The 288358-nt window shown below is 35.0% G+C and overlaps 22 protein-coding genes and 1 non-coding gene across 53 annotated transcripts; 10 read left to right on the top strand and 13 right to left on the bottom strand.

Moving 5' to 3' along the window:
- The first annotated feature begins 9977 nt into the window (after positions 1–9977).
- Positions 9978–44422, top strand: LOC143217874 (testisin). Its single transcript, XM_076442542.1, has 5 exons — positions 9978–10102; positions 26393–26576; positions 37879–38183; positions 41134–41285; positions 43817–44422. The coding sequence occupies exons 1-5, from the start codon at positions 10018–10020 to the stop codon at positions 43982–43984; spliced, it is 894 nt and encodes a 297-aa protein (XP_076298657.1). The 5' UTR covers positions 9978–10017; the 3' UTR covers positions 43985–44422.
- Positions 44423–44493: 71 nt separating this feature from the next.
- Positions 44494–46790, bottom strand: Mrps11 (mitochondrial ribosomal protein S11). The gene is made up of 5 exons (XM_076442543.1): positions 46453–46790; positions 45204–45334; positions 45039–45139; positions 44890–44955; positions 44494–44810 (listed from the first exon to the last, which is right to left on the bottom strand). The coding sequence occupies exons 1-5, from the start codon at positions 46680–46682 to the stop codon at positions 44703–44705; spliced, it is 636 nt and encodes a 211-aa protein (XP_076298658.1). The 5' UTR covers positions 46683–46790; the 3' UTR covers positions 44494–44702.
- A 775-nt stretch (positions 46791–47565) lies between these two features.
- On the top strand, positions 47566–61526 carry LOC143217905 (uncharacterized). 6 transcript variants are annotated; one of them, XM_076442630.1, is made up of 6 exons: positions 54234–54394; positions 54762–54807; positions 54982–55149; positions 58966–59222; positions 59366–59485; positions 59588–61526. In XM_076442630.1, the coding sequence occupies exons 3-6, from the start codon at positions 55111–55113 to the stop codon at positions 60126–60128; spliced, it is 957 nt and encodes a 318-aa protein (XP_076298745.1). In that variant the 5' UTR covers positions 54234–54394; positions 54762–54807; positions 54982–55110; the 3' UTR covers positions 60129–61526. The 6 variants fall into 6 exon arrangements, with proteins under 6 accessions (XP_076298741.1, XP_076298742.1, XP_076298743.1 ...); XM_076442629.1 differs by lacking the exon at positions 54234–54394 and adding an exon at positions 54425–54615 and having other exon boundaries at positions 54714–54807; XM_076442628.1 differs by lacking the exons at positions 54234–54394; positions 54762–54807 and adding an exon at positions 54075–54212.
- On the bottom strand, positions 61220–66176 carry Cpr49ah (cuticular protein 49Ah). Its single transcript, XM_076442642.1, has 4 exons — positions 66020–66176; positions 64312–64496; positions 63261–63522; positions 61220–61884 (listed from the first exon to the last, which is right to left on the bottom strand). Exons 1-4 carry the CDS (start codon positions 66029–66031, stop codon positions 61789–61791), a joined length of 555 nt encoding a protein of 184 aa, XP_076298757.1. The 5' UTR covers positions 66032–66176; the 3' UTR covers positions 61220–61788.
- Positions 66177–67480: 1304 nt separating this feature from the next.
- On the bottom strand, positions 67481–67553 carry Trnar-ucu (transfer RNA arginine (anticodon UCU)). The gene has a single exon. It is a non-coding gene; the product is annotated as a tRNA-Arg (tRNA).
- Positions 67554–72121: 4568 nt separating this feature from the next.
- LOC143217907 (homeobox protein rough) lies at positions 72122–82236 on the top strand. Its single transcript, XM_076442636.1, has 4 exons — positions 72122–72806; positions 73499–73757; positions 76552–76786; positions 78584–82236. The coding sequence occupies exons 1-4, from the start codon at positions 72612–72614 to the stop codon at positions 78792–78794; spliced, it is 900 nt and encodes a 299-aa protein (XP_076298751.1). The 5' UTR covers positions 72122–72611; the 3' UTR covers positions 78795–82236.
- Positions 81420–92216, bottom strand: Hrb87f (Heterogeneous nuclear ribonucleoprotein at 87F). 5 transcript variants are annotated; one of them, XM_076442622.1, is made up of 7 exons: positions 92058–92216; positions 90920–91131; positions 90536–90848; positions 90226–90472; positions 89918–90136; positions 88709–88893; positions 81420–82795 (listed from the first exon to the last, which is right to left on the bottom strand). In XM_076442622.1, exons 1-6 carry the CDS (start codon positions 92076–92078, stop codon positions 88739–88741), a joined length of 1167 nt encoding a protein of 388 aa, XP_076298737.1. In that variant the 5' UTR covers positions 92079–92216; the 3' UTR covers positions 81420–82795; positions 88709–88738. The 5 variants fall into 5 exon arrangements, with proteins under 5 accessions (XP_076298737.1, XP_076298735.1, XP_076298739.1 ...); XM_076442620.1 differs by lacking the exon at positions 81420–82795 and adding an exon at positions 85567–86424; XM_076442624.1 differs by lacking the exon at positions 81420–82795 and adding an exon at positions 85567–86424 and having other exon boundaries at positions 89987–90136.
- Positions 92217–95227: 3011 nt separating this feature from the next.
- Positions 95228–98517, bottom strand: LOC143217897 (uncharacterized). Of its 2 annotated transcripts, none has more exons than XM_076442605.1 (6): positions 97706–98517; positions 97274–97635; positions 96859–97204; positions 96599–96784; positions 96364–96531; positions 95228–96298 (listed from the first exon to the last, which is right to left on the bottom strand). In XM_076442605.1, the coding sequence occupies exons 1-6, from the start codon at positions 97869–97871 to the stop codon at positions 95589–95591; spliced, it is 1938 nt and encodes a 645-aa protein (XP_076298720.1). In that variant the 5' UTR covers positions 97872–98517; the 3' UTR covers positions 95228–95588. The 2 variants fall into 2 exon arrangements, with proteins under 2 accessions (XP_076298720.1, XP_076298721.1); XM_076442606.1 differs by having other exon boundaries at positions 96599–96766; positions 97706–98515.
- A 370-nt stretch (positions 98518–98887) lies between these two features.
- Epg5 (ectopic P-granules autophagy protein 5) lies at positions 98888–111911 on the top strand. Of its 3 annotated transcripts, none has more exons than XM_076442588.1 (30): positions 98888–98998; positions 99107–99379; positions 99617–99847; positions 99958–101112; positions 101468–101872; positions 101937–102159; positions 102226–102398; positions 102462–102602; positions 102695–102855; positions 103020–103149; positions 103463–104007; positions 104068–104245; positions 104543–104773; positions 104859–105022; positions 105089–105274; positions 105614–105737; positions 105814–106335; positions 107069–107211; positions 107297–107474; positions 107555–107752; positions 107816–107947; positions 108015–108251; positions 108336–108519; positions 109059–109618; positions 109705–109874; positions 109957–110165; positions 110224–110469; positions 110528–110744; positions 110853–111062; positions 111140–111911. In XM_076442588.1, the coding sequence occupies exons 2-30, from the start codon at positions 99359–99361 to the stop codon at positions 111489–111491; spliced, it is 7626 nt and encodes a 2541-aa protein (XP_076298703.1). In that variant the 5' UTR covers positions 98888–98998; positions 99107–99358; the 3' UTR covers positions 111492–111911. The 3 variants fall into 3 exon arrangements, with proteins under 3 accessions (XP_076298703.1, XP_076298702.1, XP_076298704.1); XM_076442587.1 differs by having other exon boundaries at positions 98906–99002; XM_076442589.1 differs by lacking the exons at positions 98888–98998; positions 110224–110469; positions 110528–110744; positions 110853–111062; positions 111140–111911 and having other exon boundaries at positions 99009–99379; positions 109967–110141.
- Positions 111912–112435: 524 nt separating this feature from the next.
- Positions 112436–115628, bottom strand: Nmd3 (60S ribosomal export protein NMD3). Its single transcript, XM_076442610.1, has 11 exons — positions 115425–115628; positions 115129–115263; positions 114903–115053; positions 114272–114406; positions 114096–114204; positions 113871–114021; positions 113642–113784; positions 113413–113564; positions 113225–113340; positions 112963–113145; positions 112436–112848 (listed from the first exon to the last, which is right to left on the bottom strand). The coding sequence occupies exons 1-11, from the start codon at positions 115463–115465 to the stop codon at positions 112638–112640; spliced, it is 1527 nt and encodes a 508-aa protein (XP_076298725.1). The 5' UTR covers positions 115466–115628; the 3' UTR covers positions 112436–112637.
- A 168-nt stretch (positions 115629–115796) lies between these two features.
- On the bottom strand, positions 115797–119836 carry LOC143217896 (protein fem-1 homolog B). 3 transcript variants are annotated; one of them, XM_076442602.1, is made up of 10 exons: positions 119681–119836; positions 118310–118974; positions 117828–118174; positions 117607–117767; positions 117365–117525; positions 117120–117263; positions 116805–117016; positions 116618–116734; positions 116353–116462; positions 115797–116257 (listed from the first exon to the last, which is right to left on the bottom strand). In XM_076442602.1, exons 2-10 carry the CDS (start codon positions 118865–118867, stop codon positions 116106–116108), a joined length of 1962 nt encoding a protein of 653 aa, XP_076298717.1. In that variant the 5' UTR covers positions 118868–118974; positions 119681–119836; the 3' UTR covers positions 115797–116105. The 3 variants fall into 3 exon arrangements, with proteins under 3 accessions (XP_076298717.1, XP_076298719.1, XP_076298716.1); XM_076442604.1 differs by lacking the exon at positions 119681–119836 and adding an exon at positions 119075–119628; XM_076442601.1 differs by lacking the exon at positions 119681–119836 and having other exon boundaries at positions 118310–119628.
- Positions 119837–120367: 531 nt separating this feature from the next.
- Positions 120368–130160, top strand: Med14 (mediator complex subunit 14). Of its 2 annotated transcripts, none has more exons than XM_076442590.1 (19): positions 120368–120510; positions 121034–121214; positions 121294–121426; positions 121499–121672; positions 121735–122040; positions 122116–122774; positions 122858–123225; positions 123297–123719; positions 123810–123953; positions 124023–124166; positions 124374–124546; positions 124620–124814; positions 125194–125457; positions 125529–125775; positions 125860–126227; positions 126320–126478; positions 126557–126826; positions 126909–127175; positions 127365–130160. In XM_076442590.1, exons 2-19 carry the CDS (start codon positions 121066–121068, stop codon positions 127527–127529), a joined length of 4608 nt encoding a protein of 1535 aa, XP_076298705.1. In that variant the 5' UTR covers positions 120368–120510; positions 121034–121065; the 3' UTR covers positions 127530–130160. The 2 variants fall into 2 exon arrangements, with proteins under 2 accessions (XP_076298705.1, XP_076298706.1); XM_076442591.1 differs by having other exon boundaries at positions 120421–120510; positions 121040–121214.
- Positions 129389–147611, bottom strand: Tsp66e (Tetraspanin 66E). 3 transcript variants are annotated; one of them, XM_076442633.1, is made up of 10 exons: positions 142729–143136; positions 134103–134188; positions 133320–133421; positions 132641–132769; positions 132496–132570; positions 132302–132409; positions 131970–132134; positions 131336–131477; positions 131054–131122; positions 129389–130084 (listed from the first exon to the last, which is right to left on the bottom strand). In XM_076442633.1, exons 1-9 carry the CDS (start codon positions 142781–142783, stop codon positions 131085–131087), a joined length of 900 nt encoding a protein of 299 aa, XP_076298748.1. In that variant the 5' UTR covers positions 142784–143136; the 3' UTR covers positions 129389–130084; positions 131054–131084. The 3 variants fall into 3 exon arrangements, with proteins under 3 accessions (XP_076298748.1, XP_076298750.1, XP_076298749.1); XM_076442635.1 differs by lacking the exon at positions 142729–143136 and adding an exon at positions 147381–147611 and having other exon boundaries at positions 129389–131122; XM_076442634.1 differs by lacking the exon at positions 131054–131122 and having other exon boundaries at positions 142729–142798.
- A 627-nt stretch (positions 147612–148238) lies between these two features.
- On the bottom strand, positions 148239–152830 carry LOC143217894 (zinc finger protein 800). 4 transcript variants are annotated; one of them, XM_076442595.1, is made up of 8 exons: positions 152597–152830; positions 151936–152283; positions 151539–151814; positions 150594–150738; positions 150384–150524; positions 150174–150325; positions 149598–150105; positions 148239–149522 (listed from the first exon to the last, which is right to left on the bottom strand). In XM_076442595.1, the coding sequence occupies exons 1-8, from the start codon at positions 152621–152623 to the stop codon at positions 148363–148365; spliced, it is 2757 nt and encodes a 918-aa protein (XP_076298710.1). In that variant the 5' UTR covers positions 152624–152830; the 3' UTR covers positions 148239–148362. The 4 variants fall into 4 exon arrangements, with proteins under 4 accessions (XP_076298710.1, XP_076298713.1, XP_076298712.1 ...); XM_076442598.1 differs by having other exon boundaries at positions 152610–152830; XM_076442597.1 differs by having other exon boundaries at positions 151936–152322; positions 152597–152829.
- A 1615-nt stretch (positions 152831–154445) lies between these two features.
- On the top strand, positions 154446–160962 carry Tbcd (tubulin folding cofactor D). Its single transcript, XM_076442592.1, has 11 exons — positions 154446–154953; positions 155025–156705; positions 156779–156982; positions 157057–157221; positions 157295–157419; positions 157493–157846; positions 157913–158215; positions 158291–158591; positions 159384–159516; positions 159601–159660; positions 159971–160962. Exons 1-8 carry the CDS (start codon positions 154612–154614, stop codon positions 158570–158572), a joined length of 3456 nt encoding a protein of 1151 aa, XP_076298707.1. The 5' UTR covers positions 154446–154611; the 3' UTR covers positions 158573–158591; positions 159384–159516; positions 159601–159660; positions 159971–160962.
- On the bottom strand, positions 158608–161439 carry Fuctb (alpha-(1,3)-fucosyltransferase 10). 2 transcript variants are annotated; one of them, XM_076442611.1, is made up of 7 exons: positions 160895–161439; positions 160510–160549; positions 160298–160419; positions 159950–160169; positions 159612–159801; positions 159355–159532; positions 158608–159251 (listed from the first exon to the last, which is right to left on the bottom strand). In XM_076442611.1, the coding sequence occupies exons 1-7, from the start codon at positions 160967–160969 to the stop codon at positions 158769–158771; spliced, it is 1308 nt and encodes a 435-aa protein (XP_076298726.1). In that variant the 5' UTR covers positions 160970–161439; the 3' UTR covers positions 158608–158768. The 2 variants fall into 2 exon arrangements, with proteins under 2 accessions (XP_076298726.1, XP_076298728.1); XM_076442613.1 differs by having other exon boundaries at positions 158610–159251; positions 160298–160416; positions 160895–161438.
- Positions 161440–161635: 196 nt separating this feature from the next.
- Positions 161636–166784, top strand: Rnasez (ribonuclease Z). 2 transcript variants are annotated; one of them, XM_076442600.1, is made up of 7 exons: positions 161636–161776; positions 163374–163571; positions 163673–164387; positions 164468–164793; positions 164862–165260; positions 165327–165667; positions 165731–166784. In XM_076442600.1, exons 2-7 carry the CDS (start codon positions 163398–163400, stop codon positions 166119–166121), a joined length of 2346 nt encoding a protein of 781 aa, XP_076298715.1. In that variant the 5' UTR covers positions 161636–161776; positions 163374–163397; the 3' UTR covers positions 166122–166784. The 2 variants fall into 2 exon arrangements, with proteins under 2 accessions (XP_076298715.1, XP_076298714.1); XM_076442599.1 differs by lacking the exon at positions 161636–161776 and adding an exon at positions 162123–162268.
- Positions 166235–173780, bottom strand: Singed (fascin domain-containing protein singed). 2 transcript variants are annotated; one of them, XM_076442608.1, is made up of 8 exons: positions 173596–173780; positions 171565–171663; positions 170506–170749; positions 170243–170376; positions 169846–170135; positions 169573–169733; positions 169021–169491; positions 166235–168955 (listed from the first exon to the last, which is right to left on the bottom strand). In XM_076442608.1, the coding sequence occupies exons 2-8, from the start codon at positions 171628–171630 to the stop codon at positions 168747–168749; spliced, it is 1575 nt and encodes a 524-aa protein (XP_076298723.1). In that variant the 5' UTR covers positions 171631–171663; positions 173596–173780; the 3' UTR covers positions 166235–168746. The 2 variants fall into 2 exon arrangements, with proteins under 2 accessions (XP_076298723.1, XP_076298724.1); XM_076442609.1 differs by having other exon boundaries at positions 173600–173780.
- A 5302-nt stretch (positions 173781–179082) lies between these two features.
- LOC143217903 (lipase 3) lies at positions 179083–183636 on the bottom strand. Of its 2 annotated transcripts, none has more exons than XM_076442619.1 (6): positions 183055–183636; positions 181283–181450; positions 181007–181203; positions 180664–180910; positions 179874–180123; positions 179083–179737 (listed from the first exon to the last, which is right to left on the bottom strand). In XM_076442619.1, exons 1-6 carry the CDS (start codon positions 183088–183090, stop codon positions 179442–179444), a joined length of 1194 nt encoding a protein of 397 aa, XP_076298734.1. In that variant the 5' UTR covers positions 183091–183636; the 3' UTR covers positions 179083–179441. The 2 variants fall into 2 exon arrangements, with proteins under 2 accessions (XP_076298734.1, XP_076298733.1); XM_076442618.1 differs by having other exon boundaries at positions 179085–179737; positions 183280–183632.
- A 2369-nt stretch (positions 183637–186005) lies between these two features.
- Positions 186006–191018, top strand: Atp6ap2 (ATPase H(+)-transporting accessory protein 2). 4 transcript variants are annotated; one of them, XM_076442614.1, is made up of 9 exons: positions 186006–186166; positions 186304–186431; positions 186505–186735; positions 186807–187121; positions 187411–187500; positions 188146–188235; positions 189302–189490; positions 190333–190438; positions 190508–191018. In XM_076442614.1, exons 1-9 carry the CDS (start codon positions 186124–186126, stop codon positions 190585–190587), a joined length of 1272 nt encoding a protein of 423 aa, XP_076298729.1. In that variant the 5' UTR covers positions 186006–186123; the 3' UTR covers positions 190588–191018. The 4 variants fall into 4 exon arrangements, with proteins under 4 accessions (XP_076298729.1, XP_076298730.1, XP_076298731.1 ...); XM_076442615.1 differs by lacking the exon at positions 188146–188235; XM_076442616.1 differs by lacking the exon at positions 189302–189490.
- Positions 191019–193800: 2782 nt separating this feature from the next.
- Positions 193801–274909, top strand: LOC143217908 (uncharacterized). 4 transcript variants are annotated; one of them, XM_076442637.1, is made up of 6 exons: positions 193801–196601; positions 222819–222878; positions 245567–245593; positions 259687–259780; positions 265653–265938; positions 274682–274909. In XM_076442637.1, the coding sequence occupies exons 1-6, from the start codon at positions 196523–196525 to the stop codon at positions 274847–274849; spliced, it is 714 nt and encodes a 237-aa protein (XP_076298752.1). In that variant the 5' UTR covers positions 193801–196522; the 3' UTR covers positions 274850–274909. The 4 variants fall into 4 exon arrangements, with proteins under 4 accessions (XP_076298752.1, XP_076298753.1, XP_076298754.1 ...); XM_076442639.1 differs by lacking the exon at positions 193801–196601 and adding an exon at positions 215422–215831; XM_076442638.1 differs by lacking the exon at positions 245567–245593 and having other exon boundaries at positions 193826–196601.
- Positions 274910–275324: 415 nt separating this feature from the next.
- Ash2 (set1/Ash2 histone methyltransferase complex subunit ASH2) lies at positions 275325–285276 on the bottom strand. Its single transcript, XM_076442607.1, has 11 exons — positions 285029–285276; positions 284342–284497; positions 284087–284265; positions 283828–284000; positions 283375–283549; positions 282389–282597; positions 282151–282328; positions 281884–282028; positions 281617–281752; positions 281276–281527; positions 275325–281036 (listed from the first exon to the last, which is right to left on the bottom strand). Exons 1-11 carry the CDS (start codon positions 285049–285051, stop codon positions 280932–280934), a joined length of 1731 nt encoding a protein of 576 aa, XP_076298722.1. The 5' UTR covers positions 285052–285276; the 3' UTR covers positions 275325–280931.
- On the top strand, positions 279283–280938 carry LOC143217910 (DNA-binding transcriptional regulator BolA). Its single transcript, XM_076442643.1, has 4 exons — positions 279283–279440; positions 280127–280371; positions 280534–280602; positions 280692–280938. The coding sequence occupies exons 1-4, from the start codon at positions 279419–279421 to the stop codon at positions 280767–280769; spliced, it is 414 nt and encodes a 137-aa protein (XP_076298758.1). The 5' UTR covers positions 279283–279418; the 3' UTR covers positions 280770–280938.
- Positions 285277–288358: the final 3082 nt, after the last annotated feature.

Genomic DNA, 288358 nt, shown 5'->3' with positions numbered 1-288358 from the left:
GGTGTTCAATAAACAATAAACATGAAGTATGTATATTAACTCTTTAAAAAATATATTAGCTATCTTATCGTTCTGTCAGTAACAATAAATATTTTCAAATATGCATCTTGTGTTCTGAGATTTTTCAAATTATGTATTACTAGACTGCGGATTTTATGCATTTATTACAAACGTAGGTAGGTTCAATTTAATAAAGCGCCAATGTACTATTTTCAACTTGATAAAGTTGGTAGAAAAAGAAAGAAAGAACATCTAATAATTAATTTAAGAAGATCCATATATTATCTTCAGTCTATGAAAAATATTAACACGAAAAAACATTTTTATAGAATTGTATTACAGTATATCGTAAAAGAATCCTAATGAAAAAATACTTTCTTCTATGCGATATCCTATGGCTTTACTTGCAGTATGAAATGTCAGGAAACGCAAGTAGGAATAAGATTAAACTAACAAAAATACTTTCCCAGAAACTGAGAATTTATGCGCGAATAGCAATGGGGAATTTGAAAAGAATTGTTACATCAGTTTGCTTTTTTGTGTAGTTCGGTACAATATTCATTGACAAATGCTGTGCAAGGTTCAGAAAAACGTTTAAAAAAAGACAAATATATGGAATATAATTTTTCATCCTAAAAAAGCTCGGTTTTTTATCAAATCGAGTTCAAAAATGCAGCGACAACGCGTGCTATGTGTTATATAGGAATTGTCTGACGCGAGTCTGATCATAACCAACCAATTCTATTTCCTGCACATTCTAAAGAACGCGACGGAACTGCGATATTTTTGTGGATTCGTTCAGAAAAATTCGAGAATTGAGAATTCGACTCGTTCTCTGAAATCCCCCGTTTAACAGATTCGAAACAGTCTAAGTGATTCGGGGGTTAAAAATATTCTAAATAAGCAGAGAGCGACACTGGGCAACACTGCCGTCGACTTCAATGAAATTCAATTTTCTTTGGCATGAATCGCCTGTGATTGGTCGAGCTATACTGTCGCGAGCCAGACAAGTTTTACTCGGCACTTGGTTCAACGGTGTAACCCGATTCACGACACTCTATGCCCGCCATTGATACTTTTTATTGAGCTGCCGAGCTTTTCCGACTTTTCCAATTCGATTCTCGCCACAAGGCCGACGTTTTTCCGTGGTTTCGGTTAGAGGCGACCCTTCGACCAAGATTTTCTCTGTTTCGTAACAGAATCAAACAACCTATCGGAAAACAGAAATTTCCGGCGACCTGCCAACACGGAAAATATCCGTGATGATGCGAAAATTTCGCGAGACTGCAACCTCAGCTCGTTTCGATGCATTGTCTCGACAGGTACGAGTGAAAGCGTTGGAATTCCCGGACGATGAATCGTTAATGATTCCCATTCTCGGTAACTCATCGATCAAAATCTATTTAGCAGCCGAATAAGATAACTCTACATATTTATGTAGAAGCAATTTGTACAATTTCGGATCTATCCTGAAAGTTTTCCCTCACCTGTAAAAATTAGATTTCGCCATTTTCTCACGACTTAAGGAAAGAGCATTAAGGGAGTGTGCAACCCTGTAAGCCTACTAAAAGTGAAGTAAAACTAACATTTTCTTTCGCATATAAAGCCACTGTAAAAACAATCGATTTTGTTTGGAAACGTTAACCAACATTTCAGATTTATTTTCATTTCTTTTCTATTACATAAAATTGAAAAACCTTTGGTAGCTCGTACTCAACTGGAATATAAGCAGCAAAAAATTGTTGCATGAACATACAAAAATTGATTATAGGAAATGTAGTGCGTACGATTTTTTCATGATTTCGAAAAATGAAAGAATGGCGACTGTTGAGAACACAAATATATTTTTCGCTGAAAAAATCAGCTTTAAAGATTTATAAAAATGTATCGAGTTGAACTATCGAAAGATCTATCCTTACACACCATAAATTGTACATATTATATAATATTGCTAAATAATGTTGTATGGATATGATAAATAATGATGAGAGAAGAGAATTAATTGGCAGGTCAATGCGTATTTAGTAACTTTCGCTATTTTAAAGCGAATTATTCGCTATTTTATTGGAGACACCCTGTTCGCAGTAATTCAGGAAAGAGAATATTTAATAGCAATTATTAAATTCTCGATTAAATAATTCCACAAATCGTGTTACATTTCATACGACCTGATTTGCATTTGGAATTTTAAATAAAATAATATGCGTAAAAGGGATTTGATTTAGCTTGGGCAAAATATGAAATCGTGGAAATCGTAACACGTGACGCTGACGGCGAACGTGTTAACGAATAAATGTTGCCATGGTTCCGAAACGAATTTTGAACAGAGATTTCCGTGTGTAGGTCAACGATTATAGGTGTCGGTTATCCGTGGGTCGTCAAGGCCGCTTATCTCGAGTGCACTGTACGAAATTTCGGTTGGCCGGCCTTGCGGTGTCAGTGACACGTTAGTTCGGAGACAGGGCCTTCGACCTCACAACATGTATAGGTGAGCGACCAATGTCAAGCTAAAATTATGGCCGTTCAAATATTTAACCGTCCTTCTATCATTTAACGCCAAACAACGGGAAGAGCTTGCGCAAACTTCGAACTTCGGCTACAACGACCAAACTCTCGTTATTCGAGATTGGAAACGGCGTAGATAGAACGTTTACTATTCTTTGTTTCCTTAGTTAGAAGATTCAAATTCTACAATAGCGACACTGAGTCAATAAATGTAGATAATTATTGGACTGCGGATCTTTATGCATTTATGGCTTACAAAAATTTTCAAAAAATGTTGAAGTAAAAGCAAATTCAACAGAATGTATAATAGTACGATTATTTATTTATTTTGGACCTACATATGCTATTGCCAATGAAAATAGAATTTCATCTGGTACCATTTTCTTAAAATTTGTCTACAAAAATTGAAAATTGCATTAACATCCGCAGTCTAATGATCATTGAATTGTAAATAATGCTAGAATAATACTCTGTCTCACACCAATTTTCCTAAAGACAAACAATTTAGGATGAAAATTATTACTTTCCATTTTTCTCGTGTATTTTCATCGTTTCTAACTACTCTCCGTCATTTGCAAATAATTGATCTTCGTTTTTGGAAAATATAAAGACAATTCACCCCATCACTTAGTAATTGTTAATGTCTACACTTCAAACGTCTAAAGATAATTTTAGTTAAATAATGTTGTAATAACAATGCCTGAAATATACACCACTATTAATACTGTAAATAATTAATGCTGTTCGTCAAATGTATAAAATCATTTATTATAATCAATTTTATAATTGCACAACGCAATCATTAACAGCATCCATTTTACAGAATTGAAATTAAATAAACCATTTTAGAAATATGCACTTTCAATTTTATAGTCAGGGACCATAACTGTCAAATGTATAAAATCATTTATTATAATCAATTTTATAATTGCACAACGCAACCATTAACAGCATCCATTTTACAGAATTGAAATTAAATAAACCATTTTAGAAATATGCACTTTCAATTTTATAGTCAGGGACCGTAACTGTTATAACCAAAAAGAAAAAAAGTCATAGAATAACAAGTATTTCATCGACTAAAATCGTATCGGTTACAAATAAGGATTATAAGTACCCGAAAATTTTTTCCCTTGTTGGTAAATGTTATCGTTGAGAGAAATTCATTTCGATCGCTTATAACAGTTATCAATGAGAGAAATTTATTTCTATTTGAACAATCGAAACAGTTTTAATAACTGTCATTTGTAACCGAAAAGTATAAAAATCGATATTTTTTAATCATTCTGTTCTTCGAATTTTTTTCTTTACATTTCGTGTACATTATCTTAAATTTCAATAATAATCAACTTTATATCAATGATTTTTATCCCTGTTATTTTTGGTCCCTGTTCATAGTTTCACACTGATCTTCATAACACGATTGCTGCACGAGAAAAGAAAGAAAAGTTCATTTTTGAGGTTCTGGTCAAGATTCCGCCAGTTGGTGGACACACTGTGCGTCGGTATCATGGACCGAGGAAGTGTTAAAAAATCTGCAGCCGAGTGGAAAATAAATGACAGAAATATCCCTAACAAAATCTGAGCAACCCAATTTTCCTTCCTCGATCAATCTCCATTTTCAGCTCAATCTCCCGCGCACCTGGTTCACTGAACCTCCCGCGAAAATAATCAATATTCACTTTCGCCGTGCAAACCTCGCCGAGAGAGCCGAGGTGTTCGCACACAGCTAAACCGAGGAAAAGAAGCCAGAAATACGGGCGCAGGTGAAAAGACCGGCGACACGATGAATCAACCGCAAAGAACCCGTTATCAGTTCCGCGTCCGTGGGGAACACGACGCCGACGGCGTAGCGTTCCGATCTCCGAGCGTCTAGATACGAACTTGACCCGGATAAGCAGCTGCAGAAATATTTCGTGGTGTATCTGTCAGGCGCAGGTTAACTCTAACCGATTGCTCGCGGCGAAGGTGAACTCCCGGCCGAGAGACAAAGAGAACGCGACGCGGCGCGATGGATTTCGTCGGCGCGTGAGCGAGAGAAGCTGAACGCGGTGTACTACAAGACAAAGAGTAGGTCAAGTTCAGCGGAACGTGGATGGAGTAACAGCCGAGTGACTCTCGCTTTCATATTCCTCGTGGCGCACCGCTGGCATATGCACGTGCACGCGTGTCCGCGCACACGTCGCGAATCTGCAAGGCTTCCTCGTCCACTTGATCACCCCTTTGTCCAATGCAATGGTCATAGAGACCGGTGCGATAGAGCCGAACCTCTCAGAAAGTTCATCTCTTCTCGTCGCTTGCACACTTCCGGACTAGAAGATAGCACGTTCTACATTTTGTTGTAAAACCTGGTAAAAATACATTTCTCATATCATTACAATACTCTCTCCTCAACGACCAACAGATTATTACAAGCGTTCTTACTTTCCTCAAAAATGTAGACCTATACTACAAAATTTAATTATATTTACACTCATGTATTATCGCGATAACAAAAGATTGTACTTATAACTGTATACCAAAAGTGGTCGCTAATGACCTCGATGTTAATGCGACCTTTATAAATAAACAATAGAAAAAAAAAAATACTCTCTCCATATATATAACTGGAGGGATCACCACTTTTTTTTTTTAGTGTAAAGACGCGTGGAAGAACACGCGCGTACACCCCCCACGAAGGGGGTAGTGTGGGGCTCGGGGGTAACAGTTCTTCGGTTTCCCCAATACCCACTAAAAAAGCCACACGTCTAGGACTGACAGCCCTTTTCTCGCTCTCTAATGTCCTTGAGGCCAGTCAGGACCCCGCTCTTTGCATTTCTCCTGACTGCCTCTTTTCCCGGACTCATTCCACACTTCTGTTCTTTGCTAAAGGGAGGCTCGCACCTTTTTCATTTTTTTTTTTTTTGATGTTTAAGGACTGTTAGGAAAAAATGCATTTACGCACTAACACCCCCCTAAAGATAACAGTCCGGGGGAAGTGTGGGACTTGACACGCGGTACTCTCGAATGTACCTGGCCCATACCCACTAAAACAAACTTAACAGTCCCGCACAACGGGGTCTCGCCCCTAGAACCAGTCAAATTGAGGGGAATACAGTTACCCTCTCTCTGACGTTACCGGATTTGTCACGTGACATTGTAACACATGCATGACAGAAACGAAAAACTTCATGTGACCGAGCCGTGGAGTAAGCGTGGGGATGCTAGCCGCCGGGGAATGGGGAAATGGCGTCGTAGAAGGCGTAAGCTCAAGTGGGAGACAAGTCTTAATCTGGCGACACTGTTCTCCACTGCCCTATGTACTCTCGTTGCAAATATTTGTGCATTTATGGCTTCTGAAAATATTCAAAAAAGGGTGAAATATAAAATTCGACAGAATTTAGTACAATTTTTATTTTTTTTAAGATCTGCAAAGGCCACTACCACTGGAAATAAGATTGTATTTTATTCCACTTTCTCTTAACACTATATTTACCGGCGATTAAGATATACCTATTTCTACCGAAACCAGTCAAAATGACTTTAGAAAAAATGCATACATTTTATAATATAAAAATAAATAATACATAACATAAAATTATAATATAGTATAATATTAAATGATTGCATAAGTTCGTTAAAAATTCATTTAATTATTAATAAATTTATTTTTCAATATATTTTTTTTCACAAAATTAATTTTCAATTCTAAAGAAGCTTCCTCATTTTGTTATTATTTAGTGAAGTTAATATACAAATCAAGTTATCATTATTAATTTAAATAATAATTTTTTTTAAATAAAATTCCTTATAATATCCGTATGCACGGCGGAGTGTGAAAATTGGAAAAAGGATGGTAACTATTTAATTGATTAATCAAGCTGTATTCTTTAAAAATTAACCATTGAATTTTATTATTAAATCGGGCACGAACTTATGCAATGATCTGATACAAAATTGTAATATATAAATAATACAAAATTATAATTAAAAAATAAATAATATAATAATATATACATATAATTTTTATGTATGTATAATGTAATTTTTAAAAAATTTATTTCTTGTAACAAATGCTTTTACCAAATTTCCCGAATTATGTGCTGTTAAGACCACTGTTTTGATTGTGTCACGACTTATCTGATGGCATTGAAATTACCAGCAGAAGTTTCGGAGACACCGACTTGACTGACAAGAATTCATTGACATCGGGTTTAACTGGCACCAGTATTCGTCGACAATGCCAACAATCGAGAACAATGTCCTCTCAGCGATTATATTTTTGCCATGAAAAGGTCAAAAGCATTTATATCCCCAGAAAATCTTCTGTTACAAGCAACTAGGAAGTTTTGAAATAAAAGAGATCAAAAACTTCGGACCGCAAATGGTTAATCCGTATTTCTAGAGCCCAGCGTTGTACAATTTACCCTGTAAATCCTACTTTACGTTTGTTTTTGTTAGTCCCATCGTTTTCTGAAATTTGTTACGGCTATCGGTGCATTGCGCATACAATGCGTGGTTGGTTGCAAGAAGTGCTCCCCAATTTTGCAGGGTCTAATGACGAGATTGTATCTACTAATGTCGCGGCGCTCTCCGCGACAAACACGCACACACACGCGCCAGCGCGCGATCAACAGATTCGGTGTCCCACGATTATCCTGACCACCTGTCATAGTGATTATTCGTAGGTGCATAATCCGATTGCCGTTTGTCGATGATAACAACGTCGCGGAGAACGTATGCGCGCAGGGAAACACGATTACGCGTCACAGCCAGCTTTAATTGTTCCCGTTGTTCGAGATCGATGTAATGATCAAACGATTTCCATCACGTTCCCCTCATACAGCAACCGGCGAAGTTTTTGGAATAAACCACGCCTATCTAAACGCTCATCTAAAACGGTCAAACGTAATTGGATAGTCTTATCTGAGAATGGGCCAATCTTATTAAAACGCGACTGCACAACGAGATCGCGTAATAATAATAATCTTCGGATTATAGCAAGAACGGGAACCGTCCGAGCTCGGAAAGAAATGTGGGGACGTTTTAGTGTTTTCCAGAACTGTTATCGGACCGATTATCCAGACCCGAAATATGCCTACAATGCTCAGCGAATTTCGAGTCGGGGACTCTTTTAGATAAGCGTTCTGTCTCGTTAGGTGTTCCGTCTGGATTGTCTAGAAGTAACGACATTTTTTATTCTAGTATTTAACATTTTTAAAAGGTCAATTACTCTTCGTTAAATATTTACATTGACTGACCGACGGCGGAGTCCGGATCTATTTTTACCCAGAGTGTGAAAATCGTAATTTAATTACTCAAATTTGAACGAATTAAATAAATAACAGCTGTTGCATTCGGAACAATGGAAAGAGTAGCCTGATAATCAGTACCTTCGATCGTATGTTTTAAGAAATTGATAAATGAAGCAATGAAGTTCTAAACATGATCAATTATATGGTTACAACAATTCCGATTTCAATAATTTTTTAATACTGAATTAATACTGAATTGAATAGTGAAGGTTTTAGATGGAGGTCGCCGTTTATAAAAAAGTTATTGTTAGACTGCGGATTTTTATGCATTTATGAAGAAATTGGATAGGTGAAATATAAAACAGTATAAAATTAGGAAAATCTAGAGAAATAGTGTTGTGTTGCCTTTAGGTGTAAAAAACTATTAGACTGTCTACAATCGCTGCTAAACATTTTTATTTTGCATCAAGATCCGCAGTCTAGTTATAGTAAAAAAAGTTTAGTATTGTAGTTTAGTAGTATTAACGAATAAAAACATTTTAATAATTGAAACAGTGATTGGCAAGTGATTTTGAAAATCGAACGAGCATTTTCTTCGTAAAGAAAACGTTAAAAATTGAGGAAAAAATTAACCAATCTTATTCTTTCTAGTTTATACTGGGGCTATTGTGTAGAACAGCGTATTAAAATTACAGACCGATCGGTTAAATGGTTTTTAAGTTATCTCGCACGCCGATTACAGAAACGTTGTTTTGAGAAAAACGCGTTTAAAGTTTTGACAAACGAATTGTCACATATAAAATCTAATGAGTTGTATAATAAATTCCCGCGTCTTTTTTATTCTATTTTTTCCCGGAATTTTGTGTCTTGTTAGGTAAAGTATATATATACAATATACAGGGTGTCCCAAAATTCGTGAACTTCTATTGGCCGACTGTGTCAACTCGCGGCTAGGTCGCGCTCTGATTGGTCCGTGTTTTTCGTTAATAACTCCTTAACAAAGCCGCGGCCGCCATTTTTACAAAGGAAAGTATTGCTTCAAATGATCTGAGGAACCTCCCATTTCCGGATGTTGAAGGAATTTTGAGACACCCTGTATATAGGCATTCGCGAGTCTTTTTCTTGCTCTACAAACCTATCTGCTTCAATTTTTCGAATTAATTAATTTTAATCAATTTTCAGGCTTTTTCAATGGAAGTCCCAGGAGGCAGGTGGTACCTAAGCTCCAAGTTTATGGGTAAAGCCCATGGAGTGAAGATGGTTAGCGATGGTAAATGATAGACCATGATAGTCCTATTTTTTCTTTCTAGTAATTTGCATTATTCGGAATCATACAACTGCACATATAGCTATTTTCATAGCCACATGTTGCCGAATAATGCAAATTATGCCTCGTAAACGAAAAAATAGGACATTTGAGGGCAGAGGCGCACCCTGGACGTAATCTTGGGGGGGCCGAGCTGAACCCAGCTCTAGGTTTTGCGTAATGACCTTTTTTTAGCCAAAATATCTGTCAACGGTAACCAGGGCTATTCCGCGATTTTAATTTTGGAATCTAAACATTTTTCTCTTGGGGGGGACTTGGCCCCCTGGCTCCCCCCTGGGTGCGCCACTGCTTAAGGGAGATACCGCGATAGATCGATCTTTTATCCAGCGTTTTTGACTACTGAAAAACCCCGTGTTCGTATTATCGAGAAATGAGAAGGCGAATCCCGCACTCTTGCAATCCTGAAAACGAGTCAAGTATTATCGCGGCGTGTTTGAAAAACGTTGAAAAACGGCCTTGGACGATCGGTAGGATCTATAGTCGGTAACAATTAGTCGCAAGATACGCAGTCACCGTGATCGTATCTATCCCTTGGCCCTTGACCGAGCAGCCTAGCCGTCGAGAAGCACGCGTCGCTCGTCGTATTAAGCGCGAAACAATCACCTTGGAAGTCACATCGGGGCCGTAGTCGTGATCGGTCGTGGTCGTGGTCGTGGTCGTGATCACGGTCGTGGCTTTGTACTCGCATTATCATTGGATTTCCGGCGCGGCGCGAGACCCACGGCAATCGCATCGGTGGTCATGGAACGCCGGTGTTAGGAAGCTCGAAACCCGTGCGCCGATTCTGATGGTGGTGGTGGTGGTGGTGGTGGGCGAGAGACAAGGATCGAGACTGATCGCCGAGAAGGATGCGATCGTTACAGACATCGTATAAAAAACCACCGATACTCAAACCGGCTGCGACACTTTTCCATTGTCCTCCGACGGAGCCTCACCGGGGACCGGAACACCATGAACTCGCGATCTCCTTCCGCCATTCCACTCTTCGTTCTATTCCTCACGGCTGCCGGTCACGCCTCTAGCGAGTACATTAATCGTGAGTAAATTAATAATCCAGAATTTCTGCAACTTTCCGGGAAAATCCTGCAATTTCCCACCCTTCTTTCTATCTTTACGTTAACCCATTGCCATAAAATGATGTCCCAGAGACGTCATGGGTTTGGTACGAGAAATTTGATCGTCTTCAATTTTGAATGACACATTAACATATGTAATAGCGACCTAACAATGTTACACTAACTTTTCGACAATACGAATTATTTTATTTTTATTTATTTATTCATTTGTTATTGGTTTAAACCAAATGGTTTATATCGCAAGTATAATATTATCACATTTAGCTTACGTTAAATAGGTGTTACATTGTTTTTATATCCTTACGGAACATTGTTTGAGAAAATTATAAATTATTTTCGGACATTCTATATCAGGTTTACATAAGAAGGAATTAATACAAAGAGGGAAACTGTACTTGACTTTGAGGAGCTTTGTTTCAAATATATTACGTTCGTTTTCATAGTCTAGACATTGCCATATAACAGGATTTTCTATAGCCATATACATATGCCAGATAACAGTTTTTTGCAGCAAACACTGTTAGCTATAAAGTTAACCCTTGCCAATGAACCGTTTAAATTATAGTGATTGGCACGACATCTATTAACAAAAACTAGAAAATCTCTGGAGACCCCAAGTCCAGTGTACCATGGCTTGCCTTTGTCCTTGTGATAAAAACTAACGTAGTTGGCACCTTTAACTAGGCCTTGCACGTTGATCAGGATGTTAGTGGACAATCTTGCTTATTTTTATTTATTTATTCTTCGTATTTGACTCTTCGTTGTTCAGGAGGTGTAGTAAAAAACCCACTAGATATATTGCAAAGGAAATGTGTCACTAGGTTACTCTAAAAGTCACTATTTTACATTGGTTTATAAAAATTACACAGGAATGTATCTATCCTTATTTTTAGCCATTTTTCTTTAGAATTTCCACCCAAAGACATAATGTTGTTGAGTAGTCTATACAATTTCACAATAATCGTAAATTAAAAATATTATAACCCGTCACCTCAACGGGTCCCGTGAATCTATCGTAGATCTTGCATCACTAGCAGTTTGGATATCATTCTGTGTAATATTTTTACTCTGTTGATTGAAAATGTTAACAGAAGCTATTGGGTTGGAAAGAAAGTTCCTAACGTTTTCAAATAAAATTGAGGTATTTATTCATGTGTTTATTCAATAACACGAGAAGTTACCTCAAAAATGGCACAAAGTAATAGAACAGAATGGAAAATATGTTATTGAATAAATCTATGAATAAATATCTGAATTTTAATTTACAAACGCTACGAACTTTCGTTCCAACCCAATATAATTTGTTACTTTCACATATACCTCCTAAGCACGTACTTCTAATCTTGTTTTATCTAATGGGATAGATTTTATTAAAAAAATTAGGGTAGCTATGTCGATTGACCTATTGACCCTTCCCAGACGTCTGTGTATTGACTCTATGGTATATTTTCAAATTTATTACACAAGATACGCGATATACTCTATCCATTATTACTTACTTTGAAGAATTTTAAAATACTTATAAAAGATATATGAGATAGTCTAATTATTATTACTATAACATTTGTAACTCTGCACTGCACAGGTCGTCCCTAAAAGGGTTAACCGGGTGTTTTTTCGTTGTTTTAGTAAACGCTAACAATAGGTTACCTTTCAATTAATCGGCCTACGTTTCAACCAGCTGTGTTTTCGACGAATCGAATTTCCGATGACTAAATTCAGAAAAAATACAGTGCACTGTAACGATCCTATCAGTTTTTTCATTTCGCTACACGTCACTGAGAAACAGATTTACGCTAGAACTACCAAACAATCAACGTGATTCCTTTGTGATCTTTTATAAAAGCACATTTGTTGAGATTCATTGCGGTATGCCAGCTACCAGAGTTGGGCAAAAATTTTATGCAAATAAAAATTTCGAATGAAGTGGATTTTTTCCAAGTGAGTTTTAAACCCATTTTATTCGAAATTTTTGTTTAGATAAAATTTTTGCTCAACTCTGCCAGCTACTGAATGAACTAAGTTAATAAACACCTCCAAAATAACTTTATAATTAGTGAAATTGCTAATTATAAAGTCTGAAACAGATCGTTTCGACTTATCTGGCAGTTCTGGTATTAAAAAACGCTTGTATCGAGCACACCTATTTATTAATTTAATGTATTATATATAATGTCCTTAGTAACATGCACGCGTATTCAAATGAGATCCAGTCAGTCACTTATCCACCCTCAGGTTTAATCCTGCAGAGGCTGATTAATAGGGAGTCTACAGTGATTGGATGGAACTGATTAGACGTAACTCTCTTCAGGAGCATACGTGAATGCAACATATGCCATCCTGTTAAAGGAAGATTCTCAATTAGTTAGCATCGATTATAATGCTTCCGTAGAACGGTACAACGCTTTAGCGATACATATGCAAAATGTTCAGTACAATTCTTGATAAATTAATTAGTAGAAATAATGAAACCCGCATGTTTCCAATTTGTGCTGTAAACACAAGCGAATTGAACCATGTTGAAACTGCAATTGCTTGTATATTTAAAATAATCGCGAGTAACGATTCTTAATACTCCTGGCAGTTCAATATGTTCAATGCACGAACGGTCTAAAATTTAGACTCTAACTCCTGAGTAGCATAATTAAATATTCGTTACATAGTTATCATGATAGCTTGAACTTGACAGAAGGATCATAAATAGACTGCGGATCTTTATGCAAAATAAAAGATGTTTGCTTTGATTGCAGGCCGCAGGAGCCAAATAAACATTGTATTCTTCTTTCAATTATCCTATGAAGCTGAAACTAATACATTGTTGACCTTAAATATTTTTAACATGTCCACTGCTTTAAATTACATGTACCCATTTTTCTCATAAATGCATAAAATCCGCAGTCTAGTCGTAAATCAATGTGTATTATTCGAGCTTCGCACGTTATTATTATCTACATTATACTTGAAAACTGAAAGGTTATTCGGGTGGACTGTCTCGATCTTGCCGATCATAATGTATTAACAAAATTAAAAAATATCAAAAAACAATCTTTTAATGACATTAAAGTGAAGTGGAAAATCCCAGAAAGTATAACACTAGGTTTACGGGACCTGTCGAAGTGACGGGTTCAAATATCTTTAATTTGCAACACATTTATTTCTTCGGGTATAAATTATAAAAAATAATTGCTAAAAATTAGGAATAGATACACTCACGTTATTTTGATAATGTAGTCACTGTTTGTGTTCCCTAAGCCTGGTGTTAATAATTATATTAGGTATGCAAATTAATTTGTAATCCTTTATTCGTGAAGTTATTTATTTGAAAATAATCCCCATAATTTTTTGTACACTCTACTCTATCCTACTAACGAATCTGGTAAGAAACTTTGAAACGAGGTTACAATTAACTAATCACGAGGGTCACAAATTAATTTGTACACCTGACAAAACTGCGATAGCGTTAACTATAATCGAAATCTCCAAAGTTCGTCGTTTCATTCGCTGCATACATTACACCGATTCTCCAACATTGATCGAAAATTATCTTCGCGCGCTCTCACACACGAGAAAAGGTTTTCCATTCGAAATTCTACGATCCGACGGGTGTTTCCGAATTCCCACTTAATAATCAGATTCAAATTACCGGTGAAAGAAAAGGAACAAATTCGAGAGTATGAAATTGTATAATACCCCCAGGGGACATATTTATTTCGATATCTGCGGGCAGATATTAGAATTCCATTCGCATCGAGGGTTGATCACGCTTGATCGGTCACAACTGCGCCGTTGCGTTTATCGTTAATGAATGACCTGAAAATTCAACGTTAAGCTTGTCATTTCCCGTAACTGGAATTCGCGGACCGGGCCCGCCTACGCTGACACGGGCATTACCAGCGAGGACTCTAATGTGCCGGAAAATTGTTACGTTTAATAAATATCCATCGATGTTTAAGTTCGCAACGAACGCAATTGTTCACGATAATCCAAGCTCCTCTCTCTCTCTCTCTCTCTCGCTCTCTCGCAGATCGTTCGCGAGCCTCGTGTGTGTGCAGATTGCTGAAATATTCGACGGCCGGCGATAGAAACGCAAACGAAATGGGCCGAATACCTCGAAATAGTTTTTCCGTCTTGACAGATTTAGCATTTCCTGACCCTTACTACTGCGTTTCTGCAGTAACTCCCCTCTCCTAACCACCCCCTGAAACTGCTATCGTATATGTTACGTTTATGATTTTCGTCCTTTTTCTCATGCGAGACACTCTTGGGTATTGGATTCGGGACGGTACAAAAGCTCGGCACTCGCTAATAGCAAACACTAAATTCGGTTTATTAACTTCCTGTGTTATATCGTAGTCCACCAGCTTCTACACTGGAGCTTTCCATTTACTTACGCTCCTCGCTTAGTATTCTGGTTTAAATTAACGTTAAATGGACGATAGCCTAGAGGCGGTGGATCCCTTGTACTTGGCTGGTCGTAGGGTTATGTGTTATCATAGTTATCTCATCAATTAATCGTTTTTTAACACGCCCCAGATATCCATTTCTCAAAATTTCTTGTTAACTGTCATTTTACCACGCATATATTAACTTGCCGTGTTGTTGTTGTACGCGTCAAATCTTGTAATCGAATTTTATGCTGAAATGTTGTATACCAGATTGCTTCCGTAGACAATAAAATATATAAAAAAGAACTTTTTAAAAACCACGCTTATATTAAAATGCACGGAAAAGGAGAAAATTATTTTTGCCTGGTTCTCCATAAAATACCGAATCCAGTTGCATTTAATGTAACAAAGTCGTTAAGGAGTGAAATCAATTTTTATGTTATTCCTGCTCCCCACAATCAATGCAAAACATTTTTATTTTGCATAAAGATCCGCAGTGTAGTAGATCTACAAACAAATTTTGATTGGTACAATTTGTTTATAGAGCAATGATTAGACTGCGGATATTTATGCATTTATGAAGAAATTGGTTAGGTGAAATATAAAATAGTAAAATATTTAAGAAATTCAAACATGTTGTAATGTTGCACTTAATGTAACAAAGTCGTTAAGGAGTGAAATCAATTTTTATGTTATTCCTGCTCCCCACAAACAATGCAAAACATTTTTATTTTGCATAAAGATCCGCAGTGTAGTAGATCTACAAACAAATTTTTATTGGTACAATTTGTTTATAGAGTAATGATTAGACTGCGGATATTTATGCATTTATGAAGAAATTGGTTAGGTGAAATATAAAATAGTAAAATATTTAAGAAATTCAAACATGTTGTAATGTTGCATTTAATGTAACAAAGTCCTTAAGGAGTGAAATCAATTTTTATGTTATTCCTGCTTCCCACAAACAATGCAAAACATTTTTATTTTGCATAAAGATCCGCAGTGTAGTAGATCTACAAACAAATTTTGATTGGTACAATTTGTTTATAGAGCAATGATTAGACTGCGGATATTTATGCATTTATGAAGAAATTGGTTAGGTGAAATATAAAATAGTAAAATATTTAAGAAATTCAAACATGTTGTAATGTTGCATTTAATGTAACAAAGTCGTTAAGGAGTGAAATCAATTTTTATGTTATTCCTGCTTCCCACAAACAATGCAAAACATTTTTATTTTGCATAAAGATCCGCAGTGTAGTAGATCTACAAACAAATTTTTATTGGTACAATTTGTTTATAGAGTAATGATTAGACTGCGGATATTTATGCATTTATGAAGAAATTGGTTAGGTGAAATATAAAATAGTAAAAGATTTAAGAAATTCAAACATGTTGTAATGTTGCACTTAATGTAACAAAGTCCTTAAGGAGTGAAATCAATTTTTATGTTATTCCTGCTTCCCACAATCAATGCAAAACATTTTTATTTTGCATAAAGATCCGCAGTGTAGTAGATCTACAAACAAATTTTGATTGGTACAATTTGTTTATAGAGCAATGATTAGACTGCGGATCTTTATGCATTTATGAAGAAATTGGTTAGGTGAAATATAAAATAGTAAAATATTTAAGAAATTCAAACATGTTGTAATGTTGCATTTAATGTAACAAAGTCCTTAAGGAGTGAAATCAATTTTTATGTTATTCCTGCTCCCCACAATCAATGCAAAACATTTTTATTTTGCATAAAGATCCGCAGTGTAGTAGATCTACAAACAAATTTTGATTGGTACAATTTGTTTATAGAGCAATGATTAGACTGCGGATATTTATGCATTGACGAAGAAATTGGTTAGGTGAAATATAAAATAGTAAAATATTTAAGAAATTCAAACATGTTGTAATGTTGCACTTAATGTAACAAAGTCCTTAAGGAGTGAAATCAATTTTTATGTTATTCCTGCTTCCCACAATCAATGCAAAACATTTTTATTTTGCATAAAGATCCGCAGTCTGGTAATGATACAAATTACATTGAATTTCCGAGAAAAAATAATGAAGCTGATTCGCTAGGCTGAATAAGATGTGCCCAACATCGGTATGGAGGAAGGAAAAACTATGCGGAAACCTAGCAGAGTGACTCGTGACCTAGTCTCGCGTCAGATAGGTGAGAGTGTTACGTAGGCGGAAGGCGGGCACAAGCGGAATAGGGAATTAGGTGGTTAACCTGACCGAAGGTCGTGAGTTAGGAAGTGTACGGCCTCGAGTGCGGCCCGATGACTCGAAGAGATTTTGACACCGGGTTCGAGCGGCGTTCCCCGTCGCGTCGCGACCATGGTTAAGGTTCTTCACCTGTCGAAGGTTGCGCCAACACTGTCACACACTGTCAGAAATCTGATCTACGCCGTGCGACGGTGCGGTGCCAGGCTATCCCCGAATTTCTCACGTCGACTTACGCGCGTTCGAATACGCGCACACGTTCTAACTAATGGCCCGCGTACAGCCGGAAACGTAATCGCGTTAATGGCCATGCATAATTGCCAGTAAATTAACAGAACGGTAGTGCGTCCGATTTTCGTTCGACTGCGCGGCATGCACGTTTATCGTTCGACCAAATGTTCGAGATAACACGCGCAACTGGAATAGAATGATTCTTCAGGGTTTCACCTCGGAATCAATTCGAAAGCATAACGAGACGGTAATTATGGCGATAACTATGACTAGACAGCGGATCTTTATGCAAGATAAAAATTGTCTGCGTCGATTGCATGAAATAGAAACCAAATACAAATGCTATTTCCTCCATTATTAATTTTAATAGGTGAGAAATCGTATATTAACATCTTCAATTTTCAAAATTTTCACATACAATTTTGAATATCGTCTACTCAAATTTCCTACAAATTCATAAAGATCCTCGGTCTAACTGTGACCAATCACCTCGCCCAAAGAAATCATTTTTTTATGTTTTCTTTTATTCTGCAACGATATTTTTGTTCTTTGGCTTTGGTTTTTGTTCTTTAAAAATCAACATTTTCGACACATGTTGAGAAGCAATTTGAAGGCGATATTCTTTGTTGTTTTCGGTAAGCTCTCGTGAGGCACCCAAGCTCCCAATTTTTCGACAAATCCCATCGAATGAAGATGGTTGAGAATGGTCTTATGATCGCAATTCATTTTTTCCGCTAATTCTTTTTGACCTCGATGAAAAGCGAAGAAAAGCAGGTGAAAATGTTGATTTTTGCCTCCTGGATATTCCATTTCTAAGCCTGAAAAATAATAAAAAATTAAATTATTCAAAACGACGATTATCACAGTTTTGTAGATTTGTAATTTCGATGGATGTACAACACTTTGCCAAAGAACGAAAAAATCGTTGCAGAATAAAAGAAAACATAAAACGCTACAAACTTATTCCCGAGCTCAATATTCGAAAAAACCCCATTTGTTCAGAAATGCTCACCAAAAAGAAAGAAGCAAATCGGCATCAATTTAAAAAGAAATTTATGTATCGTCATAAGAGTAATGAGTGAACTGCGGATTTTATGCGTTTATGAGAAAAATGGATAGGTACAATTTAAAACAGTGGAGATATTAAAAAGATTTAAGGCCACCAGTGTATTAGTTTCACCTTAATAGATAATTAAAAGAAGAAAGAAATTCTTATTTGGCTCCTGTATATTGCAATCAATGCAAATCTTTTTTATTTTGTATAAAGATCCGCAGTCTCAATTCTATCCAGATTTCTATCCAGAAAACGGGCTTTCCAACGCACTGAGCGCCGTCCGGTACTTGGATTCATTTGTGCCGAGATATCGAGCTGAAAATCACTTCAACTTATTTCCGGCAGTTATCTTATCAGCCCCGAGAATCGACGTCCATTAACGCTTCATGAATTCCAAGAATATGTAAATGGCAAGGACGATTACTGTAGACTGTTAACAAAATTCGATGATAAAACGAATAGAACTGTTAATTTTTTAAATGATTTCTGTTTTCAACTAGCTTTGTACAGTAACACTTTAACTTTGTTACAATACGTAATTACCAGTATTTTCGATTAACGAAAAGTCTGAAAAATCGTATGCAATGGATCTAAAAATTATTGGAGCATTAGATTTCCGATTCTGGAAAAATTTTCGACATTTAACTTGTAGTGTATATATATATATTAGGTTGGCAAGAAAGTAATTTCGGTATTTTAAGGTGAAATGAAACCCAATTTTGTTATTCAATATGTAGCTGTCGCAGCTTTATGAAAATAGCCAATAACTTTATGGAGCTACAAGAAAGATGGCAAAAGATCATCGAACTAAAGGGAAAATATTTGATCGATTAAAGTTCATTGCTTAAAGACATTTTTATTTCGTATTGTATAAGCATACAATAGAAATAAATTTTCTCCTTTCTTGGGAAAGTATACGAACTACAAAATATGTAGTTCTAATCACTGAAACCGTAAAATAAATCGTAAGGGGCAAGAGGGGTAATCCCTTTACTGTGTTTCCATTCCAATTGCAGCTACTCATTTTTTTAATAAGTCTCTGCTTGAAAAATCTATCTACCAATAACAAACTGTTCCATGACGGAACCGTGACGTCATCGGTCACGTTAAAGAAGAGAATCAATGGATTACAACAGAATGTGTTTCACCGATAAAATTGAACCTCGGCTCGTTGAATCGACATCGATAAACGGGCTCGATGTGTAGCCGCTCGAAATTTCATTCTCTGTGGATATAATGTTAGTGAATTATTTCTATTACGATTACGTAAATCATTTTCATAACCGACGGGGGTTATAATGTCATCTCGTATCGGCTGGCAAGATAAATTAATTACCAAGATAAATTGCTATCAATCTAGACAGCCTCGATTAATCCTTTACAGTCCCATATCTCATACGCCGCGACATCCGTGTTTTGTACTACTGAATTTTACGGGCGAACGGTCGCGCGAGCACGCTCGCGCCGCGCGCCGCTCAGAATCCCGTGAAAATTCGCTGTGCGCTGCCCCGCGTCCTCTCGCCGCTGATAAAAATATATTCCGCTCGATTAAGCTGGGCCAGGTTTTGATGCGACAACTTTTAATCGATTTTTTAACTGGTAATTTTTTCCCCTGAGTACTTTTTAATCCACGCACGAACGGCGCGGCGCGCGGCGCACGGCGTTCCCATAAAACGCGCCGCGGAACGCTTGAAATTCGAATACAGGCCATTTTTTATGGAATAAAATCGCACGGAATGAAACACTTAATAAAACTGCGAAGCGTGGCGAGTTTTCCCGGAAATTGCAGCACAGAGAAATTGGATTTTAATCGCGTTATCTTCAAAGAAAGCTTTTTCTCGTAGTGCCAACTAAACCGCGTGAATGGTAATCCGAATTAAAAATTTTTAAAGATCGTTCCGCAGAAACGGCCGCGAAAGAAGAATTTTCATTCTCTGTTCAGTATTTTATACGCTCGAACAGATGGCAGATTTCATAAAAACAACCACCGAATGGAACTGTAACCGCTTTATAAAGCGATTCGGATGATAGCATAAAAATTTCTCTGTAGGTTCAATAAAATTTTTCATTTTATCGTGTTTCACGGATATACAAACAAGCCGTGATATCATAAAATAATTTTCAAAACCCGTAAAGTAATACATAAAACGGATCGGTCGTTACTAGACTACGGACTTTATACGTTCGTGACAGGAATGACTGAGCGAAATTTGAAACAGTAAGAAGATTAAAATATATTAAAAATATGGATTTATTATTTTCAACTAATAAACATTGTTGAAGGAGAAACGAAATTTTTGTTTGGCCTTTGTTCGTTGCAAAACTAGTCTAGCCATTATGGTCTATGTATTTATGACCACTGTGTAATGTACATGTATATAAAACTTATGTCAGATTGTTCGCCACAAAAGACTCGTAAAATGTCCTGCATTTAGAACAAAATGTTTAGACCAAAATATTCTAACAGTTATTGTATTAAAAACCAATTTACATTATTTCGTGTTTAGAAAAAACATGATGTAAACGTTTTCAAACAAAATTTCAAAACAATTCTTGTGGGATTTGAAAGGCTTCATAATACTGAATATAAATGGTCGAAACCAAATTAATTGAACAACCATTCAGCAAATTGCACGCGTACCATATATTGGGTTGGCAAGAATGTAATTTCGGTATTTTAAGGTAAAATGAAACCCAATTTTGCTATTCAATATGTAACTGATGGCAAAAGATCATCGAACATATCGGAAAATGTTTCACCGATTAAAGTTCATTGCTCAAAGAAATTTTTATTTCACCTTAAAATTCCGAAATTACTTTCTTGCCAACCCAATATTTCGTAAAAATTGTGTGTAGTATTACTAGCGACATTATACACGACTAACTTGTGCAAAATGCTTATACAATCCTGTCGACAAAAAAGACGTTGGGAGTTTTACCGACAAAGAGAAATGTTAATATTACACGCTCCAACAAATTTCAATTTTTTTTTTTACGTTTAAACATGTTTAAACAATCATTAAAGACGCAGAGACACCACTTTTGCACTAATTTTTGAGGATATGTTTGAGTTTATCTCAAAAGATAAGGGTCCAGCGGAAAATGAAACTATACCACGCGATAAAGCAGTCTTTTATCTTGAGAAACCACGCTTTCAAGTTTGCAACGTCGACATTTTTTTCGAGCCAGAAAGCAAAATATCTTCGCATAAACATGTTGAAACAATCATAATGCATTCATATTGGATATCACTGTATTCGGGAAAGTCTACGGAATCGTATTCTGCAAAGAACAATTCAATATCTTTTATCATAACATCACAATATTCGTTTAAAGTTGAAAAATATGTCTTTTTTTCAAACTCAAATTCTAGGAGAAAAATTGAGGACAGATTCGGAATCAGCGCGAAAAACTCTATAAGAATCGCACAGTGAGAATCGAAACGTTTTTTGGCTGCAGGACAGTGTTATTACTAACTACACATTACTTCATATGACTAGCATCTGGTTTTTACGGAATTACGTTATGAGTGTTGTCCAGCTAATTAGCATTGATCGCAACAGTGTGCGACGGCGCGGCGCCTTTGTTCTGCTCGGCTCGTGCCGCCCGCCTCGTCGATAGCACAAATAGACCTGCAAGCGTTCTCATGCGTAGGAAAGGGTGTTGGATAGAAAACAGCGGAAAGATCGTTGGGTCTTCGGAGGTTTCCGGGCTTCGGCGATCGACGGGTCACGCTCGAGGGGGTCCAGTGTCCGCGGTGGAACCGGTTTAATTGAAAACTGAATCGGCGCGTCGCGTACAACGGAATGTTAACCGATTCAAGAGAATCGCAGAGCCGGTGCCGGGCCGGCACCGATGTCGGTACTGGCATCGCACGAATTTAATGCCCCGAGTAGATAGGGATAGATACGGTGGATCTGTCACCGCAATCCCTGCGACAACCCCTCGCCTCCCTTACGCCCTACACCGAATCCCCTCTCGTTTCACGCCCCGGCTGATTAATTGGACCTCTACGTCTGCACCATTCTGCCTTCGCCCCATGCTCCGCGAGGCCCCTCTCTCATCCTCTCCCGAACCCCTTCCAGTCCCCTTTCACTACTTCCGCCCTCTGGTTTCTCTTCTCTTCGGTCCCGTTGACAACGATGCTGGCAAGGCGGAGGGGCATCACCCGAAAGAGAGAGAGAGAGAAAGAGAGTGATATAGATGGTAGTCGGGGGGTGGAACAGGAGGAGAAGGAGGAGGCAGCGGAACAGGCATAGAATTCGAAGTCGCCTCTATTCGGAAACGCGTAATAGATATGTCAAAAGCAGGCCGAACATGGTCATGATAATATGCTGATGCCTTCGGTGCGGCGCGGCGTACCGCGGGACCACCTCCTCGCTCGTTTATCCACCCCCATTTCACCCTAGGGTTGCGCACGGACCTGTTCTTCTTCTATTCTTCCTTTTTTGAATGAGCGTAGACAGACCGGACGTGTCTTTTTTTTAGCCTTTTTAGGGATTCCAACTGCCCGTGGCACGCGGATAGAGTTGCGGTACTGTTCGAATTAATACGAACGCAGGCTACTAGTTTTTCTTTTTATTGAGAATATCTCGATTGAGATTTCTACAGTGCGTATCAGAAGTTTAGACGCAACCTATTATTTTAAGAAAAACGTACCCTCTGATGAATCTTCGGTTGATTTTCTTTTTTTTAAATTATGATTGCTACTACAACTATTCATATATGGCACTGAAGAGAAGAATTTTTAGCCAAAATATGGAAAAGGGCCTCATCAGGAGTTTCGACGCACTTGCTTTTCTTGTTGTTTATAACTTCATATCGTGCACCAGTGGCTATGTGCATTATAATAGGAAAGTTAGTAAAGTATTAGATTTATCGTTCGTATGAAGACAGCTGTAGAATTGGTTGTTTGAAAACGAAAACGGGAAAGAAGTGAATACAATAAATAAATAATTAATTAATATACGATCAATCAGCAAAAAGTTCATTATTTACTGTTATGGTTAGTGTATCGTTATAATTATTAGAACTGTTATTGTTGTGTTACTATTATTTATGAGTGTTATTATTGTTACCGTACACACTATTATTTGGTACTGCGACTATATTTTCTGTACACATTTTCTCCTGTTTGTAAAATGACTAAATTTTTATCAAGCGCGTCTAATCTTTTGACTTTAAAAATCAGAGTCAACTTATTTAACACGTACATTTCTGGTACGTGTCATAAAGAAATTAATATTATTTTCAGTTTGTTTTATTTCTTCTACTTAGTGAAATCCCGTTCCTTTATTTAGATTCGAATAAAATGTTTTACGAAAATTGTTTCGTTAAACCCTTTGAGACATGTACGCTCGTTGTTCTGCACAGGTATCCTCGGGGGATAAGCATGGAGAAAAAGTATGCAACTCGTGGTCGGTTGTTTATAGGGTGTAAATACCCTTGGCGAGTATGGTCGGCAGCGATACGTTGCTGAATCGTAAAAAGGTTGCACAGAGTATATCAAATAGGATAGTCGGATATTTTGGACAGGTGTTCTGTTTTCATTCGGCCAAACAAAATGTTGTAAACACTGGTGGTTTTCGTGTGAAGGATTTCAGTGCACTCAACGATTTAAACCGACAGCATTAACTGTGAACATTAATTCACCTATTCATTAAATCAATTGCAAGACCACTTTACATTGAAACCTTCTTTATTTTGGGATTTTGAAGTATTTGCTGTGACTTTTACACAGTACTGCACAACATGATACAGTAAATCGAACAATTAAAAAGAAAATAAAACTATTAATAAACATAATGGCGTCCAACAAATATCGTCTCAGGAATCATATGTTTCTCAATTGAATACATTATTGATATATCATCAATTCTTTATACTGGAAATAAAAATTGCTTGAATTAATTACAAGATACAGAAGATACCTACATGTAGATATTTATTTCTTTTCTGAATAATTTTAATGAGTTGAAAGTAACAGCATTTTTAAATGGTTCAAATATTTTCACTTTCATGTTTGCTATTCCAGTTTTAATAAGCAAAACATTGTGTTTCTATAACGTACGTATAAAATGTTCCAAAACATTGCACAAAACAATCCTAAATAAAACTCATGACAGTGTCATTTTATTTTGCAATTCACGAAAACGTTGGGAGAAGAAAAACAAGTTCGTTTAATATTTATTTCGTTTTTACAAGTTTGGACATACAGTGGGATGCAAAAAGTATTTGAATCCGAATAATTACTTTAAAAAAGATAGTACAACATTGTCATTCTATAAGACCGGTATAAAAAATTGGAGATCAAGTTTTAAGCAGTCGTAGTAAAGGGAACATTCAATTTTTAAATCTGAAATAGATTTATATTCGGAAAACAAATTGTTGATGCTTTTATAGAAGATTCAATTTGTAGCATTTTTGACCAAAAAGGTGTTCTTGTCTGTTTGGTATCTGCAAAAATAATATAGTCCAATTTTTTTAACGGAATTATCATAGTTAAAATATTGACAATTTCTCGAGAATCGGATATTTAGTGTTCAAATACTTTTTGGATCAACTGTACATGAATTATCATCCAAAACATACATTCTCCAACTCGGAATTCCGTGAATTCCAATTGCTCCGTCGTATGCTTTAGCCGACGCATTTTTCAACCGCCAGAATAACCTCTTTGAAATGCATCTTGTGTTCATGTGTTCCCATTCGAATGCAACTTGCGTAAATGGAGAAAAAAAAGAGAACGCTGTTCGCTGTGTGGTACGAACCAAACGGAATCCCGTTCGACATTAATGAACACGCCTGTTTGCTAAGTGATTATTTCCGATAAAAGTTAAAACGAACTTTCCTGGCACGAGTACAAGGGCGCTGCTCTTGGCGTGCGAGCTCGTTTAATGAAAAAAAAAAACATAAAAACCAAAAAAAAATAATAGAGGGAAGGTGTGTAACGAGAACGAGGTCTCTGGGTGGTTGCAACTTTTCCGAACACATTTTCTCTATTCAAGTAATTTCGATTCAATCGTAATGGCTGTACATGGTGTCTAGAAATTGTTGCATTTCCTTGAAAGGGCTGATTCCTGAAATTACGTGGAGTGATTTTTACGTTTGCGAAAATGTTCTCCGCGGCTTTATTGGGGAGTTATTAACCCCTTGCCGTATTTTAACGAGTCAGACTCGTCATGAAGATTTTATCAAAGTCTAACAAATATGAATGTTATGCCTTTCTTTTTGGATGAAACAAAATTTTATTCGTTTGCAATCGATATTTATGCATTCAAATAAATGTAGCCATTCAAAAAGTATAAATTTTCTTTACCCTACATACAACATTTTTCGAGATAAAGACTTGGATATACTTTGATTATTTTTTTATTTATAATTGTAGCTTTAATCTTCCCCTATGCATTTAGTGACCCAGATAATTTTATTATAGCTAATCCAATAGAGTTACACCAAGACATATCAAGCCTGAATGATATTTTCTATTTGCTTACACCATTCTTCGAATTATCCCTAATAAATTCGGAGAGGTATTAGGTCTATTTTCATCTATCTTAATTTTACTATTTTATAGCATTTTTAAATCATGATAATTCATCTTCAAGGAAATTTTATTTGTTAAGAAAAATTTCATTTTGAATTTTCATTTTATCATTTATCACATTAACTTGATTAGGAAAACAATTAATTGAAATACCATTTAGTAATCATTTAGTAATCACTGCAACTGTAAAGAAAATGATACGACAAGGGGTTAACGAAAAACACGAACCAATCAGAGCGCGGCTGCAGTGGACGGATTCCTGCTCGAGACGGACGGGTCCCGCTGAACGCAGCGGGTCTCATGAAAATCACCGACACAGTTTTTATCGACAATATTTCACCGACTCCAGATTTGACCAACAATAACTTTGCCAGACAACGACTTTCACCGACAACGATCCTAACAGACAACGACTGTTGCGGACAGAATGGCGTTTTCGCGTGTGTTTGTAGTTTCTAAGTTGTGGTATTGGCGTTAAGGTAAATAGTGCGTTAGCTTACTACAGTGACCAGATTTAATATTCGGACGCTCTAAAAAAGACGATAAATTTTTTAATATTGTACTACACGACTTGAACTTTTTTGGAAAGCTAGAGCTATTAGTTTACTACAAGATGTGAAAAGAAATTTTTTTCAAAAATTGCAATTGATCGGAATTGTAGAAAAAATTCCTTTTCATAATTCCTCACCAGAGACGCAGAAAACATTTTCGCGAAGTGAAAAGTTTCTGGGACACTCTGTATTTTTCTATTGTCGTTGCAATTGCTTAGCAATATTACTGGACGTTAGTTAAACAGACGTTTCGTTAACAGTTGCAGACATACCTTGCGGGCATGGAGCAATTGGTACACGCGCAGCCAGACTCGTCGGAGGACAAAACGCTATACCGCACGAGTTTCCTTGGATGGTTAGCATCAGCAGGAAAGGAGGACACTTCTGCGGCGGGACCATTCTCAACTCGAAATTCGTTCTAACCGCGGCGCATTGCCTATGCTCGTAAGTATACTGTATCTGCGTTTGTTCCGCGACTCAAAACAATGCCCTTCAACATTATATTACCATGTCCCTTCGTACGATCTAGGACCAACAGACATTTTTTAAAGTTTTGTAGCAAAAATACATTTTTCATCTCATTACTAGTTTTGAACAAGCCTGTATGTGACCTGTCCAGAGTCAGGTTGAAATTAGTATTCGCAAAATTTTGTCGAAATACTATTACTATACTGCGGAGATTTATGTAAAATAATGATATTCATATTGCGAATCAGAAATTTTTATTCCCGACAAAAATAGTACGTTCATGAAAAAGGAGGAACGTTCGATATTCCCAGATGCATATAATTGTAACTATCGTCGCTGCAAGGTTTCAAATTTCCATACTATTCGATCAAATAGTATTTATAAATTCGAGCCGGAACGACCGCGGCCGTTAAATTCGATAGGTCGCTTCCGAGGCATTAGGCGAGAGAAAAATATCGTCAGAAAAACCGGCATCTAAATTTCAAAGCATTACGCCATAACGTTAATATCGATCCCCGCCGTAGTTTATATCGCCGTTCTTTACAATGATGCTAGTATACGCGTGTTCGCGTAATCAATATGCAGGTTGCTTGCAAAAATATTCATGCTGGAAAACCGACTGTTTCTTCATGGAAAGCTGCCCATTGTTCCCCGTAATCGAATTTACACACACACAAACGCACGCACACGCACAGAGTAAGAGAGAGAGAGAGAGAGAGAGAGAGAGAGACGTGCAAAAAGAGAAGGACAGAGGGAGAGTGTGAGAGAGAGAGATCTTATCGCGAACGATATTCACGGCACGAGCCCACTGTGCCAAAATTTTCTACCGCTTTCAGTATTGCCGCGTAAATGTCAACGCAACGCAGCCACCACCTTGTCCAACAAACCGTCCCGTAATTATTCTGATACGATCGCGCGGGGTTGAAAAATAACGCCCAATACGACACGGTTAATACCGGTTTAGCAGGAATTGGGTTATTCTATTTTTATGGTGGCCCAACAATTTTAATCCCTCCCCGTCACGCCATCAGTCTTCCATTACAGGGCTGCTAAATTTACACTGTCGCTCAAAAGTATGCATTCTTAATTGCAATCGCCTAAAATATTTGAGCCGTTTATTTTGAAAGTGGCCTAAGTTCATTTTCGAGGATAATCAAGCTAGCAATTTCAATATTTACATTTCTACGTTATCTGTTTATTCTGAAGCAAACTCTAACTAATATATTTAAAATCACAAAGTTTTCGTAAAAAAGAAATTAGCTGGTTTATAGAATGATACAAATTTTTATTTTGAAAGTGCCCTAAGTCAATTTGTCAGTTGTCTTAGTATCAGGACATTCGTTTTTACCGAATGACAGAGATTTTGGCGTCGTAGAAATGTCATTAAAGAAAAATAATTTACTGTTTGTCTCCCGAGATTATTATAACGTTATCAAGAAGTGCCGGGAAAAGGTGATAACTTTATTTTAATCCCTCCCTCCTTAGAAGATTTCCTGAATTGCATAATTGGTGTTCTTCAAGTTTCGTGATGAAATATAAAATAAATTGAATATTGTTTTTTCAACTTGAAGCATTTTAAATTATACCGAATGGACTTGGGTTGTTTCCAATTTTATGACAAATCTAGTTGTTAATTTTGAAAGTGGCTTAAGTCCATTCTTGGTACGAAGACACATATTATTCACTTGATAATTGCTACTATATAATAGGAATGGTAAATTTAACTCTCTTAGATACACTTAAGGAGTGTGATACACTGATACATCCTATACGTATATTTTTCATTTCATTGAAACGCGAACTCTTAAATATCTCAATTTAAACTTAAATGGACTTGTGGGCCACTTTCGAAATAAACGGCTCATTTGGTCGGCGTAACAGATAAATCTGCTTTCGGCATGTCGAATAAAAAAATTGTGCATCGTAAACGAGCCGATTAGGCGCTCGAAACGCTTCCCACTCGGCGAAAGTTGAACGCGCGAAATAGCAACGGTGACGCGGGAAGCGCGCGCGCGCACACAGACGAGCGGTTTAAACTACGGTCGGGCACGACCGGTTTAATTTTTTAAGATCCGGTTGCCTCAAAGGGCTCCGGCAAAGTGACTGTGTCGTAATCCACTTAATCCGTCGGTGCAATCCACGCGAATCTGTGCCTGGTTTAAAAGCTGGAAACCGGCGCGGCGCGGCCCGTCATAGAGGGGCGAGGACTGCTACGATGGCCGTTCTGCAAAAATCATCACGCCCGCGTAGGGATAAAAAGTTTAACGGGCCGTGTCCAAAAAAATTACGAAAGACGTATAAAAGAGTTGCTGTGTAAAATTCCTGCACAGTCACGGAGCCGTCCGCCTGGTAGTTGGCACGCCGGAAATCGTTGTATCCGAGCACGTAGTCACGCGGAAAATTTTTATTTTAACTGTCGCAGCTGAGCCTTTTGAGAACCGGTACATATAACGAGACTGTACGTCCGCTCATGTGGTGTATACATGGCGCGCACACGCAGACACGCGCGCACGGCGATCGAGGATTGTTTGATAAAAATTCGTCAGTGTGTTTCACCAGCTTTGACAAGAAACATTTGATCGGACGCGTTAAGTGTCGCTCGGGAAAAATATTCCCGTGGACGACGTAAATAAATGTTTTCGTTGAACGCGGCCAACGACAGGAGTGGGTCTTTTAGAAACATGCTGTGAATCCTTAACCACTTGCATTATAACATCGAGTCCGATTCGTAATTAATATTTCGAACAACTGTCTACTGAACTATTTCGTCTACTGAATATGGTTTTGTTATTATTATCTTTTAAAACGATATAAAATTCTGTAAGACGATTGCATAAGTTCGTGCCCGATATAAATAAAATAAAAACTATAAAACCGGTCATTTGACCGGTGGTTTAGTATAAAAAAATGCGTTTTGTAGATTTCGATAGCTTGTGCGCATACTGAAAATTTCATTCGAGCTACACACGTTTAAAGATCAGAGCTTACGGGTGAAAGTCGCAGATGTTTGTCGAGGCATTTCGCCCTTATGTGTTCACCTTTAAACATTTGTAGCCCAGTACGCATATAAATTACCGAAATCTACGAACCGCATTTTTTAAATTATCGTTACAGGTTCAGATAAGAACAATTGGAAAAACATAATTTAAAAAATTTTTAATGATTTCTACCAATTGAAGCAAACTAGGCGGTCCAGCATCTTCAAATAATTCAAGTCATTTGGACCAATTTTAAAAAAGTCATGCGATTTTCAAGAGTGTCCATTTAGTATTATCCCCGACTGAGTGTAGTGCGCGCTAAAGGAAATTCTGGTGAAATGTTCCTTGCTTTTTACCGATGACAACCATAATCCCGGCAGCACTGAAAATGATGAACTAAATCGGACGCACGGTACAAAAAAAAAGGAGAAGTGGGGGTATAGAAAGACGTCAAGGTACGATTTCCACGGTTGTGATGAATTTATGCATGCAAATGCAGTCCGCGGCAATCGAGTCCCCGCGTTCAACTGACAAACGTTTCCTCTGACTTTTCGCAGCCGTTTCGTAATTATCGAATAAGCGGATGAACAGCTAATCGCTTCGTGAAAATTATATAAAACGACTGGCGCGTGCTCGTTCCGCGCTGCTGTACTCGGTTTCCCGCGATATTGATGTTAATTGGAGCAACGATTACATTTTAAATGAAACCACGGTCGTATTTTTCACTGGCGTTCATCGTACGGAAACGCGAGTGGCATTGTGGCAGGGCAAAAACCGTACACGATGCTGTTTGCACCGGTAAACATGACCGGCAAATAGAGTCAAGAGTCCGGCTCGTGTTCTGCGCCAGAAACGATCATCGCTGGAACTAAGATAGAACGATAAAAGTAAACTATGCGTTTGTATTATCCACGTCAGGATTTTGTTCCGGGAAAATGGAAAAAGATTTTAAAATGTCGCTTTTTACTAGTCAACGTTCAAACCGTCCTTTTAACCCACAATTTCTATTGTGACATGTTAACGAGTACAGGCTGTCTCAAAAATGTTGTATTTCCCTTGAAAGAGGCGAAGGTCATTGGAAATAACGTTCTTCTTTGCGAAAATATTTTCCGCTGTAGCCGCGATGTGATTGGTCCATGTTTTTCGTTAACACTAAATCTACCATCACCGGTCAAAATTGTCAGATCCAGATTTTTTATTATACCACGCTTATATTAGCTTGCCGGTTGTCGATGTTATCGTTTCGTTGTATGCGCCATTGTATGCGTTGTATGCTTGTCATTTTGATAAAGGAACACGTTCCAGTTACTTTTGAGGCTCGGTAAAGTTTCGTGTTAATAACTCCTTAACAAAACCACGAGGAACATTTTTGCAAAGGAAAAAGTTATCTATTAAATTGCGCGTTTCAAGGAAGTACCACATTTTTGGTACGCTGTTATAATCTAAACGCAGTAGCGATTTAATTGAAGTGAATGTTTCCACAGGGATGAAGAGAAATATCAACAAATGTGTTCAGTTATTATTATAATATTATATTATTACTAGACTGTGCGGATCTTTATGCATTTATGGCATGTGCAGATTTTTAAAATACCAGAAAAATGTATGTATTAAGAAAAACTAATACATTTTTATTTTTTATATTCGAACCCCGGTCTACCGCTTGGCAGTCCAACTCCTTTACCGCTTGGACAACCAACAATCTCATTTTTATTTTATATTTATAATGAGATCATTTTTAGTTGATGAAGAAAATTTTTACGAATTCCTGATTAACAAATTATAATTTTATTAGTACTTTAACCCCTTGCCTTACAATATCGTGTCTGACTTGTGATAAAGATTCTGAACAGATTCTGATAAAAATATATGTTAATAATTTCCTTTAAACCGAAACGAAATTCTATTTTGGTTTTGTTAATGTACAGCTGTTGGAGAACATACGGGCATACAATTTATATAAATTTTCTCCTTCTTTAGAAATTTACGATCTACAAAAAAGTTCTAATCACTGAAACCGGAAAATAAATCGTACGGCAAGGGGTCGAAAATTGAAAAATGGAACATTCCTGCAGCTTATTATTGTTTTTCTCGACTAGGGCAGAGTGTTGCAGTACTTTCAACAATTATGAACTCAATTATATGTTTAATTTATATTCTTTCATAACATTCGACAAAACATGTGAGACGTCACTTTCATATCTTCACACTTACGAGTTCTAATAAGAGATCTTTTCAACATTAAAATTAAGAGATACAGAAATTTCAATTTTAAACTTTCTTTTGTCCGTTACTGTACAATCTACGAAGGATTAAAAATTGTTCGAATATTTATTAAATCGTGAGACAGAGCTGCGAAAGTATTTAATATTTCTTCACAGCTGGATATTGGAAAGAAATTTATGTGGAACCGTGTTCATGCAGGTGTAATTAAACGGCGAGACAGTAACGTGTGCGATGAAACGTGTAGACATCGTGTGTCTCTCTCTCTCTCTCTCTCCCTGTCCCTCTCTCTATCTCTCTCTTTCGGTCAGCAAATGTACGTGCATGCATACATGAACGAGAAAGAGAAAGACAGAGGGAGGAAGGAGTTAGAAGGGGTTGAAACTGGACAGGGTAGCTGGGGAGAGAATCCAGCGGAGCTTCGGCGTTGTAAACCATGATTGCGTGTAGATTACAGACCACTCGGTAATTGCTAGCGGCCATGCAAAACGCATGACAAAACGTTGCCACCAGACGCGAGGTCGTGAAAATATATCCGACTCGCCGGCCATTGTCTGCGATTTCTTTATCGTTCACGGAAACGACCGAAATAAATTTCGTTAATGCAGCTCCAAGCATGAAGCAGAATTATTTGTAGAGCTATCGCGACAGAAAAATGAAGGAGGAACAACGCCTGAAAAGTACGTGAACCGACTATCGGTTGTTGGTGCGACACCGCCTTTACAAACGATTATGATTACAGAAATAACATCGCTCGCAGAAGTATGAGAGCATCGCGTTGCTTTTATTAGGATCTTTATCAGAGCCAACGGGTTTTTTAATAAATAAATTCAGAATTTTATGCGTATTCTCTCTCTAATTTTTGTAGTACTTCTTTCTAAAAATCAGAATGAAAGAAAAGTTGATTTCACTAATTCAAGAGTTTTACGGTCCACTGGTGAATCTTACGAAGTTACAAATTGTATAAATTTGTGTTAAGTAACAAACAACGAAGTGAATAAACATTAGCAATGTTTCCATTCTTTTTTCGATCATTTTTACAAATGTAAAAACATGACTTCCATCTTTTCAATTCATATCATGGATCTTTTTCGATCCAATTGTAATTCTGATGGCAATTGTAAAAATATTTCCATCGTTTTTTTAATCGTAAAATTTCCGGAATACTTGTGGATTTTTTAATTCAATAATTTTGATAGTTGTGGTTTTACTTAACTTCTTGCTACTGCCCATGTCGACTTCGATTAAATCTTTGAGCTTAACTAACAATAAGAATATGAAACTAACTGTTGACTGCATAACTCACAGTCTAATGAACGATATTACCACGAAGCTCTTTCTGCTTGCTTAGAAAGTCAGCGAGGTGAACTTTATCCACTAATAGGTTTCTTCTCCCTGCATCGTAACAATTATATTATTATATTGTTACGATACCGTGTGTTTCATTAAAAATTCGACATTCTCTCCGTAACTGTCACATCGTCTGCCGAGCGACAGTTCGAGACGAGAACTGAGGTTTCGACGCTTCGACTCTCTACCTCTCTTTCTTTTCCGTTCGCCAACCTCTTTCACGCCCAAAACTTTAATCGCTTATTGCACAAGTAATTATAATAGTAACTGTATCGGATTTGGTACCATTTTAAATCTCTTGCTTAGCTTGCATTTACGTACCATTTTCTTTACAGTTGCAGTGATTCATCCCCAAAAATATCGTAGAAGGGAAAAGAAAATTTATATCTTTTTTGTATGACTACATTTATTTTAATGCTGAAATATTGACTTTATGCAAAATAAGAAAATGTTTGCATTGATTGTAAGACACAGGAGTCAAACAAAAATTTCATTCTTCTTTTAATTATCGTATTAAGGTGAAATTAATACACTGCTGGCTTTAAATCTTTTTAATATATCACCACTGTTCTTTTTAAATTGTACTTACCCATTTTTTGTCATAAATGCATAAAATCCGCAATCTATTGATTACAAACGAATCAAATTTGGTTTCATCTTAAAAGAAACACAACATTCATATTTGTTAGACTTTGTTCAAATCTTCATGACGAGTCTGACTCGTTAAAATACGGCAATGTGGTGGGAATAACATTTTGACAATTACGGTAGATATCGATTCGACAGTTACGGAGAGAATACTGTGATGTCGTTTTCCGAAAAATTAAACATGGTACATACGCGGTATCATTTTGTTCAGGAGTGTAAAACGCGAATGAACCCGGCCCAACGTAACCGCTAAATAATTAGCAACGTCGCGTCGTTGCTCCTCGCGACAGATTCGCAACTAGATTAACGTGCGATTAATAGTCCCGTTTCCGTAACAAAAACGCGGGAGGAGAAAAACCGCTCACAGTCACCCTTTTCGTTCGATTCGAGCGTTTAGCCAGCGGTGCATTTTAATTGGAAGGGTGCGACGATAAAGGAAGGGAGGAGTGGCGATGATGCGTCCAGATTAAATCGTATAATCCACGGCCACTGGTGGTACAATGGTGGAAGGGTCCCGAAGAGGGTTGAGAAGGGGTCATTATAGAGGGCTTCGTAAGGAGCGTGGCGAATTGTGGGGCGATGAAGGACGCAAAGGAGAGACCACGAAACTTGGGGAAACGAGTCGCGACTACTCGAGCATGATTGCGCCACCTTGGCCGCCGCGGCGGAGGAAGAATCGCGGCAACGAAGAAACTAGCACGAAACAATCTCCTCTAATGCGAGAGAAACGAGAGAAACCGGCTCGCTGCCATAATTTTGTTAGTTATTCGGGACTGGCAGCAACCGATTAATTAACCGAACCCGTTGCACTCGAGACCGAACAGGAGCCACGGGTTGGTAGGTGTGTACCGCCACAAGGCGGAACACAAAAATCCCGGTTAAATAATTGCCGACGTCCAACGAACACAAAGCTCGCGAAAGAACTGGCTTTTCTCTGCTTACGCGAAGGAACGCCCGGGGTTGGGGGTAACGAAAGGAATGTTGCTTGCAACCATGAGACAGGAGATGGCTTTCACGATATGTATTGGGTCATTGCAAAAGACTTGATACGGTTTTTCGGTTTATTTTTTATTTGCTGTTTATTACCTAATTAATCGATCAGTCGATTAAGCAGTTACCATTGTTTTCTATGACTATTGTAACTTTTTTTATGAACATTGGCCGACTCTGCGTTGGGGAAACAATGTACGTGGTTTTTCAAAACTTGTGAAGAAGTAAAACTTCATCCGTTTAAACTGTTTTGCAAAAATCGAAAAGCGGTTGACGAGTAAAAAATTACAGGCATCGAAAAGAATATAAGAATTCTTAGATTTATTATAGTTTAAAAAATCGTCGGAAACAATTCTTTCAACAGCAATTATCATAATCTTTAAACGTTCGTAGCTCGTAGCAACCTTGGCCGACTTTGATGAAACTTTCAAAATGTGTACAATTGATGCAGATCTACGAAACGAATTTTTCAAATTATCTGAAAAAAGTTGTAAACAATAACTTTTATCATTTTCCCTGCAGTTCTGACTAATTGCAAGGTTTTAAAAGTTTCTTGTTCAGTATCCTGTGATAAACTAATTGTTCTAAATTCTCACTAAAATCCAAGTCGTATAGTCCAATATTAAAAAGATATACTTTAAAAAGTGTGCCAATATTATTTTAATTCACTGTACTTATGTATAGCTCTCGCGCTGTTTAAAATAAATAAGACTTGGATAAAACAAAAGAGGATAATACTTATATGACCACATGTTTAGAAAATAATATCTACACACATGATTAATGAGCGTTAACATCAAACAACCATTAAATATACACAGTATAGGTACGGGACTATACTATAGATTATTATCCATATTTTTTCACTAAAAAAGAGAAGTTAACTGTATGACGAAAGAGTGTAGCTAACACGATTAAAATAATTTATACTTAACGTTTGTCTAAAATAAATTACAACGTAATCACCTTTTTTGAAAACAATTCATGGAAATTGTTAAATGTTGCAGCGTTTACACGAGATTGCTTTCTTAACACTTTCCCCGCCGGATTTTGAATAAATGTGCTGTACCAAAATAAAGCATAGAAATTTTCTTTTACACTGCAATCTTAAATGAAACTATTAGATGACGTTATTGAGGATGACTTGATAGCTCACAATGAAAATTGCTGATGCTATTGAAGATTCCATTAAAAAATCTTTAACCATGTATTGTATACCATGTTATATAACCATGTATGTGTTAAGTAAGAAGAAAACGTTTTTTGGCAATAGTGGACACACACGCACAGTTTGTTCTCAGTGCACTTAATTGCCACGATGATTACTTATACGTGGCATTGTCGCCGGACTTTGACTGCTTTGCTGGCTAAAAGAGGCCAAGAGAATAAAGAGGGCCATTTGTTCTACTTGGCCTACATGTATCTCTAATACGTATAAAGTGCATGTTTTACTTGGACATTTTTCAACGTAACACTGCCGAGCACAAAGCAACAGCTTAAAGAGTTTGGCTGTGGAAAATATGCTCTTGACGATTAATTCGAGTTATTCTGGACTTTGCGTTTCGAATAAAGAAGCAGCTTTGCCAGCGGATTCTGTTGTTTCTAGTTGGTCGGAATTTTTATACGCTAGCTTGTGTTAAGATTTAACCTTGCCACATTTCTTCCCAGCCAATAGAACGGAATCCTTTGTTCGAACCTACTGCTGACCCAAAAAATATTTGAACACTAAATTTCCGATTCTGGAAAGATCGTCGATATGCAACCGGTGATAATCTCGTACGAAAATAAATGTTGACTCGTTTCAAAGCTTGCAGCTTCTCCTTTCGAAGAACATTGCTCATTTCCTTATAAAATATTTTCGCATAATGTAGCCGATGGGAACCTGAAGACCCATTTTTCCGCAGAAATGCTATGCATTGAAACCTGTGTAAAAACATTGGCAAATTTATTTCGTAGCTGAATTCACCACAAACTAGAAGATTGAAGCTCCCCTTTTGCAACGACCGACCTCTTAAAAATTGTTCTACGATTATTTTTCACTGTTTTGTAGAACGAAATGAGAAACGAGTTCGGTCGTGTAAAACTCTCATAGTGTACCTTATGTTACTGTAACAGCAGTGGACTAGACACGCTTTTCAATTAGTAGCTTTCTCGAGGGAAAATGTCTCTTCAGTTTTCTATCCGTTATACAGTGTTGGGCAATAAACAAATTTATTTAAATAAATAATTATTTAAATAATGATTTAAATAACAAGTTATTTGTTATTTGGACATTCAAATAAAACGCGAAAATAATTATCTATTATTTGAGCAAGTCTAAATGAATTTATTTAAAATAATAAAGTTAATTGTTATTTACAAATACAATTTGCAATTATTATTTGTATTAGCAAATCATAAATTAAATTGTATTTTCATTCATTGAAGGTTGATATAGCAGAAAAAAAGCAACCACCGCGCTCCGACAACAAAAATTATATGACGCAAAAATTTAGAAATCGACTTTTTTCCATTTGTTCAGGCCAAATAGACCATTGTACATCGTGCAAAATCATCTTAAGCAAAAATGAAAGTAGAAGTCTGAAATTTTTACGAAATGATAATAGTTTAAATACCGACGATCTTTCGCAAATCGGAAATTTAGTGTTCAAATGCTTTTTAGATCTACTGTACGCGCTTCTAATTAAAATTATAAGCGCCCATGAAATAATTGCCGATAAGCTTGAATTTCCCATTACAGAACGTCGAACTTTCATACAGGGTGAGCTATTACATACCAGTCAAAATGACTGGTATTGGTATAAATAGCCATGATACACAAAACTATTTCGATTCTGAATAAATTAAACAAAAATAAAATTCATTATATTACACCTTTAGTTATCGCTGCAAAAATCATCGCATCATTGCGGAAGAAAAATGTAACCTGAAGTAAGAAAATTTTAAAATGAAATTGTAAAACCAGTCAGTTTAACTGGTGTGGTAGTTCTAATGTTAAGGATGCAGATGTGAGTTGTTAAAAATTGTATCACAAAAATTAGCTGATTAACAGACTGTGTACCTGAGAGCATATTTTTTGCTTGAAACAGATTTACATCGTTGGTGCCAATTGGTCAGCTGCGAGTCAGTCTAGGGGAACACAATCTGAGAGGGGCGGAAGTGCCACCGTCGACAGAAGAGAGAGTGACGAACGCTATTTTACACCCCGGCCACAAATGCGGAAAATTCGTGGACGATATTGCCCTCCTGGAACTCGCTCGGCCAATCAGTTGGTCGGAAAGCGTGAAACCCGCCTGTTTACCTGTGGCCACAGGGAAACCAGGATACAGTGCCTTCGGGGGGGAACTAGCTAAGGCGGCCGGATGGGGTTGGCTCGGTGAAAACAGGACCCAACGTAAGTAAATAATACTTGGATCCCTTTGCAAGTAATTTGACCGACTGACGAGGATCGTTAACTCTTCTGCGATCTAATGGGATGATGAATTTTTTCTTTGTTTATCCTTTTGCTCTTTCATGTTCATGAAGTATTTTATGTATTATGTGCAGGTAGTACCCCTGAATTGTTTAATAAATTACTTCCATTTAATTAGATAATTAGCTATCTGTATTGTTTTTTATATACAGTGTGTTTCGTAACTGGTGGTACAAGCGAGAAGGGGGTGATACTACTACATGTAAAAATAAGTCGAAAAAAAGGAATAACATTTTTTTGTTTAACGCTTCGTTTTCGAGAGAATCGAGTTTGAAAATGCAGCGAATACACGTGCTATTGCATAGGAATCGTCTGACCATGATCAACCAATTCTACTTCCTCCATATACTAAAGTAAAGCACGCGAACTGGCGGAACTTTAAGGTAGGCGCACACTAGACCGCACCGCGACTGCACGCTGACCACCCGTTTCCGCTGTTTTGACTTTCGTATATGTAGTTCATATTTCTTTTTTTTTTACATCACGCGTGGGCAAATTTTTGCTCGATCGGAGGCATTTTCGCGCGTCTCACTTCCCGTGGCGGCCGTAGTGCCGTATCCCTTGAAAATGCCTCCGATCGAGAAAAAATTTGCCCACGCGTGATGTAAAACATAGAACTATGAACTACACATACGAAAGTCAAAACAGCGGAAGCGGGTGGTCGGCGTGCAGTCGCGGTGCGGTCTAGTGTGCGCCTACCTTTAAACTCGATTATCTCGAAAACGAAGCGTCAAACGAAAAAATGTTATTCCTTTTTTCGACTTATTTTTACATGTAGTATCACTCCCTGCTCGGTTGTACCACTCTTCCGGCCACACCCTGTATAAAATTCACAAAGGTATAGAAACCGTATTTTCATAAAGTTTGAACCTTGTTTTATCAAATACTAGAAACATGTATTTATTTTATTTATTTCTTATAAATCGTACTAGAAAACGTATTTTCATGAACTTTGAACCTTGTTTTATCAAATACTGGAAACATCTATTTATTTCTTATAAATCGTACTAAATTGTATCAGATTTTGTTTTCGAATTTTTTTGAAAATTTCACTAAGGCAGAAATGCATGCATATCCGCAGTCGCTAGTGATCACGTAATGTGGAATAGTTAATACATAGAAATAAAAATTTCTTTCAACGAATTATACATAGTATGTACAACATAAATAGCTGACGCGATAGTATTATTAGCTTTTAATTATCCAGTAAAGGAAGACTAGAGAAGAATTTCGACATTTTGCTTTGGCTAAAATTCCCTGGTATTAAACTGTAGAAGAGTTAACATTGATTATTCGGCCCTTGATCAAATTAATTGGATGGTATTAAAACAGAACGTCTGTCGATGTTCACAAAGGCTTCCTCGGCGAGTTGGACGTTTTAAAACAAGTCCCGAGTACGAAAGAACGAACGACGGTTTACAGACGAAAGTAAGTTGGATTAAGAAAGATAAGAGGAAGTTAGGACGCTTCTTGCGCAGTTTGCTTTATTAACGACGGGATCGTTGCCGTTCAAGTGAATAAGTAAAGACACGGTGAAGTTATCAACATGTACCGTAAAGTTTTGCTGCAATGGGCCCGGAGTATCTAACCGAATTCGCTGTCGGAATTGCATTCTACAAAAGTTCTTGCTTACTTGGTCGACTCGAACGAACTAGGGCTAGCGTTTGAATTTAACTTTTGGCCAAAAGACGTTTTCCCGAAAATCGAATCTCGCCGACGAAACCCGAATGCTTTTAGATTCATGATAATTTGCGCTCGTCGCGCCACGCAATAAATAAATTTAGATAGTTTTAGTAATGTTATATGAACACACTAAACCTACCACCATCGGTCAAATGACCGGTTCCAGATTTTTTACTTCACAATTATCGAAATTATAAAGATGCTTTCGTGGTAAATGAATAAATACATGTGTTTAGCAGCACAGATATTATAATATGAACCGGGCAAAGTTCAAATAAATTGAATCTTGTTATTTTTAAGAGACAACATGTACCGGCTATTTTTAAAGCTCGGTAGGTTTAGTGTTCAAAATAATGTAGTGCGTTGAAATAACTTTTTCCTTTCCGGAAATCTTCTCCATGGCTTGGGTAAGGAGTTATTAATGAAAAACACAATATCTAGCCATAATTATAAAATATTATAATTATCCACAGCGCTATAGCAACTTGTGGACAACTTATCGAACCCTTTAAGGAACAGTACAACATTATGCATATATTATCCACAAAGAATACTGAATATTATAGAGTATAGCTCGGAGAGAAGTAACTTTTTATTGTTATTATTAGACTCCGGACTTTATGCATTTATGACAAAAATCAATAGGTGCCATTTAAAACAGTGAAAACAAGAGTATTAATATATTATTCTCACTACATTAAAATTATTAGTGAAAAATACATATAAATTTATATTTAGCTCCGGTGTCCCGCAATTGATGCACAACCTTTTTATTTTGGATAAAGATCCGGTGTGTGTATATACCTCGTTCAACGATATTACAAAGCCGTTCGAGTAAGACATTGTTACTTTACTGCCTCATCTTGTTGGACAAGGTATAATTATTATTAGACTGCGAATCTTTATGCATTTATGGCTTTTAAAAATGTTCAAAAAATGCGGGAATATAAAATTCCACAGAATTTAATACGATTTTTACTTATTTCAGATCGACAAAGGCTACTACCACCGAAAATAAGATTTTATTCATTCCCACTTTATTGAAATTTGTCTGCAAAAATGAAAAATTGCACATCCGCAGTCGAGTTATTATTATACATAAAACTTCTTACACACTTCCAATCAATTCTATCAAATGTTTCACCTCACCCCCTTTTTCAACGACTAAGGCTAATTTGCTATCTTCCAGACAAACGAGCAGATGTCCTGCAGAAAGTGGACGTTCGTGTGATTGACAATCACATTTGTCGCGAATGGTACGCCAGCCAGAACAAGTCGGCACGCGTAGAGCCAAAGCAAATGTGCGCTGGCCATGAAGCAGGTGGCCGGGACTCCTGTTGGGTAAGTGAAATCCATCGCTAGCATCATTTGTCCCTTTCTCAGTGCACGATTAGTACAAACTACTGTGGTACACATGGCAAATCCAATGAAAGCAAATATTCACTAAAGGTTTAAGTTTAACGATCAGCAAAGGATATCTTGCTATCAGTCTCTCTTTTAAACTACTGTGTTCTTTCAATACAAGACGACGCGACGGGTTGGGACGGCTTTTGACGTATTGCGGATAAGGGTACACCTGTTCGGCTTGACAGTGTTCTTGAGTGGGCCGAGAGTTTACTGGTCCCATGAAGTAGTCGACCGAGCAACGATATCTTTCGTTGGAAAAGGATAGAATATGACATACCCCCTCGTTCTGGAACTAACAATAAGCGGTGTTGAATGAAGCGGGGTAGAGATTTTCTTGTTGCGAATTTTCTTGTTCTTTTATACAGCTTTTACTGCAAAACTTGAAAATATGTAAGACGCGTTACCATTTTACTCCGGAGCGTATTGTAACAATTTCATATGAACATATACCTATTGTCACCCCCATGCCCTGTATCAATCCCTCCTCTTCCATTCATATGTCGCTAGTTAGCGCCGCATTGCATGTCAATCGTTCATACACGAAATTCACGCGCCGTCGAACGGGCGCGACATGAATTTCAATAAATATCCGCGGTCATGTAGACCGCCGCGCATACGTTGAATTAACAGCGAGTCCGCGGAGAGGGTGGCTCGCTCGCGGACCAAATTGTTCGACCACGAAACAATATGAAATAAAATAAAAAAGAGCGAAAGGAGAGGAGAAACACCTATATGCGATATCCGCCCGAAAAATATATCAACGATACATGATGATCCCGGACTAACATAATTATAGGAAGAGAAGAATTCGCGAATATGAATGCGTTTCCGACTCGACACGTTTTATCCTCTTGTTAGCGATTCCGTTCGCAGACCATTTGAGAGATCTTCTGCTACGTTGAACAATTCTAACGATCTATGCGCTCCGTCTTTAGTCGGTCATGACTATTGTGTAAACAACGTGGAGTCGTACGAACAAGAGCTGATAACTGGAACGTTAACTTGTGTCGGCTACCGACAATTCTATCTCCATATTTCTTTTACCAATTCTTTACTTTTCTTGTAAAAGTATCGCACAATTATATTTAAAATTAAAATTGCAATTAAATATTAGACATTTCAAGCTTACTTGTACATTGAGTAGGAAACTGCAATACTCAGGCGTCTTGAGAAAATCAACTTTTCTTTTTTTACATTTCTTGAAGCAAAATGATTTGCAATAGAGTTTGCTTAAGTTTGTATGAATAACGAAGTTAAATAACTGACAGTCAAAATAATTAAAAGCATTTTTCTCGAAACCTTATTTTCTAATATGACCAACAGAATATCTCAAAATTTAATGGTTTGATCAACTTCAATTTATGTATAAGAATCTTCAGAAAGTTTCAACAAATACTGATATATTTCGATTTTTTATTACGTTAAATGTGAAAGAAATGACTAAATAATCAGAAATCAGAATTCAAAATGCCACCATTTTGTTAAATAACGAGATATTTCATTTCTTTTGGCTCGTGTCATAACTATAAATGTCTACGAATTAAAAATGCTACTTCATTTTTTTTTAATTTCAGACCTTTCTTCTTATTTCCATCGTATCAGCCAGGACACTTTTTTAATGTACCCCTCTTGAAGGAACTGTAACTCCTATAATTTTTAATATTTAGACTTCAAGCAAATTATATTGTATAGTCCAAATAATAGAAATTATGCATGCGAAACCACAATACTAAACTGTGGTCCGATTTCTTTCCAATTTCGAAAGGATGCCTACAAAATAGCCCTTTGCACTGTGAATTATTTTTCAATTTTGTTGCAAACAACAGAGAGGATTTTATTTGAAATTTACTTCAAAGGACAGTTCCTTGATCGCAACTTATTTTAAACAATTTTGTTTACTAACTATATTAAATATAGCTCTCAAACGTTGCTGCAATTTATATTGGTTTTGAACTAAAAGATGAGACAATTAAATAAATAAAGGAAGAACCAAATACATATAAAAAACCGTTTTATTTACATTTTTCTTTCTTCGATGTCGAGTCACACTCGACAAAGGAGTGTAAAGGATTAAGTCAAATTACAGTTAGATAAAACATGGGCAATAGCTTCAGAAAGCTACTGTACCGAACACAAAATTGTTAATTAGAAAAACAGATTTGTAAAGCTATCGAAATTGGAAAATTCTATTGCATGGCTCTGTATATTCTTTGTAATTAGAAACACCTATTCGAAAAATGTTGGAAAATTATAAAAAATTTGATTTCAGCTATACTTTTAAAAGATGCGTATAATTTTTTTTAACATTTGAGTGACGATAAACTCGCCTATTATAGCATCGTTTAACAATAATCGTAAAACAATAAGTTTCGTTAGTTTAAAATTAGCAAAATCATAATACCAAGAAAGTTGTTTACCGACTTAAATTGTTTAAAAGAGATCAAAACGCTTAACGTTCGTTTCAGTCTGACAGCGGCGGACCTTTGATGATTGGAAATCATCCGGGCGGCAGCATGATGGTCGTTGGTGTAGTCTCGTGGGGAATAGGATGCGCCCGAGCACGACTTCCTGGTATATACACTCGAGTGTCGGAGTACATACCTTGGATTACACGATATGCGCTTTTTATATGATAAAGAAAATTTCAAAGCTTTGTTATTCCGCTGATTTACCCTCCTATGGAGCATGAGTCATTGTTAGAATGCGGATCTTCATGTGTTTATGATGTTTGCAAATTTTTCAAGTACAAGGAAACATTTACATTGACAAACATTAATGCTATTACCATTTCATGTTTACCGTAAGACATTTTTTAATTGAAGAAATGCATTTTTTTTAAATTTTGATTCTTATAATAATGTATGAACATGAAAATTTGCATAAAGATCCATAATGTAGCCATTATGGATCCAAACGTAAATTTAATAATTTCCAATTCTTAGAAAAAGTATACGATTTGACGAAAAGCACAGTAGATTCTTAATGCTTGAGAAGAGTATAAAATACGATGGAACTTTTGTAATATGTAAATAATGCGCTTTCAATCAGAATAATTATTAATTACTTATAAGTAAATGTGTGATAATAAGTAAGATATCTTGTTACGTTATTTTAATTATGTTTAAGTAATTTATGACATACATTTCAGAGTCTAGTCATTTTATTTGTAATGGAGAATTCTTTTGTTATATATACTATTTTGTAATATATATATATATATTGTACATAATAAGTGAAAAGCACTACTTATGTGTAAACTGTTTTAAAACAAATTGAATTTTACACCTAACGATTACAAATATTCTTCCAGACAGATTGATTTATTTGGTAGTTTGCAATACAACCTATATATTATATTCTTCTTGGTTTCCTTGGCCTTGGAGGACACCATGATACTCTAGTGTCATCTGTGATAGAAACAATCTCCACTCCTGCTAACTCGAAACCTTTTATGGCTGCCTATACGAATGTAAATAAATTTATTTAGAACAAATCAGTAGGTATAAAAAGAATATGGTCACCAAACTTCTATACTTACTGCTCTGCCTGGACCGATACCTTGTATCCTTAGTCGAACAGTTTTTATACCTTTCTCAACAATACGCTTAAAAAGAACATAACATTATTATTCAAATACAAATGATGAAAATAATATTAGATTTATACAACAATAAAAATTTTTCTCACAAGTCCAAACGTATTGGCTGTCTGTTGCCCTGCGATATTAGTACCCTTCCGAGCATTTCTAAAGCCTTCAATACCAGCTGTATGTATTCCTAATACTAAGCCTACAGCAATACTATTGTAAATATAATGTGATTATAATAATATGGCTCACAAAATAATATTTACCCGTATGATCAGTAATAGTCATTATTGTATTATTGGGTGTTGCTTTTACATTAATAATTGGTAAGTGTTTATATAACATCCCACTAAATTCCTTTTCTGGTGTAGTTTCATCCGGGAACATTGTATTACCACTGTAAACAATAGTCATACATATATAGGATGGTTCACCAGATATTACCACCTCGATTTTCGTCGTTATTATTATTCGTAGTGAAGAATGTTTATATAAAGTTGAATGGTTTCGAGAGATGCATACTTTGGTGTTGTGAGTTTTTTTGTAGGTGGATGCGTGGAAGAGATATGGAGGTCATCAGTATTTTTTTTAAATGGGATCGTATGTTTTTTCCTGCACCAATCGACGAAGCTTCATATTCTCTATGTACAAAAAAGTATTAACCTATTAACACTTTACCAACCAAATGCCTATTAATAGGATTTTCAATAATTGTGCTGTACCAAAAGAAAGCATAGATATTTTTTTTTACATCGCAATCTTATATGAAACTATTAGGTGACGTTATTGAAGGTGACTTGCTAGTTCACAATGAAAATTGCTGTTGCTATTGAAGGTTCCATTAAAAAGTGTTTAGCCATGTACCACAGATTTTTCAAAATTATAATCACTGGTCGGTAAAGTGTTAATATTGAAAAACCATTAGTTAAGGAGATATTTTATTTTTAGTGTTGTTACGAAATCTCTTGATAATGTTACGAATTCAATTTGGCTCTGCAGGATGGTTGTTCTGTACATTATGCAACACAAATCAAATATTTCCAAATCGTTGGGTAGGATGAAGTGGTCCCATTCATTTTCCAGCAAGGTCATCTGATTTAACACCCCTCGACTTTTTCTTATGGGGTTACTTGCAAAATAAAGTATACGCTGAGGCTCTGACTACAATTGCTAATATGAAAGATTGTATCATGTAAAATGTAATATAATCATTACTTTTTCAATTCAGAAAATGACATGATGTAAACGTTTGCCACATTGGAAAAAACATTCCATATCTCTTCTTCGTGTTCGCGTAACTCACAACACCAAGGTATGCATTTCTCGAAACCACAATCAACCTTTTATAAACATTCTTTGTTACAAATAATAATAATGACGAAAATCGTGGTGGTAATATCTAATGAACCACCCTGTATATATAGAGTAGATAAGATTAATGAAATCACAATATCATACTGTTCGCTACTATCATACAATTGCACTGGACAATTATTTATGGTTCAAGATACTTACGAAAAGTCTATAGCAATGGAGGAACTCTCTCCTTCTAATTGACTAAGTTTATTCGTGTCTTTCACTCGAACTTTCATATTAACCATTCGAATTTCTTTCAACTTAACAGAGGTTAAATGCATACATCTTGTATTAGTCAAGCTTGGGTACAGTATTCTCGACATACTGTCAACAGAAGAAATCTTCGTTCTCGTAAGAGAACATGCTGCTGACCTCAAAGATGAAATCATTTTTGTATGTGTTCACACAATTTTCAATAAAAGCAGCTATGAACCACTATGAACTCCATAAATAACCAACTAACCTCACACGGTTAGCAGAAGCCAACATAGAACGTGTCTCAGCCTGGATTAGATTTCAGTAAGCATGTGGTTAAACAACCCAACTCACATGATCTGACGGAATCTATACTACCGACACAAATGAAATAGAATAATTGGCACCGAAAATCACAACAATTCCTACTTCAAACTTTAAATGAGATACCTCAATTTGTAATTTCAAAATATTTCATAAATGAGAATTATTACCTTACACTTTTTTATACATAAATGTTCCAAGAATCGATCTGTAGGAACAGAAATATGTTGGAAAGATTGTACTGTAAAAAATTAGATGGCGATAGGTGGTCAAGGGAATGCTTGTCGACATCGTTGGCAAAAGCAGAGAGGAAATCTGTTTATACTAATCTGTATATTCTTTCCTTCGCGTAGATTAATATTTTGTTAAATAATTGTTTATCGCGTGGGATTGTAGCTGGTGATCATTTTGAGATTACTTCTTCGAAGTTTGCATACTACAGTGTATATGAAATAATAGCATTATATGTAAGGTCATCTTGAAAAGTTACGAATGTTTCTCGTAAAATCACCTAATGTATTATACGTATATGATAATATTACATGACCGGAGTGAATTAAAAAATAGAAATGATAAAGATGTCAAGGTGTACCGTTAGGTTCCGCGTCCCAAACAATTTATGCCCAGATCTGGCATACCTTAAATAGGCAACCATATCATAATCCGTAAAGGAAAATTGCGAAGGCGTAGGTCCGGCCTACTCTGCCAAGTACGGAGCGCCTGGCTTGTTCACGTAGGCCTTTGAGTATGATTCGACTGCGACTTGGTCGACGCTGGATCAGTCATCGGGTGTTATTAGTCGCGAAAGGATTCCTCTCCGATACCCTTGCGGAAAATCGACGGGGAATTATTTCACCGAGAATTTCGTCCGCGAAAATGCGGCTCGCACCATTGGCATTGTCTTTCGCGGTGAGTTCCTTCGTTACTACCACTGTCGACGCTAATTCAAACCCACAGGACGCTCTGGCCACCTTGAATAAAATATAAACATTAATATACAAACTATTATTTATCTCTCTATTTTCGTTTACACTTTTTTCTTGTTACAACTTTAAATTAAGCTACATTTGAGATTTATTTAATTCCTTTGTTTAATGTGATTCCTTCAACTCTTTTATTTTAATACCACTTTAATGTGAGTTTTGTTTTAATATTATTGTGACTTTTAACTTGTTCATTACGATACGATTTTATTTAACTTGTGTGTATTAATTTAAGTAATGTTTGTTTTATTCTCTTTATCGAGTCTTCGTTAATTTTAATCATTTCGGGACAATGGTTTAAATATATCACCTTGAATAAAATATAAACAGGTTTATATAATGTCTGACGTGCTAATTGTGTCATTAATACTATTACATACATATTACAATTATTGTATCTGTATATTTTTGTTTATACTTCATTCTTGTTATTACAACTTTAAATTAAGTTATATTTGAGATTTTTTTTATTTTTTTGTAATGTGACTCCTTCAACTTTTTTATTTTAACACCATACTTTAATGGAAGTTTTATTTTAGTATTATTATTGTGACTTTTAATTTGTTTATTACAATAAGATTTTTTATTTAACTTGTATTAATTTAAGTAATGTTTGTTTTATTCTCTTTATCTAGTCTTCGTTAATTTTCATAATTTCCGGAGAACGGTTTAAATACAGCGTTATGATCGATACAAAGTTTTGCACTAAAAGAATTAATTGCGTATTGTTATTATTATATTAAGTATTACGTATGAAAACTAAATACCAATAGTGGTTTTGAAATTCTAATTGCAAGTGATTTAGAAGTATTTAATTACACTGTTCGATTGTTGTTTATAGTTTATCTGAGGAATATTTTATTATTTTATTACCATTCCATTAAAAATTATTTGGCTAGAATTGGTTTCATGTATATCATGTGTAAAATAATATTTTGAACTGAAAATATTAATTGTATTAGCAATATTACATTCAGTACTAATAGTAATTTAAAAATTGTAAGTAACTTGAAAATATTTATTAGAATCACACACACACACATTTGAATGCTGTTTATGATTTATTTATATGTATGCTCAACTGCTCTAATAGAAATAGAAGTAATAGAGAACAATGTAGTGTTAGTATATCTTAATAAACAATATAGTTTCGCGCACAGCTTTCAATTATTTAATGAATTATTAATTTTATATGCAGCCATTATTAATGATACAATTCTGGTGTACATAAGTAGGTTATGCACGTGTCGCCGATTATCCATGCAAAAAGAAAGTCGATGGGCTGATGATGGACTCGCTACACTGTTTTATCATGCATCAATTAATTTTCAATTTTTCTCATATAATATATGAAATTGATTTTTTCTACAAAAGCCACTATTTCTCGTTCAATTGTATTTCTCATTACGACAAAATAAGTAAAGTTAAAGTATTATAAATAACGTCGTGAAAATAAAATAATTTTAATGTACAAAATAAAAATGAAAATGTTAAAGCAATAGATAACAATTTAGAGACACATAATATAAATCACACATTTGTAGTATAAAATTAAAATAAGAAACAGATACACCAATAAATATCGTTTTCCCAAAAGCTAAAACAATTTTATAAAAAAAAATTAAAATAAGGAAACGAAGAGATTGAAAAGTAGATTTAGACGGCGATAATAATATCTTCATTAACATTGACATTTAGTGAGCAACGTAGTAATTAAACGTCGCCGATAAAACAAAGAAAATGAAGAAGCTGATGATTATTATGATAAATTGCACATAGTAATGAGTGCAACACACCGTGCAACATGGAAGTGCGTTGACAGAGATTACAATATTTTGATCGTATCTGTTTCCTGGCAGTTGTTTGTTGCCAATAAACCATGAGAGTTTTTCTCATCGCTGCCTATTGTTCGTTTCGTAAATACCCGGCGAATGAGAAGGTGCGAGATAACAGTGAATATTAATGCCAGCATATTTTGCACTTCGGAATCGAGGATTTCTCGATTATTATACAGGAAAACTATGCAGTCATGTTTCATTATTCTTTGTTGTCTTCAACCGCGAATCGGCTACCGTGAAGACAGCGTGTCGAATGTTGGTGAGAGGTCACTATTAGCTTCGTGACAGAGCCATTTTGAAAAATTCCGCAACCGCCGCCGTCTCCTCGATCTATACAATTTTTCCAAACAACACATTGCCATTGCCTATTATTATCTAACTGCGAATTTTTAAACAAAATAAAAATTATTTCACTCGATTACAAGTAGTAGAGGCCAAGTGACAATTCCTTTCTTCTTTTAATAATAATGTTAAGAAGCTGAAACCGGTACACGTTAATATTCTTAAATATTTTTAATCCATTGCTTTACAATGCACCTACTTATTTTTGTCATAAATTCGTAAAATCCACTAATTATTATAGTTCTCAATGACTGTGTTACGTAAAAGAAGAACTCAAACATCTTCTAAAAATTATAAAATATAAAAATTAGAGAGGCAACGATTGGAATTGCCATAAGTGTTAAATATTCTTTTAAGAAATTCTCGACTGTGAGTCGGAAATGTTTAAATTTTGTTAACTAGCTGTTGGTAAATAGTGTATTAATTTAAGTTTAAAAAAATACAAGACTTAAAATTTATTTTTATACGAACTCTTGTGTAGGCTTTCATTGTGTTCAGTACGATTCTGATTAAATTTTAAAAAATTCAGTTTACTAATCGAAGTAAAATTGACTTATATATTTATTTATTAGGTTGGGGAAGAAGAAATCCATCATTTCTCCGCTTGAGATAACGTAAAAATAATGGATTTCTTTTTCCCCAATCTAATATATTATCGATTCAATTCTCTTTTGCTAGAGGAATCAGAGTCGCCAGGTGAGGGGAGGGAGCACAAATCAGGAGAGGGAGCACAAATCAGGGGAAAAAGTTACCCTCTCTCTGCCAGTACCGGATTAGTCACGTGACACTGTGACAGATGCACGACAGAGACGAAATGCGTCACGTGACCGGCCGTGGCGGAAGAGTGGGGAGAGAAGTCAATCTGGCGACTCTGAGAGGAATCTAGGTCAGAACCTCTAAGCTTACGTGTGGTTTTCCTAGTTGTCATACGAGGCATATCCGAACAAATACAATATAATAAACACAAATTGGATCTACCTAATGCAATTTGTTTTAATTTTATATTACTCTTGAAGGGAAGTAAAGATGATTATTCAAGACCGGATTTCGAAAGCAACTTGAGGGTCACCTACCGATGAAACCAGTTTACAATATTTACGATGGTAGCTCTCGATATACGATTCGACTATAAGATGTGTTTTATTATGCAAAATATATGCACATTATTAACTTCTGCATTTCTTCAAAGGGTTGCAAAAAAATAATTTAGTTAGAAACTATGTTGTTAATACCTTCAAATATTTTGTTCAATTACTATACAAGATATCTGAACAAATCCGAATGCAAATGGCAATTATATATATTTATTTTTAAATTTTAAATCATTCGGATCGTTAGTGCGAATGGAACTTTTCTGCATTAATTGCAAAAGACAGGAGCCAAATAGAAATTTCGTTCTTTGTTCAACAATTTGAATACGTTGCGAAATAAGTAACAATTAATTATATGAATATTTTACCTGTCCATTTTTTCCAAAAATCCGCAATCTATTCATTAGTAATAAAAAAATTTATTTACCTGCACGGGTAATTTTGGAAACTTGATAAATAAATTTGATAAGAATTTTCTTCAGAATTTTATCAATTGCAATTTTGTTCAACAATTTGAATACATTGCAAAATAACTAACAATTAATTATGTGGATATTTTACCTGTCCATTTTTGTCAAAAATCCGCAGTCTACTCATTACTAATAAAAAAATGTATTTACCTGTAGAGGTAATTTTGGAATATTGGTAAATTTTGATAAGCACTTTCTTCGTAATTTTACCAATTGCAATATAAGAAAAAATGTACTCAGTTCGACTACTGTTGGCAGACGTCCCATTTCTGTGAAAATATTTGTTGAAACCACTGTCGCGCTCTCGAATTAGATCAACAAAGGACAGTTTAATGGCACGATTGTTATGGTTCCGTTGTTGTGTGCCTCCTGTCGGCACGTACATGCACGCGTGTACGTTCATTCAGAGTGTACAGTATCCTCGGCTCGTAAAAGTGAAAGCGATGCAAGCCAAGGAGAAAATATGATCGTGAAACTCGACCGACAGATCGCTGCCAGAGGATAAATTGGGCTTTCTTATATGTGATTCTGATAATACTTGTCAACTTTCATCGTTTCGACGTTCCCGACCGAAACCAGCTGGAATTTCACTATCATAGCGTCATCGCTGCCGATACCGATGTGCGATCTTCACTCTTTTTGACCGCCGCGCCGCGCCGCGCCGATTCCCTAGAGAAAACATTGTGTTGACATCATTTCTATGTCAAGATCTGTAGCCAGTTTCCAAAACAACTTTTTCAAATCGCTTTCATCCACCGACCCAACATTTTGAACGAAAATATAGCGGCTGGTAATGCCTTTAGTAATTAATTCGACTGCGGATATTTATGCAAAATAAAAAATGTTTGCATTAATTGAAGGATACAGGAGTAAAATTTTATGGTTCTTTTAATTATTCTATTAAGCTGAAACTAATACATTCATGTCCTTAAATACTTTTAATATGTCCACTGCTTTAAGTTATACGTAGCCATTTTTGTCATAAATGCATAAAATCCGCAGTCTAGTAATTAATTAACAAATTAGGTTCTAATTCTTTAGAAAAAATAAAATTAATTAAAAATTATTATGAAGATTATAAATCGATTTTCTTGGTGAGACCAATTCACAATAATTTCTTCCGTAACTGTTTATAAGCATTCAAAGACTCGGTAAGTGATGTAATTAAACTGCACTGATTACTCGACATGATTATTATATTTTGTTATTACGCTATCTGTTTTGTATAATCGAGTTTTCACGTTCGTTCTCACGTCGTCGCTGCAATCAGTAATATCAACCGGGTTTTTCCCGTGAGTAAATTGAAATGTAATGTAGGTTAAATTATCACGCGGAAATCAATTTTCGCAGATAAATATGTAACTTATACGGAAACGTAACTGCACCGGCTATCAATTAAAAATCGTCCACGTTGAATTTGTTGCAATTCCTTGAAAAAATACAGTGGAACAATAACAATATTTTCACTTTGGAAAAATTCGAGAAAAATCAAAATTACTCGAAAAATAATTTCTGTGACAATTCTATCAATTTAAACGATCCTGGCGGATTTATGTTTTAATTCTTTGAGAACACCCTCGAGCAAAAATCAATTTGTGAAAGCGAAAGTGGAGAAACTACTTTGCAGTACTACAGAGAAATTACTAAATTATAGCAGGTTGAATTTTCTATTACAAAGAAATTCGTAGCAAAAAAGTAATTTAACAGTGCTAGAAACTTCAAGCTTGAATATGAACTCGGATAGACTAACGTTTGCGATGCAAATAATTTTCTAATCCAAAAATATTCTTTAAAAAGATAAACAAATTAGGAGTATCGGAAGTAGAGACTCCACGCTTTAAAATGAACCTAAGTAGACTGTTATACTATTTTTTATCACGAAGTTAAAAGTGGTTAAACATTAACAATCTCTGTTATGTTCGTGTATCTCTCTCTTCGTGTATGTTGCAACAAACAATTTTCTTACGCAAAAATATACACGAAAAAAATAAACGAATTAGCAGTATTAAAAGTAGATACTCCAAGCTTCAAAATAAGCCTAAGTAGATTGTTATACTATTGTTTATCACCGAATAAAAAATTATCAAAAGTTTCAATCGGAGTGAAGATGTTCAAGTGTACAATGCTTCAGAAACAGAAGTGTTCTTCTTGCTACTGCAGAAGTGTCTTTTCAAAGAAAACCAACTTGGAGTGTGTAGGTTCTGTCCTTGAAAATGACCTCAGCTAGATCATCCTCTGATTTCTTCCCACAAAGTTATGACAGAAGTGATCATTAAAAATGTTGTTGTATTATTGACATTGACAACTGGTTAAAATTACGAAGAAGAGAGACAACTAGTTCCTGTGTGTTGCAATCGACGCAGATAATTATTTCGCATTCAATCGGCAGGCTAGTTAGAACATTGTAGATGAACAATGAGCTGGCTCGAGGTGACTTTAAATGTAAGTGGAGTGATCAAATACATATAATGGTGGCTAGGTGCGGTTCTAGCGGACAGGAAAAACGTCGCTGGCACCTTGAAGAGGTAGGGATAAGCCCGCGAGGAAAGATTCGAGATCTATAGAATGGTTGACGATACTCTGAAAACACAAAGCGCCCATTCGAGGACTCAGTTCCCGCGCCGCAGTGTTTGTGTTCGCCTCGCCGGCACTCGAGCTGCTTTCATCCACACAGTGGTACTTCCTTCTTTCTTATTTCTCACCTTATTGATATACTTATTGTTTCTTTTTTTGCACAATTGACTCCATACAAAGTAAATGTACTCTGACTTTCAAAAGAAGAAACTTGATATACGCTGAAGCTGAGAGTCACAAGAGATGTCCGTCGTTTTCCTATAATAACACGCTTATTGTGCGCCGTAAGTGCAGTGGACAACTATTATGACCATAGATGAGATCCTTGGATATCTTTCTCAAGAGAAGTTAACTATAATTGTTCTTAGAAAATTTTGTGTATAATACACGTTGCCGGCCAATTGTTTTAAGGCATTCGCAGGATTTTTAGCCAATTTTTAATTGAAAACATTACTCTTACATGAGAATTAATAGAACAGTGCTCGATTGTAATTAAAACCAAAAGGTGCGATTGAAGTATAATTATATTTCTTGGTAGTTTCTTGGTAGAAATTGTAACTGAGGATTATATTATAATAGTAACTATTCATTTTTTAATTACAGTTATAGTTAAAAGCAAAAGGTGTAATGGCGGTGTAATTATTTTTTTAGACGTTTTGGAGTATCCTTAACTGTCCAAGGTTTTATTCTTATAAAAGTAAGAAAAATCGTAATCGACATTTATATCATTATTGTAATTATTAATTGTTTCATTATATTCTTTTTTTGGCAGCAGTGTGCATTTAAAAACATTTTCTGACGTCCATAATTTTGATAAGTTTTTGAATTTTTCAATTTTCAATTTTAACTAACGTGTATTACGAATTTCCAGAAATTATATCATTATATTATACGTGATATAAAATGATAATATCAAGTTAGACAGTGATAAGAAAGACAAGGAAGAGAGAAGAATGGTGATATAATTTTAATAAATCTGTATCGATACACTCCAGCGACTATGTTTCTGTGGATACTAAGTGGCCTGAACTTTTTTGTGGTAGGTTTCGATTATGACTTTACACTATTTATTTTATATTATTTTGCAACTGTGAAAATTCAATTCTGATAATAATTTTGTATTTATGTTTCGTTCAGACCTTTAATTTAAACTATAACTAAAAATATCTTGTAATTGAGATTATGAACATAAATGTCCTTAATTCGCATAACAAAAGATATTTTTTAATTGTTCTAAAATGGCTACCAAAGGTGTGCTAAATACGTTCTATTTCTCACGAGTGCATTGATCTCTTCGATTCTTAAAAAAATTTAACTGAAATCATAACCAATCGACAATTTGAATATCAAATTCTAACATGTAAATTAACGCGTACTGCACTAATTAATATTCAGGAAACTTCGTTTCGAGGTACAGTCAGTTCAAGCTTGAACAAGAGCTCAGGCGTTCACGATGCGTGAAGAACGAGTGAAAGAATTGGAAGAGAGCATTTTCTTCTCGCCATTTAAATTCATCTCCGGAATAATAGTCGTTATCATGCTCTCTCTTGTGTTACGCGACTGTTAATAGCATTGTTACCATAGACGCTCATATGAAATCTCGGTGCTTCCAATTTTTACAAACTTCAAGCAATTAGCTTCAAGCAATTGTGCAAATATAAATTAAAACATATGTAGTCGACATTGTAATTAAAAATAAATGTAGGATTGCACTGTGATATTCTCATAAGTTGTATGGGTACGGAAAAAACATAATTTAACTTTGAAATTTCACTTTAAGCAAAATGATTCTTAAAAAGATTGTTATAAAAACTTAATTTTCAAGTTTACTTTAAATAAAATGATTCTTAAAGAGATTGGATTAAAAATTTAATTTTCAAGTTTACTTTAAACAAAGTGATTCTTAAAGAGATTGGATTAAAAATTTAATTTTCAATTTTTTCTTGGAACAAAATGATTCTTGAGAGATTGGATTATATAAGATTATTATAAAAGCTAATTTCCATGTTTACAAAAAATGGAGAGGTCATTCAAGTGTAAGAAATATTTGTCCTGACATTTCCATGAGCACTATGAGCGCAACAAAAAATTTTGCAAATTTAAATCATAAATTATAAATCTTGAATTTTAAATCTTAAATTTCAAATCTCAATTTTAAATCTTAAATTTTAAATCTCAATTTTAAATCTTAATTTTGAGCAAATTTTGTGATTCTTCGAGAAAATGTAAAATTGTTCAATTTAGAAAGATAGGAGAAATAAATTGTCTGTTTCGACAATCCCATGATCACTATAAACTTAAAAGCAACCAGGACAGTAATGAGGAAAAAAAAAGTGTTAGGAAATTCTCCGGAGAAAGGATTGTTCATTATTATTATGCATGAGAGTGTTTATGGGGTCTTTTAGCAATAGTAAATGTAGCGATTAGGTGAACGTACCGGATAGGATCTAATCCAAAGAGGCGAATAAAAATCACGATGCGAGAGCTATCGCGTTACACCAATGGTTAATCACCCGGTTTATTCCTTTTCCATTCTACTCGAAAGAAAGATGCACCACTGCAGAGGTGCTGTGGTAAATGATGCGGGGAATGTTGTGGCAATGCGTGCGGTTTAGCGGAATGTCCATTTGTTCCAATACGACTATACGTTATGCGATTGTGCCATATCATGCGCTCTCTATACCATCGGCTAGATCAGAATCGCCGTGCACGATCTCCATTTCGTTGTGTTCGAAGCATAGAGGGTGGCCAGATAATTGTTGACACTCCCAATGTGCATGTAAAACATTATAAAAAAAAAAATAATAATAAACAGACTGCGAATTTTCATGCATAATAAAAACTGTCCGAGTCAATCGTAAGAAATTTAGATAAAACAATCGGACAATATTAATCCAGTGAGAAAACTGTTTTGGTTAATTATTTTTTTACGAAACTTCTACCAACACATACTGGTGACATTCTCCTGATTAAAATAAGCCCAAACACGATACAGTTTGCATCATATTTACCTGTTTAATTCGCGATACAGTAGAACCTCGATTATCCGAACCGAGAAATTTGAACTGTTGTAACTTCGTGGAGAAAAGTCGGAGAATGTTCTACCTGAACTCATTTTAAAGCTTAAAACCTCTACTTTTGACATTCCTATATTGTAATTTTTAAACAATACTCCTACTACAGAAAGTTTTAATATTTTAATATACACTACCCCTGGTAATGGTGAAAATAATACAATAATTATGATATCAATCTGGAAAGTGATAAGGTGACTTTAATTACAAATGTGTACAAAAGACTGCAAAGTTTAAACTGAATTGACAACTCAAAGCTCATTGATAAAATAATCAATTTTTTTTGTTTCGAATTTTTCTTTAAAAATATTCGTTCACGACAATTGCGCATCGTATCTCAATTTTTATATAATCTGCATTGAATGCACGGACGTTGCACATTGCCTGCAGCTGCCGGCCCAGTCTATGTATAACCCATTGGATCCGATATAAAAAGAAAAGAAAACAAAAGACCGGTCTCATTGATCACTATGTCTAGATTGCGTAATGTCGTTTATGATGTATAACGTGTCCTATATTGCACATCTGTATATCCGACTCATGCAACGAATACTTAAACACCATATTACAAAGTTAAGTCAATTGTGTCCTTCGCTGAATACGAAATTAAAATTATACATATATCAATTATACAACAATTAATCCTTCGTTAATATACTTTTAAAAAGTTTGATAAGTACCATGTATCCAAGAAAAAACATGATAATTAAAAATTGAATACTAAAGAAGATAAAATATCACTTGTGATCATTTGTAATTATGATTATTGTAAACAAAATATTTTCTATACAAGTAAAACTGCGGTTATAGAAAGTTTTATCGTTCGTATTGGATTATTAAGTAGTTAGCTCGCTAATCGAGACATACAAATCATTAACGCGGCGTGCTACGCATGCATATCAAGACCGAAGGCCGTTTTTCCAACTAGGAACTGAACATTGGCAATGAATGTTAAGTACATCGAGGACTGACATTATTACTATGTCAGCCATTTGATGAGACACCTATTTATAGTGGTGCCGATTCACTTGATAATTACCACGAGTCCGTGATATTATTTATACCGATCGCACCCATGAACTACAAATCTCGTTAGACTCACGAGTACTGCCCACTGGAAACCTTCATCTTAATGGAACGTAAATTTTTCGCATTTCTTCGGAAGGAAATCAATGAAATTATTAATTAGTAACTTAATTTGCAAATAAAATCGTTTCTATAATTCGTAACCGCTTTTACCATTGTCCATAGCGTTTGTAATTGTTTCCATAATTATTTTTGTACATCTGTGATTATAACGTACATATAATAATTTTTACATGTTTTTGTATCTTTTATAATTATTTTCACAACTATTTGCATTATAAACATGATTGCTTTTATAATTTATCAAAATCTACCTATGAACAGATTTTTAAAAATAAATGTCCTATACATATAATTTTAATTTCAGTTATTCATTTGTCCTGTAATTGTTTCTATAATTCGTAACCACTTTTACCATTGTGTCTATATCGTTTGTAATTGTTTTCATAATTATTTTCATAAATCTGTGATTATATTTACAACTTCAATTACTTTTATCAATCGTAATAAGTTTTATATGTTTTTGTATCTTTTTTATAATATTTTCACAGCTATTTGCATAAACATGATTGCTTTTATAATTAACCAAAATCTACCTATGGACAAATTTTTCAAAATGTCCTATAAAATTTGAATTTCAGTTATTTATTTTTTACAGGTGAAACATTTTTTTATAATGGTTTACATTGTTATAGGTAACAGTACTATGCCTGAATACGGGGAGTGCGGATAATAATAGCGGCTGGAGCTTCGTCCCAAACACACAGTACCATATCCAGACTGACGAAGGTCCGGAAAGACATTTTCGTTATCAAACGTTAAATGGACAATACAGGAAAGAAAAGAGGTTAGTGGATGGTACAGTGATTGGCACAGAAGGCTGGTTGGATCCTCTGGGGTACCTGCGTCTCAAAGACTATGTAGCTGATAGCAATGGATTTCGCATCCTCAGGTAAAAGCAAACAAGCTGATATCTCATTATTTACCATTTCTTCATTCAGATAGAGACACAATGATTATATTGATTAAAGATTTTTAAAGGATGTTAAAAAAGATCATTATTTAAGAATTTCTACTACTCTCTGATGTAACTAGGTCGAAAATGGTGTACGTGGGGAAAGGTCGACCAATTAACGACGCTGTGGCCGAAACGAAGAGAGTGCCACCCCAAACTGGGATTCTCGTGGACCCCCCACGACCTCCTAACCCCTACAGGTACTACATACAATCTTCAGTATAAGTTTGACCTGAATGAAAAAAGAACAATATTTTCCAACAATGCCAAAATTTGTAAAATTTTCAATCATTTCACTTCAGACATTGGAAACCGACCAGCGTTGCGCCGTTAGTCGAAAATGACATAAGCTCGGGATATTACGACAGCACCACCATCAGACCTCGAGTGTTTTCGACTAACAATGCCTATTACAATACAAATCGAGCAGGCTATTCCCAGCATCCTGACAGCCGTTACAACCTCATTCAACGTTCTGACAATGGCGACAATGCTCGCTACAGCAACCTGAAAAATAATTTCCAAGTGTCTGCGCCAGTGTCTCGAGGCGGTGTTGCCAGGTATCCTCTTTACGACGGGACGCACACCACTGCCAATGGATTCCAGTATTACCTAAAACGACAGTATCATGAGGAGGAACAGGAGCCAACAGGCTCCAACGTTGGATCGTTCGGTTACGTCGATCCGTTTGGCATCAGGAGAGTAATTTATTATAAAACGGACCCACACACTGGTGGCTTTGTTCATCAGAAAAACAACAAGTTCGTGGGCCTTTCTGGAACACCATACGACCCGTCGCCCCCAAGACCCCCACGGGGTACCCAGAAATACAAACAGCAATAATCTCGAAGAACGTTACGAAGAAATTATAAGATTTCTTCGGTTGTTAACACTAGGTGCCATATTAAGCAACTTCACTATTTATAATGTTCCACTAGAATTAAGGAGAACGCAAGGTACAAGCGGACACTTGAAACGATATCAAAAATATTGTATGAGTAACTCGTAATGTAGGCTGGTTAACATACGTTAAGGCGTATAACGATAGTTGCCTAACAGAATCATGGGAAACCTAACGTACAATTTAGCTCGTTTGAACGAGAACTTTGTTTTTGTACTTTCAGACACTCGATGACTACACGAACGAATTAAAGTAAGAGCTGTAACACAGGCGAACAGAATTTCGTATTTAATTCGATCCTGATGGAACCTTTGCCGTTTAAAGATCTGAATTCCTAGGATTAAGCGCTAGATAAAAGATCAATATAGGCTGCAGTCGCCCTCGAAAGTCCTGTTTTTACGTTTACGAGAAACCCGAATACCCTCGGGAATCCCGAAAAATCCAGGAATTCCCGAATATTCTCGCACACCTCTAATAACAGTAGAATTTTTCAGGACGACTGCGGCCTAGATTGATATCTTTTGTCTAGCCCTATTGCCTGAAACCCCCATCTCTGCATTATCGAGAAACGAGAAGGCGCATCCCGCACCCTTGCAATCCTGGAAGCGAGTTTGCCCCCTTGAGTAAAACAGGAATCTCTATATACCACGTCGATAAGAGAGAAACTTATTATATTAGCGTGCAGTAACATCTACGCAATTCGTAGGATAGGAATCTACTATGTACGGCGTCGGTAAAACAGGAACTTGTTGTGTTATAAATAAAACGTAAATAGAACATTCTTTAAACTCTATAGAAACATTCGAATTTATATATAAACAATATTCAATATCATCACCTCGTTGGAATCACATCATTGGAATTTTTTAACTTCCTGCCAATAAGGAAATTGGAAATAGAGGTTTTATGGTATTTCACATTGATTTGTTTACATAACTTTATAGCTTCCTATGTATTCGGCAGATCACTGGACCCGCTTTTAGACCGATTAAATAACACGAAGATGAAACGAGGATGTTACGTAATAATAATGTTATTTTCTATAAATCACGTGGAAACGTTTATTGCAGGCTTTCATGTTGAGATTATTCTCGTTACAGAACACGGAAGGAGAATAAACAAATCACATTGTTAATCGTGTGTCTCATGAAAACTAAATATGCATAAATTGATTGAGTTATGTTGCTCTTAATTTAACGACTTAATTATTGGTTTCCTAGAGAGGCATGCAGTAGTGGTCATCAGGATGGTGCATGAGGCAAGCAAGTTGCATTGTTTGTAAACTAAACAATGGAAGCGATAACAGCACGCGACAAAAGAATAAAAAAAAGTATATACAATATTTCTACCTAATATGAACGATTATAAAAAACGTTGCTTCTGCGGCAATGAGTAATGACGAAGCTTATTGTTACTGTTCCAGTTTTGAGTTGTTTGAATGTTCGTAATAAATAATTTATCAATTCATAAATAAATACTATGTATTAGTAGTAAATTCTACTGTGTTCGATAGAAAATGTAGAATATACAAAAGAAAAAATATTCTTCGACCACCACTGCACGCCGGGTGCACATCAGCGGAACTTAATTTTCGGCACTTCCTCATTTCCGGAACTTTCGTTCGTAATTGTCTCGTCGATCTACTTGTTGATTCAGCGGCTGTTGCAACTTTTGTGCTGCTTCTCGCGCATCTTGTTCCTGAAAAGCAAATAACATTTTTACACGAACATTCGATGAAAAATAGATGGAAAGTGAAGAATGAAGTCTTCTTTCGCCGAGGCTTGATGTTCGAGAAAATTGAGTTTCAAAGAACTGTACATTTTCTTGGAACCTAAGCCTTGGACGAATAGATTTTATTCTACATTATTTATATTTTATCCTCGATAGGAAGCACCTAGTATTGGAATTGACATTTTGTTAGTTGATTAATATGTATTAGTTTAGCATGAAACAATTAGTGTGGAATTATTGTTGAATATGTACATTATAAGATGTTATGAGATTCGGAAAAAAAGACATTCACGCTATTTGCTGCGAAAACCTTCCATGTACACGAACCTGAAAATATCTACACCGACGATCAAAGTTAAGCAATCGGTAAATCTTTAGATTGTTGTAACTTTGTAAAAGAAAGTCGGATGACAATATAGCTAGGCTCATCTTCAAACGTGAATTCTCTTCTTTGTATGTACGTTGCTAAGTGGTGCTGTTTTTAAAGATTAATTTTATCTAAAACCATCAATTACAAGAATCGCTGTCAAATAGGAGATAACCATCATCAAAGCGCTGTGTTCGAAAAATATTAGAAAAATTGTGTTTGAAATGGGCTATCACCCAATTTTTGTCTCATTCTCATCAGGCATGAACAAATTAAAAACAAAGGAAATATTACTTTCGTCCACATTCGCCTGTCACTCACCACACTGGACGAGTATCTGAATTTCTTTTTTAATTCATTATGTAGACCACACGTCCCTTCTCAGGTAATTATCAGTAGACTGCGGATCTTTATGCAAAATAAAAATTGTCTGCATCGATTACAAGAAATAGAAACTAAATCGAATGTTATTGATTTTAGTAGAGGAGAAATCATATATTGACATCTTCAATTAAAAAAATTTTTCAATCATTTTAAATTACCTACTCAATTTTGCTATAAATGCATAAAGATCCGCCGTCTAGTTATCAGTGACTGCGGTGTATTTGCAATGTGATGGTTCCAAATTAAACGGTGAAGTCCGATATCCTTCACGAATGCTAATGTTTTAGCACAAGAATTTTCAGCAAGAAATTTCTTTGTTCCTTGGATGAAATTAACCTTCTATTGATCCAGGAACCATAAACCCCGGCGAAAACCATCAATTACCAGAACCCTCCGATCTAGATCGGTTGCCCAACCGGTGCCCAGTTACGCAACCCGGTACAAATTGGAGACAGCGATCGCCAAAGATGAGTAAAACGAAAAGTCGAAAGAGGTAAGCGCCGAGAGTGTACTGAATGGAGAGAAAGTAAGAGCCGAGGTGGTTCGAAGAAGAGGAAAGAGGGAGCCCGGCCCGAGAGACCGTGGGCCGTACCTCTTGCCGACGAATGCCTGCGTAGATGAGGTCGAGGCCTTTCTGAATCTCTTCGCTGACTGGCGGCGGCGTGGGAATATGATCGCCGGTCGCGTGAAAGCCAGTCTCGTCAGCTGTGTAGTGAATAGTGATCAGCTTCCCCTCGGGACTCGTGTACGAGTAGCTTCCTTGTTGGACCAAAGCCTCTCCTTGTTCCTCGCCCTCGCCTACCTTCTTGATGTAACCGCTCTCCTCCGCGATGATGCTGTTTCCCGTTTCATAACTGCGAATAATTTACACGCACTTCAGATTTGTGGGAACGAGACACCCGGTCCTTCAGCCCCGAACACAATATACGCTTAATTACCATTAACCGGCGATTAAGAAACACTTCTTTCGACATCTGGTATTAACGATTATGCTTCGCCTAACAATTATATCTTTTGTCTAGAAAGTCCATCCGCGGGTTTTCAAGGTTTTCATAAATGAATGATTGACCTTTCGCAATTACCGGGATCGCAATGCTTAACGGTGAGATCAGTTACAGATTTGTTTAGCAATTTTTTAACGCATCCACCGGCAATTATGTAATTTGTTTTAAGTCTCCGGCCTATCGTTGGGGAATTTATAACACTTTGCACTCGCGGAGCTATTTTAATTCGAAAATTAAACATTTCTTCCAACTTAGAATAATTACATTCCATGTGATCTTTTTTAATTTATGGATATGAAATTTCTTAATAAGGTAAACAAAGGTAAACAATATTTTGAATGCTGCTCCGCTTGTTTCAAGTATGTATTACGGTGTAGTATTGGAATAGGAATGTTTCGTTTAGCGCTCGAATTTATTGGAACCTAACCCCCGCGTTAAGCGGGGTTTTGCTGTACAGCAATTTTTGTGGTGACTCTGACAATGAGTCACCATTCGAGTGCTAAGGGTTAATAGATTGTTCAATGGAAATAGCAACTCCAATCGTAAATCACTCTACTAACAGTGAATATACAATATTCTGACGCAAAATGTACAGCTAACAAAATTTTAAGATAATAAATTGAACATAAATAATAATACCTCGTTTTGTAAGTTCCATCATGCTCCTGCTGTTTGTTCCAGTGTAGTATAGGAACGGGAGTGGTACTATGGGGTTTTCTTTCTTCTATCGGAGGAGCTTGTTGTCTGTCGTTATCGTGGTAATTATTGCGAGCATGATAGTTCGAGTCTTGAGCTACTGCCAGACCCAAAACCAAAGCTAACACCTATTACAAAGAAATGACAATTAGTATTGCTTAAGAGAATGCATTCACAATACGCACCGCGAAGAAAAGTTGAAATTAATCGTGGAAAATAAAATTTTACTTCAAACAATAGTCATTGGTGATGAACCATCACCATGTTTTACAAAATCGTAAATTTTTATCTATTGCACAAGATCGTTATATAATTTCACGAAACAACAAATAAAGTTTCTTTTGTAAGTAACCGGCAGTTTCTTATTCATTTATTAGACAGTTTTAATTTTTACGTTTTTATTCCTTTTTCGTCATTTCGCTGAATTGTGTGATTTTCAATAACAAAAAATACGTAGTAATCAGGTTAGGATGCTGTTTAGCACTCCCTGAAAGTGATCCAACATTTTTCTTAATAATATACCGGGAGAAGGAATTGAAAAAGGAGACACTTTTTATAAGGTCACATGTACCCCCTTAATGTCACGAGTGACGTAAACGTTGCACGACCCTATATGGAGATGAAACGGAATTTTAGTAGGGCAGAGGATCGAACAACGGTATTCCCATTGTAACATCCGCGGAGAGGCAGCAAGATGAGTGAAAGTGAGAAGCAAATGCCAACGCAGGTCATTTACTCCTGACCTGTGAAGAGTTCGCGAACTCGCTAATGCGATTCATTTTACTGCACTTCGCACATCCTTCCACCAATTAATTAATTAACTGACTAATTAACAATGAATCGACTAATTGATTAAAAATTAATTCGCTCCGCGTACACCCTTTAATTAACAATCTTCCTATTGATTCCCAATTATAAAATACAAAAGAAATACAATTCGTTATCTGTCTTACAATTCCCTTTTTATCTTTGAAACTAATATTGATAATACTGGAAATACCATTTCTTAATAATCTGTTATACTTTATTCATAATAAACCTTTTAGTTCTTTATAATATATTCTTACTGATTTTTATTCAATTATTATTTTTGGTTGGCTCCATTTTGATTTGCAATAAAATATCTTTAATAGTACACAAGGGTTAACGAATTACACAGAGACTAATAAGATTGTCAATATTTTTTTGCAGTGGTGTAAATTACAATTTTTTGCAAATAAAAGATAGACTAAAGATTTTTAATTATAAATGATTTTGCAAATATATTAAGAATTGTAGAATACGTTTATTTAATATGTAAATATAGTTTTGTGAGAGCATGTAGATTAAATGTACATAAATTTAAAATTGTAACAATATCTATTTTATCCGTACAAAATAATTATTACTTCATATTGTATGACATTTCAAAATATTAATTAAAACACTAGGAATTACTATTTCTTTATATTAATTCTGTCATTTTTAATAAAATTGAAATGTATATTATTAACATTAAAGTTTCTTAATGAGGCAAAATTTTTATTTTAATTCCACGTAATTGTTAACATTAAACACAGTTAATTGAAAATCAAATTAAGAATCACCGGAAGACTCTGTTATATATAAGAACAAAAGAATGGAGTTGTTACGATATAAATCGATTACTTACGATACACTTCATCTCGGAAAAAAGGTAGCAGTTGCAGAAAAGAAGATGCCGATTGGGTCCAGATACGTTTGTGACTTCACGAAAGTAAAGAATTCTCCTTTTATACTGACTCTCACTTTGCCCCCACCTTTAAACGGAGATGAGCCCTCTCGACATAGTCTGTTCACCTGATTACAGAAACCTTTTATACACATGTTACACCATGGTTGTGTGTGAAACTATGGATCCTAATAATAAAAAACGATCCCACAACTATAAATACTTCTGAACACTTTTAAACACTATTAACACCGCTTCGCCACATTGAATTAACATATACCTCGTTAATATGATTATATAATATACACATACAGTAGAAAGTATGCTACCATTTTGCTTCTGGAATTATTTCGAAATTATTTCTTAATTATCTCATCCTATTTCACTCGACACTGTTACAATTTAATATGTGACTGTATTATTTCACATTTTATTGCAACGTTTGTTTCTAATTTTCCTGAGAAAGGATTTGTTTTGAGGTAATCATTGCGAAGAAAAAGATGTGAATCAAAGAAGAGGTCTCGGATCCACAGGAGATCAAGGGCGAATCGGTCAGAAGTCAGAAGGCTTTGATTTTAAAGAGACAAACAAAAAGCAAACCAGAGCATCCGTGCAAATTTCTACTTTACCAACTCTGGTTAAGTTTTTATTTTATATTTCTCTCGGAATCGTCTTTATTTCACTTTTTGATCAACCCTACCTTTATTCTTTCATTATTCGCATCTAATGACTTGTTAATTTCGAAAGGAAAATCTCTGAAACAAAAGGGATTTTAAGTATAATAATGATAAGAATAATATGATTGGTTTGATTTACGTAAACTTAACGAGATAATCGCGTCGGTGTCTCAAATAATAAAATAATTATTAATTGATAAAGTAAAAACATAAAATAAAAATGGAACGACAGTCGAGAAAGTAGAAATTTGTAAAGCCGATAGAACTAAATTGGTTGTCGGTAACATAATCATTTGCAATATTCATTTTCCTACCATTAAATTGTTATTTTCGTAAACATATATTTATTGCGCGATTCTTGCTGTGATTTATTGTAACTTATTTGAAAGAATCTAATTAATAATTCAGCATATTCAATGCCTTTTTGTTCTTATATATTTTTAAAAATATTAATAAACTATTCCAAGGAATAAGTATTTGAACATAAATATTTTTCGGAAATGATTTCTCGAGATGCTTTTTCACAAAAATATTTGAACTAGTATTATTGACTACATTTACAGAAATTTATTTTTAGTGAAACCAGGATAAAATCTTTGACAGATAAAATTAACAAAAATTAATTATTTGTAATGGAACATTCAGGAGAAAATCAAATAAAACAACTGAGTTGTTGTGAGAGTAACAAAGAAAATAAATTAGTAAGGATGCGGGTTGAAAAACACCTGCATCCCACACCATAAACCATCCCTTGTGGGGATCGAACCCACGACCTTTGGATTAGAAGTCCAACGCGCTATCCTCTGCGCCAAAGGGACTTCCAGTTATTTTCATTTAGGACAGCTAAGGACGGGTAATACGCCAAAAGTACACAATTATACATTAACTTTCTAATCGAATGTAATGAAATAATACTGCAAGAATAATACGCGCAATTTTTATATCAAATTTTGTAAAGACGTCTTTGAGACGTCTGTGTGATTCTAGAAGACGTTCAGGAGACGTTCGTAAGACATTCGGGAGGTATTTAAGACTTCTTAAGATCCACAAATGTTAATTGAAATAAAAGAAGGGAAGAATAAAAATAGATTTCGACAGAAACGAGTTTAAAGTTAAATCAATAAATAACTTTATTAGAAGAACGCATGTGGAATTGACATAAAATGTGTAATAAAAATAAAAATTCCAATTAAAATCACAATAAATATAAGAAACAGTCTTCCTGATTATAAAATTTAATGTTTTTATTTCATGAGTGGTTGAAAATATAATTATATAATAATTAAAATGTAGTATATAATTATAATTTAATATAATAATTTAATATAATTTAATAATTAATTATATTAAATTAATTTAATATAATTATAATTATTAATTGCACAACTACCCTGCTAATCCCTTTTTGTCAACCCTTCAACTATAATAGTATTTCTTGATCGAAAGGCTTCACTTTGCATAATAAAATCGGACATTTCTTATGCAGCAACCTAATTCGTACTTGTGTATTGACGTAAGGGTTAAAGAGTTGAGATTTTTTGAGTTTGAGAGAATAATTCCGGAAAACCAAATGCTTGTGATCAGAAATAACTATGATAAATAAGGAACTTCGCGTATAGAAAATATTGAATTTGTCTGTGTATATGGATGTATATGGAAATAATGAAGAAACATTTTAGAACCGGTGCAAAACTATAGTACCAAGTTCATTTTGAACACACTGCAATAACCGGAAGTTCTCAAACGATTCGCAGCTGAAAGAAAGTGTTATTGATTATATTGAATCCAGAAATTCTGAAAGAAAGTCGTTACAATTAACAACTTATAATAATAAGGTAATCATTTTGTTGAAATTTAATATTGATACGTGACTACGCTGGTGGTAAATATACGTTTTATTTTTATATTTCCTAAAATTTCCTTGTCACTCTTTTCACAAGGCTTTTCAGAAGGCTATATTAACGTAACTATAAGTTATGCTTCAACACTCTGTTCACACAAGGCTATAACCATTTGGAAATCGTTATTATAATTGTTGAAAACTCTTGGAGAAATTTTAGAATTGCAACAAAACACATTGTCAAATAAATAGAATTGAAAATTGACGTAGTCTATCGATTTAAGTGCAGCAACCACGTTGTTTATCGGATCCTCAACAATCTGGAAACGCGGCCATCCATTTTCCAGCCGCTGTCGGATTTCGAGCGTGTCTGCGCAGAGATAATCCTACACTCCTTCATACTCGCGTGAAAATTACCTATCATAATTAACTCGGCGGTAGGGCGGTATAATGGTAGTCGAGCCATCAGCCAATCAGAGGCAAGACGGGAATCGATGTAATTAGAGGGTGGACCAACGGGAATCCGCCGAGAATTGCGCATGTGCGCACCCCCGGCCTCGCGTCACGGTGTCTACTAATTCCCTCCGAGCGATTGCTATTGTTCATATTACAATCATTACGCACACAATCTTTCTCTATCTCTATCTCTCTCTATCCCTATCTCTCTCTCTATCTCTCTCCCTGTCTCTCCCAATCCCTCTCACTCTCTTCCGTCTTGTCTTCCCTGTGGCAAGCAATCTGTATACACGCGTCAATATCCCCAGAATATCCACCGATGGTCCTTCAAACGTAAACTAATTATACAGACCTGTAAATCGAGTATGATAAAAATTTTCAAGATGTGTTTTGTTGTTTTCCTCATGCTATACACGGTCTTTGTTTTAACTGTTAGAAGCCATTTGGGGCGAAATTTCATCGCAGGGCATATTAACATTTTATTTAAATTTATTTACACACTCGAGAAATTCTCACTATTTGAACTGTGGTAATTTCGTTAAAAAAATAGTATAACAATATACCTGGATTCATTTTAAAGCTTGAAGCCTCTATTTTTGCCATCAACCGTTCAATTTTTTCCGAGATATTTTTGCACGATACAATACAGCGACTGGAAAACTGATGATACTTTTTCGGTCCAAAATGTCGCGCATTAAAAGGTCTGTGAAAACATTGGTTACAGAAAACACATTACAATATACTGTAAACCATGTATAAATTGTTGTGTTGTAACACTTAAAAAGAGATAATGAGAAAAAGAGATGTTTAAACAATGATTGTCCAACAAATTTTGGAACATTCTATAATGTTTTTTACTGCTTGAAGGAGTAAGAAATTCTTGAAAATGATTTACTCATTCCACTTTATTTGTAAGAGCGCTATAAGTGTTTTAGGAAAATTCTAGGGTATGGAATATTAAATTGTATCATTTAGAAAAACAGTATTAATTAGTCACTTGTCGTTAAAAGATTAATAAATGCTAGAAAATGATGACTTACTTTTTTTGGAGCGAAGGTAATGGGTTTACGGGGAATAAACGCGGCCATTGTTTTCGGGGATGTATTTAAGGGTACGCGGCGTGAACGAGAAGGAGGATTTCAATTTGATGAGAAAACGCGAAGGGATAATGATAAAAGGAAAATAAGTAGTACACAATAAGGATTCGCGAAGCCCTCCGAGGGTCGAACAATTGGAATATTGGCGTATGAGAAATGAATTCCAGTGTAGATTGTTGAATGTGCGGTTGACTGTGAAAGCTCAAGATATTGAAAGACTGCGGTTTTATATTCTGTCTATACTGTTGTGATTAGTATGACCAGGCGGTTTTCTTCGTACAATGCTAATTTGGTGGCGAAAGGTCGAATTCTTAGAGGGCAGTCAGCTAAATCGATGTTTCCAGCCTAATTAAAAAGTATAATAGATAGTTTATTAATCTTTCTGTATATTCTAGTTACTATGTGACTTCCTATACCCTCAAGTACTGTGTTTTCCCTAAGTTTAGGTTAATTGTAAAAGAATGTTGCTTAAAATTAAAATTACATTGTAATCCTGCATGAAAAGATTTCTTCTTGAATAAATAAACTGATCGAATTCATAAATTACAAACTTCAATATTCAATTATGATCTATCACATGAAAATTTAAAATGAAACCATTATTTAAAATAAATATTTTATTCGAATTTCTTTAGAAAGAATGAACAAAATATGAACAAAATAGATATACATAATGAAATAACATGTACTAAAAAAATTCCTTAATTTAAATGTACTTGCCAGTATTATTAATTGACATAAATATTGGCAATAATTTCTCTATACATAACAGTGAATTCATTGATGCATTGTTACATACAGGAACGCATCATTAAATCGCGAACCTGTCGCGTTAACAGTACAAACAGAGCGTATGATAATAAATCGATTGGAAATTGGTGTATTACAGTAATGAATTCTATATAATAATAAATCCCCAATCATTGAAATTAATTAGTACCCTGAAACTCGGATAATCCGATTCGTACACGTTCACTCGCAATTCAAATGACATTATGTTCAGGCGGCCATTGAATTCATAACTCCTAACAATCTCATTAAAAATGAATTCAAAAGAGAATACATAGTCCGTGCGAATTAAATGTATTTTAACAATTAAAAATAAATGTATCTCTTAAAGGAACAGTATTTCTCGAGTATGAACTATGCTGTGGGTCCAGTTTAACTACAACGAAAATACTAACAGTGTTGTAAGTGGTACTGATTAACTATGATTATTATTAATCAGGTCCAACCCCCTCCCCCGAGGCGATGGTCTAAATTCAGTTCAAGAAGAGGTTATTCGAGCAAAATCAATAATTGTATTATAAACCAATTATTAAATTCAGATATGCTAATTTTTGTAGTTTAATCATTAAAATTGTTCTTCAGCACACGAAATAAAAAGAATTTTCGGGGGTACGAATTATTTGATGAAATAAGGGAAGAAATGAAAAATTGTATGAATGCCGTTTAAATTTTTTTTAAATTACTTAGTTGATCAATTAAACTAAAGGATTATTTCAAGTGGCATATAGCCAAATAAGATACATTTTAAAGATCACTTGTCAAATAATTCATTCGAGCCTGCTGGGTTCAAGGGACAGTACCTGTACACGATGCAACTGACATCCCGAAGTTTTCGCACATATTGAGACCTTACTGTACTTACGCTGCCTCTGCACAGCAACTAAACATTCTCCAGATAAATGCAGCACCCCGTGCGCATATCAAACGTTCTACATAGCTGATTTCACGGCGAATTTCCCGGCGACAGAGACGCGATTAAAAAACCTCCCTCCCGTCGCGTCGGTGGCTCGCGATCGCAGGTGCCCTTTCACAGAGAGGCGTTACAACGGAATTATCGCAAATCGAAGGGATGGGGGTGGTTTCCGGCCTCCCCGCTAGGGGGTTGGGGGCGGCGTGGCCACCGTGCATCCCTCCCACCCATATCCGCCATAAGGAGAGGGTGGAGAACCGCCTCGGCTACGTATGCTGCCTCTCCAACCCCTAACTTTCGCGATCCTCGACAGTGTTTCCCCCATTTCGTGCCGGACACCGTCGACGGACACCTAAATGCCTGTACCAGGCACCCCTAACAACCCTAATCCAACTAAAAAATCTAACAAACATCAAAAACTCCTCTCCATTATCCGAACTTTCGCGAAACTTCCTCTCTTTCCTCCGAAATCCACGGTTTTGCAAAACCACCAACGATTTTGCTAAAAATTAACCATTTCACTGAATTGTCGCGGTTACTATAAAAATTTGACAGTGCCAGTTAAGCAAGGATGGTGCCAGTGACGAGACCTGTTTGAAACTGTGCGAAATCATGTTAATTAGGGCTGGAACTGGAAGTTTTATGCGATGACGGATTCACTCTCAACTTTGAGATACTGAGGACTTGTTTTTTATTTGTATTTCGGTTGTTTCGGTTTGTTTTTGAGTTTTTCTTCGGGAACGATAATTGGTTCGAGGGATCGGTGGAAGGTTGTTCGGGATAGATGTCGGCGAAAACGGAAGGGCCGTCATCGCCGCGACAATTTTTCGCTAGGATTTATGGACACCTCGAGAAAGAGAAGATCGAGAGCAGTGACGATGACGATCGTGGTAAGAAAAGTGATTTGGCAACGGATGCCGAAGACAATGGCGGAAACACGTCGAATGGAGATGGTTCTGATAATGTACATATTGTGCAGGTAAGTGACTACTGTTCGTTTACTATGATTTTCCATTTTGTAATAGCTACTTTTGTACCGAATTTCGAAATTTGTTGTGTCTTTTCTGAAGAAGATATGAGGCTTTATTATATAATTTTACGTTGTTAATGTTTAAATATATTTACATACTCCTTGAAACAATTTTCCTATTATAAATCTCAATATTTTAATAAGAAATGAGGAATTCTCATAGATTTTGATGCAGTGAATACTAATCTGAAAACTTCTTGTATCCATCATTTCCGGCTTTTGAGATATTTACTTTTTCAACATTGAGAGTTTTATACGTCCATAATATTGTAAACTAATAATTTAATTATTATAAATTGCAGTGTGCACGAAAACTTCAATATCCACCTAATAAATTTCCATAGTCCAAAAACTAGCAGTGAATTGCTATACATATAGATTGTGACAGGCTGAACACAAATCTCAAAATTATATATAGTTATAACTAACACACCTAAGATGCCAAAAAATCTGGTACCAGTTCCAATTTTCAGAAATCATCATATTCCATCCATTCATTTTTCTATGCTTGACTAATTTGATTAATTTTCTAATCGATGCTTCAATAATTATGGACAATTTTAAACGATAACATATTATGCTAGGCCTTTTAGTTTACACCGATATGCATAGTATCAACACTTCAATTGTTTGTTAAACAGGCATCAAACTCCAAAGAGACGCTTTCAGAGCAAGCTGAAGGCAACAACGGGATGAACGTGCTAACAAATAACGACAGAGAAAAAAGTTCAAGCCTAAAGCTGCCATTATTTCATGGACTCTTTCCCAGAGTGCCCAGTCTTCCTCTGACACATCTGCATTTAACGCAGATCACTTATCCACCCACGCACTCGTCGCATCTTCATAATTTGCCGTATCATCAGGCTTCGGAGAACTATCTGCAGGGATTCTCGGCATTCTGTGAGTATTATTCATCAACACGTTGACTACCGTTCAAATTTTATGCGTCCCACACGAGTTTAATCTACATCGTACACAGAAATGATTAGCATTATTGACCTTCTGCACTCGGAACTATTTTAACTCGAAAATTAAACATACCTTCCGATCTAGAATAATTCCATGCTATACAATTTTCTTCGTTTCATGAATATGAAATTGATATAATAGAATACCTCGTACAATACTTAAATGTGTAGTAATTGATTAGATACCAATATATTTCATAATGTAAACAATATTTTGAATAATGGTACAGCAATTTTTTGTGGTAACTCTGGAAAATTTTTCTCCGTAATTCAACAAATACTTCTTTCACTTAATTAATTAGTTTTTCGAGAGTCCGCTTTTTTTATTGGGATATGAAGGCATCTTGAATTTTTGTATCATGATATGTAATATTCAACCTTCTGGTTCGAAAGAATACCAAATTAAAATTAAAAACCAATGATTACCGAGCTGTTCTTCTTGAAGGTGAGCTTCATATCTCGATAAGAAAGCGGACTATCAAGAAACTATTATATTATACTATGACATACCCTCTCGTTCAGGCACTAAGCAGTGTCTAGCGGACAACTGCGAAAGAAGAAGAGGGGATATAGAGATTTTCTTATTTCGAAATGAACGTACCATTTATTCCATGACCAATGAAGCAATAATTAAGATAATTTCATAGAAAAATTTAATATTACTGGAGAGTAACATTAAAAATTTTATTGAAATTAAATCTAATTTTAATTATACAGTAACTTTGTATATTAAATGAATTTTAAAGGTTATTTTTGGTCTTTTCCAGCAGTAGTTCAGTTTCTTACGAAGATATCCAAAAATGGCTTGATGATTGCATTACTATAGGAACTGAATTTCTTCTGTAGAGTTACAAAGGGTGTCCCAAAAATGTTGTACATAGTTCCTTCAAAAGACTGTGATGTCTGAGGCCATTTAAAGTAACTTTTTCCTTTGCGAAAATGTTCTCCACGGCTTTGTTAAGAAGTTATTAATGAAAGAAACGGACAAGTGCCGCTGAGCGTGGCGTCGGATTGGCTGATCCGGAATCCGTCCGCTGTAGCCGCGCTCTAATTGGTCCGTGCTTTGTGGTTAATAACTCCTTAACAAAGCCGCGGAAAAGACTTTTTCAAAGGAAAAAGATACTTGAAATGACCTCAGTAATTTTTCAAGTACTACATTTTTGAGACACCCTGTACAGCCAACGATGAAAAATACTTTCGATAACATATTCTCCATTCTTCTATTCGAACGGGAGACATTTATCCAGCATAGGAAACTGATTCGAGCAACTAATGTTTGATTTGTCAGCGAATCCGAAAATATTTGATAATTTTCTGGCGGTTTGCGGTTCAGTATTTCCCCGGTTTACCTAAGTGTTCGACGGCGCGTCGCATTATTACAGCGGACATACGTGCGCGCGTGTTTGAAAGGATGTATTCCGCTTCGCCACTTCGTAGCGATATTGATGAGATTACGAGGCGCAGTTGGCCGCGTCTCAATATAATGTACATTGCCGTATTTCCTCTAACCCGACTCTATTCGGCCGCCTCTTAAGCCTTTGTCACAACGGGGCCAGACAAAGGAATCGTTCGCTTGTTCCACGAAAACTTATGTAAACGGGGAACCTCCGGGAAATGTCATAATTACATAAACGTCGCGCAGTACTCGAAAATCGTCAAAACCCGGACAAAATTCGTAGCATTATTTTTTAACTCGCTGAATTTGATTCCAATTTCTGTGCAGAATTTCCATTTGTAATTGTTTACTCATTTAATTCAGCGACGTTCCTTTCGTCGACAATATTACATTTTAAAATACCAGAACCACGATATCCACGATATGCGTAACATTTTCAATTATTCAACAATGTTTCACCCATTTTTTTTTGTGGTTCTGTAAAATCTCAGATTTTTGCCCCCTAGGTTAAGGGTGATGTGGTGCTGAAAAAAACCAAGCTTTAACTTTTTTTCTCAGTTATTTATTTAAGATATTTAGACGGGAGAAAAACGAACATGAAGCTACTGTCTGCCTTTATTTGGGATATTTTTCAGAATTTTAAATCGACTGTATTAACGATCGAGAAAAATAATTTCTTCCAGGGATGATTTTCGCAAACAACCCTTTGAGTGACACTCTTCAAAAGATTAAGAATAATGTTCTGTCACATAACTATTACGTAGGAAAGTTTCAAGATGGTTAAATGGGTGAAACATTGTAGAATAATTTTAAATGTTATTCATATTTAACCCCTAACTGGGTGCATGGGGTCCATTTGACCCCGAGTGGTATAAAATTGTACTTAACTTTTCCAGGCGCGCCCAGTTAAGGGTTAATAAAAATCAGTAGGTGAAAGATTAAAAATATGAATCAAATTAAACATATTGTACACTGTATCTTAACCGAGAGGATATAATTGCGAAGTGAAATTTTCCTTTTTTGATAACGAATAAAAATTCTGCAAAATACCTAGAACCGTTCGATTGAAATGTCTCCGAAACTATCGGTTTTTTGCCACAATTGGCTTAACAGATTTCCGTAAAGAATGAAAAACTAAATCGACCGGGCCATTGAAAAATTTAACACATTTCACTTAAATTACACACATACAGGGTGCCTCGTTCGAACCAACTCTATTATCTCTGCAATTAATATATACAAACAAATGTTTCCAACAAAAATTATATCCGATTCGACAAATGCACAGTCTCGCGTAGTTTGATGTTCATTTAAAGTTTCTGTTGGACAGTAGCGCGTAGGAGGAGGAAAGAAGGTCGACCGCGAAGACAAAGGACAACATTCAGCAGTGAACAGACGTTGAGGCTAGAAGTAGAATACCGCAGAGGCGAATACATCTCCAGGAGAAGAAGATTCGAACTTGCTACATCGCTGCGGCTTACAGAAACACAAATTAAAATATGGTTCCAGAATCGACGCGCCAAAGACAAAAGAATCGAGAAGGCACAGCTTGACCAACATTATCGGTAAATACACGAACTATACTTTCGGTATCAATATAGAGCAGGCATGTCAAACTCATTTATCACCAAGGGCCTCATTAAGTATCATAAATTAATTCGAGGGCCGCAATACAAAATGCAGACCCTAAATAAAGAAACACATTATTAGTATTTATCGACGGGCCGCGTGTTTGACATGCCTGATATAGAGCCAATTCAGAATTCAATAAATTATTTTCTTTTCCTATTTTTCATTTTCAAAAAATCGAATTTTTTGTTTTGCACTTTCTTTTAGTACAAGCGTGTAGAATATGTGGTACAGGGATTTGTTTGAATTAGTAAAATTGACGTTGTAGTTATAAGCATTGCAAGACGTTGATAACTCGAAAGCCCTTTTTGCGGGGCGATTGCTACAATATCTCTCGAGTTCTAGTCGACCAATCGACTTCAAATTTTGAGAAAATCTTCAGCACATACCCTGTTACCGCACGAACCAATTTTCCCTGCGACTCTATCGCGCGAAAGGCCGAATATATTACAAAATCTAATAAAAAGTCATTTGACTTCAAGATACTGCCCATTTTGTAAATAATCAAGATTTTTCATCTCTTTCGGTTCACACCATAGCTACGTTAATACTGATTAAGAAACAACTTTTTAAAGGAATACATATATAACTCGTGAAATCTTCGTCATTGTTACCTTACAAAAATCACACTTGTACTCCAAATACCAATAAATATACATAATATGCAAAATCCCAATGCAAAAGGTCCAATAGTTTTTCTGATAATAATTCCCAAACATTCGTGTAGAAATGGCGTCACAAATTAGAATACTTCCTTAAGAATTATAACTTTTAAATTATGTTCGATTTTTTAGTTTAACACATTTAGTTTTCCTACAATGAATTCCTAAAAATATTTCTATTACGTGATTTGATAGAAAAGGGGCTACCCTTAAAGTGGAAGCCACTCTCTCAGACTATACTCGTGAGAAAAAATACACGTGACCCGAATCCATCAGAAATGATCTAGAAAATCCAATACCTTCGTTGACTGTACATTGTACATCAAATATTGTCTTAATGCTTCAATAAATTTGAATAATAAATAATAAAACTTTCAATGTGACGTTCGAGAGAATCATTGAGAAGAGATTGAGAACGAAAGAGATTGATAGTAATTCGAGAGAGGGTGACTACCGAAGCGACGTGTCATTAAACACTCTTATATAAATAGGATTGGCGGGAGATTCACGAGTATAATAGGTACTTATGTGTGTTTGTAGTTGTCAGAGAGTCTGACATATATACATGTTGTTATGATGACGCCCATTACAGGGATGTAACAATGGCATCACCCACACGTTTACATTTTTTTAATAACTAAAATTCTTCATAACTAAATAAAATATATTATTTACAGTATATGTAATTCGATTTTTTTCAACGTATTTATATTTTAAAATAGATCACAAAATGTCCAAAAAAATTATCTCACTTCAAGTACAGTAGAGGACCTCGGTTAACCTCGATTAAATAAATAAAATGTATTTATATTCCAAAATAAACTGTTTATTTTTGAAAATTTATTTCCCTTCATAATATAATCATATTTAAACGCATATTTGTTTATAATCGGGATCCAGTTAATCGAGGTCCTATTGTATTATTAATTTCTTCAGAGCATGCAAATTAAAATGGAAAAGCATTTACGGACTCGTATTCAGTTCAAATATGTAGGGGACAGTGTAATTGTTAGTTGAAAGATATCCCATGTACCGTGATACCATATTCTTATTGGCACTTACCTGTTGCAGAAATATTGCAGTTTCCAACGGAATGGTGAACGTGCCGATTTACGGGAGAACTGGATTCTGTGAATTCTGTTTCTACAAAGAGACATTCAAATCAGCGATCAATCATTCCTGCGTTTCGACAAACTCCATTGGCGGAGCCTCGACGAAAGCACAGTGTAATATCGTAGCCAGCGAAACCTCCGAAAACACGAACGCGTTGTCTTCTGTTTGAAAATTTTAATATTTGGACCGTGGAGTTTTATACAAGTTCATATTATCCAGTAAAATTCTTTTATCGTTTTTCTCAGATTTGCATAAAATCTGCAATCAAATTGTAATTAACGTCGATGCAGTGATCGCAAAAATGTCCAGTGAGCTTATTATAAAAAATCGTTATTCTTTATTATTATTTATTAAGTAAGCTTATTTATTCATTTAGTAAAAGCAAGAAATAAATTTATTACGTAAATTTGTTAACATGTAGGATTTTACTGAGTAAATAAAAAAATTACGTAATATCACGTTCATAAGTTTACTTAATAAAAAATGATTATTAGATAGATAAGTTTACTTAACAAAATTTGTTTCCGAGATTTTATAATCTTGTATAGTAACTATTTACGTTAGTGCCCTATGGTTTGTGATAAACTCAATATTTTTAATATTATTATTATTATGATCGTGTGAAAAAAACCAGTTGTATCACGTAAGAACAGTAAACCGAAAAGTAAATATAATTTACAATTGAAAAGTAACGAGGTCTCTTGAGAATGTTCAAATTTTTTAATAATAAATACGGAAAAAGTAACGAAAAACATGGCGGTCTTATTCTCAGGTTTTTAATTGTGCGTGCAGTAAATTTGTTCTGTGGAATTATTAATTGTGGAATTATTAAGAATGTTCTAAAAATTATGTTAATGATTGAAATATTTAATTTATTATAACCCGTCACTGGAAAATATTAAATAAACCCTTATATCCATTGTTATACATAAGGATACCAATGCTACATTATAAAATACTAATGTAAGGTATAGGTACTTACAAATTTTTCAGAATCTTCTGTTCCTTGGTCGGATCCACAGCACACTGCAAGTGAAACAGAAAACACCACATTTATACACAATCACTGAACACTACACAACACACTTTCCGAAATTGTGACAGTGAACGAGAAGTTACTCCGACCACGATCAAAATAGTAATGCGATTGTCACCTTGAAGGGATTTAGGTGGGGAAATGTAGCGTTCGTTAATTGGATGCGGGTGTGTTGGAAAGACTTTAGGTAGAGAAGTGGAAAACTGTCAAGGAAATTCCTTTTGGTATTGTCTTCGATCGTAAATGGCGTGATTTATGATTGTATAGTCGGAGCACGGTGGTTGAAAAATAATCGGCCAGTTCGGAGCCGATCGACATGCGTTTTTTGCCTGCTATAACGTCCTTTGCAGGTACGCTTATATGTACTGTGTAAAAAAAGCAAGCATCCGGTCATATTTAATAGAAAAGTAAAAAATCAAATAAGAATACAGTAAGTTTTGAAAAAGGATTCCGCTGTCTAATTGAATAGAATTCTGGGAATATGTGTTATTGCGGATTATCTAATTTAAATGCAATAAATCAATCATTGTGCAATACAATTTCTGCATAAAGATATTGTTTGCCATTATATCTGATAATTATGCTGGGTGCTTCTTTCTTTTGCACAGTAGCGTATATCGCCTGTAGTCGGGCCTTTGTGCCCGCAGCAATAAGATGAAGAAGCGACGGAACAAAGATGATTATAGAAAAATCAATATCTACTTGAAAAAGATTCTTTTTGTTTCAATCGATCAGCCTTAATCGAACACATTGTATGTTGGAAGAGCAGAATTTTTGCGCGAAAATTGCATTGAGCTCACAGAACTGTTTTCTTCTCGTTCGCTGTCACGATTTCGAAAAATGTGTTGTCTAATTTTTGGTGATTGTGTAGAAGTGTGATGTTTCCTGCTTCCAAAATAGACTTCCGAAGATAGGCACAGTTATTCGGACGTATTCGCGTGAGTAAATAATAGTGTGCCGGGAATCCGACGCGACGGAGGAACAGAAGATTCTGAAAAATGTATAAATATACTTTACATTAGTATTAGATACAAATTATAGTTAAAAATACACAATTTGAAAGTAAGTAAATGTCCCTATATGTACAGTAAATCCTCTATAAACGCAAAAGCCTCGGGGGGATCCGTTTGCATTTATCGTAGAGGGACATTATTTTTGCGAGCTTCAAAGGCCGAGCCGAACGTAGAGAAGTACAGCGCGTGTAAAAAGAGACCGCGCGCGGCCGAAGCGACTGCGACTTTCTGCGTCTCTGTCTTTCCTATACGTTTTCCTTCGTTGCACCCGAAAAGTTCATCGTCAATTAATCTCACGGGCCTTGAAACTGTGCCGACGACTGCGACTCTTCGCGTCGCATTAGTAGTGGTTCACATTACAGAAATATCCCCTCCCTATAGTTGAGGGGATATTTTTTGCGTGTATTTGATTCATTAATTCCACATTGAATGTTTTATTAAATTTTATGATACACGTATAATAATTAATTAATGCAGAAGTCACCAATCATATTTTAAAAACAATTTTGTCCCTAGACAATTTAAATTATTAATTTTTGCTCGTTCAATTCTGCACCTAAAACTGCTTATGTTAATGACGTTTAGTTTGATAACGATGTAAACTGCAAAGGACGCTGAGTTCAAGGTGAAAATTAATTAAACTCATTAGATGTTCAAGAAATTTATTTCGATCCTTCAAGGAATAACAAGTTAAATTACACTGCTGAAAAATACCTGAAATAATTAATCTTTATAAAATTATACCTCGGACATTATTAGTAGTGTTCAAGATTTGGCGCCTTACAAATAATTTCAATACCTTATTGAATTTATTTTGAGCGTATCTACTGCATAAAATATATTTTATAAAATAGCTAGAATATTGCAATTCAATTAAAATATTGCACTGTTTGCTCTTAACTATAGAAATGATACACATGCATTTTATTTAGTTAATATTAGCAGACTCATGCATACTTTCAATTAAACTTAATTATTTTATTTAGTAAGTAATTAAAATCATTTTTCTTTATCTTACTTATTAAAGTTATCTTATATTTTCTGTAAATTAACCAATCAAGTTCATCTAATTTCCATCCGAATTACTTGAAAGTTAAAATATAGAAACCGCATGTTCATATTTAATCATAATTGGTCAATGCATGGTCCCCCACTTTTAAAATACATGTTAACTTTTTTTATCCTTGTGGATTGCAACAATATTATAAAAAATAATCATGTGAGTCATTATTTTTTGTTGAAAACAGGAAAAAGTTGATGAAACTATTATTTTAACCTTGGAAACCATATACCAGAGCCGGGCAACTGGCAACTTCTTTCCTCGCTTCTCAGTGCCTACCAGCGTCTCCCACCATTCGAACTTTGAACATAAAGTCAAGGTAAAAGTGAAGAGTAGAAGAACCGGCAAGCCCCGGTGGGGGTCGCACAGCAAGGACGGGGAAGAAGTTGCCTGGCTCTGCCATATACGTATAACCTGCTTATAAGGGATGATTCTTCATAACAATACTAAGACCAAAATGAAAACTAAAAGAATTGCGACCTGCGCTTCGTTTTTAAAACATTTACTAAAATATGTATCAAGTTTAAAGAATTCTAATGTAGTTTGAACAATTAAATAAAACGTATTCTGTAACTAATTTAGTATTTATTTTATGTGTTATTCTATTTTTTTAACTTAGCGCTCTTTTTTTAAATATAACTATGAATATTTTTATGCAATTTTACATGAATTCTATGCATAAATGAGTTTCAAAATATAGTAAAAGCTAATGCAATGCTGCCTAACATTTCATTTCTTTAGTCGACATTGTTAGCGTAATAATAGTTGCGTAATCATTTATTAACCTCATGGTTAGGAAACCGTGCTAGAAACTAATAATAATTTGCAGCATGGAATGTACACATACAATTCGTTCACACTTTACTTTCATCTTACATTGTCACGAAGAGTTATCCCTTAATTGTTCTCCCGACTGTTACTAAACATCCTGTACAAATCTTCGAATTAAATATTAGTGACCAGTCTATGAGAATTGTTAATAGTAATAAAAATAAATTGATTCGCTTCAACTTACCTCCCGTGATGACTAACTGATAATGGCAGTTGTGACACGGAGCGCTCTGGGAGTACCAGCCCAAATGGAAAAACCAGAAATTAATAAAAACGAAAGATAGCAATTAATACACATGATGTGAAACAAAAATAATTACTATCTCCTTCTTATACACTCATATTTTCTAGTTAAGCCAAAATCTTTTCAACTTCCTCATTGCTAATATTCTCGCACTTAATATTTTACTCACATTTTTAATGCAATTTTAGTCTGCCAAAACTTTTGATTAAGGAAGTATACATAGATACGTATATTTTCATACCGAGCTGGACATGAACTATGAATGCAATTGTAATTGAAACAACAGATGTCAATGCCCATCTCTATATAATATAGATCTCATAAAATAAAACAACAAATGAGAGTTTATGACACAAGTTCTCCAGCAAAAGGCTCAATTAATAAATTAAAAATCATTTCATTGATTAATCTTGTATAAATGGAAGTCACATATATGATCTCTGTAAATGTTAGGTTCCCTTTTCGTCTATATAATTGATATGTTAAATATATCATATCAATTCAATCGAATCGCACGATTTTTTGTCCTCTCCTACTGGTGCATCGAAAACAAAATAGTATTTTGGATTTATAGAACATATTAATTCACAAGACAAGACAAAGCTAACTGATAGTACGTTCAAGATGGTTCACTTCAACCCTTTCGTTACCAAGAGCAACTAAAACTATAGTGTATTATTAAAAGTAACTTTGGTTCTAAATAAACTACATTAGATTGTTGCAATCATTATAATTTTCTACATATTTCTATTTCAATCAATTAGTAGCTAACTGTGATTATTTTTTACTACCCATAAGGATTTATTTGTATAGCTCAATCATAGCGAAAGGGTCAACAAAGGTCTAACGATATAATTTACTTGTACTCTGTCTGTTTTAATAAAAGAAAATAATTGTTAATTGAAACAGCAGAACCCAGCAGAAATATTATAAAACATTGTATCATGCACACTTTGCCATTCATTGCCCTATTATCTAAACAAATGAATCTATTATTCCTACCTGTGGTTGTACAACAGAGGCTAGCGAGAAGCCTAGCAAAGCCTAGCTTGCTGCGCAGTGTCAGTATCATCCTTTGCTCTGCTACCTGCCTGCCTTTAGTTTCTTCCTTCATACTTCGCTCTTACTATTAATATTCAATGCTATTATATGTCTGCCCGACCGATCTAAGTGGACTATTATCCTGTCGATGGTAACAGTGACCTGTGCTCGTAAACAAAGTTTTACCTACCTATCTGATCATTTACTCCTTACGTTTTTGCTACCTAACGAGTCACAAAAAACTTACTTTAAAAAAGAAAATGTGTCGAATCAGTTTTCAATACATGACGAAGTGACAAGCTAAAAAGAAAACTCATATGAAAACAAGGGAAATCAATTTTGAAGTACAACAAAACTAATCTTTGATCTTTGAGCAAAACTTTTTTCTAATCAGTGCTGTACAATGTCTAGAAATACATTATCTATAATATTATAAAACTATTCTGAAATAATTTGCACTGAGTCTACTACTACATTTAAGTTGTATTGACTTAATTAAAAAATTTCTTTTCCCAGCATAGTTAATAAATCATCAATTAATTGCTTCTGAAGGTTAGTAAACGTTATATAATTGTACACACAAAGAATTGAAAATTAATATTTACTTTCATTTTATCCCGTTTATTATTGTTAATAGAAAAAAAAATATCAAATGAAAAACATTAGATTCGTGAGCGCATATATTATGGTAAGCAAACAAATATTTCTCAACGTCACGTTTTTTCAGAACTCAAGATTGCGGTCATGCGACACAAATTGAAATTATCGTTCATATACATAAACTTGGCGAAAAATAATGAAAATTCATTTTTACACGAAAATCATGGTATTATACTAGTAATAAAAACACACCATCCCATTTTAAAAAGAACCTTGAAATCTCGAAAATCGTGGCCTTGAAATAAATTTGTTTGATTACCACATTGTTTATCTCACGAAGCTGAATCATAATTTTTCTCTGACATATTTTTTCTGTCGTCAATAACAAGCGAGAGATATTCACGACTACTGCGCTCATTTTGCACAACACTGATTAATTGCTTTCAAACAATCGATTTAATTAAAAAGGGATACGAAGAAATTGAAAAAATCGAGGAGCATCTACTTACTAATCAAAGAAATAATAGGTGTATATGCCGATAAGAACATAAGTAATTTCATTCACTACAGAAAAAATGTTTAAACCTAAGATTGTTTTATTTCATTATTGCAAGTTATTTTTCTTATTGTTCAAAGAAATCCGTGATGAAATTTCTGCATGTATCCTTAAATACAAAGTAACTCATTCTGGTACGCATTTCAATATACAATATAGCCTTGTAAATGAACAATTAGAGTTCTAACGCATCCCTTCGCGAATAAATCCGACAACCTTAATCTTACATATTACAAGAACTACATAAAATTGGTCACAGGTTTTTGCGTTATGTACAAATTATTTAATACTGTGAATACATATAAATATATCAAGCCCATAAAAGTGCTTTCATCGACTACACAGTTCGACAAAGAATACAAATAATGATTTAATCTATCATACATGGAGTTCCAAGACTTTTTGTTAATTATTTCTGTATATAACAATTGATTAGATGTGCCCTTATCTAGCTAAAACAGCTCTCCTATGGTACTTTTCATTTCATACGAGTTGTTCTTGTACTCTGACTTATCCTCCTATGCTATCAAGAATTTTATTTCAAAAATGAAACAGTGACATGGAAAAGGTTCTGGTCATTTTTATTCGCTAACTCTTAAAACATTACAACTTAAAAAATAATTCGTTATTCTAACGTAACCTACGAAAGAAAATGCTAAATCGACATTTATAGTTCATGCTATATCTGAATTTCCTTTAAATTCATTGATACTCGTTTTTGTATATAACATTTCATTTCATATATCCTGAGATTTTGGTCTGTATAAGAATCACCTTTCTCTTACGAAATTAAAAAGTCTGTATTAACTTAATAAAACACCTAGATTCTTACATTGACCGTTATTTCAATGTCTTTCACTAGATTAGAGAGACAATCGTGCTTTCCAATATCTATCGTATAATCATCCTATTTGTCGCTAATTGTTTTTTTTTCGTTAAATATTTTACAAAAGAAAAATAGCCGCAGTTGCGCACGCTTTGAGATGCTTTTGGATGGCACGGATGTATCCCTAGACATAGCAACCGAGTGACTGAATCATTTCAATGTGTCTCTGGATTTTCAGCAACGACACGCTAATTAAAATCATTAGTTGTTAGTTTAAGTTTCGTTTTTTTTTTTCTTGGCGGATATCATTGTGTGCCACACGATACGTGCAAGCACAGGTCTAGAAAATTATATGTTGCAATTGTTTTTCACATAAGTGTAGAATATGTAAAACATTATATAGTAGGTGCTAGATACCAAATGAAATACAAGCAAAAGCCTCCCTCACTGTGATCTAACAGATGACGCTTCTCTTTCTGTCCTGTATCCTGATTGTCCTGCCTGGTCTTGTCTCTAGCCTTATAGCCCTGCCTGCTCCGATACTAAACAGTACAGATAGTACTGGCGACTAGAAGACAAGTAGAAGGTTCACCTGAGGTTTAAAAGTCATAAATCTATTAGTTTAGATGATTGGAAATACTCAAACTATAAAAATCTATCAATTTTGAGCTAAATAACGTGTTCTATATTATTTTCTATCATTTCAGAAGACTATAGCCGGGTAAGGAGATCAAGGATGACTTTCAACCTAATTATACTCGTGCCTTTCAACAAACTCCAGGGAAATAGTTTTGTTTTCATTTATAAGAATAAACCTGATTAAAGATGTTTGGTCCATTTTTCATATTCCATGAAGAGAAATACGTTCTGAAAAAATCTGACTTTTATAGAAATTGAAAAGTGACGTCTAATACGTAAAACAACGGGTTATTTTGACCTCACCGACAGTATTTACTCATCGACGCAAAGTTTCGCCAACAACGTCAACATCGGGTGATCAACTTCTACTGCGTATAGTGAAAATACTGTGGACGAAACTTGGTTGATGAAACTGGATTAAATGATTGTCAGAGAGGTCATAATAACCTAAAACAAAAGCTTCATATGTTTGAATGTTTGTCTGTTTGTTACCTAAATATTTTAGAGTTGCGCGTCAATTTATTATGACTGGTTCATACAGACAAATTATTTTTTTCATGTCGCTATGTACTTCCCTTTCAGAGTTATGAAATATTATTTGGGAAAATGAAATCAGAATCTGAATTCTCTGGACGAAGATGGGTCGTTAAAAGATACAAAATGTAATTCATTCTGTCTTCTTTTTTTTTAATTATGAACTAGTTGCTAAAAAAAATCTGAACAAGTTCAGGATCAATGGTTATAACGATGTATTGCTACTTTGTAGACATAAATGATATTGCTTTTAAACTTTTATGAAAACATCTGCATATTTTCATATTTTCAAGTATCTAATTTTTTACATTGGTGATTTTGAACGAAAATGCTCCATAGAAGACTCCTTTCAGAACTTTTACATACGATTGTATGAAAGAAATGAACCAAAAACTACTAAAATGATTTTGCCTACAAAAAGTTTTTTCTTGATAAGTCGTTTTAAAAAGTACACGTATAATTCATTCTTAGGTCACTTTCACTAACCTTATTCGGCCATATCCTTTAAATAATATCTGATACTAATTTACCTATTAGGATGAAAGAAAACAATATTCGCTATGTAGGACTCTTAAATTTCCAAGAAAAAATTTAAGAGGCGCAAAACAAGAAGACAATAATAATCTTCCTTATTATGAAGATAAGACTTACTCGAGACACTACTAAATCAAGTAACAAGACAACAAAGAGTAATATGTAATAACATTTTAAGCCCTGAACAAAGATGCAATGAAAATTCCTTAAGATCTCGGAGTTGAATGTGCATTGACACAATTTGACTGAAAACATTGCATACCGAACACTTAGCAATATTGAAGTCTAGCTTGTTCAAGCCTTCTATTGGTCAAAAAATGAAATTATCTCTTGCTATTTATGTCAATGGATTACCTTCTTTACTTTGTATCATGTTTCCTTATCTAACAATGCTTTAGTATATTGTGCATAAATAGGATTATAGTAAAAGATACATGGATTTTATAGTATCGCATTCAGAAACATTATCGTCAAATTGCTCTACCTCTTCGAACATTGAAATTACTATAACGATGCAATATTGATCTATGTAATGTACTTGAAAATAAAAACTAACAAAGTATCCAAAAACTTCCACATTAAGTTTAGACTGTTGCTATCGCCAATTTTACTTGGTACTTGATTTTTTAACTGATCGTAACATGTTTGAAAAAATATAGTCTAAAAATATTGTTAAGTGCGCAAACGTATTCATTAAATTAGAAAGTCAAAAACTACAATTTCTATGATCGATAATAGTTGTAACTTTGAAAGCTGATAAACTATACGTGGGTGGAGCATATGCCTGAGTATACCAAAAACTCTTGTCAGCTATAACAACCAAACAGAGAACTACTAGTTTCACCATTGTTCTAAAACCTCTCCTCTGTTGTACCACTGTTATATACTATTTACGAAAATACAATTGATTATGGTTGTAGCTTGGACACAGCTAGCACACAAAAACATGATCAAAGTTGTAATGAAGCATTCAAATTTCTCTAATACCTCCATCGAAAAGCAAAATAAATTTTCATACAGTCCTTGTCTGGACAATGAAATCATATGTCGTCTGACATACACTGTATTATACTTTCAATGTTATTTATTATACTCTTATCATATAGTAACAGTCTAATACGTGTTGTAATTGTAAAAAATTTTAATGAATGAGATAGAATTATGCTTACCATGTGAGGGAGTGTCCATGGATAAAGTGCTTAGTATCTCCTTCCTCCACCACCTCCGCCACCACCACCCATGTTTCCACCTCCTAGAGAACTGCCACCGTAGCCTCCTTGGTTGCCATAACCGCCGCCACCGCCACCACCACCACCACCACCACCACCTCCAGAGTTTCCACCACCCATTGGTCCTGAAAAACAAACAATAAACCATGAAATTAGTAAAAGTGCTCAAATAATTATCAATCACACACAATCGTAATAATAACAATAATACTAGTATCAATTTAATAGAGGTTTAACAGTTTAGTAGAATATTCTCGAGAATCTCAAAATTCTCGGGAATCTCGAAATTTTCGACAACCCATCCCGGTCCCAAATACAATTCTCGACCCGTCCCGACTAGACATTGTGGGATTCTCGCACACCTTCACAATTTATAACCCAATTTGACCACCCCAATACCTTACTTGGTGGACAGTGAACTAGTCAATTAATAAACACATGTACTATCAGTAAATAGAAAATATACAAGTCTGAACATTGTCCTTCAGGAAACCTAAATTTTTGAAACCAAATATTCTGGAATTTGTTAAATTAAAAAATGTAAATGCAAATGATTTTTCAACAGAATTCTGTTAGATGAAACATAAAAGAAATATATTATTGATCTATGAAAACATGGACTAAGGGCGCTTCTTCTCTCTGCAACATCGCGCCGTATTTCTTATTGCAACATATTTTACTGGAAATATTATCTAGGTCTCCTTCTAAATATTGGGACAATATGTCAATAGCAATCATCTGATAAAACAGTTGTTTATCTTAACTTCAAGCTTCTAGACGAATGAAAATTAAAACTTCCAAGCCGAAAAATCCAAATCCTAATATTTCATTCAAGGAAGAAAACTTTCAATTTCCTTCCGCAACCAAATTCGTAAATACTTTTTATCGTTTAAATTCATTAGTCTAGATGCAACTATTTCAGTATTAAAAGTTGGGATACTTAAATGTCCCGTTTTGTATGACATTACAATATTTCTTGCACATGTAAAACATTTAAACTGAACACTCCTTGTGCAACTTAAACTACAAAATCTTATAAGATTATTACGATAGGACTTGTATCACAATTGTATTGCAAGAAAATCTAGGGAAAGTTGCTCAAGGCGCGCAGCAGACAACGCGTTGGCTTTTGAGAAGGATAGAAGCAACCTTGTCCACCAAAGGGTGGTAGCCATCTCGAATCTCCAGATTGTCGGCCACTAGGACCCGTATTAATACCATAGGGTGCTGGTCTTCCTCCAGAGTTGAAGTTGTTCCTCACTGGTCCACCACCATATCCCTGCTGGTAACCTCCTCCGAAGTTATCGTTGCTCCAGTTGCCACCACTGTTGTATCCTCCCTGGCCTCCTTGACCTCCCCATCCACCTCCTTTTAATAATATTTAATCAAATACAATGAAAGGAATATAAAAATGGACTATAGGAAAGGGTGAAATAAAAAACGTTTTTTCTGCGAACCTTTACCTTGATTCTGATTCTCCCAGGGACCGTTACCACCCCAACCTCCTTGATTACCTCCACCATAACCTCCCTGATTACCACCATTATTCCAATCGCCGCCTCCACCGCTGCCTCGTCCTCCCCAGTTGCCACCTCCCTGATTACCTCCTCGAGGTCCTCTTCCCACATTTTGTCCTCCTCTGCTGCCTCCAACTCCACTGCCACCGCCACCAGATGCAGAAGCCATCTCTGCTCTACTCAAAGCCTGTAGAGTCATAGAATGATAGTTAGCTAATTAAATATCTTTTGATATTTCCACCATTTTTACCTTCTTCACATCTACATGTTTCCCCCGTATCTGGTGATTACGTTGCAAACAAATTTTATCAACCGGGTCGTAATCGTCAAACTCTACAAAACCGAAACCACGTTTTTTGCCTGTTTCTTTATCAGTAACAATACTGATTGAATTTATGCTGCCGTATGTCTGGAAATACTGCCTGAGATCTTCCTCTTCGTGATCATCTTTCAAACCTCCAACAAATAGTTTCTTCACTGTCGCACCAGCTTCAGGTCTTCCTATTTCTTGTCTAGGAACAGCTCTTTTTGGTTCCACGACACGTCCATCCACTCTGTGTGGCCTGTAATTTCGAAAGCGATTGTAAATTTTCGGTCTGTTGGAAAATTTTGATTTGTTTAAGATGTATACAACCTTGCGTTTTGAGCATCATCCACCATGTGAGCACGAGAGTAAGTGATGAAACCGAATCCCCTGGATCGCTTAGTTTTTGGGTCCTTCATTACAACTACATCTACAATTTCACCCCATTTTTCAAAATGTTTCTTCAAAGAGTCATCGGTTGTTCTGTAGTCCAAACCACCGATGAATAACTTCCTAACATGCTCCGGCTCATTTTTACCATCCTGTAATATCAACATTGTTTTTATAGGTCGATCTGTGCATCATGTAGCCAAATTGAGAACCCCAAAATATTATATGTAACAACAAATAACATTTCCTTATTATTATGAATAAAATTAAATGAATGTATAAGAACTATATGTATAATGCATTGAAAATACTTGATTAATGACAAAATGTTTGTTTTCTGTTTATCAAGCAAATAAGACTTTTATAGCCTGTAATTGCTAATTTTCATGAATAATTGTACATTATATTAAAGTATCATCTTCTATAATGTTATTTGTAAACTTATTAACTAATCTTACATAACACATTGAATAAAAAAAAATATTTAAACTGTAGAGTAAATAATCTTAAATAAAGATATTATGATAATGGAAGAAAATATGATTATAAACACTATAAATAGAAAAGTTTATCTAAATAGATAATTCTGCGTTCATAATATTTTCGAACGAAAGCATTATGCTGAATTCCGAAACAGCGTAGCGTCAGGTACGCCATGATTTATACTTGCATACACAGCGTAAATACACTATATATACACAGTAACCAAAATTTATATTTTCGACACATTATATACACCTTAAAAAATCGTCGATGATGAAATTTTTACAGTTGCTTAACAACTTTCCCAATTATTCTACCAGACAAATGGATAAATATTACATCGAAATATAACAAAGACCGTAGAGTTCCGAAAAATGTAGGATATTTATAGTCGTAATTAATTGTAAAATTATTGAAAAACAGAGTTCGAAGAATTTATGAAAATCCTTGGAAATAAATTGAAAAAAATCGCAGGTTATACGTGCAAAACAAAATGACGGTACATGACGCGTCTACGTTTCTAGTTTGTAGGAATTATTTTGTGTGAAAAAGTTGTATTGCGACACTAAGATAATTTATTTGATTCTGTACTTACATCATGTTCCATTTTAACCATTTTCGGTAATTTAGAAGAGTGAAAATACCCTTCGCCACACCAAACAGAGGTCGAATCACACGTAAACGAGAAATGGAAGCCGCTCAAGTCGTTCAATCGATTACTGCTCCCTGCAAACACTTACGTAAACCCCGAATGCGCGAGTGAACGTTCCACGCATGCGCATAACACATTTCTTTTGTAATTTCACAATTTTTTGCAAAACTAAGAGAATATGTTATAATAATGTTATCTGTGAAAATATTAAAACCATTATATTTGATGTTGTACAATTTATTTGTAAGAATTATTTTTCTTTTTATGTATTTACATCGAAATAAATTTTTCTCTTCAGGACACCATTTTCATGTGCATTTTCCCAAAGACGCAAATCACATGGAAATAAACTGTTTTATGATTTGTAAGTTAAATAAATAGACTAAACAATTGAATTTTATTATTCAATATCAATCAATACGTATAGTTATTTTTATAACTGGTCTTATCAGCAGCGACGAAAATTTCTATTCCATTGTACGAATATTAATACAGCGCCGGAAATGTGAATTGTCAAAAAATCGAACTGCATACGAATATCAGGAAGACTTGAATGTTCATTGATGTTTATATTTCGTATAATATTTGTGTAGTACATATTTATCTGATTATAAAAATGTTTACAAGTGGATTTCATATATACCATTGATACAATCTGATGTTCTGTACATTGGACATTTCATACAATCGATGTGTAACCAAAAATGTGTTAGTAAATAAACAAAACAGTAAAAAGAAAGCTTACAATCAGTATTATAGTTTGTTAGAAATTCAGTTAATTTATAATAGTGAAAAAATATGAAATCTGTGTAAAAGTTGAAATTTATACTATAAAGTAGTACCAAGTATAGTGGAATTATAAATTTCAAAGTTAGAACTTTACATGTCATTAGTCGAAGTTAACATAAATCCACTGTATTTATTTACGATATGTTCATACCTAATTGATCAACATTAGGTACATATGTAGTCTCATTTTTCGAAATTTGAAATGTATGTTACTACTGTAATATTATAATTGTAACAGAATCTTGTATTTATTTAGAACAGGCCTAACCTCAAAATCGATTCGGAATTATAAGAAACTCATTTATACCGAATAAATTCTTGCTATATTTATAATTAAACTATCATTTAATGATAGTTTATTTTTTTATTATATTTCCAATATTAATCAAATGTAAAATATCAACTATAGCTTAAATTTTACATTCTTATAAATATTTTTGATTTTCTGTTGATACCTTTGGTATAAATAAATACAATAATTATTTAGAATGCACTTATGAATACGAGTAAATTTCAAGATCTGAGTGTTGTTTCACGAGTTTAAAACACTATTAGAAAAACGAGAAAGTTATAACACTATTTATATAGTATATTTGCAACATATTCATTTTATACACGTTAGTTTCAAAGTTTAAAATGAGTACCTGCATGTTTTGAAATCATATTTATATACTTATGACTGTGTGAATATTAAACTATCTATGTAGTGTTAGATTTAGACCTTTCTTCACATAGCATAATTTGTTTCATCTATAATTGTTACTGTAATCACATATGTATATACACTTAGGTGAATAAAATACACTGCTGAATACTTTAAAAAAGTCTACACTCAATTATGAATAAAACAGAAGCTGTCGATTCTGACAACAAAATATATGGATTCAAGAGGAAATTGGAACCTGAAAAAATCATTGGCGCTACAGACTCTAGCGGAGAACTAATGTTTCTAATGAAATGGTTAGCTACAACATAACATTTATTGAACCTTAAGTAATCACAGTATTAATAATTCTATTTTCAGGAAAGGAACAGAAGAAACAGACTTGGTTAGTGCGAAAGAAGCAAATTTGATTTGCCCACAAACAGTTATACAATTTTACGAGAATAGACTTTCATGGTATGTTAAAAAACAAAATTATAAGTAGAGTAGCATTGCTCTCAGAAGAGTTGATAGTCATAATTATATAGTATAGACAAAGGTCTTTCACATTACAAACATGTTGACTATGAATTCTGAATATTCGTATATTCATACAGATTGTTTAAAAAGGAGATGACTAAATTTATATAATCTATTAAGAGAGTCAAAAATCTTTCCACTTGATGCTCACTTCTCTGTTATTTACGCATTAATCGAAAATAAATAATTTGTTTCTTTTTCATAGTTTTCATAGAAGAATCCACACTCTTCGTAAATTTGACTGCCTTAATAGATGATATAAAAGTAGTTATATTTATTTTACTACTATGTATGATCAATGTAACTGGTCGTTATGTGTAAATAGTTATAGTTTGATAGTCTTTAATTGTGTGTGAGATTTAAATGACATTATATCAAATCAATGGAGAAAATAATGCCTCTGGGGTCGGCATTGATAGCTCGAACTGAGCCTCGGGATAGGAAAAGTTGTAAACTAATTTTGAGTTGAACTAAATGTACAGCAACTTTGATACCGTGAATCAATTGATCAACAAAAATTGCTTCGTACAGAACAATCCGTCCCCAAAGTGTTAAGAAACTCTCAAAATCTCTGGAATTTTATTCATCATTATTTAAAAACATGTTTAATTAGTATATAATGTACATTTTCATATAAAATGAAAATTGCTTTGTCTGATTTCAATAATTGTTTTAAATAGATCAAACAACATGTACATAGCGTCAAAACTATTTGTGCAACTTTTTTTAATTTTAGAAAAATAGTTCGCTGCGTTTTTACTTTCGTAGTTTAAGTCTAAGAATACTAAGTATTAAACTATTGAATTCTTTTATACTGATATGTAAATAATGGATAAACATTTTCTAACCTTCTGAGATATTTCTAGATGTAAAATGTAAAAGAACATAGTCTAATTTTACTCTTTTAAACTTGTGCGCAAATTTATAATATAATTATCGTACATTTGTAGTTGTTTAAAAATGCAAAACTATACTTTTTTAAATTTATGTATAACTTTGTAAGACTGAGAGCTGCTCTATAATAATTTTTATTCATCACTTTTACAAAATGAAAATTAATCAATTCGAACATGAATCTATGTAACTCTATGATATTTTGATGTAAACATTTTTTATTTGAAATGAGGAAAAATAAATTGAATTCTTAACTCAATAATTGTATATTTTTTGTCTTTAATTTTTTTTATACATTTATATTATTTTATTGAAAAGTAACTTTCACAATTAAATAATTATTTCACTAACAATTAAGTGGTTTGTAATTTCTTTATTGAATTAATTTTTTTGGCAGTGGAATGCTATGTATTATTTCAAAGTAAAATGATTCAACATACTTATATTGTAACATGCTGTTGCATAATTGACGAGAAAATAATGTTCTGTTATTATTACAAACATTCATAGTACAAAGTACATTTTCTCATAAACTAATTCAGTACGCTTACAGTACACAATTTACTGTTGTCTCTAATTTCTATTTTGCCGCTTCCCTATTTACAAGTTTATTTATCTATATCGTGACATGTAACACTAGTCTGGGAATCTGAACCAGACTCCAAAGATGGATTTTCATTGAGAGACATATGTACAGAATTTTTCAAATGAGAACTTGTTCGACACGTTTGATTCGTAAGAGGCGAATGTGGCTTGTCTGCACAGTTCAAATAATTTCGAAAGAAATAATTGTGATTTGATACATTTTGTGGATACAATTTCTCTTCGATACGTCTGTTTATCACTACAGCTTCAGCTAGAGGTATTGGTTCTGTGTATGTAAATGTTTTCTTTCTAGTATCAGTCTTATCCTCTGTTTTTCTAGCACTAATTGGTCCATTAATGACAGGAACTGCATTACTAACTTCACTAGTAGTTCTAATGACCGGCGTAATATTACCCATCGAATCTAATCTAGAATTAATTTGATCATTAGAGCTTACATAAACCATTGATACTTTTGTCGAATGCTTTGGTAACAAATTAGAAGCCATCTTTTGGGTCTTTTTCGGTTTCTGTTTCTGTTTCGAATTGATTAGTTTACTTTTTACTGGGTTTGCATTTGTTATGGACGCAGTGTCCTGTAATTCGGCGCTCTTAATATCTGGATTGTCTGGACTGTCTGGATTATCTGGGTGATGGTGTCTAATGTGACGATGTAAATTATCTTTTCTTCTAAATACTGTTTGGCAGTATGTACAAGAGAATGGTTTTTCATCTGAAATAAATTTTATCATATCATTATATGTATATTATTACAATACATTCTTATGAATAATTTACCTGAATGAACTGTTAGGTGGCGTCTCAATTCACTTTTTGATAGAAATACTCTACTACAATGTGCACACGAAAATGGACGATATTTTCCATGTATTTTCTTGTGGCGAATTAGAAGCGATTTGTCCTTGAAACTCTTATTGCATTCCTCACATGTATGAGGTCTTTCATCTGTTAATACATTAATTCAGCAATGACTGTATTAAACAAATTTTATTTTATATATGTAGATACTTACTTGTGTGTATTTTTAAGTGACGCTTTAAATTAGTCAATATTACAAAAGTTTTCTCACAGGCCTTACAAGAATACCTAGCTGTACCATTATGCGTATCCAAATGGTTTCTTAGATCATCCTTTTTAGTATATCCTTTGTTGCATTGAGGACAAACAAACTGTTTCTCTTCTAGAAATTTATTAGCTCCTTACAAAAAAAGTTTATACTTTGTCGACTTATCTGTTCTCTTATTTATGTTTAATAACATAACAACAACTTACTGCTGTGTGAATACATGTGTCTATTGAGTTTATTTTGTTGTGGAAACGCTTTTTCACAAAGATTGCACTTGTAAGGTTTGTACCCTTTATGCACCCGTTCGTGATACTCAAAGTGAGAACGTTTGATAAAAGTTCTATCACAGAAAGAACATTTGTAAGGTCTGATACCGGTAACACAGGCATCATGATAACATTTTCCTTTCTTGTTGTGAAAAATTTTATTACAAATGCTACATTTGTAGCTTTCTGGTGATCCTGGCAGTATTAAAATGTGTGTACGTTCAAAACTTTTAATCGATTTACTTTTTGCTAACTTTTCTTTGATCAGGGACTCTGTCTTAGTGTCCTAAAAATTATAATAATGTGTGGCATAATTACAATCGTAATTACAACTTCTGTAAGTTTGTATACATACTGCATTACAACTATCTGTTATTCTTTCATTGTAGCAAGGTTCCATAGATGCGTCTTGATTTAAAAATGTATGCGCGCTTAAAACTACATTCTCGGTTTCCGTGTTGCAAGCATACAATTTCTCAGAAATGTTGCTTGTAGATTCCGTCACAGTAGATTTGTTATAAGTTTCTGTTTTCTTAATACTCGGGTTCTCGTAAGATAATTCAGAATCAATCGAACCGAATTCAAGATCATTAGTTTTGTATTTAGAATGTTTCTTAATGACTAGCTCCAGTGGGAGTACTACTTCCTCATTATACTTCATGTTTTTATCAAAGGTGGAAAATTTGTTGGAACTTGTTTTTGTTGAAGGTTGACAATCTATAAAAAAATTTCAATTAATGATATTAACTATCAAATATGTTATCAATGTATTAACAATATAATTTACCATAATTTCCAATGTTTTGTACAATGTGTTCATTGCTGCATGTTTTACACCCTTGTTCTTCGTATATTAAACACATTCGGCATTTACTATGGCCACAACTGTCTTTTACAAGCCTCGAACATGATGCATTTGTTATTTGTTTACAACTTGGGCACTCTTCGTTCATTATTGCTTTATAATATTAAATGTATAACCTTCTATTTGTTGCTTAATGTTATTAACATAATCTTCTCATGCGGAGGTCATGCTCATTTAAAAATAGAATATTCTTGTCGTCATTTTTTACTTTATACTAAATATGCTACATTCTCAAGCTGAATGTTTTTAAATATATAATGAAAGTGTTGACAAACATCAGTGAATTTCATTGAGTCAAGTTTTTATTAACGTCGAAAATGAAAATTCGAATAATTCACATAAACAATTATTTATTATATATCTACTATCATATAAATAATAACGTATAAATAATTTATTTACAAAAACCAATCGACATGCTTATAATTTTATATACACTGTTTTCGAATCTGAGATAAATAAATAAATTGGTTATTTAAATAATAACAATACATTTTATTGCATTTACAAATAGCGAATGCAATGTTACATAAAGTAGCTTATCATTTTATAGTAGAGCTAAAGGCAGAGAATAACGTATAATCAGAGACGAAATTACCTCTTTGATAAAATCTAAGTCTTACGCAAGCGCATTTGAATTTTGAATACAAAGTTCTGATCAGTTCTGATGAGCTATATACAGGGTGTCCCAAAATTCGTGAAAATCCCGAAAGGGGGTGGTTCCTGCACGGTTCCTGAGACCATTTCAGACCATTTCAAGCGACATTTTCCTTTGCAAAAATGTTATCCGCGGCTTTGTTAGGAGTTATTAACGAAAAACACGGACCAATCAGAGCGCGATCTAGACGCGAGTTGCCACAGTCGGCCAATAGACAGTTGGCGTGCCGGGCCGAGACATCTGGATACAAGGTGTCTCAGAAAGAGTGTTGGAAAAAGAAAGAAATGATTCCTGAGGAGATTCTAACAGGTTCTAAAGCATCTTTTTCCTTTGCCAATTCGCTAAGGAAAAATCACTGATCTATCAGAGAGTATCTCTGGATCTATATAGTAGATCAGTGGGAAGAAACTTCAAATGATCTCATGAATCACCCCTTTCAAGGTTTCTCGACATTTTTGGGACACCCTGTATATATCAATAGCTCAGTGGGTGCTTTGTTTATTCTATCTCGTCTATGGTCTGTTACCAGTTACTCATAATCGAAGCTCAGTTGATAAGTAGGTAATTGACAACTTGTTACCTTGGAACACCTTGGAATAACCATTTGACATTTTATGAAAGTATACGATTTTCGGTAACGACGTGTTATTTAATAATCGTTGCAGAAGAGACGAATGATAACGTACTGTCGGATAACATGAGTATCAGGAAACATTAAATGTCAATACCTTCGGTCACGTGATAAAGGGAAACGCAATAGATTTCGAAGGATCTGCGATGACAATAGACAGAACGATGCTACAAAAATTCCTTGTTTCATGATAAACACTGTTTTTTCATGTTTTTGCAGTCTCCGCTCGCACGCGGCCCAACAGTTTTGAAATTCATATGTATCTGTACATCCACATCTATCAAATATGGAATTGGTAAAGCGAGAGGTAAACATTTTTTCCCTTGTTCCTTTCTCAATGTTGTACTTATCGCATACAAGCTGTCCCAAGTTTTCGATAAATAAACTTTCTCAGTATATTTTATGAATCTAAATAAGAAGAATATGTATTGTTACGTAAACATAAATTATTGTTTGACACTTCATCGAAAAGTCATAAAAACAATAATGGATTTGCAGTTACTTTGACACGATATATGAGTTTATTTACACTTTATACTTACAGAAAAAGGTAAAGAAAATTAAACAATTAACTATAGACGATGACATACCAGAAGCTCCAACATTGGAAGGATTCGAATGTTTACTAGGAGAATCGCCCACAAATTATCCAAAGGGCGAAGGCATTGAAAATATGGAAAGTGAATTGCATTTTGCTGCAAATGACTCGGAAACGTACGACCAAGAAAATTCTGCACTGACAGTAGAATGTAATTTACAAGTAGCACTCAACGAGGTACTTACTCTCCTAATTCTTTGAACTTGTAAACATCTGTCGCGAAATCTTGTTAAGCAAGTATTCTATTACGCATAAATTACATGTAGTATAAAATATAAAAATTTCAGGACATAATTATTGCTTCTGCGCCATTGGAAGTCAACATAAATAAAAATAAAGAAGAAACTAAGACATCAATATCTACAGTAAAATTAGAAAATATCACATCTCAGTCCCAGTTAGATAATAACGAAGCTGCAACATCTGATTTATCAAAATCTACATTGACTACATCGAATTTGAAGAGTGTTGACCATGGTAATCAAACGAGAGAGGAAACGAAATTGTTAACCGACACTGTGGACAGCGCACAGATTACTTCAGATGAAGTTAAACCATTCACTGCAAGTCAGTTAGCATCGTTGTACGATAATCAGGAATTAGGATTGGTCGATATGTTTATCTCAGAATTTATAGAGGCTCAACTTAAAAGTAACGCGATCAGACAACAGCACAGATTACACGAACTCTTAATGAAATATCTCCGTGTGAGAAACCATTTGATTGTCAACTCGCACGAATTGTCAACGCTAAAGAAAAAATGCAGAGAAACACAAAAACAATTATGGTGTATAAACACATCCCATGTTATAATAGCAGGGGAATGTCAGGATGGAAATCCAGTTAATGCTACGCACGAATATCCAACCTCGCATTTCAATAAGCAAGCATTGCAGTCTCTGTCTCGAACTTTGACAACCATAAAAGAAATGTTGTACAATACGCAAGCATTATACTCTTACGAAGCAGAATTATTAAGATTGCAAATTGAGCATTATGTTCAGAGCGTGTGTGTCTCTTGCAGGGAGTTCACAAATATTTCTCAGAATGCACCTGTCAGCTTAGCGACAGTGCAGACACCTTCGCCGATAATACCGCAGTTAGTGGAGATCAGAATGTGCATAACCACATTGTTCTATTTTCAAAGAAAATTATTAAAAGACAGAAAGTTTGTGATAGACACTAGGCAGTGGCTTACCAAGTTGATAGCAATTTTGCTGAGAGTAGCAAACTGGCAGGATCACTTGTTTTTATTAAATCATATCCTGAGATGTCCTGGTGGTGTGATGAACTGGGCTCGTAGTTATGTACAGATCCCAGCACCACGAGAGTGTAGTAAATCAAATGCATCTCCGTTAAATGATCCATATCTGGATCATATAGTGGCTACTTTGGCTGTTATTCTATTGCCAATAAAAGAACGAGATACATTTCTTGAACAGGTATGGGTTACATTAAAATAAGGAGACCACACGGTTCCGGAAATCGCTTTTCGGACGAGATCATACAGAAGTTGTAGTATATACACAGTACTGAAAAACCCTAACAGCTTTTTGCCTGGTAGGCCTTCATTTTCGAGAAAAATGAGTTTGAAGTTTTGCTCTGCGTTCAAAACTGTGAAGGAAAAACGTATCATAAGAGGAGATATAGAGTTCCAAGTTCGAATCCATACATAATATCTTTTTTTATTAGTAATTTTCGTTCTATTGGTATAATAATACTTAGATTTTTGAAACCGTGTGGCCTCCTTGTAGAAGATCTTTGTATGAGTACGATAAAATCTATTGTTTTAATTAGGTGCAAAATTCATTACAAGATACAGAATATACTCCTGACGATACAGTTTGGGTATTACTAGATCAAGAAGGCGAGGAAGATGAAGATATAGCCAATAATGGTGCAAACCTTTATGAGAACGATCTTATTTCACTGTTCAATCAAATTCCTTTTGAAAAAGTGTTTCAACACGTACTGTACATACAGTGTCAGAACGAAAGATACCATCAAAACAGAAGCTTCATCACTCATCATCACATGTTGCGGCTGTTTGCATTTTTCACAAGTGTCGTTAAAATTCTGAAGCAAGGTTTGAAGACGTATGATTCTCCAAGATATAGACAATTAGCCAAACGGCTTTGCGCGCTAATTAGAGACATTGTGCAATATGCCAGCGACCAATGGGAGGAATTTGACAAACACCAGGTAGTTCCATACTGTTACACTTAACGTTATTTTAATATTGTTACAAAAAAATTTACTTTCACAGCTTACCGATAAATCGACACTAATGAAACTACAATTGGAGTTCGACTATTTCTTTTTGAGAGCAGTTCTTTGCATATTTTCGTCGCGTCGCCTAGGCGCATGGCAATATCTAGCCACTGTTCCATATCATTTAATATCATCGAACACTTTGTGGCAAATTTTTTATATTCTGCACACTGATTCAACGCAAACCGATGTTCACATGGTCAATATGGATGTACAAGGTAGGTACTGATGTAAACACTAACATGAAATTAAGCTTTTAATGTTATGTATAACAATTCGAGCAGATTGGGAGGATAAGCTAAACTGTCCACAACTTCGAAAACAATTCGAAGAAAAATTATGCAACATGCCAGGAGATGAATCGTACTTCCTCTTAACTACTTTTGCCAATATGGCTATGGCAAGGATTAATACAGACTACGACTTTGTTAGAGCAACAACTATCGATTTGTTTCAAGTATGTGCTGTTTGTTGCTTTAATCGGAAGTTTGAAATATTTAACCCACACCATAACTTACAGATTGGATTCCTGAGTGAAAAGACGCAGGATTCCTGCTCGAAGGATGCGCAATCCCTTTTATCAAATTTAACAAACAAATATCCATCTCTTCTGTCAGATATCTTGCACAAATTAACAGATAACTTTGAATCCGTCGGGAAGGTAATATATAATGGTTATTTTTTACTTTTCAGTCTACAATCAACTTTATTTTTTAATGGACGATAAATATTTAAATTAACTTCAATTTCTAGTTGAGCTTATATTTATTCACCGAGATGAAACAAGACAAGTGGATTCCACAGGAACAGGATATAACCATTCTCTCTAAATGGTTACATGCACATCCATTAACATCAACTGAGAACCACTTGGCTCGATTAATTCTTTGCCATTTGAATTGGGGCTACAACGAGTAAGAATATTGTTTGTAACTTTTTTTTAGAACTAACTTTTTCAGAACTGTTCGTATAAACTGAACAAAAGAAGTGGACTATGAACGGCATGCATCCAGATGAATTTAGTTTGGTGGAAGTTTCCCAAACTTACTAGGCTCTTCAGTTTATCTATTTGTTTCAGAAATGGTAGTTTACATCTTCCAATCGAATTACATAGACGCATAGCATTGTTAATTGTTGAGCTTGCGATTAAGTATGTGCGTGATCCTCCAGTCGAAAGTACATCTTTATTGGCAGAAGGTGTTAAACAGGCATGGACTTCTAATTACAACGTTAATGTATAGTCTTGCACAGTAATATTCGGACACTTTTAAAAAGACGATAGCTTTTTCTTAACATTGGACCAAACGAATTTAATTTTTTCAAGATGTTAGAAGGATTACTTTCTTTTAGCTGATATAAAAAACATTTCTTGACAAAATTGCGATTGGTCAGAATCTCGAAAAAATTGAAGTCGTTTGGTTAATGTTAACGTTAAGGAAGTTACCATCTTTTTAAAACTGCCCGAATATTACTGTGATAGACTGTATGTATTCACATTTTACTTTGAACTGGGATCCGTAGGTCTCATCGATGATAAGAGCACAGAACGCCGAACAAGTTTTTTCACTATGGGCATGGGAAATGGTTACCAGACTGAAATTACACCAACTCGATCAAACCGAAGCAATCTCTCAACACTCGTTAATGAATCCAGCAGACGCGTTTTCCTACGTACCTGACATGGATTCTGATCCACAATTGGAAGTTCTGGTGGCTGGCACCCTTGACAAACAACCGATCGCGTGCTACGTGGCCACAGTTATGACATTATGGGGCCATTCGGTGCCTCTGATATGTTTGAAAGGTTTCAGTCAGTTGCAAATATTACAGTCTCACTATAAATACGAACAAATACTAATATGCTTACATCATATCGTACCATTGTTCTTGGACTGCGTTGACTCGTTGATCAAAAATGAAAAATTTATTAGTCTAATCGTCTCTTTAATTATGGCTGATAGATCCTACATGAACATGGCAAAAAGTTTTATAGCCACAGAATTTCCTGGAACGATACTAAAACACTTCTCAAATATGATTCAATCTCATTTGCGTAACTATAAAAGGTAAATTGCAGATTTTTTCGTAAACAAATTTATCCAATAATTCTTGATTCGTTATTACAGATATTCTCTGCAAACTCCAACAAACTTCGTGTATTTGTGGTTGAATGTGCTCGTGCTCGTACCAGATTGGAACAAAGACCAAAGTGTAATGTACTTGATGGATACTGTAATTAGTGCCTCATTTTTGTACGCTGAAACGAGAGCAACAGTGGAAACCATGTTCCAGAGTCTTTTCTCCGTAAGATTCAGTCCATAAAATGGCCCACGGAAGTATTCGAATGCCATTTAAATCAGAAAAACTTTCCTAAAATTAGACCAAATGATTTGAATTTTTTTTAGCGATCGGAAGCATTGATTTACTAAATGCTGTGCGAAAAAGATTTTTTTATTTAAAATTTAGATTGGTAGGAACTACACGATCAAGTTATTTGGTGCAATTTTAAAAAAGATCGTATAAATCGCTAATTTACGAAAATTTTGTCATTATAATAATTGTAGGATATGGAAGTTCATTGGCTTAATAAATTGTTTGTAGAACACAGCACCCACTCGGAACGCGGTGGTATCGTTCGGATCATTTTTAAATTGGGCGACTGGCTCTTCGAATTCAGTTAGCATTTTAGGTGGTTCTATACAATCAGTTTGGGTCGCATATCAAGTGTTGTCAGTCGAACAATGCAACAGAGAAATTAAAACTGGTCTGTGGCGTGAAATTCTAAAGGAGCTATCGGCACAAAATAAAATATCATTAGACACAGCCATTAAGGTAGTTTCATCAATCACAGACCTGACCTATCATAGATGTACCAATGCCAAGAATATTTTCATTTTATGCAAGACGTTGTTTTCAGAGAGCTTGTACAACTGTCAAAATGCAACCGTTTGGTGCCAATGGACTTTTCATATATCGTTGGTCTCAACAAGCATTGGACACTCCCATGGACCATCCGATTCTTCCCCTTTTGTGGCAAAACTTCTTCGCTTTGTTTCTTGCAAGGGTTCCATCAATGACAAGGTTCATTTTCGAAACATCACTTTTCTTTCTTACATGCTTGAATGACAATACATATTGTTTTCACAGAGTTGTTGACCACGGGGGGATTGGTGAAAGATTTTTCGAAGGCATGATTAATTTAAGTTATTTGAAGAAAATAAAAAAGCGATTGAACGACACTACTGCGTACTTCCAGCTGAGAGGAGAGAGAGATTTAGATGATGGCAAACCGATTACAGATGAGAGACGGACGTTTTATCTCAATGCAGCAAAGTACGTAATAATAAAGCATAATCTTAATTCTTTATTATTCCAATAAACTTCTTGTCCTAACTCTTTCTTTCACTTGTACATTTTGGTCTACTCAAGTAATTACTGCTCTCTTCAGTCCTTCCTCTCCCCCTCTCTCTATTACTTCCGATGTCTCGCCGTCTCCTGTCTCCTGGAAGACTTTCTTCACCGTCTTCATCCATTCTGAACGTACTTTATTTTTTAGCCCTTTTAATTCCTCTTTTAGGCATAGCCTTCCTTCCACCTTCCTCCTTCCATTTGTACCGCCTGTATTTACTAGCCTTGATAAAAAATTTGTTGTTTGTAATTCTATTTTTGTAGGTTTTACAAAACACTGAGTTTATGGCTGGAGGAACCAAGGCTACAGGAACCAGGCTTTTACCTGTCAGCTTTGCCTCCACAATACATGTCGCAGAAATTAATTTTACTAGTACAGGAGGACTGGGTAAGTGAAATATATTCGTTTATCATATAGAAATCTATGAAAACACAAACTCTCTGCATAATAATATTTTAATTAGGTACCGTGGTTAGAATACGTCGACTACTGGACAGTTCAGGAAAATCAAGTAACGGCGGTTCGCGAGTGGGAAAGCTTATGTCACAGAGATCAGGAAACTCAATTCCATAACAGAACAAACACGTTGATCACATTTTTAGAAATAACTGATCCGTTGCAGAGAATTTTTAAAAGATTTACCATGTACGAACATCCTATTCCTCCGCCGCCCGTTAACCAAATTAAAAGCGTTTTGAACCACGTACCGACGGATATTTTGTACAATTCCAATTCAACCATTGAGTGTGTCAAGCCGTACTTTAAAACCATATTGGATTACGCTCAAACATATAATTTGTTGATTTCTGAGCACACGGCCGCAGATTGTAATTTTCTGGAGTTAGTGCCTACACTCTATCGACAGGTCCAAAAGCAAATAACACTGCACGCATTTTGCGATTCGGTGCCAACGAATGAAAAACGACCTAGATCTGTAACACCACCTACTGTCCATTGTGCTGGTGCAGCAGTAATTAGAGTTAAGGTAAGAATAATGATATAATTGAGCAAGTAACCGACGCTTCGTAATTTTTTCCTCGTAATATTTAGTGTCATTCATGTTGTTAAGAGGGTAGACTCGCGTTTCCAGGATTGCAAGGGTGCGGGATGCGTCTTCTCATTTCTCGATAATGCAAAGATGGGGTTTTTCTTTCTTTCTTTTTTTGGGGTCTTTCAAAAGTCCTATTTTTACGTTTACGAGGCGTAATTTGCATTATTTGGAAGCATACAGCTGCGCATGTAGCTATTTTCATAAAGCTGCGACAGCTGTGTTGCCAAATAATGCAAATTACGCCCCGCAAACGTTAAAATAGAATTTTTGAAGACGATCACGTCCTAGATTGATCTTTTATCTCGTGCTTTTGACTACTGAAAAACTCCATCTTTGCATTATCGAGAAATGAGAGGCGCATCCTGCACTCTTGCAATTCTGGAAACAAGACATGTGCGAGCACTCGAAAATGTCGGGTCGGGACGGGTCGAGAATCTTATTCGTGATTGGAACGGGTTCTCGAATGTATCGGGATTACTATCGAGAATATTCTGGATTCTCAGCACATTCGAGAATCCCGAAATTTTTAAGAACCCGACCCTATCCGTCCCGACCATCGGGAACCTGGCATTTTCGGGTCCTCGCACACCTCTAGTAGAGATATGTAAACATAACTTTACTATTAGGTCGTTGGTTAAGGTGTTAAATATGAAATTTTGGTACTTAGATATCGGAAGCACATGTGAATGAAGCCATCGACATCATGGTAACTCAGAACAGAGCAGAATATGAAAACTTATTGCTAAAGGCTAGTCAACCACCACCTAGTAAAGTCACTCAAGCATGTGTATTTATAGACCATTTAATTGCGTATGTACCATAACGATTTCTTTTGCAGCTGAATATCAAATACAATTATTAAGTTTCATAATAACTCTTCGTTATTGATCTCTAGAATGTTTGAGCATGAAATAATTTTAAGCCGGGCCAGCGAGAACACTGCAATGTTGTACAAAATTCAAGAGAGCGGAGTTAAACTGTTTTATTACCTCATAGAATGTTACACGGAGGAAGCAGCATTCTGTCCACCAACGAAACAGCTTATTACAACTTGTTTGGAAAGATTAGGGCAGGTTGGTATAATCATATCAAGTGTATTCGAATATGCAATTATTATTTAAGAAATTCTAATCGAAATCCAATATTTGAAAAGTTATTTATCAGCGGTGAGGAAAGTCAAGGTCCACAATTATTAAGTACTATAATGCAGAGACCAAACCTTGGTGGTTTACTTGGACCATACTTTACACCTATTGCTGGCGGAGCATCAAAGTTTTTACAAATGTACCAAACAGTTGTTGAACTGTCAATCGGAAGAAATATTGACCTATGTTTTGTATTATTGTCAAAGGTAATGATAACTTCATTATAGTTATTTCTAATATTTAGAATAAATATTCCTCTTTTCTGACAGTTTGGCGTAGGATGCTGGCTGAATTACAGACGTCCGAAGCTGAGCGAACGATCAACATTCATAGATCTGGTGTCTAGAGCTTTGTGTAATATGGGCCTTAATCCTGATAAAGAAAAATTAATATTACACGAGGTAATTGTACTTTAGCGAACTCTATTTATACCATTGATCTTGATGATATATTTATATCTTCCTACAGCTGTTTAGAAACCATTTACGGCTAGTATTACTACATGAATTCCCAGAACACTACGGTGAAGTTTTAAGTGTTGTACTGAAGAACAGTGAAAGCCAAAATTTGTCATTAGATGTTTGGCGAGATTTATTGGGGACTCTCAGTAGCAAACCAAAAAATTCATTTACCATTCAACCATCTAAAGTCAGGGATGATATTCGCCACTATGCTATTGAACAAAAGTTACTCTCTAGACAGGAGGTACATTTACATTATTCAATACTGTAAATCATTATAATATAATGAATTAGCAAACTAGAAATTAATTTACTTACTCCACGATAGATGTTCGATACAGCTATATTATTAAGCAGACACTTTATGCAAGAGCGTTTACAATATGGTTTGTACGGATTGTATCCAAAGTACAGAGTTTACAACGAACCATTGACTGTATTTCTTGGCATGGTAGGGCATGCTCTCGTTGTGCTTACTCTTCAGTCCGATAGAGGTTCTTTGGGAGTTCAATGTAAGCTGATCAAATTTTCCAATCTTAAACAAATACAGGGTCTTCACGCTATTACTAGCCAGCATTTTTCTTGCAAATAATAAATATTAGAAAAAGTTAAAGAGGAGGAAATAATATACATAGTTTTGCAAGTGACATAATACGTATGTCATTTTTTCGTATTTGAGTTACCTTCCTCAGAAATGAAGATGACCTTCAATTTTTTAAGTGGAATGCTATATATTTGTTATATCATATGAAAACGTGTGTCAAGACAAATTCATTTGCATGCTACATAATAATTATTATTTGCAAGAAAAACGCTGGCTAATGAACACCCTTTGTTATAAGTAGACTGCGGATCTTTATACATTTATAACAAAAATTGAGTAGATGAAATTCAAAATTGTTGGAAATTTAAAGAATTGAAGATGTCAATATATGATTTTTCCTCTGACAAAATCCTTTAGGGAAGAATTAACGTTCAATTTAGTTTCCATTTCTTGCAATCGATCCGCAATCTAGTTATAAGCATAACGATATTAATGTATTGTTTCTAGTGTGTGAAAAGATATGGCCTGTGTTAAGTGATATGTACTCACCGTGGATTACGCCATACTGGACACGAAATTTAAAAGAACCAACAGCAGCGTGGATCCAGCAGCTCACAGACGATAGATCTGTTTTATTACCATGGATCATTACAGATGGTCCTCATGCCCAGAAAATTGTAGCAATGTTTGTTGAATGTATTCGTTTCATTATCGACACACTGCCAACGTCCAGCAAGATTCTAAGCTTTGTCTGGCAGTTTTATGTTACCAATTTTGCACATGCTTCAGTTAAGGACTACATACTGAATGTTATTCATGGAAACTTTTTATCATTACCGTGGGACCATTTTTATCCAGGAATAAATGACATAGAGCTGATGGTAAAGGTTATTGATCAATACTTACCAGAGAGCCATTTATTCCTTGGGAGCATATTCACATCTGTAAATTGGACGACTTGGATGAATGAGTTTGTGGCGACTCAACCGCTGCCAATCGCAGCAAGAATTCATGTTTGTTTGTTAAATTTATTGGTTAAATTGTCCACCGAACCAAATGTTAGACAGGTATGAAACAAATTATATGAAATTAATTTACCAATTGTTTTGATATACTAAAACTTATTATTCGTTTGAAACTTTATATATTCCAGAATGACAAAGCAAGTCAATTAATTAATGAAACTGAAAAGTTTTCGTGGCATTTACTGGATGCAATGGCATACGATCCGGTAATTAATTGGCACGTCATGAGTTGTGATCCAAGAGTCGTTCTTACTATGGATAATGACCAGTGTCACCCCATAGATATCGCTGTAAACAAGTAAGCATACCTTCATAATTTTCTTCAGTATCTGTATCGCAAAGAAACATGCACTCTATCTGATTAAAATTAAAACCAACAGTCTGTTAAAGGTGTCAGCAGAGTACAGTCCCTTTGTAACTCATTTCCATGTGACTACTCTAAAAAAGAAACAGATGTATGTTCGTGCATCGGTAAAGTTATTGATTAATTGTACGACGCGACACAAATCTTTGTTGTCTACGAGTCCAAAATTATTTACTAATACGTTGCTGAAAATGCTGGATGACATGGAAGCTGTTATAATGAACAGTGAGTACATAAATTAATTTGACATTGACCTGTTAATGAAAGTAATAATACTTTTCAGCTGTTCCGGAGCCACAACAAACTGCAGAGGCTGGATTGCTGATAACAGAGTTGTTTCACACTATAAATCAGAGCGAGACTCTGATGGAGTATCTGCGCACCAGTTGTGCTTTGTGGCTGCAGAAAAGGACAGCTTCCAATCCAATTCTCATAGCTGTGCTCAGAGTTATGAATACAACAATTACTTCCCCATCCATACTTGGAGAATTAATGGAAGCTGCTTTGGAAGCTTATTTCAAATTTAATGGTATGTAAGACAAAAACTTATCCAACATTAGCCAGGAATTTTGTAAAATTTATTATAGTATCCGAGGAAACGCAGTCAACGTGGGCTTCAGTTTTGACTATTCTGCAACCAACGATATCTCGGAAGCCACCACTGGACACAGTGCTGGTTTCAGAAGTGAGGATCCTTACATTGTACTCTGTTTTACTTAAGCAACTACCATTATGCCAGGACATCAAAGAAGAAGGGGAATATCTCCTGAATCTAGTCAACTGGATTTCTGCTATGCGGCCAACGTAAGTAGTTAATCTTATATGGGTCATTCCACTATGTCTCGGATTTTGCTGAAATTAAAATACGTTATAGTCCATTAATATCAATTAAGGTAATTTTTAACCACTTAGGGATACCAATGAGGAAAAACTCCCACTGCTGTGGGCGAAAACCTGCGAATTGGTATACAGACAATGTCAGTACAATGAAAATAATGTTATTGCTGTTAAAGCTCTTAAAGGTTTAGCACGTGTGTTGTTAACAATAGCCGATGACGGTGGGCAAAGTTGGGGTATCTTGGGAGCTATTGGATTTAAAAAGGGATCTCAACTATCTGTTAGGTAAATACAAGACAAGTATCTTTGCATATGGTTCTTCTCACATACCGAATGTTTCATACAAAATCTTGATTATTTAGATGCAAATTTTTGAGTCGGGCAATAGGTGTGTACTGTTTAGCACAATTGCCTGAATCAAAGTCAGAGCAACAATTGGTGAGGTTCAGTCCTCACTCACCTGGAGTGGCACCGGTAAGGACAGCAGATCCAGATTCAATGGACATTCGACCCAGTGCAGAAGCTATTAAAGCGATGCAAACTTTAGAGAGGCTCTCGTTAAACAAACAATACGTAGAATTGAAAGGAGACATAGAACGCTCGATCAGATTGATACGAGACTCTGGCAACTCGATACACAATGCAGTAACGGTTATAGGTGTACTAACAATGGAACTTTACAATCAAAGATATTTACACGTTCTGATGGATTAACTGAGGTCTCTCTATTCTACATGATCAATCGCTTTTTATCACACACACAAATCCTTTGAAGTGTTTTATTGCTTAGAAAGTTAAGTTAATGATTTAAATAAACTAGCGTCTTTTATATGAATCTAGTCATTGAACTATAATTTCATAATTGTAATTACAGTCTTCCCTCCGTTAGTGATCAAATTTTATCCCCACTACTAGGGGTATGGCCTCGACCCTCAATCTCGCTTTTTCTTCTTCTCGCTGTCCTTCTCTATTATTCGGCAAATTTCAAATAACGTAGTAAATATTACCAGAACTACATTCTCACTTAAACAATCATTGATACTCCAGACTTCAGAGCCCCGAGGTTTGATCACTCTCGGAGAGAAGACTATATAAAAGAAAGAAAGATAAAAAAAAACAGAAAAACAAATGTTATCACTTTAGCATACGAAATTTTATTTTTTATATGTATGTATACGTGATATTGACACCATTATTATAGCTTTATCACTTGAATAATATTTAACCAGAAATATAGAGAATATATGAAATTGTTTAAAATAGTGTTGACAACATTCGAGTTCCTTATATTATCTGTTGATTGGAAATTAGGATAACAATGTAATTGCTACTAACGTCTCATTTCAATTTGGAGGCCTACTACTTGTAATTGAAAAGTCGAAGTATATATTTCATTAAAGAAGCTCTTGCGTTTTCTTTTCGCTCTGGACCAATTCAAGTATGGACTGAAAATAATTTAATATACAAATTGATTATTTATATCTCGAACTTCCCCTTTCTTGTTTGAAGAATGCTGGAGGTATGTGCTCCCTAATTTTGTTATTTACAAGTAACAAATAACAATAGTTCAAGCTTATCATCCGCATAAAACAATTATTCACATATTTCCCGCGCTTCTGCACAAAATATGTTTCCAGGATAATTAACAAATATACAAGAACATAAAAGCAGTATTTATTATCACTGAATAAAAATAAAACTATTGAAATCAACGTATGTTTGGAATTTAAACATCCTCTTGTAATCTCTAGAATAACTTTTTCCGAAGTTGACAAATGTACCACACGATTGAAAAAAATGTTATTTTGGTGAAATAATTTGACACAGTTAAAAACACTGAGAATGATAGGGAAAAATGTCCTAATTGAAATCAGATTCATCAACTTGAGGTATTTGGATATCATCGATTGTCAGATCATCAAGCATTTCTTCAAGGGTAACTTGTGGGCAGGTAGGATCAGTGAAACTGTTGGAATCCACTGGAATTGTTTTCATGCGATCCCTGAAAATATTTATATTTTGCCTCAACTCTGGATCCTCCTCGATGTCCTCCAAAAATTCGTAGTAATCGCTGAAATATAAAAATATTCTATGACTTTCTATTGTCTATATTTTTAAAAATTTTGAATCGCAACAAACTCGAATTCTTAGTACTAAATTTAAGCTGTTGGTTTTAGTTACTTACGCATTGTCAGCATTCATATTATCTCCATCTTGGAGCATATGTTTTAATTTCCATATTCTTGTCTTATGACGCATTGTTCGATCATTCGCATAACTTTTCTTTATCAAAATTACATCGGGAACCAAATCTTTATTCAGCATTTCAAAATTATCATCATTGATATTACTGTCGGTAATAGCATATCTACGAAACAAGAATTATATTGCTAATTATATGCTCATTACCAATTACTCTGTACTGACATCATATTTTATTTTCTTACCCTAAAGCAGTGTCTCCTGGTTTCAATATGTGTCCAAGATGAGTACGTGTATGAATTAAGTTATCATTGATTCCCAAGTCGCAGCTTCTAACCAACCATACGTCTGCTATGACATGCTAAAAATGGGAACTTTACTATAAAATATCACGCAAAATTATTATTATATAAGATCGTAAAACATAATATGCCTTGTTAGAAATTGCTCCTTGTCCTGGGAAGAATTTCCTGTCTTTGAATTGTATTGGTTCGATATCCATCACCGTGTACTCTATTAACTGTTTCGGATCACAAATACTATTGAAGTTATGTCTCCAATAGACTGTAGAATTCACTTCTGCAACTATTGCAATGAGAACATTTAAAATACAAAAGCACAAAGGAGACAGACAAATGATAAAATTATAGAAAATAACATACTTTGACCACTTGCTACGTCTATTAAGTGAATAGCATTCGTTATTTTGTATACTAAACATATTGAGTTTATTCCTCCCAATTGATGACTTAGTTTCCTTGGAAGACATACAATACTGTCTCTCGATATTGGGACTATTTCCACACTGTAAAACAATGGAAATTACTACACAATTTACTGTCATATTATAAGTTTCATTATATTCCATATAACATTCTTGAAATGTTTTACCTATATGTGAATTTGTAATTATATATATTACTATGGATGTCGTGGGATATCAATTTCTTGGAATGATCGTATCTACAAGGTACCACACTTGAAAGAAAGTCGACCATCTTCCGTGCTGATGCTTCATTTGCGTAGAAAAAGTCAAGGCCCTCTAATAAAAATTCATAGCTAATTTAGTGATTTTTATAAACCTCCTCATCAGAAATTTCAACAACCAGCTATTACCGTGAATAGGTTTTATGCCCAATGTATGTTCGTGTGCTTTGTATTTCAAAATTAATTGCTCCAAGTAATAGAACGTTTTTTTATTTGTAGATCTTTGCCTAACTTGTACCTATCGAAAACAGATTATAATTAAACGGGAAAGATACGAAAGAAAATTATTGTTATGTAAAACTCACCAAGGCACGCCAATAATCTTTTGCCTCTGTTCGGTGGCAGTCGTCGCACATGTAATGACTCACTGTATATTCAACTATGAATACTTGTTGCAAAACTGCACCACTCATCACTTCTGCCTGTACCGTTAGTTTTATCTAAACAATGTCACATGATAATAGAAAATGATACCATGGTAATAAGTAGACTGCGGATCTTTACGCATTTATGGGTTCTGAGAATTTTTGAAAAATGCTAGAGTCTAAAATTTGGCAGAATCTAATACGATTTTTATTTATTTCAAACCTGCAAAGGTGACTACCTCTGAAAGTAAGATTTTATTTGATTCCACTTCCTTAAAATTCGTCTATTAAAATTGCAAATTGCATAAACATCCGTAGTCTAATAATAAGTAAGAACTAGACAGCGGATCTTTATGCAAAATCAAAATTTTCTACCTGAATTGTAACAAACGAGTGAAATAGAAATTTTAATTTTCTTTCTTAATATGTTTAATAGATTGACGATAATGCAACAGTATTTCTAAATTCTTCTAGCGTTTTTACTGTTTTAAATTACACCTACATACTCAATTTTGTTATAAATGCATAAAATCTGCCGTCTAGTAATAACGTTATAATCTTTTAGATATACCTTTAATCTCATCGAGTGAGGTTCTGTCCATACAAATCCAGCATCAACTAATTTCACACGAGTCAAACCTTTTAATTTCTTCAAACACAGCGTTAACAATTCCCTGGACTCTAATGCTGCGTGAATCCATTCTGCGGGTGGCTGCAAATATCTGACCAAAATTCTATCATTTAGTACCGTTGCTTATACTTACATCCACAAGTTAATTGAAAATTAAATATTCTACCTTTCACATCCTCTACAAAAATGAATAGTCGCCTGCTTTGGAATGGCTTCGGTAATGTCAACTTGAGTTCGTAAACATGCTACGCACATGTTAGTAGCATTGGGTTGAATACCAGTACCACAAATACAACATAATCTGCAGATTATTAGATAATGTTAGATTATAATTTACAGCCTAATTAAACACGCCTTTTCTGAACCTACAGAAAAGGCTTGAAGCTCTAAATACCTCATTTATAGAATACTATATAAATAATATACATTTTTAAGGTTACGTCTAATTGTAACTATACTTACACCATCGCATCTTGTCTGATGGGGTCTTGTAGGAGTTCCATTGTATCCAAATATTTATAAAGAGTTTCTACTGAATACAGTAGCAGACTTAATTTATCAATAAAAAGTATATAATCTTAAAAAGTACGTGTATTTAAATCACGTTTTCATATCATGTGTAATCCATGTCACACAATCACACAATATTTTCATAGAATAGCAGATACCATATGCTAGCGCCACATAACCTTTTCATAAATTTACGCGGTATTTTTAAATTTGTAGAACTGAATTAAAAGAGTTCATGTTACCAGAGAGGTAGTTTCCTCTACGATGTTACTTTCAGACTGATAACTACTACTGCATATAAATATGAAATGATATCACATATAATTATTAAGTATAAACTTTTATTTTCATGGTTTATTGTTTTACATTAACAAACAGGATACATTTCATACATAAACTCGGTTAGACACAATTAAAAACGTTAATTATACTCTTTACAACTGTCTACATACTATTGTTGGCTCTTTGGATAATCGTTTTAAAGCTTATCACATTTCGATTTCAATGTTTATGTCATTGAATAATACATTTTTATACAATTGAATTATGACTAGAATCTTTCTTATTTAAATGTAGATTATTTTATAAAGGATTAGTTAAAAAAAACTTTGCCACATGATAATAATATCGATCTTAATTACTTCCCGGTCCGTGTAATTCGATAAAACTTTCCACAGAACGTGGCACTTTTCCACAGTATGGTAAATTGTAAGTTTTTATTACCTTCGCAGCCATGCATTTCAGTGATAATTTTCTTCGACTCCTTAATATTACTCCTGCTGGATCTGTACATAGAAAAACGATACAAATCGCCAAATTATAGTAATTAACAATTTATTTATATGTACAAAATTTTCTTTCGAAATTTTGATATTGATACCTGAAGAAGCTGCGTAAGGAGTTTTACCCCATTTATTTACAGTGTCCAGATGTGCTCCAGCTTCTTCGAGTGCCGTAATGATCGAGTAAAGGGTCATTAAAATAACGGCACTGTAAAATTTAGAAAATATGCTTATTGATTCTTTTTCAACTAATTACAAAATAAACAAATTCCTTTCTAGTTTTAATAACACTCTCCAACACCACAAAAAAGAGTTACTATTTATTGGAAAGTGTAATCATATTTATGATAAAAATAATCATACTTAATTGGTATTTTGCAACTAGCAATCACGTGCAACGGAGTGTCCCTATCATTGTCCATCGCATTTACATCAGCTCCACAACGTATAAGTAATTTTGTTGTTGCTGCACATGGAAATCTATAAAAGACTTATTTTAAAAGCTAGATCGCTATCAAATATTTTTAAAAAGTTATCAATTACAACTGACATGTAAATATCATGAAGTGTATCAGTATTTACGGCAAGATGCAACAATGTTTGTCCATCCTTCAAGCGCAATTGCAGAGCACAGAGTTTGTGAACTAGATAATATGCATTCGCTTTATCTTGTTCTGATATTTTATTTTCGTTCCATGTTAAGAGTTTCGTTACTATCGAGAGTATGTACATTGTACTCATGATGTTTAATTCCATTTTTTCCTACATTCGACAAAATTTCTTTACAGATTTTGTCTCGCAAGTATTAAATTTGTGAATACCAAAATAACGTGTTGAAAAGCTAATATTTTTTATTTTAACTTACAACATGCTGTTCAATGTCTTCTTCCGAGTGGGAATTACTGAGATTCAATTTATTGCGGCCAAGTTCTGTTAGAGCAGCCGTCAATACATTCAAAACTTGAGAGAAATCAATATCAACTCCTGCAAGTATCATTTGCGAGAATACCTATAAATGAAATCAACAAGAAAGAAAAGGAGAAATTAGAAATGTATAGTAATTTGTATAGTAATTAAATAATATTCTTTTGGAATACTTGGAAATAATACCTCTACGAACATAAGAAGATTCTTTACAATCGAGGCATTATTTAACTGCTTTAGATAGAGAACATGAAGCCACAGATCAATACATCTATCAAATTTTAAATTGTTTGCAAATATTTCACCTCTGATGACTATGTGATATGTTACTGCCAGATTATGCTGCCCTGATATATTAAAATTTAATCAAAATAATACTTCCTATAACTTATTGATTTAAGTATTATTTTAAAGAATAAAATAAAAACCTAGAATCCTCTCTCGAATAGCTAACGACTCCATATGAATAGCATTTGTATTATGCTCAATGCTTTCCAGTTCTTCCAATGATTCACTTTCCTTCCAGTTACTGTACGCCTTCACTGGTTCACCTAAATTTTTGTAGATTATGTTTTCAGGATCGCTAAACCTGTAATATCCAATGATTGTCTATCCAACGTCAAATAAAAATGTTACTTTCAATACGTACCTAAGTTCCATCGCTTTTCGCAAATATTTGTATGCCTTTGCTAAAGGATAATCATCTTTGTGCGCTATACTGTTCGCGTAAGAAGCGCCTAGAAGTTCGTACGCCTCAATCATTTCCTCTTTAGTGACTGGGCATTCTATCAAGCACTCTACAACTTCTGCTCTGGTACGCTCTGCTGCTACTAACAACGGCGTCATTCCGCTATTATTCTTGGTTATTTCTGCCCCGAATATCAATAACCAGCATACTATAGCCGTATGACCACAGTCGGAAGCTAAGTGCAATGCAGTGGCGCCACAACTTTGTACTTCATTTGGATTTGCACCTTGTTCTAAAAGAAATGCCACCTGTTTTGGTATAAAATAAAATTAAAGTTGCTGAAATCAATTGTGTTACTTTTTATTAGGATTTAACTTGGATCAAAAACATTGAAAATTTCTTGGATCGAGAGGAGACGTGATCTGAATCATAATTTTACTTACAACATCCAAGTGACCTTTGTACGCTGCAACCATCAAACACGTACTATTAAAACGATTCGCAATGTTCATATCTGCATTATGTTTTATTAAATACTTGACTATATCCAATCGCCCATCGAAACAAGCTGCTCTCAGAGGTGTACAATGATTAGCAGTTGGATGATTGATATCTGCACCCGCTGCTACCAAAGTTTTGACAACTGTTAAATGTCCTGCAGCAGCAGCGCAGAAAAGAGCGGTTGCTTTCTCAATGATCTGTCTATCGAACTTCACCGTGCCCTCTTGCTCCAGATCAGGCTTGAATTTGTCAAGTAATACTTTCACCACTTTATCATGACCACATCGGGCAGCTATTATTAAAGGTGTGCATTGTTGTCCGTCGTTTTCTACTACTCTCTGGTTAATCAGCTGATTAACTTGTTCAGGTGATTTAGTGCTGAGAAAAGCATAAAGCCATATAGCCATACCATCTTTAGCAGCATAATAAACACGTGTTATAATGCTTGTAAGGGACGGTGACACTTCTATCGTATTCCCATTCGAACCGATCACTTCCATTTTGTTAACCGTTTTCTTGTATATTATAAACAATGCGCAGAGATGCTTTCACGTCGAGCTCCCGTTGTGAAATTCGTCGATGACGCTCTAACCCCAAATTCTCCATACTACACATCAGATTTCAGACAAAGCTTTAAAAGTTATTTTAAGAATATACAAAAACATATCGGTATTCTCGCATAAAAATAACATTTCACTTTGTTTAACCTTGTTTAGCGGGCGTTGTTGCAATCATTACTATTTTTGTAATTGATCACTAGTTATTTTCAAACTTGTAATATACGTATATCGCACGATTAGTCATTTTAAAAAATTAAAACATTTTGCCTTTGTGTCGAAAACGATTCACAACATCTGCGATTTCCTCGAAATGTGTTATCGTACAATCGAAAAATTAAAAATAATACGTGTCTTACTCGTTCTCTAAAAACTTTAATTTAACAAGAAAATATACGAATGAACAGAAATTTAATGAATAAATCCAACAAATGTTGGTTATACATCTTTGTAAACATCAAAACATTCCATGAATGAAATACATGGACAGGATTGTGTTTTAAATATTCCAATTTGATAGATTAAAAAGAATGGATCGTTGTAAATCCCAATCGATTCAATCGACTGATAAAATTAGTCGTCGATTATTAATTATAAGTATATTATTCGATAATTGCATTAAACATGGTTCAACTATGATTTCGAAGAAGTGCAAGTTGTAAAACGCAATAATTATTATTAGTATCATAAATAATGTAGGAGAGGAGGGAAAAAGGAAAGAATAGTGTTGGGCATAAATATTGCTGTACACCTCACCACAAAAGTATTCTGTGTTTGAGGGCTAATAAATGTAGTTTTCCATCTCAATATAACTGCTCCAAAAGCACTGGCAATATTAGTCGCACAGCATTTTTACAGAGGTAAAACTGCAGTGTTTTTCAGTGACCCATATATGTACAGTATGCAAGCACAGAATACCAGAAGCGAAACTCCTGTTAGAAATTTTGATGTCGTGTCCCCGAAATTTTGGACCGACATATACATATAGCCTGTGTTGCCGCTTTTACAATTTGGCTCTTGAAACTTTATAAACAACAAAAGTGTACGTTTTTATAGAAGAAATTTTTTTCTGTACACTTTTTCCAAAAAAGGGCTCTGTACGAAGATGCGGAATGATATAGAGAATATTTCAACACAAGAATTATCAAAAATATTGCTTCTTCGCTTTACGAAGTTTTCATCGAAAAATCAAGTTGCTTGGTTATTTTTCTGTCTTCGTCTCTCCTGTGAGTGACAAATCTCCCTCTCTGTCACAGCTCTGTAGGAGAGACAAGGATCTCTCTATTTTCGTTCGTAGTTCACCTCTACGCCGATAGAGACATCAATCAATTTCGCTCCTGCGGCAACACTGGCTGTATATGTCGATGTCGATCCAAGAGTTCCGGCACACGAATGTCAATGGTTTTAACAGGAGTTTCGCTTCTATATAGTATTCGGTGCATTGAGAATAATCGAAAAAGATAGAAAATACTAGCTACTGTTCCATCTAGTATCTTAGAGTTTATGATCAATTTGAAAAGGTAGCTATACTTTCACCTTACTACCGTGTCGTCGAAGTGTTAAATATTGAAAAATAAATGTTACAGGTAAGACTGTGCCCTTTATAACTATATTTGTTATCGTTAATACTTTTCTTTGATAAAATTCTATCGATAATAAATTTTTTAATACGAAAGCGACTAATGAATTTTTCTCTTGTTTATATTCATTAAAAGATCAGTCTGAATTTTTGGAATAATATTTCGCAGCGAATTAATATTAAACAATTAAACGGTATTAATAAAATCGTGTAAAACTAAGAAATATGACAAGTGAATTTGGTGGATGCAATGTGGTTTCATAAAAACTGTGGTTAACTTGTTGTATAAGACTTGGTAAAACTGTCACAAAGCGTATGCAATGTCAGAAATTGAAACTATTAAATACTGATGACAAGCGAAATAAAAAAGGAATCTAATCCGCTTTCTGAAGCTGGAATTTACCAAAATGTATAAAACAAAATTCGATACGGGAATTCTCTGTGACTATGGTTTCATTTGCGATAGAAATGAAAGATATATTTTCATATTTCGCAAAGAATCATTTTAATTATCACTGTAATATAATAAGTTCTAGATTAATTGATTGAAACACGGCACAAAATGGCTCCGGTGCCTTTGGAGGGACATCAAACTCCCGTTACAAACAATATCCCACAGGAAGGAAATCGTGGTGGAAATATTTCTCTTGGCATACTGATTGATTTCATCATACAACGCACTTACCATGAACTCACAGTTTTGGCCGAGCTGTAAGAAAATTTATGTTATTCAAATATTCTATTAGCATTACAAAGTAAATCAATATTACATATACATATACATTTACAGATTACCGAGAAAAACCGATATGGAAAGAAAAATTGAGATCTATAACTTTTCAGCGAGAACCAGACAACTATATGTACGGTTGCTTGCTTTAGTTAAATGGGCGAACAGTGCATCTAAAGTCGATAAATCTGCGGTACATTAAAAGTTCTATTTCATTGTTAAAATTCTGTTTCATGTTTTACTGATCAAAATGTTTTGTCAATAGCACATAATGGCCTTTTTGGACAAACAATCGTTGCTCTTCGTTGACACTGCTGATATGTTGGCACGCATGGCTCGAGAGACATTAGTCCATGCAAGATTACCCAATTTCCATATTCCTGCTGCAGTGGAAGTTCTGACAACAGGAACATACAGTCGTTTGCCAGCATGCATAAGAGTAAGTGTAACTTACCAATGTCTACACAAAGAATGATGTTACACAAATCTATTTTTCCATAGGAGAGAATTGTTCCTCCAGACCCAATCACACCAGCAGAGAAAAGAAGCACACTTCAAAGACTGAACCAAGTTATTCAACACAGACTAGTAACGGGAAATCTGCTTCCACAGATGCGTAATTTAAAAATTGAGGCAGGGAGAGTAACATTCCTTGTTGAACAAGAATTTTCAGTATCGCTTACAGTTATGGGAGACGGTCCAGCTGTGCCCTGGAGATTGTTGGAATTAGAAATTTTAGTTTCGGATAGAGAGACTGGCGATGGAAAAGCATTGGTCCATCCTTTGCAAACACGATATGTTCATCAGGTATTATTTGTGTCTTGGAGGAAGAAAGATATATATTTCTGTTCATGTAATAATAGAATTTATTTTAACTATTAGGTAGTCCAATCGAGATTGGCAGAGAGCACAAACCCATTATCTGAAGTTTACCACATTTTGCACTATTTTTGTCAATCGCTTCAGCTGGAAGTACTATATTCCCAAACATTAAGATTGATACGAGACAGATTGGATGATCACATTCATGTAGACGAGTACACGCCTGGGAAATGTCTATCCGTATCATACTGGAGAGAGTTGACGAATAAAGATCCTCGATCAGAGTTGGGGTACAAGCTTACAGTCCAAGTGGACCAGCATGATCCAGCTAGATCGCTTGCAATAGTGCATGTTCCATCTCTAGGCAGCAAGGAAAGTGAAATAGCAGATAGAGCGATTAGATCGGATCAACTGTCAATGGAATGTTTACTGGTGCATACAATCTATGTACGCACCAGAAGTAGGTTGCTGGATTTGAAACAGGAATTGCAATCCATGTTGAAAGATGTTGAGTGTACTTTAGCTGGTTCACCTGCGATCCTGTCTGTTCCAATTTTGCAACCTTGTTTAAGAGCAGAACACCTTTTGGTTACCGTTGACACTCACACTGGAATGCTACAGTGCCATGTACCTCAATATGAAGCACCTTTAGTGCCTGAACTAACTGCTACCTTGAATGGTGATCACTCTCGACTGCCAACTTTGATTTCAGAACTGAGGTAATCTTTTTTATCCTTTTCCATTTTCCACTAGAACCAGAAATTTATTGTGTATTATCGTGTCTATTTATCGTCTATTCCAGGTTCTGGATAACGCAAAGGAGATGTGAAAAGACTCTACAGCATCTCCCAGCCACTTCGCACGAACGGTTGCCAATTCTCCATCATCCTGAGCATCCGATGTCAAAAATCAGTAGACACCGTATGTTTGTTCAACTTCATCGGCATCCCACAGTGATACTAATAGTAGCATTCAAAGAGAAAGAGAGTTCACCTTGTGAAATCGAATGTTCATTTTATCTTGCTGTGGTGAAGCATAGTTCTGTGGAAGACGATCCTCATGACGACAGCATTGAAACAGAGATTCCAAAGATGTATTTGAAAGTACAAACTTTAATTGAGTTTGATACTTTCGTTATAACTCATGGTCCCTTCACCAGCGTCGACAGTGGTCAGTATTGTTTTAATTATTTTCATTTGTCAAGTGAAGCTGGAGTCCAACTTTATACGAACATGTTACAGAGGCTACTGAGATAAACAGCAATAAGCGCAGGAGCACAGGACCCAGTGGAAGGACTGATGCAAGCACAACATTACAGAACAGACGGTCCAAGCAACCTGCGTACTTCATTCCAGAGTTAGCGCATGTGGTTGCTCTCTGCGATGAAAGAATACCTTTTGTAACACTTGCGCAGGAGTTAACTAAGAGAGACATAGCTCATCAAGGACTACAAGTGGAGGCAAATGCCACTGCATTGGTTCTAAAGTTGGTCCAATTACCTGCTCCTTCTAGTACAATAAGCTCCAGCTGCTCGTGGCAGGCGCTTCTTAAAAGACTGCTCAGCGTGTCAATCAGGGTTCAGGGCAAAGGTATGGCAAAAACTTGGATGGCTGAATTTGTGTTCCATGGCAGTCCTTTGTCTAGTAATCATCCAAAAGAACAAGGTAATTTAAATTGAATCAAATTCTTCTAGCAAGGGAACGTAAACGGGATCGTCCCTTGTAAGTTTTTTGAACAATTTTTACTTTTGTTAGGTTTGCGGAGACCAGTATATTTTCAGTATGAGATGGGAACAGCAGATACCATGTCGCGTACAGTTGATGCATTGCTCAACGATTGGGCACAAGTTGTGCACATGTATTCTCTGGTGCATGATCTGGCAGAATACTTCAAAATGGGTAATTATAATACTCTGTTTTGTTAAATATCAACTGCCAATAATTATCTCTATTTTTATGTGTATCTAGAAAAATACAACTTACGGAACATGGTTAGCATAAAATCATTTAACTACAGCAAGTTAGTCTTGGCGTATGGTCCTAATCGTGGAGCTACTGTCACAATACAGTGGAATGCGAATGATAAAGCGTTCAAACTAACTTTTGGAAAAAGTTAGTATTGTTTTACAAGTACTAAAATTTCTATTAACAACCGTCTTCCGTCCGAGCGGATCAATCCTGGAAGTAGCGTAGCCGACTATATTCGAAATTTTCCGACTTGGTCAGAAAGATCCAACGCTATCAAATTTCCAGCATACTCCGGCGGCCGACGGTTAACGAATCGATTTTATAATAAAAAAATATTTCATAATTATATAGGTCCAACAAGTACCACAACGAATGCTCACTCAATTATGAAAGAACAACTCGAAGCCCATTTAAACAGGCACAGAAATTTAGCGCAACTTATACACATTCTCCATGAAACACTTCAGCCCCTCACATCGATCAGTAAACTACCTATGATTCCACAGCTCTGTGTTTACAATTCAGTAAGAGTTTGCATTGAATCAGTGAATTTTAATACTGTTTATGTACATATTATAATTGTATTTTTTTTTGTAGCGACCTCAAGTGCCAGTACAAACTTTTACTATTATGCCACAATGCGTAACCTTGGTGAGAATTGCATATCAGGGTATGTACTGTTTAGAGTTGCGCTTACGCGGAGGCGGTCTAGTAAGCCTAAGGGATGGCGCGTACAGTCGCTTCGATAGAAGTTATGTTGTCGATGAATTCACGCCCACGCAAGGACTGAAGGTGAGAAACCTCTGGAGAAATATTTATTTCCGACGACATTGACTAGCATCTACTTCGCATTCCAAATGTTAACCCTCATCCATCCCTCGTGTCAATTTCACTTAAGGATTTTCATTTAAAGGATGATGTTGTTCCTTCATTTGTAGAACAATTGATCTGAACAGAGCGAAGTCGAACACGTGCGAATGAAATTGAGAAATGCGATTATGCGAGCAACATATTGCGTAAATATTTATTACTTTATTGCTTCATTTTATTTGATGTTTTACCATTGTGTCAATTTGCACACGAAGGGGCACATTAAGTTGCGAAAATGAGGGACGGACGAGAGTTAAGCTTATGGCTGTATGACACGTGATAATTAATAACATGTTTGCAGGCGTTCCTGTCTAAGTACGTAGACGAAAGTGCAGTGTTTCGCAGAAGGTCACAATCTGAAGATGATAATCCTCCTTCTCCTGTAACAATGGATAGCGATGGAGGTAGTGGAAGTGGGAATGTAGGTTTTCTAAGTCACCACAGAAGCGGACCACAATCACCTGCGCAGCAGAGAGATGGTTTACGGTTCCATCCACCACTCACTCCACCTTCTGGTAGTAATCCTCACACGCCAGCTAGTCCGCACACTACCAATATATCACAGGTATTTTTTTAGTTATCGTACACTTGACATCCGAATTTTATCTAGCGAGTTACACATATACTTTTTTTCAGACAAACCAACATCAGAGTTTCGGAAGTAGTCCAGCTACCTCCTTCAACCTAGCCTCTCCACCATCTCTTCCACCCAACACACCAAACATGTTACCACACCCTTCGCCAGGCTCTGGACTGGTTGCAAACAGCCCTTTGAATCCAATGCATGTTCCCAGCCCTGCTGGCTTAATGCCTACATCTTCTCCTGGGCCATGTAGCAATGTTCAGGTTGGGCATTCGCCTGCAGGCTCCTTCATGCAAACTGGTAAGTGGTAGAAATTAGGATAGACGTAGGATACAAACGTATTTGAGGCTGGCATTCAATGTTTTATATGAATTATTTATCTAGGACACATAGATGGCAGTCCCTTTCCATCTTCGCAGAGCATGGCATCGCCAGCTGCTTCTAACTGGCCAGGCTCACCCAATGTACCCAGACCCTCTCCAGCACGCCCAGCCCAGAGTCCAGGACATGCGCTACACAGTCCGCAGGCTTCGGATCATAAAACAGGAACACATATTCCTAGAGTTCTTCCTCCGCGATCCTGGGCTGGCGCAGTGCCTACCTTGCTTACCCACGAGGCCTTGGAACTTCTTTCTTGCCCCTCTCCGCATCCCTCGGGACTTCCCGGCCCGGATCTATCTCCGCTGGAAAGATTCTTGGGGTGCATTTATATGCGCAGACAGTTCCAACGATTCATACAAACAGATGACTGCGTAAGTTTCTAATTTTTAATGGAAATTATACATGAACTGAAAACTTTTCATACGTATACAAAGTATAGATTAATTTGTAATTAATTTGACAGCTAACTGCGATTAATAGTACGGAACCAGGAGTTGTACAGTTCAAAGTAGAGAGCCTGCAGTGTCGAGTTGGTCTAAATCCGCAACATCTGCAATCACTTCATATAAAAGTGCAGCCGCTTCCTGAACATAAGGATCAATGGACTCTGGAAGAGTTACAAGTAATTTTTTAGTAAATTGTGTGTTTTATTTGATTTGTATATTTTTTTTATATGTCTATGCACGATTTCTTTCGGCAGATTATAGAGAAATTCTTTGATACTCGAGCCGCAGCTCCCCCATATAAACCAAATACTCTCTCTGCATTTGGTAGGATGTTGAATGTTCCGTATAACGTTCTAAAAGATTTTGTGCAAATAATGAAACTGGAGCTGGTACCTGGGTTACTGCAACAACAACAGCTTAAATGGAGTGTACAATGGTGTTTAAGGATTCCTCCTTCAGGCACACCGATTGTGCCCACTGGTATGGCGGCAGTGCTCGTTTGTAGAAATAAAATTCTGTTCTTCGTAAGTGTATTTTCTTTTTATAAAAAACAATACTACATTTATTATTTAATTTAATGTAATATGAGATTCATTTGTATTGCAGTTGCAAATAACCAGAATCGGATTACCATATCAAGGAGAGACACTCTCTTTAGTTTTACCATTAGTTTTCGATGTTAATACGAATGTGACGCAATTGGCAGAGAAGAGGGATCCTAGTCCAGCTTCGGCGATGGCTGCAGCATCTCTACAATTAAAGAGGTTTGCAGAGTACGGTGCAAACCAAGCTGAATGTTCGCTTTTCCCTGCTGTCAGAGACCTGCTGGCTAATTTAACGTTGCCGTCGGATCCACCTACGGTTATGTCTCAGGTAAAAAATGCTTATAACATTATATTGCTTAACAAATTTCAGACGCTTTTTGTAAAAGTTGTTTTTCTTCATCACCCATAATTTTTGAAAATTTCAATTTCGGAAGGAAACATCGTATTCGTTTCGGACACTTGAAACAACCGTTTGCTCGTGAAAAAACAGTCCTCAGGCGGAAAAAAATTGTTGTAGGTGGTTCAGTCACCAGCCGGTGGACAAGTGACCCCAACTCAGCAGATCCAAAGTCCTGCGATGCAGTTGCATTCCCCCATGCCTGGCAATCAAGGTCCTCCACAAGGACCCTATGGAATCCAGGGTATGCCACCCATGGGAATAATGGGTGGACCACCTCAATAGGACCTACTTTACTCTCCTAGCCCCCTCTGTCTACCAAATCAGTCGTCCTGGATCAACTGAATTGCATTTTGGGGAATTTTAGGAGAGTAGTTCACAAGAGAACGTGTTTTCAAGAGACATTGCAATTGTAAAAAGTAGAGTAGTCGAAATTTGTTTATAACACTTGTACACACGATAACGGAAATAGTGTTCAAGTATAATTTAAGGATAGAAGGATTTCACTGGGACTATAATATACGAAATGAATGAAATGTACATTTAATCCATCTATCCTTTAATTATCTAATATTATTAAAAAAAAACTCTGTACTTTATTTAACGTTAGAGAGACCACAAGAAATTCTACAATGTATATTTTTTCAGAGTACAAATTTTCCATTATGTGAGTGAAATAGATATTTGAAAATTCGCCAGACATATAGACATTCTTCTAACTGTCGTGTAATTATTTTTAACTTCTCGATTATTGTCTTGTATGTTTAATATTAGTCTTTCGATAATTGATTCTTAATTTGATAAATTTAAACACAACTTGTATATCTATAATATGATAACTAGAAAATATTTTTATATTGTAAGTAACAACTGTGATACTAGTTGAGACGTAGAGTAAATAAATTCTATGATTAGATTAAGATCGTAAAACGGGTTAATCAATTTTAGAAAATACAACTTTTAGATCATCAAAGCTTTGAGGAAGGAGCTTTTCTCGCGAATTCGAACTCGAATATTGGTTGATAACACTAAAAAATGTTTCAGACAAAAGTTAAACGGACATCTTACATTCTATCTCCCAAACAGATAGCTAGATTTGACAAGCTGTATGTATGATTCCATTAAAAAACAGCGTTTAAAGCAATTCAACTTTTGTTTGAAACATTTTTTATATCAGCAAGAGTTTCGCAGGTATTTCCGAATAATAACAACAAATGGGACATTCCATATTTCTGAATACACTGATCGATGCAGTTATTAATTCTCTACAAGAAAGAACTGCACCACCCATGGCTAAAGACCATTATTTCAAAAGATACAATTGGTTCCAATTATTTGAACCACTGTATTGATCAGATCGAAAGATCAAAGAAGAAAAATTAATTGAATGAATAGCCCTAGTTCTCTTCAATCTCTTCGATAATATATCAGGTTTTTGGGGCAGATGTCTGCGGTATATTACATTTCGCATTTCTTTTTTTTTTGTTTTTGCTTACTACATAAGGAGAACCGTGCGTGTTGCGAACAGTTGATAGCAGTTGATAGTCACTGGGAAATCACTGTATTTCCATTATTAGATGGCGTGTTACTTTTCAATTACAATTCAAATATACGTTGAACCAATGGTTTCTCGATATCAGTGGCTTAGTACTTTTTAGTAAAGAATTACAAGCTACATCGTTCTATACATTAAAAAATATACGATTACATTTAAAAACAAACATTGCAGATCTATATAGGACATTTACAGCTCCACGTACGAAAAAATACCTACAATTAAATCGACTCAATTTTTATTTGGAACGTTTTTTTATATCAATAAACCGTTTTCGTAGATATTCGAGTGGACTGATTTAAATGGGTTACCCCACATAGATATTTTATTTAAAAATTTTAACTTCTATTAATTTATATTACATTTATATATAATTTGTATGATGAAATGTGTTAATTTATTACCCCAATGATTTTCCTTTTTATAAAATTATCTTCTTTTCTTTTTATTAAGATTTTTTTTTAATAATAAAATTACAATTTTGCATCACAGAATATTTTTAAATAAGGACTTGAGTAATGGTGATTATTTTCATATAAGGAAATATATTTTTTTAGAACGATTGAGGGAATTTAGAAAAAATTCGCCGTTTAAAAATAATACAAAATTTTTATCTTCTTACACTTTGGAAAACGGTACAAGTTCATATACAAATCTCAATTCTTGTACAAAACGTTCAGCTATATATTCTATCTATGCACACTAATACAATACACTAAATAAATTGTAATAAAATAATGCAGTACAATATATATTCAAGTATCCGTTTCAATTTGTTCTATCGCTTAATTATCTTTACGCTTTAACTAGTTTAAATATATACAAAGTGGTTCAACGTCGACACATATAGTTTTGTCTATCGCGTCTTAAATTTGGTTTTGTACTGATTCGTAGGACGTAGTAATTTTTAATTCTCAAAATCAATGAAACTCATAAATAATTTTTAAACAATAAACAAGGAATAATTCAACAGAAACCACTCGTTTCTTAACTCCAACGTTTTTGCTATTGCTTTACAGCAATTTCAATTAATATAATAAGCAATAACAAAGATGTCGGAACTATATCTCTGAGATAGAAATAAAATAAAGAATTCTTAATTACATTAACAATTAGGTTTAAGAATGTTACAGTGACGGTAGATTGGGTATGAATAATAAATGTCGAACAGATCCTGGGCTAGTTTCAAGCAAGCGTAAACCAATTCACTTCTATGGTGCCATGAAGATGTGAGAAGAGTTCGTTGTTAGTGTATCTGGTCAACAGCAGCACCAACAAGTTAAAACTGCAAACGAAAACGTTTTGGATGCCCGGTGTGAATTGACAGTGTTCTTTTCACCGATTTATCACTATTAGTATAATCATAAAGCTCTCTTAAATCCTTCAAAAAATTTGAACTTTTCCGTTGATTCATCAAAGAAATTTTCCTACTGAAAAGAAACTGCTTCAGAATGAAATTATTTCATGCTCAGGCACTTAGGTTCGTTAGTTTTATACAGAGTGTATTCTCTGGCATTGTTTGCTATTTTTCAATACGAGTTAGTCAGTCTTTAGTTCATTCCAATTTTTAAAATATTCTAACAATTATCTGTACTATTTCTGATTTGAATTTCTGACTTTGAAGATTATTATCTGATAAATTCTCAAATTCGTAGTCAACTATCACTCTGCAAGGTTGAATGTAAGGTGTCATTAAAGAAAATCAAAAGGATTTTTAAGTTCTGTTGAAAAAATTAACATTTGGAATTTAAACGTGTAAATAACTACAGGCTTTACTGAAAATAACTGAAGAAATGTAAGTTTCGAGAATATACTTTGTATAAAAAATACATCATAGGAGTCACAAAGTAACAAATTAGTATAGCTTTTGTGTAACAATATAATTTTAAACCGGGTTATAATTAAAACAGCTGTCTAATAAAAATTGATTTATATATAAACTTGAAAGCTATTAAAAATATCCATATAAAAAGTTATCTTGTTTGCATTAAAAAATTTGTACATATTATTAACAATTTTATAAACATACCAAATCACATTTTGCGCGTCTAGCTCGTTTCGAAAATGGATTCAAACTATTAAGCGTGTATAATCGGATTTTAATATTGCCAATAGGTTTTAAATAATTGATCATATGAATATGATAATATGTGAATTATCCGAGATGATATTTTAAAAATCGTTAAGGTGATTTTCATGCAAACTCTACTGGAAATAAAAGGAATTGAAACGCGCAACGCCTTCTAAGCCTTACTTGAAAAAGCAAACACCGTCTCCGTCGCTGTTCACCAGGCCTGTCTCGACGATGACACGTCGATGCAAGCTAAAAGAACGTTTTTCTTTTTTTATCAAATTTCTCGACGAAATTTCTCTACAGTCTTTCTAGACACGTCGCGTCGTCTGCCACTAGAAAGGTTTGCTTTCGTTGCATTTTCCGCCAAATCTTTGGCGGGAGATTTGAAACCGTTTGCTCGAATACGCCAGGGAAACTCTGTTTTACTGATTGAGATGCGTTAAGTGAGAAGAGGAAGCCTACCATGTTGGGGTCGCCAGTAACAGCAGGCTAGGTGTAGGGCTAGAATAATCACGAGGATTTCGACAAATGCCAGACCTGCTCCCACGCCGATTGCAATCGCTGCGTTTTCTTCTATTGTCCTCACTATCGCTTCGTAGCAACCCTAAAATATTCATGACATCGATACAAAATTTATACAACCCTACTGTTGCGATCTGAGTCGGGTCTTCTCTATGAATTGATGTCTCGTCGATTTGCTTTTCAAAATTTTTCCTTTTTAACGACGTAAAAATTAAAAAAAAATTTGACACATACACTGCTGTGCAAAAGAAAGAAGCACCCGGCCATATTTAATAGAAAAGCGTAAAAAATCAAATAAGAACACAGTAACTTTTGATTAAATGCAATAAATCAATCATTGTACAATACAGTTTCTACATAAAGATATTGTCATTACATCTTATAATTATACTGGGTGCTTCTTTCTTTTGTACAGTAGTGTATATCAAATACCCAAATACATATTCTGAAAATTAATCTGAAGTTACAGTGTTTATATGATATTTAAATTTATGTTGTGTATTATAAAAAACATAGAAAAAATCAGAATGCTAGATCGACTCAATCGATTAAATATATTGTATGCGTTACAGACCTGTTTGTAGTAAGAATTAATGGAAGTGGGACTCATAGGGCAGGAAGGATCCTTCAAAGCATTGTTTTCCTTTATACAACATGCTTCAGGAATAATCTTATCTGTAGTTGTCCAGTTTATGCTCTCTCGGAAGTCTGTGTAGCTCTCCACTCCGCAACAATGAAGCTAAAAGTTAAAAGCAGCATAAAAACACATGTCACAAGTTCATAACACCGGAAGAGGCTGAACCTATTATTCTATTTATGCCCATGAATCTTTCATACTAATCTCTCATGCGTTTCATTCCTCCCACACGCTTACTTGATTAATCAATTAATAAAGTCCTTAACAACCTGACTCATTAGGCCATCCCAAAAGACTGTAATCGTTTCTGTTTTGTCAACATTGCTGGCATAGTACTTAATTGTTGACTTGAGGAAACTTTGCGTACCCTTTTCCGCCTGGAACAATCCCAGTCAAAAGGTTGTTGAATCAAATATTGTTTATTCGAAATATTAGAATTTGCATTTGAGTAAAAATGACTTACATCTCCTTTAAGCCCAAAGGCTAAACCTACTGCGATACATTCGAGGACTACAACCAGTAATATAAGGACACCGTACTGTAAAATTAAAATTACTTTTATAATGCGAAACAATGGATGACTTCAAAGACTGTGTCAGAATACTTACAAAACAGAGCAGACATCTTGATTCGAACATTGCTCCACAGTACCCTAGGAAACTGATTAGGAAAGTCAGTGCTCCTGCTGCAATTAGGATGTATGATATCACTTTGATGACATCTGCATCTGTTTTACTCTGGAAAAAAATCAATGTGATCACTTTTTACATAAAATTGATCTACAAGATTTTGCAGGTATTTTTCTATTTCTATTTCTAAAACCGAAATTATTTTTTTAGATGCATCCTTAACTACAAAATATAAAAATTTGTTTACACTGGTATATTGAAATTAATAAACAAATTTGAAATGAATATTTAGATACATTGATATATTTTTATAGCCGAATTCAGGAGAAATAAAATTATATAGAATTCTATTTCGATTAAATTAAAAATAAAATAATATAGTGTTAAAATTAATGTAAAATAATGTTCAATATTAATTGACTAATATAGAAAATCAATGCAGAAATTAGAATTAAATAGAACTTCATTTCAATTAAATTGAATATAAAATAATGCAGCACTAAAATTGATTAAGTAGTAAGATACAAACATTAATATAGAGATTATATTTAATAAAACTACATTATAATTACTAAATTAAAGATACAATAATGTGATACTGGATTCTAATAAATTTTCTGGGAAATATATTTTATTTGGAAGTTTTGCGAAAATTTACCAGTATATCTGCTGATTGGTCGAGTTTGCCTACGAGTTCAGCGAAAGAATTGCTGTCAGCAAATAGCCAGATTCCAAGAGCTAAGGCAGCTCCTCCGGCAACCTGCAAAACAAATGTGTTTAATTTTCTTGTTTTTAAACAAAGTTTTTGTTGAATAATTTCTACTTTTTTGCGTTATTTGAAAAAAATCGTTCCTCTTTATCATTCGCAGTTCATCGAAAAAATTAATTTCGTGCCAAAATTGAAAATTAAAATCAAATATTTTTAGTATAAAAAATCCACACGGTTTTACTGGTACACACAATGACAATAAAACTAACTTGCTTTTCAAGATTAGCGTTGGAACTTTCCAATTAGGAAGTTCCTCTTATTAGAAATTAAAAACTCTAATCGAATATTTTCAATGGAAAAAATCCTTCTGGTTTCTACCGATGTTTGCTTTGAAATTTGAGTTGTTCCGTAGCTTGGAGTTTTCGCGCAAGATTCGAATTTTAATTTTAATATTTTCGCGCTATTGGTGAGAACAGTGCCGTGCAAAGAAAACGCAGCACGTTATCATGTGTTAACAACCTAATCTAATTGACAAATAATTAATCCAAGGATATGAACACCGTAACAAGGACGTCATTGTTCAAATTCTAGATTTTAAAGTAAAATCACAAGCTACGCGTCCTACACCACGTCCGTTCTACCTAGCTTGCTAATTAAACAGTAGTTTCTCCTTCGTACGGAGAAAATTGACTGATTAAAACACTTTCATATATTCGTTATACGCATACTTACGAAGAAAACGAAATTAAAGAAACACAGGAAATATTTGGCACACTGTGATGCGCACGCCATTTTGCTTCCGTTTACTTGTTTTCCACCTGCGACAAAATAAAATATGTCTATTAGTGCCAATAAACATGACGATCTTTATTGCCTGCAGAAATAAAACAGTAGAGAAAATAATTCAAGACAGTCTACAAATTTTTAAAAACCATGTTCATCATTTTCTCCTAATTTAGGTTTCCAAAATGTTTAATAAAGTGACCTAATTATTATTCGAAAATTCTTTTTGTTACCGTACAATTGTAGTCATTTGATTTCTTAAAATTTAGATTTTTAAAAGTTTCTAAAATTGTCTGGACTTCTTAAACAGTAAAATAATTCCTTGTTTACCATTCTTTACCATTCCTTGTAACTTATACCTAATAATTAATTTTATTGACTAAGAAACTTTTCGAAATGAACACGATCTAAACTGTATCGTGTTTGGTATCATATTAATCAGAATAGTGTCTTCGAGAAGACTGCTTGTTACGTTTTACGCGAACCACCCGGTAGATAGGATCCCTGCATCAGAGCAGATAAATAAAACGTGACTGTTTGAAATGTCATTTCATTTGACGATCGGCGAGGAGGAATTAATTGTCATTTAGACTCTTGTCAGCTGGATTTAGCTTTGTCAAGCATAGCGCAGTGTCTGGCAACGACTTTTCGATAGTCTGGCTCAACTGGTTGGCCTGGAAATTCTTTACATTCGATGGCGTCGATGCGCGATTTTTTATTGTCGTTCTAGTGCTACTTGAATGGTAGTGACACACTTTTACAGTGCAGTAAAACGGCAACGAAAAGTTGTACTTCAAGTTTTACGATGTCGTTCGAATTTCCCACAAAAGAACCATCTTCGCCTATGCTTCTGACTACAAAAGTATTGCAACGAAGCACAATTGATCATAATAAAAAAGTATAGACTTCACTCTTTAAAATGGACGTTAAATCCTCCATTGATCATTTTCCACGAAATTACAACAGATATGAAACATTGATAACTATCCAGCAAGATGTAGTAATCTAATTTGAATAGTCGGCAAGCAAAAACGCATCGATTCGATGCAATGACGGCCGACAAAAAGGTGCAACTTGCAAACACAGGTGTCGAAAGTAGAGAATTCGTCATTCCTCCGTTTCCCATGAAATTATTGAACGGTTGCAAAAGTTGCAAAACGGTTGAAAAGAAAACCACGATCTAGTATAATGCTACGAGACAATTGTAAAAATAATGGTGATTATATAATTAATTATATTAGAAATATGAACCCTTGTATTTTATTTTCCGATCAGGCATGCACTTTTGCAATGATCTAATACACACAACTTTTGTTAGCATGATCGTCGATGTAGTTCAAACATTCGATCAAATTCCTCGAGTTTACACATGTTTTCTACTCGCGTGTTCTCAAGCATGCGAACGGTGTCTCCAGCCGCATGTAACTCGCTCGAGACGCAATATATGTATAAATTATACAGTCGCCGGACGCAAGGACGGATTATGAGAGACGTTAGGCGGAAGAAGAAACCGGATTGTTAATTGTATGTAGCCGTGGAAGACAATCCGAGAACGCAAGCACGAGGTCTCCGGTATTGAAAGTCCCTCGGCGTACGGTTTTCTCGCTGTCGACGATCATTTCAACGCATTTGCATCGTGATTGCCCTCCTCGGACGCAGCGAAGGATGAAATCTTGCCGTAACACGCTGCCCAATCTATTCTAACTCCTTCTTTACGTGATTCCTATACATTCGGACACGCTCAACACCAATTTGAAACTCCGAAATCGAATCTTTCAAAGAATTTCTCCCGCGCTAACTAGAAGCCAGATCAATTTTCCTTGGGTGGGACAGTAGTTCCAGTAGTCGGCCATGTAAGGCCAGGAGTCGGTCATCTTGGGCGTTGTTATTATTAATGTACTATTTTCAAAATGTTTTACTACTTGGTAACATGAGGCTGCACACTGGAAGCGCGGGAATAGCTGGGAATAGAATACTATTGTGTTCTAGTATATTTCCAGTATATTCTAGTATACATATTCCAGACTGGAATTTCCAGTATATTTTACTATGTTGTAATATATTGTAGTATATTCCAGTATATTTTACTTTATTGTAATGTATACCCCCTTTTAAAGTATTCGTACGCCCTTTAAAACAGAATAACTTTTTTATAATTGTACCAAAGGACCTGATTTTTTTCTAATGAATTAGAAACGTTGGTTTACGAAATGCTCTATGCAAAAAAGATTTTCCAAAAATTATAATTTACAAGGTTCTATGCAAAAATAAAAAAAAAGGCATTTTGTAAAACTTTTTTATTTGGGCACCCTCAATGAAAATTTAAAATATATATTTTGTAGATCTATGCTAGTTATAAATCGGTTGACGCAGAAAAAACCGACACACACCGAAAGATGTACGATTCTGTGGATTTTAAGCAGAAACTGATCCAGAGGCGTGTAAAACTACGATTTTCACCATTTTTAATGAAATTTCGGCATGTGTATAACTTCATTAATCAAAGAAATCCTTGCAAAATGGATGGACGTGAAAAATTTTCAGAAAAATACCACCCCAACAAAGCTCAAACAAATCGCAATACCATCGTTTGGGAAGACCGGACAAAGTTACACTTTAAAAGCATCCTCAGAAGAAAAGGCAGAAACAAAGTTCTTTGGACAGATTTTTAATAAAAGTCAAACCAGTTGAGCCTAGTGAAAAGCGACAGAAGACGGAAAAAGAAGAAACACCAGAATGTCAGGTTTTATTGCAAGGGGACTCTTCTTCCACGGAATAGAATATAATTTGTTTCTTTTTGTATTTTAGCATTAAGCAGAGTTTAAATTTAAAAATCTATAATAAAATCTCATTTTTTATTAATTTGTTTAAACAGTGTTTAAATTATTTTATCATACAACCCCATTAAAGTAGATATAATATCAATAGGAGTTTTCTTTTTTACATGAGAACGAATTAATCATTTTTACATTACTTCTTATGGGAAAGGTTGGTTTAGTATGCGTCCTATTCGGTATAAGTTCAAACATCAGGAACGGATTAAGGTCGTATACCGAGGTAGCACTGTATATTCTGGTATATTCTGATATACATATATTCCATTATATTTTCTAATATATTTTACTTGTAATAAATTCCAGTATGTTTTCTAGTATATTCTACTTGTAATATATTCCAGTATATTTTCTAGTATATTCTACTTGTAATATATCCCAGTACATTGTACTATATTCTATATTCTTGTGCTCATTGAAATATTCAAGAGTATGTTAGCAGATATTTGTTATTTTCAAGCAATTCGTTTCCAGGAATGTTGACTGATTGTCGCGCCAGAAATCGATAATCAAGACAATTATGGAATTGGTTTTATAAAATCGTAGGATACCCGCATAACAAACTTAATAGTGAGATAGATTGCTATCTGGCGAAGAGAACAGCAAGGTTGCAATTCTATTCATTATTCATTACAACATGGGAATACCTGAGCCATGTTTGCACCGAGTTAATTTTTATTCCGAATGCAATATCACAGCAAAACCATTCAATGGCTTAGAATAATAATAGATGTTAATCTATCATGAAAATGTTTTCGACGTGTCCTCGTTCTGAATTAATTGTAAATTGTCACGACAACGACGCGACAGTCTATGTGTTAAAATAACAAATTTCCATACCTTAATTTATATCCGACGCAAACATCGTGGGGGTTAATTACCGTTGCAGCCGAATCGTGCCGTTGCGTTACTGCAGCTCAAGTTCAGTTTGCGTAGGGTGTATTCTTAACAAACAAGAATTCGGCCTAATTCGCCCAATTCTCGATGCTCTTTGTCGCCCGCCCACGATAATTCCACCGACAAATATGTCTTAATTAAGCAACTGGAGCATAGCGAAGGCGTTCTCCGACAACGACAACCAACGATTGCTCCGAAGAAACATTTCGTTCGAATATATCAACCGCTCGAAATTAGTTTAATTTCGTCTTGCACTCTCGTTGCACTTACAATGTATTTCATTGCATAATGCAGTGCATACAGTTCGAGATACTTTAACTAATAAAGCAAGCTCCTGTTTAAGTCGTGGAATAAGTTCTTTGCACCACTAAATTCTATTGTATTAATATACATACAGGGTGCACTGTTTGAATCAATCGTCCAGAATATCAAAGAAACTACTAGTAAAAAATGGAGAAAAATAGTTGAACGGCTTTAAATAGCTGCATGATTTGATGTCACTTGTATTTTTACGGTGGTGGCCTCCATACGAAGGTCAGCGAGTTTCTTTTTTCATCAGTCAATACAGTTTTTAATCCTCTCGGAAAATAGTGATTTATAGCTAAAATTATATTAGTTCGAAAGGCATTAAGTGCACTAAAAATTAGAAAACGTTCCACTTCAATGAAAAATATACAGGCTGATCTATTCGTGTTGATACTATTGCTGAATATCCACGAAACTGCTGCGCGGATACCAAAAAATGTTTCAAATCAAAATTGTATGATTTCGAAAGGAGCATATTTTGGTGTTTGGTGGAGCATTTTTTAAAGATCATGTACAGGTCCATGCAGCTTGTAATTCCGTGGAAAAAAAGTACCGAACTGTTCATGGCTCAAAACTCAAAACCATTGCATCAAGAGTTATTTCAATTTAACTGCAGAGTACTACACTATCGGAATTTATGTTGAATTAATCGATTTTTCGCTATGGAGGTTTACCACTGTTTCGTAGAGAATCGAGAATCGCATCGACTGAGAAATACAAGATTTTAAAAGAAACGTATACATGGTGTCCAATTTAAATTAATAAAAAAATCGTGATATCAAGACAATATCGAAACGGTATCGCAATCCCCTTTAATTCCATAGAAAATCCGCAAAAAGCTTCGTACGGATCGTTTTCTCGAATGCAACGGGGCGCATTCAACTGCACTCGAGCGTTCTGTCGGCGACGAAAAAAGACGGCAGAATTCGTTTCGAAGGACTCGCGTCCACGACGCCGGATTTCTCGCGTGAATGCATTCTGAGCTTGCACGGCGTGCATTATGCAACGAGCACGCGATACATTTACGGGTACGTCATTGCGTCACCGTCGAAAGTTGTCAAACTCGTTGGACCGCTGAAATTGAACGGATTAAAACGGCGAACACATGCTGCCGTTAATATCACCGTTAATATTTAGCCCACAGTCCGTTTCGTCGAAAGCAACTTTCCCAAAAGTCTGCGGAAAAGGTCTCTGGAAAGATATGACGTCGGGTACCGGAAAACTGCGAACTGGTTGTTACGCACGATCGCGCGTAAAATAAGCGGATTGTCGACTTTATATACCTTCCTGATGCAAATCCAAGCCAAGATATAATTTTACATCAATTGTCCCTATTATTGTTCAACAGCGTATCATTTTGTGTATCGCTAGAAATCGATCCTTCGATTGATAATACCCTCGGCACAACATATTTCATCGAAATCGCGAATGAAATTGTTGAATGAATTATTCGAGCGTATGTGAAGTACGTTAACACCATTATATTAAAATTTTCTTCATTCAAAAATTGTTTTCATGCAGAACGTTTGTGGATGTTTCAATCGTCACAACTTCGAAACTAGCCGTAATAAAAATTTGGTAAAAATTGCACATGTATGTTGCACTCATACTACAACACCTTTGTATTAATACTGTATATAAACAATGAGTTTCTTCATTAAAAAATTGTTTCCATGCAGAACGATCGAGGATGTTTCAATCGTCACAACTTCAAAACTAGCCGTAATAAAAATTTGGTAAAAATTGCACATGTATGTTGCACTCATACTACAACACCTTTGTATTAATACTGTATATAAACAATGATTTTCTTCATCCAAAAATTGTTTCCATGCAGAACGATCGAGGATGTTTCAATCGTCACAACTTCGAAACTAGCCGTAATAAAAATTTGGTAAAAATTGCACATGTATGTTGCACTCATACTACAACACCTTTGTATTAATACTGTATATAAACAATGATTTTCTTCATTCAAAAATTGTTTCCATGCAGAACGATCGAGGATGTTTCAATCGTCACAACTTCGAAACTAGCCGTAATAAAAATTTGGTAAAAATTGCACATGTATGTTGCACTCATACTACAACACCTTTGTATTAATACTGTATATAAACAATGATTATCTTCATTCAAAAATTGTTTCCATGCAGAACGATCGAGGATGTTTGAATCGTCATAACTCCGAAACTAGCCGTAATAAAAATATAAAAAATACTTCACACGTACTGTTACACTTATACTACGACTGTGTATTGAATCAATATTACTTTACACGCTGTACAGTGGACAGTTAAAGAGCTAAAACGGACGTTCGCAACGAGACCGCGATGTAACTCGGCCAAATAGCTTCCTGATTATTTCGTGAGCCGCTCAGCTGATTTCCTCTTTCTACAACAGTGATCGTCTGGGTCCCTCGATGTCACCTAGATCGCCGACAGCTTCTCATGGCTGCTTATTACTCTTGTATAAATGATAAGGCTTCCCAGCCACCGTCATTAATTATATTATCATAGATAAATTCTAAGAGCGGTTTCTTGTTGGTGTTTCGATACTACAACTATGACTGAACACCTTATCAATTTACACGAGCGTGTAGTATAATTAGAATACAATACTTATATGTGCGTATTTTCTTTCGAGCTTTTATTACAATTAGTTTAGAAGTAGTGGACTTTGAATGTTTATGGCTGGGGACCGGCAATTTATTTCTTCTCTTTGAATCATTTAGTACTATAACAGTACTTTTAGATTCTTGGGATATTTTCACTACAGTAAAACTTCGATTATCCGTGCTAATTCGTGGAACATGATTCTTCGGATAATACAACAATTACATAGTTTCAGTGCTGAACTTAATCCTTATTGAAGTGTGCAGTCAATCGTGCAGCGTATGGATTGGTTTAACGCAAACTAATTCTTTGTGGAAAGTATTCAGATTTTCAAACTTCAGAGGTTCTACTATATTTTAATTTCGATTACCTATTTTCGTCATAAATGCATAAAATCCAGTATGTATCAAAAAAATGTCATTCCATTTTAGAAAACAAGAGTGACCTTCATATAACCTTCACTGGAACACAATGTGTATGTATACACTTCATATTCTTTTTCTTCCAATATTTATCACGATCGGCTTAGAAATCGCCACGCTCGCGTGTCCGTCAAACAAAATAGAAGACACGGGGGATGAACAGCAGTGAATCGATTTGTATTGGTTTCGTGTCTGCCGGATGTCGTGTTTGGTGCGTTGATCTCCCTGGCGACAGGGCCGATGTTCTGAGAAGCCTGCTTTATTCGCGAGCAAAGCTTGGACAGCGATGTCATGTTACATTACGCGTTGCATTACATTCGTGTCTGTATCCGGCTTAAGGGGCTGCCCTATTCCAGAACACTAGCTTTCAAAATGTTTCACCGACAAACTAGAAATCCCTTTGCCATCATACCTTGATACATATTTCCTTGAAATCTGCCCGGTGAATGAACACTTAAGCTGCATGGTGAAGTTAATATGTATCGGCAAATCGTTATTTAATTACCTGGCTATTTCTACGAAGCTGTGTCATCGTTAAAGCCTTACATTCCAGAGCACAATTCTAATAAAATCTTGAAAAATCTGACATTCGATGCAACGAAAAATAATCCACACGACCAACGAATAAATTTCATTTCTTGCATTTTTGGATTTTGTGCATTTACGAAAATGATTAGGTCGATAACAAAACTGGAAAGGCTCTAAGAATTTAACGACAGTGTTAATTTTGATGAAGTTTCTTTTTAATGTAGATGAGTATGTTGGTCCACCCTGTATAAACTATAATAAAATAATTATATGGCTCTATAGAATTAAATTAGTTCTATAGTTCTAAGAACAAAATTCTATAGCAAAATATACTACTGTTAAAAATTCTAAAATCTAAAATATAAATTCTAAAATTCTACAGTAACTACATATTCACTCATATTGCAAGCTTGAAACAATGGGTGTAGGCTGGACAGCTATTACGACTTCAGCTATCCTGTTTTCACAAAATAGATAACAGCAATCAGATAGTGTAAAAACAGAATGATTCACTTAACTGCACACGTAAATTCACTCGGAAACAAATTGTCTTACGAAAAAACTGTTTCATAGGATAGCGTTTTGATATTGATCACGGTTCGAAATTAAATGGTTTTTTAACGTATCGACATTGTGGATTTTATATAAATTCGTTGAATCGAATGGCTCAAGGTTTCAACTTCATATCTATCCCGCTACATTTCTAGGAAATCTGCTGGTCACAACTTTCACTTTTTCAGAGTGGATTAAGCGTTCCGACTTAATTAGAACTTGTTCCTACTTTCGAGGAAGTAAGAATTTCTTATTTACAGAAAAATTTATGCAATAACAGTCACCGTTAATGTATTTCACGACAGTAACAGCTTTCTTGGAAGAGAGAATATATCATAGTCATAAAATTACAGTTATTCCATAATATATGAAAAATGTTAACAGTGTCCTGGATTAATTTAACATTTAATCAAAATAACAGTACCTGGTTCGACTTTTTCGAGTATGGTGGACAATTCGTTGACGTTGTATGGAAACATGTTTTTCTGAAATTATCCTCTTTTTGGTCAATGTTTTCTATCACACTTTCAGATACGTTTTATATACTTCTGGGCTATCACAAGGTAATTTAATTTGTTAACACGTTTAAATATCGAATGCGATCAGAATTTCAGCTATTTTTCTATTAACTTACAAGTGATAGATATTACTCCTGTGAAGCCCAAATTGGCACTGAAATGTTTCCTTTGGACCGTTGCGTGTAAGCATGAGCTATGCACGGTGTTTGTATACATTTCTTGCCTCGCAATATTGTAAGCACGTGTATGTTCCTCGACGAATAGCTATTTTCATTAAATTATGTAGTTTGTTTACAGAAAATTAAATAATCAATATACCAAAAGACTATACAATAAATAAAACCTACGTATATAACAGTAACGTTGATATATTGATTGATAAAACTTGATGTACCGGTTAACTTAATTTTATCCTCGACTAAATACGTTGTGTACGGAAACATAATCAAAATACATTGAAATATCAATATGTGTCGTATATGTATCTAAATACATAACATTTAATGTAACTACATATAAAATTAAGCACTAAATAAAGTTTCATATTTAATTATAATTGGTATATTCAATTTTCAATATTTACATGAAATTCGCGACTTTTATGAAGTTTATAGCGGTGATATGTTCTCGTTAATGACCAAAAAATATGTTGAAAATAATTGAATAAGAAGAGACAGTAATTAAATGGAATTGAATAAATTAATTAACTTGCTGATTGAATTATCCGACAATATCAAATTCTAACGGCATGCAGGATGCACAGTGATTGCTGTCGCATCACGATACAGCGATTCGAAAACCGGCCGGGTCTTAATTGCTTTATTACCATTAGCGTAGAGAAGCGAGATTTCTAGATGCACAGCTGCGAGCAGCATGCGTTACGACTATACTCGAGCCTTTTGAGAATTTTTCGACAAAAACGGGCACCAAGGATCCCAGAACAATGCGCGGGAACCGGCACAGTGCCATTCAGAATTATTTTCTATCTTGTTCCCGTTTCGAAAAGCCCAATACGCGCTTAATCTCCTTCTGCGATTGTTATGAAGCTTCAAATAACATCGACAGATTCAACTATGTATCTTTAAAACGGAACACAGTAAAGACTTTGAAATTACCTTGGGAATCACCTCCTCCAAGGAAATACAACATTTTTGGGACATCTTGTATATTGTATATTTTATACAAAATTTCCAAGTTTGTCACTGGCCACTGAAGTGGCCAATTCGACTCCCTAAATAGTTGAATTAACGATCTTGATACTCTGGGTCAAAATAGACCCGGGCTTCATCATCGAAGGGTGAATCGACTAAGAGTGACCCAGTTTCGATCGTCGTTGTTTGGTAAGAACAAACGCAGCTGAAGAGAATTACACCGTTTCGCAAGGTAAAGATAATTTTTACAGTGAGATTATCGGGTGTCGCAACGAGAGAGGTTACAATCGGCGAAGAAGAATCGGTAGTTCTGTGATGCGCAGCGTTTCCATAACGACAGATTGTATGCACTTTGCAGGACGTCGCGTCAATGGCCTCGTTGCTTTACGGGTTCGAACCGCGCCGAATGAAAACATTTCCACGAGGGGTAGTTTCGCTCGTCCCCAAATGACTAACACGGTTGCACGCCCGCGCAACGTTTCTCTTTGCTCAAAATAATAAGAAACTGACCCAGTTCATTTATTCATCGCTTTTCAACGTACAGCAACGTCTCGTGTATATGAAAAACTTCGTGGTCGACACATATCACTTATACATTATTCCTTGAACCCTCACCGCGAGAGCGTAGAAAAGGATAGCAAGAAAAACAAAACATATTAATCCGGTGGATGAATTTTACGATCAGTTTTATGTCGTATCATCTGCTAGGTTATTAGCGACATCATACTACTCGGAATATACTACACGATTTGTTTGATAAGTTTGGTTTCCTTTAATGAAATTGAGTAGGCCATTTACATATTTTATTTATGCTACTTTGACCAACATATTCGTGACGCTTTTATGGTTAACATGACACCAAACACGTTACAGTTTGGATCATATTTACTTGCTTAATTCACGATACAGTAGTCAGTAGAGCCGCGATTATTCGAAACGAGGAATTTGAACCGTTGCACCTTACAATTAGAATAGTTATCTAAAAAAGTAGATTTTTCCGAAAAAATGGATTCATTCCCTCTTTCTGTATTTCAAAATGTTCATAAAATTACTAACGTTTATAATATCTTCGAAGTAAAATGTTCAATTTAGCTAACAATATTTTACAAATAAATATTAAAAATTTGTTAGAATTGGTTAACAAATTGCGAAACCGAAATTGATAACGATACGTAAAAAATGGTATAACTCTGTGCTTCACAAAATGTCGCATGTCGCATAGCACTTCTGACTATACAAAAACGCATCGAAAAGTTTTACACTTATTTCTCGAGAATACGAGTGTCGGCGTCGACTATACATATGTATTCATTAAATAAGGAGTTTCGACCCTGATTCATACACTCCCATCTAAAAGTGAATCATCCGACATGAATATCAATAAACATATACTTAATGATTAGAAAAGATATTTTTCAAAGCTTTCAAAACAAAAAAAGTTCATTTTTTAAGCAATTGTAATAATCATAACAATAAATTTTTGTGATTTTCAACAATCAACAAAACACAAGATTTTTGTATTTTCTAAATATTTGATACTACATTTTCTCTAATTAAATGGTTCTAATTTATTCATTTATTTTAAATGAATCGACTTCCCTAAATGGTGCATCTTTATTCCTTATTTCTAAAAAATTTTCAAATTTTTATGAAATAATCAAAAGATCTTAAAAATTTAGGTCCTAAGGCACAAATCTTAAGACTTGAACTAAAAATTCAAACGAACGTCTCTTATCGAGAGACTTCGTACACTAAAATTATCTTTTAGGGTTCATTCTCAAGTTTACTAAACGCTATGACACAGTAGATAGCGTTCCCCGTAGAGCAAGATATGGTAAAATCAATAAAAGTACATACTGAGCATAATATCAGAATACCTAAAATATCAGTGCACTTAAAGAATGACAATGATCGTTAGCGACAGTAATATACATGTAAAATTACGAGGACATGGTAGTTGTATGTACATACATATGTAAAATTAAATTATCACTTCGACAATTTTATATATCTTCAGAAAATGCAGATCTCTAGAAATTTTGCAATTTTTCACTTTCATGAAAGCGAGCTTTATAAATTTTTTCGGAGTCTGGTCTGTTGTCACAATATTTTAACGAGTTCAAAAATTGATTTTGTAACATTGAAAATGAAAACTTAATGTTACAAACAAAATCGTATTTAAATGATAATTTACCATTTATATCCGTTTACAATTATACACTGTGTATGTATTTAAAAAGGTTGAATTTTGCACGCGCCAGACGGGGCTAGCATGTTTCATCAATAAAAATAAAAAATCTCGTATAATGAAAAGTTGAATTTCTTCTTTGCGCGATTTTTTTATCTAAAAAAGTTCAACTGGCGGGCTGTTTAAAGTCTCATCACATAAATCATTCTTTTTATTTTTGTTGTATTGTTCGTTTCATTAATAATTTAATCGAAAAATTTGTCAGAAAAATATAAATTATAATTAATGTATATAAATCTATACTACACTGTGAGTTTAGTAATCGTGACACAAAAATCTAATTCTTCAAGCTGTAAATCATCCGTTGCTGTAACTGTTATCAAGCAAAGGGAAAATCAGGTGCGGGGGAGGGGGAGATATTTCCAAGAAGGGAAAGTCGCGCGCCCAATTACAACACAAATATAAAACCAAGTGAATTGTCTCCTCGAAATACCGAATACCGAAATACCTTTGCATTAAGAAAGGAAAATAAATGACAAAACAATGTAACAACAATATTTCTCTAAAATACCAGAAATTAATAAATTTTAGTGGCACGTATAAAAAATAATTTATTACGCCTCTTAAAAGATTTTTTCTATACGTAATTTTCAAATATCAAAAATGCTATAAACAAATGAAATCTTCCATTATCAAAGTGGTTTTCTATTTTATGTATGTATTACAAGATGTTAACAAGCGATAATTACCAGACAATAAGCAAGCACACTTTCTACGAGAGAAAGGTAATACTTAAAGTGTCGAAGCAAACCGTTATGATGTTGAGATCGGTAACTAAAAGACTGTACAAACACAGCGAAACAAATGTACACATTTACAAGTTTCTACTTTCTACTGGTTTATAAAATTATATGGAGTGAACCATCGGCACGCATACACACGCACACTGTACCAAAGTTTGCTTCTCGCGAGAAACGATCTGTTATTTTGACACTTACTGACCAATGCACGGTAAATTCCTAAGAAAACGATTCGACAGTGTGGCGACTAAAAATATAAAATTAATTATATCTCATCGCGCGTAATATCGTGACACGAACGCTATAAAAAGAGAACACGAGAGCATGGTGATTCCAAGTAACATGAACCGTGCATAAGGAGGAAAGAATCCTCAACTGAGGACCGAAGAAGAGAAGATAAAGAATTTCAGATCACTTACGTTCACGATGCTGCGACCAGGATTCCCCTGCGGAAGAAATCCCACGGGATCAACTCACTTCACACCACGCCACTATTCGTCACCATTATAACAATAGAGGAGCCGAATTGTTATCATTTCACTGGCGTCATTCTAATTAACAGGTCCCAAGTCCCACAAGATGCAAGCAGTTGAGAGACCGTCCTTACGCCGCGCTGTTTGCCGCGCATCTACCAGATAAATACCTGTCGCAGTTCTTCTTCCACCAATGACGGTAACTCCGCACTGACTGGCCCGCCGCTGACCAATCAAAAGCTAGCATCTTGATTCCCGACGAATCGTAGAGCTGAAGGCTTTCGCGCTTCTAGTCAAAATGTACAGTCTAAGACAACATTAGGTGAACAGATAATAGAGATACATAATATGTACAGACTGTTTTATTTGAATAATAAAATTTTTTCTTTACCATTCTTAGTAGGACATTTTATTTTGAATCATTTTACATTCCTTGGAGATATACAACTTAATGTAATTCGTAATAATTATATTTATCTCGAATTAAACACAAAATCACTGAAACAACTTTTTTATGTATAAATTTGCCACATGCATGTACATACTTTCGTACCAAAATTTTACAAAACATCTTAAACTAACATAAGGATGGATTGAATCCTTTAACAATCTCATTAATGCTCAAATATAATATCATTATTTTGATGAATACTGGGTGCCACAAGTAAATTGGATCACTTACATATCCAATACACCCTGTATACAAGACACGAGCAATAAATTTATAAATGTACTGTTTTATGTACAACACAAATTAAATAACTCTGTAATTTTAAAAAAATACGGTGAATGGCAATATTTAAAAATATTCTAAATTCGACAATATTAACAATTATTTTACAATAGTCAGTATGAACAATTTATGTGTTCATATATTACACAATGTAACTCAATTCGAACAAATATAATTTGGTTGAAACACTTATCCCTAGCTCTGACATTGTGGAAAGGACAGACCACCTTTCAATCTCTCCCCAATGAACTGAACATTACACTCATCCGCAACATTGCTCTGACAATCAATTGACACATCATTATCTGATAAGCGCTTGAAACGTTTGGACTGTTGCTCATTATTCCTCCCTGTAATTTCGTCTTGACTTAGAGTTCTTTTCGTGAGTGTCTTACTAAATGGTTTCACAATTAAAGAGTCCTTTCGCAATGTTACTTCCTTCAAATCATAAATAAAGTCTTTGTTTAGTGGTTTTATTTTATTACGGATGGGTCGTTGTGGTCTTGGAAAGTCTGATAGACACACGATATCACTATCCTTCGCATCAGACATTGTGGACGATTTCTCCTTCTCTTTATTTTGTAATGCAATTTCTTCGTCCTCCACTTGTTTCGTAGAATTCACCTCTGGAGATCCAAATATGACTTCCATCACCATTTTCCTAAGCTCAGGATCTAACTCAAGAGTGCTTTGTCCTTTAACACCATTACTGATAGTCTCTTGAGTATCTTCATTAACTTGTTCTTCTAATGCAGTTGAATTTATGTCCATTATTTTTGGGTCCACTTCACTTATCACTTCTTTGTCTGCTTTGTTTTCCATTTCTGTTGTCACTTTGTCTTCTATATCTGTATTTGTTTCGCATCTTATCTCTGTATCCTTGTTTGTTTCTATCTCTGCTTCTTTATTCGCTATTTCTGTTTCTGCTTGGTCCATATCTGAATCCTCTAACTGGATTTCTTCTGGTTTCACACAGTTCACAGGAACACTAATCTCCAACACCTCCGGGACATTGGATTCTTCCCCTAAATTTGTTCCTTCTAAAACTATTTCCTGTTCAGACACAACATTGTCATCTGAGATTTGACTTATCATATCTTCTATAACAGCACGATTATTCTGAGCATTGTGCATTTTATTACAATGTGCCACACAGTCACATTTAACGAAACACTTGAAGTTACAAATCTTGCACCGGTAACGGTTCCAGCCTACATGTATGGCAGCGTGTCTTCTTAGATTAGTCACAGAGGTGAACTTTCGTTTACATGGAAGGCATTGCAGTTTCTGGAAACTCACTAGTGCAGCTATTTTCTTTTCCATTATCAATGCATGATCCATTTTCTCAACATTATCTGTACAAAAAAAAATCAATTTATTCTGTTACCTGTTTCTTTGTATAAAAATTTTAATTATCATTTCTTTCATACCTTCGTCAGGATTTATTCTCTTCGCACTGTCTTTATTCTTTCTTTTCTTACTACCTACACTATTTTTATGCTTGTTCATATTAGCATAAACAATTTCTAAAGATTCAGAGACAGTATTCACAGCAGGCAAATTATCTTTTGCAACAATTTCCTGTACTCCATTCACTGGAGCTGTTGCATTTTCATGGATCCCATTCTCAGCAATTAATTCCCCATCTTGTAACATCTCCCAGTCTGCTTTACTCAAAGTAGCTACAGCTTCAACTCGTATGGATGTCTCAGTGGTATTGTTGATCTCCATAGAAGTAGAACTGTCTACGGTCTCACTGGAAATTCGTTCTGGTGACACTTTGTTTGTTTTCTTGATTTTCGTTGTACTTTCACAGGCTGCAACGCGCCTGTGGCAATATTGTGAGTGTGCAGATAATGCTGCTTTCCTATCGAACCGTTTCCCACAACCTCCACATCTTTGCAGTTCTGTGTCAGATTCTAAATGATCCATCCACTCCTATTGATAAAATATTACATGCATTCACTTTTATAAAAACTAAAATATTAATATAAGAATTAAAATACCTGTGTTTCATTGACTCGTGACATACTAGTCGTTAATGATTTACTAGCTTGTTCCTTCTGCAAATCTTCTGCACCAGTCGTGTCCTTAATAAAAGCTGCCTCTTGTATCTGGGATCTGAGCTTTCTTACGTGTTCGTTGGTTTTCCTATGAACTACAATTTACATTGATATTAATAAACTGATGTAAAATTATATTTTGATTATACGTACCCTTGAACAAGTGACGATAAACACTCCATGTGTTCGCAAACGTACTAGGACAGTACGGACAAGGGTAGCATAATCTGTGAGATGTATGTAATGTCCTTGTGTGTACCGCCAATGTTTTTTTTGTTGAAAATTTTGCATTACCTGATGATTCAAAAATATTAATCAAAATAAATACAAAAATGTGTGCTGAAAGAAATGATAATGGCGTACATATAGAACAGGTGAGCTCAACTTCGGAAATACTTGCTGGCTCTTCATTGTTACCATTACTTGAATCATGTTTGGACTGTAAAACCAGTCCATCTGGACCTAACACTGCGGTATGCTCGTTAATCATGTTCCTCAGCTCTGTTACCTGAATTGAATTAAAATATTATTATTGCATAACTTAATGACTACTTCATTTTCACATTGATAACACAATGTAATAATATTTTTGTTTTTTGGGAGTGAGAGAACATTGGTAAAAGAATGTCTGAAGGAGAAAGAAAACATGAGGTGGAAATTGAGAACTGCAAAAGGGAGGAAGACTACTTGATGAGGAATAGACTAAACCAACTAGGAGTGCAACAAAGGGGAGAAAGAAGAGAAGATACAATAGTGGAATTGAGAAGGTGGGACAGGTAAGTGTAACAGCAAGTGCAATGTAGGAAGATGCTGAGTGCAAGATTTAACCAAAAATGTAGGTACTTAAGAACATTAGAATTACCAGAATACCTGAGAAGAAAAGGGAAAGATGGGAGACATATGATAAGAAAATGTAGGGAACTCTTGAAAATGGTATATGCATAGAGGAAATACTGAGTGAGAGGGGGTCAGAGGAAGCGGTAGAATGGCTGAGGAAGCTAGGGAGAAAAAGGAAAGAAAAGTGTTGAGAGAAAGATAGGAAAAAGATAGCTCAAAGCAAAGTGTATGAGTGGGTACGAGAATGTACGGAAGGATGTGAGAGTTAGTAGGAATTGTAAACAGAGTCCCTTTTTATCGGAAGGCTAAAACTAAACATTTCTATTCTAATATTTTTGTTTTCCAATAACAAATAATTTCCTAAAAGTTTATGTTTAAACAAAGTTTGATGAGAACAAGACACCTTTGGCATACCGATTTCCTTAGATATTTTTCAATTAGAAAGTTAAAATTTGTAATTGATCACTATACCTGTGTCTTCATAAGATCTACATGATTCTGAATTGAAACCACTGGTTCAACTGTCTGGTAAACTGCCAATGAGTTTGATTGCACAGCTTCCAAACACACATGCTCAATGTTGTCGTGTAAACTTTCTTTCTGCTTTTTTTGCAGCATATTTACAATGGAGATGAGATCTTTCTTTTGCTCTTCTTTAGAAACTTGGCTTCTCAGGATCCTATCATTCCCGCAAGTTTCCTGAAGCTTAGTTTCTGGTATTTGTATATTTGGTTGACTTGTGAGAACCTGAAACATATTTTTAACTTAGAAATAAAATAGAAAAATACAATAGAACAACAAGTTAACTTGTCTTGATGATTTTCATTGTAACCCTTACACAACCAATGAAATTAAAATTAGAACATACACTGTCATGATTCTCGGAAGATCTTCTACAAAATGTAACATCAAATTTCTCTTTGCAATATATGCGTTTGTGTGAAATGAGATTGACAAGGCTCCTAAAGAGACTTCTGCATATACGGCACTCGTATACCAAGTCACATTCGTATGCCAGAATTGATTTGACCTCGTCGCTACCATTTTCCAAAACTCTTGTCAGACAGTATAAAGACGACACGCTTGTGTCTATTTGCTGATGCAGTTGTGACAAATCCGGATTGGCAGGTGCTACCTCTTTCGAAGCAAATTTCACCTTTCCAAATTTACCATTTGGCTTTTTGGTCTTCGCTTTTGCTTTCATTGATTTCATTTTCTGCAAGTATTATGCATCCAATTTACTATCTTGTCAGAACTGAAAGAAACAGTTGCAGTTACGAAATTATGTAAGCTTTCCAAAAATGCTAAATCAAATACGAAAATCACATAAAAAATACAAGATAACAAATAATGTAATAAAATAGAACAAGGCAGCTACATTCAAGAATATATTAATAATATTGTATTCGACATATAGAAAGACTAATTTCAAGTAATTTATTTTTGATAATTTATTTTTTCGAGTATAGTGGACACTCGAGAATTTTTGAGAAAGTTACATATTTGGAATTAAAACGAGAAAAGCATACAATAGAGATGTACCGTCTCTCCTGCATTTTACTCCGTAAAAAACTATTTTCACTTGGAAAATTTCGTGAATATGAGAAAAAAAAGAAATCAAGAATCAGGTGGGCGTGTTGGAAGTCGATTTCTTCACGGAAAAATCACACAAATTAGTTCTTCTCGGCCGACACGGATTCACGATCTCGATCGGGCTACAACCTCCATTTTTCCGAAAGCCAGAAGTTCTTGGCTCCACCGTTTCGACTAAACGGTATCATGGGCAGCACATTCATTTCGACAATTGAAATATTCTCTATTATTAATAATTTATGCATTAAACGTTTGTTAATTCTACATTAAAAATTTAATGAATTCGTAGGTGTAGATTGTGAAATTCGTGAGAAAATGTAGACTATAAATTTGGGGTCTTTTGAATATATAATGAGGAGGTTATGTTGCTCGGGTTCTTGAAATAAATTTTAAAATTTGGATGTGTACTTATTCGTCATTACATAAGATTACATAGTAGAGTAGGTGTTTCAATTGAATAGAATATTATATTAATCGAATTGGATATACGTTAATTTATTGAATTTAAATATATTAATTAAAAACACTATTTAATAATAATTGCAAAATTGTATTGGTCATTTGAATTAAGATACATTCTATTCATAAGTTCATGTTTCTATTTTTGTAATTAATTGCAATTAATTGAGTTAATTTCTAACACTGAATAGTTATTAATATTACCTATAAGCAGTAATTGACTATCAATTTCATTAATCAATTAAATCAATTGAGAATTTTTAATTTAGTTCATTACTAATTTTGTGTGTGAGAGAAGTTTTAAATATTTCACATTTATTTATTTCATATATTATAATTAATGCAATTAACAATTTTCGTTGAAAGTGTCATAAACGTTAATCGTTGCAAACATTATTCAATTTAATGTCTATATTACAGCAGAAATATTTTGGAGTATGTGGGCAATAATTAAAGTATAGTCAAGCATATGTGTATGAGTTGGTATGGAAATGAGTGAGTGTGATAGTAGATTGTATAAAACCAAGTCCATTTCTGGGCTACGAAGCTAAAATAAATTATTATAATGTCTGTATTAACATTAAATTTATTCTAGAATAAATTAATCAATAGAATCATGAAAGCATACTGCAGAATTGGCATATGCGATAGAAATGTAAAAAATAATTCCATCTTAGTTTTGCATATTATTTAAAAATGATCATTTGCCACTTGTCAAAAGTATAATATTCACTTATATATTACAAAGTAATTCAAATGATGACTTTAAAAGAATTGTCAAATTGAAGGGAGTTTTTAGACATGTGTATACTATTCTAAGAAAAACATAATTTTACTGAATAGTAATAATAATTCTAGTTGTGCAACAAATAGAAAACAGAAATTATGTAAGAATAAAATGCAGTTTAATGGAACTATATATATAATTAAATAATTCTATATGCTATCCATGAAATTTTACAACTAAACATTATAATTTCGTATAACTATTCTGTTAAATATTCAATGTTTAATTTAACGTTTTCACTTTGTACGTTAATTGTGATTAAATTCGTTAGATAAACTAATTTAAACACAACTTACTATATCGTAAATAAAATCGACTGTTTTTATTAATATATTATCATTCAGATCTAAAAAAACATGCACATAAACAAATTTTGATATAAGGTATTTATGAAAATACCACAACCGAAGTCAATTTATAAATTAACTGAAGTATGTATAACTTTTATTATATTTACCTATACCTATTACATACATTGAAAATAAATATACATATATATATATATACATATAATGAATTTGTAATCAAAAAACGTAGTATGTATCGCGCATGCGCTCGGATCCGGGTCCGGTAAGTCCGGTACTGCGTTTCGTGAAAACGTGAAACGTACCTACGAGATTGTCACCTTTGCATGCTTGTTTAGGGAAACTTGATTATACATGACAATAATTTTCGTGAGCGTCGAGGAGGAGCAACGAGAACAAAATGGTTCTAAACGATTTTCCGGATCCAGAAATAATTGGTTGTGGGTTCAGTGCATTTAAAGAGATTGACGAAGTGACTTCTCTGATTTCGGAGTTGAAAAAAGATGATTTGTCACCGAGTCTCGTCGAAAAAAATCGAGATCGATTCAATTTCATTCTGTCACAATATCAGGATCAGAGGCAATTATTAGATCCTTATCTAGATGACATTCTACAGCCGTTGATTGACATTGTCAGAGACAAACACTCGACAGAAAGTATGCAACACAATGCATTCAAATACATTTTCATCGTCATGTCTGTCAAAACATACAAAAAAATCGTTACCTATCTTCCACACGAGGTACATAAGAATTTAGCATTTATTTTCTCCATGTGTTCCAATATTTAAGACAATAAAATTGTTCTGTGTAGGTAGCGGACCTTCTCCCAGTTCTACGAATGCTAGAGAAACAAGATCCAAACAACGTAGAGACATGGGAGACTCGATATGTGCTCCTAGTCTGGCTTTCTATAATATCAAAGATACCATTCCCACTTTCTCGTTTGGAAACTTCTGATGTTGCTTCGGAACAGTTAATAACTGTTAGAATCTTGAAAATATGCAAATTGTTTTGTTTATCAAAAGATGCGTGTGCTGTAGCTGCAGTCTTTCTCATTGCAAACTTCTTGACAAGATCAGATGTCAAGAAGTTGTATTTAAAAGAAATGATTGTATGGTGTTTAGAGTGTGTCAAGAATGATCCTTTCAGGCATGGCCCATTAGCAGTTATAGCATCCATATTGAAACATGGTGCTAGGGAAGATGTTAAGCCACATGCTCAAACAATTTTAGACGAAGTTTTGCAATTTCATTTAAATGATAATCCTGCAGATCTCATTAGAAAGTTTGGAATAAAAATTGTACAAAGGATTGGATTAGTGTTACTAGGAACGAGACTTGCATCATGGAGATATCAGAGAACCAGTCGTTCTATATGTCTGCAGCTTAGCGCTAAGTCTCCAAATTCTGTAGAGAATTCAGAAGAGGCCATGGAAGTTTCAGTGAATCATGATGAACAGGATATTCCACCGGCAATAGAAGATATTATCGAACACTTGATACAAGCCCTCCGAGATAAAGCAATCACAATACGGTGGTCTGCTGCGAAAGGAATTGGTAGAATCACTGCAAGGTTGCCAATGGACTTAGCAGACGATGTTGTGGGATTTGTGTTGAATTTGTTTAACGGTCGAGAATCGGATTCTGCTTGGCACGGAGGATGTTTGGCACTTGCAGAGTTGGGAAGACGCGGGCTCGTTTTACCTCACCGTTTGAGTGATGTGATACCAGTTGTTTTGCAAGCTTTGGTGTTCGACGAGCCAAGAGCATATGGATCGATTGGATACTTGATCAGGGATGCTGCATGTTACATTTGCTGGTCATTCCCTAGAGCATACGACCCAGATATTTTTCAAGCGTACGTGAAAGAAATTGCAGCTACGTTGGTCGTTGTCACTTGTTTCGACAGAGAAATTAATTGTAGAAGAGCCGCGTCTGCAGCGTTCCAAGAAAATGTTGGCCGACAAGGAAACTTTCCCTATGGAATAGAGATATTAACTATCGCTGATTATTTTGAGGTTGGTGTCAGAAACCATGCGTATTTGAAGATTAGCATACAAATAGCCCAATACAAAGAATACACGAAACCGCTTATCGACCATTTGGTAGCAAGGAAAGTCACACATTGGGATACAGCGATCAGAGAGCTTTCAGCTAAAGCGCTCTTTAACCTAACATCTGCAGATCCAAGCTACTTCAAAGACACCGTTCTACCAAACTTAATAGAAATGTTGAAATCAATCGATTTGAACATAAGACATGGTGCTGTGTTAGCAATTGCAGAGATTCTAGAAGCATTGCACAACTGTTATAATGAGAAAATTGAAAACATCATTGGACCAACTGCTACAAACAATATAAAGGACATAGTGGACACATTACGCAAGAGGGGACAGTTCAAAGGTCTGGGAGGCGAATTAATGAAACAAGCTTGTGCGGTGCTCATAAAAAAGTGCTCGATTGTACACTTTCCAATATCCATGGAAGTAATTTGTAAGTACATATTGCGCGTACATGGTTTTATACTTGTATGAATGACTACTTTTTAAGATAAATTTGGTTACAGACGATTGGCAGAATCTTTTGGAGGAATGCTTAGGTCACGAGGTGTCTGTAGTAAGAACAAAAGCTGCTGAAGCACATACAGAATTCTTTTTTAAATACTATGCCAATGTACAAAGAGATGAACGTGACATAGTTATCAACCGTTATCTTCAGAACTTACAGTCAAGTAATCAGCTTGTTCGGATAGGTTTTGCACAAGCTATAGGTAACTTTTTGCATATTAATTTTAACATTTGTGCAGTATTTTATTGTATATAATCTTAATGTATTCTTCTTTAGGATATTTTCCTCTGTTTATAATTTGTGAGAGAGTAAAGAACGTGATACAAGCTCTAATTAAGTGTACAGAAATATCAGAACCAACATTGAAGTGGGCAGAAAGTAGAAAAGAAGCCATCCATGCGTTGATAATGATGTGTCAAACTCTAGGAGTGAAAGAAGCAGGTTTGTTAGAGTATATATGTATGTCACTAGTTTAATCCTCGTCCGCCCACCATAATTTCTTTTGACTTTGCAGATAAATGGGAAATATTTGTGCACGATTTATACAATTGTTATTTACTGGCACTGAAGGAGTATACGATAGACAGTCGTGGGGACATAGGAGCATGGGTACGCGAGGCAGCAATGATGGGTTTACATGTAAAAACAATTTCTTTATAAATCAATTGCCTCTATTATGTGATTTGAATCAATAATGTGTGTACAATTTTAGATGTTAACGAATTTAGTGTTTCAAGCAAATTTGGTATCTGTATTAAACGAAGAGTTGATGGCAAAAGTAATTGGAGGAGTGGCACAGCAGGCTGTAGAAAGAATCGATGGGATTCGAGCACAGGCAGGAAGTGTTTTTAGTGCACTCATTCATAACGACCCTCCTCTACCAAACATTCCGTATCACACAGAACTAAAAAACATATTCCCATACAATGAATGCAAGGAAACCATAGAATGGCGGATGGAGTCTGCAACTTTTCCAAGGTTCATTAAAATGCTGTCATATCCTCCTTACGTAATGAACCTTCTGCAAGGAATTGTTTTCAGTGTTGGAGGTCTGAGCGAGTCTTTGGTGAGTATAAATACACAGATGATAACAAGTTATTTTATAACACTTATACTCGAATGCTTATTCTAGGTGAAACATTCTAGCGTTTCGTTATTTTCTTACTTGCAAGAAATAGACGAATCTGGTCTCATGAATATATGTCACAAGATATTAATTATTTTCGAAGACAGTCACAAGAATGAAAGAATGATCACATCGATCTTGGCTTTTTTGGATCGACTGCTTAGCTCCGGTTGCATCCAAATTATCCTTGATGATGCTGAGAATGGCATCTCTGAAAAAATTTTGGTGCTCCTCAAACAGGAGATAAAAAATTCTAATAACACTAAGTTGTTGATTAGTAGCATAAATGTATTTTGCCAACTCTTACAGGTACTTTATTTTCTATGATTGAAATATAATAAGAAAATGCTATTAATTTGATTGTAACAAGAGTAATGATTATAGGTACGTGGACCAGTTGGCAAGAGAGCATTCTGTCAACTGAGCATTTTCCTCTGTCATAAATATAAATGTATCCGCAAAGTGGCAGCAATAAAAACTTATGAAGCTTTAACTTTGTATGGAGAGGAAATGGATCTCAGTGAACAGAACTTGTTTAAAATTTTGACTGAATTGAACGTTACGGATTGGGAGAGACCAGTGAATGAACTTCGACCAATAAGAAATCAACTTTGCGAATTAATGGAGGTACCCACCCCCATTCTACAAAACAAGGTTGCGAATTGAACGTTGTTCGAAAACTTTGGTAAGTGAGATTTTGAAGTAAAAAACATTCGATTATAATTAATATTTTATTAGGCAATGATTGTATTGTATAAAAAGTATTTTCATTCTCGACAATTTTGTAGATTTTGTACAAATGTACAATATGAAATATTTATATGTACATCATTTTATTCTACTCCTCCTGCTGCAACGTTTTTCAACACTGTTTCTTTGCATACAATTTCATTTTCTCTTTATTAAACTTTTCTATGTTGATCGTAAAATTATTTTTTAAGTAGTGCATTAAGATTTTAGCCCCACATTTTTCTATAATCCACTGCTGTGTCCACCAATTATGATGATCAATTTTATTTGTTATGGGATCTTTTGGTAATGGACAATCATAGTGTTTTAAATCGATCACCTTTGTTTTTTGATTTGATCTTTGTATACTATCGCAAACGAGACATTCAAACTCGTCTACGTAGTTTCCAAATTCTTTTCGAGACCACTCATTATTTCTATGCAAAGTATTCTTTAGTTTTTGATTCTCTATGTCATAATTGTCGATTAATTTGTGTGTCAAATATTTCTCATATTCAGTTTTATTGTTGGAAAGATTGTTTAAAAAACTGGCTAAACTCTTTGGATCTTTAAAATCGAGTACTGAAATTGCAGACATATTGTTCGGGAGCCAGTCCTGAAAAATGTTTAACCATTTGTGTAGAGTTTCTTGAAGAAAAATATTTTTCTCATTAAATCGATTCAATATTTGATTAGAATAAAAATTGTGATTTTAATACTTTAAATGATGGTGATCCATAATATATAGGTACAGATCCGACTGTAAGAGGCCTCCATAGTTTTTCCGTGATATAATCTTGACAGACTGCATTCTCAAAAGCTATAGTAAATTTGTAATTGGCAATAAATGAGAGAAAATCCTCGCTGTTTAATATTTCGAGGTAATTTTCTTTCAGCCTATATTATAATCACATTATTCGCTAGATTAACTTAAATGAATAAAATCAATCTTTCTAAATCTGTAGATATAAATCACCTTTTATCGAACTGAGCATTATTCAAACATGTGCCATATGAATCCACACGTATGTACTTCATCAACTCTGCTACATAAGTATCCCTATTACTTGCAGTATCACAGTCAGATTGTATGTAAAGTAGGGGTGCAAGGTTCTCTGTGTTAATTATCTTTGTCTTCCGTTCAGTTGATACAAAATACTTTCTATCTAAAAAGAATCATAAATTATTGTGATTTACTTGATTCGTTAGTTTGTATGTACAAGTAAATTATAGAAATACTTTCTAACCACTGCATGTAATAGTAATAAAAAAAACAACATTAATGACAATTTTAAGATTGAAATTTGTGTTTACCCAATAATTCTGTAACTCCAGGTAAATCGATCAAAGTAAGAGGCACATCGCTAAATCTGCTGAATGTTGAGGAATACCTGAAAAGATTCAGAGTTTCCTGTTGCACCAAAATGGGGTTGTTTCTTGGAGATTCTTCGTGAATCAAACCCCATGGAGCTTTATGGGGATTCCATTCTGGTAAATCATCAATTTGAAAACTGCTACCATAGAAAAGGAAGCTCTGAAAATTGAAACAAGAGTAAATTCATTAAAACTAATTTAATGTAGAATATTACTAATTTATAATTGTATTCATAGCAACAGATTAATTTTTATACAAAAATTAGTAAAAAAAGTTGATAACATTACACTTATTTTTGGATGATACCGAAAAGTTCGATTGCTTGTAAAATAACAAGAATGTTTTTTGCATTTACGAACTTTCCCATCGTTTCCAAAAGGAGTCCACCATAAAATTACAGGCACACCTGCTGGACAAAACATCGATAATATTGATAAGGATTTATTTTGTACTAATATTTATAATCAAATATTGAAGGTTTATTGATATTTATATATACCTGAATCGTGTGATGGGTCACTAAATTGAACTAATTGCACCTATAAATTATTCAAAAGTGTCACATTAAATATTTGAATTTGTTTACTTTTTAGTAGATTATTATAAATTTTACAAACAACAGAGATAGTATCGAATATCCCAATTTTTAAATCTTTGTTTCATAATAAGTATATAAGTAAATCTAAAATAAAAATTAATTTCGATTATCGAAAAGAAAAAAAATGTCTAAATGTTTTATGTACCGAAAAGCTGAATAATATTTAATATTTGCACGATAATGTAATTGAATGTAATTATAATTATAAATATTGAAACATAAGATTTAAAACACGTATATTATTACAAAGCAAAACTGTGATACATTTTGTATGCATAATGTATACCTGATAAATTATAATGCTTGCAGATAAGACAGTGAGTACTACGAATAAAAAGTACACTTTTCTTTGTAGTAACATTATATACTTATTTTTCACTTTTTTGTGATTTAGTATTCAATAAAAAATATTACATTTTATGTTTTATAAAAAATTTTATTGCTTTATACAAATTAAACAGTAGTATTTCACAATACAAAGTGCTTTTATTAAGTTACTAAGAAATGAGTAATAATTATCATTCCGATCATGAGTTGTCATTCTTTACTTGTTCTTTACTACATAGTCACTGATAGTCATATATTTAAATATACATATTAGTCAGAAAATCTGTGCATTCAAAGTTTAACCTTTCTACTACAGTAATCTCTTCTGTGCAGATATTTCTCAATTTCTAATGACTAGTAATACCACTGTATATCTACAGAAGGGGACAAAATTTTGTAATAACGTATAATTCATAATTAACGTTATCTCTAAAATACATGGTCAGTTGAAGTTGAAGTTACAAATGGTTACAAAATCAGATGATCGACAGAGTAATACTCATAGACTTATAGAGAATAGAGATAGACCAAGATAGACTGCGCGGGCCGCGCAGCGCGGCCTGTACGAAGCGTTGAAGCCTGCCATGGCGGCCGGGGTATAAAGAGTGAAAAAGAGAGCCTGTTGTGGTCGTAAGGTGCTCTCTTTCTAATTGACGAGTTGGTGGGGAGAGATTCGCCCAATGAAAGTGGGGATCTCTCTTACTCCCTCCCCTCGTCTGTCAACTAATGAACTCTGAAGTTCTGAATGGTTCTGAACCACTCTGAACTCTAAATAAAATAAAAGCCCGCTTATTGTATAGAGATGAGGTTAGAGTAAACGTGTGAGTAAACGTAAGCACTGGTAAGTACTTCGGACCATTCGGACTCCGCTGCTGTACACAAACATGACATAAACTATTTAGAATTATAGTGTTTGGTAATGGAAATGATGTAAAACCAAAATTTATATATTTTCAACATAATTTTAGTATTAATCAGAATAGATCCAGAGTCCAAGAAAGTTCCAACCCCTGCAAAACAAACAACATTTATTAAGAAATACTCCGTTAAAAAAGAAATTTGTATTTTACTATTAAAGAATAAAAACGTTTCTACAATATTGTTTCTATAATAAATATCATATGTAATAATGTTCAGTTTGCAATAACATTCTTATTCAACCTTACTCATATTGGTATATATCTTAGGAAGGGGAAGTTTTTATACCATGTGTTCGTACATTACGATATGAATCGAATGAACATAAATACATATGTAGTGTACATTGTAACAAATGTAAAATAATATGTACCTTCTCATTTTAATCGACCTCTGACACATCGCTGATTAATGGGTAATTAAATAAACTTTATATTCAACGAATAAAATTTTTGTGTATTCTTTCGATACGTGGTTCAGAAGTAAGGTTATATGATGAAACGATTAAATTGCATTACAATTTACAACACAGTGATTCACAGAAGTGTTCGCATAAAGAATGAAGTGCATTTCGTTAAATTTTATTGGTGTTTTAAAAGTGTTTTCATGCAGTATTGTTATACAAAATTAACCTAAAAAAATAAGATACATTCGTATCAAATAGAACAATTTTTCATACAGATGCTTCTATAAGGTGATATTTGAAGAATATAACAAATATTCTTTATCTACTTCGTATAAAATTATATATATCGATTGGTTCGCGGCCTATTTTGAAAGTTAGTCAATGGTCAATCAGTACAAGCTTCCGAGCATGAAAATTATTTAGGATGTAAAACATTACCAATGTATTATAAAGATATAAGAAGTGACATGCAACAAACTGAAATGCAAGAATTATACAACTTAGCCACTATGATACAATAAGAAAAGCTAAAACCAAAACTCGGCTCGATTTCAATTTCTATTGACAATACATACTAATAAATATGTCATTTTCACTAAACCTACCAATACCGTTCAAAATGACCGGTTTCAGATTTTTTATTTTACAATTAGAAAAATAATAAAACTGATTTCATAAGAAATAATTGTACAGATATCTTTAGTAGTACACGTATTACAATAAGAGCCGCACAAAGTCTAAATAAAATCAATCTTGTCATTTTTATAAGGTAACATATATAAGTACCAGTTACTTTTAAGGCTCAGTAGGTTTAGTGTTAAATACTGTAGAACGTTTTTGATTTCTTTTTGTTTATGTCATAAATTCTTCAAAATGTGACGTTATAAATGAAAAGTAACTTTTTAATTTAAAGTATAAAGCAAAAATAAATAAAATTTTACATTATACTTTTTCATTCATCTAAAATCCAACAATATGTTTGAATTAATAATTATTCATAGCACAATTTAAAAAGTAAGTATTAGGTAAATATCTTCAGCTAAACTGTTGTTAAACAGAAGACAATTATTTTACTTTTTTCTTTTTGAAGAAGAGAACCCTTTTTCTGTTGCAGTATTGAACAGTAATCGTTTTGGTAATGCTACAACTTACTCAACGGTGCAGTAATTTCTGTACACAGTCTTTTTATGGATTCGTCAGACATTATGCTATAATTCGAGAAAATACAGAGAAGACTTACAATAGAATAATAATGCAACAAAAGAAACTGTTAAAGAAACTGAATTTTGCTAATAGTACTACGTCAGTACAGGTGATTAAAAACATTGTCTACAAATCAATATTTGCATCTGAGCTTTCATAATTTTTTGAGATAAATACAATCTTTACTATAATAAACTGTTTTGATAATAGGTTCTTGGAAGTGGGGCTAATGGAGCACCGAGTAGTCTATTTCTTAGCACTGATCATGTTAATTATATCTTCAATTGTGGAGAAGGATCGCAGAGAGTATCCCAAGAACACCATTTTAAATTAGCTAAAGTAGAACATCTGTTTATAACAAATAACTCCTGGAGAAACATCGGAGGAATACTGGGTCTTCTTTTGACATTGCAAGAGATTGGTTTACCCAAAGTAATGTTACACGGTTCAGAAGAAATAGCTGAATTTTTGAATAAATCTCTAATGTTCACAACTTTCTCAAAGTTAAAATTTTCTTTTGCTTCTATCAATGAATCTGAACCATATAAAGATAGTGTACTAACTATCTGGTACGTTCCTATATCTAAGAGTAACAAAAATAGTAGAAATCAATCTTCTGATACAAGTGAGGATCTGTATGACTCAAACGTTAATGGAAAAAGAGTCATTGACAGCAAAAAAACAAAAAGGGATGTAACGAATACAGAAAAAAGATTAAAAACTGAGACAAATGTATATAGTTACATTTGCGAGATTCATCCAAAACGTGGAAAACTATCGATTCAAAAGTGTGAGGAGTTAGGTGTGAAAATCGGTCCACTTTTAAGCAACTTGAAGCAAGGATTGGACATCACTAAAGAAGATGGAACAGTTGTTCGTAGCGAAGATGTTTGTATGCAGGAAGGACCTAAAGTTACTCTAATTGGTATAGTTGAAAATGTTTCAATAATTTGAAATTTTATTTGCAAATGGTTGTTCACTGCCCTTATTAATTTCTATTTGCAGTTGTAGAGTGTCCTGATGAGGAATATTTAGAATCTTTCGTAAATCATACTAAATTCTCAAAGTATCAACAGACAGCATCAACAGAAGAAGGAAAGGATGAGAAAGTGTACTTGTTTCACTTTACGCCAGAAAATATTTTTAACCACCCAAAGTATCAGAGTTGGATACAAAAGTTCCCATCGAATATACAGCATATAGTATTAAATGATAAAAACACTTGCCTGGGCAGCGAAGCTGTTTTTAAGCAACAACATGTAATGAATTTACTGCATCCTGAAATATTTCCTTTGCTAAGCGAAGACAGCTTGAAAGAAGAAGAAGAAAAGGTAAAACGTTTATACGTAACACAGTCAAATAAAGTTTAACTGTTTTATTTTATTTTCTTTTATTTTAGACGATAAGTGAAAATGTTCATCGAGCGAAAACATTACAAATATTAAGGATTCATCCAAAGCTTATGCCAATTAAAACAACTCAACTCTTTCAATCACCGCAGACTTATGTTGATGGAATTTTTGACTTAGAAGAATTTACAGATACATTGACTGAACTGAAGGCACAAATTAATAAGAAAACAGAAGAACTTGAATTAGCTAAAGCTCCAGAATTCCCGCGAATTGTAATGTTGGGCACTGGTTCTAGCACACCAAATAAAGTAAGAAATACTAGTGGCATTCTGTTGCGAGTAGATCAAAATCATAATATACTGCTAGATTGTGCGGAAGGTTCGCTTTGTCAAATTATTCGATTGTATGGGAACTCTGGAGCTCTAAACATTTTGCGCGACACCAAGGTAAATCTACAATTTTTATTTTAATGTCTGTTTTTTCGATTACTTTAATTGTGATTTTTCTCTCAGGCTATTTTCTTATCGCATAAGCATGCTGATCATCATATGGGTGTTATCGGTTTATTGAAAGCGAGAGAAAAAGTCACTATGGATAAAGTGTATTTATTGGTACCACAAGAACTTGCAGACTGGATGAGCTTTTACGATAAAATGGATCCGATTTCACATTTATACACTTTGGTGAACAACAGACACTTCATGTTGAACAATCACAAAGTGACTATGTCCTATGATCATATATTCAACAAATGGTTGAATATTAAACAGATAGATACTGTACTTGTTAAACATTGTAAGGAGGCATTTGGCATATCGGTTACTCTAAACAATGAGCAAAAGATCGTTTACAGGTGAGCTAAACGATATGAAAAATATTGAACATAATAACCATTTTATTCACATTTTTATTTTAGCGGTGATGCTATGCCTTGTCAAAGTCTCATAAATCTAGGTCAGAAATGCGATTTATTGATTCACGAAGCGACAATGGAGGACAAACTCGAGCATCTAGCATTGTTAAAATATCATTCAACAGTGTCCCAAGCAATTAACGTTGGGAAAGAAATGAATGCAAAATTCACATTGTTGACACATTTCAGTCAGCGATACTCAAAGATTCCTATATTATCAGAAGTATTAGACAATGTTGGCTTAGCTTATGATAATATGGACATCAAATTGTCACATTTGCCATTGTTGCCTCTTTTTTATCCATGCCTGAAAATATTGTACAGTGAACACTATGATAAAATGGAAAAAAGAACAGGTAGGAAGTTTGCTTTAATAATGAAACATGCTGTATAAACAGTGATATTTTGTTAACTGTTAATAAATTTTTATTTAAAAGTCGGAATCATATTTTTTGTAACGTAAGACTAACATTAGAGGATTAAGATGTTAATAATTACGAAAAAAAATGTTTGACAGTAGCATTTATTGCTTATATAATACACTTAGTTTACCCCGCTTTCCTTAAAATAGTAAATAATGTAAATTACAAGTAGTTTCGTTGAAATTCCAGTTTTGATGTCAGATCTCGCTTGCACATAAAAAATAGAGAGCAGATAAAATATTGCATTGCATAAAAGAAATGAAGCAAATCAAAAATTAATATCTTTCCCTGCATCGAATCAAAACATAGGTGTTGATAGGGAACCATAGAATGTCGACAACGAAGGGTAAAACTTGACCTATTTTTTTATAAGCCTTTAATGCTATAATCGATAAGTTATATATCTATAAATTCCATATAAAACGATAGAAATTCATGTTTCCATTTATTTCGAAGCGGGCTACAGTATAAAATTTCTTCATAAAATATAACTAAAAATGTTTCGATCATTGCACAGCTCGCGGAATGTGAATCCTGTTACGTAGAAAAAGCATGGTCTCAAATTACACATATTTATTCGATTATTGCATCGACTTTATAAGGGTATGTACACTAGATAGCAAGTTTACACTAATGATGTATTTGTGCGTTTTTCATGAACGTTTTACCTACTGGTATTTACATGTGCCAACATTTAGGTTTGACCAATATTTATAGCCAGTTCAAACGATGATGTTTTTGTACCATTGTATGATCGTTACCACGTATCCGGGCCACGGCTGTATCACAGCCCTGTTGAGAGCGTGTTAATTAAAGAACAACATCGTTTGAACTGTCTATTAGATATAAAAAACGATAACAAATGTACAATAGCTAAATAGTCGTATAAAATGTAAATAGATAAAAATGACAATGACTGATGAATCTGGATTTCTTAATTTTTGTATCATTAAACGGATTGCTCGAATTTTGCAATCCTTTTATACTTGCTGGCAGTCAATTTATTGAGTAGATAGTCGGTAAAGCGTTATTAATAGCGTATGTTTGAGCAATATAAAGTATCTTCGTGTTATGGAATGATTAGGGATTGTTAACTAAGACACTATTTTACCTGTCGACATACCGTGTAAATGTGCTGTCTAGTGTAGAAAAGTTTTGTATAGGAATTCAAGCATTGGAAGTAGTATTAATATTAATGTCGAGACTAGAAAACTGAATTCTTTTTAATACTTAAACGATTGGCCAGATTAATACTTTCTATTTCACTGTATCTGTATGTGTATATATAATATACCTCGTTCTTCTTAGATAGTTGCTTAACTAAATGATTAAATTACAAATTGTAAACAGCATAAAAATTGGACGACGTGAGAAACAATCACCCGTTGGTTCAAAAGCCATTGCAACAAATTCTCACTGCCAACTATACTTCTTTTGAAGATAAATCATAAGTGGAAAAAGAAAAAATTACAAATATTTCAGTAACCCAGAATAAGATTGAAGACTTGTAAAATAAATTATTGTCCTTGGTGAGTTAGTTGTCAACCGATCGAACGTTAAGAGTTAACCCCTTAACGCTCAAGCCTGTGACGTTCATGGGAACGCCGAACCGTCCAAAATGTGCATGCCCGTGACGGTCACGGGCATAGCCAATACGCTCGCCGTTTAGCGGTTTGTATATTCTAGCCGCTGATATAGTTATGGATCAGTCCCGTGGTATCCTATACTAAAATATATACATTTCTTTCACGGTTTGTTCATTGTATATTAAATAGATAAACACTTATAAACCCCCAGAGTTTACCGTCAACTCTTATTCGTTTCTTCAAATTTGTGCATTTTTGGACGGTAAATTTAAGAAAAATATGAGCGTTAAGGGGTTTAGAAATAAATAATAGGTATATCGAGTAGAGATTCAAATTAAGAAAGGGAGAAAAAGTTTAAATTTACATTGAAACAGCGAATTCGTATCGATTACCTTTCTTTAAATTAAGGAACGTTATAATAGGCTTAATTTCTTTGCAATCATGCGAATGATCAGTCTTATATGATATTTCTCAAGTAGAAAAGTTACTAGAAGTAAAAGTAAAAAATCGTAGAAAAGTCAGTTCGATGATGCACAGTACTGTCCGCTTAAGTGTTCACGTATTACAAATTTTTAATATTCAGGTATTCAAATATCGAGTCACAATAAATTGTAAAAACAGACAAGTTGAAGTATCGCTGAGGTTCTTTAGAGTAAAGCTTCAAAAATTGTAGGTGGACACCAAAAAGCGGGTAGTACTGCATATCTAATTAAGTACTCAATAGGAGCCCCTCCTGTACTTATAAGTATGATAGTAGATTACATTCGAAGCTATAAACAGGGCAGTGGTTTTAGCTACGTTCCTTTTAAATTTTGCAATTTTTTTTCTGTATGCATATGTAACCGAACCATAAAATTTTATTCATTAAATTTTTATTTGTTGATCGTTTTACTTTGTTTATTCTCTTCGAGTGGCTTTTCACTTATTATATTCAAATATTAAGCCAGATTGTTTAAATAAAATATTTCCGAACAAATTTAAAAGGAACACAGCTTTTACATTTCCATTTTATTAAAACTCCCATTTGGTTGCAGATTCGTAGTCTGTGTCTCCCAAACGTAATGCTCCATTCTTACCCGCTGTCAGGTATCTTCCCTCAGCAGTATGTTTTATGCATAGACGAGATGGTTCCCTCAGCTCCAAATAGAAGCCATCTGAAGATACGTCGGAGTCCACATTGACTCCTTCGCTGTCTGCATGCCAGTACTTGCCATTTTGACCTGTGACAGAAAACCACATTTAACACCTCTATCTAAACCATTTAATCCTCACAAGAAAAATTTACCTTTAAATCTAACAATGCCCTGTTCGCATCTCTCCACTCTAATGGTTTCGTATGTGGCTTTGTTACATTCAAGTTTCGAACTTGATGCACTCTTGGGTCCTACGAATCCCTGTTCACACCTCAGGACCAAAACAGGTCTGTTCATCAAGTAGAAATAATATTTCGTGGTATCGACGTCGGCTCCATTCACTGAGTCTGCATTCGCATACAGGTGACCAGAGCGTTTTGTTGCCAAAAACTTTCCATTGTTAGCACGTAGAGCCACTGTGCCATCGGTGGACTGCCAGACCAAGTCGAACAGAGCATTTGAGGACCGTTTGTGCTCTGATGCCTGGATTCCTCCTCCAGCCTCAAGACTCCAATATCGGTCCTGCATGGTACGCACATACCACCTCTTGGTGACACGGTCAAACTCCAATTGGAATGTCTCGTGTCCGGATATTTCATCTTGGTTGGCAGTTACATCAACTCCTGTAATGTAAGTGTTTTATGATATGTAAACAGAGATGAAAAAAGAAATATACATATATATATAAATGATTATAAACATACCTTGTTTCACAGAAACATAACGTTGATTCAATGCTGCAACAAACGAAGCCTGTGGCAGCGATTCTTCTAACGAAAACAATTCATCCCGTGTTACCGTCGTGGATCTCGATTTTAGAACGGCTTTACTTCCAATAGGTGCCAAATATGCTCCATATAAGTCCCTTTAAATAATTATACACTTAATTATTTTATAAACATCTGTGTAATATCATAAGTTACATTAACTAAAATTCTTTAATATGGTAAGATAGCCAAAACGATATTATATCTAACCTGAGTGCAAGTAGTCCAGCATGGAACTCAGCCGCGTACAGACAATCACGCGAACAACAATCCAAAAGTTTACCGTCGCGTGCTAAGTACTTATTATTGCATGTATGAAGTGCATAGTGTCCACCTTCCGATTTTGTATTATCTTGGCTGTTGTCTTCCATGGACGCAGGCCGAAATTCCAATGTGAAGAGCGTATCCTCACCCCAAGGAACTGGTGCATCCACATGAATTTCGTCTTGCGTTGCACTTAAATGGGCAAAACGTTTCCTTCCAGCAGATTTCAGGTTAACCTGAAGGACAAAGCGTTTCATAAATTTTTATTCGGGTTCATAACATTTTGGGTTCTCGCACAGCTCTATAAATTAGTAATTAACTTATATATTCTTTACTAACTTACTTGAGGTCTTGCTGCAAGGTGCACAAGCCAATACTCTGCCTCGCCTGGAGCTTTAGCCATGCATTTGAGTTCATCTTGACTCGAACCCAAGAAATATCCCCGTTGAATGTTCTTTAAGGCCCATCTTCCACTTCCTTTACAAAAATTAGTCAAACACTCATATATACATATAAATAACTCACTGTATGAATAAGCTATTGTCATTGAAAGATCTACAGCATTCTGCTTTAATGTTTTTTTGATAACAGATATTTTGCAACTACCATCGGAAGCCAATTGAATTTGAAAAGCACAGCCAGGGTCGGATGGCTCCTCTGCCTCACAAGTAACATTTCCAAACTGATCTACAGCTAAATAGCGATCCAAGTGAGACCTAAGGAAGACTTGCTGTTCACTGCCCTCCAACATCCACAATTGCTTCTTTTTTAAACTAGACCCATTTGCATTGATCTTGAAACCAAAGGTCTCTGCTGTAAGGTACTTAAACTTTCCATTTATTAATCCAACCTGAAAAAAATATAATATATTATATATGCATTTATTACATAAATATTTACAAAATTAAATTTCATTAAAACTTCAATTTTCTATAAAGTGCATCATAGTTAAAGAAAATAAATATCATTCTATTCAATTTTTATGAAATTTTGTTATCACCAAAATACGAATATCTCGAATTTGGTTTGGGGGCACTTTTGTTATTTAATTTTAATAACAAGTATATTTCAAGAAATGGAGTTTTAACAAATTTATTTCTTATCAATACGAATATATATAAAATATTGAAATTTTGTATTTTATTTAATTCTAATAACAAATGTTATTCAAAAAATAAAATTTGTATTATTTGTTATTAATGTAAAATGCATAATGGTATTTATAATGTTTATTATATTTTTGTATAAAATTTATATAAATAATAATAGCTCGATTGATTAAAAGAAAATAGCGGCTACATTTTTTGTTCGATCTTTTCCTCGAACGTTTTGTGCTGCGTGGGGTAGAATTCTACCCCAATCGATCTGTCCACGCCTCTGTTCGAGGACTAAATGGCTTCCAAGGTCATTCACTTGGATTTCAAGCACTTGAATATACATATTATTAAAGACTATCAATCCAGCTTAATTTTTTCGTAGAATTTACGATTGCATTGAAAAGAAGTGTCTATGCCGCGCGTCAGCAAATTAATGTTCGAGATAATTAACTTAATAGCAGTAGTAATAAATACAATGAGATCTAGATAGAAACAAAAAAACTCTTAAAATCTGTGACATATTTATGAAATTACACGAAAAACATAGAGTTAAATAATTGAAAATTACCGTCCATCCTGTCTTCTCGTTTGCATTTTCGGAAACGATGTTTTCAGAACCGTTTGTCTGCATCATGTATTTGAATTGCTTCACGTATTAAAGCAAAACCTATTTTGATACAGAAACAACAAAACATCACATAATAATATCAATAATATCTTTTTACACACAAAAATTTTTAAATAATTCTTTCAACATTTTCGGAATGTGGTGTAATTTTTTTTTTTCTAAAAATACTCTTACATTTGTTTAAAAAGCAACATCCTTTTATAAAATGTAATATTCAATTATATCATCATTATACTAGCTTAACTATTTTTTCACATAATTGTTTACGATATTTTTTATAAATCAATTTAGAACAACAAATTAAATGATGAATTTTTGGTTTTTGCTACTCGAAATGAAGGCAGTGATGACGCTGAAATGGCGGAGCCTAGCTCCATTTCAATTAACATTATAATTTGTTTGAAACTAAAATGTGAAAAATAATTCTATTTTTGAACTGAAACAATAGATTTGTAACAATTTTAATGCAAGCTTCATTGTTTATATTTTTCAAAAGTGATCATCTTCCGAGGGTTAATATTGAATAAGTACATATGCGGAGTAAATGTTCGAAGAAAGGACAATCTCGAAGCTTAATATTTTTTCAGGTCAAGTATAAGTAGTACATTCGCTCGAACATACATACATACATACATATATATATATAATAACAGTTATACCTTTATTCGAACGATTTAATTTACCCGTATAAGAAATTATTTGAAAATAATTTATTCGAATTTTACACACAATAAAGTTACGTTCTCTATCATTTAAAAGGAATAGTACCAAAGATTTGTTACTTTATTTTACGACACGCCTGATTCAGGGAAGTAATAGACCATCATGACATTTTCAGGGTCAAGATCGTGTTACCATAGCGATGCAAACCCGACCTAGCCAGAAAGCTTCTACGCAAGCAGCAACGATCGTTAACATGATCGAATATATGTATTTCTATTTTTACACGGAAACCTCTTCTCTCCCGAGGGATACTTTATTTTCAACTCTGAATTCGATGACTCATTTCTACGTGGCTTCCGTCTGGGTGGGGCCAACTCGACGAATGGAAAAGACGATAAAAGGACCTTTCGTCCTTTACCAAAATTTCCTTGTTCAACTCACAAATACAATGAAATTTCATACCGAAATAATTTCTTTTTAATATTGAATAAATGTAAAGTTTGTTGCAATCAATATAGTACATTTAGTTCAATATTTACTAAAAAACGTCATTTACTAATTACAAGTCAAACCCGAAATGGATAGTAAAAAAAGTTCGTTTACAATTATGCTACACAAAAAAACAAAACATAATATACTACATGTATAATTTATATTACAATTTTAGACATTGTAACGAAAAAAAAAATTAAATTATCGAACCGCGGCAAACTAAACAAAAATTTATTCAAGGCGATTCATAAAAGCGTAATGTAAAATCAATAACACCATGAGAAGACCGTGAGGGTCATTGAAACTTCATTTAGTCAATCCAAAACATATACATACATATGCACTCAAAGTTAATGATAGATTCGTGTCTTATAGAAAAGAGAACATTAAGAAGAATTGACGAAAAGCAGAAACGTCACAATATATTTCGAAAATTCATTCTATGATATTAAAAGATACATTCGAATCTTTTAAAGGTATCGATTAATAAAAAGAGAATTGACAAAAACGAATAGTCACTATGCGTACTCGTACAACTGTTTCACGGTCACACGTCACAGATGCATGAACCCTGGGACGCCGGTCAACACCGGTGGATCGGTCAATTAAGGAGTCGTCATTTTAAAAACATAATATCCCAACTTCTAGCGGTCAACTTGAATTTTGATTCATCTATAGCATATCTAATTTACTTATCTACAGTGAGAACATTTAACAAACACATACAGAGAAAATGTTGAAAAGAAGATTCGAACGAGGCTATTCATTCATAACAATCAACAAATCACGAAGTTTGTTACCAAGCAGATAACTCACCGACCAGGGAAATAGACCGGAAGTTGTAGATGTCGTCGAGTAGGAACGCCGTAAAACAGACAGTGCATGCAGGAAGTGCGAGTCACGAGCAACAAATTATGTTCGTCACAACAAAGGTAGTCTGCGACTGACTTGCGTCGTTCACTGCCGGTCGTGGAAAGGATCCCGTAGGCAGTGTCGCCGGACCAGAGAAATTGAGGGGAATATTGTTACCCTTCCTCTGTCAGTACCGGATTAGTCACGTGACATTATGACACGTGCACGACAGAGACGGAACGCATCACGTGACCGGGCTGTGGTGAAAAGGTGGGGATGATCGCCACCGAAAAATGAGAGAAGGGTATGCCTGAAGGATACGCGGCGCATGCGCGATGCCAGAACTCAGGACTGTGCATAGAATACAGCGCAGCAAAAGTCATCTTCCTTTGCGGCGTCACATTAGGTGACCTCTCTGACGTCACGCGACTATCCCCACCATTCCGTTGCGCAGCCAGCAACGCGCAGCTCTACGTACTTCGATCGCTGCGGTAACTGCAGGGGCAGCTGTGTCGCGTCGTCAGCCAACTGGCGTGAAGAGATCTTCTCTCGCACCCTCTGCGCCGGCGTGGGGCGGTGGCCGAATTACGCGATGGTATGGGGAAAATACTGTACGAACTAGATGCTTCCTCTTCTATATGTTTATTATAATATTTATTGCAAATACATAAATAGATCTATTTAATCGCACGACAATTTGCGAAAACGACTGTATGAATCGTTAGACGCTTCCTCTGTCCCTTCATTGTAATGTTCCTTGTAAGTATAAATTAATAGATATATATTTCATATTTGCAGAACGAATTTACATACAGTATGGTAGAATTAATATTTTTAACAACGAACGCGTGACAACCACAATTTTATAATTTGTGTAAAGAAAATGAGGTTAATTTTGTAAATGTCATCTGAAATTATAACGCGTATATTTATTATAGGCTATTTTTCGAAGCAAGGTAACTGGGGCTCATTGATGGTTATACGTTATAACTGTATACAGTGGAACCTCGATTACTCGAACTCGAAGGGAAGGGAAAAATTTTCGAGTTATACAGAACTTGAATCGATTGACTGATACTTTAGAGGTCAACTTCGACTTGTGGAGGTCGGAGTTTTTCTGAATTCAAGTCGTAGAGGTAAAGCAATAAATGATTCGTGCTATTTCGAGTTGCAGAGGTTTCTACAGCTGAGCGAAGGGAATGGAGAGAACTTTCGTCTCATAGAGGTTTTCGAGTTATCGAGGTTCTACTGTAATGACTATCAATTTTATGTGCTCGATATGCGTTGTATAAGATAATGTAGGACTACAGTGAAGAGTATTGATCCCTTTCTCCAAAAAATGGCTGATTGTAGGGTGGCAAAGGTTTAGTTTCTTCGAGGATCCTGTACGGTCCTGCGGGATTCTGTAAGGATATCGCGCGTGCGCAGGTTTAATAAGAGGATAGCGATAGATAGAGGATAGAGAAGGAGCGAACGAACGGTGGGGAACAGACGTACACATTGAACTGTCGGCTTTCCGGAGGGCCGTGAACTGCAGATCGACGACCCTGCTTTGTGATCGCTATTTTCTCAGTCGCCGTTGCAACGCGATTTTTCTGCTTAACCTACGAGACAAATATCGTAATAGAGTAAACTATCCAACTTTAAGGAAATTATTAATTTTTTTGCACTCACATAGTTATGACAGATGCTACACGTGACGCAAATTAGGACTTACACGCTGAATAGGTTAACATGTTTGTGAGTTGTTCAATAATTGAACACATGCAGTTAAAAAATGTTTTATTGTACTTTTTGTATCATGAAAAATCGAAGTTATTTCTCTTGAAAATTAGTAATTGCATTGTTCATACCGATAGAAAACATTGAAGTTACAGAATAAAATGATATATGAATAAAATAAAATAAAGTTACAGAATAAAATAGTATATATGTAGTTTGAAATGATCAATCATTTCAATTAATTTATCATTTTTATTTTTGAAATTACACGGGAAAGTAATTTTACTTTAGACGAAATTCAAATAAATTATTTTTAAATAAATTTTCACGTGCAAATTATTCCAACACAAAATATTCAAAATAATGAAATAATCTATAGAAAAATCATTTTCCTAGGCATATAAATTAACGCACGACTATGTAGTTCAAAATAATAAATAGCCAAATAAGATAATACATAAGGTTGATCCAAAAATAACAGCAGAATTCTTTTGATTTGTATTCTATAGACAATTTTTTAAACGAATTTTATTGCTCATGCGTATATCAATTCGAAGCGTATTTATTGTTTATCTACCTGTCTTCCTAATGTTACTCGTATCTGTTTCTCCACAATATATTATTTAAATAACACTCAAGCCAGCCACATACTTGAACGGATTATGTCTACAAACGGGCAGATTCTATATACATAGTTGGCAATTTAATCTTACTGCCACAGACAATTTACAGTTAAACGATATACAGTTATTTCGTTCTATTTGCGCTATGATATAGTAGACTTTCTGCGATCGCAATTAACGTTTTTAGAAGCGATCCTGTGCCACTTGAAGATTCGCCAGTCTAACACAATAACCTTCGTATACCTTGTCTCAATTCAAGTCAAAATTTGCATCCAAACTATTTGGTAAATATGAAAAAATGACATGAATATTTCTGTTTGACTCTTTGTGTCTGGCTTTTGCAACCCGTTGCTCTGATCCTCGACGAAAGCGTTGCCTTTGATGCGCAGACACGCCCTCAAAGAAATCAATTCCGACGAAAAATATTCTATACGAACTGCACAATCGAAATTTCCGCTTGGCATTGCATTTCTTTTATTGTCTGGAACAAAGGGGTGTTGCAAAGCGAATTTGCACATTCCAAACTGTCCTAAACTGTTCAGATGTCTATCTATATATAGAAATATATTTGCAGAACGTCCTCAAGAATGAATATTGTAAAAAGACAAGATTTTAAATATATTCTTCGAAGTTACGCAACGTACAAAAATAGTCAATCAAAAACATTTATTCAAATTAATTGGGTAATCAGAACTTATTTCTGCTTCGTTCAGGAAGTCTGAGGACCTTCGAGCGTGTCTAACGAGTAGCTTAGACTAATTTGGTTTTTTTTCCCCGCGGATCGCGGACGCAGAACAATTCTAAATCTCATTCCTTATTCCTTATGGTCGCAATTAATCGCAACCATTTATCCGCGCGTTTTATGCTCACGACATTACATATTAATTAATACGATAATTGGGTGTAGACTGCAATAATTTTAATCGTTCTCGAGATTACGATTATGCGTTGAACTACAAGATACAACAGTACATGCACGGTACAAGCATCCTTTCATTTAACACAAGGTCCACGAACAATTTTTATTTCGGCTGTTTTTGGCGAAATCTGTATAAATTGAGTGTAAACCAAGGCCTGGGTAATTTTGGATCATGCGTTCGCAGAATTATTTTATTTTTCTGATAATGTTACAACATTTTTGGTTCACATGCAGATAGGAATGATACGGCAAGAAATAGTTGGCGTTCGCGGACTCTTTCACCTTGTCAAGGACAAAAATTTCTGAGATAACCTAGATGCGTCCTTCAACGTCGTTATAGAAACTGTTACCGAGAGGAGAGTCAGGAGAGGAGAAGAGAAAGACTGACTGAGAGAGAGTTCGTTGACCGTCGAATAGAAGTCAGGAGCGTGACTGTAACCGTACCCGTGATCGTGATCCTGATCGCGATCGTAGCCGTAACCATGACCGACTTGCGGATCTTAAGAAAGTTCTGCATTAGATGTTTGTAAGTACATCCGATATTATAATAATATCAAAACTATTAGATTGTAACATGAATGGGAATTTAATTACGATTAACAAGAAGCTACTCATAGTCAGAGATTACAAGATTAATTAAATGTAATTCTGTATTTTGCTAACAAATAAAAGACTTTTATACACAGTCGTTGTAAAGGTCTTATTCATTCGCTGAAACAGAAAGCAGACCATTTTTTTAGAAGTCAAGTATTTCATATGCATAATATAGGGTGTCGCAAAAATGTCGTACTTCAAAGTTCAAAGGGATGATTTCTGAAGTCATTTGAAGTAACTTTTTCCTTTGCGAAAATGTTCTCCGCGAACGAAAAACGCGGACCAATCAGAGCGTCGCTAGAACGAATGTTGGCACTGGCATTGGCGGAGCCGTAATCCGTCTGCCGTAGCAACACTCTGATGTCGCGGAGAACATTTTCGCAAAGGAAAACAATACATTCGCTCATTAGCGAACTTCAAAGTTTTTAAGCGTAACAATTAATAATACTGACTTTAATGTCTATAACGGTATCCTGTATCGTGAAATGGCTTCTAATTTATTACAATTCTGGGATTTATTCTATCAATATAATTTTGGGGTTACCCTGACCGCTGATCTCAATGACAATCATTTCATGGACAAGCATCTCACTACAACATCTCACCGACTGAAAACTTGGTGTCGATGAAAGCGTTGTCGGTGGTTGTCGGCGAATTAGGTCCATGGTGAAATGACTGCCGATGAGGTCAACGTAACCCATAATTTTGTACCTAATTTGTGGTGCCAAAAGAATGGTCGATTTCAAACGGTAAGTTAATTTAAAATCTATAACTCGGCTCGAACTATATTGAACGTCAGAAAAATGATTTGAAGATACATATATAGATTAAGCACGAAAACAATTTAAAGTGGCGCAATATAAACAGTAAGATTAATTAGAAAAATTATATTTATAAAACAAAGCAAAAGAATTCGTCAATTATTTCTGCACCAACCTAACAGAAATATTGGTCACTATACTTTTTGCAGCTATCGTTGCAATTTTGCTAATAAATAGGAACAAATTGCGATCAAACGTAACAATGGGGGGAGGGGACCATTAATTAATCTCCAAGGAATGCTCTACTCTAAAATATAAAAAGAGAAAACCTCCAATAAATGAAGAAGTTATTTCAATTTTACAACGTTCAGTCTTCTGTGGGATACCCTGTATAATTAATAAAATAGTTAAATAACATACACAATGTTGATAAAATAGGTATTTATATTTGCCATATTACCATACAGACTATAAGAAGAGGACGCTGCAATCAGTACAGAATTTAGAATCATTCTAGGAAGTGGGACAGGTTACTGGTTACTGATAAATGGAAAAAAATGATACAGGAAAAAATCATATGCCATAATACGTCCTAACTTCCTATTTATGACCTTATTTTTTACGTGAATGCATCGATGCACCCGCCAGGTCTAATTGCACTTTATTTTTTAATACAATCCATTTTTTTTGTTGATCCAATCGATCCCTTTTATTATCCTACGTATAACAGTACTAAATAAGTTTTAGAGATATTTAATTTTTTTGTTTCAAAACTTCGTAGTTTCTAATGCAGTTTCTTATTTAATATAGACACAGCGAAGGCCAATAAACAATTCACATATTTCAAAATATTTTTTATTACAGCTTAACTCTATCATTAACATCTTAAAAAATATGATTAATCCGTTGCACTACGATTTATTTTACGGTTATAATGATTCGATTTTCGAACAATGTGTTCTCCAATAGCTTTATATAAAACGTACATATTTAGTAGATTCTGTTCGAAATCTTCAATCTGACTTGATGTTGCAGTGGACGGGATTAATCCATGAGGAAGGGACAGAAAAATAATGAATATTACAAACTGATGTACCATTTGACTTTCTGCAATGTAACAAATTTGGCAAAATATGCTTTGTATTTATATACATGTGAACTAATAAATAACCAACATCGTTAAAGCTTCTCTTATCTGAACCTTTTTAATACTTTTAATACAGTATTGTAGAGATACGTTTTAGCATCCCTGCCCCACAAATAATCTATGTGATTGAACTTCGAGTATTCGATCTTTTGTGTCTCTAACACATTTGGTAATCTGTCAACGAGTTTCTTTATGTCAGCGGGATCGGTTAGAAAATCGTTTTCGCTATAAAATATTACTATTGGTATCTTCACTTTCTCAAGATCGTATTTCGGCGGTTGCGTTGATCCATAAATTTTCAAGTTTTCGGTCACTCCACAATCGAATTTGCGGAACGATCCTGTTAAAAAACAACGACACATAAGATTTATATAAAATTTAAGGAAGTATTGAAAAGTACGATTGGATAACAATTTCACGACATGATTTGTGAACTAAATAATAACTTTCAGAATTTTTAATAAATGATGAATTACCTGATAGAATGCTCTGACCATAGTGAATAATCTGCTTAGCAGAAGCACCAGCTGGGAAGTGTCCTAATATTAAGGGCAACATAGACTTCTCCAATTGGTCACTACCAAACCCAGCGATCATGTAAAACCAACACACACAGAAACCCTTGGTGAGGCTACCTGGTGCATTTCGAATGATTGTACTTAGGGTACGGGCCTGTAACCTGTTGCGGGGGAACCACTGATGTACATTGCAATAAGAAGATCCCCACTGAAACATGCTCGTCATAAATATGGCAAATCTAAATCTTGGGAAATCCCCTGACCAGAGGTGGATTTATTTATACACATCGCTTGAAATATTAATTTGAAATTTTTAAAGATATAGTAAAATTGTTTGTTTTACAGAGGGTATAGCCGAATAAGTATGGTAAAAGTTATATACACCTAGATTTTTCACTTTTAACTATTAAAATCAATACATCGCAGAGGAAATAATTTTTATACAAATAAAACAATTAGTAATTAATTATTTCAACTTGTGCTTAAACAACTCTGGTACGTCACCAAAAATTACAGTTATTTTCTCAGTTTTCAAATCATTTAATACAAAAGAAAATCTCAAATTTTCAACTTTAAGAATCGTCTATTGGTTATTGAAAGCTAATTCAGGCATCTGTTAATTTCAAACATAATTACTGATATATATAAAAGAATTAAATCTATATAATTACAGTTGAATTTTAACATTGTTGCAGTGCAACCACCTCCGATCATAATTGAAAAGTAATGTAAATATTTATAAATGTACCTCCATTATAACCTGAAAGCGAACAAAGAGTTTGAGCAAAGGACTCCTGTGATTCGAAAGGAATGCTATTGGCGCAAGACTAATCATTCCTTTAATCTTGCGATTGTATTCAGGTATCTCACTAGCCATCACATAAAATGCAGTTGTACCTTGACTATAGCCTATGTAATAAAGTTCTGTATATCCTGTGTGTTCTAAAATATAGTCTATCGTTGCTGGTAAGTCATAGAGGCCAATTTCATGCCAGCTAAAATATTAGTAAAGTTATTCATCTATTCACATTTCACATTCTCCATTATTCATGAAATATTTTTTTATTCTGACAATTTAAAAATATACTTGCCTGAAATCCCAAAATTCTTTATCTATGGTTGAGTACTTCTTATGTTTTTTGGAGTATGTATTTCCCCTTGCATTTCCCAGCCAGACATCATATCCATTGTCGCATAGAATGTATGCCAATGCCTTCTTCGGGCCCAACAGTACCCAGTCAGCCGAACTCGATAACAGTCCATGATGAACGAGGATTGGTATTCGAGCCTAATGTTTAAAATCATAACATGTTTAATGTTAGGGCAAGATAACTTTCTGCATGAAGAATTATAACAATTATCGTTACCTCTGTTATGTTTTGATCGTTTAAGTTCACGCCATCGTCACAGAGACCATTACTTGGATTTTCATGTGATTTTGGAGGAAGAACTCGGTGTACGTCTAAGCAATATCCATCTTTGGTCCAGATGTGATGCGTTTCCGCTGTGTAACCATGAGCTCGAATAAGTTCGGGCTGAAAAAAGTTATTATTATTTGTGACACACATCTACAAAATATATGAAATGTGTTGCATAAATAAAGCTATATTATTACTCGAATCAATAGAAATATTAAATAGACTGATAATACATGTAAGAATCAACGAAGACATATTGAATAAACATAGCTATTATACACAGTGTCTCAGTTAAATGGGATTGCCTAAATACTGTGCTATAAACAATTATAGGCCCAAATAAATTTTTGCACTTTACACAAAACCTATGTATTTATGTAAAATAAGTTTTGCATATTTCCGTTTATATGACGAAATAAACGTTGAGAAAATATTTAAAAAGAAGCAAAAACTTCTTGCGTAACTGCACTTTAAGCTGTGAAAAGTAGTTATAAACTTGTGATTGCTTTCATAGTGATTTTGTTGTTCAAGTGTTGAAAGATCTGCTGATCTATCCGAATAAAATCGAGTGTGTAGATCACGTAGTAACATAATTATACGTTATTGTAACATGTGATTTCAAGTTGTACGTAATTTTTTCCCTATTACGTTGTACAGGTATCAATCAGAAAGTCAAGAAATGTTGTAAGAGACCTTGCAATGAAAACTACGGGGAAACCAAGCAGCCCAGTTGACCTGCAACATTCTCGACAACTCCTATGCATGTGGGTTTAAAGGAAATTTCATAGACTGGTGGTAATGCAATATTTGTTTTGTTGAGGAATGGATTATGCAGTCTGGTAAGTATAAATACCAGAAAATGTAAATACTTAGAAATATGTGATTTTTGATGACAAGAAAAAGTTTAATCTCAATGAAGTTAATGGTTCTAATTATTGTTGACATTACTTAAGAAAAGAAGAAGTAACTTGGTATGTGGAGTTCAAGCAAGGGGATTAATTCTTTGCGGTCGAAGTCCAGACTATGACTAGCAATGCTATGTTTACCGTTCGGTAATAATGTAGGTTTAGAAAAATACAAAAAAGTTCGTCTAACTGACACATTTGTACTTGCATAATATTTATATATTTTTTAGGTGATAAATGATTGATGTGAGTCATCTATCGATGAAGAAAAACATAATTATGACTAATGGAAAACATACACTTTTAACTCATTTGACTGCAAAGAGTTAATCATAAGAGAGAGAGAGAGAGATATCGGAGCTGTCTTCTTGCACAATTATAAAATACATTAATTGAAGGTATGAAGGGGCAATTTTTCAGAGGGTAACATCATACTTCCATCCGTACAATAAATTCTACTAAGGAATTTAAAAAATTTGAAATAATTATCACGTTCAACTTAACTCTCAAATGGAACTCTGAAAAATATTTTTCAGCTAAAATCTTTTACTCTAAAAGCTTTTACATCCAAGTTATAAATTTATAAAGTTTTCACAACTGAAAACTTTCCTCTTCCAGTACAAATGAACATGTATAAAGCGCATTTTTAAAATAAGAACATTAACTTTTTTGAAAATTTCAAGAATGCTTTAATTTTGTTTGACAATTAGCAAAATTGCTTTATAATTCGTAATGAACGATCGAACCGTTGCGCCGAAAACATTTAAAAATTTATTTCAAGAATGCGTTCGAGTCTATTTATGATTATTCACATGCCTTATTTATTGTTGTATACAAATACTTCTCCGACATTGTCACACTCTGACATTAATGCACAAACATAATGAATACGTAAAATATTAATTAAAACACACCGAACTGTATTAAATAAATTTCTTTCATGTTTACAGCGAACTGCAATGACTGTAACGTTACCAACAATGTCGCAACGAGTATTGTCTAAACACACTAAACAAAGTAAAGAAAGGAGAAGGAATTTACTGTTGTCATATGAATCTCATCCTGATTGGCTGCTGCGCTCATTATACGAGCAAGTAACGAAAGGTGATTTCCGTCACAGAGAAACAGCGTCAACTTTCACCAACAGCCACTTTGTTTCTTGCGGCGTTTTTCCTTTATCTATGACTGTGTTTTCCCCGAACAATCGATTAAACGGTAAAAGAATAATTTTTTCAAGACTTTGGACTTGTTATTCTATGAGCGTCGAACGATCGAGAAGTATCGAAACGATGATTTTGCGCTGTTCAATCCTTAAGATATACAAACTCAGAGACAAACGGCTCACAACACGCTCACTGACGCTCACAAAGCGCACTGCGCTACACCGTGCGACGTGCGACGTTGTAAGATGACCACCCGCGATGATTCACGCGCACGCGCACGCCCTCTGATTTTATAAATTTTCTAATAAAGAATCGTTTGACTAATTGATGAAATGCATTCAATGGCTAAGGCGTGACATTCCAGATATTTCATATCGCATTTCCTGTTACAACTTGCCATTAGCAGCTTGATATTTGTAGTTCGCCTAAGTATAGGAGGAGTTCCCATTGAGCAATTAGGCGTCCATTTTTCAATTCTGCTCTAAAGAGTATCGGTATATATATATACATACATACCCGATACCCTATTACTTATTTTCATAACTCATTCATTTTTGATATTTGAATACTGCGATATTTATATTTATAAGACGACCCCGATCCGTGGACATGCAAGCGACCACGCAAACACATAGGACTATTGAACTGACTCACCTACGATGTATTATTTATTTCTTAATTATTAGTTAACACCTTATTCGCCAAAGATCACAATTCTATATGATGTCAACAGAGAAAATGTACATTTTAGTAAGTCAAGTACATTGTACGCGTGGCTGCGTAAACATATCTGCAGGGAAGATTAATGCGTAGCATCTGTTTCTAAGAAATGTTATGAAGTAAGATCAAGTAAGATGTAAACATTGCAGTTCATAAGTGGGACAGCACGATAGGATATGCGTTGTATTTTCCCTTCTTAGTCGCAACTCTGTGCAGGAAATGACGATATTACGCGTCGTGAGGAGTCCCCAGTACATATTTAGTATTAGTAAAGATCCCTATTTCACGTGTATGTAAATACCACGTGTTAGTACAAGTGTAGCAAACGAATCCGGATCTCAATTCGTGTCATGATTAATACACGTGCATTTCTGTTTCACGTGTAGGTACACGTGGCACACGAATCCGTGAGGACGGATCAGGACGGATCCCTGAATCGTATTTTATCGTATCCATTCGGCACGTTCGTTCGAGTCCGGCGACTGATGCGTTTATGTTTTTCGTTTGAGGGAATTGAAAAGACTTCGATAGAAAAACATATATAAACGCATCAGTCACCGTACTCACGGATTTTTACTCGCTAAATACACGGTTCACGTATACATAAAATGGGTCATGGAAAAATATTAAGAATTTCTAAAATGGAAGTCGAGCTCGGGTCGTCCTACCACGTTAGCATTGCATTGAAGGCGTAGGCCTAAATAGCATCTAATTCGAAAATGGCCGCTAGACAAATATTATTGCCGATGAAAAATGTATGTACAATGAGTTTTACGGAAGTGTAAGCACTTAAAACGAATAAAATTGCAGAGGAAACCCGTTTTTAGCGGAACAGCACTCCGACTGTATGATATATTATTTATTTCATAACTCTTAGTGTTCGATCGGTTACACACCTTACTCGCCAAGGACAAAAACGTACTCTACAAGTGTGCTTCGGTGTTCCTAAAATATTTGTAATTATTTCCTTTTATTGCGATGATTTATTGCTACAACGTGATCATTTCGTTCAAATTCGTCGTACTCGATAGTACATGCAGTTTAGACGCATATGCAGAGTCCAGGTCCAGATTCATCAGAGAAAAATTATATCTTTTTACATTTTATGTTACATTACATATGCTATCATTGTATACATTTAGTGCGATTTTTGGTATTTACAATGTTTACATTTTAACATTCCTCTTATTTAACCACGGTAATTATTGCATTATTAGAAAACTATTTTGAATTTACACTGTGCGTATCGATAAAAAGTGATACGAATTTTCGGGACAATTAACCTAACACCATTCAGACTTTTTTGGTTTTACGTTTATTTGGCTATTATTAATATCTTGATCCGTTATAATGTTATATTACTTGAATCAAGAGGCAATATAATGATACTTCTACAATATCTATGATAATGAACATTTCTCAATTGTCTATTGTTCTTCCTCACGCGTACGATCACGTACGATATTAGTGCGATTAGTCGGTTCTTGTATTCTCGTGGAATAAAATTGAATAATTATATATACATAAATATAATACATTGCTAATGACTAGACTGCGGATCTTTATGCATTTGTGGCTTATAAAAATGTTCAAACCATTTTATTTATTTTGAATCTACAAATGCTATTATACCAATGAGAAAATAGGATTTTGTTTGATTCCACTTTCTTAAAATTTGTCTAAAAAATTTGAAAATTGCATAAACATCCGCAGTCTACTAATGACTAACGTGAACATATAACGAAAATTGATAACAATAAACATTTTTCATAGTATTCGCGGTTATCACGATAACGATGAACAATATTCTTACCAACATCGTTGCGTGATAATCGAAATTACCCTAGTATAGTGACATAGTTCGTACACGTGTCGTTATGTGACAGCACATGTCATTGTCAGTAAAGATTTTCTTCCGTTTGTGTCATATGATCAAGTTGTGAATTGATACTAAAGTTATAGGGAGTGCCACAGATTTTATAATTGATCTCTGGAAACGACAATGTTGAAAACAATTTTTTGCCTCGTAGCCGTTTTAGTCGCAGGTATGGCTTTCATACGAACCATAATAATACTCACAATTTTATCGAAATATAATTTTACAAAATAAAAATAGCCGATTTTGAAATGTTCACGTAGGTATTGTCAATTTTATGAAACAATATTTCTTTGTTAATTGTAGTGAAAGCAAATGGAGATTTCGTGGTGCTCCATAGTCCGAGCACCGTGCTATTCGACGGGGAAGGAGAAGTAGAGCAGAGCTTCCTTACAGAAGTATTTACGGCTGCTCTAGGTTATACTGCTAAGCTGGTTCGTTTATCACTTTTCTGCAATATTAATACATAATATTTTTGGTTTTAATTGTAAACTGTTATTATTATAGAGAGGAACATGGAATGGTATGTCCATTACAGACCCATTCAGACTTCCAGAAGCTGTAGTTGTAATGGCGATAGAAGGAATAGACTCGTTAGATATACCGAAAGGTACAAGATTTCCTTTAAATGTCAATGAAGGCGAAGAAACTACATGGCAAGCTTTCAGACAACGTCTCGACGAAAGAGACGATGATAATATTTTAGTGAGGATCTATTTGGGCGACGGTCTTGATGCTGTAAGTGTTACGACAAAGATAATGGCTCAATATTTCGAATAAATTGTAATCTCTGTATGAAATTAATTCAGCTCGGGCAGTCTGCTCTTGGAGAACTCAAACCCACTCCCATCGATGAAACATCTTTGAAAGCATTGAATTTAAACAAGGAGGAAGACAAAAAGTTCCTTGAGGAAGTGCAACTGCTGCATGCGATTGCGAAGAAAGCACCTTCTGCTATTAAACCAGACTCAAAACCCGATGTTTACTGGCTGGTTGTATCTGGCCTGCAACCTGTTTTCGATGCGTATGGAAGTAATTCTACTAGTTCCAAGGAGGCATTGGTCTTGCTTAATAATGCCTTAAACATGGTTCGTGATGCGTTCATCGAAGCTTATGATGGCCAGGTATAAATGTGTTAATATTATTACCACATTCAACTCAACGCTACATATTTAATTATACTGTTCAACCTAAGAAATAATCATAATGTTACAAAAATATGGTAATTATATTGAAGTTGGGTAATAAGGTAACTATGTCAACTTCTATATGATTACCAAAAATATACATTATACTCAGGAAAATCTTGTAGAATCGTTTTACGTAAGAAGCATTCACATTTTACTTTCATGGCTAAAGCAGAAAAAATGGTTAAAATTCAAAATTTGACTAATTAATAATGTTTTCATTTAGGTATTAATTGTGGCCTTCACAAATGATGCAAGTAAAGTACACCACATCCGTTCAGTCACCCTTGAAAGGCAGAGACGAGAAAGTGCAACGGTTCGTATCTGAAATTACATAACATATACATCAAACATAATTTTATGATGAATAAGGATTTAAATACGTACATTTATTATTGACACATTATTCAAGCTCGAAGACAGATACTGTAATGAATATCACTTTGAGAATACAAACATGATCAAAGAATTGTACCCATACATAATCATTTATCTCTATGTTAATCGTTTTATAATGTGTACACTTAGTGTTTGGACTATTTCACTATTAAAATAACAATTTTTTAAAAGAGATGCAAATAAAATTCTAGTTGCCATAAAATGTGTTGTATTTTAGCTTTTGAAGAAGTTGCTGATAAGGGTGGCGAATTGGATCTACAGATCTCTCGCATTCTACAGTTATCCGACTTGATTATTTGTTGGACTGTAGTTCGATATGTTTTTGCAGAACAGACATAACACCATCTTGAAATGTTTTATAGAGTATTGTACTACTAGGATGACTATTAGGACACATTACATTTTACAAAAAATTGCTTTCCATACAGCTATTTGACTTTTACAACAGAAGTAATACCCACATATGCTTTTAATACGTGTGAACAGTAACATTCACATGCAAGAGCAATAAAAGTTATGTAAAATTTTTAACCACTGTGTCTAACACCACTATCTTTTATAGGATAATAAGATTAAAAGTGTAGGATCAACTTCGGAACTTAAACAGCTGCACAATAATACATATTTTAATAATAATAATATTCAAATTAAGGTATGTTAATACTACTGCATGATTGAATACTTTATCGACAATGGGCGAATATTTTTCAACTAGAGATAGCATCTTGCATGTCTCCTAAAAATGTTTTTAAATTATCATATATATAATATTTGTGGTATCCAGGACTTCAATATATTTTGTTCTGTTCTGTGTGTTTAACAAGTTACTAACATCGAAACATGAGTCTAGAATTGATAACAAACACATTTCAACAATCAAGCTTTCCGTATTTCCTTTCGCACCGCTTTCAACTTTTAAAATAATACAGAATACATCATTGAACTTTTTCGCTAAATTAATACATTCGAAAAGTACACTATTCTTCGATGATGCAAACAAAGCTTGAAATACAATACAAACATTTACTATGCATACAAATAAATATTACAACAAAATACATTTTAAACTATGGAAGCTGAAAAGCATAAATATCTATGGTTTGTTTTTTAAAAAAAAAGGCACTTGAAGCACACTCATACTCATAATAGCTGTCAATCTGTGCAATGTGCCAATCAATGCTGCAAATCTGAAGTAATAGGAGTGGGCTGGACAGCTATTATGACTATGAGGATATTTTAGATGTCCTCTTTTAAAAAAAATAGACTATAATACACAAAAGCAGTTTTTAAAATTAACAAATATTATACTTTTTTTGTGCATACATCATGTACCATTGAACAACTAACAAAATATTTTTGTTGATATAACAGAATCAAATTAAACAGCGAAAGTACACAAAACATGTATCTATCAGTTAGTACAAAAAATATATACCAGTTACCAAAAATGAAAAAAAAGGGGAGAGCTGAGGAAATATGTGTCAAAAATATTACAATTATTATGTGCACCTAACAAAGTAATGTTACAAAGTTGTTATTGCAACTATACTTTGTTACTGAGTTTTGAATGCATTATGAGTAAACATTCCAAATACGCCAATTATTGGTGGCAGACAGTTCTTTTGATGCAAACTGAAACAGGACAGCTACTGTGATCGCATATGTTTGAGACACGCAACATAAGTTGCTTACATAAATATATATATATGTACTTATAGCAAAATGAAGATGAAGAGAAAAAAAATGAAGACGAAGAGGAGTCGATTACAGATAGTGCTAGTACTAACGAACCCAACAGTGACACAAGAGACACTACCGTAAATAGTGATAGCGGAGTCACTGAAACTGATCAAGATCAGAATAATATGGGGGAAAACATGAACTCTAACACACAAATTACAGGACAGGTATCACAAAGACTTTCACATGCATTCTAGAACTTCTTCTAGAATTATTAAGATAACGATTTCTCAATAGTTTTATTGCCTAGCAGTTGTTTTTTTGCTGAAACACTTATAGAGTGTCCAAAAAAATGGAGAAATCCTCGCACAAATGTGTGCGTTTCATTCTTTCAATGGAACGCGTACAACTTTTTTAAATATTTTTTGGACACTCCAAATTTTGATGACTTTACTTATGTTTTGAATGCATTTAGTTTGCTTCTAAAGCAATGCTTCTTAATATTTTTTAGAAGTATTGTAGTTGCTTTGTTCGGACAAAATTTTATTATGCATGAGAAGTGTGATACTGTAACCTATTTAACAATACGCATGATATACATAGTTCTGTTGTGAACAAAAACGAAAGTCATAGTGGCCTCAACATTTTCGTAAATTCTTTCATATTTTGAATATCATTTTTTTTATATGAGCGTTCATTCTTAGAAATTAGAAGCTAGAAATTCTATAAATGTACTTGCTGGAAGAGATACAAAATATTCCAGAGCCTAACTTGGATTCTATACTTGTTAGTATTTATATTCTACAGTGTGCTATAAATTGATATTTCTTTCAGCAGGCATACTTAACTTGTGACAAATTAATAGATGGTATTTTTTGCACGTTAGTGGCTATTTGGTCACAGAGTAGTGCTTAACAGGTAACCATCTATTTCACAAAATAGTTGAACGCTAGAGGCTTCCTATTTTAGGTGTTAAGAAATTTTGAACAATTTTAATAAACATACAGATTACTTAAAATTGTTGCAGCTTGTTGTATGAGGCGATATTAAATGAAGCTTTTTGTTTCAGGAGATCAAGAACATTTCGAAAAAGTACACGCAGAACTACCCAATCATCTTTAACATTGTTTTGTGGTTTGGAATCATTTTCGTTTTCTCGCTTCTCGCCATTTGCAGTACGTATTAATTGTAATGAGTGATTTGTACTAAATGTTCAATTTTCTAATCGTTTTTGTTTGTTGTAGTTACCATTGGTGACATGGATCCAGGACGTGACTCCATAATATACAGAATGACTTCCAACCGTATGAAGAAAGACAATTAAATGTATATATGCTAGCTAATGATATTCGAATTAAAACAATTTGTTTAAATGTGAGCTGTATTTAAAGCCATTGACTTGATTTCATCAATGCATAATCCTATGGCAGTAATACAGCTATTATAATGTATGTGCATGGCAGTTCTGTCGCATATGATGCATATGATCCATTGAGTATTCCTTTGTTGTACATTTTTTCTAGAATTGTTAAACAATTGTATTGAATCCATGTATAATAATGTGTAAAAACCTATCTACTATAATTTAAGTGTAATATATAAGTGGTTACAGATTCATAGTAAGTAATAAATACCAATATCTGTTAAGAATGTAGCTGCGAAGTAAAATTATGGCGACACACGCTTAACCTTTGAATCCTTGATATTGATACCGAGTCGTTGTGATTACAAAAATAGATAAACAATATGATTTTATACGTATGTTATTAATCATGTGCTCCCTGGGCTTTCTTGTGAACTGTGAAACTTTTTGTTTACTATCAAATAAGTCGTACGGTATTTACATTAACAAATATATGGTAAAGATAAATGTTATTTGATTTTGATTTTAGAAAAGTGGATAAAATTTTTTAAATCTAGTGGATCAATTAAAAAAATAACTTTGCGACATCTAGGTCATAGTTGAACTCGTTCTTGCTACATTCATAAACGTAACTTTTGTTTTTTATTACATTTCAATGATTTACAAGTTTTTCAAATTTTCGCGCGCAGTCTTGCTACCCTTTACTATTTATATATTTTATATGGTTCATAATAAGGGATGATAGAAGTGGCAACACTGTTTATAAGTAGACTGTCCAGTAGACTGTCAATGTCATAGAGATACGTGAGATACGAATATAAACAAAATCCATCAAAAGTTTCGTCTTCGGTACATTCTATAGTTCATGCCTCAAATTGACAATCTATAGCGTTTTAGAAACTGTAAGACCAGGTAAGACCTTTTAAGGGATGATTCCCCAGGTGATTCGAAGAAACTCTTTTCTTAACAAAAATGTTTGTTGTGACTTTGTTTAGGAACTATTTATGGAAACCACCAGCCAATCAGAGAGCGAGCACAGCAGAGGAAATCCGGCGCGGCAACAGACAGCGTTCTACAGTGTTGAGACATCCATAGTTTCCAAGTACGAATTTGAAATAATTTCGAACAAAAAGTGAACACAGTTTTCGGAAATACTGCACAGGCGACTGCTCGTGTGGACCATTGGGCAGTGAAGTGAACAGGTATCCGAGATGTGGCAGGAAGCAATCAAGTAAGTGTTTCATTAATTGTTATGTTAGCTCCGAGAGGAAATTATCTTTCTGGTTAGCTTTTCAATTTTCTGACCCTTTATCTTTGCACAAGCCGACATTCCTAATGTTGTTTGTGCCAGACGGCTCATCTCTCAGGTTACGTGTCTGTAAACATTAGTCACTGAATTAAATAATAATAACTCAAAAACGTTTCCGTTTGCGTCATCGGCTTCTTCACGGTTAGGCTAAGATTGTGGACTGTACAGGATGTTGTGATCGCTTGTGGAATTCGTTGATTTTTTAAAAATGCTTACACCTCGTGAAGTTAGCGACTTGATGATTTTGGAGAACAGTACAATCTTAGACAAAAAGCTAGTACAATGTATGAATTGTGACAAAATTTCAACGAATAAATTAAAATATAAAAATATGGTTTTATACAATTGGGAACTGGTTCCCGGTACGATTTTAATCGGACTCGACCCATTCGATACCCTATCAAGAAAGAAATCTTGCTGCCAAGCTTCAGTCCGATATCTCCTCTGTAAGGGTAGTTGTAGAGGAAAATCGAAAAACCAATTTCTGGCCCATTTTCCATAATTAATGATAACAAAAAATTCTGAAAGAAATCTGACACATTCTAGGTACCGAGCCACATATATTAGGAAACATTTTCAGATTTTTCCGTTGCAAACGGATTGTAGAAAACAATCGTAAAAATGCAGATTTCATATAGAAGTTTAAAAGCGGTACCTAAAGTATTGTATTATAATTTTTTTCAAAATCCCGATCCTGGTGCGTCGTAGATTAAACATTCCTACGTTCAGAGAAACGTGCGTGGTACAAAGAAAAACGAAGAATACAACTTGCAGTTACGTTTTGCAACCATATCATAACGGGGGATGCATTTTTCTCTTTTCGTTGGAACTGGGTGGGCTAATTATGTTTACATAAACGAAGATAGGAAACGATAATTTACAAGATCACCTGATATTTTGTTTTTACTAATTTAATCGAAATAGCAATATATTTTCAGTTGTGTGTGTGTATTTAAAGGTGAATTCTGCAATGTGTTAAGTATATTCCGAGCACTGAGATTACCTATATTGGTTACCAAGCAAAATATGCTTCCGAGATGAAAAGAGGATAATTCGTTCGGAGCGTTGCGTCAGAAATGGCAAAGAAAGTCAGAATTTCTCACAGAGAGGAGAAACTGGCCAAACAACAATTTTTTGAAGAGGAAAACGGTCCTCTGCATGATTCTCGACTAACAGAAATCAAAATAGCTCCCTAAGATTTGCTTTATATGGGACATAATAACTCCTGAAATTTTGATTGTTTTCGCTTAGAAAAAATAATCTATGTATTTTAAGTATCTGCAAACGCGTGTGAAAAACCCCAATGCAAAAACTGCAATAGTTCTTTTGAAAGAAATTCATAAATATCGATAAAAGGATGGCATTTAAAACCAGCTAGCTCCCCCCCCCAAGACTTACTGCATATAAAAAATAATAACTCGAGCAATTTTTATTATTTTAACTTGAGAAAAATAACCCGTGTATTTCAAGTATTCGAAAATGCATGTGAAAAACCCCAATGCAAATAGTACAATAGTTTTTTCGAAAAAGACTTATAAATATTGATAATAAGATGGCACTCAACACTAGAATAGCCCCTAAAACTTGCTTCATATAAAAAATAATAACTCGAGCAACTTTGATTGTTTTCACTTAAGAAAAATCATCTATGTACTTCAAGTATCCACCAACGCGTGTGAGAAAACTCAATCCAAAAAGTGGAATAGTTCTTTTGGAAAAAATTCCTGAAGATGGTTGAAACATTCAGACCCAGGATACCCCCTTGATTATCGTCCGGAATTGTTATAAACCTGCGAGCTTCTGTCGGTAGGGAAATAGCTTCCTTTTTTGTATCGAGTATACAAACTCCAGGTTCCTGCAAGAAGAGAAAGAACGGAGATTACTATGCTTGTTTGCTCCGCCTTCGTTGTCCCCACCCGGCCATAGTCCTCGGCCGACAACACCTGTCGTTACAGCAGAGAACGACCGCGCTTTCTGTCAGTCTACACTCAATCTGGCCTGACGTGCACGGCGATAGTTTGCTGTGCCTTCGGAAACCGCGCAAACAGTGTTGTTCGCCGCCACAATCGCGAGCTGCCATCTACGAGAAAAAGCAATAAAAAAAAAGGAAAGCACAAAAGACAATATGAGAAATGATCTCCCGGAAGATTTACACGCGCGTACCATTCGTTTTCAAATTTGTTGAACGTGTCGGGACAGTTTCGCACACCGCCGATTTGCAGTTGTGGTTGCACGCAGTTCGTCAGGTGCAACGAGTGACGCGCAGTGACGTCGTCGGCACGTGGTGAAGCGTTATCTCGTAGAAAAGACTTATCGGCTCTGCGAACGTACCACCGTTTTTCTTTCACGATGAGTCAACTCTCGAAACCGTATGAATAAAGATTGTCGTTGTTGTTTATCCATCAGTATTTGACGCGCCGAGTTAATAGCCCAAGTAAATTCTGACTGAGTCGGAAACTATTTCCTGACTATTCGCGTTCCAACAATTTTCCAAACTCAAGTTGTGGCGGGAAAGTTGAATTTCGAGATATTCGAGATCCAACGAGAAGATCGATATAGATCATATTCGAAATATGATTAAAGCATAGATAACCAAGGATTAGATTCGGCTGTTTGAAAACATTGATTACTCCGTCCGCAACGATAAAATTTTAATTCTTCGGGGTCCAACGAGACGATCGATGAACGACTTAAAAAATACGATTGGACAACATTGATAAATAAGGATCAACGTTCGGACTGCATCGTTCGCGTTTATTCTGACCCAGTGCTGTAACAAGTCAGACTGCGACAGTAAAATCGAATGTATTCGACGAAGTGCGAGAGGAAAAAGGTTTTAAGACTCCAATCTAAGTGTCCCTAAACATTAACAGTGCAACATTTAAAAACTAACTCCGGTTTCCTTGCTGGCAATGTAAGAGCAATTTTGACCTTCAAAAATGGCGTCTTGGACCATCGAACACGGTTCTCCAGGAACCACCTGATCGATAAAAACCCGAAGAAGCTGATCAAACGAAGCAGAACACCTGTCTTTGTAAACTGTAGATCCCCTTTCGGGAACATTTTCCACTCTGTTCTCCAGTTAGTTGGCAATTAATCGGCGCGTCCGCCATCTTTGCTGGCCTCCGAGCCGCCTTTTACTTCAGATCTTGTTACCAACGACTCTAATCAGCCAAGATCATTGTCTGCGAACGAATATGTCCCTCGAGGAGGTCTCTAACACCTTTTGCGATCGGGTTGCGGTGTCTTCGGTGACTTGCTATATGCTCTAGTCGCCCAGGTAGCGGCTCTGAACGTTGTTTTACGTAATGTCTCGTGACGGCCAGGTTTCTCAAGGTTACAGCACGCAGGAAACGTTCCTTCGAACGAGACCGGCACACGGGACTGACTAAATCGCGATTAATTAGTGGAGGATTCATTGCAACTCGCCTCTTAATCGATTCGGCGTCACTTTCGAATTCTTAGCGACACCGATGTTCTCGCTGATCACAGCTGATTGCTCGCGGTATGTGAAGTCTGGAGAACAGTTTGGGATCTTCTGTTATCATTGCCTGTTCCTGGTTGTTTAGAGATTTGACAAGATTGAAACGAGTTCGAGACAGATTTCTCTGGTTTTCGTTGCCCGTTATGGCGGGGTTTGAGGAAATTGTGGTTGATCTCTGTTGAATGAGCGAGTAAACACAAGATAAGAGGATCACATGACTTTGGTGGCACACATCTTTTCAATTGCCCCAGAGTTTCGAGCGGGCATTTCCACATTTAGGTGAAACAGTGGAGTAACAGTATTTAAGGAATCTTTCCAGTTGTTTGTTGTGATTTAATTCATATTTGTCTGTAATTGAATTATATTTGAAATTATATTTCCGCGCAAATAAATGTTTCTTACTTCTCAACATGCGTATCAACGTGCCTAAAAATTTTCGAAAAGATTCGTCATATCAAAAAAATGTCAAAAATTCTCCTTCTTTAATTTAGTGACGGTAAACGCTCTGTGCTGGGACAGTACTGCTTATGTTCGTAAAAAAAGATAAAAATTTGATGGAAAAATCTGCTCGTATTGCCTGCAATTATAAGAATAATCGAAAAGCATCGTGTCATGAGACAAAAGGACTCGTATAGAACGTGAAAAACAGTGTTAGAGTGCATAATTCCGTAGTTTGAGCTCTGGGACGTTTGGAAAAGTGGGTGGAGCAAAGTTGTGCAATCGTGAGCAACAGACTATAAATCGTATAATCAGGACTGATCTGGTATTTAGAGGGAAATTATGGAATCCGGAGCGCAGAGGACTTCGCGGCCCTATTTGTTCAACGTGAAACGCTATTATTGTACGTTCACAGCCCGAGATTGGGAGGATAGTGTCAACGATATCGAGCATAGTCCTCTCTGACAGCTCCGATCATTTCGTCGGATGATTTAATGAGATTCGTCGTTCCGTCGTGGGAACATTTTGTATACGTAATTCGATGATTCAGTCTATTGGATCAATAAGGACAGTTTGATGCTGTTTTCTCGAACGTGCAAGAGGAAAAGACTGGAGCTGAGATCGTGATCGTGATTATTATCGAAGGTTGGAGGTGGAGGACAACGATGAGTGTCAGGGTCGTCGTGAGCGTGACGGAAATCGCAGACATGAGTCCCAAAGATCGTTACTTGGTCGAGGAGATTGGTGAGTGGCATTTTTTTCTCATGATTAGACTATGCTTCGTTGGCTATCCATTGATCTTTTTACGTGGACCGGAAGATCTTTGGGAGCACGATGACACGGTTGGTTTGTCTTGGACTTTGTGGTATACTTTGTGGATTCGTCAGAGGAAGTGGTCGTAATTTTAATCGTTGCATGATGGATCTTATGTTGGCAGTGACCGTTACGCAGTCAGACACAATGAGGTAGTCGAAATCCACACGCATATCGTCGTTCTGTTAATACTTTCAGAACCGACAAAATTTATGTTCATACTATAATTATAATCAATAATTTTTAATATGGTCGCTTACTTACTTTATACTACAATGAAAAGTAGAAACTGTGTTATACAATGGTCATCACATTACTGATCAACCGCAGAACAACGCCCCAGCGGTTTAGAGCGACCGCCAGCTAAATAAACTATCGACGCGGATATAGCCATAATACATTGCACTTTGCATTTGCATATTTGAAAAATACAATGATATCCATCAATTTCTAGGAGAAAGTTAGAAAGCTATTCTTACTCATTGATTTTTCACTTAACGATTCTTTGGTTTTTTTTTTAAACAGATCTCCGACGTCTTTTGGTGTCCTTGGAACGTCCTTTGATGTCCTAGGAAAAACCTTTGTGGTAGCCTTGATAAATTCGTTGATATCCGATAAAGTAAATTAAATCAATTGGAATGTGGATGTGTTTATGCACAATAAAGTTTTGTTTATCCAACTTTAAGGGTCGACAAAATGATAATATTGATAGACGTATAAATTCAGGTTTTAAAGTTTTTATATTGCTTTTTCTGATCAAACTGTCTGCATTTAAAACATTATAATATAAATTGAGTTAATTTTGTAGATTATCTCAGTATTGTTTTGCATATCCCCATAAAATCTGGAAGATCCTAATTTCCAATAGACTTCATGATGAGAGACATTAAATCAGCCATTTTTTGTTTACCTCAATATAATTTTTACACTGTCTCAAAAGTTTTAAATAAGAATACGCACCAAAGTAGAATTAATTTCAATAAATTTCAATAAAAACACAGGCGAGGAATCGAAGTAATTCACACTAATTTCAGCGAGGGTGCATATCAAAATTGTTCAAATTAATTTAAACAGAAATTTAGTCTTAATTCAAGTTAATTAAATTTCAATTACGATTCAACACAACGATGACAGTAGAGAATAATATTAATTCGAACTAATTTCATTAAGAATAAAGAAATAGTCCTAATACGTATTAATTTAAATAAGGACACAACAAAACAAGAATTGTGTTTCCAATAAATTAAAAATAGTTGTAATATTAATGTTCAATTATGTTTATTGTCTAAAGTCTAGACCACATTCTTGTCCACTACAATAGATGAGACATTAAATCAGCAGTTCATTAATTCGTTCTGCCCAGTCATTGTGTATTTATTAACGTCACCAAAATTCTGAGTACGATCTGCTTCTTTTTTTGGCAAATAAATCATCAGCTAGCCGGGAACGTATTTCGTGGCAGGAGACCCGATACACCTTAGACTTACAATCAGAAATGAAGGACGCGTAATGTCTGATTGGAACTGGTTTCGCGTGAAAGGAAGCGTTTCGGTGTACATATGCAGCTGTTTGATTCGATAAAAAGAGAACCGCTTTTATACCGAGGACCTTCGTTCGCCAAAAAATCTTCCACGCGGAACGTGTCGCGATTCTTATCTTATGGCGTGCGTTTAACCATAACAAATGAAGGATAACCATACACACGTTGTCCCATGACTAAAGCACAGCTAGTTAGATCTTAATTACTAGGTCCTCGTTTTCTTTCTTTATTAAATCCCCATTCCTCAAGCGCAGATATCCTTAATAACAATGAAAAATAAAAATATATATTTTTGCGTATTTAGAAGTGCTTGGAATAAGTGGTTACATTCAATTATCAGCTAGAACCACCGCTGTCAAATTCCCGACATTTTTTGGACGCCCTTTATATTTGTAAATTGTTAAAATTTAAACAGTTTAACAGTAAAATAAAAGAAAAAACACCTAATAGTACTACTTTAAGGAGATTATCTAAAGAAGAATTTCAGAAATATTAACTGTAAAATAAAAGTAGACGGCAAAATTTCAAAAATATTAGCACTGACGTTTCAAAACTGCAGACAGTAGGCACGTTACAGAATTTCGAAAGAAACCGCTCCCCAACTAAGGTTAAAGGTAGCAACCAGGAACGACCGTAAAATTTTATAACCACGAGCAACTTTTTATCCTCAAAAACCGATTTACGACACTTTCAAAATGGACGGCTCGCATACCGCAGAATAATAAAAAGAGTGACCATGGAAATCGTTTTCTATCGATTTTCCGACAGGATACCTGTTCTTTCATCGAATGCAATTAACTAGTAATTATCTGCCGTGGAACAATTCAACATTATGAACGTCAGTTTCTCGATAAAAGAACGTCGGCAAATGGAACGGAAAAACGTTATCGCGCGAAATCCTTATAAAGCGATCCAACGATTTTAATTACTCATTTAACGGAAATCAAATGCGTGTAAACAATGAAGGAAAAACTGAGAATAAGATGTTTGACATTAATTAAGTACTCCTCGGATTCTCTCGCAGTTCGATATAATTCGACAAGCTCAACGTCTTCGTCTTTCTTGTTTGGTTATGGAAAAATTATGAATAGACTTTTATACAAAGTAAAAATGTTAAAAAAAGTAAATATGTAAAATTCAATGGATAAATTGGATATTTATATATATTAATGAAATTTTATATAATTTATATTATTTGTGGAGGTAATATTATCTATAAAAATTTCATGGAAAATTTAATATTATTTTTAAATTATTATGAAATTTTATATAATTAATATTATTTGGGGGAGGGGGGGGGGTAATATTTCTTTTTTCCATTTTTATCCATTAAGTTGTTATCCATTTTTCAATTCTTATCCATTGAATGGGGCTAATTCTTAAATTCCTTAAATCCTTTTAATGTTTTAAAATTTAAATTCATTAAATCCACACTCTGATAAAACGAGGTTAGCCAGAAATAATAACTATTATTTTTCTATCCTCTGCGAATGTGAATTGTTCATTGGACTATGTATTTTTTTATTATGAGAGTCGATGAAGAACGATCGCGTTTTTCCGAGCATTTCAAAGCTGGTTTCTATAAGACGCGAATCAAAACCGCGAAATGGATGAACAAACATGCAAGACGAGACTGCGTTTACGTATTTTTTCGCTATAGGTGGTTGTTTTTCATGGAACGTGCACGTGACTACTGACTAAAATGACGCAGGTACACGAGAGCCGATGTAAGAACAACAAACTAATTCTCGCCGCGTCTAATCTCGCGATACACACGCGCATACATATATCAAACTGATTCACTAGTTGTCACCTTGCTCGGACAAATTACGTTGACATTTCACCCGTTAATCATCACCGACGAGTGTTCAGGAACTAATCGAACTTCTGTTCCGCTTGTAAATATTGACCGTTTCGAGGCTGAATAAAATGGTGCTAATTTCGAAATTAATGTTTTTGCATGATCCGTACGCGCAATGCCACCGCGAGCAAACATGTTTTGCAAATTGCAGTTCTTCAAATAGATTAATGAACTGTGTTATCGAAGAATGTGATCTCGCACTCATGTGCATTTAATGTCAAGAATGATTAACTCCGTCGATATGTATGTTAATCACGGCGAAGGATAATAACGACGGCGTGATGAACTGTCGCTTATTAACACTAGGTTTGTGAGAAGCTCCCCCTAGATGCGACTATTTTACATTGTTTTATAAAACTGACAAGAATATGTCTATCCAAATATCTAGCCATTTTTTTTTATAATATACAGTGTCCCAAAAATGTAGGGGAACCTTGAAAGTGGTTCCTTAGGTCATTTCAAGTAACTTTTTCCTTTGTAAAAATATTCTTCGCGGCTTTGTTAAAGAGATATTAACGAAAAACACAGACCAATCAGAGCGCGAATTCCGATTGAGCGACACGCCCCGCTGAGCGTAGCGCTGTTATTGGCTGCGCCGAAATCCGTCCACTGTAGTCGTGCTCTGATTGGTCTGTGTTTTTCGTTAATAACTCCTAAACAAAGCCGCGGAGAATATTTTCGCAAAGGAGAAAGTTACTTCAAATAACCTAAGGAACACTTTCAAGGTTCTCCGACATTTTTGGGACATAATATACCCAAAGAAATAACTTTTTTATATGTTTATCTATGTTTAAAGAATATATATAGTAATTTTTCTAGGTAAGAATATCCTAATCGAACTCGAACTTTGCACAGATTTTTTTTTAATTAATTGGACCAATCCTAGGGGTTCCGTAAAAGAAGTTTAAAAAATACTGTACGTCAAGAGTAAATAAGAGCCACCCTAGTATAGACCTATAAAGACAATCCTACTTAAAAGATAACTAACTGCTACATTAATAATTCTGGTACTTTTTCTATATGTTCACCTATACCTATTTGAAATATAATAATTTCTTCAAATAATAACGCCCACTCAATTGATATTGACAGTGCACAGTTCAAGTAGTGGTTTATTGATTTGATTTCGGGATTACAAAGATCCACAGTTTAAGTATTGCGACTTGAAATTGAGGATTATTGGATGTCGAACAAAAGTAATCGAAAATATTATGTCCACGGATTATGAAATCTTTCAACCTTTGGAAGATCAGCTAAGATTATGCCAATACTCTGTGTAAGTAACCGTAAACAAGCGCAGGAAGTTCGAGAGGTACGTTGGAATAATAAGGAACAATTGGCTTCGGTAATCATCCCGAAGAGATTGTTACGAAATTCACGAGATATTTCCGAGGCTTCCGTTTCCCATTATCAGACGAGGGGATCAGTCTGTGGTATTTGTTTTTCAGAGTTATACAATCCTACAGGTTCGAAATACCGAGCAGAAATTGGGGTAATTGAGCTTTAACTTTATTGCAGCTTCAAGGGCACTTCTCATCCAAAATGCAGTAAAATGACAACGGAAAATTGCGACGTCAATTTTCAGGGATTACCATCGAGGGGAAACTTCAAGCTTTTTAGGTTCACGTTGGTTTAACCTGCAAACGAAATCTTTTTGTAGAGACGTTCCAATTTGAGTTTTCGAGGAAGGAGATCATGCTCACTTCGCTGTTTTTTCCGGTGCAAACGTATTTTTTAAGAAAAGTTCTTGCGAGATGTTCAAAGTAGAGTTTTCAAGCTTTAAAAAATGAGTTTATATAAGGCCCGAGCAACTTTTTCCCCCACTATCAAGTATTTCATATTGCCCCTACTATGCCTCGCGTGACTGCAAGGATGAGATTGCCAAATTGAGACTTGTGTCCCCACTCTACCTTCCTCTTCTACGCCGCTATTCCCCACCGCCGCGGCTTGGTCACATGACGCGTTTCGTCTCTGTCCTGCATGTGTCCGGTACTGGCAGAGAGAGGGTAACCTTTTTCCCTCAAATCACGCTCCTTCCCCTTATTTGGCGAGGATGCGTTCTCCTATACTTGGAGTTGTTGGGGAAGACACAGGAGATGGGAGGGGGGGCGCTGAAAGTGGAGGCTTTGGCTAGGTAGATCCTCTTCCGATATTTTTTCACGAAACCACAATAGATACGCGTCTGAAACACTGATAAGAAAAAGGTATCGTAAGAAAACGATTGTACAAACACGTTATCTGACCTGATTTTCGACACGTTTTCAATGGACTCGCTAAAAATGCTCTGTTTACTTCAGACCTAGACTGATCTTAGGTACATCTGATCGGACTTGATTATCTTATCGCGACGAAATTCTTCCGAGGATTATGCACGAGTGTCTAAAGCGCGCGAGATTAATAAGCTCTGTTGCACAATTGTTTGTCGTAAAGTTAAAATGTAAATTGCTCGAACCGTTCGACGCTATTTAATGAGGCAAGGACAGTAGTTAACTCGCTAACACTGAAACGCAGTCAAATATTTTCCTTGAAATGCTACGAATTTATCGGAGCGAGTTAACACATTGAACATTAATGTTGAAAGATATAATATCGTTGGCTTTTTAATTATGCCGAAATCGAATTTCTATAATTTGGTGTAATGGCGCAACTTCTTGTCTGATATGGAAGACACAAGAACTGTCGAGATAAGAATATTTCCACTTCCGGTTCTTCGATGCTGTCACAAAATCGACCTAATTTTATTAACGATTTCGTCGATGAGAAGAAGACAAACAAAAATGATATCTTTTGTAGCACCGCCACGCCGGAAGGAATCATTTTGTGCGTTTACTGACTCGAACGATTGCTTCTCTGACCTTCTACTGCACTGTCCTTCCTGCAACCGCTCGCGAAGATTCGCATTCTAGTTGCAAAACTGCCACAAACGCGGAGATCGTGAATAAATGCTCGCACTCTCACGAATGTTAACTGAATCTATGTCAATAAATAATTACTCTTGAGAATGTACCTAGGCTCATTCTTAGCAGCGAAGCATCTACTTGTGATTGGAATTGCATTTAATCGATGCAATTTTGTTGACGATCACTTAAATTGCTACAGGGTGATAATTGTCGATGCTCAACCAATGGAATTTGGAAAATTTAACGTGTCGCAATTTCGTGCAAAAATTTGAGGACGACCTACATATATCTAACCTCGTCGTGAAGAGCAAAGCATCTTCTCGTTCGACACAGCTGTGCTCTGGTTTGTAAAAAATTTATAAAAATTGTTCGAAGATTCAGAAAAAGCGTTATTATTAGATTCGCAGACTTTGCAGCTCAGAATTTGCTTTCCTGTTTCTCGTCGGATTGGTAACACATCGTAGTAATTTTACTGTAACTATTGACAATTTTATTTACCACGTACCTATAAGCGTACCTGAAAATATGTTATTGACGCATTGCCCGTCGAGGTCAGACTGATTGACAGTCTGCCCATGAGTCCATAGTAATTCAAGTCTCGTTCGCGAGTAAGTGTCATATTACTGTTATTGTTTTTATACATTATTTATCGGAATTCTTATCGTTCGCGCGTATTATTCCTGGTGATTTTCAGCAGTTGCGTGATCATTATGTGATCGAGATAATTAGCCGTAACTTTGCATTGAATGGCTATCGTTACGTGGAAAAATTTATGAACACTCCTCAGACTCGGGTAACCGTGCTAACAAACTTTCAAAGTGATCGGTGTAATAGTTAATGTGTAGCCTTTTTTTCTTGATTACCAAACTAGTATTTATACATTTTTTACTGAATAACATTAGATGGGATTAGTATCGCCAGATCAGGGGAATTGACTCGAAACGAGGGGAAGAAGTTACCCCCTCTCTGGCAGTACCGGGTTAGTCACGAGACATTGTGACAAATGCGCGACAGAGACGAAGCGCGTCACGTGACCGGTTCGGAAGCGTGGGGGAATAGCGTCGTAGAAGAGGAAGCAGTGTCGCCAGATCGAGGAAATCGAGGGGAATATAGTTTACCCCCTCTTTGATAACCAAATTAATACGTGACCAGTCTATGGTCTTAGCGGGGGAAGTTGGAATAGCTCATGGTGTTGGAATGGGATAGTGGAAGGGAAAATGGAGGAGAGGAAAAATCTATGTACTAGTTTTGAACGATTCCGGCGACACTGAGAGGAAGGTATAGAGACACAAGTCTTCATCTGGGGACTCCGGTTGTCGGGACAAGAGACTGCCGATTTATGAGCGGATCAGGACTCGAAAGGTCGAAATAGGCGTCGATATTCAAAAGCTTAGTTTTAGACCTGAAGATTTCGTGACGCCGACTATTATTCTCCCTTTATGACGGATAGAGCCTAGGAATATCCGTTGTCCTACGTTCGGACAAGGTTGGGACCGTTTGCGCTGACGGACCAGGATATTTTCTAGGTAGCATTGGGTACTTACAGCAGTAGGAATTTGGCTTTTCCCACTTCTGTACTGGGTAGGTACTTAGGTACAGTCTGGGATAATATGAAAAGAACAGGCGTGGTTCTAGCCTGAAGACGTTCTCTCCAGGCGTTAATGCGGACAGTAGGTCCCTGGAGACATATTATTTCGGGCCAATAGATAGTAGAGGGGCAGCCCAAAGGCTATAAAAAACGGTTGTTTTACACCGTTATTGCTTACCCTTCGTTGTACAATTAAAATTTCCAAGACCTTCATTTTATATTACATCCAAAAAATTTTTATCGCAGATTAGAAAATTGGAAATGTTCGTGAGTTTATTCCATACTTTATTCTGATATGAATTAGAATAATCTTGCTGCTATTTTATAATTAGGCCGTTGATTATGAATGTCCCCACAGTGACGCCAATGGGATGTAAAGAGCTTAAGGACTGAGACATTGAAAACACTGACAAATTCGCAATTTGAGAAATCAAAGACTTTGACTGAAATCTTAAAATAACACGAGGACACGAGTCTTAATCTGACGACATGGGATAGGGATTATTATTTTGCAAAAATTACTGTACATGCTTCAACCAAGCGTGCATAAGCCCACGAAGTTTCAGAACGATACGCGCAACAGATCTCTTTTTTTTTTTTAAATCGAATATGTACGTATAAATCGTTTCCGTTTCGATCTTCTTGGATATTATTGAAACAATAAGCAATTAGTAATGGATTCGTGTATACATAGAACTAGATGGACTTGGCATACACAAAGACAGTATACGGAAGAAGGAAGAGAGAAGGGTCGCGCGTACTCGGAAGGCCTAGCCACTTTGGATCGTTGTGTTCCGACTGATCAGAATAATAATCAGCCGCGCATTATGAAGGCAAACCTAACGATACATTAGGATGTTATTATGCAAGCTGTCGCGAGAATACTCTTACACCTCGTCAACGATTTCCTGCTTCTCGATTACTCTCGATATAATTCATTATTAACAACCCATCGATCTCTATGCGAATACTCAATTTGTCACGGACGACATTTATTTAATAAGAATAAATCTATATTCACTTAAGTTTGGAGGATATACAGTAATCTTTTCTATTCAAAATGATCGAAGAACATTACACGAATTCGCAGTATATTTGATTTTAGAAAACTTCGTATGGTAAATGTCGACAATTTAATTGAACAGTTACTTTAAATGATCTTAGAAATCACTCTATTCATGGGCGATGACTAGACTCCGAATCTTTATGCAAAATAAAAAGTTTCTGCATCAATTGCAAGACGCAGGAACTAAATATAAATTTATATTTTTATAATCCTCTTAAAGTCTTCTAATCTTTTCACTGTTTTAAATTTTACCTACTCATTTTTGTCATAAATTCATAAAACCCGGAGTCTAGTGATGAGTATGACATTTTTGGGAAACCCTGCATAAGGAAATTATAGTAATTTTTCTAGGAAAAAGTATTCAATTAGTTGGATGAATTAGATGACAGTTAGATGAATTTCTCGATATTCGAATTTGGTTCCGTGCCATCAGACTACGTGTCTAGAATACTTCGTCTTCCGACACTGTAGCGGTCTTCGCGGCTGCCAAATGTTTGTTGTATCTAAGCTTTGTTATCAATCCGACGTTCGTTGAACGTCACACGAGATACTGACTGAGGTATTTATTTGCTTTTTGAACGAATGTACGCGAAATGCCACGTTCCGCACGCCAGATATACTTCAAAGATCGTCATTCTACATTATCTCGTACCGCTACATCATCATTGAATGAACACAAAACTGCTTTTCCTATTTTCACATATAAAATATCATGTGGATCAGAAATTATCCACAATCGTCGGTCCTTCAATTAAACCGCTGAAGCACCCGCTCGATAGCTTGTCAACTGTATGCATGCTGTGTAAAATTTCAACCTCGTATCTCAACCGGAAAGGAAGCTATCAAGTAAAATCGAAAATCCAAGATTTTTCATTTAAAAAACGGAAACAAATTGCCGTGCATTTCTTTGAATTGTTTATACGCGATTGAACGGGTCAAATAGGTCAAAGACTGGTTTTTCGAAATTTTTGCAACCAAGATTTTTTATTTAGAAATCGAACACGAATTGCTGGGTTTGTATCTGTGTATTTTATATGTTGCAGATCTTTTTTGTTCAGTGTTTTATATGCAATGGAATGGTTCAGATAAAAAATTGAAAGGGATTAAAGTCTTTGCTGTAGCATATGTATAGTTAACATACATACTTAACATACATATGTCGATGTCTTAGATGATAGCGGATTATTGAGGGAGGCGAATTCTTTACGGCGCAGCGAATTTACTCGAGCAAGTCATCATATGACAATTCGTCATTGGGCCATTAGATTCAATTATGCAGTACTTCATCTGCACCTACGTGGCATCTCGTGACCGCCCACTAAACTGCTTTCACGTGAGGAATTACTCCATTTAAAGGAGCACGTTTATCACGAGACTATAACTCAGCATCGTACACCGTCACGGCATACTACATCGATCGACAAAAAATTATAATTTTTCTTGTTATGTCCATTTATCACTCACAGTTTCGGAGAAATTTAATTTTTAACTAAAAAAGAAATTTTCAGTCGGATTAAGGTAGTCAAAAATGCCCTTCAACCGATTTTGAGATAGCTCGTTCGTTAGCTTACCAAGAAAAAACCCTTTCTACCAAGTTGCATCCCTACACCTCGTCTGTAAGGGTAGTTACGAGAATCAAAGAGAACCCCTGTGTTTGCCTCATTTTCTCTATTTAATCGCATCTGAAAATTCTGAAAAAAATCTGACGCATTTAGCATATCGAACCATATATTCGAGAATTTTTTCTGATTTTTTTAGTTATTAACTCATGTTGTAAAAAGTGAAAAACGAGAAATTCGAAAAGATATAGATTTTACATAGAAGCTCAAGAGCGACCACTCTGGAAATGAATTTAATAATTAGGTGTTATCATCAACATTTTCTCCAATTTTTATCGTATTTTTAGTTTGACTGCGTCATAGTTAAAAAAAAGATAAAACCAACTTTTTCGACGTCTTTTTCGGTGATACTTTTGCTGTAGAAAGTTAAATCCGATCTAATCAGTGAAATATAAGTGTTCGGATAATAGAACAGTTGGTTTAGATACAGTGCTCGATTAAATCTTGATCAGTGAATCGTGTTGTACGTGTATCATTTTAGATTGAACTGTTAACATGAGAAACATGCATCGGATAATGAAGAATTCGTATATCAGCGGTTCGGATAGTCGAGGTTCTTCTGATCGTCAATTACACAACCAAATATGCTCCGAACAATGTCATGTTTCGTATCATTTCAATCAGAAAACGTCCAAAAATATGTTAGCAAAAGTTTCATAAGGAAATATTCATTTATTTAGTAAATGTATATTTTTTGTATTCTTTAAAAAAAAAATTGGAGAACGAATTTTATATTAATTATATAAAAATAAAATGTTATTAGTATCCCAATGTTTTATTAATGAAAATTAGTATGGGAGTTTCGATGATTCAAGGAACGACAATTAAGTGTCATAAAGATAAATGTAGTTGCAAAACAGGGGCGCCGAAGTTTTCGCGCTGGAAACAGTCCACTGATGACCGTTAACCTCGATGATTTCCGAGTCACTGACAACATTGAGACGTCATAGTACATCTAGCCGTCGTCGCCGTGAGATAAGAACAGGCGTCCACATTCCTTTGTCTTTCGGAACCACGTGGAAACTCCATTTTGGGTCCCATAATTGGCATTCCAGTTAAAAAAATAAAACAACAAAATAAACTAACCAGAGAAAAGAAAATTTAATCATATTGACAGCAATTTTGCAAAATATTATTATGGAACAGTATAACACAATAGTATAATAATATTATGGTACCATATAACAATTATTACAGTGTAACAATATTTTACAAAATTCCAACAAAACTGATCTTAAATACTTTTTTTTTAATGGGTGAAAGTAAAAATTAAATTAAAGGTTCAATTTTAAGTAAAATTTTATCAATTGAAATAATATGCTTTTTCAATCTGTTTCGCCACTGCAACAGATTAGAAAACAGATTATAAAGAATGTACAGGGACAGTTTCACCTTCCGACGTGTGCATGTTAATATTTCCCGATAGGAAAATGAACGCATCGTCCCGGTAAAAGTTTCCATCGCTAATGACAGAACGACCGCATTATCGCATCGGTTGAAATGCATTAAGGAATATCTCCGAAACACCTGTCTAATCTAAATAGCATAAATTACTCGCGGCGATTATGAAACTTAAGAAACTTAAGCGAGGCCCCGATGGAAACAACGGTTTCTGACTGTGACTTGGCGAGTTGTTGATTAAGGAGATCAAGTCTATCTGTTTTTCGATCGTACGGTCTGGCAGATACGACAGTCTAATCTAGATCGCAGCTACTAGCGATACAATAATTAATATGCAATAATTCAACAAAGTCTTTCCTGCGTTTTCAATCTCAAGTTTTTCGTCTTTGCATTTTTGAATTTGTACTTTCTTTAAAGGAGTGTGATTCCTAAGGTCATACAAAGTAACTTTTTCCTTTGCGAAAATTTTCTCAGCGGCTTTTTTAAGGAGTTATTAAAGAAAAACACAGGCCAATCAGAGCGCGACTACTAGCGGCTCGCGCTGAGCCTGGCGTTGGCATTGGTCGAGCCGGACTCCGTCCCCCACAGCCGCGCTCGGATTGGTTCGTGTTTTCCGTTTATCACTTCTTAACAAAGCTTCGGGGAACATTTTTGCAAAGGAAAAAGTTACTTCAAATGACCTTAGGAATTATCCCCTTTAAGGAGATACAACATTTTTGGACACCCTGTATACATATTTGACACTGGAAATTTTCTTTTTAATTTTTAAAAAATTAGAGATCAAAAATCAAAATGGTTTTCCAATTTGGGTTCAAAAATCTATAAGAATTTACCATTATTTATGTGTATTTTACAATTTTTGTCAGTAATGTTCACAAAATATCGCAGAACAATGCAATGTTGTTTCGCCACATTAAGTTTAAACATTATTTGAGCATAATGAAAATTGTTTATCAGCCACGACGACCTTACTACGATAAACTGCGTGTAGCATTCCTATTCTACGTAGTCTTACGTAAATTTAACAGTACAGCAATAATCCGATAAGCATTTTTTATTGTATGTTTCACTGTCACGATCATACATATATTGTTTCCTATCAGCGGGTTATCAGCGATGCTTCCGAGGCACCCTGGACATCGTGTTTACAAACAATGTCAACTCACTTTCTAATCCATTTACAATAATGAACAATCTAGTAGCCATAGCAATTATCTTTTTTTAAAAAAGGCGTTCGAAAATTCTATGCTAATCGTAAACATCAAAAGATTGAAAAAAAACTATGCTGCTTCCGCTACCATAATTAGACTGCGGATTTTATGTATTTAAAAATGAGTAGTTCTAATTTAAAACAGTGTGGAAACGTTAGATGAATTTAAAGATATTGTTATATTATGTTCAATCTATTAGACATTTTTTCGATGGCGACGTATTTTCAAATGAAACGTTGTTTTGAGACTATGTAATTGTAAATTTTCGAAAAGTTAGAAAATCGCGGCCAGTGTGGTGTGTCCGCACGATGGGAGAATCGATTATCGATCGATGTGATCGAGCGCACCATAACATAACCTAGAAGGTGTCGCGTGTGACAAACAACACACAGGGACGCGTCCGATCGCAGTATATTATCATATTATTATATTGTTGTAATGTTTAAACGAAATAATCGTTAACGGTGCTTAGTATCTTGTACGGACCCACAAAAATAAACAAAATAGTTCAACTGAATGTTTATTCGTATCAGTTATAACGGTTTGAACAATACACGCGTCCCGCCACGTTTTTATTACAACGCATTACGCACGGTGAAATGCGTAAATGGTGCATCGATGTTGCATAAACAACAACAAAGATAGTAATTATCACTGTGCAAGACCTCTGCGGGTGGTAACGTGCCGAGAAGTTATTTTATCGGAGGCGCAGCGTGTCGTCACTTATGCTGATAGAATTTTGGTAAACAATGCCGATTTCAGAATCATCTCGAGTCCGAGGCGTTCATCATTCTCTCCATTTTATTTTTCGGAGAACATTCACCTCTCATTTCAATGTTATTTTTATCGATTCGCCTGTTTTTCTCAGACCGAGCGAACCAAAAAAAGTTTTACGCTGCTTCGCCAAACACTAATTTGCAAATCATGCTAATCAACGTGCCAGAGCATTGAAGCGGACAATAGTCGGCAAATGAAATTATTGAAAATTTGAATATGAAGACAGATTGCTGAAGGTATTTACATAAAACAATGTATGATCTTAATTTCGTTTATCATTTCAATTTATTAATGATTTGAATTATATGTAATTTTTTAGCATGATTGCAATTATTTATGATTATGTAGTATGATTTGAATTGTATGGGGGTAATTTTAGCATGATTGCAATTATTTATGACTATAGTATGATTTAAATTATCTATTATTTATGGCTTTAATTATTTAAGATTACGGTGTGATTTCAATTGTTTATGCTTTTAATACGATTTTAATTACGTGTATAGAATTTTGAGGTGAGACAATATTATGTCAGTCAAAGAATAGAAACAATACCCAATTAATGAGGAGAAAGCTTAAAAACCAATCAGCTTATTAAATATTGTATTTATTTAGTACAACATTATAACATAATTAATATGTAGTAGCATAATATTGACCATAATGATTCACAGATTTGAAATATTTTTTATATTTCCATTGATTTTAGATTATTTGAATATACAAAAATTTAATTTGAACAATAAATGCTAACCTTTGTTAGTATAATAAACCGGAACGTAAATGTACAATGTAAATTGTAATCATTCCTGAACGAATGGACTTTAAAGGATGCGAAAGTTTTATCTCGATGCTGAAACACGCGAAAGTAATGCAGACACAAAGAATAGATAAAATTACGATAAAACATTTCCACGGCGGTCGAACAATAGTGAAGCCTGATCTTTTGACGTAAACACATTTTTTCTTAATAAACAGTGAGAAAGTCTTTCAGTCTGCACTTGGACTCACTCACGATATCAAGCAATAAAATTTACTCCACTGCGAATCGCGTTTATGAATCAAACAGATTTAAAGAGATTCTTTGTTCTGTAACCATATTTCTACCTAATACTAATATTGAATGATTCTCTACTAAATTAGAATTATCTGATGATTCTGGTATGCAAGTAAAGCCTTGATCTAAGAAAAACCCTCGGGTCCGTGCTGTTTCTTAGATCCTGGTGAGTCCACTATTCTTTTGTGATCTCGCCGAACGTAGCAAAGGACGGCGTGTGTAATCACGTAAACGTCATTTTAATCAGAAAAATGCTACAAATAAGTTGGCGAAAGTCCCATAAAAAAATAATGAAAAATAAAGAAGTTTTGTAATTGGATTAGTAGTGATTCACACCGATATACCCGACTCCATATCGGATTACGTTACATGTTTACGCTTTACACTGCTCGGCGACCGAGTTAGCTCGAGCTCTTACTCGTTTTTCATAGATCCTACGGTTCCCGTTTTCTTAGATCAAGAATTTATTGTATCTGTATCTTCTTGCATTAGTTCTGACGATGTTGCATGTCAATTGAAATTAAATTGTAATTTAATATCTTTTAAGAACTAATTTCGAATGATGCTATATTAAATTAATATTATCTGATGAATTATTTTAGAATTTAGAAAAGACGATAATTTGAGAACTACTATCGAATGATTCCTAAATTAATTAGACAGACAATTTCTTGCCGCGTAGAACGTTCTGATCATGGCGATGTGGTAGGTCAACATCATTACTGAATGAACGTTTGTCACGGCTACAATATGGTGTTATGTAGACATTGGAATGAACTTATGCTTTCAGTTGCTAATTAAAGATAATTGTTTCGTCGTAACGCGATTAACGAATTCAAACAGACCGAGCAAATTGATATCGCTTTTCCTGAACGTTTGTTGACAGTGTTACTATTTTTAAGGACAATTAAGCCGTAGATTCCTGGAAGATAATAAAATGAGCAGGTGTTATATAAATCAGCAAAAATGTTTAATTTTTGTCAATTAGACAATTTTTATTTTGCATAAAAATCCACAGCCTGATTATAACGAATAGTTTCGTCAATGACTTCCTAAATTTAATATGTCCTTCCCAGCAAATGTTCTTAATAAAGAATTGTTTGTATATCCACGGCAAGTTCTTTGCATAAAATAAATTATTGTTTACTTATCCGGAATAAATTTCTTCATTGTGTTTATATCGTTGTTAAAATATTTTTCAAGAGGTAGACTGTTGATAATAAAAGAAAGATCAATGTTATAATAAAAAGTAAATGAAAATGTTAACAAATTGAATACAGTTGATATTACAATTTACTAACAAAAAGTGTTAATTAACACGCTCAAGACAACGTGCCAGTAAGAAAATAATAAAATATCGCGTGACATAAATATTACAAAAATATAATTATTCAGATTTTGTAGTTAATCGATTTTCATAATTACAATAGCTTCTGAATACTATCAGCTGATAATTATTCTCTGGCTTTGTAAAATTGTTCTCCGAGGTGCTTCTTGCATAATTAGTCGTAAAAATAAATTAAAGCTGCAAGTTACTTCAGAAAATTGAATATTTTCCTCGAAACAATTCGATTTCCGATAACTTGTGAACGGTAGCACATGTAATCATGCGAATAATCACAATGACGTCTACTTGATCGATTTATTACCGTTATTATTGCAGGTCATTACGTTGGCCGACAACGAGTGCAAAAATAATTAATTCTAGTAAATCAATCGTATAACTTTTACTGCTTTCAGTGTATCTCTTTTCGCAGTGTACCGATAGTAATGTGATATTTACTGAACCATATTCTCACATGTTTCTTGAAAGTTATTAATTTCATTCTATACAGGGTATCCCAAAAATGTTAAAGGGGTGATTCCTAATCACGTCTATTCCTTATACCTCATCGTTTTGAACAATTTTATCGATTTTATTTTATGCAGGTTGAAATGATCTGTTTAAATGCAGCAAGGATGCTTTGTTAAATATTGTTTGTGGTTAAAATGGAGGTACGATTGGGGTTCTTCGTTTCAAAACCTGCGACGTACTGTAGTAGACGTCGTCGTTTAACATCCATCAGATGCCTTCGTAACAATCGTAGATTATACATAACTATTGCAAGAGCAAAATAAAACGGTAAGAGGAAGTTACCTAACACCGGACAGATCTTATTGTCGGCATTTTATTAAATAATTGAAACATAACGAAAAGATTTAACTCGTGGAGAGCACGAGGAAAAATAAATGGGAGCAAAGTATCCAATCAAACTAACGAGGACCGCAAAATGAAGAAAATGGTAACAATAAAACGGGCCTGGAACACTATTCACAACTAAACTATTGTTGCTTTTAATGTACAATTCGTTTATAGTGTAGCGATAAAGTGATTATTTTTATTTCCAAATAACAGTATTGAGAGAAAATAACTGTTAAATTATTGCAGATATTATTTTCAGATCAATTATTTCAGGCGCTCACAGTATATTGGGCCATTTTTAAAAGGACAATAACTTTTTTACTCACTTTCTAACCGATTTTGATTCAGAATATGTATAATTGACAAAGATCTGAAAAAGTATTTTTTAAATTTTCAATATAGATTGAAAATATAATGAAAACTATATTATACAGATTGGAGAATTTCCCCGATTTTATCGAAATAACATCTGCGGGATGTTTTGTACTATTTAACGCGGAAGTGTCGGTTACCGGTGACCGTCGACGCGTTAAGGATTTAATTCGGTATGAATGATGAGCTCCGAAATTCAGGGTCGGATCATCCTCGATTTTCGTCTCGGTCATTGAGCCTGCAATTACAATACATAGTGGGGACAGTGCCGATGCGAAGCAGAGGCCGCTCTGAATTGAAGAACACGATCGTGCATTATACAGTATACATACATATGAAGCTTATTGTGGTGCCGGGGTGTCGATGTTCCTTCATTGAGACAGGAAAACACATTTTTCAAACCATTAGTTTACAATTTTCAATTGATAGCTGTGCATAATCTCGTCGTAAACAAAGTTTATTTAGAACGAAACACTCCCCACCATTTACGGTGACCTATTTATAATACAACGATCTTCATCGTAACACATGTTCAATGAAATAAATTTATTAAATTAATTCTCCTCGAATGCACCCTTACCACAAATTAACCCCTTGCCGTACCATTTTCTCCGCAGTTACAGTGATCAAAACGTTTTTATGCACAAAAATAACGTAGAAGCGAAAAGAAAATGTATATCTTTTTTATGGCTACATTTATTTGAATGCTTAAATATTGATTACAAACGAATCAAATTTTATTTCATCTGAAATGAAACGGGTCACATTCATATTAGTTAGACTTTGTTAAAAACCTTCATCGCGGGTATGGCTCGTCAAAATACGGCAAGGGGTTAAAAAGAATAATAAACTTAGACTGTTGTAAAATAAATCACAATGCAAGGGGTCAATGATGACAAAACCTAGAAGCGGCACTAAGTCACCTTATTGATAGTCCCTAGTGCACCCACACCTCGATACCTGATCAATTCGGCCGAGCCCCACTTGAACAGGTGCGCACAAAAACATCTAGGTCCACCTCCCCCTCTGGGGGACACATAACTATTCCCTCGGGACAGAAAAACTACGGTGCAAATGAGAAATGACGAAAGTAGGGGGACAGAACTGTCTCCCCTCCCTGCGTGATCGCGCGAGAAGGGGGAGGGTGAACCACCGGTGAGGGAACGGGAGCATTCTCTGTTCAGTCAGTGCCGTGAGGTCCGTCGAAGGTGAAAAACCTCATCTCTCTCTCTCTCTACGATCGCGTTCGGAGCGCGGCGCGTATTGGTCCCGCGAAACTGCTTTCTACCGATCTCTCACCGATGAGAGATCAAAGTGGCTCAAAGTGCTCGTGACCGCGAGCCTAAACGCGACAACACACCGTGTGCGCTGCTCTTCCATGTATATCGGTGGTGTTCCCGCATCTGGTTTTCTTCGAGATCGTGCCCCGTTCCATAGATCGATCTATCTATCCTTTTTCAAAGTTGGTTCTTCCTCGATTTTCGGAGCACCTAATGTGTCCCAGTGAAGCGACCCGCTTCCTCAGCGCCGACGCATAGTAGGCAGCCGATATTATGTTGGAATTCTCCGTGCAGCATGCCGAAGTCGGTATGTACTATGTATGTTTATGTGTATGTATGTTGTGACGGGCCTACGTGGGTCGCGTACGGGAAAGAAAGTGCTTTCTCGATTGTCGGGCTTTTGTAACTCGCGGCGGACTGTTTACACGCGCCACACAGGACAGGGCTTGTTGCTCGCTTCGAGTGGTCACGGCGTTTCGGACAGGGGATTTTTCGGAATTTTGGTTTTCAGTGTTTTTGAGACTCGTGAGCGTTTTGACAGTTTTTAGAATTGTGAGCGGTTTCACACAGTTTTGAGGACGGTGAGCGTTTTCAGAGTTTTGAGGGATTGATAGACGTGAGTGTTCGAGTATTTTGAGAGTTTTGAATGGCAAATAGTCTTGACCATTTGATAGTCTTGAGGATTTAATGATCTTGAGCATTTGACAGTCTTGAGCATTTGATAGTCTTGATCATTTAATAGATTTGACTGTTTTAAGAGTTTTTAGCGTATGTTGCAGTCTTAAGTATTTTGGAAGTTTTTAAAAAATTTTATAGTGAATTGTGAGAACTGTGAGAATTCCAAGAGTTTCGAAAATATTGAGAATTGTGCGAATTTGAAGGGTTTTGATAACTTTTGAGAAGTTTGAGAGTTTTTGAACGTTGTAAGAGTTTTGAAAATTTTGATAGTTTTGAGAACTGTGAGAGATGTATTTTTTTGAGAATTTTGTGAGAGTTTTGGCGGACTCTTTTGAGAGTTTTCGAACGCCTGCAGGGTTACTTGACTTTGAAACGTTTTCGCAAAAAGCACCGTTGTCTTTTTATTCTCCCGCACGATGCGGAAGCATCCTTGAGAAATGCTACTTAAGGATTCTGAAAGTGGAAACTGCACGCACCAAAATGAGTCCAGGATCATTACTGTATGATTTTTTGTTACGAATGTATAACGGTTTAAATATCCGCAAACTTTTTGGCGAAAATCGGGAGAATCTTGCATGCCAGATACTATAGATACAAATACATATTTGGTTAAAGTATTCTACAAGTTCGAGCAAACTTATTTTAAAAACGAAAGAATATTGTTTACTTTTATCTCTATACTGAAATACATAACAAGTATTTACCAAGAGTCCCTAAAGTAAACAAACACTTTTGCGATCAATTTTTTGAATTATTATTCAGAAAAAAGTTTCGAAGCTGCGTTTCGACATAGCGAGATCATTGAGCAGTGAGTTATGTGGTTTCCGGTAGGTAAAGAGTTAACTAGCACAGCAAATTGGTCGCAACTGCTAACAGTACACGTGGAGCCTTTTGAAATCGTTGACTGTCGATCTACTGCTTAAAAAAATGCTGCAAAGTCAAAGTAATTTAATAGATAAGGTTGAAAGTTATCAGGTGGTTAGCAGATTTTATGCATTTATAACGAGAATAGGTGGTATTTGGAGCAATAAAAAGGGGTAAACGTATCTAAAGATACCGATATATTAGTTTCAATGTATTCGAATTAACATTTCAACCGAGGATAACAACTTAATTCGTCATTGGGGATTGCTATCAACATTCAGAAATGTTTCATTTCTTAATTCTACGAATACATTTTTTTATTTGGCTTCTGCTTCACGCGATTGATGCGGAAAAAGTTTTCTTTTACATAGAGATTCACAGCAACTGAATTTTAAGAAGTTCTAAAAAGAATCGATTTCCGGGAAAATGACACAACAAAAATGAATTTTTCAAGGTGGACGATGAATTATGCCGCCCACGTATAACCGATGCGGCAGATAACGTATGAAACCGTTTAATTAAACAATTTCAGAGGAATTAGTCATTCGCCGAATCAGAAATTGCCTAATATAAACGCAGCTGCACGAAAGCCGCGGTCTCTAATTGCATTTGTGTGATTTGAAGTGTGTGGAATAGTAGAAAATTAGTTTATAATTCTTATGCCTTAACACTGGAACAACATTGAAATGACTGGTTCCAAATATTTTATTTATAATTATTCAGACTGTAAAGATTCGGTTATCAGTAATCTCTACAATAAATCTGTACAACAAATCGGTATAGTAAATCCGTATAACAAATCGGTACAATAAATCTCTACGATAAATCTGTTCAATTAATCGATACAATCAATCGGTACAACAAATCTGTTACAACAAATCTGTTACAACAAATCTGTACAACAAATTCGGTAAAGCAAATCGGAAAAACAAATCGGTACAACAAATTTAAAAAATAGACTATTTTTTTGGTCACACATTGTGATACGAATCGTTTCAAATTCGACTAAACACGTCCTTGTCATTTTTAGAAAGTTATATAAAATTATTGTAGTTCTCCCTATAAATCTAGTGTTAATAGAATTTTGTAACCTTGATATGAAGAAATTTTCGAGTAAACAAGAGAAATTTTTTCTACAGATTCTGTGTCGAAAATCAGAATTTGCATAAAGATCTAATACCTAGTTACGAGTTCGTCGCATGTGTTTGACATGGAATGTTCAATGTAGTTTACATGAATGGGTGGTAGGGGGAGGGGAGGGGGCTTCACTGTAGTCGTCCACAGATTTTAGGATTTGGTACAGGTTCTCCGTTCCGCGGGCGATTATGTAGATTAGGATCTGCCGAAATGGTCCCGACGACCTTGTACCGTGTTGTCAAAGTCAGTGGCCTGACGAAGATCATATGAGCGATGAGCGTATAACAGTGTTGCTCGGTCTGTTGTCTCGGAACTGTGACGTCAACTATTATGTTTGAGAGTTTCAAGTAAAAACATAAAATTATCGAAAATATCTATCAACCCCTTGCCGTATTTTAACGAGCCACACGCGTCATGAAGATTTTCAACGGAGTCCAACAAATATAAATGCCTTCCTTTTTAACAGAAATAAAGTTTGATTCGTTTGTAATCAATATTTATGCATTAAAATAAATGCAGCCGTATAAAAAATGTAAATTTTGTTGTCTCTTCCAGGACATTTTTGGGGATAAAGACGTTTTAATCACTGTAACTGCAAAAACAAATGATACGGCAACGGATTAATACTGTAATAATAAAAATATTTTTTCGTTAATACGAACAGCAATCTCAGATTGAAATAAACAGTTATCTTTTTTAAAATAATCCTGTTCAAACTTATATTTATACGTTTAAGAAAATACCTTTTCTTTTGTTCACGTGTAATAAATATTTATAAACATTTTTATTGTGGAACGTTTCTTAAAAATGGGGAGTTGCGAGAGTGTCGAGGTGATGACTTAAACCACCCCCGCAATTTAGCAGGTGTTTCGTCATAGTGAACGGGTTTTTCAGATGTAACATTCGGACGTTGTAAACTATTTCCCTCGAGGTCTATATGTATCTCTCTCGACTCGAGGCTGATATTCAGACCAGTAGTTCCTTGACCGAATTTTTTTAAATCCATCTTTGGCACTAAGTCGTGGTAATGGTGTTCTGTCTGTGCACCTGGTACACTTTTTCCACCGCCACCGTTGAATTACTTCCTTTTTCGATCTCGCGCCGTATAACAATCTCGGGCGCGTGATCCTGCGCTGTTGTTCCAACAACGTCTAGATAGACTTGTGACAATCGACATCAACGCAACCTGCATTTATCGAATTCGCAATCGACTGCAGAATAACCTCTGGGAAGTGTTAGGCTGACACTCTGACTGCCGTGTTAGTCATGGGGTGACACGTCTCTATCAAACTTGATATTGTTATACATATATATTTCTATTACAATTTACTCGATAAATCATTTGTTGTTACGAACCACGAGATATAATAATATTACAAGACTAACTGTTGTAACAAATCTTATCTTTTACACTCTTACATTTCTTCATGAATTAGATCAAATTAAATTTAACTTCAGATTTCATTGAGTGCAGTTTTATTATAAATTTTATCATAGTTCATTATAATAATTATTTTTAAGTTTCATTAACTTTTTTACACATTTCAAGTTCAATTTTACCGTATTGTTATTATTAATATGATATTAATGTTAGTAAAATTAAAAATGAATATTTCGTAAACAATATTATCGATATCTACAATTTATTAGTAGACAAGGAGGAATAACATTTGTTTGAATATTCGACGAATACACGTGCTATTAAATAGAAATCGGCTGATGTGTCTGTTCACGACCTACCGGTTCTACTTCTTGTAAATACTAGGGCACGAGAACCCGACGATCATTTTCAAAGATTTTTCTCGAAAACGGAACCTTAACACCAAACCTACCGACCATCAAAAGTGACTGATGTTGTATAGTATTATAAAAATAACAAGATTAAATTTATTTATATTTTGCGCGATTTTTACTATAATATATACTGGAGTCAAAAAATATATTCAAAAAATTCCCACATGAAAACACCTTTACAATTTCAATAATTTCGGTATTTTAAGGTGAAATAAAAATTTCTTTAAGCAATGAACTTTAATCGATCAAATATTTTCCATTTTGTTCGATGAACTTTTGCCACCTTTCTGGTAGCTTAATTAAGTTATTGGCTATTTTCATAAAGCTGCGACAGCTACACATTGAATAACAAAATTGTGTTTCATTTCACCTTCAAATACCGAAATTACTTTCTCTTGCCAGCCCAATATTTTCGATTTATTTCTGCATGAAAAAATCATCAGATGCTTTTAACATTATTTCGAAAGCTCCCTGTAAAATATAATGGGTTTTTTTTATAAATAAATAAGGTACTTTTTATATTTCTGATTACGTTTTTATTGAATTGGTATCTCATATTAGTAAACTCCATATAGCATCACGCCAGCAGTCTAAAGGTTAACAATGAAGTTCTTGGGACTAATATTTCGTGCTCTTAGCAAGAACGATAATTGAATTGTGTGCTCGAGGTAAACGTATAACTAGCTGGGTGTCTGTTCTAGAACCGGTTTTAAATCAACGGCATTAAGGCATCAATTCCAAATTTTGCTACTACATGTGTGTCCGTCGAAAGGTATTGATCTTTTGTAAATGAACGTGTTATAATCGCAACGCGAGGCTGTCAAAGATCGCCCGATACCTAATGAGACTAATAACAAACAATAATTAGTTTTCTGTCGTCAATTGCCGGTTTATTTATTCGTTCGATATCATTGCACTTTTACTATCGACGTCGATTAATATTCATTTATGCAAATTTATTTTGTGTTCCAATTGGGCAACTGTCGATTTTACTGCGCTGTAAATGTAAACATGCCGGTAAGCGACATAACTTGACCAATTGAAGATTTAGTGTAATATCGATTTGCAGTTATAAAATATAATAAAAATGATGCTTCTTCGTTGAAATTACAGTGCAATTCTCTATTCATCAGTTTCATTAAAATTTTGATAAAACAATCATTTTACATTGGATTGGATGAAAGTTCAATTTAAATTCGGTATTTGTTACAAAAGTTTTGAAATAATCTTGATAGTACGTACTTGAAAAGTCAGTAATTACCGGCTACTGAGATTTCGAATACAAAGTTAGATCAGATCACGATATTCATTGAGTAGGTGATAGTAGAAATTGTGACAAATTTCTTGAGAGTACGTTAAGTACTGGAATATCTGTTCGAATATCAACAATTTGTTCATCTTGATCTACACGTGTTCGGAAAACTACAGCTTATTTATGAGAAGAAATTAATATCGCAAAATGTTTTTATATTCTTTTAATATAATTTTCAGTTTTGTATTCCTACCTTTTTTTCATTACAAATGCATAAAACCGCGGTCACCTCATTATAAATAAAATTGTGATAATCTCGTGGAAATTTTTGCCTCGCACACACAAAACTGAAAATAATGTTTTACGCACTAATCTCAAAATACGTTTGTCCCATGGTTGCGCGAAAGGTAATTGGAATAGGACTCTCGCAACTTCTGATTAGCGAAATACGTGTCATCATCGCGTTCCATTAACCGGAAGTCATAGCACAGTCGATAGTCCGTTCCGGTGTGTATCGTGCCATTTCATAGGCTTTGCAGAAATCGTTGAAATCGCCTGAAACATCGATGGCGAAACGAAGAGTGAATTCAAACACCAGGTCAAATAATCCGAGTAAAAATAAAACTTGATATCTTCCGGGAATTTTAACCTGATGAAACAAATTTAAATTTTAAATTGATAATATAATTTGCTTTAATGTTAATTCATAAATGAACATAAAATTAGAGATATTTCCCTTTTTTTATTATTTTATATTGTTTTAACCTACGATTCGATAATTATTTATTTGTTCATCTTTATTATTAAGAATGTACGATTGGTGTTGTTGAATTACGAACATTACTTTTGTCTCTCGTGTTTTGGAATTTGCGCCAGATAAAATCTATTTAAATTTAAAGTTTCTTGCGCAATTTATCCAACTCCTGAAAATAATTAATTTACAAAGAAATTGTTTGATTTGACCTCGTTAAATAATGCTGTACAGCATGAGTACGACGTTAAGATTGAATTCCGGTATTTTGTTCACCATTTTATAATTGCATTCGTTTGTTTCGTCGTACGAATTGCACAACAGCCCGAGGACTCGCGCGTTGAAATCTACGGACTGTCAGGAGACTGTCAGGAGACCACTGATCGCGTTCGCTGCAAGGTTATATTAAATTGAAGTTATAAGGTCGGCGAATATGGTCCAATCTGCAGTCACGATACTCTACAATTTCGAAAAGACGTGAGAAGATGCGAAAATACTGCGAGAACAAGGTCGGGAACTTGCCACGCAAGTAACTTTTCACAGTAAGGGAAGAGTACGGAGGATAACAGAAAAGCGGCAGAATAAGTTGTGTGTGTGTGATGAATGGAAGGGTGGTTTGTGAGCATTTTGAAATTGTAAACAAAGTCCATTCCTTCGACTTGAGACTAGTATTAACAATAAATAAATAAATAAAATTTTTACTGCGTTGGTTATCCTAATTGGGTGTAGTACAATATCGTAATACATGTATTTTTCATGTTTTCAATTTAATTTATTTGAATCTGGTAAAGTTAACCTTTTTTTTACTCTGATTGCAGCCCTTTCCACCGCCTCCGAGGACGTGGGGGATGGAATTCGAGGGCACGAAAACGACACCGGTAAGGGAAAACGATTACAAATCCATTTATACTGGATGTTCTATAATTTTTTGATCGCATTATGCAAAAGTCTACAGTATCCAACAATTATAATCGGGACAATTTTCGGGGTTTTTGTGGTCGCAGAATTTGATTTTCAGAGAGAGAGAGAGAGATATATATATAACTTTTTTATGATGGGAAACTGAGACCCTCTTTCTCTTTCGATTGTTTGAAATGAAACTGGATAAAAATGCACCTGGTTGGTCATTTTAGACGTCAAGTAAAAATTTTCAAAATTGTTTTCATATTCACATGATGTCTCGAAGAGCGCAGGCAAAAGATTTGTAGCTTAACTTCTCGAGTTTTTTCTTGCATAAAAAAATGACATTTTGATGAAATTTTAACAACCAAATGGTCCAGTATACATTTATAGAAATTTTGCTAGATTTTCATAATGCTTTGAAGTATGTGAGAAAATTTTCAGTTTAAAAGAGAATCACACATTTTCAGAAAATATATCCTCCAATTTGCATTTTAAACAATGCTCGATTAGGATGTACGCTTTTAACATACGTTCAAACATATATGTCCATCATACGGTTGTAAAATTGAACAATGGTATCACACCGAAAGGTTAATATCTAATTGAAAGGGGGAAGAGAACAATCTCGAATACGTACCGGTGGAGTGACGTGTTATCGGTATCAAACATAAATGCATCACTTTAATCTGGCGATACGTCGTATCATTTGAAACACGTTTGATCTTTCCGTCGAAACGAAGCACTTTTTCGGCTAATTACTATACTGTACACTGTACGATGTAGTCGAGGCCGAAAAACCAATCAGTCAATCGGTCGATCAATCAAGTATCTTTCTTTGAGACTCACTTTCGGTGACCTTAGACAATCTAGAACAATTGTTCTTTGTGCTCTGAAAAAAAAAGGAGGAAGCAATTTTTACAAGCGTTCGACTCGAAGAAAGCTGACTGCCTTGAATTATAGTCTGCGGCTGTTGCAAAAATACTTGTCATCCACCTTACATTATAAATTATTTTTATATTCTTTTCATAAATTAATGGAAAATTTTCTGGATTATAATAATACGAATGAATTGATGATTAATAAATTTCATAAACGAGTTATGTATTAGTAGACTGCAGATGATTATGCAATTTCCAATTTTTGTAAAGAAATTTTAAAAAAGTGGTACCAAATAAAATCCTGTTTTCATTGGGGTAATAACATTTGTAGATGAAAAATAAATAAAAATCGTACCAAATTCTGTCGAAGTTGATACTCCAGTATTTTTTAAAAATTTTTACAAACCATAAATGCATAAAGATCCGCAGTCTAGTTATTAAATAAAACAATCCTCCCCACCACACTCCTGCGGAGTGTGGGAGTGGGTTGTCACGTGAGGCAAGGCGCGGTAGGGGCAGTATGGAATAGTTGATAGTGGGGGAACGGTGTATTGACAGTGGGAGTCGTGAAGCAACAGCGGGGAAGAAGTTGCCCGGGCCTGAGTGGAAGTATCAGACAAATATTAATCTACATCAGTACAGATATTATTATGTTAATATTAATCAGTTGAATCTTAACAAAACAATATAAATAAGTTAGCACGATACCAATACACTTGAAACGATTATTGATCAATTTGGTGGTTATCAATTAATTAAAATACTGAAACATTAATCTGTATTGATGCAAATGTTAAATATTACGAATGGATACATTATATTAATAGAATTAATAATTATTAATATTACATTCATCCAAGTACCTCATTAATATATCTAGTAAATGATTTCCATATAATTGAATTAATTCAGGATTAATACAAATTACAATTAACATCAGAATAATGAAATCGAAAGTAATCAAGTCTATCAAACTTATCGAACATTTATCAAAATTTCCACAATTACTATGACTTTATCTTTATTAGTCATCGCACCTTCTGGGAAGCAATTTTCATTTCGAAAGTACTCATCCCTTGGCGAATGATTTCGCAAAACTGTCGTAATTACCAGCAATGCAAGCTGTCAGTCGTTCGGAACTTCTTACTAATTAATCACAATCGGCCGTCGCATCGCCACGATACAGATTAGCATTATTATCGCTCGCCGATAGAGCGATTCGATTAAAAATCAAAGTTCGTCCCCTCTAATCCATTACCTGGCCCGCCGTGAAAGGATGTTTTTTCTTTTCATACGAGCTTATCTTCGGAATAGCTTATCCATCTTCGTACTCTGATTTCGCGTTGGATTATGGACTTTAAATGTTGATATAATTCACACACGGTGGAATAAAATGTTCGCCGATAATTGAAAAACCGACGGTTTATCTTGCCCCTCTACCCCCTCTCTCCACCATTTTAATTAGTATAGATTATTTGCGAGACACGGAAGAGATGGTGATCGCTTTTTGTATCGTAGCCCCCCCCCCGTCCCTTTTCATGCGTCATTTTTAAAGAATTTCCGACGTATTGGAAGAAATCAACATGGGACGAAGAACATTTTATTCTGGAAACCTTGAAGTTTAATTTGAATATACTACTGTGGACAACGTAGCTTCTGAATTCTAGATTGCAATAACAAACTATGTACAAACAAGAACCACCATTTTCTCTTTCATAAAAGTCTGTTTTCCACATTTTCACATTTTATAAGTTCTCTCTTTTATTTGATGAGATGTATTTATTGAATGTAAACAGAAACATTTTTTTTTTGTACTTTATTTAACATTGTCGGCGTTTCTATGGAAACGATTGTTTTCATGAAGTGGTTTATGAAATTCTTATAATATTGGTTTTAGACATTCTCGAGTAGCGAATAATACCAGCCAAACAGTAGGAATTATGTGATCGTGGGTATCCATATCGTAATTAATTAAAAGATTCCATCAGGTGCTATGATAAGATCTGATGTGTCCCTTTCATGAAAGGAGGCGCGTAGTTTGTATGTATAGGTTTGATACTAATCGCAGCGTGTAATCTCTCTAATTCGATAGTTGGCCAGTTTAGATAAAACAGTGGAAAACCATTGTTCTGTTTCCATCATTTCGTCAAACATGAAAATATCACGGCAAATGAGATGCAAAATAATTTTAAAGTATTTTTAAACTGTTCTGAACACTTGTAAAATGGTAATGGATGTGGATACTTGTAAACAGTTGCGTGCAATTATGGAAATTTATTATAGAAGTTGTTAATAATTATGTACAGTTGAGTGGCTAGTTATGAAAAAGTAGTTTCGAACTAATTGTAACTATACGCAGTTATGAACAGTTATAACTATGTAGTTTAAACAGTTATAGCTAATTCTAAACAGCTCCGGACAGTTATAATTAGTTCTGAACAGCTCTGAACAGTTATAACTAGTTTTGAACAGCTTTGACCAGTTATAATAAGTTGTAACTAGTAGTTATAACTAGTTTCAACCAGTTCTAAACAGTTTTAATTAGGTATAATTAGTTCTAAACAGTTATAACTAGTTTTGGACAGCTCTGAATAGTTATAACTAGTTCTGAACAGCCCTCAACAGTTATAACTAGTTTTGAACAGCTCCGACCAGTTATAACGAGTTGTAACTAGTAATTATAACTAGTTTCAACCAGTTCTAAACAGTTTTAATTAGTTATAACTAGTTCTAAACAGTTCTGAACAGTTGTAACTAGCAGTAACTACTTGTAACTGGCAGTAACCAGTTGCAAACAGTTGGAAATTTCAGATTTATGGGGACGATAACGTAATTTTATGGAAACAGGTGAAACAGTGAGGTCACACAGAACACGCGTCCATGGTCTCTCCGGACTATAAATCTGACACAGGACGTTGAAGAACAATGACTAAACTGATTCAAACAGGATTATCTCTGTTCATTGTCCAGCAAATATTAGATGCAATAAAAAATGGTGGATTACTCACGGATACACCTAATAGAATAGATCCTTGAAGAGATCACGATCCACATGTAACGTTACGCCATGTTTGATAGACAGCCGGAATAGGCGTCATGAGTCAGTGGTAAATAATTGAACAGTTTTATCATTTTCTGTTACAGAAAGTCCACCTATATTGCTAACAAAGAGTCTAACATTGGAACATAGTTAATTCAGGGGGACAAAAAAAGAACCGTTTCAAACGGTGCGCGTTCGATTTTCTTGCCGTTATGCTTATTTATTCCAGAAACTGGCTTCAAAAGGGGAATTACAGATTTTTACATAACACATATACGGTGTCCCTCTTGAAACGAGTAAGGAAAATAAAAACTTAGTTGAATTCGAAATTACTGGGAGAAAATAGGTACATGAAGAATACAAACAGAGGAAGAATTAATAACGACTTGTTGTGTGTCCGATAAAACATTAGAAAACTATTACAAGCAAAGAATAAGTGCACGCTATTTATATAGTATGTATACCTCTGTCACTTGAAAGATGTAAAAATATGTACATATCTTGCCTCGAGAGCCAGATAAACCGTCTAAGTTTCCTTATCGTTTCGTCCGAACCAATTTTCTTCTGGTTTTCTCGAGCAAATAAATCAAGCGATTGTGTGCGAAGCAAAAATAGCAATATCGTTATAGTGGAAAACAAAATAATTCGCATTTTTTTATGAGAAAACTTCTTCGTAGCGAGCCACACTGTCCCCACCATCATTCAGTCCGTTCCCCCACTACTTGCCATGCACTTCTGGCGGTACGACCGTCGACCGTGTCAAGTAGTAGGGGAACGTCACCTCCCACCATAGTGGAACGAAGAAGTGGGGGGGACGGGCAAGGTCTAATTAACAATTTAAAAAATTTACTTTTGATGATATTCCATATAGACACGTTAGTCCATTTATTTAGTTTAATTGCCACAAATGAGAGACAGGATGGTTAAATGATTAAAATCGTAAAAATTTACTTTATCTTTCTTTTTTAATTTTTGCCGAATAATCTCAGTAAAAATGCTCGATAATCCAAGACGCCATCTTGTCGGTGGCTGCGCGTCTACCAGCCGAATCATCCGCGAGATTCGCTCGTTATCTCGGGCGTTATCGCGATGGGCATTGATTTAAATATCGTCAGCCTCCAAACGATAAGGTATCTGTCGCGCGAAGGCTCGCGCACGTCCACGACGGAATGTCTGCGCCAAATATTTGATTTGCTCCGATCCGATCCGATTTGATCTACTCGAGAGAGCTAATCCAGATTCATGGCGTATCGGGACCCCGTTTGTTTGTACGGGGAATACCGCGGAGGTCGTGCTCCTATTTGCACATCACACTGGACTCGATTCTTCACTCTACGATTGTTGGAAAAAACAATGTATCGTTATCTGTCCCTTTCGAAAATATTCTAATCGTCGTCTTTGTTTCTCTTTTTGGAAAATATCGTCGCATATGAAATATCCGATTTGTAACAATAACGCTGGACAAGCAGAACATTTTTCCAAATGAACTTGTCGATAGTAACAACTATGTATGCAACAAACTCCGTCAATGAATTATTTTGTTCACTGTATCACGGTAGAAATTGAATCTGTTCTTTAGATACAAAATTGTTATTTAGCAGTTGTTGCTCTTGTTGGCTCAGTGGTTCTATGGTGAGTTTGGGCAGCATCACCAGATGAGGGGAGGGTGCACGGGTCACGTGACAGGACCGCGGTGGAAGCGTGGGGGACAGCAGGGGAAAGTAGACTGGGGACACAATTAGGTAGAACACACTACAATCATTACGGAGATAGAAAAGTTTAAAGCTAGGGCTAGAGAATTAATCCTTTGGCCTTTCATGGGTCTAAGTATAGAAAACAAAGTAAATAAAGTTGTTCCCTTTTGTTTACGGAACGGTAATATCAAATGTCAACAGAGCTCGCGATAAGTAGAGAATATATCACACAGAAGTGGGCAGACTACGAGAACAAATCTGTTTCAATTAAATTGCAAACACTGTCTATTAGTAGCTTGTTGTATCAGTAGACTGGGGATCTTTATGCAAAATAAAAATATAAATAAAAAAAGTTTATTAGATCCCTTAACGTCTTTGTTACCCTAGAAGCAACATTACAACATTCTTGAATTTTTTAAATCTTCTACCGTTTTATATTTGGCCCAACCAATTTCTTCATAAATGCGTAAAGATTCGCAGTCTGTTGTATTATTATTCTAAAAATTTAGTATTACTCTTCCGGTAATAATTGGATTGACATAATGCTATGTACTTCGAAATTCTTTCTACATTCGGTATTGTTGAACTTGTATATTCGCATAATAGGCTTTAGTATTATAGTTTGGATTTCAAGAATTGTCTAATAATCTAATAAACTAATCGGTGAAATATAGGTGTTTGGATAATAGAACAGTTAGCTAGTGGTAGTTTTAATCTTTATGTGGATTATGAAACGCGAATAATTCAAGTATCATCGGTCCGGATAATCAAGGGTTCCACAAACATGCTCCAAATTATGTCATGTTTGGACTCGTTTGAATCAGAAAAAGATGACGAATGTATTGGTAGAAGTTTCATGAAATTTTGCAAAGTATGCAAATTTTCTTGTGTTTGCAAACGTATTATACATATTTGAAACATAGTCAAAGTGAAATTGACGCATGTGGAATGCGCCAATATTAGCAGCATATTTTGCTGGAATGCGATTCCTCTTACTGCCAAATGAAATGAAATGAAACCTTGGTGAAATAGTGGCTCGAAGTCAATAAGCCTTGACGAAAGACGTTGTAAAACAATCTCAACGTTGTTTGATCTATTTAACACGTTTTGCAATCGGATGGCCTTTTCCATACGCGTATCATTCCAAGCATCAAACAATCTTCAAAAGATTTCGTCTTGCACTCGAGGAAAAATATTTGCTCGACTCCTCTGCACTGTTCAAACAATTATTATTAGGCTGTGAATATTTTTCTTAACGTTTGTTTCACTCGTCAAAATTAGAAATTTTCGTAATCATGGTATAAAAAGAACGTGGACACAATCTTAACACAAGAATGTTACAAGAGTTTATTATAAAAGAATAATTTATTATAAAAGAGTTTATTATAAAAGAATTATTAAAAAAGAGAGAATATTGCAGAAGAGTTAACAATGTGAAAAAGATATTAAAGACCATTCAGAGAAAACTTGAAAAGAAAACATTGGAAATAATGAAACTAATTTTTCAAAAGAATGTTAAAATGTCAAATTCCTTTTTGACATTCTCTCGTTTGAAATGATTTAATTGTCCGTTAAGTAATCAAGGTTTTATTGACGCGCAGGCAGACTGTAATGTGTCATCGGATCGAGAGAAGAATTAGAATGGAAAGATTATTGTATTCCACGTGTGTACAATGAATGCGCCACCTGCATCATCATGTAACATCACCTGCTCGAAAATCTCGAGCTCGTCGGAAAGGTCGGAGGATGACATTGAAGGAGCATTATTCTAATGAATTTTTACAAGCTGCATAATCAGATCCAACGCTCCTTTAATATTCAACTTACCTCGTAATCTTCGCTTTTATTATTCAGTCTACTAAACCCATCAATTTATCGTTGTATTATTTTTCGAACGTTTAGTCATTGGTATTTCATTACTAGACTGCGGATCTTTATGCATTTATGGCTTATAAAAATTGTCAAAAAATGCTGGGGAACGTTTATTTATTGATCTTTCGTTACCTATGACAAAATTTTGCTGTTTTCCATCTACAAATACCCAAAGAATTTTGCACAGTATCCCACAATTGCAACAGTGTGATAATATCGATACGCTCGAGTGATCAGTTATTTCCAGTCGAGCCAATATTAAATCATCGTTAAGAGGTAATCTATCATTTCTCGAAGGGCACGGAGTATGTACTCCATTTTCCAAATAAACACTTGCTGTTTCGAGAATCTTTATTCCGTCCATTAGAAAATTCGTCTATTTACTTTCTTCACTTTTATTAATTTACTAAAAAAGGTTTGTTGAGAACAAAAATGGTGGCGGTAACATTGAATTGAATTTGAATTGAATTTCAACGGAATTGAATTGGAATTGAATTTCAACTAAAAATTGGAATTGAAATATAACTGAATTTGAATTGAATTTCAATCGAATTCAATACATACAATGTTTTAAGTATGCAATATAATTTCAAACAAATTCTACGCAATTTAATAATTAATAAATAAGTTGTATGAAATTCGAATGATACGCAATGGCAAATAACTGAACTATAATTACGAAGAAGACTATAAACACATTTTGCTTGAGGCTAGAGAATCGACAAATTGTCTTCATTTACTTCCAATAAAAACGCTGCAAAACGTGTGGAACTAAATAGTAGCAGAAAAAAAAACGGTAACGTGAACAGTGTGAAGTGATGTTTATAGCTTATACTGGCAATTAGTCTGCTATTTTTATGCGCATAAGTTGATAGCAATCGGGAACCAGGAAAGTGTTGATACAGGAAAAAATTCTTTCCATGAAACTTAGCAACAACTAGATTGGATTAATCGACAGGAATGGTAACTACAAAAGAGAGTTTTAACAAAAATTGGGTGATCTCAGGTTCAATTGGCAATTTTAGGTAATTTTTAAAAAAATGGCTCTCTTTTTCTAACTTATATCATTTTTCATATGAATGAATTGATTAAATATGGATGTTATTAATTTCCTTGAGGCCCAAATATAATTCCTCCTTCATCGAAGAAATGATTAACGTCAAAGAAGTTTTAATCACTGCCACCGTAAAACAAATTGTAGGACAAAGGGTTAATAGACAAATTTATTAAAAATTGACTGAAAGTAAAAAGTGATTTTTTCTTGTTCAAAGCGAAATGAGTTGTAGAGTTCATGGCTACAGGAAAAAAAGGGTCGAAGCTGTCCGGACGTGTGTCTGCATTCATACAGTTGCAAAGTTATCGCGCGAGACACACTGGAAATCCTTGAAAGAGTCCGATTTTAATGGTATAGCGCGCGAGAAGACGTTCACCGTGAGCGTAGCCTGAGGTTTCCCGCGCGGTCTCGGAAACACCATGAAAACAGTCGCAGTGAGGAACAGAACGTGCGCACTCACGCACACGCGCAAGTCAGCTGAAGTCATTTAGTCTGTTACGGTGAAGAATAGGTTATCCCCTGGTAGTATACTACCGGCTGTCAACAGCCTCACTCCCAACTCCCAGCCTCATCGCTTTGTTACGAACGTTTTGTTCGCCGGCTATGGGCACTTTCCTTGAACAACTACGTCACTGTTTGCTAAAATTTAATGTGACCGATACCAGAATATTTTACTGGAACTCCGCACACGTCTGACATCTTTTTTTTTTGGTTTATTTTTCCATTCGTTTTTATATTTCGTAAGAAATCATGATTTCATCTTTCGTTGATTGTTCGCGACAGTCATTTATTTAGTGCGAGACAGCGGTGACGACCAATATTAATCATTTAGTTGTTGGCGACTGGTGGCGAAGTGATTACTGTCACCCGGTAGCTAAATTGATAAGGAATACAATTAAAGATCCGTGGAAGAATAATTAGTTTTATTCAATACAATTCTTTTGATGATAAAGACATTTTTGTTCAGATTGATATTGTAACTACCGATATTATATTACTGGAATTTCACAAATAGATAACGTTTTTCTTTTATTTTTGTTTGAAGCGAGAATATATGGTTAAATTACAAATCAACGTGTTCAACAAATATTTTTTATCGGGATCATGATCCGCTGAAATACATCGAGGACGAGCAATCTTCCGCGTCACTCGTCTCCCAAGCAGGATTAAACAAACGTGGGAGAATAATTGGTTTTATTCAAATCTACAATTCTTTTGACGCTAAAGACACGTTTGTTCAGATTGATATACATACAATTGCTTCGATTCATTTTTACTGGAAGTTCAAATAGTCTGCAGGATATTTTTCTTTGTTTTTGTTTGAAGCAAGAATACGATTAAATTACAAATCAACGTTGAACGCATATTTTTTATCGAGATCTAGATTCGCTGAAATATATGAAGAATGTGCAATCTTCCACATCACTCGTTTCCTAAGCAGGAAGCAGCGGCTCAAAGCAGTTGTCACACACTTAAGGGGCTAGTTTCCCTCGATTTGTAACTAGAAAATACCTAGAATATTACTAGAAAAAGGGGTCGAAACATGGGTTTCGTACTAAACGTTGTTTGACCTTATTAGAACAAATTGTGGGCTGTGTGAGGGCTCATTCGAAAGAGGAAGGTTAGACGCAGCGCGCTTTTCTCACGAGGTTAACGAGATTATGTTAATAACTAATAATATGAGGGCCCAAAGTAGAGAAAAAATCTAGGAAAAAAACCCGCAGATTTCAATGCATTTTCTGTCTCTAAAAGACTTTTTTGACTTATGAGATGAGAAAAGCGCGCTGCGTTGAACCTTCCTCTTTAGAATGAGCCCTCACCCAGCTCAAAATATGCTCGTATAAGGTCAAACAACGTTTAGTTCCGAACCCATTCTTTCTAGTAAGATTCTAGTTATTTGCTAGATATTTGCTATTTACTAGAATCTTACTAGATTTTGGGTCGAAAAAATGGGTTCGGAACTAAACGTTGTTTGACCCTATTAGAACAAATTGTGGGCTGTGTGAGGGCTCATTCGAAAGAGGAAGGTTCAACGCAGCGCGCTTTTCTCATCTCATAAGTCAAAAAAGTCTATTAGAGACAGAAAATGCATTGAAATCTGCGGGATTTTTTCCTAGATTTTTTCTCTGCTTTGGGCCATCATATTATTAGTTATTAACATAATCTCGTTAACCTCGTGAGAAAAGCGCGCTGCGTCTAACCTTCCTCTTTCGAATGAGCCCTCACACAGCCCACAATTTGTTCTAATAAGGTCAAACAACGTTTAGTACGAAACCCATATTTTCGACCCAAAATCTAGTAAGATTCTAGTAATTTTCTAGTTACAAATCGAGGGTAGACTACCCCCTTAATAGGGAGCTGATAACGTGCTCGATCCTTAATAGACAAACACGTCTTCGTTCATTACCCACTTTTCTGCGACAGTTTCTTAGTGAATTGTGACGTTTCCACTTCACTTCATCTATTTCATCGATTTTCGTTTTTACTGTCATCCAGAAGAATCTCTAACAATGATAACAACAGGTATTGTTCTAATTTCGGTGAGTCTAAACTCTAAAATGTCGAAAGTTCTTTCAAATAATCCAGAAATACTATAACATGTAGAATGTTTGTAACAAGGGAATATAAACAAATAATTTCATATACAGAGTGAGTCCACAAGCAGTGTCCACTAGTCCTTCACCATTCTTTCGAAACCGTTTATGCACTCGAGGCTAATTTAAGCACTGTGAATAAAGAATAAACTTTCAAATAGAAATTCTCCGAGAGATAATAATAGTAAATTTCCATTTGAAAACCAATGAAAATTTCTAGTCGCCGTTTCGTGCGGGATTTAGAGACTCTCGGTCATTGAGAAAATCATTGACGTTCAACCAACGCACGATTCAAAGGTTTAAACTCCGTTCACAGATTCGCAGCAGTCGCCGCTTATCTCTCGTCTCTTCATTTTACGTTTGTTCCGCCCTATTACGTATTTTCACACGAGTAATAAGGAAACTGAGACATCAGATAACGAAACGAACATTCGCAGGAACGGCGTACGAGTCTCATCGGATGGAAAGAGATAGGATGATAGGGTTTTATTGTCGGTTCAATGTCGAATAAAATTACAGCGGAATGATACGCCGCCGAATACGTGTGTCCGTGTCATTAAAGACAAGGCCCTCAACCATATTATAAGGAAGAAGTTACATTCCGTGCTATGATATTATATTAGACTGCTGGGAAAGTCCATTCGTGTATCCACCGTTTACTAAACGTAAACCAGTAGCGGACCTTGTACTCGAAGGGTCCAGGGCTTGACAAAACTTTATTCTTTCAAAATTAAAACGGGAAGCAAATATTAAAAATGCATTAATTTAAAGTAAAGCATTTAAATATGAGAATGTTTCTTAAAAAACATTTTTTATAGTACCTCTTAAAAATTAAACGAGGAAGCAAATGTTCCTGGTTTTTATTTACGTTTTAATTTCGCCAATAATAGAATGTAACATGTTTTCTTAAAGATTCATAAAAGCATATTTGTTATAAGAGATAAAGTTAAATAAAACAATGTTTCTGAAATTGAGGAAGGAAGGAAATAAATGCATCAAATAATTCTTGATTAGCAATGCAACTTTCATAATGGCAAAACGTAACATAGTTAAATTTCCATTTTTATTAACTTAGCAAAATATTGAGAAAGAAGGCTAGTGAATGTATAAAATAACTTTTTATTCGCATTCGAGTTAACCCTTCCACTACATTATTTTTTTAATTGGGATGAAAAAATTCAAAGGAGGTTAGTTTTTGTGTTTTATTTAAGTGAAAAATATTTTAAAAAATTGAAACAACATTTTATCAAATTAGATAACATGTGTACAATAGTAAGAAAACAAATTCTTCGTTAGTAAACTATACAATTAATATACCAGATATGATACACTATGCAGCGAAGGGTTAATAACAAAATATAAAATAGTTTAATGTGATATGGTACTCGTTAAGGTCATCCATCACTGGTTAAGACTGGATTTTGTTAATTAAGAGTTAATCCACCGGACGTCCACGTTTCGTGAAACCGAAGCGAAGCAGAATCTTATTTCCTTCTTTAATGAGCTCAGCCGGTAGGAATGGAAACGATAATAAATCCTAATAAGGCTCGTATTCCATCGTTTTTTAACAGACCGCTGGTAATTAAGTTTGCACGCGATTTTTTGTTACTTTATAGACTCTAATTATTGGCGGACTACGGAACGTTTATGCAAACGTATTATCTTTTAATCGAAACTTCTTATTATAGATCATGTTGTTTTCCTCTTCGAGGAACACACCAAAGGAACCAGTTTATTCTCCATTGTATTATATTTATCATTAGTTACATAATATTTTTCGTAATCACTCGTAACCTGCTCTTTAACCTGTTTTTGTCATCTGCATCTCTGTTCCTGAATCCATTGACGGATTTCTACATCTGAATCTATAGAAATTGATTACGAATCTATAAGATCTATCAAAATCTATGTAAATCTTTGATAACCTATGATAATTTATTCAGAATCTACACGAATTTAGTAAGAATATATTAACCTTTTAGGGGGTCGCGGTGGACACTGTATAGTGGTCAGTGATCAGGGATGTACTTTGCAATTTTGCGTAACGTATTGGTTGTCTATGTATATGTATATAAATTTTCCGTAAAGAATATTCAAGGTTTCCATGGAAAAATGCCAGGTTAAGAACGTATTCATAATATTCTGAAATGATTTCAGATTGCATATTAGGAATCTATTAAGAATTTATAACAATCTCGATACATAGAAATCTATTAAGAGTTTATTAAAATATATTTTTTTTTAATCTATGACAATATATTCAGAAGAATCTACAACAATTTAAGAGAATGAAAATGCATAAAATTTCAATGCAAAATGCATAAAAATGTCAAGATTTGATAAGAATCATTTACCAGCACCCACGATAATAAACAATTGATAAAAATGAAATTCGTTGATAATACTAAATATTATATAACGCGTTATTTAAATATTCTTGGAAAAAACTTGAGAATACCAATTGCAAAGGTGAAGGGTGAAACTGCAAAATCACTGGATGAAAACATTGTTTCAACGTGTCCGTCTGAAGAAGCAAACAGACACATTGTTGCCACAATTGTCTAATCAGCGTCGATAAGTCAAACACTCTCAAGTCGACTTGACATTTCCACAACCTACTCGCTAGGTGGCTCTCTGTCTCTCACCGACGTTTTCTGTCTCTCTCTCGCCCATCGTACTGGTCGATTGACGTCACGAGTTTTTATATGCAGGTAATAGCAACGCTAACGATCTAAATTACCTGTGCTTATGGTCTCGTCCCAATGCGTGAATAAAGAGTTGCTCGATTTGATAAACTTCATTTATGGCTGTCATTGAATATCAATTGTCAATTAATTCCGGATGTAAGTGAATTGATTTTGCACACCCCAATAAATTAATTATACTTCATTCAATCGCATTTATATAAATTGTAGCACTTTTATAAAACTTCAAGCTCAAAATTTTGATTTAATTAAATTTAGAAAACCACACATAGACTAAAGACTATAATAAGTTTTTAAATTAATATTAGATTCTCTCTCTCTCTCTCCTTTGTCATTAACAAATTAATGTTTCGAATTGATTCAATTTTATCTAAATTTTAATACTATAAATTAATAAACTAAAGAACAATGAATATTTGCATTAAAGAAATACAATGTAATATTACCTTACGTTTAAATTAACAATTTCAAAATTCAAACAATCATTCAATTTATTAAATTTAATGCTTTGTGGATTTCAATCTTCACTTGAATTAATATTTTTTGTGATTGTTTCAATCTTGTATTTAGATCAATCAAGTGTAAAAGATTTTTTCAAAGATGCATTGACAATTATCCAAATTCAAATTTCTTGAATACAAACAAATTTTTCGATCTATAAACCAATCTGATTCTAAAGTTTCTGTTTGTGTGCTCACGTTGATTGGCCTTCTTTCAAGTCGTACTATTGAATAAATATTATAATAACTATTAGCTTCATAGTAGAATATTTCCTCACAGCAGTTCTAGACGAGAAACCAATTCAAAGCTGGACCTCGTCCACGAAATTGTTTCATCTGAAGCAGTTACCTCGCTCTACTACTTTTTCGCCACATCCTTTTTATCATAAAAGGGGTGGAATACAGGACTAGTCAGATGTTCTGCTAATAAAAAGACTTGCCACGAGTTAGAACAGCAAGATCCAGCATAGATTCTCATTTTATTAATGATCATTAACTTTGACCATATGTTGATTGAAAACGTTGCCATAAGTAATACTAGTTAACATTTTACAATATTCTAGTTTGTCAAGAGCAGGCACAATACATTTTTATAAGGTGCTTAATTTTTATGCGACCATCCAAGTAATTACTAACAATAAGGGGAAAAAACTATTGTACGTCCTATTTTTGCACATCATTCTGCAAACTCGTCGATCGTTTCCATGAACGTAAACACCTGCAATCTTGTCACTACATATAGTCCGTCTAGTACGCGCCATTCACAGGAGTCATTAACGCGCAGAAAACATTGTCATAAATCAAGCATCTTCGATGTTTTTCAGCGATTATATTGCTCTCGAATTATATTTTAAAAATATCTTTCTGTCTCATAGTCGCCGAGAATAAACAAAACGTGTAAATGGTCGTTTTTCAATGGGTCACCGTGTACATTCCTTTCACTCTTGTCTATGTAACATATACTATTAACTAAAAGTGTACATCTTCTAACCTCTTGGAAATAGTTTCCCCAAGTTTTTTTAGCTTTTCAAAAGCCATAATTACATTTTTATACTGTTGTATTGTTTTTTACAAATTATCAATATATAGAGTCATTACTAGACTGCGGATTTTATGCGTTTATGACAAGAATAGGCACATATAATTTAAAGCAGGGGACATGTTAAAAATATCTAAGGGCATCAATGCATTAGTTTCAGCTTAATAGGATAATTAAAAGAAAAATACAATTTTTATTTGGATCCTGTGTCCTGCAATCAATGGAAGCATTTTTTATATTGCATAAAGTTCCACAGTCTAGTCATTACCAACATTTATAATAAATTCAATTTTATATACAAAATTTTGATCATCATAAATTATTATACAATTGAGGGTAATATTGATTGCATAAGACTCATTAAATTAGACAGGCTAAAGTAATTAAAATGACAAGCAAGTAACAACAGAAAGTGATCTAAAGTTCTAACAGGAGCTCCTCTCTCTATTTTCTGTATCGTTAAAATACTGCCTTTCAATAGTGAAAATAAAATAATTGATAGGTCTGTTACGATATGTATTATATATCCTGAATGCAATAATAATGTCGTCATGGTTCATTGAAGTTTTTATAATTGTGTATGCGAAGTTACGAAGGTTTTTTTTACCGCTTTGACCGTAAGATATAACACATATATTCATAACAATACAGGTCCAAATGATTCTTGCCGGTCTGACCGAAAGTTACAATGCAAAAACCGGTAAGAATTATTTGTTCCGTAAAATATGAAAATAGCGCCGTTCCACGTAGCGGCAAAATGCTCAAACTGCTAGACAAATGTTATCGACCGAGCAGAATGCGCCGAAATACGGTGGCGCCGCTTGCGGCGGAATGATCAAACTTCTAGCCAAACTAACACTGTCGATAATTGCTAGATTCATTGTTCTTTGAGAAATTGTTAAAAATTAATTTATTTCACGTTAATCACCGTTGGAAACGGATGCATTCATTGCTTGCAAATTATGTTGAGCATTCGTAATCAAAATGGAGTTTCTGACCGATGTTCATATTCCGACGAGACCATAATGAAGTATATAGGATACTCGGTTCTTGATAACTCGCCTAACTATGAACCGTCGGTAACGCTGCTATGCCGATAAAATTTATCTACCAGTTTGAGCGTTTCGCCGCTACGCAAAATGGCGCTATTTCGAGACTTTGCGAAGCAGAAAACTCTTGCCGTTGTTTGAATTGAATCTTACAGCCGAGACGGAAAGAATCATTCGCAAGTTTGCTCGTTTGATAGATTATTACTAATTGCTTTACACTTCACATCCACCAGACGGAGCGACAAGAATCATTTGCATGATCGTTCACACGGTAATTACAATAAGACAGATATTTTAACGAGCGTCGATGGAACCATTATGTTATTTTTGATATAATATTGTAAAATAGCTACTGATTATTTTACTTTCACTGTTGATAAGCGTCATTTTAGAACATTTTTAACAAACAAATATAGAAGATAATTTTAGAAGCTTAGACGACGATACACATAAATTTATCAAAACTTATTGACACGTTGAACAAGCACTCTCTGATATCCCCAGTGGTCTCAGACGACCCTACACTGTCATTTTAAGGTTAAGTATCGTTCAACTCACGTTATTACATTGCAAAACTCATGGTCTTTAACGAAGACATTCGATATGCATCAATTTAATTGAATCTTTCACAACTGCCAACAGAATGGACGAAAATACGTTTACTTTGATGCCATAAGAATTGAATGGTGTTCTTATTCGTCGATGCATTGTAGTTTTCCGTAATGAGAAAATTAGTTTTTTCTTTTTTTATAAATGCGACATAGAAAAAAGTGCAACCGAAACTGGTGTTATTGTTCTTTAATATTAAGTTCAATTGTCAGTTAACCCTTCGTTCAGCGGGACAATCAACATTAGTTTACCGCCAGCTGCTTCCTAAACGTAATCAACCAGCACGTGGTAATCACACGGTTGTCAGTGTCTGCTCATGGCTTTGAAATTTTCCTACCGTTGCGTTGCCTGACGAGTCACGCCGGCATTTTTATGTCTACAGTCTACAAGTAGCCCTAGAGTGTCTGGACAATCGTTTTAAAATCTGCAACTAAAAATCTTCAAATAAAGAACAAAAGCGTTGGAACTTCTATAACTTCATTGCTCTATCTAATAATTTCGGAATTTTTGAGTAAACAATGTTTGCAACTATTTACACGATCCCAATACATGTATGTTTCAGTCACGCAACACTGACGATTGTTAACCTTCAGAAGTCCGAGTCTATTTTAGCCCACCTTTGTAATATATTTAGTGTAATTTTTCAACTTTTGATAGCTGTCTAAATTCTTGGGAATGAAATTTTGTATAAAATAGCATAATTCATGTCAATTAGAAAAATTTCCATCCTTATTTATTGAATATTTCGTTAAACATACGTTAACCAGAATTCATCAACTGGTTAAACGAAGAGTAAATCTTTGTGGAATTTTCAGCAAATAACTTATCAATCCTTGTTGACTGATTTTTGTGTTTTTAATTTGATGTTTTCGAAATGGATGTTTTTGCATAAGTAATATAATCTGTATTTTGTAAGCAATGGTTAAAAACAGTTGCACGATCCAGTTAAATCCATGAAAGACGATGCTGTCTTTGAAAAGCGAGTTTATCTAGATCTGAAATAATTGATTACCTTTGAAAGTGTTCAATCTTGCTGGTAATCCCCTTAATTGTTGATTTTATCGCGTAATTAAGAACTATGTGACACCCGAAAAGACGCAATAATGGTGATTACTATAAATACATGTTGTGCTGCGAACTGTAGCAAACATTGCTAATCGTGGCTATTATCACCTAAAAATTAACGGCGGAAGATTTGCATATTTCTTCAACAACTTTTCCATTTAACTACACTATCTTGTAAGTAGCTACGTTGTCACAAAATTATTTTCTTAATAAATAAAAAGTTTTAATTTTTATCTCTTTAATTTTATGTTCGCAAATAGAATAAAATAAAAGATTTTATCCTTTGAAAGCAGGTAGACTAAAAAATTTTGAATCTTAAGAGTAATACAGTAGAATGAAAAATATTGATTCTTAAAAATAAAATAAAATAGGAAAATTAAAATCCTTATCTAATTCGTGCAAAGTCATTCTCTTTTTAATGCAGACGAAACTCTTGATGGGAAAAAGAACTTTCTACTTTTAGTTCACTGTTGTTTTAGAAAGTACTTTTCAATAATTTCAATTTTTACATAAGCTCCAAGTTCGTTAACAATGTTCTTGCACTTTCTGGATGCTTAAAAAAAGTAAACATAAATATGGTGAACACTTTCATCTAGTATTCATTCCTATAGGTTAATATGCTTCAAGTTATATATTTTAATTATTTAAAAATTGGTAAATTATTGGATTAAATTTATTTACATTTATTTTTCAAAATAAATTTAATAAAAATGGCAATTACAGAAGTTTGTAAATCAAGGCAAAAAGTGTGATATGTAATTTTACATTTTACAGTTTAGTTTTAAGTGGAATTATACAATTTCTTTCAAAGCCTAGAAATTGAAAATAGCAGTTTTAAAAAAATTATTAGCAACGTTATATAATACAAGCGAAATTCGATAGTGCTTCTCCGTGTGTCACATGCTGATGGATGTTATGTAACTGTTTAATATTGGAGATAGAGATTAAAACGATTAGATTACTAGATAAATATCCAAATTGTTAATTTGTTCGGCAAATCAATAATTGTCACAACCGTTTTTGCAAATAAGAATTAGTGTTATTACCTTGCACATAAAATAGCATGTAGATACCATAAATTCGAAAACACAATTTTCATTGGAATACAACTTAAATATTGAGATTATTGACCAATAAAATGATCTAGACAAGTAAATGAAATAATATATTACGTAGATACCAGTAAAATACTTATACATGTAATGAAATTTATTTATAACTGGACTGCGGATTTTATGAATTCATGACAGAAATGGGTACGTACAATTTAAAGCACTGGACGAGTTGCGAAGAGTTAAGGACATCAGTATAATAATTTCAGCTTATTGAGAGGGACAATTAAAACACGAAAGAAATTTCTATTTGGCTCCTGTGTCTTGTAATCAATGCAAACATTTTTTATTTTGCATAAAAATCCGCAGTCTATTTATAACATTGTCAAAACCAAGGTAAATAAATAACTAACATGTGTTAGTTAATTTTGTCAGTCAGTCTCTCGTTGGTTTATTTGTTAAGCGGTCAATGTAATTCTCCGAATACTGTGTTCCTCAATATGTGAACCGATCACGTTTTTATTTACAAAAAAACAATTTGGAGCACACAATAAGCCATAGTTTGGGTTGAAAGAGACGTTGTGCTAGTGTTCTAACACGTGCAACTGTTTGATCGTAACTTTTGTTAATGCACCTTTAGTCGTGGCATAAGGGAACGTGTAAAACGCAGCACAACAAGTGTCCCAAGGAAGTTATAATGTCTCATTGTGCAATCAAAATTGCATCTAAAGCTTCTGTGTCTAGGAATATCTCACAAGTCAGTGTATATTTCGTCTAGGACCGTAGATGCACATTTGTGGAAGTTTGTGTCCGCAAGTATAAAAGATACACCCTGGGACACCTTGTATAAGCACACCGCACGTGGGAACACGGCTTTAACGAGCGGGCTGCGCGCGCGCCACTCGTTTTAAATTTACGCGGGTACAGTCTAAAATAATGGTGCTGCGGCGGCGTTAGGTGTCGGGCCTCTTGAAAACGCTTCTCTCGCATTCAAATATAAACGCAAAAGCCAGGTCAGGTTGCGAAAATAATCCCAAGCATTCGTCTTACCGATTCATCGCTCCTGAACGAATATGAAACTATCCAACTGCACTCCAGGTGCATCGGAAGCTTCCTAATTTCTTCATCTGCTCCCAGAATCCCTTGCAATTGTAGGATATGTTCTTTATTATCGCGGACAAACGAAGCATTAAAGTAATAAAGTCGGTAAGACCGTTCGGATAAAGGTTATCGTAATAATAAACAATTTTTTCATTGAAAATTTTTTGAAATAAAAGAAGTAAAAATATTCAAGTAATAAAGAAATATTGTTTTAAAATTTATAATATGAAAATGCGATTTATACTGACTTACGACTAAATAAATAATCCCACGCTAACAAAACGAAAGATCAAGTCATGATTGTGATATGATTTCTCGTCTTGAATCTTTTTCTTATTCGTATCATTTATAAAACGTAAAAAATAAATAAATAATCCTAAGTTAATAATAAGAGGAAGATCAGTGAGCATCTGACACGGGATTACGAAGATATACTAATAATTTAGGATCAATTAGGATTTAGATATTAAGCTACACAGTTATTGATTGGACAATATTATATGGTATATTGATACAGCAATAGTGATTGTAATTAAGATGTAGAAGTACTTCCAAATGATGTATCGATTGATATCACGCTGTCGAGAAGTGTGATGATTGGGAACGAGCACGTGGATGTTGAATGCAGCAATTAGCGTTGAATTATCTGTCTCCGTTAATAGTGAGACTGGAAACAAATTAATATTGAGGATTATATGCTTTATAGGAAGAAAATTATACTAATTCTATATAGCACTGTTCTAGTTAGTCTTTGAAACGGAATGCAAGTGTCGAAGGTTTAGCTTTGTGAATTAGGAAAAAGTGCAAAGGGTGCATTAATTACAATTAATATATAGGCGTAAAATATCTGAGTATACGATAATAGGAACGCAATATATATATATTTTTCATATCTCGCTAGGTATTCCATCAAAAATGCAATACAGTAACGCCTTGATCTGAGAAAAACCCTCGGGTCCGTGCTGTTTTATAGATCCTGTGGTTCTTCTGTCTATTTCTGACCTCGCCTACCTTAGACCATATACAAAGTAAAATGCGAGGAAATAAATACAGATTTCATATCATCGACATCTACATTAAAATTTAACTTTCTCCAAATTATAATTGCATTATTTAAAATAATAAGAGTAAAGTAAAGTAAAAATGAACAAGTAATAAAATAAAATATACATTACAGTTACAATTTCCATAAATATTTATACAGAATGAAATACAAGGACGATCGTCCTTTTCCTTTTACATAACACTGTAGCTTGGCGATACTGCGACTTCTCAACAGACCCATAGCACTTTGCCCAGAACCGTCATCAGGTGAACGATGTAATCTTGGAACAAGGCATGTTATCTGAATCCAGGTCTGTAACCAGGGAAGGACCCCAAGTGTCCGACTTCGATTTTGATAATGTTTTGTGAGATGACGGTATATGGATCCCTAATTATGTATGCAAAATATTAGGTTTAGTTACTCAATAGTTTTAAAGATATAAACAATTAAAGTTCACGAAAACTATACAGCTCAAATCATAGTATATCAACAAGGTATGAAACTTTAATTGTTTATATCTTTAAAACTATTGAGTAACTACACCTAATATTTTGCATACATAATTAGGGATCCATATACCATCATCTCACAAAAAATTATCAAAATCGAAGTCGGACACTTGGGGTCCTTCCCTTGTAAGTGTAGGTACATTGTATATTGTCTAATGCGACTTCTCAACAGACTATAGCACTTTGCCCACAACCGTCATCTGGTGGACGATATAATCTTGGAACAAGTCATGTTATCTGAACCCTGATCTATAAGTATACATATACGGTCTAACAATAAGGAAGTGATTCCCAAAGTATGGTACGCGTACCCCTGGTGGTATAGGAAGAGTTTGGAGGGGGTACGCATTAATTCTAAATATTCTAATGCAACAATCCTGGTGCAGCGGGAGTCTACTGTTGTGTACAAAGGATGTACCGATTGTTCTTAACGGAGAATACTCAGTGTTACGACAGTTATAGAAAGGGTTTACAGATGTCTCGAAACTTTGGGAAACACTGGTCTAAGGTAAACGCGGACCGCGCGGTCGAAGGCGCACTACATACCGTCAATTAAACCGCTAGCATTGAAACAGCATTAAAAGCATTTCCAGAATCCATGAATATTCATGGTAAGATACTGCGGGAATACCGCTTTCATTCTTCACCGGAGAACTTCGTTTCGCTATCATTTCCAAAATAAACAGCGTTTGTTCGTTTCACCGCATGCGATCGTAAAAGCGGCGAGACGCCGCGCCGCCGATCGTTTCGCCATGAACTTACTAACATCACACCGATTGACCATTACAGGCATGCACGCGTCGGTGTTTTCTTCATTAGCCACGCTATTAACTCTATTTTCATTTTTATTGTTTCAGAGTCCTTGCAATTGTTGTCCCATCTCGGTGAGTGGTCTTTCATTAATACACTGCTGCGGGCTCTCGCGTGCTAGTTAAAAACAAAGACGAAATTATGTTGGAAGAAAGTCGATTCACCCGCGATGCGTCACGGTAATTGCCACTCTAATTTTCTTTCGAGAATATCGCCGGTTGTTCGCATGATTTTCGTTCTTTTGTACACGTTCTCTTTCTCCTTCCCTCCCTCCCCGTCTCTCGCTCTCTCTCTCTCTCGATCTGATACACCCGTAACTGTGGGACTAACATCAAGGATTCTGATACTAATAGAATATTCAACGGTCAAGGCGGGTGACAAAGTCTCCATGTTCATAGTTGGTATTTATAGTTCATGCTCGATGCGATCCATTTCGATGTTTTTTAATTAACGAGTCCGGGGGGGCTGGGTGAGGCTGTTTGTGGGCTGTGCGGGCTTAGGGGGTATGCGCAAAATGAGGCACTAGGCACTACAAGATGATTCAATAACTACGAAACGTTTTTTCCATATAAGCCCACGTAAAAAAGTTAAAAGCAAAATACAACTTTTAGACAACTTGCAATTGTTTTGAAAAATTGTGGCCACGTTGTGTAGCAAACCGATTGTTCTAATTTCCCAAAAATTTCAAATCGTATGGTCCAATATTAAACAAGTTATCTTCTTTTTACGAGTGCCCGAATATTAGTGGAAGTTCCTGTAAGTATGGTATATGGTATAAGGTAACATAACAATTTCATATCCGTAAAATAGAAAAAGTCGGAGGAAATGTTTAATTTTCGAGTTAAAATAGCTCCGACTGCAAAGGGTGAATAGTCACAACGAGATATTATTGAAATTATTATCTGTTCTAGATATCGTTAAAAATATTATCGAAATTATCATTTATCTCTCTTGGGGAGAGAGTATTCCAGAAGATACTACCAGAATATATACCATCTTTGAAAAATGAATTTTTTTTTAATTTTGCCGATGTGGCCCTTAGAATATTTGACACACGTGGCCGAACACCCCGCGTACGTGCAATAAATATCGCAACCGGATTTCTGAATCGGTTATTTGTTTCCTTTCCAATTTCGAATTTGTTTTCATAGACTGTTCAGCAAATGCTACATAGTACTTAATCAAAAGTTAAAATTAGCTGTTTAAACAGTGCCGTGTTATCATTTCGTGCCTACGCTACATACGACGTCCGCTTATTCACCTGTTGTGCGATCTATATATCTATCGATCCCGTTCGAATCGATCCCCTCAGATACATCGAAAACTATTAATGCTATAAATACATTATCCATCACATGAACAATAAATACAATTTCCCAGCAATAATTTGATGAAATGTCTATGAACTTAAATTTCAATTATTCGTCTTGATCTGATACTTTTTTTATTACTCCTAACATAACAAGACTAGAAGTGTTCGATAATAGCCATCACGGTACATGTAAAACTATTTACTTTGGTCTCCAGGGAAATACACGATCCATTTTTAGTAACTATATCGATCATGCGACGGTTTCGTGACGGGTTCTCGCGAAGCGTGCGCGCATGAAGTGGTGTCGCGTCGCCCCATGGTGTGGTCAATAAAGTTATGTCAAAGTAGTTTTGTTTCGTACTTGTGCAGATATTGCTGCTCGAGCTTTTTCCGATGTCAAATTAACGACTCGGTAAAATAATTAGACAGCGAATAAGGGGTGGGAGCACGAATTGAGGGGAAAATGTTACCCTCACAGTACCGGATTAGTCACGTGACGTTGTGCCACATGCGCGACAGAGATGAAACGCGTCACGTGACCGGGTCGGAAGCGTGGAGAGGAAGGGAAAGATAGAGAGACGAATCTTAATTTGGGGACACTGATCGTCGGGACAATACCGCCGATTTATGAGTGGATTAGGACTCGAAACCATGGTCAGGACCTATCCCCTTAATACAGGAAATCTTCATACCGTTTCATACCGAAATTGCAATAATACCGGAATCCAATGTAAAGGATGTCCCAAATAAAAAGCATCCGCATGGCACTTGTCCCGGAACCGTCAACGAACCCAGTCACCTAGAATACTTAATGTAGGGACTCCGGTTGTCGGGACAATACTGCCGATTTATGAATGGATTAGGACTCGAAATCATTATCAAGACAGTGCAAAGAAACAGACGAACAGTTGTCGATTTTCAAGAGCTTAGTTTACGCCCTCAAGATATCGTGGCCCCGACTACGTCCTCTTTTTATGACGGATAGAGCCTAGGATTATCCGTTATCGTACGTTCTACGAAGGTTGGGACCGTTTACGCTGATTCAATACGATTTCTCGGAACAAGATATTTTCTAGGTAGCATTGAGTATTTACAGCAGCACGAATTTGGCTTCTCCTAATTTTGTACTGGACAGATACTTAGGTACAGTCGGGAACAAAAAGATAGGGCACTCTATTATTGAATTGTTAATTTTTATTTAGTGGATAACATAAATTCTCTCTTTCTCTCTCTCTCTCAGTTTCTTGTACAGACATCGTTTCAAACCGTTTTTATTGTTTACTTCACTCAGTTGGTACAACTAAAATGTACATTTCCAAAACCTTCATTTTTCCGAGATGAGAACGTTGGAAATGTTCGTGAGTTTGATTCTAATTTATTTGAATATGAATTAAAATAATATTGCTGCTATTGTTATTATTAGGCCGTTGATTAATTATGAATGTCCCCACAGTGGCGCCAATGGGATGGAAAAGTTTAAGAACTGAGACATTGAAATATGTACTGACAAATTGGCAATTTGACGAATTAAATACACGGATTGAAATCTAAAAATAGCCATTATATGGTTCCTAATGAAACTGATTTTCCCCGATAACGCAAAGTTAAAGATTAAGAACTGATAGATTGAGGCACTGATAAATTGATAATTTTAAATTTCAAAGAAATTAATTGAAATCTAAAAATTGCATGATAATAACTTTATGTATTATATAACGAAAATAAATGAGTGAACTATAAAAAATTTGTGAAATAACCATTGTATGGTTCCACTTATGGAATTTTCTTTTACATGTTTTGAACACCACAAACAATATTTTCTTTTATTGTTTCTAAGAGATTAAAAAATTTTTTCGTATCCGCCATTTTGTTTCTTGAAATTTTTATATCAGATTCATAATCAGCGACCCGAAAAACCCCCGAGTATCAATTTTGAACTAAATTGGAGTACTCCTTCCTATTTTGGCCACGTTTCGGCGATTTCCGACCACTGTCCCATGCAATTTATGCAAACAATTTTTATTTTGTATAAAATTAATGGTCAATAGAAAGGCGCGGATATAACATCCAGTAATTAAATGAACGCGAGAATTAAATGTATAAACTAACAACAATGTTTCCACTGGTTGATGAATCCGAGTTCGGTGCGAGGAATCAATTAATCATCAGAAGTCCGACAAATACCGTTGACTCTGATACCAGGCGACATCATGTAAACGACACGTGTTAAAAAATTACCACTGTACAACCAGAAACTTCTCTAATTAGAAACTGATTAATCGGTTGCTTCAAGTGCTAGCTTCCCTCGCTATTTCGAGACGCAGAACCACCCAATTTAGCAAGTAGGCGAAAATAGAATAAGCGTCGCTTGATAGGGATCACTGATCTAAAGGCTACGTCACACCAAATGGAATTGACTATACATATAGGACGTACGGCTGCGACAAGTGTTTTGCAATCAATATTAAATTACTTTCATTTTAGTACAGTGGATGATCGATTTTATATTGAAATAGTCAAGCCTTGTTACACTGAATCCTTATTGCAGTAAAGCCTTGATCTAAGGAAAACACTCAGGTTCGTGCTGTTCCTTAGATCCTGTGGCCCTACTATTTCTTCGTGAAATTATACCGTCATTTTAATAAGAAAAATGCCACAAATAACTTGGCGGAGGACCCATAAAAAAATAATGAAAAATAAAGAAGATTTGTAATTGGATTAGTAGTGGTTCACACCGACATACCCGACATGATATTTACACTTCACACTGCTCGGTGTGCCCCGCAGTGGAGGGGATATTCGCTTTCGTAGATCGTACGGTTTCTGTTTTCTTAGATCGAGGCTTTACTGTAGCATTAATATCATGTAATATTTCATGCATTTACGAGAGAAATGAAACCGGAGAAATTTGAATCAGTAGGAAGATTAGAAAAATTACGGGATGTCGATGTGTATTTTTTAACTGTTCGAAATCATTCAAGAAAAGACATTTTTGTTAGGCGTTTACGTCGTGCCATTGATGGAGACAACTTTCGTTTTCCGTGAAAATCCGCAGTTTAATCGTACGGGAAAATAATATGGTTTTTGTACTGTGGTTTCAAGTAATAAATTGACTCGTATGTTTCTTAAACCGACTTAATGTGTGGATATCAATTTGTAAGTGAAAATAGAAAGTGGAGAGTTCAAGAGGTCGTCTGTATATGTACAATAATTCGAAACTGGCGAAGTAATGACTTGTACACTTCTCCACCCGTAATCTCGCTTGTACTATAGTACACATACTGTACACATACTGTACACATACTGTACACATACTTTTATTACAATCGTTCACATCGATGTCAAGAATGCACTCAACAATTTATGAATGAAAATAGCCAAAAATTATGAAAAGGTCTGCACGATAAAAACAAATTAGAAATTACCAAACTGATGACTTAAATGTCCCCTAATTTCGCATGTATCACAGCATAGCGTTTTATTTTTAACAAAATCTTTGACATCCATATGGGATACGCACTCTAACAGTTCTTATGATTGAAAATAGACGAAAATGATGGAAAGGTCTGCGCATTAAGAACAAATTAGAAATGACCAAACTGGTGACTTAAATGTCCCCTAATTTCGCATGTGTTACACACTGCAGTGTTTTATTTTGAACAATATCCTTGTCATCAACTTGAAAAATTGATATTAACAAGTGAACGTTTGATAATTTCACTTCGCCTGCTCCAGTAACATTTATATCTATTTATTTCCTCTGCGAGAATGATCAATACACGGAATAGAAGTCGGCAACCTTTGAACTTGTGCAGAAGAAACACTCCACACGTCCTATTATAACGTGAATATCGATTCGTTCAGGTTAGAGGAAGAACGAACACTCTCGAATTGACTTCCGGGAAAAATGTTCTAATAACATAACCTATTCCACGAGTAGACGCCGGATATTTATGCGAACTGAAAACTTTTGTGGATCAATCGTAAGGCACATAAGCTAAATATAAATTTATATTTTTCCTGGAGTCTAATTTGTTAAGCAACATTTAGTGAATTTTCCTTTCGTTCATCTTTCGTTATTTGAAATTATGAAATGGCGGACAGAATTGTGTCCGGCAATCTCTAAATAAATAATTGTTTTTCTATAATTTTCAATAATTAACTAATTCTTAAATTCCTAATCATTTTTATTGATGTAATGTACCCATTGATTTCTCGCGTGCACACAAAATAATTCAGCGTTTTCCATTGTTATGGAAATATGTTATAAACTGACGAACTAAGGGGATTAACGTTCAAAATGAAAATTTATTGTTCGAGCAGAAGCTTTAGGTGATGCTTGATGAATTTTTCCAAGAAGTTCGATAAGCATAAATCTGAGGTTTCGACAATATTCTTTGAAATTCGATTAAGAAATTCAAAATCATTACAATAATTACAAAATTTGATGAAAGGGATTTATCATCGAAACTAGCTTAAAGAAATCGATAATGATCTCGAAATTTAAGGAATGATATTTAGAATGATTTCGAAATTCAATTCTTGAGTTTGTTCAATTGATTTTTGATTGTCAATTATTTTCGAGTTATTTCATTGTATTCGACTAGCCACAACTTAATTGAAACTTTCGGAGTCATTTTCGCTGTCTAAAATTTTCTCTCCAGCTTTATTTCAATTTTGAAAATAATTTATCTTATGTTACATCCATACAAACAGTAAGACGAAATGAAAATTGTGCTGATTTATATTGAACGTTTCTATTTTTCAAGAAACTTGCCGGAGTTCGAGAGAACGAATTGCCAACATTTTCAGCATGACAAACGGTGTTTATCAGCTGAAGAGAAACAATGCGATTTCATGGTCGCAGCTTTTTGCTGTTAACAATGTACGCTAATTGTATTAAAACGTTTCTGGAAGCTGGTTACGTTCATAATAAACTTGCGAAAATTAAAGCTGTGACGCACGAAGAGCTGCTATTGCTAGCGTTCTGGCAACGATTATTATACTCTCGAAATTCCGCGGGCGAACACTCGAACTTCTACCATTATAACTATTTCTTGCCGATTCTTTTCAAATCATAATTTTTCACATTCTCGATACATAAGATATGCATAAAAACTGCATGATATTTTATCGAGATGTAAAGGTCACCTTGAGCTTTTGTATCATAACGTGTGGTATTTACATACGTGATTCGAAAGGGTATCGAATGCTGAGTAAAAAAGTATTGCGGTATATAGTATGAAAAAGTAATAATTACCGAGATATTCTTCAGTTCAGTGCATATTCGATCAAGTTCAATAATAGCTTGTTTGTTGTTAATTATTCTTTTGTGAAACTTTCACCAGCATGTTCGCGGCGCTTTGGCGGTTAAAATGATATCCAACACGGTACGATTTGGACCGTATTTACCTGTTTAATCCACGATTTAGTAGAACCTCGATTATCCGAACTAGTCAATGGAACGCGACTAACAATAAGACTTTGCTACTAAAAACACGAATTGTTACATGTACCCGGTAATGTCTAACAACTTTTGTATAAAATACTTCAATGCAACAAATAGGCTACGAGTAAAATCCAGGTGGTACAGTATTAAGTAACTCACCCTGTATATGAATCATCAAATATGCTCCGAATTATGTCATGTTCGGTCTCATTTTAACGAGAAAAATCGCACAAATGTTCTGATAAAAAGTTTCATCAGAAAATGATGAAAAGCAAAAAAGCTTTATCATCGGATTAAGTATCGTTTCACCGATATATGTACATACAGTGAGTGTAAAAAGTATTCGTACGCCCTTCAAAATAGAATAACTTTTTTATAATTATACCAAACGACCTGATTTTTTATAATTAATTAGAAACATTGATTTACTAATTGATCTGCAAAAAAGATTTTCCAAAAATTACAATTTACAAGGTTACATGCGAAAATAAAAAAAGCGTTTATTAAAACTTTTTTATTTGGGCCCTTAATGTGTGTGTGAGCGTGTGTGTGTGAAAATTTAAAATATACGTTTCGTAGATATCTATGTTAGTTATACACATGTTGAAAATTTCATCAAAATCGATTACTATACCCAAGCGCTACAAGTGGTTAAATGTGGTGAAAATGATAGTTTTTCGCGACTTTTGCTCAGTTTCTGCTTAAAATCCACAGATCCTTACATCTTTCAATGCGTGTCGTTTTTTGCTGCGTCAACCGATTCCGATGAAATTTTCAGCATGTGTATAACTAACATACATCTACAAAACGCATATTTTAGAATTTTTTATTTTCATTACGGGCTCTAATAAAAAAGTTATTACTTTCCCTAACTAATCAAGTTTTACTTTCCCATGTAATTCTTGGCAATTGCCATTTTCTTCAAAATCTGTTTTGCATGTCATTTGCTAAATCAATTCTTCTAATCGCACAAAAAAGTCAGGTCGATTGGTCGGACCATAAAAAATTCTCTTTTAAAGTGCGTTCAAATGCTTTCGTGGTTCACTGTATATCGAATCCCGTATCTCGTTACGCTTCTAAATTCTAATGCGTAGTGGAGATCAATTTTTCAAAACTACTATACACACGTCCCTATCACATTACATCAAAACATTTGCTTATACATTCACATTGTCATCGTGGAACACACGCGACACAAACGGCGGCCAACAAAGCCAATTAATACGATTCAAAGAGTTCCAGTGACAAAAGGAAGCTCCCGAACACTGCGTGCGCATTGAATCGCGCTCATGACGTTGCGTCAATTAATCGTTCACTTTTTGTCAGTTGTCCTTACACACGTGTCCCGTTTCAAGTGCAGCCATCTTTGCCGAGCGTATTTACCAATGCCACGTGCGGACGTTAGCCAATAGACGGCGTGTGTCATTGAAATGATAACCGTAATATTATGGAAAATGGTTTCTAATTAGCGCACCGGGTCGCCGGCAAACTCAACTGCACTCTTGATATCAAGAGACAATAGCGCCCGCCGGAACAATTGTATTGCTACTCTGCACGTGTGTGACGTTTCTTAACGCTTAATCTACCACATTAGGAAGAGTCATTTAATATGTAAATGTAATGGTAAAATTGACGTTTAGGAGAAACAGCAAAATGACCTTGACCTTTGCGTATGCCTGCCAAGGTTACTGTCGCATTCAATTGTCACTCCGTGTTCCACGAAGAGTTACTCGGAGATGGGCAAATTTTATTTGAATTATGAAAATAAGAATTACCGATTTGAATTCATTTATTTGGCCACTTAACTTGACCATTTTAAATAGTACTTTTTATGATAGCAAAATGGTCAGCGGAAAAGAGTATGCTTTTCAAGGTCATCGAAATATTTTTTTTAAGGACTATGGAAGGTCACGCGAAGGTCAACATGTCGCACATTGTTGAACTGGTTTCCTTATGAGCTATAAGACTGTAATCTCGAGAAAAATGATCTTGAGAAAATTTTGTGGCCTATGATCTCACCTTTTATTGTATCGTAAAAAATGAGTGATATTTAAGATGGTCAATTTAGGTGAAATGCCATAATGGCCGTTAAAAATGGAGGATGATTCGCTTTTTAAAATGAGCGTGGGTACAATCGCCACCCGATTTCTGAAGGTCGCGAAAGGTTAAAGTGGTTAAACTCCGTCAAGACATTTGGAAAATTTACAAGAAAAGGTCATGCTCAGTGAGAATTGAAAAAGTTCGTTGAAGGTCGCTAAAAGTAGAGCTTTCTCTAATAAGCTTAGGTAGATACGACTTTTTCAGGGTGTAACAATTTTTAGGATTACGTAAAGATTTTTGTATTTGTCAAATTTTCATATCCGACGAACAAACAAGCTATAGCTATCGAAAAAGTACACATTCTGACCTTTAAGATGACTCCAAGTCTTGGACTTTTTTAATACAGTTAACATTGTATCTAAAGAAAGCATAGAAATTTTCTTTTTCGTTGCAATCTTAAATGAAACTATTAGATGACGTTATTGTGAGGGTGACTTTTTAGTTCACAATGAAAATTGTTGTTGCTGAAGGTTCCATTAAAAAGTGTTCAGCCATGTACCATGAATTTATCAAAATTTAAATTGCCAAATTCTATACACATTTCTTGGTAAGATGTTGATAAAAGAAATTTGTCTGAAATAATAGCATGGATTTCGAAAACACCGTTGTTCAAAAGAGAAACGCAGGAGGAAGAGACGTTTGGTCACATTATAGGCACTTTCCTATAATAGCGTGACCTTATGAGCTGTAGGTACATGTTCAGACACTATACATAGTATATGTATGTATAGAGCAGTGCAGAATATTCTCGTGCGGTACACACGTAAACGTATTCATCAAATTGCAAATTGGAAATACCAGGTGATTCGTGTTTCTCAAACACTTATTGTTCGCATTTATTTATTTTATGTCCGTTCCTTTCGGCAACACACTTTACTTCAGTTGAGAGAACTGATCTTTAGAAGTCGCGAATAATTAAATTTATAATAAACAGTTGACAATAAAGTTAAATTTTTAATTCTCAGCTTGAATTTAATACATAATATTTCCAATTTACTTAATGTTACCTGGTAGTCTCACGTGCTGGCTAAACAGTAATATTGTATAAAATTGTTTTATTGTTGATATCAATTTACTTAATGGTATATCTATCACTTAATTTCATTTTACTGAAATTACAAATAATATTAGTTACGTGCTGGTCCAACAGTAATACTGAAATATAAGAGATAGAAGAATTAAATATAAAATGAAGTAAAAGATAAAACACTAGTTATGCAATAACAATCTAGCAGTCACATCGTTCATATGAACGATTGAGATTATAAAAATTGGGAACTGAATATTAAAATGGAAAAATAGAAGCAATATTTGTGATCAATATTAGCCGACTATAGTAAAAGATAATCTGCGTCTAATTGCTTGGATTTCCGTGAGACTTCAATAGGTATGTAAATATTATGTTTCTCTGAAACTGTATCAAAGCCAAAAGTCTGTCCTTGGCTGCGGCTCGCGATCAAAATAGTGATTTCTGTATCCGCATGAGAGATCTATTAAAAGTAGGCTAAAAAGTAACGCCTCGTTCATTTACATACCCGATATGAGGTAGATTAGCGAGCACTTTAATTTCGTTGGTTTGAGACACGCTTACATACAATATGACGAGTAATAAGGTCAAAAATAGTATACTTTCAGATCGCTGATTATTTATGTACCACGCAATCCTTAGTTGGTCAAACTTTCTTCAATGAAAAAGAAAAAAGAATTTAATTTATTTCGTACCCTCTTCTCCGTGAATTCGTTTGCTAATTACAAACAATTAAAGTACATATGTTCCATTGTCGAAAATAATTTCGATCAGATTTCGTGAATTTGCCCATCTCACAAACAATTGGTAAATCTCCAATTTAAAGAATGGAAAATTTGGATTTGAACCGAAGTTCTAACTGATTAATTTTAATTATTGTAAATTGCCATCATACCTACAAATATTGTTGTTATTATTATTATTATTCAAAACTAGAAAACGCGTCTCTGTCGTCTTTTAAAAACAATAATTATCATTACATACCATATTTTAGAATAATAATTAATGTTTGCTCGTAAGCAACTATTTAGTCTTATTTATTGAAATATACAGTTCACATTCCAAAGTCAAATGTCTCACTTTCCTCAGTTTTCCTAATTCGACGAAAAAAGAAAAAGGTTGAGAACAATTCCGATCGCACGTCCAACAAATACAACTTCAACCTTGCATCTCAAATTTCAATTCGGACTCGCCAGCTCGTGTTAAAATAAAACTCGGACAAACTCAAAATACTTTGATTCCTCCGATCCGGATCCCATTTTTTCGGGAGAATTTCTTCCGTGTGTTACGTGACAAAATAAGAGAAGATCTCAAAACAAAACGCTACAATATCCTGTGCATATGCGCTAATAGATGCAGTCAAATATATTTAATAACGATAGGGCATTATTATTGCTCATATAATGTTTACATACAATTTTATATATATATATAATAATGGTCAATAGTCATGTGAATGTACGAATAGATTGTGCAAGCGAATAAAATTGAAAAAAAAATATGAGTACTGAGGACACGTCGATTTTCCAGGAAGTACAATAGAACAGATAGAGAGTGGAGAAGAAGAAGAAGAAGAAGAAGAAGAAGAGTTGTCATGATTTGTAAAAGAAGGCAAAGGAGGGAGAGAATAGAGAGTAAGATAGCATCGCGCCATTCACTTTGCTTCGTCTCGATGTAGGACACGGTCGTCTGAGACACGTTACGATGTAAAAGGGGATCCTTAGGAAAGCACACCTCGAGAAAGATGTTCAAATTGATTACATATCGGAGCCCAATTTTTGCTCTAACCTCTCCTCCAGTGAAATCTCTTGAAAAAGTATTTACCGAAGCTCTATACTTTCTTATACGTCGGTGTACGAGTCGGCGATCTAAATACATATTTAAGCAATTCCTTTTACTATTAATCCATTCAATTTTGCCACAAAAATATTATTCTTTGTTCGCTCGAATTTTTTGAACAGTGAAGAACATTAAATTCTTTAAACTGAACATTTTTCCGCTTCCTGCAGTTGAACAAATGTTTAAAACTGCTGACACATTGTTCGGGATTCTTAAATCTCCCAAAAATAAAATTCAACAATCTGTTGCTGTTTAACTACTGTATCTAAAGAAAGAATTTTCCTATGTAAATTATGGCAGGTAAACTCGTTGCGTTTCAAAAATATGTATCTTAACCCTTTGCACTCGGATCCATTTTACCATTTCTTCCATGATCTAGAATATTTACATGATCTCCTCTTGTGTAGATGAAAGCACTGATACAATTTATTCCTACAGTATTCAAATCTTTAATGATTTACTAAATACGAAAATATTGTATAATGGGAAGAATGTTTTTAATAATGGTGTATAGCACTTTTTAGTGGCGCCTCAGACTCCCCATTCGAGTAATAAGGGTCAAAATAGCTGACAGTTTTCATAGTTATTTGTTTACAGTTATTTTTCCTCAATTCAAATATATATATATGCACATATACGTAAATAATTGTATTCCAATAATGCATAAATAACCTACAATTCGCTTAACTTGAAATAGAAAATATTAACACGGTAATATACTTGTGTATTTTAATTTACTCCGTGTCAATTTTATTATATCAATTTACGTGAAATTGTTTTTGACAATTTGAAATAATGAGTAAAAAATGAGCGTGCATGTTTAAATTTTCTTTTCATTGATGGTCTAGATAGAATCTGCTCGACCCTCGATCAATATCTAAAAATAAAAAAACCGCATTATGGTGCCGTCATTGTAACGACGTCATATGGTATGTTTGTGGCATCACATATGGTTGACGTTGTTGTATCGTTTACGACGTCACGGGGTAGGTTAATTTTAAAAGCCAATATCCGCGAGCAAGAATGTAAACGTGAACATTTAAAGTAATTTAGTTAGAGCAAAATTTTCGGAACATATTCTCATGAATTGTAACGTGACGTCACGGTGTGTTGTAATCATGTATGCAGATGTAATCCTAGATCGAAAACTTGGCACGATCAATGCACCAGATGCATACAGATGTACATACATATGTAAACAATTTATAACATGAAATTTTTCTTTGACGTTTCTTTACCTTTGCATTAATTTTGAAAAATACAGACGTAATTCATAGAACTTGTTTTTTCTAGACCTAATTTGTAGAAAATGCAATAAAAATTCTATAAAAAATATAGAAATTTGTAACGAATTAGTCATTCAAAAAATACTTGAATGATTTTCAATTTTGATTTGCAGAGTATATATGTATCTAAATATTAATAGTATGTAGTATTAATTATAAAAGTGTGTGAATATTTAGACGATTCATGAATCTCAAATATTATCATCAATTTTGATAACTTTTAAATTATTAAACTCATAAATTAATTGTAAAATATTACCAACTGGTTTTTTAGAAAATGAAATAAACGATTAAAAAATTCCTGTAGAATATTAATTAGCTTTGTTATAGCATATTGAATTTTTTATCAATAAATTTTTTCTATCGGTTCTAAATATTGTTACCAAGTCTATGAATACTCGTTGAATGTACAATTATCGACGTTACCGAGAGGTAGAAAAAATGTCGAGAGAGAAAACAATTATTATCGGCTCTCGGGAGCTCAAAATAATCCAGATTAATGATTGAAGGTCACTTTTTTCTAACTCCCTGCGAAGCACGGTATCGCGAAGCCGTGAAATGTTATGAAAGAAGAATATTGTGGTGAAGATATTTATACACCGAATTAATAATCCGCAGATTAAACATAATCACGACAAAGTAACCCTTAACCTTAAAGCGAGCTCTTTATCGGTTTACGTACTATAATTACATCCGCCAAATTTTTGCAAAACAGATAACACTGTCACGGATTAGGCTACTACTTTGAAGCTCAATATTCAATTCAAGTCAAAAAATGTAAATTCAGTTGTTTCATTCATAAAATTGTGTTAATGTTGATCATAGTGATTTTTAAAAGCGTTCTTTTTACAAAGTATTTATATTATCACATCATTATTACTAATTATACGATTAGTGTTCTGTTTGATGTTTTATTTATTCCTTTATACTTGTCGATGTATATGATGTGATAATATAAATACTTTGCAAGAAGAACGCTTTTAAAAATCAACTGATCGTGCTTACGATTAAACAAATAAGAAAGTAAATGTGGCTAAAAATACATAGACAACAAATGAAAGAATAAAAATATAGATATACAAATACAGACATTGAGAAATAAATATATAAATATAATTAATTTTTTAAAACTAATAAATTCCTGTTTGTTGCAGATCCTCCCGTGGAGAGCGTGTATATGATATGCGGCGTGCTGATTGCTATGGTGTTAGTAGGCGTTGTCATCGTCCTACTGGCTGTAACGATCAGGTATTACAACAATTATTATAGTTATCACTAGGCTGTGGATCTTTATGCATTTATGGCTCATGAAAATGTTCAAAAAAGGCTAGAATATAAAATTCGACAGAATTCATTCCACTTTCTTAGAGTCTACAAAAAATTGGAAAATGCATGAACATCCGCAGTCTAGTTATCACAGATTGCGAATTTTTATGCATTCATGCCATAAGTCTTATTGTATTGTATCTTATCGATGCAATAAAGTTGATACACCACTTTTAATTTATTTTATTTTATAGTTTGTTTCACATAGCTTATTTCTTTTCTTAGTTACGAAATTATTTTATTGCTATATTTTCCAGTAATATACTACGGTATTTTATTAATTTTTATTCATTTCATTGATCAGTAAAATTGACGTTCCAAATTATTTGCGACTTGAGCTAACTGTTTTCATAAGATTAGATATAAAACTGAGCATTTGCATAAAGATCCGCGCCGTTTACAATCTAATACACTTCGTACAGCCGAGGTTTTACACCAGGTTCGAAAACGAAATTGAACGTGTTTACGTTCGATAACAAAATTGAACACAGATGATACGTTGAACTCGGCGTTAGTATCTCAGGTGCAAAATATTTCACAATATTTATCAAACCCGTCGGAGCTGTCACGACCTGCTCCAACAAATCTGTTGTTTTTGGCAAGAGGAACAGCTTCGAGAGCTTTCATGGCGGCCGCCGCCTGATCTAGGGAACCTAGGACCGAGATCGGCTGGATCAGTCGGATTAATTAGACTTCGTAGATAATACCGATGAAGGAGGAACGAGTCGGAGAGAAGATAGAAAGCGCACAATTGGATAGAATTTAATCTTGGCTCCGAGCATTAATCACATTTTAATTGGACGTGCATCAACAAATCGCGTGTGCCCGCCTACTAAAGTTCAATCCAATTAGGGTCGACAGTGGAATCGTCTCCCTCTCTCTCTCTCTCTCTCTCTCCTGTCATCTACTTTCACATGAATCCTCTTCCACATGTGGGAGTATTATACTGACTATATAACCACCTTACTGCCCAATTTTAACAAAAATTATTTCCTACACGTTCCAATATTCATACGAAAGACTTCAATTTTCGAATAGATTCCCATAGTGTTCGATCCGACGAATTTGCATTCATAAAATTTGTTTCTTCCTGCAACTATAAAAGCCAGTTAGGTATTTCTTACGTAGAATGATTCTACAGACTCTGTTGAATATAAAAATATATAGTTTTTTACCCTTATGAACGTTTAAATAATTTTATGAGCGATGTGCAACTCGCGGCCCGCAAGCAACATTGGAGGGGAAGGGACTGATTGATGGTGGGGACCGTGTGGCTCGCGACGAAGAAGAAGACCAGGCCTGATGTACCAATGCTTCTTGCCATAACAAATTCTCTAGACTCTCAACGCTTTTTACGAAAGATCACGCGCGACTTCACGTGATCGGAACACGGAAATCCTGTAAACCATAAAAGAATTTCACGATAAATCCCAATAAATGATGTTATCGCGGTTTTACCCGTCTCTAGGTTTTCCCGTTTGCCGGAACCACGCAATAATCAAGATCTCGCGAAAAGGTTTCCCCGCACGCGTTTGATTTCGTGCTAACGAATTCTGCATCGCGATCGAATCCGCGAGTGTTTTATTGCGATAGATACGGTTCCGCCGAAGGCTTCTTAATCCTATTAACACTGGGATTCTCGATTTTTTTCCGGTATTCTCCTTTATCTATTGTTCTTCCCCGAAGCAACCACTCATTCGCATCTCTTTACTCGGTGACTTGTGTCTCTGCAAACAAGACCGCGAGAGGCGGATAAACAGTGAAATTAATCTTCCCACTCTTCATCGAATTAGAACCACCAGGAATTTTCAACAATTTTTCGCTGATCTTCGCTCGATCTTTATCTGGCCGTAGTTTATGGCTTTTTTACGTTTCCGTGAGTCCGACAAAAATTTATAGGAAGTGTCGGACGATTCCTTGTTCGAAAACGAAGAGAAAATGCGGAATACTAGTTTTTTAACGTTGTTTTTCTGAATAACTAACGATAAGCCTCGTACGAAAAAAATTGTATTTTTAATCTTTTGTAGGCTCTTGCGAGAGTCTGATGATAAGGAAATTCAATTTTCTCGGTTTTTTTTTCGATTGTGATTTTTGAAAGTGAAACTCCGCACAAAATTATAGTAAAATGAGGTGCCAAGCGATTCCCCGCGAAATTGTGGAATGTAATTTCGTAATTTCTGAATCACTTTAGCGTCCACCTGGTTTCCTAACGAATTTTTCTTGAATACTGAGGCTCGAACGAAAATCATATATTCTTTATTTCTTGCGAACTTTTGCAAGAAGAGAATCGTGTGATGGCAAGGAAAATCTATTTCCTTCAACCGTTGCATCGTTATACTCCGGAAAAGTCGCGAATGTAGCGGCGCAGTGAATTCCCATTTGCAAGACGACAATGTTTATCAGTCCGGTCGTTACGCGACAGATATTGAATGGTACGATGAGTCATACGTTTTATCGCGATACCTGAAAACTAGAAAGACATCGATATTATTTCTTAATAATGTATTAGTCAGAGAGAGAGAGAGAGAGAGAAAGACAGCGGTAGCAAGAGACGTAGAAAGAGGAAGAGCGTTAAGTACAATTTAACAGTGAAACGGAAGTGTTAGTCATCATATAGCTGCCGATATCGGTATCTATTTATAATGTTGCTTCACAAAAACAACTAAGCAGAAGCTCTCGAGACGATTGTTCATCTTTAGCATGTCTAATCGCTGTTACCACATACTACTTCTGCAATATCCGTTTTCTGGATGTGTGCTTCGAGGAACAGCTGATTAGAAAATATGTATACCTATACCTTGTTCAACGAGACAAGGCAGTGAAGTACCAGCGTATGTCCTCTGCTGTCTACCTTAGAAGGGTAACGTCACATCTGTCGCACTCGAGCGGCTATGTTTACATTTGCTGCATCGTCTCGTTGGATAAGGTATATGTCCCATTTCATTAGTCAAGTCGTAACATATAGTAAAAGTATTCGAAAATGTTCTTGATAACATCTCTCATTGATATTGAAGAGATTTAATTAAAAATTCTCAATTTTATATCGAGTGTAGAAGGTTTTAGATTAAGCACATATGTATATATACGGGGTGGTCCACGCAACTTGCACACCTATATAATTTTCAAAGTATGTATGCGTTGCACCAAAAAGTTTTGTATACAGAAGTTGCATGGTCTGAAGGGGTACATTATGTAGTGTATTTATATTTTTACAGGTGGAAGCGTCTCGGAGATTTGAAGGTCGACTTTGTTTTTTTAATGTATATGGAAGTTTTTGAAAATATGGAAGAATGTCGAATTCTGAGTACAAAAGTATTGACCTTGATTAGCCCTAAACCTAATAATTAACGAGTAATTTCACTTTATTTCCTGAAAATTTTTTACTCGACCATGTAACTTCTGTATACAAAACTATTTCGTGCAACGCATACTTTGGAAGTTTATATAGGTGTGCAAATTGCGTGGACCACCCTGTATGTTTAGTAAAAAAACAATCGACTCAATTAATCAATCGAACACCTTTGAAACTGTCAATGGTTTCGGTTGTTGTTTTAAATAATAGAAAGATGGTTTATGAGAAGTGCATAATTTGACTCGAGTAGTTTATCCGTAGGTGCGTGCATAGAGATCGTATGAAGGTCGACTTTATTTTGTAAATATGGTCGTATAATTTTTAATCTCCTGGTCGAGATGCAGTTGTTGATCATCTGCAAATAATATGTACGTACTTTATTTACATGCGTACTTTTGCATGAATTTTACTGCGACTTCACGAAATATTCTCAACAAAATTAATTTTCAAAAGTAATTTTGAAGTACTTGCTCGGCTGCTTCATATCGTAAATCGTAATGCATTTCCGATGTTGGATTACTGATTATTTTATTTTGAATTCGCACGATACCGTCAATACGCGAGTACTGAGTCACAATTTCATCGTATAATTAGCGACACTTCATCTTGTGTTAAACACAAAGAAAACACGTTTCTTTGCGATCATTTCTTCCATCACTTGGTCACCGCGTGATGCATTTCACTCGAAGAGTACACTCGAATGCATGCTGAAAATTCAAGGAAACCTATCAGAGTTGTCATTAAATGATTATTTTAGTCACTATGATTGATTAATTACTTAGTACTATATACAAAGGAATTCAATTTAATTCAGAATTGAATCTTTAAATTGTTTAACAATTACATTTACTATTAAATTAAATTTTTCATTTGATTTAAAATTAGACTGAATTTAATGCGAGATTAAATCTCGTTTTTTTCTTAAATTTAATCTAAAATTTAATTTTTCAGTGGAGATTATTGTTTAAAAACAGACATTTATTTGTGGGAACAATAATAAGCTTAAGTTAGTATAGAGTACTAATATCTGATAAACCGTCATACATCCTTACAAAGAAAATCGGATTTAGATTAGTTCTTAATGCGAAATGACGCGAGGAATTAACACCGACGGTATCAATCACTATGACTGATTGCTATGTCTTTTGCGACGGTAATCAACATTTCTTTTTATTTTCCTAATTCCTCTATTTCTTTTAATCAAAATTCTCTACTTAAAGTCTTAATCCATTACATTAATCGATCAAATCAGGAGTAGGATTAATAATACTAATATAGTAACAATGATATAAATACCCAAGTAGCCACGTACGTCCCTAAAACGTACGGTTAACGTCCAAACGTCCTACGGCCATTCTGCGTACGTTTTAGGGACGTACATTGCTACTTGTGGCTACTTGGGTATATGTATTTCACAGTAATTAAATTCTAGTTTACATTTATAGATCCATTAAAATGATCTTGCCGGAGCTTCAAATAAAACCAGAAACTACATAGAAAATCTTTGTTATATCAATATCACACAACTCCATCAAAAAACGTCATTCGAAATGACGTTTAAAATGACGGCAAAAAAGTCCCGAACAGTATATCACACTAAAGTAATACGGCCAACGGCGCGTAGCACTTTACAAAAGGTTAAGGCCACCCCCGCAGGAACTCTTCGGACGTCTTTGAATCCTCGAACGTTTCCCCGAAACGGCGAAATCACCAGATCGTCACCGGCTTCTAGGTTATTTAAACCCATTGTTCCTAATTTCGAAAAGTCTCTTTCGCCTTCCTGCGTCTCGCCGCGCGCCGGTATGACGACAACAACAAGGCCTGCCTGTTCGTGTCCCGTTCGAATTCCAACGAGAGCGGTCCGCGATTGGTCGGGTTTGTTCAGCCCGTCCAATCGGGTCTCTCGAAGCGGTGGCGTCACAGCGGTCGGACATAAAACCGGGACGCGTGCCATCATCCGGCTCAGACCTGAGTCGGCTGTGCGATGAGCATCAAAAGGTAGTCGCCAGTGAGTTCTGCTCGCGCTGCCTTCGGTAGTGAGAGAAGCCGGGTAGGGTAGTGTTGCTAACAGCAGAGCGATCGAAATACGCTCTGTTGACAACTCAGTGTCTCCCACGCCAAGGATTTCCAAGCTAGTCAGTGGTGGCAACTTGCGGGAAACGACAGAAAAATATCCTCGCGATAAAATGACCAAGTGAGAGGGAGAAAGACAAGACACAGGCAGATAGAGGAAGATAGAAGGAGAGAGAGAGAACAAAGACTGTGTTGGCAGTGTTTTGTTGTTGTTCGGGGTGTACAAACGGGAGGCTCTCTGTTCCGGAGAGTTTTCAGACCCGTAAAGCTGGCCGCGTTGCATGTTAAACTCTCGAAGCTGTACCTGAGATACAAAAGAAAGATGGTCGGGAGCAACGGGACGATGATCGCGATTCGCCTTGTCCGCAGCAAATTGCGGAAAAGGGAGGATCACTCGAATGCCGTGCACCCAGAGGCAACCGTCGTACAGACGGCGACGTCGCCGATCTCGACGATCGTCGCGTCCTCGTACTCTGTCGAGGGATGCTGCACGCAGATGTCGACCACGACGACGTCCACCGATCTGGGGAACACGCCAGGAGAACAGGACAACGTGTACGCGGCGAACGGAACCGCGGAACAATTCGTATGGCAGTTTCCACCGCCTTATCCACCGCCTCACTCACCGGCGCAGTACGCGTTGTGCAACGGCCAGGTTGGTACACCTTTTTGCTTTTTCTCCTTCGTCCTTGTTTTTTTTTTTCAAAAAAACCGCGGAATTCCTCGGTGAGCCGTATACGACGCTCGTAACGATCCTCCGGAAGCTTTGGAGTCTCTTCAGGCAGACTGTGTATGTTATACATCTACATTACAAAAAAATAACAAATGTCATATTTCCGAACGTTAGGTCCGTTTCGAATAGAACCCACCTTGAACACTCTTGACGGTTTTTTTTTTGTTTATTTTCTTCTTGAAAATCACACGGTTTCCTGTGATCAATTATTAGAAAAATGATTGTCAGCTGATCATCCCTTATGCACAAATGGAGTACGAATTATTCGTTCATACAACGTACAACTTGGTTTTTCAGGTAATCAAGTCCGATGCTTGTGGTTTGGTTTCCTGTGATTAATTGTGAAAATAATAATTTGTGGGGAAAACCTGTCGGGCAATTCTTCGCTTAAAAGTGAGAGCGAAAATCGTGGAATACCGCTTTGTCATACAACGATTTCTATTTGATGGAGCTTAAAAATTCGTAACGGTCGTTTATAGTTTTCTCAGAAGTCCCGTGGCCCTCGATAAATCTTGGTAAATACATAGTGGTATCTAGCGATTCCTCGTAAAAAGCTGAACAGACAGTTATGGGATGTTATTTTTTTCACGCAGAGTCCAGGTTTCGAGAAAATCGAATTAGTGTAGATTCAGTTACGACGTCTTCTTTATTCCTTCTTTTTTTTCTTTTCTTTTCTTATAATCCCGAAGCCTTGTCTCTCTCTCTCCTTTCTGCTCCTTCGTCCAGCTGCGTCGACCAGTAGAGCCAGTATTACCAGATTTCACTGGTTTTATCCCCTACTCGGCAGGATAACTCGAGGATTCTAACCGCCATTTATATTTCGCTCGGCCAGCCTAATTTTCATCTCTCATGGTGGTAGAAAGTCCGCTCGAGCATGAAACACGCCGATCCCGACTTTACATCATAATACAACGGTCGTTAGGACACTGAACTGCGATCGGAGGGGGAGAGAAGGCTTATTGACAAGTAGAAAGAAGCGCGGGCTTTTTGAATCTGTCTCGAACACAAACACCGGTAGTCTTGACACTTGTTTATGTTAGTGTGTATTTATAGACTGTTGTAGATCAATAGAGTAAAACGTTACATTTCAATTAGACCTAACTATTAGATTACAGCAATCTTGACATTTAATGAAAAGAAGAGTTATAACTCCATTACAATTTATACAGATCTGCATTAAAAGTGAATAGAAAACTGAAAATAATCAATAAACAATAAGTATAGCTAAAAGTTTCCGTGAAGAATACTCTCACGAATGTATTACCCGATTGTGAGTGATACTTTCACATAAGAACATTAGTGAATATCATTATTTTTGAATATGTCTGGTATTTTAAATACTAGAGATAATTTTATTTTGCATAATGATTTATAGTTTACTTATATTACGTATTAAAACGTACATAAAAGGATATAACTTAAAATTAATATAGAGATAAAAATAAAAATTCAGGTACAGCTAAAAAATTTTAACTAAATGATTGGGACATTGGTTTTTCAAAATGTTTCCTACTTCAAATATTCAAAATATTCCATAACATTTTGTGAAGTCCAGGAAAATAGTATTCAGAGTTTGTTTAATTGTGTATAGTTTTAGAGGAATATCTATGGTGGGTTTAATATGAAGGGGTTGATATTTTTGCCATCGAAACGAAGGCAGTGTCCTCTCCAGTTACGTTGGCAGTGGCTTGTTTAACGTACTATTTCGGAATTGATCGATTTTCGCATAGTGCTTTATTTACCGGGTTATGACAACACATTAATCTATTACAACGCTTGCCCTTACCGATAAAAATCAATACATTAGTAATACAAATGATTCTCCTCTATTCCTGATACTTACAAAATTAATATCGACATATTTCAATGCATTCTGTCCAATATTAGTTCGAGTATGGTGACCATAACCTTAATCTTCTCATTAATCAATACGCCAGAAAATATTATAGTTTCAAAATAAATTAATTAGTATATAATATTTTGTACACAAGTACGATTTTTATTACATAAAACTGTTTAAATTAGAGAAGTCGACGTTAAGTCTTATTTTCATGTGACAAATTCAGATAAATTCATAAATATATAAAAAGGAACATGAGATTTGAAAATAATTTTGTTGACCGTTGTAATAATGTACAAAAACAGTGAACTAATGAGACATCTTTTGTCATATACTTCAGCCATGGACGTTAGCATTAATTCGCATTTTTATGAGATAAAAATGCAGCAAGAACATCAATTTAAACATTCTTGTTGCGCAATCAAAATAAACATTGAAAAATGTTCAGTCCCCTAGGATTTCGAATGCTAGTTATCGATTATTTGATGAATCATCATATCGATCAATTGGTAGCATTTACATGCTTTCAGATATGGCGCGAATTGAACAATTTATTTCCGTTAATCGAGTGCGCGATTGTAAAATCTTGTGCAACAGGTTATGCGGTGCGCTTGCGCGTATGTGCGCAGTTCGAACGGGGCACCAGAAATCAGGATACCCTGCGACGACAAGACGATAAGACCTTTTAAAATTGTAGTTAATAATAGTCGATGGCGCTATCGATCCTCCAAGGACGAGGCTTACGGGCAGACGGACTGGCAAACGAGTTGTAAGGTCGAGGCTCGCAGTCCCAGGCTCGCCGCCAGAAAAATCCCAAACAATCGGCTACGTTGCCACATTTCCACCCCGCTTTGTTGCCGTTATGACGCCGTTTCAGTTTCATGCTCCACTTACCGACAGATCTTTTGCTACTTTCCCATACGCGATCGTTCGTTTTGAATATTATTCAAATCTCCCGGTTTCGAATTTCAACGACACGCCTCTTCGGAAATAAACATGTCACCAGACTATGGATGGACCCTTAGGCTAGTTTCGTACAAGGAAAAAGTTTCCTTTATTGACTAGAATATTTCTTGTTGTTTGATATTAAAATTGAGGAGAAACTTATATCTAATTACGAGAAAAGCATTTTTATCCGTTTTTAAACGAAGACTTCCATTTTCAATATGTTAAAATTAAATCTTGCAAAAATAAGACATTGATGAAATTAAATTGTTTCGATATAATTAAATGAAAATTAGAACTTTTCACCGACTGAAACATTTACAGTTAACTGAAATGTCAGTTAAATGTTCAACGATCGATAAAAAGCCCGGGTTCACTATACATAGCATACGTGATTAGCGCCATAGTGCATTCGAATTTCCGTGACAGCGTTACGAGTATATGATGTAAGATATGTGTGACGTTTCTGATGTCTCATTTAAAATGAATCTTACCGGAAGACTGATAAGATTGGATTTTTATATTTGGAGACGTATCGATTGATTCGTGACGTAGTCTCAGGAATGATTACGTCTACTTCCGAGTACTTCAGTAATTATCACAAACTTGAATCCAAATCTCTGCGGTTGCTTTTTTATTTTCCATTTATAGCTTTTCAACCTGTTTTGTGATCGAATAATAATAAATATCGAGATTTTACGTGGACAGTCTACGGATTCTCGTAAACAGAATGCACACGGTTTCGTATTACATTATTAATGTGTGTATTTGTTTAAATAATTATGTAAAAATGATGTTGATGGAATTATTCCGGATATTTTGGAATTAGAAATTTTCGGGGCGAAATCAAGATGCACCACGTGACAGAGAGCACACTTACGAGTAACAGATGGCAGTAGTTTTATTATACTCGTGCTATAATCGTGTTTGTGTTGAGAACCACCGGCGGCGTCACGCGCCTTGCCAAACTATTTCGTGTGTATTTTGAAAACGGAACGTGATTTGCAACTTGTACCACCGCCTTCCGAAGGTCGAAGATTCGCTCTATCATCTACGGTGATTAGGTTTCCCACGTCGTTTCTAGTTTTCGAAATAAATTGAAAATCATCTGCAAAAATTGTCTGGTTGCCACTTCCACTTAAATAATTCTTTAGTCGTGTTTTCTACATTTTAATTATACTATCTTCAAAGTTATAAACAAACTGTGCGGATCTTTATGCATTTATGGGTTCTGAAAATTTCATTTATCTATTATAATATATATTTATTAAAATTGCAAAGGCTACTACCTCCGAAAATAAGATATCATTTGATTCCACTTTGTTAAAATTCGTCTACCAAAAATTGCAAATTGCATAAACATCCGCAGTCTAGTTACAAATATCCGGTTTTAAAAAGGAAGTTATGTTATACCTAAAAAATTAGGCGCGTCGATAGAAAAAATTTTGCAGGCCCGTATCCACCAAACATTTATTGAACAGTGTTTCATCGTATACCCTGTGATTACTGATCTGTGTGTTTGCAGTATACTAACTTCTTTCCTCGCAAGTGTTCATTGTCAGTCGTTTACCGGACACAGCTAATACGCGGAAAACGGCTCAATAACTTGAACTCGTTTGTTCGGCCGACGTAACCGTTAACGTCATTCATTACAGCTGTTAATTCGACGTTCAGCGTACACATATGTAGTTTGACTTCCCGCGAAGCTGAGTATGATCACATTCGTATTCGTCATTTTCCTTCAGATTTTTTTTCTCATGCAGTGTCCCATTTGCGGCGACATTTTTCTCAATTTAAGAAATTGATTTTAAAACACCGTTAAGTACTACTCGCGTGAATGTTGAATTGGGACTCCAGTCGTGTGCAAATTAAAAAATGAAAGGGATCACCAGATAGAATAAAAAATTGATTTTTTGTAATCTTATCATTTGTTTTTTTTACAATAGTTCGTTTATTTTCATTGAATCATATTTTACAAATTTCAATTCGTATGAAAAGCATATGTTATTTGGATAAAAAGAATTTAGTTTTGTTTAATATTACGTTACCAACCATAATTCAATGCTCACTATTAGTTCACTGTTCGTAACATTACCGTTGCGTGTTACGTAAATACTATATATTAAAGCCATTTGGAGAATCACTTTTAGTTTATGTAACGATTTCGTAAATGTTGAGATTCGTTTAAAGCGAAAGTGATGAACACATCAACGTAAAAATTCATTTTTTCATGGCTTCGTCTAACAATGTTTGAAGAATTCGCTGAAATAATAATCTTGTGGAAAGTTATTGCACACCTGGCAACGTGCCCCAGAAGAATTGCTATGATAACAATGAATAAGTTATTGCGCGAGTGTGGCCACCGTTTCAACTAAAGTAGATAAACTGTATAAACAAATAGTGGCAGCGTGGCATATAAGTATGAATTTTTGTAATTTTCGTAAGAGAGAAGATGTTTCTAATTTTTGCACGATGGAAAGTAAAGTACATATGGTATTGTAGGTCAGAAAAATGTATAGGGGAACGTTCAATACGTACAAGCTGGTAAAGTTTGATATCGATATCTCTAACCGTTTCGTAGCATGTAATCTAGTCTGCAATTCAAAAATTGCAGTTACGAGAAGGACGGCTTTATATTATGTGGGGCACACGGTATACCTAAATCGCAATAACTTCTGTAAAATTTCGAATTCCTCGAAAATATTACGACAATTTTATATTTCAAAAATCTTTTACATTCAAATAAACACGAAATAAAACTCCATCATAATTTTTATTCTTTAGTATAAAAATTAGCCTAACTAGGCCCTGGAGGCACATATGACGCTGCATTTCAAGGTCAATAGCACCGACAACCTTTCAAATTCGCGCGTACAGCACGTTAAAATAAAATTTTTTAATTTTTTTAAATAATTTCTTAACTGGCTAATAATATAACAATAATATTTATTGTTTATGTGATGGATTCTACTTCGTAAAAATCAAAAAGAATTCAGTATAGAGTTCCATTTAGATATTGTCTAATAATTTGACCTATCCAAGCAAAAATATGGGCGATTTTAAAAACCAATGAAAAGATTATCTCTGCACAAAAATATTTTTTACAATACATTCAAAACGGCAACGGAAAGAGATATTTAGGTGTACCACCCTGTACACGCACGGCTGCTTTTCGTTTTTAATAAAGCCGCGGATAATCCTTTCGACGATCAGATTCCTAAAATTTTGATCGTATATTTTCCAACTGAGACGCGAAGTGACCAAAACGAAAATAAATCGTTTGGAATTTAATTTGAGAACATTCCCGCCATTCCCGTCACTGTAAAAACAGAGTGTCGTGCTGTCTGGCGGGTCACGTGGCGTGGCATGGCTGCGAATTTGGCTGGCCCCGGTCTAGTCGGTTGACTTTTATCGTCTGTCGCGTCCGTGACGTCACGAGGGCGGTTTTCTTCGTCTTAGAAAACGGCATCAGCCGTTTTTCGACGGATAGACGACGACGACGCACCTAAAAACCCGCTTTCGCCCCTCTAGCTGGCTCTAAAAATAACGTGGGTGGGCGGTCGCTGCCGTTTGCCAAACAACTAGTACAGGGTGCAGCTGTCGGCGAAATAATGCGTCTATCCTTGACGACAGCAGCCAGCATTCCTATATAGTGTACGACAGGAGATACGGTTCGTCGGGAAATGTTTTCCTTTCGAATTTATGTCCTCGATGGAGATCCGCTTTTTTTTCCAAGCCATCGTGTATACACCTCCCTACCGTCCCAGGTTACCTTCTCCTTCACTCCACCATAGCATGAGTCTTTATGCTAGGACAGCCCTGGCCTCTGACGATCGCTTTCGCAACCTGCCACCTGGATACACGACGTTTCCCACTTTTTCGAGACGGGCTCTCTTTCTCTCTCTCTCTCTCTGCCGCGTTTGCTCAACTATTTCTATCCTTGACTAGCCTATAGTCACGCCGTTATTCTTCCGGAACCCTCGCTCTGCTATAGCCTGTGTCGTCCTTACGCTACACTCTCGTTTATTTTGATCCCTACCGCTCAGGATAACTGTATGACGCCCTATAGCCTTTTACAAATTAATAAAAATCTGTTGTCTCTTATCATCTTTTTCTAGTAGATTCACTTTTGCGTATTTTGTCGCGCAGTTGCGAGTCTCGGAACACTGTCAGGTCCATCAAATAAATTACCCGCACATCACCGATTCTGGTTTTGTTGGTTTGTTTCCGGACAAGCTGACTCGTCAGTTTGAAATGCCACAAGATAGTACAATAGGTATAGCGTGATATAATCGTTTGCGCAACAGAGTCATGAAAGTTTTGGAGGATCGTGGAGAAGATGCTATCGAATAGCAACGTTTCTGGCCGTGTATACGTTGGATAGGGGTTCTTGAAAGGTTTTTCAAGTAATGAGTATTGATGGGGATGGAACTTGGCATGAAAGCCAAAATTCATCCACGAGGATAAAGGAGAGGGACGTCGAGCGCGTTGAACGTTCTATCGAGCGAGCGTCTGCTGCGTCTAAAAAGGGAAGGATAATCGAAAGAAAGAAACTGACTGCACGATACGAGCTTTTAAAAGCTGAAGAAGGTGTCTTGTGCGGATCTCTGCTACAGCTGACTAAGGATAAATCATTCGCGTTATTCATCGTGAGTCGTGGAACAGTTGAACGGCAGCTTGATAGAGTCGCTATTAATTCACTGTTAGAATAAAATCCACTATCCATTTATTAGAATGGTTTATATTCGCATGTCTAATAAATCCATAAAGTCGCTGTCTATTTGTGTGTTGTCTGGGAACTTCCACATAAATGTGTAGATCATGTTACTTCCGCTATAGTTGAGTCACTTGCGGAGCCAGTCGCTCGCGAGACCCCATGTTTTCCGAACGTATAGTCACGTCCACGTGTATCCACGCTATCAACTGTACTACGTATATCGATTACTGCGAAACTATTTTTTTTTAATTTTTGCAAATTTCTATCTAACAAATGAGAAATGAATGGAATTAGTAAGCTCAGTATCTTGTAATTTGCATAGATCTTTCTAGAGAACAAGGAAACGTGGCACCGATGCCGCAAAATTGTACCGGGTGGCTAATCATTTCCGCAAACCAACATTACCAGTCATTACATTGTTAACGAAATTGTTCCGACCTTAGACCGGCACTTGAACGGTTTCTTTTTTTTTTCGTCGAAATGGATCACTTATCGCGTTTCGGTGACGCAGTCGGCGCTACGTAGTACTGCACTATTAAAAACAAATTGCTCCGAGTGACATTACTACTCTTTCGATCGAATATGCTCGCTCGAACGCGCTCGCGTTATGGCGCGGTAATCCGCATTGTTCTTTTTTTTTTTTATCTCGTATCACTGCGATTTCATAATTACGAGCGATCAACTTTACGACCGCATTGCGTTTCCCGGAAACTCGTAAAAATGTTTTCGTACTCGCAAACATTTTTTCTTGTTCTTATATTTACCAAAAGCTACAGGAAACATTGATAAGTACATATTCGCAGTGGTACAGGGTGGCCGAGAAGTCAGTGGACCCTTTAAAATTCGCATTTTTGGGCCACCCTGTATTACACTCGTTGAACAGAGATTACCTGAAAAACACCTAAGAAAAAACCGTCGAACTGAAAGTGCAATTGAGTTTCACATATTTGGCCATTCTCGTACTACTATTATTTGTACAATTATTATCATAGCTGGCTTGGTAAAAATTAAAGGGGTCTTCTGGTCTAGAACTTCAAAAAATTGATTTCTGAAGAAATAGAAACTTTGAAGCTTAAAATGAATGGTGTGGCTAGAGCACTAGTTAATTGAATGGCGGTCTAAATGCAAAAATAATTAATTTGGGGTTATCTGTTGTGTTTTAGGATACTCTTGTGCACGCACTGCCGTCGGACAGGCCTGGATTCGCGAAGGGAATCCGCAAAAACATTGGGGGGCGCTGGCGTCGCCTGGTTAAGCGGAAGCCGGAAACGGAGACTTGTGCCATTCCTCCTGAGCTGAAAGACCAGCTGAAGACGATTTACGTCTACTGATCATGAAACCGTTCATTGAACCGTTGTCGATTTCGTCAGACGTGACTTCCACTCAATCAATGTTTTCCTGTACGTATACCAAGAAGAAGGGCGAAGATGTACAATAAAACGAGGACGGAGTACGCGACGATACGAAGCAGAATACGACACCCGAGCGACGTTATGGGATATCGACATCATAAAGAGGAAGAGGGCGAACATAAAACGAAAGAGAACGTGTGGAGCTTTAACGCGAAAACATATCACAAAGTGCCTAAAAACTGATAAACCATCTGACACATTGCATATTTTTGCATAGACATATATTTGTAGGCATAGGGTGCGGATTATTGACAGTTTAACTGTCGCCGAGTTGATCAAAAGGGAGAAAACGACACGCATAAAAGATTCCGGTCAATTGACAACCGTTTTCGTTTGGATTGTAACCGTTTGAGTTTAAATTGTCGCTCGATGCCTCGTATGCAAACCAATTGAAGATTTGTTTATGCGAGAGAGGAGGCAGGGTTGTTTGTATAGAGGTTGTTTTGTATCTGCGCGTGCGCACTCGATTAAAGAGTTTTGTTTAGAGAAGCAGGACGACGGCGTCGAGAACCCCATGAGACTGAAATGTAAAATGTACGACTAGACAAGTTACCCTAGTTGCTTTTGTGTACGTTTTTACATGATTAATAGGAGAAGAAAGTCGCTTTTCAATCGTTAGTATTAATGTATACCTGAGACAATGAACGACCGTCGGAGCTGCCCTAAGCTGCTGTGTCCTGTATACCCGTAATGGCAGCTCTGTGCTGAGACCGTAGCCGTGCACGCTCCCCCATGGTTGTTCGCGGTTACGCGAATAACCGACGGAAACCAGGCTTGAGCATTGCTTTAATAGTTCATTTAGAAAATAGAGACTCACATTATTTTATCTAGTTGGATGTTTTTAAAATGTTTCTATATCAATTCACTTCGCATGAAAATGGTTTTACTGTGGACTATTTCATTGTTTAGTCAATGAAATAATTTCTTTGTGGACAGAACTTTTCGTTTTATTACATGCACAATGTGCCCAAGCCTGTAGAGAAACTAATCGAACGGTACAATGAAGTAATTAGGTCCAAACAGTAGCGAACAATGTTCTACAATCCTACCATTAATAATTATAATATAGTTTTTTTTTTTAAATTTCAAGATGATCCATTTGAAAGTCGCGAAGTAAAAGTAATAAAACTGAAAAGGATCATACTACAAGTACGTCTCTAATCGTCAATGAAGAACCTAGAAAAAGAATAGTGAATTGAACTAGCTTCTATAGCTTTTTAGGCTGAAATACCCCACAGTGCAACGCCTGGCCCCCGAAACTCGCATGTGTCGGTTACGCGGTGGCGGATTAAGCTTTTCAAGGGCTCGCAACTCGACATTTCATGTAAAATAATTTTTTAAAAATAATACGCCACTGTTAACGTAACTAGTAGGGGAGCGTGAGACGGCAGCGACGCAGCATTTTGTAGATATTGTAACATAGACCGATCTAAGATTTGTTAATAATTATTCGACGGCTCATATTGAGCCTATACTACAGCGCTGATTATGGTATTTTACTTGTATTGTTGTATGAAGCAATACCGTGTGCTGGAACGCGGCCATTCGATAGTGGCAGCGGCGGACCGTGCATTCAAAATACGTACAATTTTATATTTCTAAAAAGCAAAAAAAAAATAAATACCTGAAATAATATCCTATTTATATTGAAATTTGAATGATAGTAAAATCGTCATCTCGGGTCCCGATACGCTAAATTTTCGAAGCCGTAGAATTTGTATATTTCTAGAAACAAAGTAAATACCTCGGACGATCTTTTATTTATATTCGAGTCTCGCTGATGACAAAACTGTAATTTGTTGTCACGGGGCCTCCGCTGTGCATAGGTCCGTCGCTGGGTAGTCAAGCTATTCGTTTCTGTGTTAAGCATACCCTCGCACGCGTGGCTTTTGCGCAATATTGATAATTTATGCGGATCGAACCGTCGAAAAGACAAACGTGCGTATTACCCAGCGCCAATTCGCGCAATCTTCGCGCGTGACATTTGAATTTCGTGCGTTGCAACGCTGTAGAGTGTACATAATGTCGTAGCATCACTTCGTTCAGCGGAACGGATACTTTAAGGATCAATGACGTGCCTACATCCGTGTATGATAAAATGTTGTTTTTTTTTTTGTAAGGATGAAACTCAGGTGGAATTCCGTATCCATCAGCTAGTCACACGATACTAATTGTTCGAGATGAGAGATAACGTGTATTGTATACCTTTCGGAGCAGCTTGAAGTTTTCCTCGCGAATACCTGTCTGAATACAACAATATCAAATAAAGTATTCAAAAGGACATACGGGCTTTTATTTCATGCCATTGTGTTCTGTATGATTTCAGTGAAATTCTTCATTCTATGCACTCGAATATCTTCGAACTCTTGATAGGACTAAAATATATTTGAGATTGAAGTTGAAGGGTTTCATGGAGGCCATGGGGAGATCGTTTTTTCAAAAGGAGTAATATATAAATCAAAAGTATTCATTTTCAAGTTGAAATATCTCCTGGATTTACGGTTTTTAAACATAAGTAACTTAATGTCTCATTGTAGAAAATCACAGATTCCACCAACAGACAAAGATCCTTCATATCAAAGGACCTTCATATGTCCTCTACGTGACCGTATAAGATACGCGTCAGATAATGTGCCTCGTGGAATCATTTATCTGAAACACTTTTTAGTTTCGAATATGTATATTCGACAGGATCGGTTTAAATGGATCCCCTGTATATGTATATAATTTCAATGAAATTTTCGTGTATATAGTATATATATCGGTATTATTTTATTAAGAAGTTTACACAATTGGACTTGAAAAGTTATTTTGGAAATAATTTTCGATGTAGCTATTTTGATATCAATATATATTGTATACATGTAAAGACAGTTCAAACTTTTCAAATCGAATTGACACCCAAACAAGTGAAGTTGATTATTTTTAAGAAATTGAGACAATCTACGCCATATTTACCTAGTTCAATTAGATTATATTATAATATAGTTATACTAAATTGTTATTTTAGTGAAGAAATGTTTAATTTTCTACATTAATAAAGTTTTACAGGAGTTAAGTTTTCATTCTGTGCATTTTTCTAAAGATTGTTTGACAAACAAGACATAGAGAGACACTAGTGTATAATAATTATATTGCATACATAAATAATTAGAAAACCAGTTTCAGTAAACTAGTACATTCAGATGTCAAACGACTTTTTCATGGAGAAACAGTAATGGTGCACAGCCCTTTTACAGGTTAAAAATTGTGAAGAACGTAAAAAGCTTTTATAAAATAAGGAATAAAATATACATATAAAACCGTATATCATTGGAAATCCGTGACGTAAGTAACAAATCGACATTTGTTTTCAATAAAAATTAAAAAATCAACATAATGAAATATATATAGTTGAAGTAACTTGTTATTTCAATGCTTCTATGATAAGAAGTCACGTGCTTTATATGTTCATGTTATCGTCTCTAAAACATTCCTAGTACATATACATACATAGATGAAGTATACAAAATACTCGTTTCTTACTATAAATATGCACAAATTCAGACTATACATATATATATACGGACTGTCCGCAGATATAAGTCTGCAGAAAATTGTCTATTAGTCTGGACGGGACTTAAGATTTGCTAGATGTTCTACTTTTTCTGAAGGACTTTAGTGAGAGTCTTCTCTACTTGGGCATGATATATCGCAATGACTGGACAATCTCGTTATACAACACCAGATACATTCTTTTTCAAAATAAAATGTTTAATCTTTTAATTCCGAATGCAATTAATTAATCGATTACAGAGGCCGTTCTCTCGATTATCTACGATACTATATCATCGGTACAAAAAAATGATTAAAATTAAGATTGAATGGTTTCGATCAAAGCAATTTTTTATAGACTCATAGATATAGGGGCAAATAGGGGTCATAGTATTTTTTTAATGCAATCGTACATTTTCGAATCCGCTAAAATGTAACATTGAAATATTTTAAACAACAATATTTGACTTTTACGTGACCTCTACGTGTACATTTACATAAAAATGATGAGATAAAATATGGTTTTACTTACAATTAGCTCTTTATTTTTAAAATTTCAAATTTGTTGACATATATGTGAATTTATAAATAGTTAATACCTACTATATATAATGTTTGTGACACGTTCTCAGTAATTATTAATTAACAATAATTCTTTAATAACTTACGTTTTTAAAAATAAATTAAATTTCTGTTTGAGCAAAATTTAAAATTGGAGTTTATTGTAATGTCTGTTTACTTTGTAATATGTAGATGAAATTATGTACAATAATACAATGAACCTGAACATTTTTTGTTTTAATATCTATATTGTTTAAAAATTGTCTCCGTTCAGTACATCGCTATAATACGGTGTCACGTGATTATATATATATATGTATACAGAAATCATCTGCGGCGTAAAAAATAGAATTTTACATACAATAAAATTCATACAGATTATTATATTGATAAATGTATAAAACAATTGTAAAAAGTAAGTGACTATTCTGCACAACTTTCATTTCAAGAATTTATATGAAATTGTCATTGTATGGTGTATTAACCGAAAAATATAGGTTAGGTTACTCCTTTTCCTTCTTATTTACGCACCAGTTCAGTCGTTACGCACTATACTATGCTACTTTACTATGGCAAAGCAAAATATGAACGATAAGCACGTTTTCATGAGCATACATTATTGCTTTTTTATGTTACACACTCATTACTACTTATTACAATTACAACCACGAGACAATTTTAATCTGACTAAATTTTAGGTCAATTTTAAGTTTTCTAAATTTATGAAAGTATGAATTCCCATGAACACTTACAAAGCAGTTAATAATACTGTGTTGTAGTATATAGATTTTAGAAAAACATTGTTTTAAACTATATGACGAGTCACTTGACAATTGAAAATGATTTACAAAATTATTAACTGCATAAAAAGCCCTTATTTTATCAAAATTTAGAAAAAATTTCCAATTTTTGAAAAATTTGAAATTGACATTCATATCTAAAAAAAAACTGATTATTGCATTATCTGACCCTCTCATACGAAGTTTGTCTAAAACTTTTTTGTGTGATCAATAATTTCCAAGCAGTAGAAGCGTTAAGTGACTCACTCTGTATATTTAAAATAGTCATTTGGAAATAACCTTGGAAATGTTGACTTTACAGATATCTACAGACAATCATCCTACACAAGGTATAAGAGCGCATTTGTTACCCTGCGAAACATGGGTACTGTTGCACAGGATAATCCAGTAAAGTCTTCGATACAGAAGAAGTTGGTAGATTCATTCGATCCGTCTTATCTCGAAGTGATTAATGAATCTTATATGCATAATGTTCCTAAAGGGGCTGAGACACATTTCAAAGTAGTTGTTGTGTCCGATAAATTTGTTAACCAACCGCTTCTCAAGGTGAGGATTTAAGATGTAGTCTTTTGCACAGTTTTGTGCGAAGTTATTTTTAGGTATAAGTCAGGAAGACTTGACTTGTAATAAAAAATACATTCGGACGTGTACTACGATATGATCTTCAAATGAAGTAGAATTTGAAATGATATAATTCTTTCTAAATAGCGTCATCAAATGATAAATAATTTGCTGCATGCTGAATTGGAGGGCGGAGTGCACGCACTATCGATAGTAGTAAGTACTTTCAAATTTTAACTAAAATTTATGGTACTATAGTTGAATAATATTACTCGATTGAATTTTCTTACCACCTCTTTTTAAAGGCAAAAACACCTGATCAGTGGGAAGACAACAATAAAGTCTCTCCAAGTCCAGCTTGTAGGGGTGGTTTCGGAAGATGAGATTCTTTAGTAAAGATCTTTCAATTTAGCTAATTAAAGACACGAAACTAAGCTAATTCTCAGACAAAAACTCTCAAAAGAAACTTAGCAAGTGTTGTTAAAAAACATTTAATTGGAATCGTAAACCAAGAGTAAAAAAGAAAATAAAAGATTACATTAATGTCATAAAGCAAAAGTGTCCAGTCTTAGCTTTCCCTCATTCTCTGTGAAATACAGTACATCCGCGAGAGATTGCTCTGCTATTGCCTCTTCTGCTCTGTCGTACATCTGCAAAGTACAATTATTTATAACTTGCACAGTATCACTTAAACCAGGCTTAAGTATCATTTGTGTAATATATTTAAAGAACAAAGATTCGAACAACATATTATCTTGAATTATACGAATATTCTACACAATATAATAATAATATAATAGAAATAATAATAATTCATTTGCTTCTATTATAATAAAATGTGCTCAAGCCTGATATTAGATCCTTTCCTTTTTATTTGTATTTTACATACCCCTCTGAAAGTAACTTCTGCGGGTGGGCATTTGAAATTAGGTCCAAAATTAACAGAAACTGTAGCACTTTTGTGGATAGAGACTGTAGGATAATACGCTCCTTTGTTGACATCCAGAAATGCTTCACCTTGACTGACGCCATTTTTATAAAATACAATCTTGCTGCCTTCTAGAGGCTTCAGAGCTTTCAGTGCTTCAGGTACTTGGTCCTTTTCTTCATAGTATAGATGACTTTTGAACTTCACTAGAGGCTGAGGAAAAATTCCTTGCATAATGTTTGCTCTTTCAAATCTAATCACCCTTTCCTGCGACATATTTTTCTATCAACAACTTTACTTACTCGATCTTTATATGTATTAGGTAAGTGTGAAGCATCATGCGTGTCAGGTAGAACAATTAGGAACCCTAAAGTATCACCTTCCCCATAACTATGACTGTAATGTTTGCCTCTACTCTCATGGAATCGTGTTCCTTTCCTGTAAATAAATACCTTCAACAATTATTCAATTGTTTTTTAAATAAACATTTGGTTACATTATATATATGTTTTCAGTCACACGGTATCGAAGCAAATTATTCGAACAGTAAAAGTGAGACATGTTTATACCTAGATCTCCAAGAATATCCAAACTTGTCATATCCAAGCGGAGCTTGAAGGTTAGCGTACTCTTGACCCCATCCTAATCTAGTAGCCGATCCCTCTGGCATCTCCTCTATGGTGGCCTCCCAGTACCATGCTCCCCTGCTCACATCTAAAAAGCATACTAACATCAATCAAACATAAAATCTACATAGATCGAAGGTTTATAACAATTTACTTCACGTTTACTGAAATAATGGGAGATCTAAAAATTGGATCACAATTCTGACATACTATGAGTGGCTCTGACCATGCAATAGCCCTTTTCACCAGTGACTGCCAGCCTGTCTTCGGACACTCTAAGCTGCGGAGCTCTATCGTGCAGCGCTAGCAACACCGTACTTGGACTGAGACCTCTGTACAGCCATCCTGGGATTGGTTTCCCTGCCCAGTCACTGCTTTCGTCAAATTCCTGCAGATATTACAAATTTATCAATCACTGATCAAGGAAAAATGTAAAATAGTAATATACCTGTCTGAAAGGGGCATGCGGATCAGGCTCTGCGAGGATGTATCTGTAGCCATCTTTGTTGAAGGGATGTTCTAGAGGATATCCATGCGCAGGTAATTTTGGTGCAGTCATATCCGAGCCTCTGCCTTTCTTGCCCGGGCCACTGCCAGCACCTTCTCCTGGGAACTTGCGCTTCGCATTGCGACCGCGAAGCCCTCCACTAAGAGGCACTAAATGTTCCATAGTTATATTATTGAAGTAGAATATACTCGATGAGACTGTAGTTCGTTGAATTTAGATATATTGATGCAAGAACACAATTAATTCATTTTGAACAGAATTATCACTTGTTCTATTTGTTATGTAACGATTTTTGTAATTGACGGTCTCTGCTACATTTTAATGAGTAAAAAATGACACGATTCATTAAAAAGATTATTTGACTGTAAGCATTACGATTAAGCAGGTTGCTGTATGATATCACACCACTGATTATAGTCCTGATAAGATAAGAGCTGATCAAAATAAATAGAACGATTCTGAAAACATATTGAAAAATACATGCATACTAAATGATTCTGGGAAATTAGGTGTTATGATACCGCAAATTATATTAGTGTTAGGTTAAATTTAGTATTTTGCAACAAGATGTAATAGTGTAAAAATAGATAATGTATATGAATATAATACCATCTGTAATTGAACATTGTTGAAACGATGTCATTTAAAACGTTTGATATTAATTCTCTAGCAATGTAACACTGGAACTACTTTGTTAATTAAAAACAAAATATTATAGCTCTTGGTAATGATCTGCCATATAGCATGGTATAGTTAGGTTTTGTTTCAGACCATTAATTTTCTAAGAAACATTATTACAGTTTTTACAGTTAAAGCAGAACAAATTCTTACATGTAAGAACTTGGCCCTCTTTTGAAATTAAATTTTTTAGTAATCGAGAAGAAAATTGATCATCTATATTTGGAATAATTAACGTTAACACTCACCAACATGTTGCACACCCATTTCAGTTACTTTCAAGTGGCCTCCTTTAATCATAGCCTCGTAATTTGGTTTAATCATCAGCAAATCGGAACAAACCAGTCCAAACAATTGACCGTCTGAACTACTTTCATCGATAGTGAATAATACTCCAACGTCTTTCAATAGAGCCCTGTGTATCTGCATTAAAACATCATCATTAGAGAAATAATGTACATACAAAATAAACGAACACATCAACTATTACATTAAAAAATCATCAGTAATTTGTTTAGCAAAACAAAAACTAAAAAGCCAAGATTCATTATAGTCACTGTTAGTTTCACCTCTTTGCATCTTGTAGGATTAAATATTATTTATTACACTTAATATTACGGGACAAAAATTAATTTTATAAATGTTATATATGACTTATGCAATAGTTAATGTGTTAGCCTGACAGTGCAAATATTATTTACAGTAGCGTGCCAAGATTGAGTGACTCTGCGAGGCATGGTAGTCATGCTATCCCAATGACACTCGATGAATGGAATAATATCCTTGTCCTTATGAAAAATAATCCTCGATTCACTGTCTTTCTGCGCCATTTGTAGCAAATTCGCAATTGCTGTTACACACATTTGTGGGAATGCTAGAAAACGAAATTTCTAGAATACATATGCAAAATGGGAACAACAAACCTAATAAACGCGTATAATTTTAATGAGTTCTTCTTACGTGCTTGATTTTTCTTGAAGCTCTCCAAACCAGTTGGAGAACAATTTTTACACATGAATATATAATTCATCATAAACGGTACTAGCTTGCCTAACTGATATCCAATACAGGATTCGTGGAACCATCTGGAACAGCTAGCGCACAGTAATTCTACGATGTTAAGATTCCTCTCCTTTCCACTGAAAACACGATACAAATAAATTTATGATTGACGTACAAAATTTCTATTGCTTGAGTGAATTTTATGTAAGTTACCAATAACAATTTCCAGATTCGCTGTTTGCAGCTCGACCATTAGGCTTATCTGATGCCTCCTCTGACTTGTGTTTCTGTTTACTTTTATCATCTGCCTTTACTTTACTCTTATCTTCTGCAGGTTCGGTTTGAGACTTGTCTGTCTTATCCATCGAGCTGTAGAAATTGTATTTACATATATATAGATATTTATATATATACAGTATTTCACAGAACTGTTTCAATAAAAGAAGTGCATTGAATTCAAATTTATTAGTCTTATAAGTTTTTAATTATTGAAATAGAACGTCTGCAAATCGAATAAAGTAATTTCATATGATTTTGCACCAATGAATTCTATTTCTTACATTGTGCAAAGTAAAATTATTTTACTTGATTCGAACGTGTTCTATTTCAGAGGTTAGGACTTTTGCTTAATTCTCGTATAACAATATTGCATAAAAATTGTATTAAAAGATCGGTAAAATTGAATTGAATGTATTTGTATACTTTCATGTACATAGTCGCTGTAAATAGTTGCACAGTTCAAGAAACAAACAATTGAACATAACCTCAAAGGTGTTTAACGATAAAATTGTCGTTTTACTTTAAAGAAAACGTATTTTAGCATTGAAAATATTTATCCGATATTTAATAATGGTTTCTTTCTCATAAATTTGTTATATATACAGAAAAACTTGTACATACCTTTCGAACTTCTCTTCTGACATTTTTGGTTATGATCTCGAATAACTCGTTGTTTCTTGTTGTTGTCAGTTGTTGTATAGATGTGGAAGTGTTACTGTTGTATGAATGTTTTCGTATTGGTAATAACAGTCGAATATAATTTGTTTAATTCATAACAAAGTGTTCAACTTTGATTCATCGCGTTTTCAAACGTTCACAGTCATTGATTGGTTCTGACAAGATTAGGTAACTCAACAATATGACATGAACGCGACTAACCGTTGCATATTCAAAAAATTGAATAAAATAAATATAAGTTAGAAAAAATACAGTGGGGATGGAAAATTTACAATTTATTTTACGTAGTAATCTTTATTTAAATTACTCGTTATATAAATGAAATAAATTGCAGAATATTCCTGGGTAACTGATCGCTTACGGTCACCAACCCCAATAGCCACTACCCCTACTATGTACTATGCCGACTTACTTGACTGTAGAGGAGGAATACGTTGTCCTATACTACTGCCCGAACAATAGCCTTAAATTTTAAGTAGTATGAGTACAAGAAGACGCATTCCCCTATGCGGGTCGAGCGAGACAGCATGATAGTAGCGGTTCAAGCGGTCGGTGCTCATGAGTAATCAGTAGACTGCGGATCTTTATGGAAAATAAAAGTCGATTGCAAGAAATAGAATTCAAATTTAATGTTATTTCCTCCCTTAATGATTTTAATAAATGAGAAATCATATATTGACACCTTTAATTTTCAAAATTTTCTATAAATGCATAAAAATCCGCAGTGTAGTAATTAGTGGACAGCGGATTTTATGCAATTATGGCAAAAATGAGTAGGTGTAATTTCAAACAGTAAAAACATTAGAAGGATTTAAAAATACTGTTATATTATTTTCAACCTATTAAACATATTAAGAAAGAAAATAAATTTCTATTTCACTCAAGTTTGTTGCAAATCAGGTAGACAATTTTCATTTTGCATAAAGATCCGCTGTCTAGTAATCAGATACTCAGACATTTTATAGAATACCGATTTTCACTGTGAAATATTAGTTAATATAATATTACATATTTCAAATTCCTATTTTAAACACTAGTAAATAGACCGTGGATTTTATGCATTTATAACAAAACTGTGAAAGGATTGGGGTGATTTGGGATAATCGATTTATTATTTTCATCTTCTCGAAATTATTAAAGGAAGAATGACAGTTTTATTTGGCTCCTGTTCCAAACCAAAATATATTATGCCACCTGTATACACGGCGTGTTCGAATGTACGTATAGACACGTATGTAGTTTGTCAGAATTGGCCTATGCGCGCCAACGTTGGTCATCGCTCGCCTTGTTGGTTTTCGTTCTCTGAATCAAAAGATTTAGGCTAATACGCCAACGTGTGGACGATGACACTCAGATACGTTGGCCGCTGGGTTCATTGGGCCACGTTGGGAAGTTGACCTAGTTGGTATAAAGCCAACTGTTGGACATCTATTGGACCTAGTTGTTTCACAGAAACAAACAATTTCCAGATCCGTAATTGTTCCTACCGCGACCAGGCCGCTGCGGTACTTTATATCAGTTGTTTATTATAGTTATATAGTTCATTGTAAATATCTGTGTTCTATTGTGTTCGGCATTCTATTCTGTTCTATGACGTTTATGTTACATCATGTATTATTATACATGTGTTAGGCCAGAGAGGTCCAACATGTGGCTCGTGAGCCACGCGCAGCTCCTTCCCCGCTTAGGTACTTCCCCCACTCTTAGATTTCATCGTTGCCGTAGAAGTTCGTCCCTGTTCCCTGTGGGGGTCAGTGGTGACATATTGTGTAAGATAAAGATAATTAAAGTCCCTTACGCACTGCAACCGCCTAACCACGGCGCAATTCGCGCGCCAACAACAGAGACGTGCGTCAGCATGTAACCGATAGTTCGCGGATTTAGACGTATTAGCAAGAATTGAATATTCTATATTGTCTAATATTCTATTTTGTTCTATATTATATAGGTTTCGTGGTGTGATGAGAAGATTAGCTCCGCGACGAGACAGGGGCAAGAGGAGTCTATCACTATTCACTAGTCCCAATGTCTACGTTTGACGTCACACGCTAAATACATAGTACTGTCAGCGCTCCAACCAATATGTATTTCGGAGACGAAAATACATGTGGACCGAGGCATCATCATTCCACTCTAATCCAAACGGCTGCACATTCGTACCTACGTCATCACAATCATGCCAGAGACCTCTTTCTCATCTCACAGCGATACAAGTTTAGTATTGTAATCTTTTTGGTGAAAAATAAAGAATATTAGTTACAACAGTTAATGCGTTATTCTTGCCCCACCCCGTACATGAATATTAGTTAGTAGAATTAGATTAACATCTTCGAAAATTTCGGATAGTTTCCCACGTTTTTGACAAATTTTCGACCGTCTGACTTGTCGTTGAGTTGTACTACTGAATTTCCGAAAATTTTCGATCGTCTGACTCGTCGTTGACTTTTACTACTGAATTTCGTGCCACCTCCTTCGATATCATATTCTCCTAATACAAAACTAAATTTTCGAGGAAATTTTTCGAAAACCTCGAAAATTGAGAAAGTATTAGGAGAACATGATATCAAAGGAGGTGGCACGAAATTCAGTAGTACAAGTCAACGACAAGTCAGACGGTCGAAAATTGGCGAAAATTTTCGAAAATCTCGGAAATTGAGTTTTGTATTAGGAGAACATGATGTCGAAGGAGGTGGCACGAAATTCAGTAGTACAAGTCAACGACAAGTCAGACGGTCGAAAATTGGTGAAAATTTTCGAAAATCTCGGAAATTGAGTTTTGTATTAGGAGAACATGATATCGAAGGAGGTGGCACGAAATTCAGTAGTACAAGTCAACGACAAGTCAGACGGTCGAAAATTGGTGAAAATTTTCGAAAATCTCGGAAATTGAGTTTTGTATTAGGAGAACATGATATCGAAGGAGGTGGCACGAAATTCAGTAGTACAAGTCAACGACAAGTCAGACGGTCGAAAATTGGTGAAAATTTTCGAAAATCTCGGAAATTGAGTTTTGTATTAGGAGAACATGATGTCGAAGGAGGTGGCACGAAATTCAGTAGTACAAGTCAACGACAAGTCAGACGGTCGAAAATTGGTGAAAATTTTCGAAAATCTCGGAAATTGAGTTTTGTATTAGGAGAACATGATGTCGAAGGAGGTGGCACGAAATTCAGTAGTACAAGTCAACGACAAGTCAGACGGTCGAAAATTGGTGAAAATTTTCGAAAATCTCGGAAATTGAGTTTTGTATTAGGAGAACATGATATCGAAGGA

Source organism: Lasioglossum baleicum, chromosome 18 (genome assembly GCF_051020765.1).
Source record: "Lasioglossum baleicum chromosome 18, iyLasBale1, whole genome shotgun sequence".
Taxonomy (NCBI): Eukaryota; Metazoa; Arthropoda; class Insecta; order Hymenoptera; family Halictidae; genus Lasioglossum; species Lasioglossum baleicum.
Note: the sequence above shows the minus strand (reverse complement) of the source record. Positions and strands in the feature narration are given on the sequence as shown.

Coding starts and splice junctions, on each gene's coding strand:
- Mrps11 (XM_076442543.1), bottom strand. CDS start 46,682: ATGATTTCATCTTTGAGGTCAGCAGCATGTTCTCTTACGAGAACGAAG. Junction 45,140..45,203: donor GACTATTACTGATCATACGG/GTAAATATTATT, acceptor GTATTGCTGTAG/GCTTAGTATTAGGAATACAT. Junction 44,811..44,889: donor GTATCGGTCCAGGCAGAGCA/GTAAGTATAGAA, acceptor ACATTCGTATAG/GCAGCCATAAAAGGTTTCGA.
- Med14 (XM_076442590.1), top strand. CDS start 121,066: ATGGCTCCGGTGCCTTTGGAGGGACATCAAACTCCCGTTACAAACAAT. Junction 123,954..124,022: donor GGCAGAATACTTCAAAATGG/GTAATTATAATA, acceptor ATGTGTATCTAG/AAAAATACAACTTACGGAAC. Junction 126,827..126,908: donor GAAATAAAATTCTGTTCTTC/GTAAGTGTATTT, acceptor TTTGTATTGCAG/TTGCAAATAACCAGAATCGG.
- Atp6ap2 (XM_076442614.1), top strand. CDS start 186,124: ATGTTGAAAACAATTTTTTGCCTCGTAGCCGTTTTAGTCGCAG. Junction 186,167..186,303: donor CGTAGCCGTTTTAGTCGCAG/GTATGGCTTTCA, acceptor TGTTAATTGTAG/TGAAAGCAAATGGAGATTTC. Junction 188,236..189,301: donor ATAATAATATTCAAATTAAG/GTATGTTAATAC, acceptor ATGTACTTATAG/CAAAATGAAGATGAAGAGAA.
- Fuctb (XM_076442611.1), bottom strand. CDS start 160,969: ATGTTACTACAAAGAAAAGTGTACTTTTTATTCGTAGTACTCACTGTC. Junction 160,550..160,894: donor CAAGCATTATAATTTATCAG/GTATACATTATG, acceptor AATAATTTATAG/GTGCAATTAGTTCAATTTAG. Junction 160,420..160,509: donor TGACCCATCACACGATTCAG/GTATATATAAAT, acceptor TGTTTTGTCCAG/CAGGTGTGCCTGTAATTTTA.
- Ash2 (XM_076442607.1), bottom strand. CDS start 285,051: ATGTCAGAAGAGAAGTTCGAAAG. Junction 284,498..285,028: donor TCAGAAGAGAAGTTCGAAAG/GTATGTACAAGT, acceptor CAATTTCTACAG/CTCGATGGATAAGACAGACA. Junction 284,266..284,341: donor GAATCTGGAAATTGTTATTG/GTAACTTACATA, acceptor TCGTGTTTTCAG/TGGAAAGGAGAGGAATCTTA.
- LOC143217903 (XM_076442618.1), bottom strand. CDS start 183,321: ATGAGCGCAGCAGCCAATCAGGATGAGATTCATATGACAACA. Junction 181,204..181,282: donor ACGATCAAAACATAACAGAG/GTAACGATAATT, acceptor TTTAAACATTAG/GCTCGAATACCAATCCTCGT. Junction 180,124..180,663: donor GCTTTCAGGTTATAATGGAG/GTACATTTATAA, acceptor AGCATGTTTCAG/TGGGGATCTTCTTATTGCAA.
- LOC143217874 (XM_076442542.1), top strand. CDS start 10,018: ATGAACTCGCGATCTCCTTCCGCCATTCCACTCTTCGTTCTATTCCTC. Junction 10,103..26,392: donor CTCTAGCGAGTACATTAATC/GTGAGTAAATTA, acceptor TTTCGTTAACAG/TTGCAGACATACCTTGCGGG. Junction 26,577..37,878: donor GCGGCGCATTGCCTATGCTC/GTAAGTATACTG, acceptor TGCTTGAAACAG/ATTTACATCGTTGGTGCCAA.
- Tbcd (XM_076442592.1), top strand. CDS start 154,612: ATGGTTCTAAACGATTTTCCGGATCCAGAAATAATTGGTTGTGGGTTC. Junction 154,954..155,024: donor TTACCTATCTTCCACACGAG/GTACATAAGAAT, acceptor TGTTCTGTGTAG/GTAGCGGACCTTCTCCCAGT. Junction 157,847..157,912: donor GAGGTCTGAGCGAGTCTTTG/GTGAGTATAAAT, acceptor TGCTTATTCTAG/GTGAAACATTCTAGCGTTTC.
- Hrb87f (XM_076442622.1), bottom strand. CDS start 92,078: ATGGTTAAAATGGAACATGAT. Junction 91,132..92,057: donor TGGTTAAAATGGAACATGAT/GTAAGTACAGAA, acceptor TTGATATTACAG/GATGGTAAAAATGAGCCGGA. Junction 90,849..90,919: donor GATGATGCTCAAAACGCAAG/GTTGTATACATC, acceptor TCGAAATTACAG/GCCACACAGAGTGGATGGAC.
- Tsp66e (XM_076442633.1), bottom strand. CDS start 142,783: ATGTTTCCATACAACGTCAACGAATTGTCCACCATACTCGAAAAAGTC. Junction 134,189..142,728: donor ACTCGAAAAAGTCGAACCAG/GTACTGTTATTT, acceptor ATTTTGTCGCAG/GTGGAAAACAAGTAAACGGA. Junction 132,135..132,301: donor GGGATGGCCTAATGAGTCAG/GTTGTTAAGGAC, acceptor TTTAACTTTTAG/CTTCATTGTTGCGGAGTGGA.
- LOC143217897 (XM_076442605.1), bottom strand. CDS start 97,871: ATGAACGAAGAGTGCCCAAGTTGTAAACAAATAACAAATGCATCATGT. Junction 96,785..96,858: donor ACACATGTATTCACACAGCA/GTAAGTTGTTGT, acceptor TTTTTTTGTAAG/GAGCTAATAAATTTCTAGAA. Junction 96,532..96,598: donor TCACTTAAAAATACACACAA/GTAAGTATCTAC, acceptor ATGTATTAACAG/ATGAAAGACCTCATACATGT.
- LOC143217894 (XM_076442595.1), bottom strand. CDS start 152,623: ATGCAGGAGAGACGGTACATCTCTATT. Junction 150,739..151,538: donor TAGATCTTATGAAGACACAG/GTATAGTGATCA, acceptor AATTCAATTCAG/GTAACAGAGCTGAGGAACAT. Junction 150,525..150,593: donor TGAGCTCACCTGTTCTATAT/GTACGCCATTAT, acceptor TTGAATCATCAG/GTAATGCAAAATTTTCAACA.
- LOC143217907 (XM_076442636.1), top strand. CDS start 72,612: ATGTCGGCGAAAACGGAAGGGCCGTCATCGCCGCGACAATTTTTCGCT. Junction 72,807..73,498: donor ATAATGTACATATTGTGCAG/GTAAGTGACTAC, acceptor TTTGTTAAACAG/GCATCAAACTCCAAAGAGAC. Junction 73,758..76,551: donor GCAGGGATTCTCGGCATTCT/GTGAGTATTATT, acceptor TCTGTTGGACAG/TAGCGCGTAGGAGGAGGAAA.
- Singed (XM_076442608.1), bottom strand. CDS start 171,630: ATGATGCAGACAAACGGTTCTGAAAACATCGTTTCCGAAAATGCAAAC. Junction 169,492..169,572: donor TTATGTTTCTGTGAAACAAG/GTATGTTTATAA, acceptor CTTACATTACAG/GAGTTGATGTAACTGCCAAC. Junction 168,956..169,020: donor GGGCATTGTTAGATTTAAAG/GTAAATTTTTCT, acceptor TTTCTGTCACAG/GTCAAAATGGCAAGTACTGG.
- LOC143217896 (XM_076442602.1), bottom strand. CDS start 118,867: ATGGAAGTGATCGGTTCGAATGGGAATACGATAGAAGTGTCACCGTCC. Junction 117,768..117,827: donor CGAAAAGCGATGGAACTTAG/GTACGTATTGAA, acceptor TGGATATTACAG/GTTTAGCGATCCTGAAAACA. Junction 116,735..116,804: donor ACACTTCATGATATTTACAT/GTCAGTTGTAAT, acceptor AGTCTTTTATAG/ATTTCCATGTGCAGCAACAA.
- Rnasez (XM_076442600.1), top strand. CDS start 163,398: ATGCTACAACTTACTCAACGGTGCAGTAATTTCTGTACACAGTCTTTT. Junction 163,572..163,672: donor ATAGTACTACGTCAGTACAG/GTGATTAAAAAC, acceptor TTTTGATAATAG/GTTCTTGGAAGTGGGGCTAA. Junction 164,794..164,861: donor TGAAAGAAGAAGAAGAAAAG/GTAAAACGTTTA, acceptor CTTTTATTTTAG/ACGATAAGTGAAAATGTTCA.
- LOC143217905 (XM_076442627.1), top strand. CDS start 54,102: ATGGTTGACGATACTCTGAAAACACAAAGCGCCCATTCGAGGACTCAG. Junction 54,213..58,965: donor CTGCTTTCATCCACACAGTG/GTACTTCCTTCT, acceptor ACATTGTTATAG/GTAACAGTACTATGCCTGAA. Junction 59,223..59,365: donor AATGGATTTCGCATCCTCAG/GTAAAAGCAAAC, acceptor TGATGTAACTAG/GTCGAAAATGGTGTACGTGG.
- Cpr49ah (XM_076442642.1), bottom strand. Junction 63,523..64,311: donor GATGGAACTTACAAAACGAG/GTATTATTATTT, acceptor AATTATTCGCAG/TTATGAAACGGGAAACAGCA. Junction 61,885..63,260: donor CAGGCATTCGTCGGCAAGAG/GTACGGCCCACG, acceptor TTTGCTTTTCAG/GAACAAGATGCGCGAGAAGC.
- Epg5 (XM_076442588.1), top strand. CDS start 99,359: ATGGAATTGGTAAAGCGAGAG. Junction 105,275..105,613: donor TTTTATCTCAATGCAGCAAA/GTACGTAATAAT, acceptor CTATTTTTGTAG/GTTTTACAAAACACTGAGTT. Junction 107,475..107,554: donor GTTTGGAAAGATTAGGGCAG/GTTGGTATAATC, acceptor ATATTTGAAAAG/TTATTTATCAGCGGTGAGGA.
- LOC143217908 (XM_076442637.1), top strand. CDS start 196,523: ATGAGTGTCAGGGTCGTCGTGAGCGTGACGGAAATCGCAGACATGAGT. Junction 222,879..245,566: donor AGGGCACGAAAACGACACCG/GTAAGGGAAAAC, acceptor TTATTGTTTCAG/AGTCCTTGCAATTGTTGTCC. Junction 259,781..265,652: donor CTACTGGCTGTAACGATCAG/GTATTACAACAA, acceptor CCTTGTCCGCAG/CAAATTGCGGAAAAGGGAGG.
- LOC143217910 (XM_076442643.1), top strand. CDS start 279,419: ATGTATAAAACAATTGTAAAAA. Junction 280,372..280,533: donor TTAACCAACCGCTTCTCAAG/GTGAGGATTTAA, acceptor CTTTCTAAATAG/CGTCATCAAATGATAAATAA. Junction 280,603..280,691: donor TGCACGCACTATCGATAGTA/GTAAGTACTTTC, acceptor CTCTTTTTAAAG/GCAAAAACACCTGATCAGTG.
- Nmd3 (XM_076442610.1), bottom strand. CDS start 115,465: ATGGAACTCCTACAAGACCCCATCAGACAAGATGCGATGGT. Junction 115,264..115,424: donor ATCAGACAAGATGCGATGGT/GTAAGTATAGTT, acceptor AATAATCTGCAG/ATTATGTTGTATTTGTGGTA. Junction 113,146..113,224: donor CCAGGAGACACTGCTTTAGG/GTAAGAAAATAA, acceptor CTTGTTTCGTAG/ATATGCTATTACCGACAGTA.